The sequence below is a fragment of the Apodemus sylvaticus genome, chromosome 4, assembly GCF_947179515.1.
Source record: "Apodemus sylvaticus chromosome 4, mApoSyl1.1, whole genome shotgun sequence".
Classification (NCBI taxonomy): Eukaryota; Metazoa; Chordata; class Mammalia; order Rodentia; family Muridae; genus Apodemus; species Apodemus sylvaticus.
Window position 1 is genome coordinate 63,838,651 of NC_067475.1, and position 288,358 is coordinate 64,127,008.

The following is a 288,358-nucleotide window of genomic DNA, read 5'->3' on the forward strand; positions in this document are numbered from 1 at the left end:
CGACTGTTCTTCCAATAGGTCATGAGTTCAAATCCTAGCACCCACATGGTGGCTCGCAACCATTCGAAAAGAGAAAAGACATCTGATGCTTTCTTCTGGTGTCTGAAGACAGTTACAGTGTACTCACATATAATAAATAAATAAATCTAAAAAAAAAATGGGGTAGAGAGCTAAACACATTCTCAAAAGAGGAAACTATTAAATAATTCTAAAGCCTTAGCCATCAGGAAAATGTAAATCAAAACTACTTTGAGATTCCACCTGTCAGAATGTCTAAGATCAATAAAATAAGTGATAGCTCCTGCTGGCAAGGACATGGAGAGGGCAACACTCATCCACACATCCCATCATACTGGGAGGAGTGCATTCTTGTACAGCCACTGTAGAAGTCAGTGCGATGGTTCCTCAAGAAGATGGGACTTATCTACCTTAACGTACAACTATACTACTCTGGCATATACCCAAAGGATGTTTCATCCTACCATAGACAACCATGTTTATTGCTGCTCTAGTTATAATGGCCAGAAGATAGAAAAAAATCTAGATGTCCCTCAACAGAAAAATGGATAAAGAAAATGGTACATTACACAGTGGAGTATTACTCAGCTGTTAAAAAAGAAACCATGAAATTTGCAGGTAAGAGGATGGAACTAGAAACAATCATCCTGTGTGAGGTAATCCAGAGAGACAAATATGGTATATGTTTGCTTATATATAGATATTAGCTGTTAAGTCAATGATAACCAAGCTACAATCTGTAGAACCATAGAAGTTAGGTATAAAGTAAGGGACAAACAGTTACAGATAGATGCTCAGCCCCTGTCAGACAAGTTTCCTCCTGCAGCAGATGGAAACAAATACAGAGACACATGGCCAGACATGCAGAGAGTGAGAGACCTGGGAACATGCAGCCCTAAATGGGATATCTCTGTCTATGCCCCTCCCTCAAGGCTCGGGGAACCTGGTGGAAGAGTGGAAAAGGTGTAAGAGCCAGAGCGGGAGGGAGGACACCAACAAGGCCCTGTTGTCAACATAATCAGCACATAGGAATTCACAGAGAATAGGGCAGCATCCCAGGACCTTCCCAGCTCTGCACTAGGTCCTCTGCCTATATATTATAGCTTCCAGTCTAGTGTTTATGGATTCCTGGGTGTACCAACAAGTGGGTCTCTAATTTTTGAGCCTTCTCTTTGACTCTTTCCTTCTGTCTTGTCCAACTCTAATATGTTAGTTCTATTTTATTATCTTCTAGAATTGTGGGTTTTTTTTTTTTTCTAATGACAGACATAAAGGAAGGAGATCAATATTGGGTAAGAAGTGGGGAAGAACTAGGAGGAGTAGGGGGGACCATAATCAAGATATTTTATGTGAAAAAATATTTTCAATAAAAGGGGGTAAAGTGGCCCCTATTTGGGGCTGGATGCCCTGGTTTCAATATGTAGTATTCCTCAGAGGATCATGATTTGGTTGGTTGGCCCAAGATTTTGGTGCTTTTTCAGGGTATGTGAAAACTCCCTAGGATGGGGCTTTGTTGGAGGAAGTCAGTCGCTCGCCACTGTTCTTGGGCCCTGACCACTTCCTGTCTGCCTCCTGGGCCACTGCTCTAGCGTGCTGCTGTGTTCATCGTTATCACCTGTGTGATGTGTGCGCTGACACCTCTGAAGTTGGGCAAGATAAACCTGTCTGTCTTCTACAAAAATGAAACAAAATGAAACAAAGTGGGCATATGATTTTTTTTAAAAAGTATTTTACATATTAGGTTCATTATTTAAATATAATTTAAAATTTCCTAGTTCTAATTCTTCTTTGGTAAGTATTGATAAATTGTAAATAAAGCCCTTGGAACCAACAGTACAGTTTATACAACGGGGTCCTGAGTCCAAAATGTATGAAAACAACTGATTTGAATGTAAATTCTAAAAGCATTTTCCTTTTTGGCTGTGAGAAATAGGGGAACCCCTAGGTCTGAGGCGTGAGTGGTTGACTACATGGCATTCACTACTTACAGATCTAGTGACGACTGGCCTTTTGAGACACGACGACTCCAAGTGCAGAGGAGGAGATTGTGGAAGTCCTGTAGACCATGGGATTTTCTTTTCCCTGGGGAAGATCTTTTGGTCGATTGTCATAGTTACTGCTTGTTAAAACTAGTAAAGCATTAATTAAGGTCTGTGGACTTCATGGTTAAAATGATCTTTTATACAGACACAAATAACATTTTAAAATCAGAGTCTCTAGTAGCATTAACTCACAGTAGGTACCCTTCTGGTAAGCAAATCCTGCCCACACATTCTTGGGGACAGGACCTGGAGCCTTGTGTTTTAGCACAATGTCTTTTTTTCCACAGTGTGATTCTTTCTCTCCCTATTGTCCTGGCCTGTCTATGAGAGGCCATCACCACCAGGCCCTTGACCATATCAACTTATCAACATGCTGATTTCATGCAGTTTGGGTAGGAATAGGTCTAGATTTTGGGACACTGGCTGTGAGCTATATTTTTAAAAAATGAAAAGTCAAACTATTTCCTGTCTGCATCTAACTGATAAGTAAACCTAGTGCCTTGTCTGTTAGAGGCACTACCTTTGAAAGGACTGGCAAATGGATTCACTTCCATTTCTACTGAAATGAAGCTCATCTGATGCATCTCCCGCTTTCTCCTCATCTCAAAATTTCAATCCTCAGCCATCTCCATCTTCCTTCTCAGTAACGCTAGCCCTTGGCCTCCACTCTTGCCCTCTCTCTATTGCATACTGCCACGTTACTTACTTTTAGTCATAGTTTAAATGCATTCCTTCTCCATTCTCAAGCCTAGAAACAGTCTATGCTAAACAAAATGTCTATCCTCCATTGTAGCATTAAGGTAACATACTCTGTTCCTTTGGCCCCTCTTCCTCTTCTCTAAACAGATCCCAGTTTCTCTTTCCCTTACCCTCAAATATCAGTTATGTGTAAAGGACTCTGGAAAACTTTCTATTGCCAGCTCCTACTTTTTCGATGAGATCTTGTTTCTAAGTTCTGCCATTCAGTTGCTGGCTCTAAAATGGATTTTTAAGTCTTGTGCTTGCATCCATCTTAATAAGTCCCACTTTGGCTCTTACCTCCTTACCCGACATCATCCCTTCGTGGCCCCCATGTCTGTTGTCCCCCATGTATAGTTCTTGGCCTAGGGAATAACTAATGAAGACCATTTTGTCTTCCATGGTTTCTTAGTTCATTTCATCATTTCTGTTCTATGTGTGGTTACAGAGACTGAGCTTTAAAGGATATTTGCTTCCACCGGTAAGAACAGAATATCATGCTCTGTCATGATTTCAATATTGTGGGAGATGTGTGCTGAGCCCTTGGCGCCATCTTCTCCAACAGCCATGGCAAATAGCTCTACTTTTAGTTCTGCTTGCAAACCAGCAGCCACCTGTAAGACAGCAAATACTGGCTTTAAAACTAATTTTGACAACATAGCTAAATTCTCTCAACTTCATTTTTCTTGTCCATAAACTTGGCACTAGTAAATATAAGCACGTGTGGAGAGTGAGTGCAGTCCCGAGTGAAGGTGTATTATTGCCGTGAGCTTGGCAGTGACAAGACCCCTGTGCCTGAGACCCACTGGAGTGTCAAAGCCTTTGGCCGACCCTTGGTCAGTGCCTGAATGTTGACGGTAAGTGTGGAAGCAGCTACACCAGCTACTGCAGCTTCCTTTTCCGGGGCATTTACAGCCTGAGACCACTCCCCTACAGAGAACTCCAAAGCAAGATTAGCTAAGCCTGTCTCTGCAACTCCACTACCAAATGGTCCACTAGATCCCACCTTCTCTGGATGTGTGTCTCTCCTTCATTTCCTTGTCACCCCAGTGGTCACATTTCCACAGCCCAGCTGCGTGCATCAAAACATATCTGTCAGAATTATCTAGAATAGTGTAGAATTCCAGGAAATAAATGGGACTGATGAGAAACTTCTGAAGGATGTTGGAATTTGTGTCTGAAATATTCCCAAAGGTCATATAGGAAAAGTTTAGTGTTAACTCGTGGCACTATCAGGAGCTGAGAGAAGCTTAAGGAAATCAGGTGGTGGTGGTGCATGCCTTTAATCCCAGCATTCCGAGAGGCAGCGCTGTCAGTTTAAGGTCAGCCTGGTCTACAGAGTGAGTTCCAGGGTAGCAAGGGCTACATGGAGAAGCAACAACAAAAACTTTATGGATCTGGGCTTAATGCCAAGCAAGGAGGTCATTGAAGAGGGGGTGGTTCCTCTATTTCTCTGCTTCCTGACAGCCATCAAGAAAGCAGTTTTGCTCTCCCATGTGTCTCTGCCCTGATATTCCACAGATCCCCAAAACAAAGGGCCAAGTGATTACAAAGTGAAACCCCTGAAGCTGTAAGCCAGAGCAAACCTTGTTTCCTTTTAGACTGACTGACACAAAGACAAAAACTAAGTGCTGTGTGTGTGTGTGTGTTGGGGGAGGGGACAGGGACTAAATGACAGGACATGACAGGACATTAGAAGTGAAGACAAAACTGTTGCAATACCCATAACTGTTTTTCTCCTAGTTTTCTGTCTCCATTGGTCTCTTCCCCCCCCCCCAGATCCCTAAACAGATGCCAAAGTTCTCTTTCCCATATTATCATACATCAGCAATATGTAGAGGACACTTGAATTCTGAACCGAGATCTCTGTTTAATTTCTGACCTCAAAACCTTAAGTCATATCGTTATATCCATCCTACAATCCAGTTGTGTGATTTCTTGAGGGTTGGTAGTGAGTTTCTGTCTGCTGGTTGATAAAGGTAGATTTCATCTAAGACAAATGTGAATGTAATATAAGAAACTTGATGAGTCTCCTATCGATTGGTCTCTGAGATTCTAATATAGGATATGGAGTGTGATGGGCCAGTAGAGGGAGACAGAATTGGTGTAGATACCAAACTGCCTAGGTCTGAATGCCAGGAAGAGGTTTGTACCAACAAAGAAGAAACCTGATATATACTGAAAAAGTGTGACAAGGTATTGGGCTGCTTGTTTTGTTCTTGGAAGGTACACTAGCCAGGAAGGGAAGAGATGTTTGTGTTTCTAAGCTGCCTGTCCAGGGGGCTGGTTAAAAAGCAGACTTGGGAACAGCTATCTAAAAAAAATAAATAAATAAATCACACACTACCACATGGAGAGCAATTAGATACAAATGGAAAATTTAAATACAGTTTTATAAATGATAGAGTTGAAAAATGTTCAGCAGAGTATGGGTATGCATGCTGGAGCAGATGCCGACAGTTCTGAAAGTCCCGGACTTGGTCCTCCAAGCCTAGCAATCAGAGAGCTGGCTAGTGATGAAAATCCACGGGAGAGCTGGAGCAGGGCCCACGGCTACCCAGGACTAGAGCACATTCTTTCAGTGCTGGCAGCTAACCAAGCTGAACAGTGGTTAGATTTACATAGAAAGAAGACTATAGATTATATTTTTTTTTTTGTCAGAGCCAAAACCTACTTTCACAAGGGAGAAAGAAATGCCCTTATAGTATGGTGAGCTTCAAAGACTACACACCAAGGTTTTTACTACTTATAAAGGTTGATCCAGCAGGCACTTAGCTGTTGGAACAATCTGTTTTGTAAGATTAAAATGAGATTTACTAACTTCTTGAAACAGTAGAAGAAGGGCTTGCTTTGATTTTTTTATCAAGAGTCTGATATCTTTTTAATATGTTTATTTGGGGATATGGGTGCACAGGCCTGCACTTAGACACACATATTTGCCATGATAACTATGTGTGGAGGTTAGAGGACAACTTTCAGGGCTTGGCTCTGTTTTTACCACATAGGTCAGGTCTTGAGGCTTGGTGGCAAGCACTTTAACCTGCTGAGCTATCTCACTGGCCCCAGCATTCTGAAATCTTGGTATCGTACAGTGGTGAGTTCATTCAGAAAAAGCGAATAAGCATAGATTGGTGGATGTAATGTCAATGTTGGCATATCTTTGGAATTTCAGCCTGTGGCCCACTGTTCTGCTATAGATTGTGAAAGGCAAACTAGGAGTGTGCTACAAACATCTGGCTTATACACCTTCATAGACCAGCTGAGGAAAACAAGGTTCGGAGCATTAATGCCCAACCTTGCCTGGTGCAAGATGGTCATCACAAGAAGCTGGTAGACTGTAGTGCACTTAGGCTGATCTGTGTATATGAGTAACAAGTGTGGCTGCTTTAGTGCCTTCTCTTGTGCTTGCTACAGGACTACATACCCTTGCTGCCTCTTCTCCTGAGCCTGCACACACCCACTTCTGTGCCTATGAATTCGTAAGCCCACTGGCGTTCCTACTTCATTCTGGCCATACCCATCTAAGTGCCTCCTGCGTGCCTGGCTCTGTTAGGCTCCTGTATTCCATCCCTCTTCCCTGGCTCTATTAGTAGCACATGACATGAGTCCGGCAGTTACTGAGACATGAAGAGCCTGGCGGAGCAGCCAGGTGAAGTGCTCACAAGACGGTTAGTTTTAATTTGAGATAAACTTGTGTTTATCTTATATAACATTTCTAAATATATATTGCTAAAGTAAGTAGGAATATAAATGAATATTCACTTAATATTCACTTTTTAAAAATGAAACATCCCATTGGTTTAGGCTTTATTTTTGATTTTCATTTCTTTTTTGTGTTTATATTTAACTGAAACACAGAGGTGTCTATATGTATAGGGCACAGTGTGATGTTTGGATGCATGTACACAATTAGTGATGCTCCTTCTGTGTAACTAGCATGACCATCACATTCCAACACTCATCCTTTGTGTTGAGAATACTGAAGAAAGAAAAACAATACTTTTTTTTCATGTAACTTGGTGTAGCCATTCCTTGGCATAGTTCCAGATTTCCTGATTTACAGGTTTTAAATTTGTGTTTTCAGAGTATGTTGAAGAAATAAAACAGCTGATGACTTTAATAAAATAATGTGATTTCCTATTATTATGCTAGATAATATTCTCTGGAAAGCACAAGAAAGCAAGCTATGTTTATATAAAGTAGAAAGAATAGGATGGTTATTTTCATGGAGAATATGTTGCTTTTCAGAAAAACTCATTTTTTTAAATCTATGTATGAGATCTTTTCCCCCTGCATGTATATCTGTGTACTACATCCTCCATGAAGTGTCTGAGGAGTCCAGAGAAGACCTCCTGGATCCCCTGGAACCAGACTTACCTGTGGTCATGATCTGCCAGGTGGGTGCTGCAAACAGATCCTGGGTCTTCAGCAAGACCAACAGGTACTCTTAATTAACTATCCAACTCTCCAGTCCCCAAGAATTCAAATGTTAAAAAGGTCATTTGCATATGACTGTACATTACTGAACTCCTGTGACAAGTGAGGACAACTTCCCCTGTGTCTGGCTGAAGTATTTATTTATTTATTTACTTACTTACTTACTTATTTTACTTGTAGTATTTTTTTTTTTTTAATGAGGAGTCACAGAGGGGACCAATCTAGGGAATCTCTTCCCGATGATAGGAGAAATATTAGACCCACTCGTGTCAGAATCATATAAAATGAAGGAGTTCAGGATGATGGTATAAAAGCCAACTTCAATGTAAGCATATTCACATGTGTTCATGAAAACACGCGTGAACATAGACACTTGATAACATATGAACTTACAGGCCCAGGTTTATATGTCACTTTCAATCCAGTGCTGGGTGGGGGCTGCTTCACTCTAAACCTACAAGGAAAAAAAAATGGAAGAAAATGTATGCTGTAATGAACACAAAGCAATGAAGGAGCTAGGGTGCTACAAACCTCAGAAGGTGGAGCCAGGGGTCCATACCAGGTATAAACATGCTTTCCAGGGAATCCATAGCATGTGCAAAGAATCAAAGGCTTAAGACTCCATTGAGAATAGACTTTGGGATCAACCTGTTTCATACCTGCCCTTTCAACAGTTTTCATCAGCATGAACCAGACTCCAGCCTGTATTCCTACCCTTTGTTACTGCTTGGTGAAGGGCCCAGGTAGGGCACTGCCAGTGGTTGGCGGTTTGTGCCTTGCAGCAGAGCTGTCAGTATTAATGTGAATGCTGACAGCCAGGTCATGCAGCTCTAGAACAATGGCACTTTGGGGAAACAGCGGAGCATGGAGCGGGCTTTCCCTTGACTCCCTGTGGGCTTGCATGCTTGCGGGGGGGGGGGGGGGGGGGGGGGACTGAAGGAGAGCAGAAAATGAGAGGGCTTGAGAAGTCTCACTTGAGTGTGCTCACAGGGGCTGCTTGTGCATCTCTTTTCCTGCTTGCACTTTGTGGGTTCTGCCTGGGGATGAAAGGCCTGGAGTTCTCTGCAAAGGAGAGCCTGCTGGCGCACTGGCTCCTACCCCTCTCCTACCATCTGCTTTGCTGTCTAACAGTCATAGCTAAACAAGTAGTGGAGTGAAATCTCTAAAGCCAGAGAGACAGAGTATACATAGATAGAGTCTACTAGTTTAGGGATGATTCTCTATTTCCTTTCACCCATTTCATTAGTAACACCTGGAAAGAAAAGAAATTGCCATAGTGTCTGTTGGGGAGCCAACATTCCTAAAGGTGGGGTTTGCCTCAACTAAAAGGTAACTGTAATTTTCCAAATTGGATGCTTCTGTCATTTTTCTTTATTTCATTTCCATCCCAGAGTCATAAACATTTTCAAAGGGTTTGTCATTATATAAGAAGAACTCTGCAACTGCAATATTTATTGCATTTCAATGAAAACCTTTCCGACATACATACTGTGCTTTAGCCTCAGTTCAGAACAGAACTGAGGTCTCTTTGTAATTCTAAGTGGCCTTGGCACAGATTTATAGTATATTCATCCAATAAAAATGAGTGAAAAATCTCAGTGTGGCTCTAGTGACTACAATAAAGTGAAGTCTTTTAGTGTGGTAGAGACAGCAATGACCTGCTTGGTATTCAGAAAGCCTGAGCTTCCTCCTGCTAGCCTGCAAGACCTTGACACAGATTATTCTGATTCATTATATATAAGGTGTCAGAAGGCTCAAAGATTTCATTGGTTTGGGTCTAGAAAAACACCAGGTATGTTTTCAGAACCATACGTAAACTGAACTGTGTGTTAAGATACTCATTAATAAGTTAGGTCTTCATAGCTAAAATTACCATAGTACTTCAGTTATTCTTTTTGTCTTAATCAGGCAGAAATAGTGTGATTAAAAATAGTGTGATTTCAAAATCAAAATCAAAAGGAAATTTAAAAGAAAGGAAGACACAAACATCAGGCCACGACTGAGGCAATCTCTAGAAATTACCATCTGTTCTACTAGTAGAAAACTTGTGGCCAAGAAGGAAAGAGGAACTATATTCAAACTGCTAAAAGGAAATATCTGCCCAGCAAGGCTGTCCTTCAGAAATAATTGATTTTATAAACCATCAAAAGCCAAGGAAATATATTACCACTGAACTTATCTTACAAGAATGCTTAATGAGGTTCTTCAAGAAGAAACAAAAGGATGGAAATTACCATCATGAATATGTATGTAACTATAAAACTTACTGGAAAAGGGAGATGCATAAATGAAGTGGAGCACTCCAGTACTGTAATATTATTAACTATTAACTACATATTCATCATGGTCATAACATGCATATCTGTAATATTAACTACATATTCATCATGGTCATAGCATGCATATCTGTAATATTAACTACATATTCATCATGGTCATAGCATGCATATCTGTAATATTATTAACTACATATTCATCATGGTCATAGCATGCATATCTTTGTCATGAAGTTTAAAGCCAAAGTGATCAAAAATATAGAGACATTAACTAGGAAATAAATCATATAAAGACACAAATTCTGACAATGTATACCTAGATTGTGTGGAGGGCAAAGCCCCACATTTGTGTACACAGTGGAAGCTGTTGTCAGCTAAGGTGCTTGGTGAAGTGGGTTGTGGTACCTTCCTTTAATTACAGGAGAAGAAGGAAGAGCTCTGTGAATTAAAGAAGAGCCTAATCCCCATTTCCAGTTGCAGGCCAGTAAAGGTACATAGTGGGCCATGGCTTTAAAGAAGCAAGCAAGGTTTAATCTAGTAGCATTAGAGCCTGTGCTGAGGTGACGAAAGTCGGGCCCTGCTGAGCTATGGCGGGACAAGAGCTTGTCAGCTTCTGTTGGAGCCTGGAGCAGCCCCCAGAGGATTATCTCTGCTTCTAGAGTGTTTACCGAGCCTTGAGGGTTTCTGCACAGAACACCTTTCCAAAACGTTGTTTCAAGGAAAATTCCAGACATTCAGATCTAAATCCAGGTCTAGATCTTAATCTAGGTTTAGGCCCAGAAGTTGTCTATGGTATTATATAAGGTTACAATCTTGGTCCCGCTTCCATAGATGCTCCAAGAACAGGTCTTACAGCCAAGATTATCAAAATTGTTCTGGACGGCAAGGCCATTCCCTCAGTGCTTTCTTAAATGCATCTTGCTGACAATCAGGGAAAAGTGTGACTGCAGCTATGATCTTGGAATGTTTAGGTTGAGTGTGTATGCCACAGAAGGAGATCTAAGGGAAGCCTTCTCTAAATATGGTGCCATGGCCTTTGTGTCTCCTATGCATGAACAGACCAGGCTTTTGAAGATTTGTCTCTGAAATGTAGATGATGCCAAGGAAGCTAAAGAGCATTCGAAAGGAATGGAGCTTAACAGATGTGGAATTAGAGTTTATTTCTCTTTAATAAAAAGGGCGCATAGCCCAATACCAGGAGTTCTGGAGAGGCTCCTTTTTGTCATGTGGTTTGCATTTAATAGTAGGCTTCTATCTTCACAGCACCCCAGATTTAGTAGGAAAACCTCTTAAATGAACTTTTGTACAACTGAAGCATCTCAGCTGTCAAATTTTGCACTGTAAAAAAAATACATGCAAAACATCCTTTTCTAAAACACTTAATTTTGGGCAAAGCTCTAAACTACACAAATGCAGAATGAAAACAGTGTGTCAAATCCCACACTGTTGGGATTCACACAGAGGGCAGGATCTGGGTTATGATGATGGGATATTACAGCAGATCATACTGAAAAGGTGGTAGAAGAGGAGGTGATGGAGCCCTGCACAGAGCATGGAACTGCATCGGCGCAGGACACCCAAGACCAAGGTCTCAGCACAAAGGAGACTTGTTTGCCACAAAGGCACAGTGGGCAGAGAATGTAAGTCAAAGACAGGAGATAGACGACAAGAAAGAAGGGTAAAGGAACAAGAGAGAGGGGAAAGGTATTTGTCCCCAGAGAGCGACAAAGGACTGCCTCTAGATAGAGAGGAGACAGATGTGGCACATAGGCAAATGGTGGTTTATAAAGGTAAAAAGGAAAACCCCCATGTTAGGATGAAGTATTTAATTTTAATTGGGCATGTTAACTAGGTGAGCCAAAGGGGGCTTTTGTTTGCTGGACTTTTGATACTTTGATAGCTGAACCTTGGTAGCCTCAGGGAGAAGAAGTGGTCAAACAAGGGAAGAGACCTTGGTGGCTAACTTTAGGAATAGAGTCTGATGGTTTTTAGCCAGGCAGAGGGACTGAGGGAGAAGGGCAAGGCCTGCCAGAGCCATGTTTGCCATGCTCAAGCTGGCCAGAGTCCCTCAGTCAGTTTCTCCATTCCACAGTAGAGGAGGTTGTGGGTCCCATACCTGACCATACTACTGGCCTTAACTCTTCCAAAGCATGGCCCATCACAGAGCTGGGGTATTGTTGGTGAATGATATTTTCTATCAGTCCCTAGTGCTGAGTGAAGTTACGTGACTTATACTTTTGAGGAGGATTTCATTTGATGGAGTTGACATGCTGTTTTCATTCTGCACTTGCGCAGTTCAGAGCTTTGTTCAAAATTAAGAGTTTTAGAAAAGTATGTATTTTTTTACAGTCCAAATGTTGACAACTGAGATGCTTCTATTGTAGAAAACAACTCATTTTAATGGTTTTGATGCTAAAGATTAAAGCCTACTCTGAAATACTATCATCTGACCAAAAGCAACAATAAGCAGTTTGATTATTTAAAAAATGATGTAACCTCATTGTAACCACAAGACAGCTACAGCAAGCATATGAATGATAGCAGGAAGGGAACACTTAAAACCATGGACAAGTATCAAACCACAGAGCTATACAACTAGAGAGTAAAGAAAAAAGCCAGATATCAAACAATAAGGTGGCGCCCAAGTCTGTCACTGCTAATGTCCGAGTAGTCAGAGGACACCACATGCTAGACTAGATGAAGTAAGATCCAGCTCCCTGCTGCCTGTGAGCAAACCCCTTGAGGTTCAAGGGTAAACCGAGCTGAAAGTGAAAAGACTTTTCTGTACAAATGCTAAACAAAAGATCACAGATGGAGTTGCCCAAATTTATGACTTTGAAGGTTCACTGCAAGCCAAAAACATGGGCGAAAAGAAAGGTGGACTCATAAGGAAGCAATCTAATTTTATGGTGAGTAATTATTTATAATACAACTTTTTGACTTGCCTGAATTTTGAGGTGGCAACTGTGATTTCTTTTCCCACTGTCTATATTTTATTCCCTTTAGCTAGCAAAAATTCATAATTGACAGATTACAAATATAAATATCATATAGTAGACATACAAGGAAATCTTTTTAGCATCCATATGAAAAGTCCTTTCATGTTCCTTCCCGTGTGCCCTTGAACCTCAAAGGGTTTGCTCACAGGCTGCAGGGAGCTGGATCTTCTGCTTTATCCTTCCAGCTAGTGCACCACTTGGTGTCTACTGACAAGAAAATTTAAGCATACAAGGAAAACACTGATAAAAATAAAGGGAAAACAAGTAGCAATAAAATACTCTCTGGAGAGATGGCTCAGTGGTTAAGAGCATTGACCACAGTGCTCTTCCAGAGGTTCTGAGTTCAATTTCCAGCAACCACATGGTGGCTCACAAGCATCTGTAATGGGATTTGATGCCCTCTTCTGGTGTGTCTGAAGACAGCTACAGGGTACTCATATACATAAAATAAATACAATACTAATCAGAGACTTCAATATCTACAATGAGTAGGTCAACTAGAAAGGAAAAAAGTTCTAGACATGCCTTCAGTCTTTGAACAAATGAACCTGGCAGACATGTACTGAAGCTTCTAAGAACAACTGACTGTAAATTCATCTCTAACACACGTGGAATGTTTAAGGTAAACCAAAGGATGATTCACAAACAAGTTTTTTAAAAGTAGATGAGTATAATAATATCTAGTATCATTTCAGACATCAGTAGCCTGAAATAATTACTCAGTTACACAAAGAATCTGGAACATTCTGTGGAAATTAAGATTAAAATTGACCATCTCAATTGACACACACAAAGTGTCTGACAAAGTCGGATATATTTTCCTAAATACAAACTCTAAATGGTTTGGGCATGGAGGGTAAGTTGCTTCACAAGATAAGGACTCCTACGAAAGGCTGAGAGATGAAGTCTTTCCTCTTGATGCCTGATGAAAGGTGAATGTACTCACTCTTACCACTTTTATTCATCATAGCATGAAAAACACTAACATTAGCCACCAGATGAGAGAAAGAAAAGGCATGCAAATTGGAAAACTCAAGGTAAAATTACCTCTTCATCTAAAAGCCAGATATGCAGGAGAAAATCTGCTAGAGTGAATAAATTGTATAAAGTTGTTTGGTACAGGGTCAACCTTCAAGTATCACTAGAATTTTTATATTACACAATGATAGCTAAAATATTGAGCAGATGAGTTCACATGTGATAGCACCAAAAAGCCACACAATTAACCAGGGAACTATCAATATATTCAGAGCCAAAAAACAATGAAAAGACACTGAAAAACAGTGAAAGACACTGAAGGAAAGAAATGAATGCAAAGATGCCCTGTGTCCATGGACTGGAAGAAAAACTCTTCAAACACCCACAAGAATAAAGGTGTGGTAGCATACACTTATAATTACAGCACTTGAGAAACTGAGACAGGAGGATTGCTGTACATTCAAGGCCAGCCAATGCTAGATACTGGGAACCTACCTCCATAAGATCAAACCAAAAGCAAAATACACACAATACTTTGCAATGTACTTGTGCATTGTGAGTCTTCTCCAAACCTCAATGGTTCCTCTTTGCAGACTGTGCTGTCTGGTTTTAGACCAGCTTGACACAAGCTAGAGTCACTGCAAAGGAGGGAGTCTCAATTAAAAAAATTCCTCAGGGCTCCCAATGGAGGGATAAAGACACCAACTCGCTCACAAAACCTTTGACCCAAAATATGTCCTGCCTACAAGAAGTGCAAAGACAAAGATGGAGCAGAGAGTAAGGGAATATGCAACCAATGACTTGGCCCAACTTGAAACCCATCCCATGGGTAAGAATCAATCCTGGATATTACTAATGATATTCTGTTAGGCTTGCAGACAGGAGCCTAGCATGACTGTACTCTGAGAGTCTCTACCTAGCAGCAGCTGACTGAAACATATGTAGATATCCACAGCCAAACATTGGGTGGAGGTCAAGAATTTTTATGGAAAAGTTGGGAGAAGGATTGAAGGCCCTGGAAGGGAATAGGAACTCCACAGGAAGACCAACAAAGTCAACTAACCGGAACCCCTGGGAGCTCTAAGAGACTGAGCCACCAATCAAAGAGCATACACTGGCTGGACTGAGGCCTCAGCACAACAGTCTCCCAATAATCCAATATGTTGGATCCCCCAACAATAGGAATAGGGACTGTCACTAAAGCTGTAGCCTGACTGTGGAATCTGTTCTCTGTCAACAGGGCTGCCTTGTCTGGCTTCATTGGGGAAGGATGTGCCTAATCCTTCAGAAACTTGATGCTTCAGGTTGGGGGGATACCAGGGGGAGTGGCTCTCAGAGGAGGAGAGGGAGCATGGGGGAGAGACTCCGGGAGAGGGGACATCTGGGGCAGTATTTGGAAAGCAAACAAACAAAGTAGTGCCACAAAACTGGGATTTTCTATATAGAAGAATAAAAATGGAGCTGCATTTAAAACCATAGCCTCAAAATCAAGCTAGAATGGACAAAAACTGAAACATGATATTTCAAACTATAAAATGCCTGGGTAAATACATAGGGGAGAAGTCTTATGGACATTGACCTTGGCAGTGGCTTTGGTTATCACACGAAAAGCCAAGGACCCAATCAAGACTGTAAGGTATCAAAGTAAAAACAAATTCTGTACTACAAATGTAATGACAAAGTGGAGTTGCATTGGAAGCAAGCAAAAAGCACAGAAAAAATAACCATAAAGCTTATTTATGAAGGGCCACTTAAAGTTACAAAGGACTCATTAGATTCAGTCCTGGAGAAAAACCCCAATAATCTGATGTAAAAATGAGCAAATTGAATTAGCATTTCTCCACAGAACACATAAACTGGCCATTAGCACATTAAAAGTAAACATTATTAATTATCAGACAAATACAAATTAAAACCATTAAGAGATGCCACTATATACCTGTAGGGCTGTGAAAGGCAGCCTGGTTTCTGGTTGAGCTAGGTTGGAAACCCTGGTGACCCTCAGGGACGGTAGGCGTTTTGCCACACTCCTGAACTCCAGGCTTCTGGCATGAGGCCACAGCTCTCCATAGGTTTGTGGCCATCAGTCACATAAGGGCAGTGCCCCAAGCACCTCCACAGGTAGAGGATGTGACCTGTGGTCACATAGCCTCAAGACAAATCTCCATTTTAATGAGGTACCTAAAGACCTGGGGGACTTAGTCAATAAACTGTCCTTCCCAGACAGCCCTCCCAGCAAAAGGTGTTTAACCCCAGGCCCGCCCTGAGAGAGTGGGGTACGGTTTACTCATCATCACTCTCTGCCATGACAATAAATGCCTTTTTTTTTATTCGATATATTTTTTTTTATTCGATATAATTTATTTACATTTCAAATGATTTCCCCTTTTCTAGCCCCCCCCCCCACTCCCCGAAAGTCCCGTAAGCCCCCTTCTCTTCCCCTGTCCTCCCTCCCACCCCTTCCCAGTTCCCCGTTCTGGTTTTGCCAAATACTGTTTCACTGAGTCTTTCCAGAACCAGGGACCACTCCTGCTTTCTTCTTGTATCTCATTTGATGTGTGGATTATGTTTTGGGTATTCCAGTTTTCTAGGTTAATAAATGCCTTAAAAACAGGGACTGCCTCTTTTCATAGGGATCTGCTGTGGGGAGCCATGGAGCAGGCCTTTGCCTAATCTCCCTCAGGAGGCCTCTTAGTGCTCCCAGCCTCCCCCAAGCCAAGCAGCCTGCCATGCAAGCCAAGGACTCTCCCTCCAGCCAGAGCTCTCCCGAATCTTTTCCCCTTTGGCCTGGGCTAGATCCAGCCCTCAGGTTTTCTCAAGCTCTTCCATGGCTCCCAATGGTGCGTGGGTGCTCAAAGATCCTGAGAACCAGCTGACTTGGGCCTCCCTGCAGGCCTGGGGACCCCTGAGCCAGCTCCAGCAGCTCCCCCAGCCCTGGAGCGGTGTCCAGCGGCTTTCCATAGCCAGACACCCGCCTGGGGCCAGTGTGGGTGTCTGGAAAAGCTATGTGGTAAGCACAGTCAAAGCCCCCTCATTCCACCTCCACCAGTGGCCCGAGTCCTGTGGCAGGGTGGATGTAGGATGCCCACACTTAACCCTATATGTACCCATTAAGATGACTATTTTAAGATAAAACCCAAAGATAAGTCATATTGGACATCTGAGCAGCTGCAGGGCCTGGTGGCCCCTCCTTTGGTAGTATAACCAAAAGAACTAAAAACTCAGACTTGTAAGTATGGATAGACACTGCTCCATACCTTCAGTGCCATTCATGATACGCAAGATAGGAAAGCAACTTAGATGCCCATCAACAGATGTGTGGATAAAAATAAGCATCGGTGAATCTAAACAATGGAATAATATTCAAACATGAACCAACCAAGAGATCATGTCTTTTGCTATAGCATGGATAAACCTAGAGGATAGCATGGCAAATAAGAGAATTCCACTTTCATGTGGACTCCAAAACACAAACACAGAAGTGGAGAACAAGAGTGGCTACCAGGGCTTGAATCAAGAACAGAGGAGGAAACAGGTCAGTCTATAAAGTGAGGGCTGGAGAGGGAGCTCAGTGGTTAAGAGCACTTATTGCTCAGTCTTCCAGAGGATGTGAGTTCTGGCTCCAGCATCTCCACTGAGTGTCTTACCACATCCTGTAAGTCCAATTCCAGGGACAATAGGGCCCCCTTGTAAGCAAGTCTAGAGACCTAATGTTTGTCAGGACTGGGAACAGGGAAACTGAACAATATACAGGATTCCTGCAGAATGAGTAGATTCTGGCTGCTCTTGACACAAAAATTACATGTATCACTGCAATCATCTTTTGAGATATCTATGTGTCCTGTGATATTATATTATGGTTCTTAAATATGCACAATACGTTTTGAGAGTACTTTTCCTATCAGGCACAAACAAATGCTTATTGAGGTTGTCACAGTTGATGATTATTACAATGTGATGGCTAATTTTGGTTGCCAACTTGATATACCTGGAAAGAGGGAACTTCAACTGAGGAACTGTATCCATCAGACTGGCCCGTAGGCAACTCTAAGTGGGGGGCATTTTCTTGATGAATGATTGATGTAGGAAGGCCCAACCCACAGTGGGTGGTGCCACCCCTGGGAAGGTGGTTTGAGTTCTATAAGAAAGTATGCTGGTTGCAGAAAAATGCAAATTGAATCATTCTTACCTCTTTATGCAAAGCTCAAGTCCAAGAGGATCAAGGACCTACACATAAAACCAGACACACTGAAGCTTATAGAGGAGAAAGTGGGGATGAATCTTGAACACGTGGGCACAGGGGAAAGGCTCCTGAATAGAACACCAATGGCCTATGCTCTAAGAACAAGAATCGACAAATGGAACCTCATAAAACTACAAAGCTTCTATAAGGCAAAGGGCATGGTCAATAGGACAAAATGGCAACCAACAAATGGGAAAAGATCTTTACCAACCCTACATCTGACAGAGGGCTCATATCCAATATATACAAAGAACTCAGGAAGTTAGACTCTACCCATTCTGGAATATATGGGGGTGGGGGAAGGGCAGAACTGGGAAAGGGAAAAGCATTTGGAATGTAAACAAAAAATATAGAAAATAAAAATAAAACAAAACAACAACAACAAAAAGAAGTTAGACTCCAGAGAGTCAAATAACCCTATTAAAACCTGGAGTACAGAGCTAAACAGGGAATTCTCAACTAAGAAATGGCTGAAACTCGAATGGCTCTAAAGCACCTAAAGAAATGTCTGGGTGTGGGGTCCCCAATGGAGGTATTGGAGGGTGGTCTGGAGGAGCTGAAGGGGTTTAGAGCCCCATGGGAAGAACAATGATGTCGGCCATCCAGATGCCCCAGGACTCCCAGGGACTGAACCATCAACCAAGGAGTACACATGGTTCCAGCCAAAAATGTGCATCAGTGGGAGGAGAGGTCCTTGGTCAGGTGAAGGCTCAGTAGATTCCCCAACAAAAAGAAATCGAGGCAGGGGGAGGTAGGAGTGGGTCAGGTGGAGGGGCATATACTTGGAGGCAGGGGGTGGGAGGAGGGGTTGGGGGTTTTCGGGGAGGAGGGAAACTAGGAAAGGTTTTACCATTTGAAATGTAAATGAAGATTATATTCAATTAAAAAAATGAAATTGCATGAGATAATAAAAAAGAAAGAAAAGGAAGCATGCTGGTACGCAATGATTCCCCCATGGTCTCTGCGTCATCTCCTACCTCCAGGTTCTTCCCTTGAGTTCCTGCCTTGTTTTCCCTTCCTGACAGAATACAACCACAACCTGGAATCAACCCTTACCTGCCCAAGTGCTTTTGATCATGGTCTTTATGGCAGCAAGAGAACAAATTAGGACACACCATTTCAAGCCTGAGTACTGATTATTGAAGTGCTTGTACAAATTGTCTTTGCTATGTTAGATCCAGAGTTGAGTAGCATTTACTGAAGCAAGAATAATGTCTTACAGAAGGAGTGAAAGCAGGTATCACCTTATTGGAGTCCAGTCTATACTGATTTGTTGAAGAATGAATGAAAGGATAAAGAAACAAATGATGTGATTAATCAGAATTCAAGATGTCATTATAGTTCAATAAGTGGTCATTAATATAGAAAAGACAAGCATTGAGGGAGCCTGGGCAGGCACCTGGTGCCTTTCTCACCTGCAGAAGTCCACGCCAACATTCTTCAGCTTCACAATGGTCGCATAGGTGTGTCCTTCTTTAAGCACTCCAAACTTCACTGATGGTGGGAGAAGGTGGAACCCGAAAGGGGATGCATTTGGGTTATAAATAGCAGCAGATGCAATGGAGGATGTATTCACTTTCCCCCCAATAGGATCTTCCACCTTTGTAGAGCAGAGACATTGACAAAAGGGAGATGGGAAGTGTTTGATTAAAGAAAATACTGCTGACATCAGAGAATAATAACCACTTAGCCGAGGGGAGACTTAAAAATGTACAGTCTTGTGCAATCCTTACAACATCCTTACATGTTTTAGGTTTTTCTTTAAAGAAAAGAAACTGCAAGTTCAAAGTTGAAATAAATCATTGAATGCCTAAGTAGCGAAGTCTTAACCCCAGGCTTGCCTGATTCTTAGGTCCAAGTTCTTAGGAGCAGTGGCTAGTCAGGGTTGCTTAGGTTCCTGCAGAATCTTCTAGAATATTCCTGCTCCTGGAGTTTCAGACTCTCTGTGTCTAGAGTAGGGAGGGCTTTGCATTTAAAATGCTCTCTGGTGTTGCCAATGCTGCTGATCAGGAAGCCACACAGTAAACTTTTACTCTCTGCCCATCACTGACATCACCCAGTAATAAGCTGCAGACTCTCCTGTCATGTATCAGACCTAGAGAGTCAGAATCTGCATCTCTAGCAAACCTGTATGCAATACACATCACATTCATGTTTTCAAGCATGATTACCAGTTACATATGCTTGGCAGAATGATGACTCGACTGTAACACGGCAATGCCATGGTGACAGCCAGCGTGTGCCATGGAAGTAAAGAAGGGGTACCCTTTTTTTTTTTTTACTTGTGAGCATAAGCAAGTATTTTTTATCAGAGCTGGTGGGAAAACTATCTAAAAGACTCTGAGGACGGACAGAAGAGAGGGAAACCCAGAGTGGCAAAAGAGAGTGAGTTGGGCAGGGTAGGATGAAAGAGTACATTTTAACTAATAGATTGCTATACTCCATTTTCAATATGAGGTGCTCTTAGGGCTTGTCAGAGTCATGGAGAACAAGAGGTACTGGGTCTCTTTCCCTCCTTGGGTGTTGGCTGGTGCCTACTGGTCTCAGAACTTTGAGAGCTGAAAGTTACAGGTCTGTGATATGACTGAGCCCATGATTAGAAAAGGAGGCGGTCTCAAGTCTCAAATTACTTATTAAAGTTTTGTACCCTAAGCTAACAAGGTGAGGGGTTTTGGAAGGGGGCATATTCTGTCATTTGGGGAAAGAGAACAGAAATTTCTTATGATAGGGTGGGTGGGAGCAGCATGACCATGACACAGCCAACCTTAAAAACCACTATCTTAACCAAATTATTGTGCCTGCTACTTTGGCCTTTTTTTCGATGCTGGCATCCCATTATGTAGAATTACATACTGAAAACTGCTTCGTTTCCAGCAAAGTCTTGAATTTATTATTCTATTTCCAACAACATAAGGTCATATTTTGTGCCAGCTCAAGTTCTTTGGACGTTACCCTAAGCTTCGTTTGATTGAAAGGTCTTGGGTTTTTGGTTTCAGGGATACAGTCCTCCTTTAAGGTAGGAGATACCGGAAGAGTTATTAATGCCACAGACAGACAGGCTGACAGCACCGAGGGAGACCTTGAAGAAGAGCTCAGGCTGCATTGAGAGAGCCTCAGCTTTAAAACAGGGCTCCCACGAGATTACAGCTGACCTTGCCCAACCTTATTGGTCAGCCACAACCTAGAGGGAAATGTTTATGAAGACAGCCTGTCTTCCAAGATGATCTGTCTTCCCGGAAGCAGACAATTCCAAAAGAGACCACAGATCCACACATAGCCCCCAGAGCCGCAAACATCCCCCAGGCCCAAGCCCCTGCAGCACCCCTCTAACAGGTCCCAGCTGGCTCTGCCCTTTGCAGACTGCCTTCATTCCCTGAGGAGAGAGGCATCTTCTCCTAACCATGTGTGTTAATGAACACAGCCCCATCTGTTGAAGTCAGACTCTGGATTCTTTCTGTCTTTTGTCTCTTTATGCTACTTTGGATATCTCACACATGTGACATGTGACGGGGAGTAGCGGCGGGTCCCTTCTTACAGGTTTCAGAGGAAGTGGTTAAAAAGGAAGATCATAAAGTTTCCTTTTCCTTTGGACCAAGGTTGGCAGTTGCTAGGAGTGACCTGACAGTGTTGAAAGATTAGCAGGTGACAATAGACAGCTTTGTGACTGTCCTTAAGTGAGGGTGCACAGGGCAGGGAGGCAATGTTCAAGGCAAATGAGTGACTTTAGGTTTGCAAACATAAAAGACTGTGGTTTGAGGAATTATTGCCATTTAACCAGAATAGAGGGACTTTACCAAAAGGTATAGCCCTGGCTGACAAGCAGAAAGGGGGCTGATAGTGCCTGTAAACGACAGAGAGCACTTGAATTATTCTTCCTTAAGTGACCACTCCCAGGGACCTGCCAGCCGGCTGGTGAAACTCAGAAGCTGGTGCAAGCCAGTGGAGGCTGAGCACTGCTGTTTTTGTGCCCCGGGAGGCTTGCCCAAGCATTTCTGTTACCTTGGCGTAGGGCTGAGACTTGGGCTTGGAGCCCATCATGTAATGAGGTAACCTCACTTTCTCTTTTCTTGCTTGTCCAGTAACATCCTGCAGCAAGGACTGGGTTGGAATTTTGATTGGCATAAACATGTCTGGTTCTGTTAAAGAAAAAGTTTAAGTTAGGGTACATCTGAGATATTGTTAGAACATAGAAGGGCATGGACCAGCCTAAAAACGTCTCCAGTCATTCCTTTCTTGGTGATTAATTTTTACTTTAGTGATATGTAATAATAAATATGAATATATTTATTATTTATGTGCATGTGGATGTGTTTATGTGCATGTGGTTGTTAGTGTGTGGTATGTGTGTGCACATGTGAATATGTGTGTGTGTAGGGGCAGGTGCCCCAGAGCCCAGAAGGCGGCACTGGATCTCCTAGAGGCTAAGCCATCTCTCCAGCCCCGTCTTTTTTTTTTTTTTTCCCCTTGGGAATCATTTCTTTTTTATTTATTTATTTTTTTTATTCGATATAATTTATTTACATTTCAAATGACCAGCCCCGTCTTTAAGCCTTACTTAAAGAAATAAAACCTTTCATTAGTCCTCATTTTCCATTTGTTCATTTTGCTAGGTAGTTCTACAGACATTGCTTCTGTCTGTTCCTCTGAGGTGGCAGGCAGGTTCAGGTCGCATTGTTAAACAAATAGAATTCTAACTTCCCCTTGAAGAGCTTCTCTTACACTTTGCTCTCCAGGATCCTTTCTTTTAAGTTAGCAAGTGTAGCTAGTAGAACACTGACCTTGAAAGATCTCTGACTACTAGGGGGGCCTCACCTTAAGAACTTTCAAGTCTATTCCAATTCCTATAGCTCTAAAACAGGGCATACTAATTATAAATGGATATAAAACCAGAGGTTTAAGACCTTAGGATGGTGAGTCATTTGAAGGTGGGTGCAGAGGTGAATATCCCACAAAGTCACAGCTGTTTATATTTGCTCCAAATATTCAGGGAAGTTGAACTAAAAAGACTTTTTAAATAATCCTATGGAAGCATCTTTTGTTGGGTAGGGGGTGCTGGAGAGATGGCTTGGCACTCAAGAGCATTTGCATCTCTTCCAGAGGATCTGCTTAGATCCCAGTGTCCATGTGGGATAGCTCACAATCACCTGTGATCCCAGCTCCGAGGGCTCTGACACTGCCCCCTGTTTTTCTTCTGCAGATTCCTGTACACAAGTATCAGACAGACAACCACACACAAGCACATGTATACAAATTGGAGGGCAGAATTCAAATCACAAAGCAGGGATGGCTGAGCATGGGTGATCTACAGGCAAGTACCACGCTGAGAACTAATTCTACACAGACTGTCTCATTTTGCCCTTGTATAAGCATCTAAGTGAGAGAGAGCCCTGAGGGCACTGAGCTGCCATGCGGCGCTGAGGAGGGGTTGGCAGGATTGGGGGTGGGTATCTGGTGGAGGGATTAGCCTGCTCTGAGGGGGTCAGAGGGGCTGAAGGGGACCCTTTTAGCCTTTGTGCTCAGTGTGCCAGCTACTCCCTCTTGAATTTGCACTTCTACAAGCATCTGCGAACATGACATTCTGGTCTGTGTCATTGGGACTGCACATGTCCCAAGCGGAGCCATAAGGCTTGTTCCTGGATAATTCTACGAAGGTTGATGGGGACACCACCAGTTTGCCTATTGGCCTGGAAGAGTTGGAAACTTGGGCCTCTAGGGTCAGGATTCCTGCTGCATGGGAGTGAGCTGCCCTTTGTGGGTGAGAATCAGACCAAAGGAAGAAAAGGCAAGCAAGCTAGCACACATGCATTCATGGGCCACCCGCCTCGGAGCAGAGGTGGGCATCTGTGGGGCTTGCCTTGAAGCCTCTTCTCTGGTTTACAGGAACAAATCCACTACCTCTTACCTTTTTCGTTAACTTTGAGTTTTCTCATTAAAAAAATTAACAAAGTGCAGTGAATACAGCTGTAGTATATTCTCTTGTTTCTGTCTCTTTGTCTCTCTGTGTCTGTCTGTCTATCTCTTTTTCTCTCTCTATCTCTTTACAGATGAGGGACATTGAAGTCCAGAAGTAAATTGCTTAAGAAGCTGTAATGGGCATCAGGGATGGAATGTGAACCCCGATGACTCAGATTCCACAGAGCACCAGACTTATCTGGGCACCATCATCTCAGGATAGCTTCTGGAAAAACAGATTCCTGGACATAGGCCAGACAGGTCTTGTGGATAAGGAATAAGCAGAATCTCTGGAAGTGGAGCTCTGCAGTTAGTGTTTTGATGTCTCTGGACCGCCATTCTTCTTGTAGGCAGCCTTTCTAACAGCTTTAGCCAATGGTGCTAATTAACTGCTCAGAACTTTATTACTCCTAATGGAAAAATCCTGATGGGGAGTTTGCTATGTGCTGTGTGCTGCACCAAAAAGTTCGTATATATTACTACGTATAATTTTCACAACTCGCCTGTTTATGTAGCCATGTGCACATCATGATTTCTGCCTGGCAGAAGAGGAGACAGAAGAACTAGAAATTCTTTGCCCCACAGCATGTTGTACAAGCTAATGTTCCGATCACCTTGATTCTTCTAACTCAAATGCCCATTCAGTTGACCTGTCCTAATGAACTCACTTCAGTAATGAATTTCCAAGTATTTATTTATTTATTTATTTATTTATTTATTTATTTATTTATTTATTTATGTATTTATTTATTTTTACCATTTTTCTTCGTATATGTGTAGGTTGTATGTATATGTCCACATTCCCGTGTGTGTGTGTGTGTGTGTGTGCATTGCATGGGTATGCAGAGGCTAGACGTTACTGTTGGTCATTTTTCTCAATTGTTTTCCACTTTAATTCTTGAGACAGGGTCTCTTGCTGAACTGGAGGCTCACCAAATTTGGCTAGACTTGCTGGCCAGAAGCTCCAGGATCCTCTTGCCTCTGCCCCCACAGCTGTGGAATTGTAGGGATGCCCTGGCATGCCTAGCTTTTCACATATGGGTTTCTGGATGACTGACCCCAGGTACCATGCTGCACAGCACCACAGGCTGTCACCATCACAACTCACACAAGTATCTTTTATGTCTTTGTTCTTTTTCTTTGGATACACACAGTCTTGCTATGTTGTCCAGGCTGGCCTAAAGTTACAATCCTCCTGCCTCAGCTTCTTAAGTAGGTGTAACCTCTCCTTTTTCAAATTTCTTGAGTGTTAGCGTTTTGCCTTCATGTATGTCTGTGTACCACATGAAGACCTGATTCCCAAGGTAGCTAGAAGAGGGTGTTGGAAACCATGAAACTAAAGTTACAGATGGCTGGAAGTCCCATGTGGGTGCTTGGAATAGAATCCAAGTATTATAGGGGAGCAGCCAGTGCCATCTTCCCCTACCCCCATGCCTGAGTAACCTTTTAATATATAAATTACACACATATAATTATATATAATATATTATAAATATATAATATAAATATATAAAGTGTATGATGCCAGGGAGAAGGGTCAGTCAGTGATACATTTCCTGAACATGAGGATCTGAGCTTAGATCCTCGGCATCCATGTAAAATGCTTGGTATGGCAGCATGTGCCTGAGATCTCAGTGTTGGAGACAAGATGGGAGGATCCTGCATTCTGAAGACATAAAACATTTACTTCTGAGCCTGTGAGATTAAGAAGGCAAACAATGGTCATACCTTCAGTAGGTGGTCTGGTGACATTTTCAACTTGGCTTTGGCTAGCAGACTCCTTGGTAGATTTTATTAGATTTTCAATTTGGTTTTGGCTAGCAGACTTCTTGGTATGTTTTTTAAACTTTTCAGTGAGGTTTTGGCTAGCAGATTCCTTGGTGTCTTTGGTTTCAATTTCAGCTTGACTTTGATTAGCATACTCCTTGGGAGATATTGTTAATTTTTCGTATCTGTTTTGTGAAGAAGAGGTCTGGGGAGATTTGGTTACATATTCAGCTTCTTTTTGGATAGTAGACTCTTGGATATTCTCAGCAACATTCCGATTTGGAAGGGGATGTATATTTGAGGCTTCTTTTTCTGCAACTACAGTCAGTGTAGAATCTAAAATCCCAAAACAAACCATGAAAGTCACATTATGGCCAATGACACAGAGACAACTGATGCTTATACAAACAACACTGAACAATGGTTCCCAATGAGTAGGGTGCCTCCCCACTCTCCTGAAAGAGACTCCATATGCACACCATTGAGAGATTCCACATAATATGATCCTGGCTTGCCACTAACAAACAAGGCAGTATCTGCAGAGTGCATACTCCCTAGGAGCTTGCTGGATCTTGTGGGCAGAAGGACCAGATGGAGCTGTCACCATGCTGGGTTACCAAGAGGCAAAACCATCTGTCTCTGCCTTTATCTACTAAAAAAAATGTATTCCAACATATTATTACTGTGAAAATGCATCTCCATTAAAATAGGTACCTTTAAGAAACAGATACAGTATGAAACAAAATTAAATATGATTGGGAAGGCAAATAAATATAAAGCTGTGTAAAAACTGACTTGAAAGCCTACTGTCCTTTCAAGGAGTGGGTGGGGTTTCTCCAGGCTGTGGTGAGCTTGACAACTCAGGGCCATAAACTCAGGATCACTGGTGTCTCCTCACCACAGTCACAAGTTGTTGTTCTAGCCCTGATCTTTGCTTTGCAAGCTCTGTTAAAAAAGTCCATGCTTTTTCTGACCACAAACATTTGGGGTGGATGTACTGTAGGTATAAAATTATGCAGTGGAAAGTTCTTCTCTTTGGGTCGCTCTTCACTATTCAGCTTACTGAGAAGGACTACACTCCATTTCAGCCTCTCAGTACACACCTACTGAGAATACATTCTCTTTTGTCTTCATGCTCCATCATTATATCTAAGAAATGAACAATTGCACCATGTCCTCTGATATACAGTTTCCTAATAAATCTTGTGCATTTCTACCTTTGGTCTGTTTTATGGTGTTTTGATGTTATATGGTCTCTTTTGAATGACAATAATTGTCCCATCTTTTTGGTTTAATGATGATGATTCTGAGTATGTATGTATGTGTGGTGCTGGGCACTAAACCTGAGGTCACATGCCTGTTAGCCAAGGGTTCTGAGATTGAACAACATTTGCATCATGACCCTGACTTGTTTGAAGAGACCAAGCCAGTTGTATTGTACACTGTCTACTGACTAGTACACATTTGTCAATTATGTTCTCTTGGTTGAATTCAGATTAAGAATTTTTTACATGAATTCTGTAGAGTTACTATGTATATTATACTCTGTGAGGAAGGCCCTCAAAGATAGAACATCTTACCTTTAATAAAAATGTAACTACTTGGCTAAGGTGTAAAATTCTGTATCTTTGTGGGACATGAGTATTCATCTCACTTACTGAAATTAACAAGCATGTGAGTTATGTTGAGACCATGTGAATTCTCTAGTCTCACAAAACCTCTCATTGATCCTGTGGCTAGTTTGATCTTCCAAATGCTTTAGGTACAAAAAATGGATCTGAAATTGAATTTACATCTTGCTCTCTTTATATAACTCCAACATATCTGTAGCATGCAGCCAACAGCATGTTTGCTTAGCAGCTGTCATTGAAACAACAGATGTGAGAACCAGCTACATCCTAAGGGGCTGTATTGGGTGTGGGTCAGTTCAGTTCAGGTGATAGGCATGGGAACCATATTCACATCTTACCTGAGTTAAGATCCAGAGCAGCTGTCTTGGTTTCGGCCTCACTTTTCTTTGTAAAAGGAGGCAGGCTTTTGGAAAGCTTCTCCAGATAATTATACTTAAGAGAAAAAACATAAAACTTATATCAGATACACACTTATTTTAAGTAACTGTCACAGATTTGTTAGCCAAGCTGATGTGTTGTGGATAGCCCTGAACTTGTATTTTGATGCTAATTCCACTCCTGGGAGGGGCTACAGATGAGGAGTTGCCTTGTGAACCTTCTCCCCCACCTTAACTTTTCAAATAAAGGCTTGAGCCAATGATTGGGCAAGAGGAAGAAAGAAGAGCTGAGAGTTTGGGGAAGGAGAAAAGAATCTAGGGGGGAGGGGGGAAGGGGAGGAGCTACAGAGGAATGACAGAGAGGATGGGGGAAAAGCTCGTGGCCTGGAGAAACTGCAAGTTATATAGGATAAACTAGATGGAAATAGAATAGTGTAGTAGAAGATCCATCCAATCTAGGCATATAGCTTGTATTGCTATTGATTGAGTTGATATTTCTTTTATTTGGTTATTGGGTTGGAAAAATACAGCAACAATGATGGGCAATGGAGACCAGGCCCTGAAGGTGAGGTTACAAATAAAATTCTGCAAGAGACATGAGTTGTGGTCATTGTTAACTTGTCATGCATTTTGGAATTTCCTCTGATTAGTAATAGTATCCTGAATTTTCAAGAACTTCAGGGCAGTGCTGACACATGAAAGTGTCCACTTGACTTTGCAGTTTCAGCGAGGGCCAATCAGGTATGTTGCTTAGGGTCATAGGAATGGATGGACTCATGAGGAAGAGGAGAATGTTCAGTGCCTGTGGACTTCTAAGAACTTGCAGTAAGTTAATGGTGTTTTGACAGTTGATGGCTGTGGAAACTCTATTGAAATAAAACCTCAAATTGGAGTTTGTGGTAGTTTGAATATGCTTGGCTCAGGGAGTGGCACTATGTGGCCTTGTTGGAGTGGGTGTGGCCATGTTGGAGTAGGTGTGCCACTGTGGCTATAGGCTTTAATACCCTCCTCCTAGCTGCCTGGAAGCCAGTCTTCTCCTGGCAGCCTTCAGATGAAGATGTAGAACTCTCAGCTCCTCCTGAACCATGCCTGCCTGAATGCTGTCATGTTCTCACCTTGATGATAACTGGACTGAACCTCTGAACCTTTAAGCACGCCCCAATTAAGTGTTGTCCTTATAAGAGTTGCCTTGGTCATGGTGTCTGTTCACAGCGGTAAAACCCTACCTATGACAACACTTGCTATCAGTAGGTTAATCAGCAACAGAGAGTACTTGGCTCAGAGAAGAGCTTAGAAGGTAAGAGGCAGAATGATTAACCGTCACATGCAAGGGAGAGAAGAGAGCAACAGTCACAAGTGGGCAGAGAGTTTATCATGTGCGCTTGTGCAAACACAGATTTGAAGTGTGAGAGTTGTTTGGTCACAGTTGCAATAGGCACAGAATATCAGGAAAGAGAACTTACATTTTAACATGCAATGCACCATTTTATGAAGATTAAATTATTGTCAATTACATCTAATTACCTGTGACTTAAATAACGGGCTCAATTCAGACTTAAAATAAGGTGTTACTTCTTTTGTCTTAATTTGCATTAGGTAATTTTGTGTTTTCTTGATATTGTTCCTGGTTTACAATTCCACAATGATATGCAAGAGAAGACACACAAAACACATTGGAAAAATTATTTTGCTTGTGCTTTCTAAGTCCCACTGGAAACCATTACAACCAATGATGAGAAAACTGAGAAGACAAAACTGGATGGATATTACTCCCCCTTGGGAAAAGGTCTCACTATTCAACCTTTGGCTGGCCTGGGAATTAGCATTATAAACTATTTTAGCCTTGAGCACACGGAGACCCACTTGCCTCTGCCTTTCAGTACTGGAATTAAAGGGGTGCTCCATCCAATTATTTTACTTGGGAATGGGGTGCTCACTTCCTACTTCTGTAATCACATTTCTTCTTTTGTAAATCAGATTCTTGTATGAGACAGGGACTAACAATGCCAGTTGATCTCAATTGTCTAAAGCCAAGGTACCCTTCCAGTGGATGGATGTTTTTGAGATTGTGAGGTTCTCTGGGGTTTAAGTGACAACCACAAGCTTCCATACTTTCAGTAGCAGCAGCAGCCACCACACAATACAAAGAGCTAAGCACCAGAGGCTGTTAGGAAATTAAGGGGCTACCCACACTGTTTGTGTTGGCTCTTCCGAATCAGAATGCCTTTACTGGAGAGGCAATAACCCAGGGAAGGCCAGGAGATCTAAACTGGGGTTCAGTGAGCTTATCTCCATTTTATAGTAAAAACCTCAAGACTAGATATCTACAAAACAGCATAATTAATACAGAGTCAAGCTGAATGACAAGCTAGGTTATACATCTTTAAGCTCGTGATCTTGACAACTGCATCTTCTGCAAATGTGCTTTGTATTTTATAGATAAGCACACTAAATCCCTGAAGGGAAACAACCAGTCAGTATAGTAGATTCCACAAGAAAGCGTACTTTAACTGTCTCTAGACATGCTGACTCTGAAATCAGTGACTGTGCTCAGACTGCATGCCTGGAAGGACTGTGAAGGCACAATGAATACGCCATCTTATTTAAACAGGTCTAGTTTGCCATTACAATACCTTCTCTCTCCTGCCTCCTCGGCAGCCTGGAAGTCTGGAGGTTGCTCACATGCAGTCAATGAACCTGGCAATCGAGAGGTCTACATTTCCTTTTTCCAGCCTCAGTGTTGATTCTTCTGTATGATCTCGCATTTGCCGTGTATCTTCCATGTCCTTGACATGGGTTTCTTATGCTCTGCCCACATTTCTTGTTCCAACCATTTTTATTTTTATAAAAATAAAAGCTCTGTGCTTTTATTTTATTTACACAGTAAATTATGAGCCCCACATTCTCTGGTTGTGATTAACCACCCACCTACAAGTTCAAATTTTGAATTGTGAATATTTCAATTAAAAAATTATGAGTAGTTCATGAATAACTACAACATTTAAAAGAGGTTAAAAGAGTATGTCCTCATATCCACAAAGATGGAGGGGTACTGAGAGCCCCTACCACTTGCAATCACCATCTCCGGTTGTCCCCTGGGCTCCCAGGCTCATTCCCCAGCGACAGCCCCTCATACATTGTTTCTAGGCCATATCACCTAGGAGGGTTTTTTTTCCTAGCCTTTCCCTGAATCTGACTTCCAGCCCTCTGTGTGAGAGGTATTTTCCCTATCTGAAGAGGGAAGGGGAATGTCTATTCAGGCCTCACTGATTTCTCTAAGGTTATTACTATTAGGTGACACTTTCATCACACATATTTATTCTTGGCTTTCTATTAATCAAAAAGAACATATAGATTTGCAGGCCCAGCCATTTCTTTAGATTTTCATTTTTTAAATGACATCCCCTGTCTTCATATAAAACTTAAATAAATCCATATTTTTTTTCTGACCAGTTTGTCTTTTGTTATGAGAATCTCAGCCAGGGACCTAAAATGTATAGGGATAAAAAAGTTTTCTCCCACTATAGACAACATACTCCTTCCAGTTCAACGTTGTTTTTTTGTTGTTGTTGTTTTGTTTTTTTGTTGTTTTTTTTCCCCGAGACAGGGTTTCTCTGTGTAGCCCTGGCTATCCTGGAACTCACTCTGTAGACCACACTGGCCTTGAACTCAGAAATCCACCTGCCTCTGTCTCTGTCTCTGCCTCTCAAGTGCTGGGATTACAGGCGTGCACCACCACTGCCCGGCTTCCAATTCAGCCTTGTAAATGAAAAGTAAGTTTTCTTGTCCCATTTTCCAGTAATTCTAAAATGTAGCCCTGACAGCGTAACAAAACTGATGTTTCTGAAAGGAGCAATTCATGTGAACAAGCAGCCACCCAACCTCAGATCTAGAAACACATTGGGCTTCCTTTATAGATAAAGCGCTGAACTGAAATCTTCGCTCAGGCTGGAGGGAAAAGAAATATTAAGATGTTCAGATGAGCACATTTCTGAAGGCGACAACATGAGTCCTGAGTGTTTGTGACTAAGTCCCAAAATGTTTATGAGTATATTAGGATACCTGAGCCCAGAGAGCCCAGAGAGTTCTGCCTCAGGAGAGAGGAAGGATCTGCCTAACGGCCCAACAGGCGGCCTTGCCTGCTGCCTTTGCTTGCTGAAGCAGCGGCTGGGTGCCTGTAGGACCAGGTAACCTATAGAACTCTTAAGATTCCTCAACTCTGGCCTTCCCACGACCTTAGGTTTACACCAGGGCAGAATTACCTCTGTTGCTCAAGCTTTTCTTTCCAGCTCTTTCCTTGTGACGTACTCCTACGTGAAAAGAAGAAAAACATGATGAAGAGTCACTGCTCTCAAACACCACACCGTATGCTGGGAGAAGGGTTGCAAGGATTCCTACAGATACCGTGCAGCAGCATCACCGAACACTGGGGGGAAGGGCCATGGTAAGCCCCACACCCCTCCATTCCTTAGTGTGGGCCAGCACTAACTAGAACAGACGTCCTGGGTAGCTTACCCCCACTTCTTTTCAAAGAAATCTTTAGTGAAGTCGTCTGGTGAACATTTTGGAGCTGAAGCCATAGATTGCTTGAATAAATCTGTTAGATGGGCTGCAACTTTGAACGAACACATTTGTGTTAGTACTGACTTCTTTTATTTTTATTTTTAATTTAATTTTATTTTTAGTACAGACTTCTTTATAACACTTCTTCCTTACATAACCACTCATCTGCAGTCTCTTCAGGAGCCCACATTTAATTTACCAGTTGATTTGGAGGATTTTTGCACCCAAGCTCTAGCGTGCAGTAATCAGAAATCCTACTTTCTGTGGGATGTATATTAGTGAATGTCATCTTTATGACCCATATTATGACCCATGGGGCATCACAATGTGTTTGCCTTGTGGCACTAGGGAAGCTGTGTGTCAGGGAATGATTTCCCTCATATTAAAACAGAGTAGCCAGCATACTCAAGTTGTTTCTCTAAACACATACCAAGTTCTAAAGATCTGAATATAATATATTTTAAAACTTAGGGCAATGTTGCTTAGAGTTTGTTTAGAGCTCCTGATATTAGTGAGCTGTCACTTTGTCAGAGAAAGTAGGACACCTGCTCAAGACAAGAAAACTTAGAAAACACTGATTTAGACAAGGGTAAATAAGTTTTCTTCTTGGGGGACTTCTCTGTACCCTTTAATTTATGTGTGTTGTATATAAAAGAAGTAAGAGTGTAAAATATTACTAACATTTGTTTTATTGTAAACAATAAATTTATTAAAATTTAATTTTATAAATTTAAATGTTTATTGTTTGTAAGAACAATCTTAAAAGGCATTTTAGGAAATACAGTGGGAGACACTGACTTCATAATCACCATTGGTAAGCATCAGGGCTAGTTTTCAGGATGTTCTTTCCCACCTACACCAATTTGAGAAATTGAGAAAACAAATTTGAGTTTGTTTCACCATTAATATTGGGTGACCTGTAGCTTTGCCTCCATCACATGTGCCTGTTTTCTTGGGCCAAAAGCTACAAGCTCAAATGACTCAGGGTAAGTTTGTAAGATCCAATATAGGGTAAATAAAATTTGCATTTTAGTTAAATGCATTTTGTAAAGGATAAGTATATGGCATGCTATTTTTGGGATATTCTATTAATACAGATTGTTTGTTATTTACCCAAAATTTAGTTTTAACAAGGCCTGTTGTATTTATGTTCTTTGGCAGCTCTATTGCAGAGGCCCCTTCATAAAAGCCTGGTAACAGAGTATATGGACAGAGGAGTGAGTACCAGAGACTGTGATGGCCTCTTCCATAATGGCCATCTGAAGGGGTAGCTGTCTATCACCTTTGGTCACATGTCACTTTATCATCCTATGAAATCGTAATATGGGAAAAATCTAGATAAACAACAATAGCAACAGTAACAACAAAAGAAGAGTATAAGTCAATACTGTGAAAGATGCACCAAACATGTCTGAGGGTTCAGTGAAACCCACAACAGGCAACTTAGGGCCTCTGCCACATAGCTGATCACAGAATCCCAGCGAAACTCCTTGGGCTGTTGCTCTGGTAGAATCACGCTTGTTGGGGGCAGGAGGAGCCCCTTTGAGAGTAGCTGTTTGTGTTGGAACATATAGTGTAGGGAGTACAAGGTGTGGACAGTGTCTGTGCATTTGTTTGGAAGCCATGTGCCTGCACACAGGGGCATTGGTCCCTGGCTCCTCGCTATCGCCTCACGCGTTTCTATGGAGTTGAAATCAGCAAGAAGGTAAAATATCAGTGTTTTTATTCAACAAAGTAAAGTTCAAGATGAATTAACTGGGGGAATCACTGCTTTCAGGACAGAATAAAAATATAAATCATTGCAAAACAGCATGGCCAGTATGGGGGGGGGGGGCGGGCAGAGGTGATTCTGAGAGGATTTAATGAGGTATACAGAATGAGAAACAGGCATAGTTAAGAAGGCCTCTGAAACCTTACATAGAATGCAGAAAAATATTAAATTCCAGTTACCTTCAGTCACATGACTTTTTGTAGTTTCCTCCATTTTAGGGAAAGACTGAAATGAAGGTTAGAGTTATTTGAGCTTAATTGTATTATGTGTGGAAAAAGTTTGTTTAGAAATATTCTCTGTGTGCTCAATTTGACTCATTATAGAGAAGACATAAAGTGAATTTGTGTTTTAAATACCAATACATAATTTATTTGAATATTGTTCCTTTATGCAATGAATTTCTAAGAATAGAAATCATTTGACATAGAAATTACTTTTTTCTTTTTCTTTCACATTCATTAAGTTATTCAGCATTTCAGTGAATATTAATTTCTCAAAGTAAAATTACTAATACATATTCAAAGTAAAAATATCTACACTTAACCTAGCTTTTATCTGTCTTTCTATCTATCTATCTATCTATCTATCTATCTATCTATCTATCTATCTATCTTATTATCTATCTAACTATCTTTTATTTGAGGATCTTCAGAATTATCTGTGAACAAAGGAAGAGCCAAAGGAAGATATATGTGGAAAATTCAATAAATCTGTAATATGATTACTACAGAAATAAGCCATAATATGGATGAAGCAAATGCTTCAAAGCCTTGGCAGGAATCTCATGTGGCTTTTCCCATATGCATTCTGCATGAAGAACCTGACATTGAGACAGGAGAAGAACACTACTGTAGGACACGCTCTCACCATAACCAGCTTGAGGAGATCTGCAGCATTGCCCCTCTCCTCCTCCGTTCTGGAATCCTTGACTGTCATCTCCTGTTGCTCATCTTCTTTCTTCAGGATGTGGTTTATATAGTCCTAGATCAGGAGAATCAATCAAACATATAAGAATCAAGAACCAGGCAGAGAGATACACTGGCATAATCAGTGTCAACTGGGAACATTACAGAAGGACTAAAGAGATAAGTTTACACCTCTTGACAAAGTTAACTGGTCAAGCACTGGGAAAATTTTTCTCAGATTAGTAATGATAATAAACAAAGTGCTGATCTACTCACAACTAAGGCTTTAAAAGCACAGGAAGGAACTGCACAGGGACCTTGGAGGGCTTTAGCATCCTTTTACTAAGATAAGTAAACTGGGTAGATGATTCCTGGGTCTCTCAGGATCGTCTATATGGTCCTGTGTATGTCACTTAGTCCATGCCTTTGCTTCTAGATGAAATGTATTCCTTCCTCATATTTGATCAATTGTCAGGAGACATCTAGAAAGGCTAAAGGCATGCAGATGAGTTTTCTGGAGATGACCTACTATTTTGCATGGCTGCAAAGGGTAAACTCTGAATTGAAGTGCCTTCTGAAATCTCATATCAGGATTAATTCTTATTGCTGATTTGCCTTTCCTGTAATTATTACATATTCGAATGATTCCTGGTCATTAGCTCACCCTATTTTCTGCATATCATTAAAGAGGTACTCTCTTGTAGTAATGCTATATAGAAAAATTGCTAATTATGATTCTATAGAATTCATAAATTTATACAAGTAATTTTGAGCCCACTATAGTGTGAAAGTGCATTGAGGGCTCTTCATGTATCACAGGCTAATTGCACTAGGATAAGTAAGAAAGGAGAATTGGGGCTCCTGTGACCAAGCAGCCAGCTCAGTTAGGTAGGCAGGGAAAAGCAGAGTGAGAGATAGCTCAGGACACAGCCTGCCTGGGTTCCTTCTGCATGCAGGATCTGGGCAGCTCTATAGCTGTCTGGGCATGTATCCTGCAAGGGAGCATTTGACCTGCAGGGAGTTCTGCGCTTAGAGGGAGTCCTGCTTTCAGAGACCTGTGCCACATCTGACAAGGGGAAGATCCAACTTACTGATACTCTCTAGAGAACTGGCAGAAGCAGGTTATTCGGTAAGAACCATTCTGCATCCCTAGAGGCCCAGAGCCACTCACTACCCAGCAACCTCCAGATCACCACTCCTTTTCCTTTCCTTCTACCCTTCCCTCCTCCTTTGCCACCACCCCGTTCTGACCTGCGCTCCTTCTGACACAGGAGGAGCCTACTTCCTGATACTCTCTAGAGAACGGGCAGGAGCAGGTCATTCAAGAACTGGCACCGGTAGGTACATTCAAACTGGTAGAAGTGGGGCATTCAAGAACCAGCATCAGTAGAACATTTGAAATCCAGCAGCAGCAGAACATTTGAGAAATACCAGCCTGCAGGGCATTCAACCCTTGTCAAGTCTGCCACAGGGAGACCCCATCACCTGATACTTCCTGGAGAACCAGCTGTTTGAAGGGCATTAGAAAGGGAATTCCAGAAGTACAGAAACAGAGGCCTGCAGGACAGAAAAGATAGAGACAGCAAGACCAGCTAACATCGAAAATAACGAGATGGCCAAAGGCAAATGCAAGATCATTACCAACAGAAACCAAGGCAACATGGCACCATCAGAACCCAGTTCTCACACAACAGCAAATCCTGTATACTCCATCACATCATCAGAAAAGCAGGAGCTAGATTTAAAATCGCATCTCATATTGTTGATGGAGGACTTCAAGAAGGTCATAAATAATTCCCTAAAAGAAATACAGGAGAACATGGGTCAACAGGAAAAATCCCTTAAAGAAGTACAAGAGAATATGGATCGAAAGGTAGAAGCCCTTAAAGAGGAAACACAAAAATCCCATAGGGAATTATAGAAGAATAGGTCAGCATGCAGAATCCCTTAAAGAGGAATCACAAAAATCCCTAAAAAAAAATATGGGAGAACATGGGTCAACAGGTAGAATCCCTTAAAGAGGCAATACAAAAATCCCATAGGGAATTATGGAAGAATGGGTCAATATGCAGAAGCCCTTAAAGAAGAATCACAAAAATCCTTGAAAGAAACACAGGAGAACATGGGTCAACAGGTAGAAGCCCTTAAAGAGGAAACACAGAAATTCCTTAAAGAATTTCAGGAAAAAAAAACAAACAAGTGAAGGAGCTGAACAAAACTATCCAGGATCTAAAACTGGAAGTAGAATCAATAAAGAAATCGAAAAGTGAGACATCTCTGAAGATAGAAAATCTTGGAAAGAGGTCAGGAGTCATAGATGCAAGCATCAACAACAGATTACAAAGATAGAAGAAAGAATCTCAGATGCTGAAGATTCCATAGAAAACATTGACTCAACAGTCAAAGAAAATGCAAAATGCAAAAAGCTTGTAACACAAAACATCCAGGAAATCAAGACACAATGAGAAGACCAAACCTAAGGATTATAGGAATCATTAAGTAGCTTCTACATTTTAACTTTCTATTTTAGTTTATTCTAAATATTGGTAAAAACTAGACAGTTTCAGGATCGCCAGGAAATGAATGGAATGATTTACTCTGTTCCTGATTCTTTTGGGGGATAGACATGTCACCCAGATTCTGTTACCTTGAGGGAAATCTGCAGCTTTAGCTTCACCTCATTCTTTATGACTTCGTGCTGGATGAACTGACGCATCTGTAGCACTTTGGGTCCTTCAAGTATAGGGGCTGGGATGTTTGTTAGCTGCTTAGACCCAATACAGAGGCCTTTCCAAATCTGAGTGCCAAATGGTGGTCCTGGGGTCTTTTTCTGTCAACAAAATAAAGTGAAAGATTCACCAAAGAAGACAGAACAATGCAGCAATGATATTTTTAAATGAGTACTTATGTGGATACTAGATCAGAGGGTGATTATAGGGTTGCTAAGCCAGTGGAGACTTGACTTTGGGGGTATCCAAACAGACAAGTCTTGCCCACCCACCTGTAAATCCAAATGGCAAAAGTAATGGTAAAATAAGAAAGAGATTTATCACTTAGCATGACTACTCTAGAACGCATGGAGACTAGCATCACATACTCCATTTTCAAGGAGCTGAGAAGGGCTTGGGATAAGGTAAGGGAGGAACAATGGATGTGTATACACTCTCAGGCAGTCTTATTCCAAGTATGGTTTGGTTGATCAATATCTCAGGGTCTAGACAGAAGATTGCTGATATCAGAGTTGGGCTTCAGGGGGAGGGGGTTGGGCACACAGCATGTAGTTTCCATTCATGGTAAGATGTTCATGCTCTGAGTTATTTCTGGAATCCAAGATGACTGTAGGAGGCAATGGCTAAGAACAAAGGAGAAGTCAGAAAGTTGGGCGTTCATTCTTTTGGGTTTAGGGCAGTACTAGATGACTTCTAGAGGGGCTGTTGCTGGGGTCAAACAAGCACCCGGTGTTGTGGCACACACTGTTAATGCTGTTACCATAAAGACAGAAGCAGATGGATCTCTGTGGTTTTCAAGGCCAGCTTGGCCTAAATAGTCAGAACTTATCTCTGAAAGAACCTGAAACTAAGCAAGCGAACAACAAAAACTTCACTCCAACCAAAAAATTCAGGGAAGAAAAAGTTGATTTGGCTGATACATTCAGGTCACAGATTATTATTGAGTGAAATCAAGCAGGAATGCAAGGCAGGAATATGATGAACAGCGCCTACAGGTTCACCCTCTGCCTCACTCATGCCATCACCTTTTCAGATAGTCTAGGACCATCTGCTTAGGGTGGTGCCACCCACAGGGGTTTGAGACCACCTGTATCTATTAATAACCCAGACATTCCTCAGACATTCCAACAGGCTAACTGGACCTAGGTTGCTCCACAACCCGTCTTCTCAGATGACTCTAAACTATGTCCATTTGATAATCAAAGCTAACTAGGATGAGCCAAAACCTAGTGACTGGCAATCTGCTTCTTATTTTGTCTCTGCAAATCTCAAATATATCTTATTTATTCTTTGGTGCTTCCAACCTTGCAAGGGAAGACTGATGTTTTTAGATGAAAGATCTTCAAATGATTGCCATGTCTGTATGAAGTGCTGAGCAGTAACATTATCCACATTTAAAGAAGCAAGGAAACAGATACAAAATGGAGGCAGTGATGTCAAACTATAACAGCTTTCTAGTTACTCAGCAAACATCTGAAGGACCAGGGGTAGAGTCAGTCCTTTCAGCAGAAGCTGAAGCCATCACAGTTATACCTACGTGGGACAAAACAGTGCTGGAAAATTCCTCATCCTCCTGGACCAGAGCAAAATTTCATCTCTATAGGAATCACTACCCATATCAGATATCAGATGGAGTCCTGCTGGGCATCTTTTCAGGAGGGCTATGTGATTTTGCACTTGGCTAATTCAGCAGCAGTCTGATTCATGTTACATGAATAATACTTTGTTTAGCATGCTCAGATCACCTAAGACATTTGAGTTAGCAGTTTAACTTCCTGGTTCTGTGTGAATTTATATAGGAAGATTCTGATAGTAAAATCATTCCATGGGTTTTGGCAAATTTTGAGCTCACTGTAGCTAAAACTCACCTCCCAAACCCTGTAGGGCTTTCTTGGGAAGGGACGTCTGCCTGTTATCCTAGTAATTGACCTTCAGGACTAGTGTACTTTGCTGCCTTGGTGCTTTGTTTTAAAAATAGTGGCCAGTGACAACCTCCCAGTGGCTTTCAGTTTGTATTATCTGAGTTTTAGATGAAGGGTGTGATTATCTTATCACCTTGTAGTATCGTTAGCTTCATGACATTTTCAACATTCAGAGAAGACTATTTTAGTGCAGTGTAACCTGTTTAAGATTCAGGACAAGAAATCATGGCCACTTCAGATAATCAATTTGCTTAGAGTCACCAAATTAAAAGGAAGAAGTTTTGTTATCTTAACTGCTCACTGTCTCTGCTCTTGCTATAGCAGAATTTACTGTAGGCGACTGAAAGCAGAAAGTCAAAGACAATACCCTCTTCCCTTAATAGCAATATCAACTACAGCCACATTTTCAGTGTCTTCACGGATTTCATAATTGAACACCATATGATGTGCTGGACATGCTGCATGTGGTGGTTGTGGAACACAATGACAATCTTACAAGATGCAGGATTTAGTGATGTTTCAGCAAAAATATTATTTCATTCTTTTAAAGCTTTGGGATGGAATTTTGCTAGTCTGGCATGATAATATCGATAGTATTTACTTGCTTATATTGCAGTAGCAAAATTCTTTGTTCTCTCTCTCTCTCTCTCTCTCTCTCTCTCTCTCTCTCTCTCTCTCTAATTTGTGTCCTTTTTAAATACAAGAAGAAAAAAACCAGGGAGAGTGAAAGACACAACATTTTGTTTCAAACTTAACTGGGGAAAAATGACCAGGAAAGTGCTTTAGTACCAGGAAGAACGTGATAAGTGGTAACAGGTTTTTCAGGAGGGTTGTTTTAATAATATAGGAACATGTTCAGGCTTGCCATGCAGAATAAAAAAAACAAAACTGAAATTAGCTCGCCAGGCATGATCCCCTAAAAGCATATTGCTACATCTACAAATGTTTAAATCTCCAAATATAATACATCATGAGCTTATTCATTATCTTACAGTAGGCTGAAAATATATAAAATTATAGAAGACCCGAGCCTGAAATAATATCTAAATAAAGTGACTTTACAGTGAGAAATGGATACCTCAACTGAAGGAAACCTTTCCCATGACCTTGACTGGAGATTTGGAGGAACGATGGTGTCTAATTCCTTCTTCATGATCCATTGTGATGCTTCATGGAAAGGGCGAAGAACTGTGATGCTCAGGGCACCTGGATTAGGGAGTTACCAGAGGTTATTTCTCTATCAAATAAATTCAACACATATTACCCAAGTTCAAGAATTCCTTTGAACCACCTTTTACCCAAAACAATGACTATACTTTAAGGTGTTACTCTCTAAGATGGGACCATGAGCGAGTTAACATCTGAAAGCTGGACTTTAATCATCCAAAGGCATTGGTGCCTTTCTGTCCCTCAACAGTCATATTTGGATCCTGTCGGGTCTGCCAACAAACTGCCTTGAGTCCGTCTACTTCTGCCTCTTCCTCAGATGCAGCATTTAATCATGTGCCTCAGAGGTATACCATCCTGGACTGAAGCAACAGTTGACATTTAGACACAGTTTGAGATGAACATCAATTCCTGGTGCTATGTAAGTGAGGTAACATGATCAGTTGGTATTTGGAGCAGTAGAATGAGCAACGGGGAGCAGCCCGAGGACGAGTCCCCAGAGGACCCAGGGCGCTGCAGGCAGCATGCCTTCTCTACCTGGGTGTTCCTGTACTGGTTCCTGGAGAACCACAGTCGTTGACTCTCCATAGGCAAAGGATAAGTATTCTTCTATGTCACTGTCTCGGAGAAGTTCTACTCCTGATCCATCAGCATACACAACAAAGAATCTGAAGAAGTAAAAATTTGATCATTTGAGACACTGAGTAAATAAACTTTTTGAACTTGGGACAGAGAATAAAAGTCCTAACACTGTTGATAGCATTTTACCTGGGAACGTGTTCACCATAGATCTGCATGCGATTCTTTTCAAGGTAAAGTGATGACAAGCTTTCGTAGCCCTCCGTCTGTACACTGAGCTCATCTTCCTGTTTCTTTTTAGGTATCACTGTTGATACAGAGCCATCAGCCATGACCTAAGGGACAGGCATATGAGCGACTGAAGAGAAAAAATGCCAGTGTCCTTCATCACCACTGATCCAGTGTGAGCAAGCTTTTGGATTATGAAAAAAATCAAGTATATGTAATTACAAGGTATCAATATTATGTATGAATTCCATTAATGAAAGTAGAGATGCACTAGTCATGCAGCTGTCCTCAGAAACTGTTAAAACAACTGTAGCACATTCAGAAGAAAGTAGCCGGGACTGAGAGGGCACTCACAAACTTATCCTATAGGGATTAGTTCAAGGAATGGAGAAACTAAACACAAAGGGACAGACACTCATGCAATTGCTGTCTTAAGATACTGAAGGAAACTTTGCATGGAAAAGGCTGAGATTCAAGTGCAGAACTGAGCACTTGATTTAGGATACACACAATAGGCAGTCTTCTAGTTACTAGTACTGTCTATATCTGGCCTGCATCTCTTCAGAAAGGGGCATGGCACAGGGTGCCTGCTATAGGTGATGTGGTCCTAGAGGGGTATCAGAAACATGCTTGGCAAGGAACACCCCAGACATTTCAATCTGGTGGAGATTTGGCTATATGTTTCCATTGCTAGTCATTATTAACTGATATTCACCAGTTCATGCTCATGCTGTGACGAGTCTCAGTTATTTAGGGAAGGAAAACATGAGATGGACTAGGACTGGTCTGCAGACCAAAATATCATTAGGGAGTTTGTAGTTTGAGGCCAAATCTAAAAACTAACCACATTCCTACTAGTCATTGGAGGAAATTCCACTGTTGGGTGAGGATTGGGGAAAAAAGATAAATGCTTAGACCAGGGGGTGGCCATGCTTTTTGGTCAAGGGCCAGAAGTAATTCAGGAGCTGCAGGCCACACACTCTCTTTTGCAGACTCACAGTCCATCATTCACTGCTGGGCAAATGCAGACAGAGACAGGCAACAAGCAAAGCATATCCCTGTGTTACAGCAATAGTGTCCATAGCACCATTGAAGTCTGAACTGTGTGTACCTTTTTATGTCATGAAATAGTCTTTAGATTTTTAAATTGTTTTAAGCGTGAGATAAACATTGTAGATCCTAATCTATATAGGTATGGGCCGTGGTTGACCAATTCCTGGACCACTGTGGCACTGAAAGATAAATCGAAGCAAGAGTGTTATCAGAGTAGTGCCTGAGCCCTCTCCAGACCCTTTCTTCCCAACATCAGCCCTGCTAGGTGCCTCTCACTACAGACTGCCTAGTGCCAGGACACTGGAGAATGCTTGCATTTCTTCTCGATTGAATTCCTACATTATTGTTTGTGGTTGCATTGTTATTATTATGATTATGATTATTATTTTACTTACATTTCTCTAATTGTCTAGTAGCTTTAAGTTTCCTCCTGCCCAAGTTTTTAAGATTGTTCTTCTCTATGAAAATATACTTAAGAATTAAAGAAAAAGATATTGACATTCATGATTGGTTGCTTGGCTAAGATTGAGTAAATGACCCAATGCAACAAATAAAAAAGTCTGTACGGAACCAGTCTAGCACAATATATTTCAAAACAAAGCTGTACACTTTGAGTGAAAATGGTTCCCATGGGTTCACTGAGTATGACATTATTAGGAAGTATTAGGAATGATTTACTTTGGCGTTTCTGAGGCCTCACTGGAGGAACTGTGTCATGTGGGGTAGGCTGAGGTTTCAGAAGCTCAACCTAAGCCCACTGGCTCATTTTCTCTTTCTGTTGCCTTTCAATCTGTATGTAGAATTGTTAGCTACCTCGCCAGCACCATGTCTGCCTACATGCTATCATGCTTCCTTCCGTGACAAAAATGGACTAAACCTCTAGACTGTAAGCCAGCTCCAATGAAATGTTTTCCCTTATCAGAGTTGTGGAGGTCATGGTGTCTCTTCATAGCAATAAAACCCCAACTTAGACAGAAGTCCAGGCTCTCTCCATAGGGACCCTGCATCATACCTGGAAGTTGTTCCCCTCAGGATCCTGGACCTCACAGATCACCTCTGAGGTATGCTTCATGATATATCTGCTGGTTCTCAGCTGCTCACGCTTCTGGAAGGGATGGTACAAATTACTGCTCGATTCATGGCAGTATGTTGCTGAGCAGTCTTTATCAATATAAAGGCAGCCTGTGTTTGGAGGTAGCACCTGTGAGGAAAGAGAGAAAAAGACATTACATTTTCTTATGCAATTTGAGGGATTTGAAAGATATTTTCAGGGCAGAAACGTTATCCAAGAAAGAACATGATGTGTCGGAAGGACTGCTTGCCATCGGAAACACAGAAGAGCCAGTTTCTCGGCTGTGGCCTCATGCTATTTCTTTCCATTTTCATGTTTTCTGGGTTTGTTCATTTCCTTTTATTTAACACTTACTCCATTTTAACTGAGGTAAGCACATGTGACTCCATGCAAAATGTTTGGTACCCATTATGTTTTGGGTCAAAGAAACATATTTAAAAGGGATAGATATTCTTACAAGTGTTGGTTAGCCTTTTCCCTGCTGATAGCTGATCTAGACAAGTGATAGTGTTTATGTAATAACTTCTAGCTCTTTTCTTTGAGTTCCAATTCATGTATTGTAAATTCACCCCTTAGAGGTGTAGTATTTGGTCATCTTTTAACATATCCAAGAACCTGTGCAGCTATTGTACATGATTTTAAAATATTTATATCATTCCCTCCAGAAAGAAACTCCAGCCTCATTAGCTATCACTGTATCACCCCTGATTCTAATCTGTTGATCACTAACCCATTATCTCTGTAGATTTTCCATACATATACAGTCACTGTATATCCCTGTCCCCAGTCCTTGGTGGCCACTAATCCATTATTCCTGTGAATTTTCCTATTCTAGATTTTCCACACACATAGAAGTATCGCTGAGTAGCTTTTTTCACTTGGTGTATGAGTTCCAAGATGCAGCAGTTTGTAGCTTGCAACAGAGCCTATAATCTGGCACAGTGACACCACCAGCTGACACACCAGCATGCATGGGGGAAGTCTCAGAAGGCCCCACCTCTAAATGAAAATCTTCAGGCAATTAAGTGCTGGAAAGTCAGTCTACTTCAGGGATAATCCCCTTAGGTTATCCAATCCCAAGTGATTAGCTGTAAATATATATATACACAGCAACAATAAAAGTACTCGGTCGGTTATGCATACACACACACACACACACACACACACACACACACACACACACATCTATCTATCCATCTGTCTGTCCTGTCTGTCCTATCTTTCCTGTCTGTCTGTCTATAATAATAATGATTAAAGAGGAGAGGTTATAAATTTGAGAGGGGAATCACAGGAAGATTTAGAAGGGAAAAAGGAGAGAAATGAGAAATAATGTAAATACAGAACATATGTATAAAATTCTGAAAAAAATTCAATTTAAAACATTTGCCCCCCCCCCTCAGCTCTACCGGATCTTACAGGTCCTGTGTACACTTGGTATTTCTTTGTTTAAGCGAGAAAGGTGAAGGCCCTCATTGCGTATGGCAGATTTGCCCAAAGTACCTTTTCAGTTCCTTGGAGTCTGACAGCTTCTGGGTGGACAGGAACTTATGTAAGGTCAGGCTACCAAGCCTTCTGATTGTCCTTTAGCCAATACCACCTTTGATGTCATCTTAAGGGACACAGTTACTTGACACCTGACCTCTGGAAAGAGTCTGTTTTCACTAAGTCTCCTCATCAGGAATTCCTTGACCATCTTATGAAAACGCACATTGGAGTATACATTCCAAAGATCCAGACTCCAGCTGTGACTACCATATCGGGTTTTTTACACCTATATGAAGTGAATTAGGTCTGTTTTTTTAAATTTTTCAATTTTAAAATTTTCAAGCTATGCCACACTGGGCGTAGCTTGAGCATCTGAGACCTCACACTCTACCCCCAGTGTCACATCTATTCCAACAAGACCACACCTCCTAATAGTGCCACTCCCTATGTGCTGATGGGGGCCCCTTTTATTTAAATCACCACAGGTAGCATTGCTAAGGAACACTCACACTTGTGTTTTCTTTCCTCTCATTTTCAGCCCTTATTTTAACTCACACCAATATACACTGGATGAAAAGTGAGGGAGAGTGACGAGCAGGGAGACGGAAAGGATAAATTAGCTCAGCCACTGCCACAGTGGTGAAGATGAATCTATCACATTCTGGCTCTTGGCTCTCGGTCTCTTGTAACATGGTGTGTGATATTTTAGCTCATGCCTCTTCTCTAACAGGGAAAAACTTTCAAAGACTAAAGAGACTGTAGGCTGACACCAGCATGTTGTATTTAATGGGAAGATCGGGGATATTGCAAAGGAGTGTGTTGCCAAGTTCTTCCTTTACTTTTAAAGAAATGAAGCTTTGATTCATCTGGGAAAACTGCCCTTCCAGGACCACACAGACTGCTGTGCCCTCAGTTCCACTGGAGCGTTAGTGGTGGACCGCGGTCAAGAATGACATTAGAGAGGAAGATAAGTGTAAATCAGGTTACTGGAGTGATTCTGCCACCACAGTGCCCAGTGTAGGGAGCTCCTTAGCCTAACCTTGACTCAAAGCTACCAATTTTTCACAACAAGCAAGACAATGTATTGCTAGAATAGACAAAAAAGATGACTAGGCAGCAGCATGAGAAGTGTGTCAGGTGAGCGAGCGAGGACAGCTACAGAGGGTGTCACTGCAGAAATTCCCAGGGTCCCAGCACAGTGTGACTTGTTACCCTTGTTACCATTGGGGCATTTACACGTGTCAGTCCCCATTTACCAACCTGACCCACCTGGTAGGATCCCTGTGGTTTTGCAATAATAGATGTTCCATCCCCAAAGGTGGCACAGCAGCTACTGTCCTCGCAGTTGGTGATAATAGTGGCATAGTGTGAGCTTTCTATCCGCATACACTTCACCTGTCTCGTGACAGTCTCTGGACCTTCAGCTACAAGTAAAACACAGAGTAAGGAGACTGGGCAGGATGCATACAGTGGGCAATCAGCCTCAGCCCATCTCCCGGCCAGCTGCATTCCTCGTGGAGAAAGACTTGTCTGTGAAGAATTGCACAGGGTTTGAGTGTGGCCTGAAATCCTTGTCAATATCCTTCAGAATAGTTCTAGAATCTACATTCTGATATGTCTTAGCATGATGTATTAGTAAGTATGCTGCTAGTATTCTTTTCATTTTGAGAAGTGGAAAATGTTTTTCAAGATAAAATTGAAATTCATTAAATATATTCATCAATGACAGTTGATACTTGTTCCTATTTGGTCATGTTGTTTCAAAATATGTTTATAAACAAAGTCTCCAGGCAGAGTAAAACAGGCATTTTGTCTATGCCACCTTTATTTTTTTCATGCAATTAATTTATAACTCTATATAAATATATATTAAGAATAAACAACACATGGAGTTTATGTACTTTATATTTACATAAATTATATACTAATCTATTAAATTATATAATTACTATATCTATTATTTATACCTGTATTTTCAACATTGTTTTGAGGTCTCTAACAATTTTTATTATTGAGTGATTCAATATGTAGTACAAACTGGTTTTGACCTCTTGGTCCTCCTGGAAGCTGGGATAACAGGCCTCTGTTACCAAACTTGAAGTCTCTAGAAATATTTTGTGTACGTGTGTGTGTGGGCACATGTGCATATGCATGTCCTTATAGCATCTGTGTTTATATGTTATATGTTTATATACAATATATTTGTATTAAGCATATGTGATTATTTTATATTAAGTGTGTGATTGTATTTAGTGCATAGTATGTATGTTTGTATTCAGTGTATATATGTATGTATGTAGTCTCCTACCATAATGAAATAGTGTCCCCTTTACTATTATAGTACACTTTATTTTTCCATTTTATCACTGATGAACATTTATATTTTACCCAATATTTCAGTGATATGCCAGGTTGAAAATTGCAGCTGTATGCCTATTTCATCACGCAAAGATGCAAGGCTATCTATATAATAAAAGCCCAAAGTTAACATTTTATATGATATACGTTATAGGGAGGGCTCTTTGTATCACAGGGGTATTCCCTGGCTGGCTCACTTATTTTTATGAATACTTTTGGTGAATACTTATGGTGAGTTTTCTACCTGACTCACATTGTAACACTCTGTTATTACCCTCTTGAAAATTATAACTCACTTGTTTCTTCATCATTTGGGGGAGTAATATGATCTTCATACACTTGGTAAAAGGTTGTGATTCTGGTACCATCGGCATGGTCCACGATCCGGGTCCCATCCTTCTTCTCAACAATGATCACCTTGTCTTCTCGAGTAGTCATGACCTGACCGTCAAAAGCAGAGCATAAACACTGGGCTGGATGCGTAGGCCCCGGCGAGTTTATTTCTGTGCTTAGTGAATGTGAAGCTTCCATTTTCTACTCGATCTAACTACTGTCAATGACTCCTGAGGTAGACGAGGACATTTAGACTTTCTAAATTTTATGAGTGAAGGAATTTAAATTTAGGCCTATTGAAGTTAAGAAAAGATGCCAAAGTCACTCAAGTATTAAGTGACAGAGAACATTTCAATATATCAAAAAATTATAGCATTGGGTCTGGGTCAATAGAAGCCAGTCTGAGATATAGTTCATAGGATTTGTTTCCTTGGAAACTTTTGAGAGGATGTATCCCATGTAGGTTGCCCTTGTATTATGAAGCCCCTGGATAGGGTAACCTTCAAGGTAGCCATCAGCACAGTAATGGACACTGTGGAGAGAGAGGCTGCCGCTCCTTTGGGCTGAGGTGATTCACGTCTACATATAACCAGATGTCTGCTGTGCATGCTGTGTATGGACTTGAGGGTTTAAGGATGCTATGGGTGTGGGTGGCCATTAGGCCTCCTAGATGAGGTTGCCATGCCAATTGTACAGTACTTTTTGTTTTAGAGTCCTCTAAAGTTAAGTCCTTGTAATCGTGAGTGAAAGACTATTGTGTTAGTTTGCATACATGTTCAAGTGGAGTATCTTCCTATAGGCAATAGAGAGTCCGGAGTGGAGTATTAGGAACTTTCTTTTCTCTGTGAACACGTATTTGACAAGAAGTAACTCAAGGGAAGAGGGTTTATTTTGGTTCATGGTTTGACAGCAAATAATTTATCATAGCAGGACTGAAATGAGAGAGAGAGAGAGAGAGAGAGAGAGAGAGAGAGAGAGAGAGAGAGAGACAGAGACAGAGAGGAGTGTCAACACTTATCAGGTTTGCTTGCTCCCCTTTCCTCTGCATACAACAGTCTGGGCATCGGACTCACATTTCGGGTGAGTTTCTGTTACCCTCAAGACATGCTTAGATACAACTCTGGTGATTTTGTCTAGTCGGCAATGAAGATTAACCACCACAGAAGGGAAATGGCCGAATGGCCTCAGGTGGAAAGACAGCAGGTGAGCAGCCCATTGCCTGTCAGCTTTATTCCAGGTCAGCCTGAAAGACTTTAAAGTGCTAAGCACTGGTACGATGATGGGAGCCGGAGCGCTATGGTAAAGTGGGATGGAGATCTTTGCTCTGAGTTACAAGTCCCTAAAGGACAGTGCTTCAGGGCTCCAGGGTTCTGTGGTGAGTGCTCTGCTTGGCTTAGTTCTCTACCTAAGGCAAGGGTGCTGAGCTTGAGCCCGGTATGTTAGTGAAGAGTTGTGCCTCGCAAAGCACTGGGAGAGACAAAGACCCCAGGGCAGGGCGCCTGGGTAGATATGGGGAGTCTGGGAGCCACAGACTAAGTTGCAGAGCCTTCAGACTTTATCCTAACTGGAATCAAGCACTACTACTGGAAGTTTTTGGATACATGTACCAGAGCAAGAATCATGAAACAAACAACTAATCCCAGAAGTTCCTTCAGTCTGAGAGAACAATCAGACCCTTGTTTGACCAGCTATTATAAACCTGTGTCTCCCCCAAATATAATGAAATCTCAGCCCCCAAGGTGATAGCATTAGGAATTGGGGCTATTGGGATTTGGTCATGAGTTTAGAGTCCTCTTGGATTAGGGGACTTATAAAAGGTACCCTGGAGAACAATCTCTTTCCATTGTATGAGACTACAATGAAACTAGGTATGTGGGGTCTGGCATGTCCCTTCTGTTCACAGTGTGACCTTAGACAAAGTACTCAAATTCCCTAGCTTAGTTTTCTTCGTGAGATAGAAACTGCAGTTTGTTGTAAACATTGTGTGAGTTGTTACACGGAGATATCAGTGATAAGGGCCTGGGGCATTACTGGCTCCACTCATATTCTTAGTTATCTGGTGCTTAAAGTAAACTTGATGCTGTCTGTAGTTGTTGGTTCAACAACTACATAGTGGTAATAGGATCAGTGATGGGAATTAACATTTATAACTAATAAATATTAATTTGCATATTAAGGTAAACATTTTGCCTCAGGGCTGAATTACAGTTACTTGATGTATCCCAAATAAAAAACCTCAAACAAACTAAACACCTCAAAAACCAAAACCAAAACCAAAACCAAGCCTAACAAAGGCTGTCTTTTCTGAAATGATCAGTTGCATTGAGTCCTACAATATAAAAACAAATAGCAAAGTCAAATGTGGTGAAGTCATTCTACAAATAGCTGATGAAGGAGAGGAAGTATAGGTCATGGAATCTGCCTACAGAGGAGGCCGACATTTGTTATCAGCAGTGTGTGTCTGTAAACCAGAGACAAGGCACCCAGAGAATACTTCATTTTGTTTAGGCTTAGGGGATGCCACAGAGTTCCACATACAATGTTGAGGGGATAACTAAAGAGTCGAAGGAGCCAGGCCCTCAGTCCCTAACACTGGATTTGAAATTCTGGCCCCAAGCACTTCCTCCTCCAAGTGTGAGTATTTGAGAGTGCTCAACTTGCTGAGCTGTTTCATCATTGTGTAATAAATAATCTGTAGTTCTGTGAGGATTAAAGTACACAAAACTCCCCAAAGGAAGCCTGGCATGTGGAAGATGTGAGGCTCATGGCATGTAGTGACTTCATATCATACCCAGAACCACTGCTTTTAAAATAACATTTGTTTACCACTCATCCCCTGTACGGGTGCTCACTGATGTTGAGTTTTTAAGTTATGTAATGTGAGTGTTATTCTTTGAAAGCATAGATCATGAACCAATTTTTACCACTCAGTAGAGAGGGCCATAAAGAATCAGGACAAGGTCATATAGCCTCATTCCCAGATGAAACAGTTATACAAATATATTTAACACAAGGAGATAGGTGACATTAGTCACATCTATGCTTAAATAGTATAAACAATTCATGAGCTAGTCAACATTTCAGTGCACTATTGAGGCTAATGCAGGAGTTCAAGCCAGCCTGGGTTATGCAGCAAGACTGACTGTCTCAACAGTAATACCACCACCATCACCACCACCACCATCACCACCACTATCACCAGCAGCAGCAGCAGCAGCAGCAGCAGCAGCAGCAGCAGCAGCAGCAGCAACAACAACAACAACAAATTAATCTCTTAAATAAATGAAAGAAAAGGAACAAAAATTCATAACCCTTATTTTAAAAATTAGTACTTTGTTCTAACATTATTTCATGTACACACATGCAAAATACACACACACACACACACACACAGACACACACACACACACACACACACACACACACTTCAGAAAAATGTGCCACTAAACCACACAGTGATTTTAGCTGGGCTTACTCATCTATTCATCCATCCATCTATCCATCCATCCATCTATCCATCCATCCATCCATCCATCCATCCATCCATCCATCTACTTACCCACCCACCCACCAACCTACTTACCTACCTACCTTCCCACCAAGCCACCCACCTACTGCCTAACAAATATTTGGAAGTTAAGATTTTGTACACATTTTCCTACATGTTTCAAGACGCCAATGGTTTAGGTATTTTTGTGATGTGCACCGCTTGGTCGTACCGTTCCATTGATGGGATCTGTAGCCTGGAAGGATAAAAATTGTTTCAAGTCCCCAATTTTCTCTAGTCCTTTTGTGCCAATCCTCCTTCCATCAGGTGTTGTGGTAAACCAGGTGCCAATGTGGGACTCCACAGGAGTTGTTGGAGGCACCTCTGGGAGAGCATCATGGATTTCATTCTTATTTGCCACTGTTTGATTTTTGTGACCTTTTCCTGTGGATATTCAAGGACAATTAGAAGTGTAATGTAACTAGAATACATTCATAGATTGCTTGTCAAGTCCTGGCACAGTCTAAACTTCCTTAGACACTTAGACAAGCCAAAGCAATAGTCACCAATTATATTACTTCTTAACAAGGAATGTCGGGTTACTAATAGGTCAGTTAAGGACTTAACCTTAGCTGAATTGCCTCCAGGTGTACACACCTATGTGCTAGTGCTGCTATGTGCTGTGCTACACTGGGGAATGGAAGCATTGTATTTACTTCTGAACAGTTTTACTTTTCCTCATTTGTCTGTGACTCCCAGACTGTGTGGTCTATATTCCACTTTTGGGTGTGTCACTCTTCTCTGGCATATGATCTATCCACAACAGCCTTTGAAACGTTTAAACACCTCTATTTTGTCCATTCTGAATCTGAGGGCCCTAACTAGCCAAGCAAATCCTTGGCGTCTCATCAGCAGAAGTGACTTTGTACAGGTGAACGCCACATCAACATCCACCAGATGCATGTTCCTATTTCCATCCTTCTCAACATCTGGGGGCCACATGTGTAGAGCACCAGGCCTCGCTGATGAGGTAAACTCAGAAACTAATTATGATCAGAAAGTGAAAGATTGTTAATTCCAGAAAAAGTCTCTAGATTCAGAGCATTCAATGCTCACATGTCAGACTACAAATCTCAGTCCTATACACAAGGACTCAAAACTTCACAGAACTCAAGAAAAGACACATGGTGAGTTCAGCCCTCCAGTTGCCCCAGGATTTGTTTGTGACTTGTTAGCACTTCCAGAAGAGGATCAGAGACAATCATGGTGCCAGATGCACAACATGAATAGATCCCCCTCAAGAGGCAGCCAATATTTGGCACACTATCTTTTTCTTCTCTTTTTCTCTTTCCTCTCTTCCCCTGTCTTATTCTCTCTTGTTTTCTCATCAACAGAAGTGGAAAAGTCATGCCAATATGAGGATTCTAGAAAGATAATGGAATCAGGGCAGGGGATATGTGGGTGGGACACAGCATGGTGTGCACAGACACCAATGAGTACTTTTGTAGTTAGGGGATACATTTTTATTGAGAGGAGAGACTGGAGAGAGAGGCATGGGTCCAGTAAAGTGTATCTTTATGGCCTGTTGTAGATCTTAGGTTCTCCTACAGGAAACATTTAAGAGGGACAGTGAAGTGTTCAAAGATGAGTTTGGTGCTTTTGGCAGGAATATGGGAAATTAGTCATAAAGAAAGTATGAGCAATAGTTAGAAATTATTAGTGTAGCAGAGATTACAGACAGCAGGAGAATCAGATAAGCACGACGTCAGTGCCTGTGGACACGGGAGAACATAGGTGTGAAAAAATGAGAGGTGGAAGAGCACAAAGAGAGGATTGTGTGCGTGTTCTGAACTCGTAAGCGACTACTATCTTCCTTTATTATGGGCTCAAATAGATAGAGTGAAGAAGATGAGGCAGTGATCAGGCATAAGGAATAGGGACAGATTGTGTTCCATTTCCAGCAACATCACCAGTTAGTCGCCAAGAATTTCACAAAAATTAAGAAAAAAATGTCAGTAAAGTTTTGTTTGTTGGAAGTGTCTCTGAAGTAATAACTGAATGACATAGGCAGCACTAGCCATGGCCTAAGCAGAGTAAGGGACACAAGGAAGTAGAGCTTGTCCTGATCATAGCTGTGAGGTAGCCCTGTGAGGTGGCCTGTGAGGTAGCCCTGTGAGGTGGCTTGTGAGGTGGCCTGTGAGGTAGCCCTGTGAGGTGGCTTGTGAGGTGGCCTGTGAGGTGGCCTGTGAGGTAGCCCTGTGAGGTGGCCAGTGAGGTGGCCTGTGAAGTGGCCTGTGAGGTAGCCCTGTGAGGTGGCCTGTGAGGTAGCCCTATGAGGTAGCCCTGTGAGGTGGCCTGTGAGGTGGCCAGTAAAATGGCCTGTGAGGTGGCCTTGTGAGGTGGCCTGCGAGGTAGCCCTGTGAGGTGGCCTGTGAGGTAGCCCTGTGAGGTGGCCTGTGAGATAGGCCTGTGAGGTGGCTTTGTGAGGTGGCTTGTGAGGTAGCCCTGTGAGGTAGCCTTCTCAAACTGAGGTGGCATGGGACTAAGGAAGGAACAAAATCCAGAACTTGTGCAAGATGGTTCAAGGAGTTAAATATGAAACATCCCCAGAAGCTTGAGACTGTCAGGAGCTGTTCTCAGAAAGTGTGATCTAGTCACAAAATAAATGCATGCTTTCTACTGCTATATACACCAGCACTTGGGGACAAGTGTTCAGTGTTCAATCTGGGGCTGAGCAGAGAAAGCGAAAATGTTTGTGGTATATGCTCACAAGCAGCACTCCTGAGTCTCCATGTGAAAATGGCCATTACTTAGGTGACATTCCGAAACCCCCTCAGAATAATAATTTAATATTAGGATTAATATCATATCCATGATATTTTCCTTCCTGAAACAGAACTGTTTTCAAAGGAATAAATCTATATTTGTATTGGTCCAAAGCGTTTAGAGTTAAAGCAACAAGAAATAAAAATGATCATGCAATAATCAAAAAGCACCAAGACACAAGCGCTCCAAAAGGGGCAGTCGAAGGCACCGACCGATTTAGGTCCAGACTCGGAAGTTTAAGTGTGAGCAGAGAGGATGCAAGTTACCTCCAACCTCCGAGGAGCAAAAGGGGCTACAGTAATAGCCTGCATTATTTGGGGGAGTTAGTTGAACAATCCTTATCAAGAACTCCAATGGAGGTTTCTCATGCTTGGCCCTGGGGTTTTTGTTAGATGATTTGTTGCTCTTGTGGGGCAATACGTCATCCCAAATGGCATGATTTCATAAAAATATATATGAGTTGAGGTAACTGTAAAGTAATATGATTCCTTGATGCCTTATCAAGCATCCTTGATATTTTTGCCCATTCTCCCTCCTCTTTCCTCTGTATTGACCTCCTTGTCTGCTCATCAATGAGTCTTCCTCCCTGATTTTCTCATTTTCCTCTTTACATTGATTGTATCCTGCTATTTCCTCCCTTGTTCTCCTCCTGTCCTCTGGTCCTTTCTTTACTCTCCTGGTTTCTGGTACTCTAGGATGCATACTCACAGCTGAAGACTTAGAGCTAGGGACTATAGAAAAGAGAGAACACGCGGTGCTTGTTTTTCTGTATCTGGGTTTATCTCACTCAATATTTTCCAACTCCATCCGTTTCCCTATACATTTTATGCAGGTAAGCTCCTACCTATTTCTTAAGGCACTGTACACTTCAGATACAGGACTTGGAAGATTTGGGATGAATATAACCCGGAAACTTCCTTCCTGTGCTGTAGCTTTATTACCAGAAAGTATTACATAAGCTGCCAAGGGAGTGAAGCAATCAATAGTTCTGTCTACGTGTAATGCCCATGAACTACAACAGTGATGCCTAAAGGCACAATATTGTCACTCACCATCTTGGTGGTGACCAACATTGGATTTAGGTCTCACTCAATAGGAGGGAAATCATGCTTGGTACTGGAAGCCTAGCCAGTTACCAGGGACTAGTGAAGTCATGGATCTTAGAAAAGACCCTACTATCACCACTTTACTAGACCCTAATTACATTCTAAAGCTTATTGTTCTACCCACAGATAAGTGTGCCTCTCACCCGATACCAAAGAAGCTTCTCTTTATAGCAAAGAGACTGTTACAGAAAACCCTAACAGTTCATAACACAGTGAGTAGTAGGTTGTGGGGCATCTAGCCCAAATGTATACATCTACAGCACAACTCATGCACTTATGGCACAGGAAACATTATAGAGGAGGAGTGAGCAAGATTATAAGAGACAGAAAGCAGAAAAGTCTGCTAAGTCTGGATTTTGTCTTCTAGAAAAGACAAATATCACACTCATGATACCTCATCCTTATGGCTGTCTGAACAGGAGCTGAATGATACTAGAAATAGAATAACTGGGAATTGTTGGTCCCTACCCTTAGACAAAGAACTACAGACAACTACTGACTGCTATGTGAGGGAAAACAGTCTCCTCTAAGATTAAGGACTCTCTTTGGCCCTTCAATAACAACTGGTCAGTCCTAAAATCATCTACATATCATATACATGTTAGCCATATTAAATGGACTCAAGGTTTCATGTATATATTTATGCACACACACACACACATATAATCAGCAATAATCAAAGAACTAGACACCATCGATTTGAGAGGGATGTGGGGCAACAAGGGGTTGAAAGGAGGAATCAGAAGTGGGAGTGATGTAATTATATTTTAATTTTAAAAATGTAATTAAAAACAGAGAAGACATATTCAATATAAGGGAAATATATGTGGAAAATGTAACAACTGAAATTTAAACAAGTTAATATGAGGTTTTAATAGAATATATAATGTACTTTAGAGGAGAGCTCAAAGATAGACTTGAACCAACAATGATTTAGACCGAAACTGAGTGCTGCAATTCTCAACACTCAGAAGTAATGGAAAGGGGGTCAAAGGTCTCTAATATGTTTTATGAGAATTACAAAAATAGAAGAAGAAGAAATGTATGGAAATAATATCTGAAGAGATAATTATTAAGACATTTTCAGCATCAGTGAGGTATGCTTATCTACAGATTAAAATGCCTAATGCACTACCACTTGTATAAGTAAAGAAAACCCACACATTGTCTAATTGTATTGAAACTATTATAAACAATGGGGGATGATCTGAGGACAAATGATATTTAAGGGAGTAGAAAGTAGACTAACAGCCAGCTTTAAAACATCAGATCCCTGTCAACGGACATCAATCTAGAATTTCACACTCAGCGAAGTTACCATGTGAGAATAAGTACTATATAAGGAGATATTCAGGAAATGTCAGCTCTTTGATGAATGAATTAAAATTTCTAGAAACAAAACCTTTCCAACTTAGCTTTGACGACATCCTCCTATAGGCTGTACATACAAGACACATTTAGACATGTGCTACAGACAGAGGAATATAAGAGTGGAAAAGTGGGCGGTGGCGGCGGCGGCGGCAGCGGCAGCAGTGGCTGCTCCAGCTGAAGGGCCATCAGCAGTGGAACCAAGGCGTCACAGGGACCAGTTAGGCCCTGCGCCCACGACCACTGACCTTCGCTGACCAGCCGGGCAGCAAGCAGCTGCAGTTGTGCGGCGCCTTTCCTGCATGGAGGCCACTTCAGAACTCGGCCTCCCACCAGTCAGGAGAGGTGCATCCATCTTGGTTCCGTACTCCAGGGATCGGACAGACGGAGGTACACAAACATAATACGAGGCCAACACCGCGGTGGTCTGAGCCCGACGGGCGTTGGCCTGCACCCAGGCCCTGGGCGGGTCGGGGGGCCATCGGGGTGCCAACCCAGCCAGGAGGTTTTTTGCCCAGGCCTGCGAGCGCGCCGCCTCCATTTTGCCTGCAGGACGACAGAGAGCTCAGGCGGGCAGACCTGTAACAGGCATAGCCTAAGGCTAACAAAGCGGGGGTCCAGGCCCCAAAAGGCACAGGACTGACCCCAAGAACTGGGCGGCTTGGTGGGCCATCTGTGAGTCAACCCGCCCAGGTGATTGTTAGCAAAGCAGACTCTCCCGGCGCTTTCAGGGAGCGCGGGCGCACACGCCCGCCATCCTAGTCACCTGGCAGACCCAATTAACAGTCATAGCCCTAGGGGAACTTTGCTCGGACCTTGGCCTCCCAGGCTTTTGCCTGGACTCAGGGACTGGGCGGCCAGGCTAACCTTGTGTGCGACAGCCCGGTTGGCGGATCGGCTGCCCAGCGGAGTGAGCAGAACACAGGGGAGGTCACAGTAGCATACACCGTCGACACTCCCTGGGGGTGCACACAGGCTCCATCTGGTCCACAGACACAATCTGGGGCAAGGCCTCAGGCAGAAGCCCTTAGCTCTACTCTCTCCGCTTCTGGATCCAGATCAGTCTGGGCGGCAGCATTACATCTCCAAGTCCTGCAAGTGGCTAGCTGGGCTTCCGGGCGGCCAGCTGGGAGAAGTCAGTGTGCTCCAGTGAATCCAGCTGGGCCCAGCGGGAGCCTTCGGGTGCCTGCTTTGGGATCTGAACAGCCTGGGCAGCAGCACACTGTCTACAAGCAGTGCAGGAGGTAAGCTGTGCACCAGAGGCCAACTGGGAAGGGGCAGCTTGCACTGGTGAGTCCAGCACTGACAAGATAAACTAACACCAGTGAGAACTAGATGGCAAAAGGCAAACACAGGAACGTCACTAACAGAAATCAAGGCAATATGGCAACATCTGAACCCAATTCTCCTCTACCAACATGTCCTGGATACCCCATCACACCAGTAAAACAAGATTTGGATTTAAAATCACTGGTCATGATGCTGGTACAGGAACACATGAAGGACATACATAAAGAAATTCAGGAGAAAATGGATCAAAAGTTAGAAGCCCTTGCAAGGGAAACACAAAAATCATTGAAAGAAATCCAGGAGAATACAAAAGCCAACAAGGAGGAAATGCAAAAAACACTTAAAGAAATACAGGAGAACTTTGGTCAACAGGCTGAGGTCATGAAAGACGAAACACAAAAATCTCTTAAAGAAATACAGGAGAACTTTGGTCAACAGGCTGAGGTCATGAAAGACGAAACACAAAAATCTCTTAAAGAATTACAGGAAAACACAAACATGCAAGTGAAGGAGCTAAGCAAAATCATCCAGGATCTAAAATCAGAAGTAGAAACAACTAAGAAAACTCAAAGGGAGACAACTTTGGAGATAGAAAGCCTTGGGAAGAAATCAGGGGACAGAGATGCAAATGTCAACAACAGAATACAAGAGATAGAAGAAAGAATCTCAGATGCTGAAGATTCCATAGAAACCATGGACTCAACAGTTAAAGAAAATGCAAAATGCAAAAAGCTTGTAACCCAAAATATCCAGGAAATCCAGGACATAATGAGAAGACCAAACCTAAGGATTATAGGCATAGATGAGAGTGAAGATTTACAACTTAAAGGGCCAGCAAACATCTTCAATAAAATTATGGAAGAAAACTTCCCTAACCTAAAGAGAGAGATGCCCATGAATATACAAGAAGCCTACAGAACTCCAAACAGACTGGACCAGAACAGAAATACTTCCCGTCACATAATAATCAAAACACCAAATGTTCTAAACAAAGAAAGAATACTAAAGGCAGTAAGAGAAAAAGGCCAAGTAACATATAAAGGAAGACCTATCAGAATCACAGCAGACTTTTCACCTGAGACTATGAAGGCTAGAAGGTCCTGGGCAGATCTCATGCAGACTCTAAGAGAACACAAATGCCAACCAAAACTACCATATCCAGCAAAACTCTCAATCACCATAGATGGAGAAACTAAGATATTTCATGACAAAACCAAGTTTACCCAATATCTATCCACAAACCCGGCCCTAAAAAGGATAATAGGAGGACAACACCAATACAAGGAGGGAAACTTCACCCTGGAAAAAGCAAGATAGTAACCCTTCATCAAACCCAAAAGAAGTTAAGCATTCAAATTTAAAAAATAACGTCAAAAATGATAGGAAGTAACAATCACTATTCCTTAATATCTCTTAACATCAATGGACTTAATGCCCCAATAAAAAGACACAGACTAACTGAATGGATACGTAAACAGGACCCTACATTTTGCTGCTTACAGGAAACACACCTCAGGGTCAAAGTCAAACACTACCTTAGAGTAAAAGGCTGGAAGACAATTTTACAAGCAAATGGTCTCAGGAAACAAGCTGGAGTAGCCATTTTAATATCAGATAAAATTGACTTTCAACCCAAAGTCATCAAAAGAGACCCTGAGGGACACTTCTTGCTGGTCAAAGGAAAAATACAAAAAGAAGAACTGTCAATCCTGAACATCTATGCCCCAAATGCAAGGGTACCCTCTTTCGTAAAAGAAACTTTATTAAAACTAAAAGCACACATTGCACCTAACACAATAATTGTGGGTGACTTCAACACTGCACTTTCCTCAATGGACCGATCAGGAAAACAGAAACTAAACAGGGACACAATGAAACTAATTGAAGCTTTGGACCAATTAGATTTAACAGATATATATAGAACATTCTATCCTAAAACAAAAGAATATACCTTTTTCTCAGCACCTCATGGTACCTTCTCCAAAATCGACCATATAATTGGTCACAAGACAGACCTCAACAAATATAAGAAGATCGAACTAATCCCATGCCTCCTATCTGATCACTATGGAGTAAAAGTGGTCTTCAATAGCAACAGAAACAACAGAAAGCCCACATACACGTGGAAACTGAACAATACTCTACTCAATGATACCTTGGTCAAGGAAGAAATAAAGAAAGAAATTAAAGACTTTTTAGAACACAATGAAAATGAAAACACAACATACCCAAATCTATGGGACACAATGAAAGCAGTGCTAAGAGGAAAACTCATAGCCCTGAGTGCCTCCAAAAAGAAAATGGAGAGAGCATACATTACCAGCTTAATGACACACCTGAAAGCCCTAGAACAAAAAGAAGCTATTTCGCCCAGGAGGAGTAGAAGGCAGGAAATCATCAAACTCAGGGCCGAAATCAATCAAGTAGAAACAAAGAGAACCATACAAAAAATCAACAATACCAGGAGCTGGTTCTTTGAGAAAATCAACAAGATAGATAAACCCTTAGCCAGAATGACCAAAGGGCACAGAGAAAGTATCCAAATTAACAAACTTAGAAATGAAAAGGGAGATATAACAACGGAAACTGAGGAAATCCAAAAAATCATCAGATCCTACTACAAGAGCCTATACTCAACACAACTGGAGAATCTGGAGGAAATGGACAATTTCCTTGACAGATACCAAATACCAAAATTAAATCAGGACCAACTAGACCATCTAAACAGTCCCATAATGCCTAAAGAAATAGAAGGAGTCATAGAAAGTCTTCCAACCAAAAAAAGCACAGGACCAGATGGCTTCAGTGCAGAATTCTACCAGACCTTCAAAGAAGAGTTAACACCAATACTCTTCAAATTATTCCACAAAATAGAAACAGAAGGAACACTACCCAATTCCTTCTACGAAGCCACAATTACGCTGATACCAAAGCCACACAAAGATCCAACAAAGAAAGAGAACTTCAGACCAATTTCCCTTATGAACATCGATGCAAAAATACTCAATAAAATTCTTGCCAACCGAATCCAAGAACACATCAAAACGATCATCCACCATGATCAAGTAGGCTTTATCCCGGGAATGCAGGGTTGGTTCAATATACGGAAATCCATCAATACAATCCACTACATAAACAAACTCAAAGAACAAAACCACATGGTCATTTCATTGGATGCTGAAAAAGCATTTGACAAAATTCAGCATCCCTTCATGCTTAAAGTCTTGGAGAGAACAGGAATTCAAGGCCCATACCTAAACATAGTAAAAGCAATATACAGCAAACCGGTAGCCAGCATCAAACTAAATGGAGAGAAACTTGAAGCAATCCCACTGAAATCAGGGACCAGAAAAGGCTGCCCCCTTTCTCCTTATCTTTTCCGTATTGTACTTGAGGTACTAGCTCGGGCAATTCGACAACATAAGGAGGTCAAAGGGATACAAATTGGAAAGGAAGAAGTCAAACTATCATTATTTGCAGACGACATGATCGTCTACCTAAGTGACCCAAAGAACTCCACTAGAGAGCTCCTACAGCTGATAAACAACTTCAGCAAAGTGGCAGGTTATAAAATCAACTCAAGCAAATCAGTGGCCTTCCTATACTCAAAGGATAAGCAGGTTGAGAAAGAAATTAGGGAAATGACCCCCTTCACAATAGCCACAAACAGTATAAAGTATCTTGGGGTGACTCTTACCAAACATGTGAAAGATCTGTATGACAAGAACTTCAAGACTCTGAAGAAGGAAATGGAAGAAGACCTCAAAAAATGGGAAAACCTCCCGTGCTCATGGATCGGTAGAATCAATATAGTTAAAATGGCCATTTTGCCTAAAGCACTATACAGATTCAATGCAATACCCATCAAAATCCCAACTCAATTCTTCACAGAGTTAGAAAGAGCAATTATCAAATTCATCTGGAACAACAAAAAACCCAGGATAGCTAAAACTATTCTCAGCAACAAAAGAAAATCTGGGGGAATCTGTATCCCTGACCTCAAGCAATACTACAGAGCAATAGTGTTAAAAACTGCATGGTATTGGTACAGTGACAAGCAGGAGGATCAATGGAACAGGATTGAAGATCCAGAAATGAACCCACACACCTATGGCCACTTGATCCTCGACAAAGAGGCTGAAAACATCCAATGGAAAAAAGATAGCCTTTTCAACAAATGGTGCTGGTTCAACTGGAGATCAGCATGCAGAAGAATGCGAATTGATCCATCCTTGTCTCCTTGTACTAAGCTCAAATCCAAATGGATCAAGGACCTCCACATAAAGCCAGACACTCTGAAGCTAATAGAAAAGAAACTGGGGAAGACCCTTGAGGACATCGGTACAGGGAGAAAGTTTCTGAACAGAACACCAATAGCGTATGCTCTAAGAGCAAGAATTGACAAATGGGACCTCATAAAATTACAAAGTTTCTGTAAGGCAAAGGACACCATCAAGAGGACAAATCGGCAACCAACAAATTGGGAAAAGATCTTCACCAATCCTACATCAGATAGAGGGCTAATATCCAATATATATAAAGAACTCAAAAAGTTAGACTCCAGAAAACCAAACAACCCTATTAAAAAATGGGGTACAGAGTTAAACAAAGAATTCTCACCTGAAGAACTTCGGATGGCGGAGAAGCATCTTAAAAAATGCTCAACTTCATTAGTCATTAGGGAAATGCAAATCAAAACAACCCTGAGATTTCATCTTACACCAGTCAGAATGGCTAAGATTAAAAATTCAGGAGACAGCAGGTGTTGGAGAGGGTGTGGAGAAAGAGGAACACTCCTCCACTGCTGGTGGGGTTGCAAATTGGTACAACCACTCTGGAAATCAGTCTGGCGGTTCCTCCGAAAACTGGGCACCTTACTTCCAGAAGATCCTGCTATACCACTCCTGGGCATATACCCAGAAGACTCCCCACCATGTAATAAGGATACATGTCCTACTATGTTCATAGCAGCCCTATTTGTAATTGCCAGATGCTGGAAAGAACCCAGGTATCCCTCAACAGAAGAGTGGATGCAAAAAATGTGGTATATCTACACAATGGAGTACTATTCAGCCATTAGAAACAATGAATTCATGAAATTCTTAGGCAAATGGATGGAGCTAGGGAATATCATACTAAGTGAGGTAACTCAGACTCAAAAGGTGAATCATGGTATGCACTCACTAATAAGTGGATATTAACCTAGAAAACTGGAATACCCAAAACATAATCCACACATCAAATGAGGTACAAGAAGAAAGGAGGAGTGGCCCCTGGTTCTGGAAAGACTCAGTGAAACAGTATTCAGCAAAACCAGAACGGGGAAGTGGGAAGGGGTGGGTGGGAGGACAGGGGAAGAGAAGGGGGTTTGCGGGACTTTCGGGGAGTGGGGGGGGCTAGAAAAGGGGAAATCATTTGAAATGTAAATAAATTATATCGAATAAAAAAAAAAAGAGTGGAAAAGTCACACCCATGAGGTTACTTAGAACCACAGTTAGGAGAGACACAGCAATCTAAGCAAAGAGAGATTAGGGGAAAGAAGTCTCACAATTAAAATAAAAAACACCTCTGTACAGTGATGACAAGGTAAAGTCACCACAAAGATAGAATAATTCTAAAGCTGTATTTGCAATTATACTTTCAAACTATCTGAAGGAATCTTTGACAGAACCAGCAAGAGGTAAATTGACCTTACACAAAAGGCAGAAGTACAAGGAGCACAGTGCTGAGCAGGCACTACTCACCTGTCAGTCAGGGTAAATGTGGCTGGAGGAACTGAAGGGGGATTAGAAGCATGCAAGGATGGACGGTAAGGACTGGGGGTTCTAGCTGTAAGGAAGGCTTATAGCCTGCTTTGTGTTGTCTGTGAAGTAACGACACCTCGTATTTCTAAGCAGCTAAAAGGAATTTAAAAGTAGTTTATGATGCATGCAAACAATATCAAATTCCAATTTTAATGTTCATAAATAGTTTTTATTGGGACACAGCATCTTTGAGGCTTATTGAATTATGTATTATCAAAAAGTACTCTCATGCTCCAGCAGAATTGCTGAGTTACAGGGACAGAGAACACATGGCCTGCCAAGTCTATAAGATTTACCAACTTGCCCTTTGCAGAAAAGGTTGCTGAACTCAGGTACATCTGGGAAACACAACTAACAAGTTTCATACAATAAATATAAAGAGAGCACTGTACCGAACAACTATGTGATGTATGCTGTTTTCAAGCATAGGTTTGAATTATTGATCATGCATAAGATTATAAATTGTATTTCAGCAATTTAGAATTAGTAATTAAAATAAACTAGGAACCCTATAGAGATTTGAAAATGAATGTAGGAGATTAAAACAATTAGAAAATTTTCAGAAAATTGTCAGAGTGAAAGAGATAGTATTAAAACTAAAATATAATCATTCCTGTGGAAGTCACTATGAACTAACTCAATAAACACCCAACTAATTCAATCTCATTATTAGTCAAATAGTAACAAGGTTCACTAATGAAACTGAATGACACTTAGCAAATACTATTTTGCATTGTCATGGGTGTGCAAAATCATCTTTTTGCATATTGTGCTAGTAGGAGGGGAATAAACAGAAATCCTCAGAGCAGCAATCTTTGCTTTCAATGATTGCAAATGCTACTCACTGCTACCCAACACCTGCTACACCCCACAAGTCAGACCAAAAAAAAGGCACAAAATATTGGCTCTTTGTTTTGGCAGCACTGAAGCCCAGGAGCCCATGAGATGCAAAGGGTGGAAGGTTAGGGTTGGGGTCAGGAGTCTCCTGCGAACACACACTCTTGGATGTCCTTTTTCCCCCTTTCTGCTTTAGAAGTTGCTAAATGGAAGCCCCTGGGTGCGTCTGAGGGCCCTATCTCAACTTGAAGGAAAGGAAGGCCAACAGCATCCCAGGGATGCTGACTTGGAACCTTTTATTACTTAGTTAACAAACTCCTAAAACACCACCCCAGATAGTAAAGCTAATGTGTAAGTGGGTACAAGGACATAGGAAACTGTTATGCAGGGGAAAATGTGTGTTATTTTTTTCCACAAAGAGGAAGAAGGAAGTTCATGAAGTAGTAAGCAATCCTGTGTTGGCAAAGAAAATTAGCACACACATATGCATGTGTATTTGTACATGAATAGGTATGTATATAATAAAACGGTGAGCAGCAGCATACTGTGGAACACCTGTGAAGCATTTGAAACCTGTGAGTCCTGCAGGTTAAGATATTTAGATGGGTACCTTTCTTGGTAATGATGATCTCAGAAGGTGCTGTTTCTGATTTGGGCTGCGAGGCATTGTCCATCAAATCTCCATTATGGGGGCTTGTAGATATTTCAGGAGATGTGTAAACAGGACCAGAATCAGGACTGCTGCTCACAGCACCATCTGCAAAGAGAATCTGAAGGGAAACAAGGGCTCTGAATTCTCAGAAGTGAAGAGGAGGCTGGTTCTCAAAGAATGCTGTACCCAGCATACTGCGGCTGAAAATAATCTGCAGAATGGCTAAAGGCAGACCTTCGTCTGGGTGCCAGAAAGTGCCATTTAGAGGGTTGATTGTACCTACATACAGCATTGACTATGATTTCATACATTCTACCCACATCTGTCTTGTTTCTATTTCACACTCTTTGTTGGATTAATATATTTTTCTATTCTTCATCCTTATTCTATATAATTGGAAAATCATACAGATTAGAATTCTCCAACCACTGCATTTGCAAATGTATTATATTTTTAATGCCTGATTTCCATTACAACCTACCAAGGACACATGCCATCTCTAGGTATCATAGATACCCTATGGGTACCCTATGTACAGCCCCCCAGGGAGTGTGATAAGTCAGTCAGCTGCCCCTGTGACTCTGACCTGATTCTTCCTGGCCTCTTCAGGAGCTCTGCAGGATACCTGTGCAGTCCGAGTTAGTGAGACAATACTTAAAGGTAACTTAGCATCATCCCAGACTGGCACTTGGCTGGAATGAATCTGAAGTATGTTTCACATGTCATTGTCCAAACTACATTCTCCTCCTGTTCTCACTGGTTTCTTCCACAAATGCTAGTGCATATGGCGCCTTTCCACACCTCTTAGCTCTAAGTCACCCCTCCTACCACTTGGCTTTTCACAATTACTTTAAAATTTTAAGAACTTTTGATTTTTTTCCACAGCAGTTTTGTACTTATTTTAAATTTCATTTTATCTGTCTGTCTGTCTGTCTGTCTGTCTGTCTGTCTGTGTTTTTGTATATATTGTGGCAGATATATGAAGATCAGACATCAACTTTCCTATGTGTATCTGTATATGTATGTATGCCTGTACGTATGCAGGTATGTATGTGTGCACATCATGACAGATGCATGAAGATCAGATGTCAGCTTTCCAGGGTCTCTTTCTTCCTTCCATCATGTGAATTTGGGAGATCAAACTTAGTAATCAGGCTTGATAATCAGGCAAGTGCCCTGACCCGCTGAGCTCTCTCACTGTTGCTACAGCAGTTAAATTTTTCTTAAAATTAGATTGTTAACTTGACTCTCTGTCTATATCATTTTTACCCATTTAAAATTTATGTTCAAGTATTTACTGTTAGGTGATTTTAACAATACTGAATATGTTGTTTATTTTCTTAGATACATAGCCTTGTGACCCTCCCCCCCCATGACTCTTGGCAGTACACTGTCTGCTTACAAAAGCCTTCCCCTCTGATCATTTTTAAAGGTGGGCTAAGGCATGTGGTTTCTTAGCTTATGGCTTCTGATTTTTAAGTCTCTACAAAATGAGTTTACTTGCAGAATTACCCTGATTTTCAGCTCCTAGAGGTATACCTTTCAAAGTCTTCCTTAATTTTGGAGTTTTTTTTCCTCTTGTACGTATTTTATACTTTGTCCTTATTTCTCTATCAGTGTGAACCTATGCACCTTGCATTTTCTAGAAATTCTTTAAACACTTCTTATACTAGTGACATATTTTCTTGTCTTCTAGCACTGTTGGGAATTTAGTATTTAAGAGCTTTCCCTCCTCCTGTTTTAAGATGAGTTGAAGGAAAAAAGAGGAAAACATATCCGGTCTGAAACCTTAGATCACAGTGAAACAGCACCATCTCTATTACATGCACTCTGGCTTTCACAGCCAGCTTAGCTACAATGCATTGCTGCTAACCGCACTCCTTTTTCACTTGTTAATTTAATGCACCCTTGTGGATTATGGAAGTCTCCTCCCTGCAGTAGCCTTGCTCCTTACTCAAGGTCCAGCTGTCTTGTACCTTATTGTAAGGGAGGTTATTTAAATACTATAGTCTTTAACCTGTGTGGATCCATCCAGCATATACTTGATAACGGTGCCCTGGCTGGTGACAACTCTTGATGCCTCCTGCTCCATGGGTGGCATCACTGCTTTATAGAATTCATAGTGCTTCAGCCTCTGGGGGTAGCTCTGGCGGATCATGAGGTTCCAGGTGGATTCTTCATCTACGATGGGATGATCTTAAAAAACAAAAGAGAATAAAGCTATTGGTGGGGTGAATAACTATTGGGCTGGGATTTTATCTTCTTTTTGTTTTGTTTGCTTTGTTTTGTTTTCATTCTTTTGTCTGTGTTTAAGAACTTGGAAAGTTTCCTTTCAATCCATGACTCATGGCCCAGAAAACTGCATCTTTGATGACCTCTTGCACTCAAATGTAGTAAGGACATTTTAATAACAACAAATAGTAATTCTTCTTAGAGCATTTGCATACTCTAGAGTCCAGAGCACGTTAAGCCCAAATGATTTGGGAGCAGAATTTCGGTGTCTTAGTGACTCCATTGTCTCTCTTGGCGCGCCATTCTGAGTAAGTTCTTGCTCCATGGTGGACCATGCTCTGGTATCCCCTGCTTGCTTTGAGCTTCAGGGAGCCTCTCATTCAAACCTTCTCTAACTTACCCATCATCCTTCAAAATTAACACAAACCCTCTATCTCTAACCACAGCCAGACCACTCTTAGTGTTCTGCTTCTCCCTGGTAATCAAGAACAAAAGCACTTGATAAACACCTTCCAAATTGCAAAGTACTGTGGGATGGCTTTGCAATGATACAATACCATTTGTCAATTTTTATTTCTTGAGCTACAGCCAAGGCAACGGTGAACAGAGTTAAGAGCCAATTGCAGGATTGGGGGAAAAATCTTTGTGGTTGTTTATCTAACAGAGGCTCAATATCCAGATATATAGAAATATCTAAAGGAGCAAATAGTACAACCAAATGGGCAAGTGAGCTGAACAGATAACTTTCCAAATGAAAATACAACATGAAAAAAAGAAAAAAAAAAACAACTCTGCAACATCCTTGGCCACCAGGAAAGTGCAAGTAAAATCTACACCCAGCTTCCATCTTACCTCAACCAGATGGCTATCATGAAGAAAATGAAAAATAACACCACTAGATACGGAGGGAAAAGAACTGTTATTCACTGCTGAATAGACCCCAGTTTAATCTCAGATATAGCGCTCTCTCTCTCTCTCTCTCTCTCTCTCTCTCTCTCTCTCTTTTTCACACACACACACACACACACACACACACACACACACACACACACACACACACACACCAGGTTAACTAATAAGGTCTTTCTTGTACCTATTTATTCATCAGAATAAGTAAGAAACCATGTTTAGAAGAAACACAAGTAACAGATTATGTGGCATTATAGGATCAAGAGGGTTTCTTTATTTGCTTAATGTGCATCTTGGACTCCTCATTCTCACTGCCCCTTGTTTAGATCAATGAGCAAAGTGCGGTACCTGTGATCTTCTGCAGAGGCAGGCATACAGGGCCACATAAAAGCCATTAAGAAAGCTGCATTTACCATCACTAGATCAAGAATGACTTCTCAACTCTGCCTTTTACCAGTCAGGTGACCTTGAGCACATTGCTGCACTTCCAGAGGTGTCAGCGTCTGTATTTTATAAGATGGAACTATCAGCACCTATTCTCATAAGATTTGTGTTTTGACATGGATGTTAACGCCTTTGACAGTGGCTCATCACAGCAAGCACTTAAGAATGGTCATTATTGTTCTGCTCATTACTTGAAAATTACCCATTGCTCATCATCAACAAGTACAACTGGTAAGAAAAGACACTTTCAATGGTGGGATTTTCTCTGTTAGTTTTGACCCATGATTCCTTGTCCACTCCAGTAAATACTCACCTGTAGATTCTTGCCCAATGAAGGTCAGCAGGAGCCCATTGGGGCAAGATACGTTTAGGTTTTGGAAGGTGGGTACATAAGGTGATTCCTGTATGACGATCTCTGGCTCTACTTCTTCCTGTACGTGATTCTGTACATAAATAGATGCTTGTCATTCTCTAAATCAGACACATTTATTCTGATCAAGCAAGGATTTGCCAAACAATACAACTTGTGAGTAAGTAAGTAGACTGCAATAGATTCTAAAAGGATTCAAGACTCTTCACTGCTATTGAGCTTAGACTTGCTGTCTGGTTCATAAACATAAGACAAGACATGGTATAGTATCAATCATTTTCCCTGAGAGAAGAAGGCACCAAAGTTAACAGAGGTCACTGTGAATGAATGCATTTGTTCACAAATGGACTGGATTGGAACTTGAATGGTGCCTCTATCTGGATGTATGGGATGTGGGCAGGCAGCACTATAGTACAGGTGATGGCTTCCCCACCCCAGACTCAGATGGTGGAACTTGATACCCAACATGATGGAACTAAGTAGGCCTTTGGGGAACTGAGGATTCTGAGGGCTTGGCTTTCATGATTATGATTCAGGCCTTATAAAAAGGTGTCAAATGAAAAGTGTTTATTCTTTCTGTGACATAATGGAGCATAGAAGATGCCATCTACATAAACTTGCTTGAATGAGACATAGCACCTTCTCTTGGACTTTCCAGCCTCAATTTGACCAATTGGCTTTTGTTGTTTGTGACTCATGTAGTCTAAGATATTTTGTGATAGTAGTTAAAAGAGATTAAGGCAGTGTTGGGAAAACCAGCAACCATATTGACGTGTGTGTGTGTGTTTGTGTGTGTGTGTGTGTTGCCTGTGTGACAATAATTAAGAAGAGGAAACCAGGAATTTGAGAGAGAGAGAGAGAGAGAGAGAGAGAGAGAGAGAGAGAGAGAGAGAGAAAGAGAGAGAGCGGGCTGTTGGGAAGAGATTTTGTAGAATGTAGAGAAAGGAAAGGGAATGGGAGAAACAGTGTAATTGTATTTTAATTGTAAAAAGTAACATGGGGTGAAAAGATTGGAAACCTGTAGCCATGTTCACCCACCTTCTTCTCTTCTTCTTTTGGAAGTTCCTCTTCTTTAATGGAATCTTTGTGTTTTTCTTTGCCTTTCGGCTTAGCTTTCCCTTTGCCTTGAGGAACAGTCACTACAGCGGGGACCACTGTGGCTGTCATAGCTGAAGGAATATTCATCATTGCTTCCAAATCAGAATTTGTAATCTCTAGAAGTAGGAAAGGGGGGATAATGATAAAATTAAATATTCATATTTCATATGCTCGTTAATTGATACATCTCAAAGTTTGTTCAAGTGGGCATTAACTTTTACTACGTGAAACATGTTTTACCAGTCAGATAGATTCAAGAGATAATGTAATTGTTTTGAAAATCAGATTGTAGTTAAAATTTTTTTAAATGTTTGCTATTTTAGTGTGGTTGATACAAAAATTCTCTCAAGTCCTTGTCTCACATGTCCTTGCCTTTCAGTCTGTTGTGCACTCTACTCTCTCTCTCTCTCTCTCTCTCTCTCTCTCTCTGGAACTAACAAAACATCCTGAAAGTCCTAGGTTCACAATAGCAAGACCAGCACTGAAAGAGTAGAACATGAGGACACCTTAGACATGAGCCAATACAGACAAGGAAATCTGGCGAAGACAAACACTATTGTTGTCTAAGGTGAGATTAGTAGCTTTCTTGTGGGCAATCTATTGTCTTTCTTGTTTTAAAAGTTTGGAAATTCTAAAGGGCTGATGAGAGATGAGAGATGAGAGGAGATACTGTGTGTGTGTGTGTGTGTGTGTGTGTGCATATACGCGTGTGCACATACCCCTTTTATCTTGTCATCTGTTCTCCTACAGGGTCCAGCATGCCTCTTCTTTGACCTCTCCTTACCTTTCTGGTCATCGCCCCCAGCCCCCTTACTGAACATTCATACATTTCAGTCTTGCAGATACTTCCAGGTCTCAGGTTGCACTATGTTCTCAAATTTGGCTGCTGTAATAATTACTCAAGGAATTTAAATGAATGCCCAAGTCTCCCTCCGACTTACTAAATCTGGCTTACAAGGCAGAAGTTCAGATAGGTACATGTATGTGACACTATATGTAACTATTATATATAGTCTTGGCTGTACTTATATTAGGTGTATCCATCTTATTCACAACTAGGGCTTCAAATATCATCTATGAGTTGACTCTACAATGGCCACAGTATGCCTGTTTTTTTTCCTTCTCAGTTCCAGATCCATATTTCTGCTTTTACACACTTCTCAGTGTGGTTCTAGAGATATTTCAAACTTGTAAGAAACAATGTTATGAGGATTCATGGCAATCTACAGCAAAAGAACTGCATAGTCAGGAGGTAAGATGATCACCATAATCTATACTAGCATGTAGTATTAAAGCTATATGGCATAGGGATTATATATTGATTTTGAAATGTTTAAAATATGTACACTGTGGTTGGATCACTTTAAAGTTGGTGGGGATCCACAGACTTCTTAATTGGTTCTTGGTAAAACAACATAATATTTTGTGGTTTGAAAGGAAATAGCTTCCAGTTGGAGAATTTGTTTCTTGAAAGTGGAGCCCAGAATTCCTCTAATATGTCTAATGAATGACTTCTTTTAAACCAACGTTCTGAAGTTTACCAAGTAGTTCTACTATCACAAGACTCATAAAAATAATGTTCTGTAGAGACCTATGAGAACTCCTTGGAAGATCACGATTTTCTTGCCCCAAAGTATTGCACACACATACACACATACAGACACACATATACACACAGAAACAGATATGTACACGTATACACACAGATACAGACAGACACACAGCCACATGAACACACATACAGACACACATATACACACAGAAACAGATATGTACACGTATACACACAGATACAGACAGACACACAGCCACATGAACACACATACACACACACATATATACACACACATATAGACATAGACACAGACACACACACAGCCACATGCACACACACATACACACACACATATACACACACACACACATATAGACACAGACACAGACACACACTTGTACCTACATACATACACCCCATACACCACATATCTATATGCTGCAGAAAACAACCTATATGTGAAGCATTAAATCAGAAGAGGTTCATTTGTTGATAAACGTACAAGCTGGGCAATGGCAAGGACGCCCGTCATGGGACATTTATTCTGCTGTGTGTTTCTCACCTGGCGCCATTCCATTTGATCCATAGTAACTTATCGAGAGGCAGATTCCATTTTCTAAGGTGGCGGAAAAGGATCCAAACTTGCTGACAGCTTCCTTCTCTATCTGTGTTCTTTCTAAAAGACAAAATCATATCAAGGATATGTCTATTTTTCTCCAGAAGTGTAAGCAGAATTCAGTGGGAATGCAGGCAATGGGGGTCTAAGCTATTCTAATACCATCAATTTAAAAATAATTGACTTGGCTCTTACCAAGGACACAGGGAAGTGAGGCAGAGTTCCAGGGATGGAACGTGAGACTCTTGTTTAAAGGGCTTTAGGTTAAAATGAAGAGAGGATATAAACCAGTTAATGGCTTGGCCATATGCTGGTTATTGATCTGAAGACCATTCACATGACTTTTCAAATGAAAATCACCAAGTCATTCCAAGGTTCTTCACATTTAAAAACACTTTATTAAATCCCCACATTTATAATGCCTTATATTTTCAAACACAATTGAAAATGTTTTGGATCAAGCATAAGTTTTAAAAGGAAATGTATTAAAATGCACATTTGTGGGGCACATGTGGAGGGTCTCAAGTGGTCTATCCTGCTCTCTCATTTCCATTTTATTATCTGCTCCATCATCATATAATAAAAATGGGACAGTGTCAGCTTAAAATACTCTAACCTATGAACAGATTATTTCCTGACTGGGAATTTTTGAATGCTCAATGGGACATCAACAACAACAACAAAAAAAGGATAATGCTTCATGAGAAAGAAAACAATTCACAGTCTGGGAATAAATGTTTGCTTAAGACACTCTGACAAAGGGCTGTTACATAAAATATATGAGGACTCTTAATGGCCAGAAATAAGGAAACAAGCCAAAGAAGAAACAGCCCAAAGCCCCTCTACAGAACCTAACCGAAGAAGATACACAGATCAAAAATAAGCCTATGAAAAGCGTTTTGATGTTGTGTGTCACCAGGGAAATGCAGATGAAAACAATGAGGGAAACGAGGCACCTCTCACAATGGGGAAAACCTAAAGTACCGACGACCCGGAAGGCTGTGACCATTGGGACTACAAAGCTCTCATTCCTTGCTGAAAGGCAGTTTGCTGCATTCTGACAACACGACTCCACAGTACCACATGACCCAGTAACCATGCTCCTCGCTATCTACTCACAGTTCTTAAAAATGTATGCCCACACAAAAACCTAGGCACTTTTGTCCTTATTGGGCCAAACTTGGAGATAAGCAAGATGCCCTTCAGTTGGAGAGTGGATAAACCGACCTATCCAGATAACCACATACTATTTAGTAAGAAGAAGAAATGAAATGGGCTGGGGACATTGGAAAATAGCTCAGTCCTAGAGCATTTTCTAGCACACTCAAGGCCCTAGGTTCAGTCCCTAGTGAGATCTACACACACAGGTAAGTACACACACACATATGCACATGCACACACATGTAGGCACACACATGGACACACATGCCCACATACACAGGCACACACACATGTAGGCACACAGGCACATACACAGGCACATACAAGCACACACAAGCATACAGGTACTCACACACAGGTGCACACACAAAGGCACACACACATGTAGGCAACACATATAGGTATCTACACAGGCACACAAACAGGCACACACACACACACACATGCATGCACAGAAAGAATGAAAAGAGGAAAGAACGATTGTGCCCTGAAAAGGCATTATGGAAATTTGACTTTTTAGTATCAAGCAAAAAAAGCCAACTAGAACATATGTTCAGCAAAAATTTAAATTATGGAAAATACAAATACCCGGGTTTTTAACCACTTAAAGATGTTTTACAAAGCACTGTCTATGATTTAAAAACATGTTTTCCCAACTTAATCTTGTTCACTACCCAGTACATGGGATGGAAGGGAGGACAGTAATGGTTTTCTCAGTTAAGAAGATGTTTAGAGATGGGAAGGCAAAATATTGTGAACTGTATATTGCAGGGGTGACTGGGGAAGGAGACACATGATGGTGTGCTAAAACCTTTAAAGTCTTACCCCCACGCAGTAGTGGCACCTCCTTCTCAGACCACAGGAGCAAGCCTCAGACCTCAGACTCCAACCTGGAAGCTGTGAGACTGCAACAGCAGGTAGCTGCCCCTCCCCCTCTCCCCAAACCCCCCACCCAAGAAAAGCGCAGCAAGAAAAGTTCCATAACCAAACTAGACTCAGAGAGATGGAGCCAGCCGGCAGGGTGCGTGCTGCCTCAGGTCTCATCGGGGAGACAGAGGCAATAAAGCTAAATGAATCTCAACAGAACCCCTCATTAGGCGGCCAAGAGGAGCAGAGCCCCGCAGGCTACAAGCATCACTTGCTTCTCTGTCAGGTCATGTGCGGAAGCTGCTCACATCAGAAGGCAACATAGCTTCTCAAAAATGGCCAGACAGTAAATACTTGAGGACGTGTGGGTCATGTAAAGTCCTTCTCACATACTCTATGCTTTTCTATAGAACAATGCTTTACAAATGTCAAATCTATTCTTAGTTCATGGACTATCCAGAACCAGATCATGGTTCAAGTCTGAGCCAGTGTTTGCAGGGTGGAGAAACCTACGGTTGATGTAACAAAAGATAATCTGAATAGGATTATTAGTAGCAAAGCTAAACACCAATCATTATTTAACTATGTGGAAGGGACATTATTAACTTATATATATATAGATTTATTTATTAACTTTTGTAGAATCATCTACATAAAACATTGAAATGATAAATTGTGGTATGCATGTATATTAATGATATATTATTAAATAATTTTAGAATCTTGTTTTCCAAAGAATATTTAGTGAATGTGAAAATGCTTATAGTGATACAGTCAGAAAGAAATAAACTTGGAACAGTGAGTAACGTGGAGGTTATAACTATTAGCTTCCTTAAATGTTTCAAATAATGCATTTCTCTAAGTATTTAGAATTATACACACACAGACACACCCATATAAAGGGTGTGCATTGTGTAGGCATGTGTGTATGTGGATGTGGACACCTGTGCAGGACCTCGGGCGTGCATTTGTGGAGGCCAGAGGTGGCTCTCAGGTGCTGTCCTCTACTGCCCTCTGCTCTGTCATTTGAAACTGTGTCTCTGACTAAACTTGGGGCCCACTTATTAGGTTAGACTGCCTATCAGTGAGCAGCGGGATCCTGTCATGTCCACTGCCCAGTGCTGGATTACAGCTGTGTACCAAGGCCCTTGACCTTTTGTGGGTGCCAGAGTCCTGAACATGAGTCCTCATTATTACACAGCAAGCACTTTACCAACTATGCCTTCTCCTCAGCCCCAATTAAAATGTTTTTATTAGCTGAACAAAGAAAATTAATTAAAAGTAACATTTTTCTGCGTCACCTTCAACTTGTCACGTGTTGTGTTCTTGACTGTGGAAGGTATCCGTGTGACTAAGCGTACAGGCAAGACGTAGTTGCTGATCCTATCCTTAACTGGATTTGAAAACATTTTAGAAATGAACTTATTCTCTTGTAGGGCTATGAGTCTGGATAAGAAGCAGTTACTCTCTCCAGAGGGTGTTGAAGAGCTCGTGGGCGGTCATTTGTGTCTCCTGTCTCTACTCAGGTAATAAACTCATGATGAAATCTGTCAAATTTTTTAAACATTGCCTTTGAAGTCCAGAGATTGGTATTGTGAAGTAAACTAAGTGAGGGGCACTTGAGGAAACCCCATTGCTTGTAAATCTCAGTAGGGATCAGTTCAAGAGGGCGTGAGTTCGAGTCTGCACAGACCATTAAGCTCGGACTGGACACGATGCACAGTGTTGCTGCGTCAGTTTGCCTGGCCTGGCCCCTTGCTATGGCTAAGAAAACTTGAACAAGAGCTTCTGCCGGGAGGCAGCAAGATCCAGTTAAGAGCCACCGCTGATGCGCCATGCCTGCGGCGTCTCTGTTCAGTGTGTGTGGGAAGACGAACACAAGCAGACAGCAACTGCTGCAGTCTACACCTGAAAAATCCACGCGCGTTGAGTGCGTGGGATGCGTCTGTGGTTCTGTCCTGGGCTGAGCTGGCCCAGCACCACAAAGGCAAAGACACTCACTCATTTCCACTTTCTTTTTAACTTTTTCCTCTTCCCCCTCCTTGTGCTCCTGCTCCTCTTCCTCCTCTTCTTCCTCCTCCTCCTCTTCGTCTGAGCGCTCCTCTTCCTTTTCCTTTTTCACAATTTCCTTCGGGTCTTTCAGGTGAATTATAAAGTTGTGTTTATCTTTTTTTACTTTCACTTTGATGAAAGTTGGGCCTGAGGAAGAACCAAAGGATAGAAAGTGGGCGCATTGAAGATGCCACACCCACACCCACACACCTTGACAAAATGCTTGACAAAAGGATAGAATTAGACAGCAGCTGTCTCAGCACCTCTATACACGGATGCCCAAAGGAGGCATGGACAGGGAGGGTTTTGCAGGCCTTCTTGTCACATCCCAAACCAAATCACAGAGACAAAATACATCGTCTGAAATGGTGAATACTTACATTTAACTATGATAAATCAAATGAGCTAATTAACATGCAAACTTTTAACATTATTTGTATACAATAATATATAATGCATATAATTATGTGGGTGTGGGTGTGTGTATCTCAGAACAGCCTCAAATTCATGATTCTTTTGCCTTAGCCTCATATATGCTGATGTTTCACAAGGGTATTATCATACTTGACATCTATGGCACTATAATGACAGTCATAATTATGTATATATATATATATATATATATATATATAGTGTGTGTGTGTGTGTGTGTATATGTGTGTGTGTATCTTTACAATTACTATTATCACTATGGAGGTTGTAAGCAATTTTATGCTAATTCATTCTCTCTTAACAGTGTTCTGATTCCCCTACCTCCCTTTTATCTCCCTTTTAAATCCAGTCTTTCATTTTCAACTATGGTGGTAGTGTCTCTCAAAATGGATAGGATTAAGATGAAAATGCTGTATTTTCTATGAACCATCTGAACTTTATATAAACTGTTCACATATGCAAGTCTGGGTAAGAGCTAGCATACCAGCAGCAGAGGTCCCTGAGTCCTGTACTGGGGAGCACAAGCCAGAACCACACTATTAACTCAAAGCATATGTTTGCTTTCTGACGTGACAATGTGTTGTAATCAGTATTACTTAATTAACTATTTGCTTATTGCAGTTGCTAATATACCATTGACTGATAAGATAGAAGTATTTAAATATTTTCAACATCTATGATGCTACTATCAACAATGTCTGAGTAAATTCTGAGTTGGTTGATCCCTTGCAGACTCAATTATAAAGCACGTGACCCTGAGAATGCAATGTGGTGTAAAGGTGTGTGCAGTGAGCTGCCTCCCACCATGCTCAGGGGCACAGTGCCTGAAGATCGAAAATGCACTAACATGCCCCCACCCATGACAGTGACAGATCTTGTTAACATACCTCGTTCAAACCTGGTCTTTTCTACTTCAATCTGTCCACCGTCAGAAGGATACAGATAGTAATTTGTCCCTGAGATTTGGATAGGTATGTCTCCCATATTGTATCCTCGGAACTAGAAGAAAACACATTATCACTGGGTGTGGAACTGCAATCGACAATAATCGGCTTACTAGAGTTAGCCAAGTACAGCTTCTAAAAGCTTATTTTTTTTTGTTGAAACAATTATGTCTGCTACCTTGTAGTCTCAGAAACCCGAATCCCATGTTATTATTAATTTTCATGATTATTAGAGACAGGGTTTTATTCAGTAGCTGAGACTGACCTTAAACTCATGATCATCCCGCTTCAGTGTCAGGGAGGCTGGGATTACAGTTGTATGCTAGTCTGCCCACTTATGAGCATTTATAATCTAGTCTAGATAAAATCATGCTTTGTCATCAACATAACATGAGGAAAGACCAAATTTGCTGACTTCCTTTGTAAAGTGAAGTGAAATATTGACATGTGTTGTGTTACTAGGTTGTATATAAAGGACATGTTTATACATCAGATATTGTTGTTCTAGCTGCAGGGGATTCAGGTGCATTTTGAAACCCTAGAGTAAGGAGGGTGGAGTCGTAACTGCCAAGAATAGACAGAACATTTCTTTCCATTTTTTCCTCCCTGTTTTTCTAATACATACACATTTGAGGGAGAAATAGCAAAGAGAGCGCTCAACCAGAGCATATAAACCAGAGCCCCGGCTCCCCACACAGAGGCCTCTAAGTGCATTCAGCAAGTCAAGCCCATTGATTGAGTCGACCTGTGCAGTTGCTTATTTGCATGTTTTAAAACTAAAAGGATAAGTCTTTGGGTCATACTTCCATCTTTGTAGCTCTTGATAATCTAATTTTATGATAGGAAAGAGGTCTGAGACTGTTCTCATTTGGGTGTTTAGCTGTGAGGAAGAGTTTACCGGGTAAACGACTTCCGGTTCTGGAAGCGGGGCGGCCTCCTCTATCGCCTCCAGCGTCTTTACTGGCTCTTCCTTAGGCTTCTCCTTGGAAGAAGACTTTTTCTTCAAAGCCTTAGTATCTTCCTTGTCGGCCTTATCCTTGCCTTTCTTTTTCCCTGCTTCCTTCCCCTTCTTCTCTGCTTTCTTTTCCTCCTTCAGACGTTCCTCCTCAGCCAACCTCTCTTGTTCTTCCTTCCATGCCTGGGGACACAGCAAACAGCTTAGCGGGGATTCTGAGAAAGATCAAATGTGAATTACATTGGGTTAATTTGGGAGGAAATTTAGTATGGTGTTTCTAGGTGTTGTCTCTGGTGTTTTGAAACACTGGGCTGAGAACCTTGTGGTTCTCTTTCATTGTCCCCTTTTCTCTTCTCAGGTCTATGTCACCCCTATGGGGCTCCTTAGAGAACTTGATGCGTTTCAGCTTCTTCTCCCTGTCATTTACACGGCTCAGACTTTTGCTGTCTTTAGCCTGGCCCACAGTAGCAGCCTCTCCAGGGCCTGGCCTGGCTCCTTTCCTACTATTCTCAATTTACATCCCGAATGTGCTTGGTCTGCAAAAAGGTAGAGTACACAGAGAAGCGTTCCCATACAGGGGACTTCAGAAAGGGGGACAAAATACGCTTTTGTTTGTTTGTTTGTTTGTTTGTTTTGTTTTCTGTTTTTTTTTAAGTCAGGTGTTTCCAAGCATGTTGGTACATACTTGCAGTTTATCACTTGGGAGGCTGAGGGAGGGGAACTAAGACTGTGTGGATATATAGTCTCAAATAGAAGAAGCTCTGAGTTGATGTTAACTCACAAACAAAAGTCACATAATATGGGTAACTAAGCCACTTTGAATAAAAAAATCTAAACCAAGACTTTGAAAGTATATCTGTAGGATTGCAGATAAGGGACTTATGAAGTAAGATTCATAAAACAAGTTTCTGGTTGCTTGAATACAGAGAATGAACAAGTGTAAGTAAGGGGTATAAAGATGACAGGTTGAGTGACGGGTCCTCTCAGAATTACAGTATGACTTTTGAAAAGGCAGTACTTGGACAGATACTGGCTGAGTCATTTCTAGAGGTGATTATAGGCATTGATCCCAACATTCAGAAAGGTTAATAAATCTAAGAATAAAGTTAACAGTGGTGTGGCAAACCTAGCTTATATTGATTTAAAGAGATGACTGATAATTTGCTGGGAGGGAATTTTATGCGATACTTGCTAAAAAAGCCACAATCAAAAAAGACATATAAATGTAACTAAGTACAATGTTTAAAACAAAGCCAACAGGTGATCAGAATGTACCCATTTATACTTACTGTATTAGATTTCATTACTATCTGTGCTGTATATGAGAGACAAACGGTACACACAGCTATGCTGTTCCCAGCTCAGGTTTTTACAATGCTACACTGGAAGCTTGAAATCAGCCTTTGTTGGAATATTTACACAACAAAAATTAGCCAATGCTATATCTAGGAGATTGGTTGACCACTGATTTATTGTGCTAAAAAAATTAATGGGCAGAATGTTATAAATAATGATTCAGTTCAAGTGCCTGTGACTACTACACTGCACTGTGAGTAAAAAGGGGAAACTATCCTTTCAGCATTCAAATTCTCCTTCTTGACTTAGCCAAATTGTTATTGTTATTGACAAATAAATGGGATACACCCCTTTTATAATTTTGCTTTTGTCTCACTAACATAAATGAAAATATTGATCAGTACTAGTTGTGAAATGGTACTTATCTGTCAATTGTAACGAAAGGACACAATAACGTAATCAAAAATCAGTGAAAGCATGTGGAAGTATTAATTTGCTAAGTGAACTTTGCCATGAAGTTTACTATAAGATATGCTAACATTTACAGATTATATACCAAGTTTACCATCCATGACATTTACTCAAAAGTTATGTGTACCTATGTGTACACCCCCATTTTTCTCGAGAGCAACTGCTAAATGCTTACCAGATGATCACAGAATGGTTTCAAAGCAGCTAAAGAGAAAAGGTAAACTGTCTACAAATAATGTAAAATGTGACAATTTATTAACATCTATGATGTCAGCAGAGAAGGAGATTGATGTCTTAAGAGTCCTATGAGGAAATGAGAAACCCAACCAAAAAATTATATAAATAGAAAAACTATGCTTAATGAATAGGGGCAAAATAAAGCCATTTTCAGATAAGTAACAACTGACTTTAATAGAGACTGTAATATTATGATATAATAAGAACCAGATATTTGGTCTTCATTCTTGGGTCCTGGCACAGAGCTCTCAAATCCCCTGGAATTCTGTGAGTGATAGGACTGTCTTTTGTTCTAATGAGGCAACTCTTGCCAAACCCTTAGATGGTTTCAGAATGGGGTAGAAGCTGCTCACCAGAAAGATCAAACCCAGGTTAGAAGCTGGGAACTTTCAGAGTGTTCCCCTTCCCCTCTCCACAACCTTCAAGGATGAGAGAGGAGCTGCAGATGGATTTAATAATTGATTGTACTTGGATAATAAAAAATCCATAAAAGCTCCTAAACCACACAGTTTGGAGAAGTTCCGCATCAGTGAATGAACCCACATTCTAGGAGGGTGACTCACAAGGCTAGAAGGTGGCCCAAATCGGAGCAAACCTACATTACCCATGAACATGCAAACCGAACACCTCTGTCCATTTGTGCACAGGTGCTTGTGTGAATTGTAACCTATCAAACTTTGACATTTCTTATTCTAGGAACTGCAAGGATAGTGCAGGAAAGAATCTTGAACAATCACAGAAGCACTCACTACTTTTGTAATTAGAAGTTCGAATAAAAACATATGAAAAAAGTATCAAACATTTTCAATAACAGTAAAGAGTATAAGCTACCATGAGTCAATCATTCACAGCCCTGGGGTGTGGTTATGCATAAGTAATGAGATATAAATTCCCAAAGACTTGTCACTTGGCAGAGCTGTGAAGGCATAGGGCTTTTCACCGAGACATCAATCAACTCTGAGGCTTTAGCTAAAGAGATCACGTCCCATGACTAGCACACACTCTCAGTCAGAAGGAAATTTTGGCCTTGTGATTGATCTGTGACATTTGTCTTGGATTACCTTGAGAGAGCCTTCTAATACGAAGGGGATCTTGTCTTTTTCTTTTTCTTTTTCTTTCTCTTTCTCTTTCTCTTGGTCTGATAGTTCTGTTTTGCTGGATACTTTATTACCTGTAAGCGAAGAAAATCAAACTTTTTAGCAATCACAAGAAGACCAAGCCTCTGAGCTAGAGGCAAACTCAAAGGCTCTCAGGTTCATCTCCTTGTTAAAATCTCTAAATCTACTCCCTTGCCATCTTCACAGCCATACCTGAGTGGGGCTGAGTCTTTGGTGATGGCATCTCACAACACATTCACCCTGTGTTGACACGTTGTTTGAAACCCTCTCCCTGAAATTTTCAGCTAATTAATCTTTAGTACCTCAGAACCACAGGAACTCACCTAACACCCCATCCCATAATGAGACCCCTCTCTTGCCATTGCTGTCTTTCTGTCTTTCAAACCTTCTGACATCTTTTCTGACAGGAATCGACTTGGTTCAATACCTGCCAGGTACATTCTGCACTGAAATAACCAGCTTATATCCTAGGTATTGAGGTTTTGGTTTGCTCAGTAGCATTGTATCCAAAAGGTGGTCAGCATTTCCCCTGCCAGTAGGTAAGGATGGCATCAGCCTTTCTTTCATTTCTATGTTGTCCCTCTCATTACTCTAAACATTTAGTGAAGTCTTGTTGGGCTCCCATAGGAGGAAGCTCAACTACTGATAAAAATAACTGTTTCTCTGTATACCCAAGGATTCTTTATTAGAGTGCTTTATGTTTTGCTTTAGAGTCAGGCCATATACAAACTACTCTAGTAACAGAAAGAGGCTACAGATTTTTTTTTTAGAACTTTCATATCTTGATCTCACTATGAGATGCCACTTTCAACTTTAGTATCATAAATAATAGTGCTAGCAGAAAGATGCTTTTCTATGGACTGTGAAATGTCTATACTTTCTAGATGAAAGTATATATTTCACTTCTTTATTGTCTTCCTTAAAACTTATCTTGCTCTTTGTTACCTTCTTTTTTCTTTCCTAATGTACCCAAAGTTCTAGAAATTAGCCAAGACCTAGAGGTGAACAAAATCAAAGATGTGTATTTATCCAAGATCTGGTCAAGTCCATGCCATAGGCCTCTGGCAAGCTCTTCCCACTTCCCCCCAGATTCCTACTTCCAGGAGGTATTTGAATACTTATTTGCTGCTTGAAGAAGAGTCTTGATTTAATCTTGCTGTTGTAATCTACAATTATCCTCTTGAGACCCACCAACTCTGACTTTACCTCCCACACTGTCAATAAATTTATTTGATGGAACCCACAGATTCTATCAGCAAGGATTTTGGCATTTCCCCAACTCATTGTATTTAATCTGCACAGCATATTAAAAATCTTTCAGAGCTCATAGAAGATGGGACAGTGACAAACATTCCTGTGTCTTACTCAGGTACAATGTTATCACATTTGGAATGCAGCAGTTCCATTATTATAAAAAGTGAAGACTCACAGGCATTTGAGGGCAACCTTTTAGTCGTAGACCATTTGGGTTTGAAACTAAAATAGGAAAATTCCTATTACTCTGTGAATAAATGCAATGACTACTTACTTTTAGATTTTTTGGGGCCAGCAATTTTGCTGGCAGAAGTTTTGGCAGTAGTGGCTTTCAGTTCCATCTCAATCTTCGTCCTGTTGAGCTCCTCAGCCATTTTGGCTTCCTGGTACTTCGCTTCTTCCTGTGTGACCCAGTCTTCAATAGATTTTGCAACAAGTTCTAAGTAATTCCTAAATGAGACAAAGATAAAAGGATGGGAGGTGAGAGTCCTTACTAAAGCCAGTAAGAACACTGGGTGCCAGTGGTGTGAACAAACTCTTTAAAATATGCAAGGATTCTGAGCTGTCCAAGGGGCAAAGGGGCCAGATACTAATCTTGGCTGAGTGTCGGAAAAATGCCCACTTCTCTTCACAGTTAAAGAAGTAAAGCTTAACAGTGAGGCCTTTCCATCCAAGTGAAGAACTAAAGAAATTTTGGAAAGGTTTGCTTTTTAGTGTATGTGCATGTGTGGGCCTGTATGTGCAGGGTGAGAACAGAGCACCCGTGTCTCTGGAACCAGAGTTACAGCTGGGCGGGTGCCTCCTGACATGAGTTCTCGGAACCTTCATCTGGAAGGGCAGTGGGAGCTGTAACTGCTTGGCCCTGTTTGGATTAACCTCAAGAGAGTTAGTGGCAGTTGAGTTGAAGATTATTGGGATGTGACATAGTACAATCAGCATCTTCTCAGTCTAAGTTTACAGCACATTGGAACCAGCTACTTCAGGTACTTCATTAGAGAAAACCCTCTTGTCCTCCTCTAAGGCTTATTGACTTTAGGAGCATCTACCTTATAAATCCAATTCCTTAAGCTGCTCACACATTTGTGCTCCTCCCAGGAGCTGCTGCTTCCTAAGAATGATCCATTGCTGCTTGCAAATCTGTTTTGACCATTTATACTGCTCAGTGTGTGTGCTTTTAAGTGAAACGTTAATACGCCTACATAGGTATATAAAGAGTTCTCTTCTGAATGGAAATAAATGGACACATTTAGACTTGAGAAATGCTAGTTTTTAAAAATGAAATAAGGTTTAATATTTGAAGAAATAAATAAATAAATAATAAAGCTAGATGAATGGTATATTTAGGATGCATCGTAATTTGATTTATTGTTTCTTCTTTTTCCTCCTCCTCCTTCTCTCTCTACCTCTCTCTGTGTATAGAAGGGTGTGTGTTTATGCTATAGCACACGTGTAGAAGACAGAGACGAATGGTAGAAATCTGTGGTCTTTTCTCACATGAGTCCTGGGGAATCAAATCATCAGACTTGATGATGTTTACCTTTACCTGCTTTGTATACCTTTATTTCTTTCTGAAGTTGTACAATAAAAATAGTAAATTATGAATTATAGTATTCAACTCCTTCCTTTAGAAGGTACCAGGCATCTCCAACTCTGTGAGTCACCAAGCAAATGCCTCATGTTCTACCAAGGTTGCCACATCAAAGCTGGTTTGTAGCTGAGGGCACTGCCAGTTAAGTAAGTAAACATCATGAAAGGATTGTTATTTTCTAATATTCTTCTTCCAGTTAGTTAGTAAATTAAAATTACTTAGAAAGATTGTATTTGTAATAACTTTAGAATCAACTCTTTCCCTTTTATCACTGCCCCTTTCTAACTCACTCTCTTTTCTTCTTAGGAGGACTACAACAGCCTCTAACTAGTCTCACAGTATGTGTGTGTGTGTGTGTGTGTGTGTGTGTGTGTGTGTAGGGGGTTGTACCCTCAGACATCTAAAACTTATTCTCAAATCAGCAAATAGGCTTGGCCTTTAAATTTATAAGTTAGATAATTTCTTTCTTATCCTTAGTTCCTTTCAACGAATATGTCGCACGAAGAATGTAATTCCTGAGAGCTGAGAAGATTTCTCAGTTGGTAAAGTGCATGCTGTGCAAGCAGGAGGGCCTGTACTCATGCAGAAAAGCCAGGGGTGCTGGCAAAGCCACTTAGAATCCCAGGTCAGAGAGAGGTACTTAAAATCCCATAGGGGCAGGGAAACCTGATCACTGTCTTTCCCACAGTTTATGCAAATCAGTGAGACACTGGCCAGTGAAAGGCCCAGCATCAAATAAGAGAAACAACAAACGGATGGCACCTGATTGGCGCCTAAGGAATGACACCCCAGATTGACTCCTGGCTTCCACATGCACAGCCATACAGATGTGTCCCCATCTGCATACACCATCTGCACATGTGCATGCAGATGAACACGCCCACTCATAATTAAACAAACAAACCACAGTTCTCCCGAGTGTCCCCAAAAAAGGGCATCTAGGCTCAGATAACGCCAAGTTTGTGTTCAAGTGAGGATAAGCACTACGTGCTTCAGCCACTTTATCACGCGCAGATATTTGGTGAATTGATTTATTCCAAATGTATTCCAGTTACAGTTTTAAAAGTAAAGATTCCCGAAGTGGGTATCGATGACAATTGGCATTGGGTAGTCATGACAATTCAGCATATTGTTTAAGCTATAAATGCAAAGAGCTGTGATTCTTCTGATTAAAAATTGTCACTTTACAGGTGGAAGTAACATTTCTAGATAATTTCAAAATGGGATTCTGCAGTGGGTTGAGTAAGAGTGGCCCCCATAGGCTCATACATTGTCACCAGGGAGTGGAAATATTTGAGCATCAGAAGGATTAGGAGATGTGGCTTTGAGGAAGGAGGTATGTCACCTGGAGTGGGCACTGAGGTTTTTAAAGCCCATGCCAGGCTCAGTCTCTTTGCCTGTTGGTTGTGGATCAAGAAGCTCTCAGTTATTGCTCCAGTGCTATGCACGTCTGTTTCATACCATGATCACCGTGGACTAGCCCTCTAAAGCAGTAAGCAAGCCTCCAATTAAATGTTTCCTTTTATAAATTCCTTGTTCATGGTATTTCATCACATCAGAAGAAAATTCACTAAGACAAGTTAGCAGCAGGGACTGGGTGGGGCATTGCTGTGACAGGTTTGACCCTGCTGCTTGCTGGAGGAACACGGAATGCCTAGAACTTTAAACTAGGAAATCAGTTGAATATTTTAAGTGGGCTTATTGGGCCACCATACGAATGGCATGGAAACCAGTGGTGTTGAGGCTGACGTGGACTGTGGTGGTTCAACCCGAGAGGGTTTAGAGGGGGAGAATATCAGCAGCTGACCTAGAGATCATTCTTGTGATATTTTGGAAAAGGATGTGATTGCTTTTGCCCTTGTCCTGAAAAACTGCCTGAGGTTAAATCGAAGAGTTTCGGCAGAGGTTTCAAGACAGCCTTGTATTGATGGTGTTGTGTGGTAATTAGTGATCACCCTTGTGCTGATAGACAATAAAACAGAGCAAATAAGGCAGAGAGAACTATGGAATGTAGGCTTTAATAAAAAGAGCACCAGGAAATGCAGTCTAGTGCTCAAGAAAAACCTGATGCTACTTGGAATAAAGGGAGTGGTAACTTCAGGGCCAGACCCTATCCAGTTAATACTGCGACCTGAGAGAGGGCAATGTTTGAGGGATTTCCTAGGCCTAAACAACAACAGAAAGCTTGTGTGGATATAATTCAAGGAGGGGCCAGGTTTTAGCCCAAGCAAGCAGAAGAACTTAGCAGCTTTGTCCATGTGGTTCTGAAATTAGAATCAAGAAAGATAAGGAAAAGGAGTTGGACAATCTTCTACCATGTTTGAGGAAAGCCACCGAGGCCAGGTGTGTGGCAGGGGAGTTCCTGCATGGAGGCTCAGCGAGGCCATTGTGTGAGGCTGTGAAGGCGAGGCCTGGGTTGCTTTGGAGTCTCTAAGATGTTGGAAGTGCCACAACCATAGATACCTGACAAGGAGAGCTGCAGACCAGAAGAGAGAAGTGTGTTTCAGTCAGCAAAGCAGGGACCAAAAAACATCTTTAGGTCAGATAGAAATACCTTTGCATCAGCTATAGAGATACAGGATTGGAGTTTGCCCTGCTGTCTTTGGTCCAGGATTTCCTGACTCGGCTCCCTCGACTCTCTTTTGGAATGGTAATGTATGCACTGTGCTACTGCGTGATGAGTGTGCATGCTTTTTGCTTTTACAGGGGTTATAGGCAAGAGACTGTCTCGATCTCAGAAGAGACTTTGAACTTATAAATAATAGTGTTGAGACTGTGCAAGTGTATGGTGACTTTTGTAATCAAGGCCTCCATGAAATGCTTCCTTTTATAAGCATTTTATAAGGTCGTGGTGTTTCATCATAGCAACAGAATACTCCTGCTTGTTAGGTATGAAGGCACTGCATTTGCATTTTTAGTATTTTAATGAAATAGCATTGGTGTTTAGTAACTCCATATGTCATATAAAGTAATTAAACATGGATTAAATGAGCTTGCACAGTTTCTAAAAGAATATAAATAGAATTATATCACAAAAGGCACATACTGAGGGGGAACTAAGAAAACTCTATCTAGCAAAAGAAAGGGATTGATATTAAAACAGAGACATATTTGGAGACTTAAGCAGTAAGAATGAAACCACATCATTGGAAATAAAAGCACATAGATTGCTTTTCAATATCCCTAAAATTGTTATTTATTCATATTAGAATTCCTTAAGAGTCAGACTTTTGAATGAAAATTCAGGCTATTATTTGAAGGAAAAATGACATAGAAAATGTGAGAGTGGTGGATGGGCAGGAAAACTTAGAAGCCTTTGTTTCTGGTGGGGTTTATCCTGCTGCTCTGTGCCTGAGGTGCTGTCCAAAGACAGAAGTTCTCCTACAGGGGAAAGTGTCCCCTCTTTAACATAAGCTAATTTCCTGTTAGTGTAGTGAAGGACAATATGGGCCTTTTATTGCATTGTTAAAAGTTACATTCAACTAAGAAAGGTGAATTTAAGCACACAGAATCTGAGTTTGCACTCAAAAATGAGTTTGGAGACATACACTTTGCTTGGAGAGAGAGGAGAGAGAGAGAGAGAGAGAGAGAGAGAGAGAGAGAGAGAGAGAGAGAGAGAGAGAGAGAGAGAATACACAAATTCATTACTTTAAAGACAGACATTATTATATCCCTTTAAGAAATGAATATTTGTCATGAACAGACTCAGCTTAAATCTGTTATATATTAGTCATAAGGAAAATGTAAATTACCCATATCTAACAAAGAATTAGAAAACCTGAATAAAGGATTTGCCTTAGAGGTACTGAAAACATAGGCAATTACAGTATTCATCCTATACAAATTTCAGGCTTGGTTTATTTATTTTATACAAAATGATATCGTATTTTCATATTTAAATGTTTAATTGTGTGTGTATGTTCCTGAGTGTAAGTATATGCACCACAGCATACAGGAGCCCACAGAGGTCAGAAGAGGATGTTGAATCCTCTGGAACTAGAATGATTGATGGTTGTGAGCCACACTATGGGTCCTGAGAACTGACCCTGAGTTCTCTGCAAGGGCAACAAGTGCTTTTAACCACTGGATTCTCTCTTCAGACCTAATATCATCATTTTTGGTAGGATGAAAATAAATTTGTAAATCACTTTGGGTAGCACGGACATTTTAACAATTAGTTCTCCCAGCCCAGCACCATAGAATATCTTTTCACTCATCTGGGTTTTATTTTTCAGTAAATAGATATTTCACCCCTTATTTATATTTATTTTATTCTTATTGGTGCTATGAAAAAGGGTTTGATTTCTTATATTCTTTTCTAGATGCTCTTTGATTTAAAATGTTACTACAATGTGCAGTTTCATATTTTTTAAGCAGTGAGCCTGCTGAGTTTTGTCAGTAGCTCTTCTAGTGTTGAAAAAGACTCTCATTCCTCAAGAGGACTCTGCACTGTGTCTCTTTGCTTTGCTAGTGTACTGCTTAGATTATCCATAGCTGTGAAGTTAGCAAGACTTAGCTGTTTTCCACTTAAGTATTCTTACTTGGCTTTGATTTACAGGTTATAGAATTCTCATAAGCTACCTGGGGATGGGGGATGTTCCCTGTTCATCTCCATGTTTTATCTTTTGAATCAGGGTGGTGTGCAGCAGTGTGGCGCTTCAGCAGACTCAGTCCCTGAATGAGTTGCACATCCCCAGAGTCACCCTGCCTGCCTCTGAGCAATGCAGGATGTCTAAGATAAAGAATGACTCATTTCCTGGATTGGGCTTCCTCAAAAGACCTCCATGGTCCATTCTTCTCGAGGAACCCATGGTGGTATCAGTGGTTTGCACTGCTGTCCTGGGATGTGATGAAGTGGAGGGCTATGTGGGTGGCCGTGGTCTGCACTCAGTGGTCTGCACTCGATGGTCTGCACTCTGTGGCCTGCACTGCTGCAGAAGCCTATGTTTGGGCCCATGGTTCTACTACAGCCAGGGCCAGTGATGACCTCCAGAGTGGCCTGTGCAACCACCAGAGACCAAGCAGAAGTCCTTGGCATGTGGTGCTGATGGAGACCATGTGGTGGGTGTTTGCGTCCAAACTACTATTGCCAGCAACCAGGATCCAGGCTCCTGCTGACTGAAAAGGGCAGGGAAGCTACTTTTGCACTGGTATGGATGACCTCAGATACAGTTGAGTGAGGACATGGAAGGCTTCTGGGACAACCCCTACTCTGCCCAAAATAGCAGCCTAAAGAAGAAGCACCAAAGAGGACTCTTAACTACTGTGATAAGGTTGATGACTGTAGCAAGTAGATGGTTTCTGGCCAGGGGTGTGGGTGGAGAAGGACTCAGTTTACTTTAGGGGGCCAGCCACCAGGAATTTGACTATGTTTCAGTGGATATATGGACAATGCAAATTGGACTTGTCTTTTTTTCTTTTCTTCTTTTTTTCTTTCTTCTTTTTTTTCTGGGGAGGGGGAAGTGAGTGTGATTGGGTTGCATGATGAGAAATTCCCAAATAATCAATAAAAATATTACATTATAAAAAAAAAGAAATACAGACAAACAGTTCAAATACACCTACTACACACCTTAAATCATCTTATAACCTTCACATGAACGTGTTAATGGCCATCGGCTCCCCAGTTTATTCCTCAGGTCCACTTCACTTGTCTTTTTGTATTCCTGAGGGTTATACTATTGCCATACACACAGTAAATGTTGAGTATGCATTAGACAGCATTGAAATAAAAAGAGGCATATGCTATTATTAGTAAGAAGAGAGGTACATTCTAAGGGAACACATGAATGAAAAGCAAAACCAAAACAAAAATAACTACTGAGAATTAAAAAGACTCAGTGGCTCTTAGACCTCCTGAGAACTTGACCACTTATTTTGATAGTCTTCAATTACTGTACCCTAGAACTTTTTTCAGACCCATTATAGAATTAACAAATATCAGTGAGTTTAGTAGTAACCTCTTCAGCGTCACAGACTCAATCTTATTATGGTTTGAAATGAACAGAAATTACTTTAACAGCATCTCTATTAGATTCTATGTGGGCAAGAGTGACATTCACTCCATATGCTTTAGTATGCCTATATACATAGGCACAGTGTACAACCATAGCACACAGTACATACTGATTTACGGAGCTAAGTTGAATCTGTGGCACGATACAGATGCTTTCAGTGAGTTGAGCCACAAAGACCAGATTGGGGAACCAGAACCTAAATGGCTAACTCAGGCACTGCTTAAGTAACAGAATCATCTAAGTCACCTGAATCCAACATTGGAGTGAAGAGCAATATTCCAGTATTCACAATGCAGACGCTGTAGATTCATTGGATTATGAAAAACCAGAAGCAGAGAGTTGTCCTGCGTGTGGTAGTAAGAGTCAACACAGCGGTACTGCTGATGAGCCTCCTGAAGGACCTGGAGGTAGAACAATTGTATTGCTTTGTTGTTTTGCCTCCAGGAGAAGAGGCGATTGCTCCAGCAGCATCCCTAACCCTGCTTTCCCCCACTTCATCACCGCATTGTTGGGCAACTGGGTTCCCAGCGGATTCTTTTCTAACTACTAGAAAACGAGAACATAAAATAAATAAAAGTAGGTAGGCCTCAGGGGTGGAGGTACTTGCTAAGCCCTCTCCACAAGTATTAGTCAATAATAGTCAGTTCTTTATCTAACAGTTTTCTTTGTCTCAATGTAGGTTAACTTAGTTTTAGCATTACTAAATATTGCAGATAAAATGGGCATCATATACTAGGATGAGCTTGACCTGCTCCAAGTTCCTAAACTGGACACCTAAGCCCCTAGTGGCTAACACTGGAGGACCTTGGGGGAGGTTAAGAGTGTGAGGATCTCACACTAGGATTGTGTCCTTATCATCTGGGACCCTGGAGAGCTTGCTCTCTCGTTTCCCTCCCCCTGCTATGGAAAACACAGCAAAGCAGCATCATGTGCAAGGCAGGAAACAAGTCCCATCAGAACCCAGCCATACTCGCACCTGAATTTTGTTCTCACACTTCTTAAGCTCTGACACCCTTCTACTGTTTAAGCTGCCCAGCCTGACGTATTTTGTTATGGAAGCCTGAGTAGACTAAGACCATAGCTAACATTTTTTTCTTTTCCTAAATGTCAGGTCTCATTTGCCAGCTGATAAAGGAGCTGCCAAGAAGAGGGTTTGTAGGCTCTGGTGCTGGAGTTCAAGCCAGCTGTCTTCCAGCTCCGACCTCTCTCTCACTCTCACACACTGCATCCTCTGTGTAAACTGCACGGTTCTAATGAAGTGAGGTCCGTGGTCTTTCTGAAAGATGCCACAGTCGCTATTCGCCCTCTACCTCTGCCCTGTTATGAAATATACCACCCGCAGCCTGCACTGCTGCGGGAGCCTCCAGCAGAGGGCACCAAGGCATTGCTGCTCGCACTGTTCCCTTCTCAGTGTCAGTCAACAAGAAGGAAGGTGTCTACAGGAGAAGGAAGCAGACAACAAGGGGGTTTTGTGTTCTCGGTGCCGATTTACCATATGCAGCTCTGTGTGCCTGCCCTGGGGAAAATCTCACGGAATGGCAAGCATCGCCCGGAAAGGGTCGTTTCAGTTTTGCCTTCATTTCTATACTAGTGATAGATTGGAAATAATAAATTTATTATTATTAGGGTCTCTGCCATCTTTGACTGTTAGGGAATGTAGTGGTGACATTTCCACAGCAGTGATTGCCTCTTAGCATTTGAAGTGTTTGCATTATCCTTCCTTTTTATCAACTGGTGTTTGCCCTTCGCATGTCATTGTTGCTCTCCTGTGGTTCAGGAAGAGTGACCGGTGATGGTGCTGTAACTCAGTGCGATGTGTTTGCCTGATGTAAGCAAGGGCATGGGCTTGATCGCCAGAACCGAAAACTGACAACTATCACCACAGCAAGAAATGATCAGCAGGAAGAGAATTAAGTGTCAGGCACGGTTCTAGGAACACGCAAATGAATGCAAGGGACAAAACTTTCTTCAGTAACTGGAGTAAGGTTTGCTCATCCCGAGTTCCAATCAAGTGAGTGAAATATTTCAATTATAGAGAATGGGCCAGAGTGAAAACCAAGGCAGTCTGATAGTTAGGACATTCCCACGCAAGGTGAGGATAGGGTAAATTAAAACGGACATGGTTAGACCTCATGGGTACCCTTGTCAGTCTAGTTTACAAGGTGACTGTCTGTGCCCTACTGTAGCAGAAAAGCAGGTGGCAACCTATAGAAGGTGAGCCAAGGGCATAAAGATCAGAGGACTCTAGCTCCTACTGAGGGAGAGGCACACTGGGGAGAAAATGGAAATTGTGTAAAAGTCTAAATCTCAAACATGAGTCACAAATGTAGGCCACACATGTAATTCTAAATTTTATAGTTGCTACATTTTAAAAAGTGAGATAGGTAAAATCTATTATTTGTTGCATTCAATATATGAAATGCTATCATTTCAACGTATAGTGAATATAAAAATTATGAACAAGATATATCATTATTTCATGCCAAGTCTTTGGAATCTAGTGTGCTTTGCTCCTGTGGCTACATGTGGAGTGCCCTGTGACTCTGTCTTCTTTCTTACTGAATTTCTTTTATGCGGAGGACCATTTTTCTTTACCATTGATGAGGTTCAGAAGTTGCTATTTTTTTTCCATAACATGGCCCTGTAGATTCTTTTGGCTTTAAACATATGGGGATGTAAAATCTGATCAAAATGAGATTCAAATTAGAAAGATAAATCATTTCAAATAGGTTTTGCAAAATCGAAAAGAGCATGTTTTCATTTCTGGATTCTTACTAATTTTTTTTTATAGCAGTTAAAAACATGTTTGGACAGAGCACATTTCCTTTCTTAGTTGTTTTCTTCCTGTTTCTCACTTAGCAGCAGACTTTGGGTCAAGGTGCCTTGGTATCTATGACTTAACAATTCTATGCCATGGGCTTATTCCTAGGAATGCACTTAATATATGTACCAGCTATGATATATGCCTAGCGCAGAGCACTTAGTACAGTTAGTCAGCTATCACAGCTACCACTGACCAGCTCATCAAAACAGAAAGCACTATGAAGCACAAAGAAGTCTAAGTAGAAGAGGATTGGGGGTGTGTGGGAGGGGGCATGGTATTGCTTCCTAGTACAGACATGTAGCAGTCTCTATGGAAGCAGAAGTATTTCCAACCATTTGGAAGATTTCCTGGGAATGCATGGCTCAGTGTGGGAACCAAACTCATTTTGTAGCTGAAGTCAACATGAGTACTGAGTTGGGCTGGAGCTGAGAGAGTGACCCAGAAGTGAACTATTCACGGTTCCAGCTCACCTCTCCAAAACTATCCCCATGCCTCTCCTGGAGAATCACAGCCCATAAATACCTGAAGCAGGACTTTCGGCTGAAAATGTTCAGTAAAGCTCCAGTCCATTAAGCTGCGCTGTTGTGTTTTTTTAATGTCCTCTATGTCGGCTTCCACCATCATCTTCTTGGGTTTCTTTGAAAGGAATTTAGAAAGAAATTTTAAAATTTAGAAATTTAGAAAGAAAGGAAGAAAAAAAGAAAGGAAGGAAGAAAAGAAAGAAGTCACAGAAACACACTTTCAGCTCTGATCTGTGTGAGTCCTAATGGAGCCCTGTTAGACTCTGTGGACTCATCCCCATGCGCCCCGTTTAATTGTGGGAATCTGCATATGTATAGAGCCATATGGCAACATTTTAGGAGGGCTGCAGCCAAGAAGAAGTACGCCTTTGACTCTTTTTTTTTTTTCAAATGTGCAACATAACCTAAATATTTTTATTGTTAGGTTATACTCTTCGGAGTCCTGTTAGCAATTATAGGCAGGTTTTCTGAGCTCACTTCAAGACAGTGTTAGCTCTACATGGGCTGTATGGTCAGCAGGTGTTTGTGAGGTTGCCAAGCCGCACTGTCTAGAGAGGGGCAGGGAGATGGGAAGTTTTACTTCAGTTAGAGAAGCTAGTAAATTTAACCCTTTTCACTCCAGATGGAGTTGGGATGGGATGTCTAAATAACACCCCTCTCCCTGGCATCAACATTTTCCTTTTACAAATCTCTCTTTCTCTCTCTTCTCTTTCTTCTCTCTCTCTCTCTCTCTCTCTCTCTCTCTCTCTCTTCTCTCTCTTTCTCTCTCTTCTCTTTCTTCTCTCTCTCTCTCTCTCTCTCTCCTCTCTCTCTCTCTCTCTCTCTCTCTCTCTCTCTCTCTCTCTCTCTCTCTCTCTCTCTCTCTCTCTCTCTCCCAATTTGGTCAGGGGTTTTCTCAGATCATCTTACTTCTCGTCATCTACACTTTAAGGAAAATAATTCCTTACTTTTTCAAGAGAATCATCCTTTGGGGCTGCTTCATCTTTGATCTCAGTGTCCATGGTCTGCTCTGTAAATCAAAGACAGCAACAAGCAGTTGTGTTTGGGCTTTGTTCTTGCCTCTGGCCGGCGCTGTGTCTTTTTGGTTGCCCATATGATCTATGTTTCTGTGCTGAAAAGGTAATTCCTGCAAGGCAGGTTTCCTGCCTCCAAAAAGGTGTTTCTGTCGATAATTCTAAGTCAATGCTTACCTAGAATGTATCCTAGAGTCTTTGAAAAGACCCTGGCGTCTAATCTGGTGTGCACTAAATCACGCCAGCCATTCTTCCTTCGGACTGTATACTCCTCACTTCTTGCAGGGCAGTCTTTACCTTCAGGAACTACAAATGTTTCCTGGCTAAGCTACATCACTGACTCACTGCTCTCACTCACTTCCCTCTGGTGACCCTCACAAAACCTTTGCAGATTTCCAGGAGTCTTGCCTGGTAGACGACAGAAGGGTGAGGTCATGTACACAGGAGGAACAAGCAGTGAATTCACCTGTTGGAGTGACAGCAGCCTACCTTTCTGTTGAGATCTTCCGACCACTCATCATTAACATACTATTTAAGGAGCCTGTGCAGTTGGCAGGTGGAGTTTAGAAGGAATGGCATCGGTTAAATGGGTAAACGAGTGGGTACTTGGATTCCCATGTACCCTGCCATGGGCCAACATGAGTGAGGCCTATCAGCTCTCCCATGAACAAGAGTGATAGCATCCTTGGCTAGGAAGCAGCAGCCATCTGAATGGATGACAAAGGAACAGGTCTATGCTAGTGATTTTCACCTCATGAAGTGCACCAGGATAAATGACACCACAGAGAAATGCTGAGGAAATACCTACTGTAATGTCCCCCACATCTAGTGAAACAAATGGAGTGTGCTTCAGAGGGAAAGCCTTGTGGGAGCATACTTTGGGGTTGCTAGGTGGTTGAGCCAGCCTGGCTTCTTATCTGCTTGAGAATAATTGCAAATTCCATTTTACAAAATTGTGTGTAAAACACTGCTCCTCCCAGTCCCGCAGCCCTTGTGTTTCCCACTTCAGATCGACTGGACAGCTTGTGTGTGTGTGGGGGGGGCAGTTCTTCCCCCCTGTCTGCCATGTTTTCCTCTAAGCTCTTCACCTATTTCATGCTCTGGCCACTTTCCCGAGAACCTCTTGCTATGCTACACTGTAAATCATGGCGTTGCTGGAGTGGGATTCTATTTGTTCACAGTCTGCCCCTCTGCCTCAAATCACTATTGCTGGAGAAGACTGTGCCCTTAGTGCCTGCTGTGTGTCCAGCGCCTGGTGTGTATTCAGTGCTTTCCCCGCTTCTGATGGAATGGGGTGAATCTATGTGGCATGTGACATTAGAAGGGATGGCAGAGTCATGTAGAAAATAGAAATGTGGAAGCAAATCTATGTGAAAGGCTATTCTGACTGTGAGAATTAGACCTGCATTTTCATTTTGCTGCAGAGATCCACCCATACACGGGATTCTAGAGTGGTAAGGTATCAGCATCTACCAAGGACAAGCTAATGCTTTTCTCTCCCAGGAGCACATGTATGTACATCTTTGGTCCTAGTTTCCTCTTGTCCCTTGGTTGCTGCAGGTGACAGAATGAATGTTCTATCTAGATTTATTGGAAAATGTTAAAGCCAATTTAGTTCAGCATGTGTATAAACATATTCTCTGAAGACAGAGCTTAGGCCAACGATGTCCCCTGAGTCTTTGGAGCAATTGATATGAAATCCGTAGAATAAAAATTCTTCCATCCTATGGCCTGCCAGATTTCCAGGAGATTTGATACTCCCTTTTGGGTCTAAATATCCAGGAATAAAACCAACTTTTTAGAAAGTACGTTCAAAACTTCTTCACCAGTGATTTTGTCAAAGGAAAGAACATTTTAATACTAAGCTGAACTCTTGATTTCACAGTAGAATAGAAGCCATTTATTTCTCTCTTGTCTGATTCCTGATTTCAACCACATAATCCTTTGACAGTGTGATTCAGTAGTCTTTGACACATCTGGAAATGGACGCTTTCCTTTCCCTTTGAAAAACAGCTTTCCTAATCTGTTTTACTTTAGAGATAACAAGATCCCTCTGCAAAGCGCTTACTTTATTAAAAAAACACCCAACAAGCATAAAGGGCACATCTAAACCTACAGCCTCACGGTTATCAACTCTCAGGTTTTTCATAAATATCCAGTGGGCCCTGTCAAGTTCAAAAACAGTCTCAGATGGAAACTCAGGGTTTGGTTAGGAGAAACACAAATATTCAACCCTTCATGTCCAGAAACAGGCATATCAATGCATGTGATGCCAAAGTGGTTGTGTGGGGGAAACACAGACATGATTTCTGCTTCATCTAAATGGAATTAGAATGGTCGCTTTTGAAGTATGATCTAGAGTTAGGAGGAAATGGAAGCTCAGGCAACATCATCATCCTCTTAGGGGAACAGTCCCAGAAGACAAGGTTGGCCACCTCCTCTGCGCAGGTTCAAGTGCCCCTGAGTCCATGAGGTCCAGGACGCCTGTAGGGCTAGGGATCTGCCCTCAAAATTGCTGGGTTCTCAGGACTGACTTTGTACATCATAGTTCAGCCTGAGGATTGGTAGTGGTAGAGTCGTTCACTCTCCATGGGCTCCAGAGCACCATGTGAGTGGTTTGACCACCAGGTGGCAAAAGTTGCCTGAGGAAAGAAAGCTCTACTGGAGAGCTGCCTGCAGAAAAACAAAACAGAGCTAAACAAACACCTCTGTCTTCCTGCTTCTCCAGTTGACTCTGATTGCATTTTAACACAAAGTGACTTCTATCATGTATTTGTTCACATCCAGGTCGTATGATGTCCTAACAAACAGGGTTAACTTATTCTGGTTCTCTCTATCTCTCCCAACAGCTCTACACACGTGTGTGTGTGTGTGTGTGTGTGTGTGTGTGTGCGCGCGCGCGCGCGTGTGTGTGTGTTGTGGCTACCAGGTAATCATACTTAGGACATAGAAGTAATCTACTGTTGGGAAGGAAGAAACAGGCAATGAAAACAGGATAAGGAATAAGTATCAGCAAGCAAAAGAAATTTGGGACATGGCCAAACTATTAGGCAGCATCACATCATGAGGAGTTTCTGGGACCTAGGGAGCCTTGTTCTGAGGTGAGGTAGAGGGCACTGCTGTCCTGTTTCCTATCTGTTTCTGGTGGAACAAGCAATTTAAACCTATTTGCTTTGGCTTTCTCCTCTGTTGAACTGAGGTGATAGCATCTTGCTTATCTACTTTCTTCACTAATACGTTAATTAACAAATCATATATTTTACAGTGTATGCATTTTCCTCCTGATCTTAAAATGTAATTTTGTTGGGAGATGTTATTAATGTTTGGGTCTTCTTGATAGACTTTTTCATATTTTACCCCAGAATTTTATATCTATGCTCATTACTGAGCTTTTTCCTTTTCTGACCATCTTGGTAAAATTTATTATAATGTTTATGATAATCTTACAAAATTACTAAGAAAACATATTGTATCTTCTATTTTTTCTGGAATAATTTTTGTTATAATAGTCTGTGTTTGAGGGTTTGGCATAGTTCAGTTTGTAGTTCAGTTGTGACATCTCTTGGACACAGAACAGAATGTGGAAGAAAGGAACAAATACGCAGAGGTTTCAGGATAAGGAGTGTGGTACCAGAGGTGTTTGAAGGTAGTAGGGGCTCTGAGACCCATGAAGTACTACTGATGGTGAATATTGTAATTACATTCATTGTATTAATTAATTAAATTAAGTTTAATTCATTTCAGGGTTGTTTTGATTTGCATTTCCCTAATGACTAATGATGTTGAGCATTTTTTTAAGATGTTTCTCAGCCATCCGAAATTCTTCAGGTGAAAATTCTTTGTATAGCTTTGTACCCCATTTTTTAATAGGGTTATTTGGTTTTCTGAGGTCTAACTTCTTGAGTTCTTTGTATATATTGGATATTATCCCTCTATCTGAATGTAGGGTTGGTGAAGATTTTTTCACAATTTGTTGGTTGCCGATTTGTGCTTTTGATGGTGTCCTTTGCCTTACAGAAACTTTGTAATTTTATGAGGTCCCATTTGTCAATTCTTGATCTTAGAGCATAAGCTATTGGTGTTCTGTTCAGGAACTTTCCCCCTGTACCAATGTCCTCAAGGGTCTTCCCCAGTTTCTTTTCTATTAGCTTTAGTGTGTCTGGTTTTATGTGGAGATCCTTGATCCATTTGGAGTTGAGCTTCGTACAAGGAGATAAGGATGGATCAATTCTGTCAGAATGGCGAAGATTAAAAACTCAGGAGACTGGAGGTGTTGGCGAGGATGTGAAGAAAGAGGAACATTTCTCCACTGCTGGTGGGAATGCAAACTGGTACAACCACTCTGGAAATCAGTCTGGCGGTTCCTCAGAAAACTTCCAGAGGACCCTGCTATACCACTTCTGGGCATATACCCAGAGGATTCCCCAGCATGTAATAAGGATACATACTCCACTATGTTCATAGCAGCCCTATTTATAATAGCCAGAAGCTGGAAAGAACCCAGGTGTACCTCAATGGAGGAATGGATACAAAAATGTGGTATATATACACAATGGAGTACTATTTAGCCATTAGAAACAATGAATTCATGAAATTCTTAGACAAATGGTTGGAGCTGGAGAACATCCTACTAAGTGAGGTAACCCAGTCTCAAAAGATCAATCATGGTATGCACTCACTGATAAGTGGATATTAGCCTAGAAACTTGGAATATCCAAGACATAATCCACATATCAAATGATGTCCAAGAAGAACTGAGGAGTAGCCCCTGGTTCTGGAAAGGCTCAGTGCAGCAGTATAGGGTAATACCAAAACAGGAAAGTGGAAAGGGGTGGATGGGGGAACAGGGGGAGGGAAGAGGGATTATGGGACTTTCAGGGAGTGGGGAGCCAGAAAAGGGGAAATCATTTGAAATATAAATAAAAAATATATCAAATAAAAAAATCCTAATGCAAAGATTATACTAAAAACATTTAATTCATTTAAAATTTAAATTAATTAACTCATTAATTATTTTTTTCCCTTCTGGTTCTTTCCCTAACCCTGATAGCTAGCTACCCTGGGCATGGATATGATCTCTATGTAGCATGCCACACTTCTCTGAATACAAGACACAGTGATCTAGGACAGCAGAAGTGGAGAGAAGGTACTGTAGGCCAGATTCACTTCAGTCTGCCATATTTAATAGAATTATTTGCTTAGAGCTATGTGTTCTCAGCTGGGCCAATGAACCATTTTAAAAGAGATTGGGGGGGGGGGCTGGAGAGATGGCTCAGCCATTAAGAGCACTGACTATTCTTCCAAAGGTCCTGAGTTCAAATCCCAGCAACCACATGGTGGCTCACAACCATATGTAATGAGATCTGACACCCTTTTCTGGTGTGTCTGAAGACAGCTACAGTGTAATTATTTATAATAATAAATAATTTTTTTAAAAGGGAGACTTTGCTCCACCTTTTCTGCCAAGCCTGTGTGTTCAGCACTTGCCCTGGGGTCAGTATCTATAATAGACAGAGGTGAGAGTTTGAGCTGCAGACGCCCAGAAGAGATCACATCAAGTAGACCCCCAAGCATGGAGCAATGCTCCTCCCGCATGGGCTTGGGCTCAGACTCCTCTCCATCAGCAGATGAAAGACGGAAGGACCCATCCACAGCAGGTTAGGGCCTGTGTGACCCTCAAAGTGCAAACTGGCAAAGCGGCACCAGCCACTTTGATTGTTTCTCAAAGGTCAAGGGTCAAACCCTGCTCTCAACAACGCCCAGAAGGATGCTGCTGGCATGACCTGGTTTTCTTTTCTTTTTCTCTCCTTTTTTCCTCCTCCTGTCCTTCTCCTAGTCCACATTTGCTTCCGGTGGTTTGCAGAGCCTTATGGGTGAGCTCTACAGGACAAATGGACAGGTAGGAGTAGGTTGAGTCCCTCCCTTTGATTGTATTAACCTCAAAAAGTCATGGCCCCATTTTCCTTCCAGGCACTGGGGTGGCTGTAGCTCGCCATAGTTTCTAGGAATATCCATCCAACAGCAATGTATTGCCATTTGAAAGAAAAATGTTTAAAGTAGGGCATAGGGTGGTAGGGAGGAGTTAGGTGCCCATCTTTGGGAGTAGGAAAGAGTTGCCCATTTCCTACAAACAGCAATTTTGAGAACTCCTACATATATACTGTTAACTTTTGCTTTCAATGTTCATAGCTTGCAGCTTCAAAGGAGTTGACAATCCTATGGATTCAAGTGTGGCCTCCTCATCTATACCTAGAGAAAGCATCAGCTTTCTAAGTCTTCTCTTTCATGTGTGTCCTCAACTTCTCCCTAGTTCCTTTGTCCCTTGCCTTCCCTCCCTCTGCCCCTCTTCCCCAACCTCAGGATAATCCATCATCAGTATGCCACTGGGTGTTTGCAGAGCACTGCACAGCCATTGTTGGACATTTTCTCTCTTATTTGCAAAGTGCTTTGCAGCTATTATTACAAGACTGTGTCCTCTCAGAGTGGGGAGATGCTGACCCACTCTCCAGGGTGAAATCCCACTGCTCCCCAGTGCGAGGACCAGGACCTGTAGTGGAGAGACGTGGGAGTGGGAGGCAGGCTGTCACAGGCTGGAGCCCTGGCTGGGCCCCCAACTTGCCCTCTGGGAAGGTACACCCTGCACTCTTCGGGTGAGAGAGTAAGAAGTGCTGACTTGGGGATCATAGCTGGGCACCCATTCTCTCCCCAGAGATGGGCTGCATCCTTCCCATTCCTCAGCCCAGGGGCAAGGGGAGTTCATTTCTGTGTCATATATAAGAGCATAAAGTGCCCCCCCCCCCCAGGTGGAGTTGGAAGCTGCTTGGGAATCATTTCTTCTTTTTCAAAATTAGAATTTTAAAATGGAGTAATTATGATGTCATAGAGCAGTGCCTTCCTGAAAACAGAAGCCCCCACAATTAGTCCAGGCAGAACTGTTTTCCGGCAGCCTTGTTACCACAACGCTGTAGGACACCTTGCATGTTCCACTTTTTTTATATTATTATTATTTTTTTATTTTAATTTTTTTACGCTGTGTTTGTTTGTTTGTTTATTTATTTATTTTTTATTTTTTGGTTTTTTGAGACAGTGTTTATCTGTATAGCCCTGGCTGTCCTGGAACTCTGTAGACCTGGCTGGCCTTGAACTCTGAGATCCGCCTGCCTCAGCCTCCCAAGTGCTGGGATTAAAGGCGTGTGCGCCCCCTGCCCCTCTTTTATTTTTATTTTTATTTTTTTATTTTTCTATGGGAAGAGTGAACTGAGATGATCCCTTGAAAAACAGAATTGGAAAGGGAGGACTCAGTATGTTTTCTTAACCAGTTACTTAAATATTGACTCTTTTTCATCAGCCGAAGAAGTACTTACATTTCAATGATACCTTTTGAACTTGTTTATTCCTGTCTAAGAATAGCAGAGTCTACGCACACTTTCACTTACCCAAGGACTCTGGTTGGGGACACATAGACCCGCTGGTCTCTTTCTCTGAGAACTGTCTATTACTAGAATACCAGGGTTTCATGGAGTTGGAAGTAGAACACGTCATACTGTTAGCAGTAGGCTGATCAGAATTTAGGGTATTTTCATCTCCTTGTTCATCTTGCTCAGCTTTGGCAAAATTCGGGTTCACAAATAGTATTCTGTCTTTGTTTTCAGTATCTAGTCAGGATGAAGAGCATCCATTAGACACAGTACCAGGATGGCTGCCCCACCCCATCCCCTTTATGCAACGTACCAACTAGGACTGGCTTGGCCTTCTGCATGCTCATCCTGTGCATGTACCGCTGCCTTATCAGCTTAGCAAACCTGGCAGGGTTGTCCCACGGAATGCTGAAGTTTTCAACATCTGTCTCACTGCTCACCTCGGTGGGCTTGAGCCTTCCTGCCTCATCCACCTCTGAGAGCTTCAGGCTCTCAAAAGTAAATACCTTGAAGGCTCGTTCTACTTCATTCCAGCTCAGAACTTCTGTAAAAGAGGAGGACCCCTGCCTCAAGGAACAGCTCTTGTTAGTGCATGATACACTGCTGGCACAGGGGTAACTGAGGGGCACCAGGGGTTCGTGCCATCAAGGGTGCTGGCCTGACTTTAAGAACAGGCTCCAGAAGTCCTCAACAAATATCGAAGGTGTGGCTACTAAGAAAATCACAGTTAAGATATAAGAGATTTGAGGGACACTCCCCCAAACAGCCTCATAGCATTAATCAGTGTTTGGTACCCATATTCACATGCCAGAACGTCCCAGAGTACCATATTGGTTTAAATACCATATATTTAAGACTTTATGGAGATAGATTGCCTTTGGGGATTTGCTATTTGTGTCTACTACAAGTTATGATACTTAGAAGGTTTTCCTATTCATTCAGGTTCAGAAAAAGCCAAATGTAAGAACTGCTACTTTCCATGTTTGCGCTTCGACATTTATCAGTTGTCTCTATTCAACTGTGTTCAGCATGTAGTCACTAAGCTATCAATGACATTCTGGCTTTGCCACAGGTGCCTAAGATTCAAAGAGGAATATGGCAGGACATGGTGGCACATGCCTGTGATCCCAGTACTTGGGAGGCAGAGGCAGGCAGATTTCTGAGTTTGAGGCCAGCCTGGTCTACAGAGTGAGTTCCAGGACAGCCAGGACTACACAGAGAAACCCTGTCTTGGGAAAAAAAAACCAAAGAGGAGTATGATTTAGTTCTTAAACTTTCAAAGTTCAAGATTGAGGTTTGAGAGGTAGAGACTAACGAAAACAATCCAATGAGATTACAGCAAAATAACAGTCAAATAGATTGTTCTGGATTAATGACTCCTAGATCATCTTCGTTCCTTGTGCCCCACCTCCCCAAGATGAATTGAAAAACACAGAAAAACAACATAGGGACCCAGAAGAGAAACAAGAAAGAGGCAAAGGAATTACTGAATAAACATTTTTTTTTTTTAATCTGGGTATGGTTGTGCACACCTAAAATTCTAGTATTTACCAGCTTGAGGCAAGAGTATCATCATGCATGCCAGGCCAGCCTCAACTTAATCCCAAAACCTGAAAACAGTCAAACAAAAGTAATAATAATAAATACATTCCTGAGTACCCACTGGGTGTTACCAACTGCATGAAAGGCAGTGAGTAAAGCGATGGCGCTCCTAGCTGTCGTCCAACATCATTACCGTGGCCAAGGAGAGGCAAGTGCACAAGACAGCCAGCAGCTGATGATGACAAAGGAAGCCGATCGGGACATAGACGTGAGAGTGGAAAGGCTGTGCTCGTGTTGTGCACAGGAGGCTGGGAGAAAGGGTGTTCTGGTCCTTCCATTGAAAAAAGATTCACAAATGAGAAGGTTAAAGTACAGAAATGTGGGCAGAAAGTCATTGAGATACAGCAGGGCAATGTGACAGCCCAGCCTCGCAGTGGGTGTGGGGTGTAAGTAAAAACAAAGCTGGGTCACTGCAGGGTTCAGTCTGCAGCACAGAATCCTAAGAGTACACTGAGATGAGATTCTAGATGTGTGTGTGTGTGTGTGTTTTAATGTGTTGCCTATTTTAGTGCGCTAAGATTTCTTCTGATGAGTTTAATATCTACATTCATTAGAAATATTGATTTATAATTTCCTTTTCTTTAAAACAGTCTTTGAGACTTTCATGCATGCATCCAAGTAGATTTTGATCATGCTCACCCTCCCATTGCTCTTTGTAACTTCCTGTCATCTCCCAGCATCCTCCGCAATCATATACTATCGCCTCCCTCCTACTCTCCTTCCTCTCATGAGAAAAGGTTACTTGCATCTACCCTTTCTTTCTTCAGTGGCATGCTGACAAGGGTCTGTGTACTCGTCCCTCCATCCGCAGGACTACGGTCAGTTATGGCACTGAGAAGGCAAATGGACATCATATGATGTTGCTTTTGCTTCAGCTCAGTAACATAAGGAAAGGATGCTTGTGAGAGCACCCAACGGCTAGAACTCACTTGTGGGTCTACACTATTACTACAACCTACAGTAAATAGTTTAGCTTGCCGGGATTTCAGAATTTTTATGAGATGGAAATACATTTGGACTAGGTAAGTCTCAATGTTCACTAGAGACAGGAGATTTTTATGGTTCTATACTATATCTTCATATTTCAAATGCTGTAGCTGACAGTGTAGCTCACTGGTAGGGAAACTGTCTTGCATATACTCAGTCATAGATTCAATTGTCAGTATTAAAAAAAAGAAAGAAATTAAATTTCTGGATATAAATGCTGTTTTCTGAATTCTATCTGAGGATAACATTGGACATGGATTTCCAATTGCTCTCCTGCCTCCCAGACAACACCATTCTTCCTTCTTTCCTACCCTCCTGTGCAGGGGTGACCCAACAAAGTGCTCACAATGCACCAAATGGAAACTCTGGTCAAATTCTGATGACCCTGACCTTCTATTTCTTTTCTCTAACCTGGAAAAAAGGAGGAACTGTGGAGTGACTCAAGGTATCCAGAAGAAAACAATTGGTCACATGTCATTTCTCAGCACAGAAGGGGGCATGGCTAAGATGTGTGGTTGTTCTAAAAATCTTGCTTTGTAAAGACACATGAGGAACATTCTTGATTCTCAGTTAGGAAATCTCTTAAAAGGATTTGGAAGGCAAAGACATGCAGAGAGAATCGAACACTTCACTTCTATAAATAACACTGACAAGAGAGGTTTGTATTTAAAATCACCTCCCATGATCCCATCTTTTCTCTTACCCCAGTCACATTGCAACTAGTGGGAAAGCCCCAGGGTGACCATGTGATTGGATTAACAGAGAGATGGACTCCAGGACTCAACATCTTCTCTCAAATGTCGAGTAGAAACTCTGCTTCCCACTTAAGCGGTGGAAATCTGCTTCAGACATTTTTTCTTTGTGCTCCTCAGGATGGAGCAAGTTTCCCGGAGACTTCCCAATCTGCTACACAGAATCATTCAGTGATTGCATTCTACACCGGAATGTAGTGCATTATATCAGTACAGCTAGATCGACACATATAAATGTTGTGTCCGGTCTATTGAGTCAGGCTAGATACAAGGAGGATAGACAGTTCAAGTTTCCTTTGAGCACAGTTCTAGAAGTCAAAAGTGACCCGTGTTGCTTGAAACAGGAGTATCAGACTCCAGACTGATAATTTCCTGGTTGGGGCAAAGTCACCCATTCAGGCTTTCTTTCCTCCTTCCGCAGATAATGTCCCTGTGCTGTATGGTTGTGTGGATTTCTACAGTGATAAAGGGTCCATTCCTTGGTGAAGCCTATCTATTTATATCTGTTTTATCTAACTACCTACATGTCTGTCTGTCTGTCTGTCTGTCTATTTTCTGGGAAATGGACTATGGTAACTTGAGACAAGAGGTTCTTGTTCATTTTTACATTTTTACAAATACATGAACCATTGCTCCTGGTAAGTAGGATTGATTGCATCATCTCTAATGACACCAGGGGAACTGTGTGGCTCAGGGGATTGAGAAAACACAGTGGAAAGAAAATCTACCACGTCAAAGTACATACTGTTACACGGCAGAGCTCCCACATGACTAGTGACATCGCCGAGGCCTCTGGAAGGCCTTTCAATGATCAAAATGCTTTTTGGGAATGAGAGTACAATTTAAGGACTTTTAATTAAATTGGGTATAAGCCAAAGCAAGGTACTCACCGTTCGTACAGAAATGCATCAGCTCATGAATAGTGGCAAGCCGTTTAGTGCTGTTCCAGGGAGGCGGTAGAGGGAACTGAAGGAATTCCCACAGGGGCAGCTTGGACTGCATCTCCTGCTCAATTTGAACTGGGTCAAAATTCTTTTGGTCCTTACCAAAAAAGAAAAAGAACGAAGAAAGAAGAAAAGAAAAGAAAAAGAGAGAAAGCAACATGACAGAAGACACTAACAAGAGCTGTCACATGCCTTATGCATATGGAGAAGGCCAAACGTGATGTCTTCACTCTCATCTGGAAACAGGGGAAATCAGGAGCAATTGAGGTTGATAAAGTCATATTTGCAATAAGGTCAAAAAAACTAGTTCTCATTTTTTTTTCAGAAGTTCCTGGAGCACAGACACAAGTGAGTCTCCATTCCTGGTGACAAGCAGCCTAAGTTTGGAATGGATTTATTTGTGTTTTCTGAGATCTTTTGTTGGCCTCCACTAGTATTTTATAGCAGCAGGTATTTAAAGAAAGTGTCCATCATTTTTTCAAGATTCCTTTATATTTATGTGTATGTGTGTCTGTCTGTGTGTGGATGCCCTTGGAGGCTAGGAAGGACTCCCAGGAGCTGGAGTTACACTCAGTTCTAAGCTCCCTAACATGGGTTTAGGTAACAGATTTACCTTGGGTCTTCTGGACCCGACCAAGTACTCTTAACCACTCAGTTAACTTTTCAGTACCTAACTATAAAGCCTTAATGCACATGTAATGGTGGTGACAATCAAGCCCGTGGTTAACTGGACCCCTGTGATTAGACCAAGTGCTCTTGGCTGACAGACTTTGCTCCTGTCCACTCCTGTTTCTGAGCCTCCATCTGTCATCTGCCCTATACATTGCATTTCATTAGCATTGGTTGGTAAGATCATCCAATGAGATTCCCCCAACTAATGAATCACAAACACACCTCCTTACGTCAGCTACCTGAGGGAGGTGGCCTGGTTATTACCTTCAGTGCGTACTTCTTGTGGGCATGCGCATCGTGGTAGTTCAGGAGGAGGGGGCCTTTGGGCTGGGCTTTGCTTTCACTCTCTCCTTCAGTTAAGAATATCTCATGGAGATTCTGTTTAAATTAAAATAAAATCAATGTGATGAGATAGTGCACACTTTGTTTCAAAGTACAAACGCTCTTTGGCTTGCTCATGCTCAGACCTTCTTTTCCTTTTCGGAGAGGCAGAGCGAAGGCAGGATCGACACAATGTGAGCTGCGATTCTGTAGTCTAACCCGTCTGCTCTGGGGGCAGGCTCCACCAAACTCGGCGGGATGAGATCTTCTTCAGTTGCTACCACCTATTGAGGAAGGCAGTGGGGAGGAAGTGGGTTAGTACTCAGCTCTGCTGATGTGCATGGGTTCTTAGCAAGATGTGCATTGCTCTTAGCAAGAAGGAGGCGGCACCATAGAAACATCGGTGCTAACGTTAGCAAAATGTCACCGATGCCAAAATTAAGGAGAAAATGTTTGCGATCCATAATTGCAATAGATGTGATTTTAACAACTGCCTTAAGATAGATAACACAAGCAAGGAATTGTAAAAATTTTGTATTGTAAAAGTTACAATACTGACTTTTGAAGTGTTCTTTCTTTCTTTCTTTCTTTCTTTCTTTCTTTCTTTCTTTCTTTCTTTCTTTCTTTCTTTCTTTCTTTCTTTCTTTCTTTCTTTTGTTCTTTCTTTTCTTTCTTTCTTCCACATTAGGCCCTGAAGATGGTGCTCATAAATTTTGGATTCAATGTATATTTAAGCTGAGTTCTTAAGTATCTTGCAGGTACTGAGGGGCCACTACCTGGCACATATAGCATTTTCCACTTGGTAGAGGATAAAACAGAGGTGAGTGACTTATGTGGCCAATCCAACTCCACACAGTTTGAACTGTGGGACTTTAGGCCAAACTCTCATTTCTCTGTTCAAATGTAGAAACATGTCAAATGGTGAGATCACTGTTAGATAATTGTTACCTTAATGAGGGTAAAGCAAGGTCTAGAAAGATTGACTTGTTCAAGTTTGCTTGGGGGGCGGGACAAGTAAAAGAAGCTGGAATATAACTAAAGACCTAACGTGAACATCCAATAAGCACTCTTCTGGCAGTCTGTGTTTCTGCCTCACTGCACAGAACTGGAGCACTGCAGGAATGTCACTCTGGGGCAGAACACAATCTAAGATGGGGTCCCAGTCTGTGTTCTCCCAGGCAAGAAACAGTGCGATCTGGGAAGGGTGCTGTGTCTCTCAGTCTCCCAGTACCCAGATGCCGCTGGGACCCGTGAGGAGTTGGGACAGGGTAGAATCTTCTGGCTAGAAGAGAGGCATTTCATAGGAGATCTAGGTACAGCTCTTTATAATGAAGGCCTCCCCACCCCCTGAGGTGATCCTTGATAAAGAAGACAGTCCTTGTTTGTCCAAACTGTTTTATTCATGGCGGATGTGAATGTATCAGTCTCAATCAGGGTGAACCAGGAATTAAATACCTTTCATAGGAAGGGATGCCTAGCAAGGGCCCTCATTGGCTGAACACTTGGAGCCTATCTAGATACCTCATTAGCATGGGGAACTCTAGGTTTTCATGCTCTGTGACTTGTTGTCATGGTCCTCTTAGTGGGATATTGTGGTCACGTGCTCCAGGACAAGTAGTTTCTGACCAGGAGCTGATTCTAACACCTACTGTTTTTAATTATGAGATTTCCTGGGGTTTTGAACCTGCTTTAACCTTACCAGCTCTTCTGTGTTGTGCATAGTTCACCTGCTCCACAGGCCCCTTTGCCTTTAAATATTTGCATTGTTGTTGTAATTTTGTACTTTTCTGGAAGGTTGATCTTTGGACTGAGTATCTGGAATTTCCAGGGTCTGCTGCCTACATCCTGGTGTATTTAGTGGCATCCTCAGCCTTTGTGTGATGCAAGTGGCCCCCTTCCTATTAAACCAATTTCTTCCACTCACTGCAAAGAACCCACAGGGAAGCAAGATGACTCCCTGTTGAGAATCACCACTCTGGGAGGAAAGAGTCCGTTTTCTTTACCTTTGGTGACACTCAGTCTTTCAAAACACTCACTACTGTTACTGCTTCATACCTTTCAATTATTTCATGGATTCATTGACATCATAAAGAACAGTTAAAACTGCTCTACCTCTGAACATCAGAGCTCTAACTTCTAGTCCTGTAGGTGGCATCCCATTACTTCAATACTTTGGTTTCCTTTCCCCATAACTGTCCAGATTTTATTCATCTCCACATATCTCCACGGAGTCTCTGTCAGATGAGGGGGCAAGGTGGGGCGTGTCATCCATCCTTCTGGTTAACTGGGACTTAGCACATTATTATGGAATGGTCACTGTTTTTGCCTTGATTTGAATGAAACAGGGGAGTCTATGGTAAATAAAGTCACAAGACTACAAGACTCAGAGGTTTTAGAGATTTGAGCTTGTTTTGAATGCATTGACATGATAAAACCATTTGTCTCACTAAAACCTTCTGAGGTAAAGGAAGCTATTAGTGTAACTGTCTAGAAAATCAAGGGAGTCAGTACACATGAAAACAAAACCAACCAACCAACCAACCAACCAACCAACCAAACACTCCCAGATCCCACAGCAGGCAGCTCTCAAGTACCTGTAACTTCACTCCCAAGAGATATAACTGCATCTTCTGGCCTCCACTGGTTCCTTCACAGAAGTGATATACATCCATGCATGAAGGCATTCACACAGACATATATTTATAAATAAATATTTAAAGATAAGGCCATTAATAAGCTGATCCCCTATCTAAGTGCTTTACTTCTTTTATTAAAGTAACCCTACTGTCTTAGTTTCCTTTTTGTTGCTGTAATTAAAACACTGACCAAAGCTACTTGGGGAGTGACAGGGTTCTTCTGGTGTTCAGGTTACAGTCAGTCATGGAGAGAAGCCAAGGCAGGAGCATATGGCAGAAACTCGTGACAGAAACCTGGAGGCAGGAACTCATGTGGATACCTGAAGCTTATGGCCTTGTGGCTTCCATGCCTCACTTAGCTTGCTTTCTTCTTCAAGCCAGGACTATCTGTACAGCGATGGCACTTCCTGTAGTGGGCTGAGCCCTCCCACATCAATCATTAATCAAGAAAATACTCTACATACATGCCCAAGGCCAATTGGATGGAGGCAACTTTTTAATTCTGGGTTTCTCTTCTCAGGTGACTCTAGTTTGTGTCAAGCTGACAAAAATTAATCAGCACCTCCATATAAGGACAGTTTAAAGAATATATTTTACCCAAGCTTTGGGGAATGTTAAATGAATGTTTGTAGAGCAAAATATGTATGTGTATGAGAGTGAGTGTGTGTGTGTGTGTGTGTGTGTGTGTGTGTGTGTGAGAGAGAGAGAGAGAGAGAGAGAGAGAGAGAGAGAGAGAGAGAAAGAGAGAAGACTGAAGTCAGTGCTTAAAGCAAGTCCTAGTTCTGAAATATTCTGACTTAATAAATGGGCTGCATCCCAGGTATTCTGAGTATAATTACAAAATCATCCTAAAGTTTAGAAGTGGAGAGAGGTAAGTTAGCCAAGGCTGCTGCCAGGGGAGAAGCCTCAAGCTCTACCCACCTGTTCTACCATGCAGTGCAGTATCAGGGACACAGAAATAAATTCCTCTGGAACTGGATTCAGCAGGTCATTGTAATACCGCATGTCTACTTCAGTTGTGATGATAAAAGCCACTGTCAAATGCAGAAAGTGATAGTGTCCAGTTAAGATGTGTTCTCAAGTTCTTCCTGAAATTCTATGTCTAAGTTAGAACTGTGAGGTATGAAACAAAGTAGACACTGTAGGGGGAGGGGCTGCTGACCACAGTATGGAAGGGAGGGAGGGCAGTACTTAAGCCTTGATTTCACACATGCCTGATGGTGGAGCATGTGACTCCTCATACTGTGCTTTCTTCTTTCCAGGGGCTGGAGCAGTTGATGGTGGAGGCTGAAAGAAAAATAGTTCAAAAGAAGTACTTTCATCAAATATTACAGATCCACCAGCACGATCCTAATAAGTGAGGGTTAGGGTGTGTAAAAAAGCAAACAGGACATAGAACACCCCCTGGTCTTGGTTTGAGTCATGATAGCATCTACATCTTGGGGTGTCTTGTCCTCTCTTCTTCAGAATATTATTATACACTCCTTTCCCAACAGATTTTCTGCTGGGCAATTCATGCTCAGAATTCTCTATTTCTCTAACCAGGGTTCCCCTTTCTCAGTCCTTCTGTTCTCCAACTCAGGTGCTGTCTGAGGCATTCATGGTCTCTGTTGTGACAAAGCACCATGATCAAAAGCAATTCGGGGAGGAAGGGTTAATTTCTTCTTACACTTGCAGGCCACACTACATCACGGAGAGAAGTCAGAATAGGAACTGCAGCAGAAGTCATGGAGAAACACTGCTTACTGGCTTGCCCAGTTTGCTTTTTATATTCCTCAGGCCTACCTACCCAGGAAAGGCATTGCCCGAAGTGGGTTGGGCCCTTCAGCATCAATCATTAATCAAGAAAATGCATGGAGACTTGCCCATAGGCCAATTAAAGAAGACATTGTCTCAATTGAAATTCTCCCTTTTGAGATGGCCCTGGCTAGTGCTGGATTGGCCCAAAGAAACCTAATCCTCCTCCCCCCCCCCCCCCCGGAGACACAGGGTTTCTTTGTATAACCCTGGCTATCCTGGAGCTCACTCTGTAGCCCAGGCTGGCCTCGAACTCAGAAATCTGCCTGCCTCTGCCTCCCAAGTGCTGGAATTAAAGGCGTGCGGCCACCACTGCGCGGCAAGAAAACAAATCTAACTATGGCATTTGACCGCCATTATTTTATTAAGATTGACACACGAATACAACACTATGAAATAACCTTCCCGTTTTGTGTACTTTAAGATCTCACATCAGCATCAATATCACAACCCCAAACATTCAAACTTTTAAAAGTTCGACAATATTTAAATACTTCAAGAACTCGAAAGTTTAGTTTCTTCAGAAGCCCAATGTCTCTCCACTGTGGGTTTCTGTAAAATCAAAACCAGTTAAATACATTGTCACCAAATGGAAAAAGTCAAGGCACAGTCAGAACTGATTCAAAGCAAAACCAGATCTTATCAATGTAAAAAGAGCAGTGCTTGATGTCTGGGGTCACTCTTGATCTTCTGGGCCCCAAAGGGCCAGTAATCAGCATTCCTCCACTTTTGCTTCAGTTTCTGCCTTGAATTTCTTCCTTGCCTTGCTCCAATGATAGGAGTGAGACATGAGAATTCTAAGATGAAGTGAACCTTTCTTCCATACGCTGCTTTTGGTCACAATGTTTTGTAACAGCATTAGAAACCCTAACTAGGGCGGGTACCATTTTGATTATATCTGCTGCTCTCATTCCTCTCACATCATGTTGAAACTGACACATCACACTCCCCTTCAGGAAATGGTGCAGGACACACATCCTGTTATGTGGACAGCATCTTGCCGAGCACTAACATTGCAAACGCTAGGAATATTTTGTCAATATGCCTCTTGTTTTACATGCTGGCCATTGTACCCCACGCTGACAGGCGATTCTTTTTGCACTTTCCCAGGTGACAAGTGTCTTAGTTAGGGTTTCTATTGCTGTGATGAAATACCATGACCAATAGCCAGTTGTGGAGGAAAGGGTTTATTTGGCTTATGGTTCCATGTTTTAACTCATCACTGAAGGACCAGGACAGGAATTCAAACAGGGAAGGAACCTGGAGGCGGGAGCTGATATGGAGGCCATGGAGGGGTGCTGCTTACTAGCTTGCTCATTATGACTTGCTCAGCCTACTTTCTTATAGAACCCAGGACCACCAACCAGCCCAGGGTTCGTGTCACACACAGTGGGCTGGGCCCCCCTCAGCAGTCACTAATTAAGAAAATGCCTTAGAGCTGGATTTTATGGAGGCATGTTCTCAGTTGAAGTTCCCTCCTTTCAGATAACTCTATAAGGAGCTTCATAAAGGCCTCAGCACACGGCTCTTACTGCTCTCACTAAGAGATGTTTCCTTGTTTCTGTCCTTACACCTTGACACAACAGGCAGCAGTATACCAACACAGGTCTTTACCGTAATGTTTTCTTCATATGCTTTATAAATATAAAAATCAAGTCACTCACTCCATCCCCAAGATTACGACAGGTACTAGAGCCCATGCCTACTTACCTCTGGAATTGTGATCGCTTCTAACATGGTCTTCTCGCTAACCACCTGTGGGACATTGATGAGCTGCATGCTTTGCAAATAGTGATGATGTTGCCTCTTCCAGTCCAGGCTGTCGTACATCAAACAGGCAATGTTTTCAAAGATCTCGGTGCCCAGTGCAAGCTAGGAGCGAGAGAACCAGTGAGAATTAATTGCTGTCATGCTATCAGAATAGATAGAATATGTGTAACTTTCCAGAAAAGTCTATTTCTCTTTTTTCAGGAAATCAAATCCCCAGATCCCCAAACACCAAGTTCTGGTGCTGGTGAGGGAGTTTCCATACATAAATTCTTCATGCCCTTCATGTTCACCACAGAGTTTCTGATGCTGGCCAATACCGCAATGTTTAATGTTTTAGTGCAGTGAAAGGCAACCTTTTCCATTAGCATCTACAGTATGCTTCGTGTGTGCAGTGTTTTAAATCCTAAAACCTTTCAGATGATTTTGATACCTTTAGCTGAAGACAAGCAGGAGAGCAGTTGATGATTCCTTCAAGAACCGAGATGAGCACAGTGGATTCCCTCGCTTGGATTTGTGTATTGTCTGAGCTACGAAGGAGCATATCTGTGATCAAGATTTCTCTTTTTTCCTCCCCTATTTCCTTTTACTGAGCTGGTTTTCTTGTGGTACTATCAGCAGGAAAGCTTGAAGAAATCCAAATTACTGCTTCTACTGTATCTGCAGTTTTTATGAGCTGCCAAGTCAGTTATAGATCTGCTATGGTTATTACTTAAGCTTTCATTTCCTGGAGCAGGAAAATTCTAGGATGGCTGTGTCTGTCTGTTCGGGAGCAGAGAAGCACTAAGTAGGCCCATCCTACATCTGAGTTGAGGAGCTAAGAAGGAATGGAAAGCCTCTGTGGGGCCAGTGACTCATAGGCTGGCAGACATCCAGGGAAATGCTTAGCTCTGTCCATCATAGCACACCTGACCATGGACTTCACACATTTACATCATTGTCAGTTAAACTTCAACAGGTATCCTGTGCCTATCCATATGTTGGCATGGAAAGACAGTTTCCATTTTTATTCCTAAAGGCAATGCAGTAAAGCTCCTGCCCAATGATCTATTAGCACAACCTATGTAATTCATTTTCAAATTCATCAGCAAATGATATGCCAAAGGCTGGCAAATTATTTCAGCAGTCAGAGTATATCTTGAGATGTTCAGGTGTCTTACATGAGTTCTTCACTTATTTTGATTTGTAGTTACTTGATGTAAAGCTTTCATTACCTTATCTCACCAGAAGTACAGGCTGCTTGTTTGAGCCAGAGAATGCAAATGCCTTCCTCTGCGCAGGGAGGAAGAAAGACTCACGCACTGGTAGCTTCTAAAGCAGATATGAAGTCATTAACAACTCACAGGTAAGAATGCACCACCATGGAACTGGCCTGCTTTTACATGAAGCAGCCTTATTACTTTTAAGCTCAATAAGTGATCCTGAGTTTATAAAATAAACTTTGACATTCAATATTAAACCTAAACGGTCCTTTTTTTTCCTGGAAATCAATTTTATTGCTAAGTCATCTTGGGGGTAGACCTTTACTCAAAGGACTTGGGGATCTTTCACTCAAAGAGAGAGGTCTAAGCTGTGCTTACTGCAGTTGGGTATCAACCAAAGCCCGGGCATGGAGAAGATGCTCAACAATTACCTACAAAAGGACTGGCAGAAAGTTAGAAGGACTAGCGGGGCAACACAGCCTATGGTTCTCTGGAAGAGACGAATGTTTTCAAGGTCCAGTTAGACACACTGAACATCAATCTAGTTCTGAATTTAGGAATGTTCTACTGTAACTAGCATTTCAAGTAACACTTTTTCAACATAAAATAGTTTTTTTGAAGTTAAATTATCATGTAAAGTTTCTACTCGATATTTGGTAAAATATTCAATATGGCCACTTCCCTTTCTTTAAAGTGGAATAAACTTGGCATCAAGCTAGCATGGTTTCATGATGACTGGAAGTGATGCGGGGCTCTCCTTATTTGGTATGCAGCATACAGAGCTCCTGAATAGCACCTCTGTGCCAGAGCCACTGCCCAGCAGCCATGTGAAGAAAGTGGGGCAAAGAAAAGATCTGCCATGTTCTCACCCTGGGCTACCCAGAAACCACCCAGACCTTCATCTCAAGTTGATCCTGGTTTAATGACATCTCTACAAAACCCTTCCCTGTCTCTCTGCTGCTAATAGACACACAACAATCAAGTTGGCATACTTTTGTTTTTAACATGGTGAATCCTGTAGACCCAAGCAATAATGTCAATTCTTTGCTTTACAAAAAAAAGTTACTCAAAATTCTCCCAAACTCTTAGCAAAACAGAAAAATCACTGTATAAGCCTCACTACATTTTTATTAACAAAATAAATAAGTAAAATGGAATGATCTATGTTTCCTAATGAACAGGGAGCTGTGGACACAGGTTTAGGAAGCAGGATGCTGTGTCTTTGGGAGCTGTGATCATAACGTGGTGTTCACCTTTACAGCCTGATGAAGCAACGGTGTGTATTTGGGACATAGGACCATCCACCTTCTACCAGCACGGTCCTGAAGGTTAAAGAAGTTCTATGGGAAAGCACAGTCATTCGTGAAGGAAAAAAGGTGCTTGTTTTGAGGATGTGTTAGCATCTTCCTGGGAATTATGCTCCAGGAATTTTAGGATGGGATTCCCTCAGCCATCGTGAACAAATATATGACAAAATATTTGCTTCATCAGGCTGTAAAGGTAAGCACCACACTATGATCACAGCTTCAGAAGACTCAGCATCACCCAGAGCTTCCTGTTGATTAGGAAACCTAGGAAAATACAAGTAAATTCTATCTCTCTTTCTCCCTCTCCCTCTCCCTCTCCCTCTCCCTCTCCCTCTCCCTTTCCCTCTCCCTCTCCCTCTCCCTCCCCCCCCCCTCTCTCTCTCTCATGTGTGTGTGTGTGTGTGTGTGTGTTCATATGCACACATGTGCTTAAGCATGTGGAGAGGCCACAGGTTGATACTGGGTGTCAGGTGCTTTTCAGCTTGGTTTTGTTTTTTTTTTTATTTTGTTTTGTTTTATGGTAATCAATAATATGTTTATTAATTGCTTTCTAATATAAAGTCCTTACAGCACTTAATTGGTTAAGGAGAATATACATTAGGTCTGGTAAGCCTTAGATTAAGTTAAAATTTAAAATTGAGGTTTTACCATATATAATAAAGCTGAGGAAAATAAAAACAAAAGGCATTTAATTACAGTCACATAAAATCTTGTTCTGGCCATTTTTTTGTGTGTGAATACTTACTTGTACAGATGTATACTGCAGGTGCATAGTGTGCAAAAACCATGGTACATTTAAAAATAGTTTTAATAGGTCAGCTGCTGCTTGAGTTGAAGAATCTCCTTTAGTACCTGTCTCTTTGGAAAGTATTGTCCCTAAATCATTGCTCTGTAGGTACAAGCATAAACAAGTACACAGAGATGCCGTCAAGAAGAAGAAAATGATGTTTGCTATAGATGCTTCAAGAATTTTCCAGGTTCTCCTTCCAAGGAAGTAGTTACGGTAAATGACTACTTACAAAATGCTGATTTATTTATGACAAAGCAGCAATGCTGTCTCTAGCTCATACCCCTCTTCTGCCATAACTGCTCTCTAATCCCACAAATAAAATACAGTTGTTTCTTTCTCTTTGCCTCCTCTGTTTCTTGGCATTCTTATATCTATCCATATAATAAATATTTATTTGTAGAGCAGTGGTTCTCAACCTTCCTAATGTTGTAATCATTTAGCACAGTTCTTCATGTTGTGGTGACCCCAGACATAAAATTATTCCATTGCTACTTTATAACTGTAAGTTTGCTACTATTATGAATTATAATGGAAATATCTGATATGTAGGTTATCTGATATGTGGCATCCGTGAAAAGGTTGTTTGACACCCCTCCAAAGGAGTCAGGACCTACAGGTTGAAAATGTGCTGTTATCAATGCTAAAGATACAGCAAGAACTTCTGATCCCAAATCTTTGATACCTCAGACTTGGGATGGGGTCTCCCACTGGAGTTCACTGAATGGCTTCTTGGGCTGCCCAGTGACCTTCAGGGTTCTGCCTACCACTGACCCTCCAGTGCCAGGATTGCAGGTGTGTACTGACACTTCCAGTTTTTATGTAGGTGCTAGGGATCCAAATTTGGGTCCTCATGCTTGTGCAAGAATGACTTTAGAGACTGAGGAATCTCACCAGACCCAAATTCTTGGAAGGGTGTGTAGCCATATCTTGATTTAAATGAGAGGAAAAAATGTTCCTCTAAGTTGTAAATGTATAGATATGTACACAAGGAGGAAAAAATACCACCTACTTGAAAAATAGTAGAAAAGTTGGCTTTGATAAGGGGATTTAGAATTCCAAGGAAAAAGATTTACACAAATATCACTATAATAAGAAGGGACATTCCTTGTCCTTCATCATTGGAAAGAATAGTATCTCTGGAATACGAAACTGTGCTGACTCAATCTCAAAAGCACCAGTAACAGGCAGATCCCTTTCTGCATCAGGTGTAGAAAGGAGGAAGGATAAAGGCAAGTCGGAAATATGAGGAAATTTCAGGGCTCGTCCTTTGGCCCTGGACAACCACTGCTTTTCCTAGGGGAAGACGGCTTGACCCAGTTCCCGCATTCCTCAGTTGCCTGCAGCTTGCTGAAGGACTGATGCTGAGGGCTTTTTCCTTGCCTGGTTCTGTATGTTCACTGGTGGTGTCCTTGTTCATCTCACATTTGGGCAGTCATGTTAGTAAGACTTCACGGGTACAGCTTCTGATCTTACTGAGAGACACAATTTCATGGTAAACGCCCTGACCCTTTGACTCCTCCAGTCTTTTCTCCCCTCTTCCATGATGTTCCCTGATCCCCGGGTGCAGAAGGGCTTTGTACATGTCTCCATTGGCACTGGGCTCAACAACTTTGCATTTTGGTTGTGGTTTCCTGTCATGGTCTCAGTCTCCTCTTAATGCTTTCACTTCCTTTGGCATGTGCCATCATCTCATGCCAATAGATCAGGGTTTCACTGCAGGATTGCCTTTTGGCTCAGAATCAGTGCCTTCTGTCTTCTTAGCTTTTTCTCTGTCTGCTTTCTTCCCTCCCTTTCCTACCCCTCCCCTCCCTTCCTCTCCTCTTCTTTCCTTTCCTTTCCTTTCCTTTCCTTTCCTTTCCTTTCCTTTCCTCTCCTCTCCTCTCCTCTCCCCTCCCCTCCCCTCCCCTCCCCTCCCCTCCCCTCCCCTGACCTCCCCTCCCATGACCTCCCCTCCCATGACCTCCCCTCCGCTCCCCCATCTCCCTCTCCCTCTCCCTCTCCCTCCCCTCCCATGCCCTCCCCTCCCCTCCTCTCCCTCCCCTTCCCTTCCCTCCTCTCCTTTCCTTTCCATATTCTTTATTCCTTTTTTATCCCTCTTTCTCCTTTCATTTTTCTGTTCTCTTGTCCTCAGTTCTCTCCCCTCCCCATCCTCCCCTCCTCCTCCCCTCTCTCCCCTCCTCCCCCCTTCCTCTCTTTAGCTCTAAGTAGTCTCTTTATAAGTGTACCCTCTCCATCCAGCTTTGTTCAGATCCTTTCAGAAGAACCCTCAGAGGCTGGAGTCTCCCCACGAGCTCTGCTGAGAGTTCAGCTCTCTTGATGCTTGCAAGGAATTAACATGTAATACAATAAAACATAAAGTTTGCCACCATCATAGTCATAACATATTCACGTTTTAATTATTACTTAGATCATTACTAAAGCACGAACCAGAGCCAATTATAATTTAATAAAATAATCAGTATCTGCTACATCTTATCATCATTAGTCCACAGACTAAAAGGTACAGAATCAGGTTATGATACAACAGTGACCCTTGTCACAATCATTGTCCCAAAGATGAGAGAGCCCAACAAAAGCCATTGTTACCAGGGGCTACTGAACAGCTGTGGAATGAGTGGCTGTGAATGAACCACCCACTCATGCTGACCAATGAACTCACCATCAGCTCATTGTCTGTCCAGTCAGAAGGAAAATACTTTGCCTTGGCCGTGTACTCGAGTCGCGCAACATCAAAGAGATTTGTTTCAGGTTTCTCATTATTCAGGATTGGTTCCAAGTACTTCCAGAAAACCTCAAGTTCCTTAATGGCATTTTCTCTCTTCAATTTTTCAGCTTCTATATCTAATAATAGCAAAATGTTTTAATATAAAATCAAGGTATTGAATTTCTCCCCCACTTTGCTTGATGTAGTGAGTCACATGTATGATGAGATGTCTGTAAAGTATTAGCAAAGTGTAAATACAGAAATGGAATTTTGAGAACTTTTTGAAGTGGGAAGACACAACCATAAAATCAAAATGGGTTGCCATATGAGATCATCAGAGTCCATCTCATAGTATAGGCCCAGAGAGATTGTGATAAGGTCACATATTTTTGGGAGCTGAGGATGCTCAAGTACCATTGCCCTGATTTTGCAGAGAACCAGATTTCCCACAGATCATGCCTTCACCATGTTTATACTTGCTGCATAAACATTAAAATCTGAAGTAGATCCACTTCTCACAGGTCTACAGTCAGAGTAGATCAGAGTAATTTATGCTCTAGTTAGCTTTTGGTCATATTACAGCAGGTACACTTTTATGGATAGTTGCCCCCCTGACTGTCAACTGATAGGGTTCCATAAAGTTAGACTGAAAATTTACCTAAAATATTTATGTTTTCATAAGTGAGTAGTTACACTAACCAAGTCAGTGAAAGTTAAATACTTTTATAATAAAAACTTTAAGAAGAAAGAAATGGAAGAGGATATCAGAAGATTAAAAAATATCTTGCATGTTTAGGGATTGGTAGGATTAATGTAGCTAAAATGGCCATCCTATCAAAACAATCTGCATATTCATCTCAATACCCATCAAAATTCTAACACAGTTATTTACAGACATTGAAAAAGCAATTCTCAACTTCATATGGAAACACAAAAATTTCAGGGTAACTAAAATTATCCTGAATAACAACAACAACAACAACAACAACAACAACAGAAGCATTACTATTCAGTTTTGTTACAGAGTTTTAAAAACCAAAAGAGAAAGTTTTGACATAAAAATAGACATGCAGATTAATGGAATCTAATCAAAGCCATAGACATAAATTCCCACACCTATGGAAATTTGATTTTTGACAGAGGAGCCAGAAATACACAGTGGAGCAAGAGACAGCATCTTTAATAAGTGATGCTAGTCAAACTGAACAGCTACATGTAGAAGACTGTAAATTGACTCATACTCATAATCCTACAAAAACAAAATCAACAAAACCAGAAAACAAAACCCCAGCTCCAAATGCAATCAATCTGAGGCCAGACACACCAAATCTTACAGAAGAGAAAGTGGACATACTCTTGAACTCATCAGCACAGGAAAGCCTTTATGAAAAAGACATCAGCAGCACAAGTACTACAAACAGTTAATACATGGCTTCCTGAAACTGAAAACCTTCTGTGTGGAAAGGGTGCTATCATTCAAAAAATGACAACCTACAGAATGAAATGAGATCTTTACTAATTATATATTTGATAAAGTGTTAATATCTAAAATACACAAAAATGGAAAAAACAAAAATAAAAGCAAGCAAGCAAATAAGAAACTTTGAACATTAAGAAGACAAATAACACAATTTCAAAATGGTCTACAGAACTAAGCAGAAAGTTCTTAAGAGAATAAATACAAATGGGTGAGAAACACTGAAAAAATGCTCAGCATTCTTATGCTCTAGGGGAATGCTTTGAGATTCCATCTTGTACCAGTCAGAATGGCCAAGATCAATTTTAAAAAAAAATAGCACATGCTGATATGGATGCAGGAAAAAAGTAACACTTTTTTTTATTGCTGTGTATTTTGTGGGTGTTTTGTTTTCTTTTAAAAGAGTAAAAAAAATAATTTGGAGATGGAGAGGTAGGGAAGACTAGGGGAGGGGAACCCACAAAATATATTTATATGAAAGTAGTTTTTCAATTAAAAATATACTTCCTTGGAATGTTGGGGAAACTGTAGTTAGATGTATTTAGAACTCTTAGCATTGAGCTTAAATCCCAAATTATGCACCCAGTAAACGGTAATTATTAATATTATTATCAAATGTAGTGATTTCTAACTTTAGAGAAAAATAGAAGGAAATTGATATTTGAATGTAAGTTAAAAGGTTTGGTGAAAATATTGATGATAACATAAAAATTAACACATATAGTAAGAATAACTTGGCTCCTGGAATCACAGATTGGCATTGATTCTCAGTGCTATTACCTGAAAGGCACAGTAGTACAATTCCTGGAAATAAAGACCCCAATTGGAGCTGGGGCTTCATGTCATTAATTTTCCAATTTAAGCCTGGAAGATACAATGATTTCTGACTTTTATCACAATGAGTTAATAATATGTGTAGAATTACTAACATGTAAAACCCAACTGGACAGGTAACTCAGCAGTTGAGAGCACTCGGCGTTGTTCCAGAAGACTCGAGTTCAGTTCCTGGCACCCATGTCAGGTGATTTACAGACACTTGTAACTCCAGCTCCAAATGGTCCAACACCATTTTCTGTTCACCATGAACACACACACACACACACACACACACACACACACACACACACATACACACACAGAGAGAGAGAGAGAGAGAGAGAGAGAGAGAGAGAGAGAGAGAGAGAGAGAGAGAGAGAGAGAGAGAGAGAGAGAGAGAGAGAGAGAGAGAGAGAGAGAGATCCAACTGTGTGATCTTGTTTGGGCTGTGTGGTGACTATGTCATTTGAAAGAAAAGAGTCTTAACAAATATTCATCTAGCCCAGGCTTTGGCTAAACACTGCAGGTCAAAAGTTCCTGAAAAATAAAGTTGTGTAACCACACTTGCTCTCAGCTGAAAGACTTAGAAGCAATAGCTGAGTAATCAAGTCTTCTGACCTGTAGTTTATGTTTTCTGTGACTGCACAGGGATACAAGCAGAGTATGATTTTAATTTGCCAAATTTATGGCTCTTGGATGATATAAGCAGAATAAATAGCAAATCAGTCTTGAAAGGATTGAATAAAGTGCATGTTTTATAACCATGTTTCAGACAGCAGATTCATTTGTTCTTGAGGGGCAGGGACAATATTGATGGACTCTGTGAGCTCTAGGGCCAACCACGTACCTTCTGGCTGAAGGGTAGCTTCCTGCTGCTGCCTCACTGCTGCCAGGTGTGTCTGCAGAGGTTCATAATTCTCTGAAGATATTTTAATCACACTGGTGATAGGAATGCCAAGCTCAGTCATAATGGCCAATAGCTGAGGATTGTTGAAGCCCACAACAATAATGTAATGTTGGGCTCCGTCGTCTGGCTCATCATCTGTTGGAAATACCATAAAGAAGGTCAGCTATCATTGTTAGGTAGAACAGGTTGTCCCCAGGCAAATCAATGGTGATAATCAATTATGCATGGGTTCATAATCTCTCTGGCTTGCCAAGACCCAGGCAGTTGGCTGGAACACAGGCCTGTTGACTGTTTTTCATTATTGTTCTTCCAGTAAAAAGACTGTGACCATTTTACAAAATATTAAATCATGTTTGCAAATGAGACATAGACATATTAGGAGGGCCAACACACATGGGGGTCTGTGGCCATGGAAAATGGTGCCTCGGCATTTGTCAGAGTTTAACCTGTAACTAGTTTCCTTTGATTCTAATCTCATTTGAGCAACATCTGGCTTGACTCCTGAGTTACAAGTAGCTGCAGCTTTCTGGTACTTTATAAGTAGAGGTGTTTACAGGATAAGGAAATACTGTGGGTGTGCTCTGTAGCATAGCACTGAACAGATTCATGTCAGGGTGGCGAGAACACTGTGTACCAGTAGTGAGCCAGCTATACTGCATTCTGTGCACTAACAGTGAGCCAGCTATACTGCATTCCATTTTAAAACATACATAGTATATGCATTCAAAGGTAGTTCTCTCCTCTCTTTTACCTGGTAATACTCCTTATGAATATTAAAACACGAGGCTCTCTTAGACTACTGTGTTCTGGGTGTGAGAGTAATTGTCCTGCTTTAGAGCTGACCATAGAAGACACATAAGAGCTTTGCATTGCATAGTGCAGCTTAGTAAGGCCATACAGCAGATGCTCACACTTTAATTCCATGTAGTTATTTCTCCCCAATCATGAAAATGATCAGCATTAGTAATGACGATGGGGAGCATAGAATCATAGTTTCTGGGTATATTGTCTTTATAGTAGAAGTACATGAGGGGGATCAACTGATAAAAGATGCAAAGAAAAAAAGCCAGTCACTCTTACTTAATTTAAACACAGTGACAATCAAAACTGATTAAAGGAATCAAGAATTAAGTCTACTGTCTACCAATAACAAACAAATAGAACAAAGATAGTAACAAGTAGTTCTGTCTGAACTCAGAGAAAACCAGCAATGAATCACTAGTAACTCCCAAAGATGGCTCATTTTTGGGCCAGCTATTTAAGACAGAACAAAGTTCTATTTGGTCTGTTGAAGACAGAATGATTGTGGGAAAAGTTTGAGAAAAGAAACTGTGCTCTTGCATGGCCTGGACCGAGGCCCCTCTTTCCCGCCCGGCTGCCTTGTCTGGCTGCAGTGGGAGAGGATGAGCCTAACCCTGCAGAGACTTGATGTGCCAGGATAGGGGGGTACCTAGGGGAGCCCTACTCTATCAGAGGAGAAGGGGAGGAGGTGGGGAGGATCTTTGTGGGGTGGCCATGGAAGGGGAACTGCATTGGGAATTTAAATAACTAACTAACTAACTAACTAACTAAATAAAATGCTGGATAGATTAAAAAGAAGCTGTGCTCTGCATATACCTCTCAAATAATTAAATTTGATTTCTCACATGTACCAACTTTTATTCCACTAACTTGTGTGTGTGCATGTGTGTGTGTGTTTGCCCCTGTGTATGTACATGCATGTGTACACATGTACATACACAGTCATGCCTATGTGTACCATAATACGCCTGAGGGGGTCAGGGGACAACTTGTGGCAGTTGGTTCTCTCCTTCCATCATGAGAAGTCTGGGGATGGCGGGCAAGCCTTAGAGTGAGCAGCTGTACTCAGGAGCCATCTTGCTGGATCACTTCCACTTTGCCTAGAATTACACCTGCCTTTCCATTTCAGTCTCATCAAGACAGTAATAAAAAAAATTGCTAACGCCATACATGGATTGCAAACAAAAAATATTTTTCAATCTGAGTGTCACAGAGCGTAAGTTATTTTTGGCTTTATAATAAAAAGACTAGGAATGATAGAGTGTAATTAGAGAGGTGACTCTTAAAGCCGTCTTCTAGTCTATACAGCAAGAGGGGGAAAACACCATGTGGAGCTACACACTTACCAATATAGGATTTGGTTTCGTCGTCTTCTCCTCTCCGTTTTAGCTGTGTGGTCTTCCTCACTGTTACAGTGGCCTCAGGCTGGTCCTTGCTCTTTCCCTTCCCAGCCTTGGCATTGGTGGCCTTCTTCTCCTTTGGAGATTTCCCTTTTCCTTTGTCTTTTTCTGATTTTGTTCTTTCTTCTACCAGCTGAAATGAGAAAGCACATTCTTACCCTCCAAGTCATCTTATGACCAAGCAAAGATTTCCCCTAAGTGAGGCAACTTAATTCTCTAATTCACTTCATCAAACCAATCCTTTATTTTACTGCATTTCCATTATTATTCATTGTTGGAGTCGGGCCAGTGGAGATTCCAGATTGAACTGAAGTTGTGGTGGGCACATCTGTGAGGGTTTGTGGCTGTGCTGGCTAGTCTTATGTCAGCTTGACACAAACTAGAGTTATCTGAAGGGAAGGAACCTCAATTGATGAAAGGTCTCTATAGGATCTGGCTGTAAGGCATCTTATTAATTAGCAAATTGAAGGTGGAGAGCCAAGCCCATGGTGTGTGGTGCCATCTCTGGGTTGATGGTCCTGGCTTCTACAAGAAAGCAGGCTGAGCAGGCGAGGCAGGGGAAACGAGCTTTGCATCACCCTGCCTCCAGAGTCCTGCCCTATTTGAGTTCCTGTCCTGATGTCCTCTAATGATGAACAGTGCTGTGGAAGTATGTGAGCTGAATCAACCCTTTCCTCTTCAACTTCACTTTTGGTCATGGTTGGTGTTTTGTTGCAGTAATAGAAACCCTAATAAGACAGGAGCAAGGTGAAATCTCAGGGTTGTTTTGATTTGCATTTCCCTAATGACTAATGAAGTTGAGCATTTTAAAAGATGCTTCTCAGCCATTTGAAGTTCTTCCAGTGAAAACCTTGAGATTTCACCTTACACCAGTCAGAATGGCTAAGATTAAAAATTGAGGAGACAGCAGGTGTTGGCGAGGATGTGGAGAAAGAGGAACACTCCTCCATTGTTGGTGGGGTTGCAAATTGGTACAACCACTCTGGAAATCAGTCTGGCGGTTCCTCAGAAAACTGGGCACATCACTTCCGAGGATCCTGCTATACCACTCCTGGTCATATACCCAGAGGATTCCCCAGCATGTAATAAGGGCACATGCTCCACTATGTTCATAGCAGTCCTATTTATAATAGTCAGAAGCTGGAAAGAGTCCAGGTATCCCTCAACAGAAGAATGGATGCAAAAAATGTGGTATATCTACACAATGGAGTACTATTCAGCCATTAGAAACAATGAATTCATGAAATTCTTAGGCAAATGGATGGAGCTGGAGAACATCATACTAAGAGGTGACCCAGTCTCAAAAGATCAGTCATGGTATGCGCTCACTTATAAGTGGATATTAGCCTGGAAAACTGGAATACCCAAAACATAATCCACACATCAAATGAGGTATGAGAAGAATGGAGGAATGGCCTCTGGTTCTGAAAAGACTCAGTGTAGCAGTATAGGGCAAAACCAGAACAGGGAAGTGGGAAGGGGTAGATGGGAGAACAGGGGGAGGGAAGGGGGCTTATGTGACTTTCAGGGAGTGGGGGGGGGCAAAAAGGGGAAATCATTTTGAAATGTAAATAAAAAGTACATCGAATAAAAAAAAAGAATGATGTAAAAAAAAAAAGGTAAATCAAGGAGAAAAAAAAAAAAAAAAAAAAAAAAAAAAGACAGGAGCAGTGAGGGGCAGGCATGAGGGTGGGTGGGAGGGTACCAGGAGGTTGTTAAATGAATAGCCTTCTGGAAGAGATTCATCTGAAGGAGTCTCTCAAACTTTTCAGTTGTGTGTTTGTACTGAAGTGGGGTAGGGCAGAGTCAGAGGAAGAATCAGAATACCTTGTGTTGGGAGCTTGGGTTGGTCTTTTAGCCCAAATTTGGAGTGCACATGTCTTTGTGTGAAAAGTAAAACAAAACAAACCAGGAGGACAATGAATAGGCTTTCTGATATCTACTTGACTATGTTTTCCATGTTGGCCATTTTTAAAGGTTAAGAGGTCTTTTGAGATCTTAACACTAAAACCATTCTCATTATTACAATTCTGTAAAAGCTTATAGCCCTGACTAGTGGCTGATATCTGATACCCAGAAAGAGGGAATGCATAGAGGGTGACAGTCTTCACAAGTTGCTCGAGGGCATGCTTATTTCCCATGTCTTTGGAAGATCCAGTATTTACCCTACCGTTTCACAATGTCCCCCAAACTTTGCCTACTATTTCCTAGTGTAACTGTGTCTGTGTTTAGAGATTGGAAGTATTTATTTGCACTGAAATGATAGTGGAGTACTGGTCCTATGATGATGATTCTACAGAAGATAGATACAATATGTAGATCTTATTTTTTCATATGTAATAATACTTGAAGACAAAAATAATTAAAATACTGTATAATTATTTTTGGCTTTGACATCCACTTCTTTTTTTTTTATTCGATATAATTTATTTACATTTCAAATGATTTCCCCTTTTCTAGCCCCCCCACTCCCCGAAAGTCCCGTAAGCCCCCTTCTCTTCCCCTGTCCTCCCATCCACCCCTTCCCACTTCCCCGTTCTGGTTTTGCTGAATACTGTTTCACTGAGTCTTTCCAGAACCAGGGGCCACTCCTCCTTTCTTCTTGTACCTCATTTGATGTGTGGATTATGTTTTGGGTATTCCAGTTTTCTGGGTTAATATCCACTTATTAGTGAGTGCATACCATGATTCACCTTTTGAGTCTGGGTTACCTCACTGAGTATGATATTCTCTAGCTCCATCCATTTGCCTAAGAATTTCATGAATTCATTGTTTCTAATGGCTGAATAGTACTCCATTGTGTAGATATACCACATTTTTTGCATCCACTCTTCTGTTGAGGGATACCTGGGTTCTTTCCAGCATCTGGCAATTATAAATAGGGCTGACATCCACTTCTTAAGGTCATGAAAACCAATGTGAAAACCTCTAAGATATTATAGACAGGGTAAGTTGAAGATAGGAAGCGTTGGTACTCAGCTAACAGGCTGCAGAGTAGAGGGGAGAGAAGTTAGTACTCTACATGATGTTTTTGCTGCTAAGGGCTCTGAAGGACTCAGGCAAACTTTGACTTTCATGGATGGCCCCAGTGGTGCCAAAGGATTCCCTACCTAGCGTGAGGGCTCCAAGGCTGGCAATACTGCCACTCCCACCCTCACTCCTCCGCAGCCATAGGAAACAAACACCCAGGAAGGCTCCTGCTCCTGCTGATAGCACTGGGCAGAAACTGTGAAAGTACGCCAGTGCTTGCAGAAAATGAAGAGAAAAATCAGTGTGGTTGAGGCATATGTAAGTGGTGAGACAACATGCTGGAAGAGGTGGAAGCAGTAACAGTAATAAAGGTATCTGTAGCAGCCACCTCTGTCATAGCCACCACCTCTGCCACGGCGGCCACCTCTGCCACGGCGGCCACCTCTGCCACGACGGCCACCTCGGCCACAGCGATCATCTCCACCACAGTAGTCACCTCCACCACAGCGGCCACCTCCACCATAGCGGCCACCTCCACCACAGCAGCCACCTCCACCACAGCGGCCACCTCCACCACAGCAGTCACCTCTACCACAGCAGCCACCTCCACCACAGCAGCCACCTCCACCACAGCGGCCACCTCCACCACAGCGGCCACCTCCGCCACAGCAGCCGCCTCCACTACAGCAGCCACCTCCGCCACAGCGGCCACCTCCACCACATCAGCAGTTATCTCCACCACAGCAGCAGCAGTGGCCACACACAGCAGTCACCTCCACCACAGCAGCCACCTCCACCACAGCGGCCACCTCCGCCACAGCGGCCACCTCCACCACAGCAGCCGCCTCCACTACAGCAGCAGCAGTGGCCACACACAGCAGGCCACCTCCACCACAGTAGCCACTTCCGCCACAGCAGCCACCTCCACCATGGCAGCCATCTCTGCTGCAACAGCAGCAGCAGCAGCGGCCACCTCTACCACGACAGCCACCCACCTCCACCACAGCGGCCACCTCCGCCACGGTGGTGGCAGCAAGAGCAGCAGCAGCAGCAGCAGTCACAGCATACACCGTTGGGATAGAAGTGAAAATTCAAGAAGCCAGTCCCATGCCAGGTAGACAAGGGCAGTTAAAAGGAAAAGAGCACACTGCCAAAGTCAAGCTCACCAGACTTCTACGTCTTCCTTATTCTATCCCTGATGGTGATGATGATGATGATGATGATGATGACGATGATGATGATGATGAACTAAGCTTAATGAGAAAATGTCAGCAATCACAGAAGCCGTGAAAATCTGTGAGTGAGCATCTGTATAGTCACTTGCCTGCTCAGTGGACATTTCTATGAGTAGAGGGGCAGAGCAACAGAGCCTGGGAGCGTCATGAACTGTTTTGGATGTGACACAGGCCTGGCACAAGGATGTGAATGGGCCCAGCACTTCTCCCTGCACTAGATGTGAGTTGGTGCCTCAAACAGGGCCAGGCATTACCTCTTAGAGTTCAGAGAGAAAGATAAGTAAACAGACAAACAAAAACAGAATTACAAATTGTAATGAATGCAGAGACAGAAACATAACTGTGTGTGTGTGTGTGTGTGTGTGTGTGTGTGTGTATGTGTGTGTGTGTGTTGAAGTCAGCAGGGGATATCAGCAGGCAAAAATTGGGAATTTCCAATAAGGTTAGGTAATGCCAGGGTCATCTCAGACAGTCAAAGAGCAAGTGTACTGAGGAAGTGTGGCAGGACTCAGAACCAGCATGGGGGGTCCTCTGAATGCCTTGAGTTGTCTTTGTTTGCTCAGATACAGACATGAAGAGGGTAGGGTGAGGTCACTGAATCCAAGATCATGATGGGAAGAGAGAAAAGAGAGGAACTTAGACTTTCTATAGCACGGGACGACAGGTCTGTACCACGGAATAGAAGGCGGGGAGCAGAGATGTCTATGCATGGAGACTGGAAGCCACCATGGACCAGCACTTACAATGGAGGTGAGAAACTTCAGGGGTGGATGCGGGTCCTATTAGGTCATTTTTAAGAGGGAAGGTTAGGGAGCATCGAGGTTAGAGACTAGGAGACCTTAAGACTTTAGTGGTATTAGGCCAGGATAGAACCACAGGAGCAAATGTGGGATGGAAGAAATGACTCTTAGATAATCAAGAAGCCATTGGGTGCAGGAAATGACCATCAGATAATCAAGAATCCAGTATGAAGACCCCTGTTCACAATGAGAAAAATAAGAAAAGAATCACATTGACAAAGGGAAAATAAACCCAGAGAAGCCAAGCATGTTAGAGCCTGTTCAAGTGTCCAGGGCAGTGACAGACCGATGGGAGGGTCTGGAAGACCGGGCAGGTACCTGTGGTCAGGCTGCTGCATCAGGCACCAGGGCTGCAAAGCATTACACACACCTCTCTGTTTTATATTTGAAGTTCTCTCTATAACTTTGTTTTTCTACATGGAGAAAACTTTAAGCCAATAAGTCTGCCCTGAAATACTGAAAGTAATATTCTCAACCATAAATTAGCAAAGGGCTATTTTAATCATGGCTGTCATTATTAATATTTAGGATATTTCTTTTTTTAAAGATTTATTTATTATTATATGTAAGTACACTGTAGCTATCTTCAGGCACACCAGAAGAGGGCGTTTGATCTCATTACAGATGGTTCTGAGCCACCATGTGGTTGCTGGGATTTGAACTCAGGACCTTCAGAAGAGCAGTCGGTGCTCTTACCCACTGAGCCATCTCTCCAGCCCAGGATATTTCTATTTACTAAGATCATGTTTTATAGCAGACACTGCACCTTGTAGTCCTTGCAGGTACAATGGGGAGAACATTAGCTTCACTTTATAAGCTTGGAGGGAGTGAGCAGCAATTTATTAACCAAGTTATTGAACGGGAATGCCGGGTCAGAAGGCTGTGTCTCTGCAAAGAGTCCTTGGAGCATAGCCAAGGACTCCAGCTAGCCTGTGGGATCTCCCAGGGCTCATCAGGGCCTCTGAAAACTCAGCTTTGGGTGATGGCCCATGTACCAATGTGAAACTCCTGTGCATGTCTTCAGTAGGCATTAGCCTTACCACAGTAAAGTCGCAACTTTTCCTTCATCTGTCTTCCAGAAGCCTTTATGACTGAAATTTAAAATAAGGTCTTGGGGTAATTTATTTGAAATGAGATGAGAAAGTGATTTTAGGTTAAGTAATTTTAAAAAGTAACTTTTATTGACATATGTACTCATTCAAATAGTTCCACAGTCTACATATGTTTGCAGAGCACAGTGGAAAATTCCTAAGTGATTTTCCTCCATAGAGTTTATCAGTTCAGGAGCTCCTGAGCATTGTTTCCTATGATTTTTCTTGGGGTCTTAGAGAGAAATGGGTTGATCATAACCCCAAGTTCAAAATCAGTGACAAATTCTGGCACAAAAAATGTGATTTCAGACACCATGCTTCTAATCTGATCTCACAAAGCAAGATGGGTAATTTCTATTAAGAGACACAGTTTGTCTGAGGACGTTGAGCTGTGGAAGAGGATATGCTGGTTTGACTTGTGGTTCTAAGCGTATCTTACTGTTCTGAGGCTCCAGTAGGAGCCAGCTTCTGCTTCTCTCCCAATGTCCTCTCTCCTTCTACCCCTGTCTGCACTTCCTCTGCTCAGTCTTCCTGGAGGCTCTAGCTGTGCTCCCGACTTCCCACTGTCTTTTTCTCCACTCAACAAGGCCACACTAGGAAGCTGGGGAAAAAATCTTTGGACTCATTTCTTTTAGTATAAGTGAATGATCACCATCGGCCTTCTTCACATTCACAAATGTGTTTTTGTTCCAGCTTTGTCAGCCTTTTTATACTACTGTACTAGACAAATAGTTATCATCACTGATAAATTGAAAGATGAGGAAGTTACACAAGTTTCCATAATCTTAGCACCTAGAAAGATGAGGGAAGATTGCTTCTTTGTTTCCACTTCTTTGCATCATTTTTACATGGCTGTCTCTGGCCTTCTCTCTCCATTTAACAATAATGATTGGTAGAACTTCAAGAAAGATAGCTATGAAAGAACCTCTGGGTGTAGCAAGGCTTCTCCAGTGCCAGGAAACTGTATAGCAGTGAGCAGGAACAGACACAAGCCCTTGGTCAGAATGGGATCCAGGTCTGGCAGAGATGGTTGTTGGTAGATTTCTGACCAGGTCCCTTGCTCCCTTCTACCTTCTCATAGCTGACCTCAGAGTGGGTTTATCCACTCCTCTCCCACCTTTAGACTGTCTCTCACTCCTCCCACCATCCACACTGAGGCTGAACCAGGGCCATATCCTCAAGCTTTTTTGTTCTGAACAACGAATGGCATCTAGGATCCTAGAATTGTTCCTTGGTTTGAAATGGATCCTTCTGTTTCTACTAAGCTCTAATCACAGAAGTTCAAACCTTACCTTTCATTTTCCCCTCATTTTATGTAGCCCTCTCTAACCTACAGGTATCTGTACAATTTAGGGGTAAATGTTGCGGATTGGTTCAAATACTTTGATTTAATCTGGAAGCTGTGTGTACAAATGCTGAATGCCTTGTCTCCAATTGGTTTTTGATCAATCAATAAATATGCCAGAAGCTTATGTCTAGGCAAAGGAGACAGATTTAGATTTGTGTGGGCTAGGAACTGGGAAAAAGGAGATGTTGAATCACCATGACTCGGGAGAAGGATGGGATGTAGGAACCGCAGGAGAGAAAGCCAATCAGGCATGTGAGAATTTAGGTGAGTAGCCACTGGCCACTTCCCTGATTGGGCCTGGGGTAGTGTCTTAGTTAGGGTTTTACTGCTGTGTACAGACACCATGACCAATGCAAGTTCTATAAAAGACAATATTTAATTGGGGCTGGCTCACAGGCTCAGTGGTTCAGTCCATTGTCATCAAGGCAGAAGCATGGCAGCATCCAGGCAGATACGGTGCAGGAGGAGCTGAGAGTTCTACATCTTCATCTGAAGGCTGCTAATAGAAGACTGACTTCCAGGCAACTAGGGTAAGGGTCTTAAGCCCACACCCACAGTGACACACCCATTCCAACAAGGCCACACCTCCTAAAAGGGTCACTCCCTGGGCCAATCATATATGAACTATCACATTCTACTCCCTGGCCCTCATAGGCTTGTGCAAACATGAGTCTATGGGGGCCATACCTAAACATAGCATAATGCAAAATACATTTAGTCCAACTTCAAAAGTCCCAGTAGTCTATAGTAGTCTCAAAAGTGTTAAAAGTCCAAAGTTCAAGGTCTCTCTTGAGAGTCATCCAATCACTTAACTGTAATCCCCCAAGCAAAACAGGAAACCAGCTGGCCAAAGTCCAAACTCTGCATCTCAATGTCTGATGGCAAAGCAGTCTTCAGATCTTCAACTCCTTTTTCTTCTCTGTTGACTGCAACAGGGTTCTTTCTCCTGGGCTGGATATACTCCCTGTTAGCAGCTTTCCTTGGCGGCAGGCACCCTGTGGCTCTGGCATCTTTAACATCTTGGGGTACCCAAGACAACTTCAGCTTCATAGCTTCTTGTTCCAGTGTCTGAGATCCACACATGATCTCTGTGCATCTCCAAAGAGCTGATGTCACTTCTCCAGCTCTGCCCTCTGTAGGACTCTAAGTTCAGGTTGATCCATTCCACTGCTACTGCTGTTCTTGGTGGTCATCCCATGATACTGGTATCTCCAATATGCTAGGGTCTTCCACTGCAGCTATGCTTCACCAAAGCCTCTCATAGACTCTCTTCATAGTACCAAACCTCAACTCCTTTGCGTGACCCCTTCAGTCCTGGGCTGTTAACTACAACTGAGACTGCACTTTCACCAATGGCCTTCCATGGCCTCTCATAGTGCCACACCTTAGCTGTTCTTCACGATGCCTTCATTTTAAAACCAGTATCACCTGGATGATTCTTACACATTACCAAGTACAACTGCAGCATGAGGTACATGGAAACACAGGTAGCATGGAAAGTTTTAGGAGTAGTCAGCCTTTGAGGTAGACGAGGCATTTTAATATTAACTGGTGCATGTGTGTGTGTGTGTGTGTGTGTGTGTGTGTATGTATGTGTGTATGTATGTATGTATGTATGTATATATGTATGTATTCTATTCATGAACCAGACAACTCCTGAGCAGGTACTCAGAGGCAATCTTCTGGAAGCCAAAGCAGTTTAGCTAAACTCTCTGCTACAGGCGCAAGCTGAACAAGGCAGCCTGGACAAACATTCAGAATGAATGAACCCTAAATCCCAAACTAAACTTTGCTCATATACTCTTTCTTGCTTTGAAACAGTATGAGTTCATGTTTCTACCCCATGGTCTTCTGCTCATAGCTTAAAATATTTAAGGGAGACTCTTTTTAATTCAAGATTAAATGCAGGCAGGGAGTATCCCAAAGTTGTTCTCCAGCCATATTTGGGGAGCATACATTCCCTAGCACATGAGTCAGAGGGTCGAGGGAATATACTCTTTCTAAAATAGAGTATGAATAGAAGCATCTGTGGATTTCTACTGTGGGAGAGCTGTGGGTAGGCAAAGGGACTTCTGAACCATTTAAGCTGCTTAGCAGATGTGGAGTTCTCATGCAAAGCAATACCTGAAGATAGTTACAGCAACATACTTAGTTTACTGTTATGATCTTTACTTACATCATCTTCCTAAAGACGGGAAAAATCTGTTCTGTACCAAAGCAACCCAGTTATTTGGTACTTCAAAGTGTTTCAGATAATATTTTATTTCTAAATGACATCTCGATGTTAACATTCAAACATAATTGGCATTCCTTCTCCCTTTCTCAGTAGTAAGTGGGGAGGATTTGGTGTAAAAGTCAAGTCCATGGTAGTGAATACCTGTATTTTGCATATTTTATAGCCAATGCTCTATACACCATGTATCCCTGTTGTGAATGTGGCCTACTGTAAGATTAAAGAGATGGAGGAGACAGCAGGCTCGTGGAAGTTGGAATTAACTTCTCCATTAGGTGTTTTACAAGAAACTGTTTTTCCTCTGAGCCCTGTCTATGTTAGAGTTTTTTGATCATCTTCACTTCTCCTAATTAGCAACTCACTTGCCTGGTTCCAGGGAGGGTGAGAGCCTCAGAGACTATGTATAAGGTAAGACAATATTAATCATATTTATCCTCTTGAAAAAGGATTGAGCTGTACAAAGGGAGTAAGTAATGAGAGAGGTGTTTGTGTGGGTGTATATGAAAATGCTCCAAACTCAGAATATACATGTGTAAAATAGATATGTTTTACTTTTAAAAAAGATTTGTTTACTTATTTATTTCATGTATATGAGCATGCTGTAGCTGTACCGATGCGTGTGAGCCATCATGTGGTTGCTGGGAATTTGAATTCAGGACCTCTGCTTTCTCTGGTTGGCCCCGCTCGCTTTGGCCTAAATATACTGTAGCTGTCTTTAGACACACCAGAAGAGGACGTCACATCTCTTTTATGGATGGTTGTGAGCCACTGTGTGGTTGCTGGGATTTGAACTCAGGACCTTCGGGAAAGCCGTCAGTGCTCTTAACCACTGAACCATCTCTCCAGCCTGATGTAATTTACTTTTGTGAAATCCCTTTATTGTTAATCAGCTATCATATGGTCAAATATCCAGGGTGGCACAGGGCACACACAGTGATCTCCAATGTAAGTTGATCAGGGTGATATTTTTTTACATGGAGAACTATGTCTAATGGTAACAGTTCAATTTGAAAACACAAGATTATGGGAATATTTGGGGACCCAATTAATCCAGTTATAAAACATAACTAAATACATTATTCAAAATACTGAGCACTGTGTATTGCATAATATAGTATTTATTACTCCAAATATAGAAAGTACATACATGTTCATCAATAGAATAATAAAGAAGAAAATTAGGGTAAGCAGTAGAAATTCACAGAACAAGTAATAACAATAAATATGGATGTTATAATAGCCAAATTATGATACATTTTAGCTAAAAACTGTTAAAATATTTTACCATTATAATTATATAAAGAAATGAATATATATTCCATATAACATATAGCATTATTGTTATGTATATACCATATATATTATAATATATATATACATTATAATATATATGGTATATATCAAGAGGTAGAAAAGGAAACATTCTGAACATTACTGTTATTGATAGTAACAGGATGATGGTAGTATATCATTATCTGTTATGCTTTATATATTTTTTCTATATTTTCTAATTTTTCCTCTTCACTCTTCCTCCTGTTCCTTACTGCCCTAGGTCATTTCCAGTACCTGAAGTGATCTGAAAATGCATGAAGTTGAATTAAAAACTTGCTTGTCCAGAGAGCTTTTAGAGCAGTGATTCTCAGCCTTCCTGTGGTTACTACCGTTTAACACAGTTGCTCACCTTGTGGTGTCCCCCAACCATAAAATTATTTTCATTGGTACTTCATAACTGTAAATTTGCTACTGATACAAACTGTAATGTAAATATCTGTGTTTTCTGATGGTCTTAGATGACTCCTGTTAAAGGGTCATTTGACCCCAAAGGGGTTGAGACCTACAGGTTGAAAACTGCTGTGTTAGAGTGAAGAAAAATTATGTTTAGAGTGGCTGGAGAGATGGCTCGGTGGCAAAGAGCATTTGTTGCTCTTCCAGAGGACCTGAGTTTGGTTCTGTCACTCATATTGGGCAGATTCCATGTGCTTGTATATAATTCCCGTTCCAGGAAATCATCAGTTCCCTCTTTTGGCCTCTATAGCCACCAGCAGCACATATACACATAAATTTACATGACTAAAAACATTCAGGCTTAGGAGAGTATTTGTTTCATCTGATCAAATGATATAATCTTTAGAAGCCCACACAATATTCCTAGGCATGGGAGGTAATTTGTGCAGTTCCTAGTTCAGTGAATCAAAATGTGGGAGTTTCTGCATGTGTGGCGGCAGGGAGGGGGGCAGGTCTGATATGTGCTTCCTGTAGGATCATACATGGTTCAGAGAGCCTCAGTCTCATGCAAGCTATCCTTGTTAACCATCCAAAGGGGCAGGGAGAAGGCATTAGGGTGTGTGAAACAAGCTCAGAAAGTCTCCGTTCCTCAAGAGACTGGGTGATTCCTTGGGAAGAAAGGACTAGAAATTAAGTCATGGTGGTTCTTGGCATCAGTGATTGGTTAGCCCATGCTATTCATCTCTGCTGAGTTTTCTTCCTTTTCTTCACAACTGTCCCCACGTTGAACCTCACAAAGTTGTATGGAAGATGATCAGTCAGGGCAGATGTCTGTGGACAGATTATCCAGCAAGACTCTGAGTCCTGGGGAATGGGGCCAAAGATGTCTGTGGATAGATTATCCAGAAAGACTCTGGGAAAACACGACCGGACAGCATTTTACTGCGTGGGAGCCAGAGGTCATTTCAGAATTACGGAGACAGACAGGTGAGGTGTTCACAGTGGTTAACAACACACATTCAATCTGATGGTTGGGACTGGCCTCCTGACTATTGAAAGCACAGCTGTTGGCCTCCAGGAATGGGTAAGTTCCCACCACCCATAGTCTCACCATCTGCAAATGGGAATGGTTCACTGTACTAATCCTATTAAATCATTTAACTATGAAATGATATAACATGTCTGAAGACAGAGAGTTAAACAGCCAATAATAGTAGCTATTATTAATTGCTATTTAAAAATGCTAGTGTATTTTTCCCTTTTAATAAAAATTTTCTAGTAGTGCATGAAAAGTTTTCATTAATAACTATCAAAATAGCCAGCAAAGCAGAGTCCTGTTTTGCAGAGAGGCCAGCTGGGGCATCATTTATTTCTGCGGAATCGCTGGGGTTTGGAGTTCCTTAGATCTTCCATTTGTGTCAGTTGGATCTTCATTTTGATAATCCTGCCTCAAAGAATTCCAGCCAGTTAGTGAAGCAAGTTATTCCTTTTCTAGAACCACCCAGGAACCCTCCACACGGGATCCCTGCCCTTCCTCTGTTTGACTTCTTAAAATAGTTTCTGAAGAATTTGACCACAACTGAATCAAAACTAACCAGCCTGTAATTTCCTGGTCTGTCCCCATGGCCTCTCCTTTAAAATAAAACACACACGCAAAATGGCATTTCTCTGGCCGATTTCCAGCTTCTTGGGGTTTTGACTGGAAGAAGCTCGAGGATGTCTGTGGAAGGCGTTCTGCTCAGTCTCTCCTCACTTCTCCGTGGGAGAAGGCTGTGGCTTGTGTGGGGCTGCATTATTCCATGTTAGCTAAATTAAGCTGTTTTAATTTTTTAATGAAAAAGTTGCTGGATACTGTTCTTTACCGTTCCTCCATTCTAGTGCATGTGAAAATAAGGCAGCACACACTCAGTACATAAACTACAGACAAAACGAGCTACTCATTCATATAAAAGCATTTGCTATGAAAGTTTAAGAAAATGTGAGCAGATTGAATTCATCCATGAAAGGCGCAATTAAAACATATTTGGATCTTTTCGGGGAAGCCTTTGCAAATATTGGGATTTCAGTTCTGAATCATGGGAAGACTCTATTTACACTGGTTAGTAATATTAAAGGTCAATGAATTTTTATTTTTGTAATGTAGCCATAGCCATTATTTTGAGCATTTTCTTTTAGTTTCTCAATCTCACGGAGATGTAATTCACAAGCAAGTGAGTGCTTCTAATTAATACATAACACAAAAGTTAGTCAGAAGCAAGAGTGACCCAAAAGTCACACAATAGCTAAATCAAAATGTTTTAGAATAAAAACCTAGAGGCGCATTTTAAAACAGAATGATTATGATGGGAATCCCTGCGCCCAGGACACTGTACCCATGGATATTTGTTATAGTAAATGTTTGCTGGGCTGATGAATTAACCACAGATGTTAATACGGGACTAAAACTGTTAATGGTGGAAGGGAGATGCATTTCCGAAAAGACTTTCCCACTCAAATTTTATAACATAGCAAACATCCTAATTTGTTGTTATAATACAGGATAATCACATTTAGAACTTCCGAAATGTTAAAGATGTTTTTATTTCTCAACAAACATTCCCATTCAAATTTTATAACATAGTAAACAGCCTCATTTGCTATTACTACAAAGGATCATCATATTCAGAAGTTCTGAGGTGTTAGAAATGTTTATACAATAGAGAACATTTCTAATCTGTTTCTATCTATATCTATATTTATATATCTGGAAGTCATTATTGAAGTGTTTCCAAACAGATGAGTGTTTTCAAACAGGTCAAACATATTTACAATTAGAAACTGCTATTTGTATCCTACGAGTCCACATGCTAAAAAAGTTTTATATTTATTCCTTCCCAGCACCTCATAGTTTTTATGATATTAATTATCTAGCAAGTTTCCATTCAAAGCAGAAATGAAAAGCAACAGCCAGTGTTCAGCTGCACCACGTTCTTCAGCTTAGCCATGGCTAAAATATCTTTACTCTGTCTGGCACTTTAAACTATAATTTGCCATTTGTTTTTAAAGAAAAAGAAGATGTGAAAATAGGACCAAATATATGGTGACACATTATATCTGTTCCATGGGGGCAAAAAGACAAGAAATGCCTAACCCTGTTATTTCTCTGTGCCCCCATCTCTACCTTAACATTTTCTATAATTACTGCTATAAATATTTTTCTGAAGCTTCATTCTTTGGAAAGATCATTTTCAAAAATTAAACATAGAAGACATGATACATTCTTGGGTTTGGAAAGATGCAAGCAATATACTAGAATTAGCTCATGAAAGTGAGTATCTCTGTAGATTTAATGCAAGGTGGAAAAAGCTGAAGATTTGCTCCCTGTGCAGGTCTGGCTGAGGAGGAAGACCTTCTTCCCCTGTTGGTAATACACTTCCATTAGCTATTGCTACACATGCTTGCTTTGCTCTCTGCCGACTTTTGGCTGGCGAGCATTAACCTCAGTTGCTCCAACTAACCTCTCAGGTGGCATTGCTGCCATGTGCATGGATTACCTCTCCCTCCCCCCTGCAAACCACTCCTTTCACCTCTCATGTACAAGGATGACTTTCTGGGGGAGTAATCCTTTCCAATCAGTTTTGATCCATTTATTTAGCACCTGCTCAGATGATTTCAACGCAGACACAAGGGGCTGGTGCTCTGGAAAGCACTGCTAACAAGGATATTAAATTAGATTGTGTAATTGTTGGTTCTTAATTGCTCAGAGTTCTCTTACTGCGTCACATGCTTTTATCTTCAATAAATTAACTTCAATCCATGGCTCGTTAGACACCCAAAATCTCAACCAGCAAATCAAGGTTCTTTCCATAGCTTCAGAATCTCCTAAACTATATTAATAAACTATATTAATTAACAAATGGCTCTGGATGGAGCATCACTCTGCTGAAAGCGTTTTTAAAGTATTTTTTTTTTCAGAAGCAAATGTGAATTTTAAAAAGCACACTGATTTCCATAGGCAGAGTAAATGAAAAGTATCCCTATGTGGGAAAAAAAAAGATTAGACAGAGGATCTGGATTGTTACTGAAGCTGTCCCTTTGCTCTGAAAAGGCAGGGTGCTTGTCATGTTAATAAACACTCAGAGTGAACATCACAGAAAATTTAAATAGATCCTAATTTGGCAATTTTTCCCCCTTGTTTTGATACTTACTTGTGACTCTGTCTCTTTCCTGGGCCCTATTCTTGCTACAACATTAAAGATTCTACCATAGAACCACCCTGACTACATTGCCCTGGATATTGCAATTTCCATAATATAATTTTCATAAATAAGGGGACTTAATATATTTATCACAACTCTTCAAATATACCTATGAGCAGCTCCATCCCTAAGGAGCAGAGGAAGCTTTCCAGGTTTACCCCAACACATGCTATAGTGGCTTAGGAGGTGTGTGTGTGGGTCTTTAACTGTCCCACCCACAAACCTCTGCGCTCTGGGGGCCCTATGGTCCATGCGGTACCTTCTTTTCATTATCCCGTCTCTGCTGGTCCTTGGATTTAATGTGGAGAAGCTGAAATTTCAAGAGTTTCCCCATCAATGGTAAGGTTAGTTTCTCTCCAGTATCCATGATTGTCTTTGCTGCCAGCAATACCTAGAAAGAAAAACGGTTATTAGGAAAGGTGACACTAAACAACCAACTAAAGAGCACACATGGAGGGACCCATGGCTCCAGCTGCATATGTAGCAGAGATGGCCTTGTCCGGGATCAATGGGAGGAGAGGCCCTTAGTCCTGTGAAGGAAGCCTCAGTGTTCCAGTGTAGGGAAGGCCAGAACAAGGAACCCAACAAGGTGGGTTGATGAGCAAGGGGAGGGGGGAGAAGATGGTGGGTTTTGGAGGGGACAAGAGGGAAGGGGATAACATTTGAAATGTAAATAAAGAAAATATCTAATAAAAAAAGATTTATTAAAAAAGGAAAGGCAACACTTTATAATCTTTTATACAGTCTGTCAGTGATAAGAGGATAACATGGTGCTTTATGCTTTGTGATATTTGTCTTAATGTAAAGACAGGTTGTTACCAGGCAAATGCATAAATGGGAAATGTGCCCAGGACCATCAGGGCTGGTCATTTCATTATCATCTCTGTCTTCAGCAAGGTGGTGAACACTTTGTACAGTGGTGTCAGACTCTTAGGACTGTGCTTAGTAGACACCGGCAAGGTCCCATTTGGGATGACTGGCAGGTCGCTTTCATGCAATAGAAAGACTGGTGTTGTTTGGAGTAGCTGGCAGTCCAAACTGTCAGTCTTTGACTTGTTAGGATGTTATAACTGGATCTAGTTTTATAAAAGTGAAGTATAATAGTGAAAATGATTATGTGGCCAGTCCTTTATTGCTTGGTGACCAAATTCAGGTGAAAGATAAAACTGCTTGACACAGGGGCTCCCTGCGAATGTTGCTCTGCCCCCACCCTGCCCCCATCCCTTGCTGCTTAATGTTGATCCTGTTGGTATGTGGACTAATTGGGGTGAAATGAGGTTATTGAGTTTTCTTTTGGTGACGACAGGCACTAGGAACATACAGCTGTATTGTCCAGATGTGTGGCACTGACAGCCTATTTTATGGCTGTGTTTTTTACAGCTTGTTTCCCCTAAATTTCACACAACTCTCTAACATCTGGGCTCTTTTCCTTGGAGCCCTATAACCACTTTATTTACTGCAAAAAAAAATCATGTAAAATATACCATAAACATTGTTACGTGTTTCTCTGTATTCCTGTTATCTCCCTAATAAAGTCCACTTCTGCCTGAAGGATGGTCATAGACGCAATCTAGTTAAAGATTTTTCAACCTTTGTGTTTTTTTTTTAAGGAGCATCATATTTATTTATAACCTCAGGATGAATTAGGTGTTGCCACAATGTTCTGACATATGGCTTCTCTCCCCCCAACCCTTGGAGCAATCACCCCTCCGGTACATATGGTGTCAATTTCAGGCCCTCGATCCCAGACAATGACCGTGTGCACTGCTTCTCTGGAGCTGTGTCTTGTCTGAAGCTCACATTAGTTCTTGGGTCAGGGTTTCCATGACCAGTCCAGTCTCTTTGACTTTCCACTCTGCCAAGGGAAATAGTTTAAAGAAAGGGAGGTGCATATTTTGCTTTGAGCTGGAGAAGGCCCTGTGGATCTTCAAGTGCCAAAAATGTAATTGGACCTTGTAGAGACTATAGAGGGTCCTGCTCTGCATTGCACAGTGAAAAACCCAGGAAGAGGGTGTCTTTAAAGCTTTCCTTTCCAAATGCCAAAGGAACAAACCAGAAACCCAAAAGCTGTGTGAGTGTTTGTATGCATTTATGCATGTGTGAGCGCATCTCTCTCTCTCTCTCTCTCTCTCTCCCTCTCTCTCTCTCTCTTTGTGTGTGTGTGTGTGAGAGAGAGAGAGAATGAGAGAGAGAGGAGAGAGAGAGGAGAGGGGGGAGGGGAGGAGAGGAGTACTCCCCAGAAGCACAGCGCTTGCCTCTCGTGGCTTACCTTTCTGTCCAGCTGGCACACAATATGAAAAAGGCACGATGTCTGTGATTTTAAGGATCAAGAAAATGGACAGGACACCTGCAGATACTCTCCATTTATCCATGACCAGACTTATCTGGGAGATTGCTAAGGAGATTGCTGCCTGGAACTTACTATAAACTGAAGCTGGACCCAACCCCAGGGGTGGGTGTCACTATTTGGTTTGAAATATCTTTTTTTGATAGTGGCACTGACAATCAGGCTGCTTTGTGACATCTGGTCCAAAATATTCAAATTTGGGGTTTTAAAGCTCACAGCAACCTGGTGTGGAGCATTCCTATGAAGGACAAAGATCATGTCGGTGTTAAAAGGAGTTGGTGCTGGAGTGGCTACCTAGAGTGGCAGCATAGTCTTTTCCCTGGTGATCTGTGAAGACAGGATTCTTGCTTGTGCCCAGAAAGGTTTGGAAAAATCTGCCTAGTGTCACAGTATTGGATGGGATGTAACTGTGCATGCTTTGTAGCCTCTTGACTCCAGGAGTCCATGGGTATTATCTCACTGGGTTAAAATGTACTAGAAACACAAGCAAAAGTTCCCAGAGAGAAACATTTTACAAGCTGTAAAAGTTAGTTTGCATATCTGAAAACCTCATAATGCTGGGGTTCAATAAAAACCTGTCCTGGCAATTAAAGTAGCAGTGATGCCCTACTCTTGATGTGGAGAGATGGGTGTGGGAGACTCCATGAGCTGTGGATGTGAAGCAGGAAGAGTAGAAGATGATGTAGCCCTGTGGACTGCCTCCTCCAGGCTGGCACTGGTGGTCCATGTGGAAACCACTCAGTTCTACACAGCATTGGCATCAGCAAATGGAAAAGCCTAGACACGCCCGCCTTCCAGGCCTTCTCTGAAGCGATGTGACTCCTGTGACTCCAGACATGGCTGTTTGGAATGACCTTAGGATAATTACTGAAATTAAAGAAAACAAGTTTGTGCCAACTTAAAACTTGAGACTGAGCCTTTGCTTGTGGCATGTGGGCCAACCCCAGGAGAAGCAGCAAAGAAAGGTCTGTACAACCACCTGCAGTTCTTGCTTTCCACACCGTTACTCACACACTAAAGTCAGAAGCCAGGTTTGGTTTCAGATGAAGAATCCTCAGAGGACCTTTGTGTGAACGATTCCTTCTAAGGAATTAAACATTGAAAAGGGGGTTGGGATTAAGAGATGGCTTTCTTTTTTACAGAACAATTTGGAAAGGCTTCATTTTCCTGCCCGAAGAATCAAGATTCCAGCTTCCAGGACTCTAAAGATTATTTGCCCTGGAGTTAAGGTTAATATGCGACATATATCTAGGAATGTATATCCTTTGGGTGTGTGAATTTTTGGCTGGGCATCTCACCTCCTTTCATGAGAGTGTATGTGTCAGCAAGATAACAAGGGCGAAAAGTATTGAAAGCCTTGATGGAACACAGCAGAAAGAAGATGGTAGCAACCAGACAAAGATCTAAGCTTCACAAACTGGTCAGAAAAATCGTCATATATAGGTGTGAACCCAGGCACTCATCAAGTCGAAGTGTCAAATAAATGTGCCTGGCTTGAGCCCAATGTGAGCCAGAGGGGAGAGTGGGATTCATTAAGTTGGCGGAACTGTGGTGGGGTTAGGTCTTGTAGTCTTCAGGAAACTTCACAGGTCAGGGATGAAGAATCTGCCCACATAAGGAAGCTTTGAGTGGAATGACTGAATGTGAACTATTCTGGGAAAGGCCATTGTAGAAGAATGCCAAGCATTATGGTGGGGACGGGACATGTTTATTGCATGATGAGTGCTTTGGATGTGTGCATGGATGCCCTTTCTCCTAGGATGTTTTGTGATTCTGAGCACACTAAAGACCAACATCTGCCTCTGCATCACTGTGCATGGCAACTCCATTATATTTGCCATCTAATGTTTGAGACGACAAACATAAAACAAAGAAATCAAAACTTTAACTTGTCTGGGAATCAACCAGGCTCACTCGCAAATACTAGTGCTCCCCCCAAACCACTCTTCTTTGTGCCACCTTCTCATATATTCAGCACAGGCATCTGCCTTCCTAATGCTTAGAGTTGGTTCATACATTCCCTTCCATGGGAACTGGAAGGATGGATGGATCAATGGATGGATGGATGGATCAATGGATGCATGGATGGATGGATGGATGGATGGATGCATGGATGCATGGATGGATGGATGCATGGATAGATGGATGGATGCATGCATGCATGGATGGATGCATGGATAGATGGATGGATGGATGCATGCATGCATGGATGGATGGATGCATGGATGGATGAATGGATGGATGGATGGATGGATGGATGGATGGATGCATGCATGCATGGATGGATGGATGCATGGATGGATGAATGGATGGATGGATGGATGGATGCATGCATGCATGCATGCATGGGAGAAAACTATGAGGTTTCTGCCTGATTTTCCCAGTGTGCCTAACATATGGGGCAGCTTGTTCACTGCAGAACATGCACATTTGCTCTCAAGTAAGTTCTGAGGATGTATATAGATTTTAGAATTTTAATTCAAGTTGTGGAGGAGAGGACAAGAAGTAGCTATGGTGGATGTTAGAAAGCCAGGGGAAGCCATTTTCTTTCAGAAGTTGTAAATAGTTATAGATTCCCCTGCAGGGAAAGATCATTTGGTTTGAGAGTTTCCCTGGAGCCTATGGGATTTTGCTGTAACTGTGGCAATTTACAAAACATGACTTTATATTTAGCCTCATTTCTTTGGGCAGATGACTTAGGATTGGTTGGATTAATCTGCCATAAAAGAACAGAATCTCTGACTAGAGATAGATGAGGGCCAGGCTAGCACAGAAGCTCTTTTGAGTGAGCAGGCTTTTGTGCAGGGAGCATCATCAAATGTATATCTAATTTTTACTATTACCTTTTGGGTAAATAATTTTCTCAGTGTATGATTGATTCAAATAAGGAAGTATATTATCCATTTCCATGGCAAAAACATAACAATAGTAGCGGAGTCTGTGCAGTTAAAAGAGAATATTTCCCCATCCCCTGCACCAGACCCCTTTCTAGACATAACCACTGTGAGACAATCCATACCACACACAGCCTTCCATAATTCCCTATACATGCACAAGCTCACCTCTCTCTCTCTCTCTCTCTCTCTCTCTCTCTCTCTCTCTCTCTCTCTCTCTCTCTCAATACTACAGAGCAATAGTGTTAAAAACTGCATGGTATTGGTACAGTGACAGGCAGGAGGATCAATGGAACAGGATTGAAGATCCAGAAATGAACCCACACACCTATGGCCACTTGATCCTCGACAAAGGGGCTGAAAACATCCAATGGAAAAAAGATAGCCTTTTCAACAAATGGTGCTGGTTCAGCTGGAGGTCAGCATGCAGAAGAATGCGAATTGATCCATCCTTGTCTCCTTGTACTCTCTCTCTCTTGATCCTTTCTCTCTGTCTCTCTGTCTCTCTGTCTCTCTGTCTCTCTCTCTCTCTCTCTATATATATATATATGTGTGTGTGTATCTTATATATATATAATATATATATTATATATATAGTAGTCTTCTCTTGCATGTGTATGTGTGTTTGGTCATTTAACTAGGTAGACATGCAGAATATGTTTTTCACAATAAGTGTGTATGTATTGTTATAATAGTATTTTTGCTCCTATTAAAATTTCATGGGTCATGATGGGTGAACTGTCTTCATGACAGTACTGAGATTTAAACGATGAACACCAATAAAGACTAAGCATGACAAGTGATATTTTCATCCTAACTACCAGCTGCAGTGAGCTCCCAGTGGTATCTAACTATGTCATAGGATGGAGGCTCCTGAAAGGATTTCAGGAGAGAAGAGAACAGGGGAACAGCCGGATGGATGAGGTGTGTTACTAGCTGGCTGGAGCGACTGCTCAGTTCATTCAACTCTGTGTCTTACCCCACTTGGAAAGATCATGGACCATTTTGAGAAAGGCAGAAAAAAAGAAAAATTTGGAAATTATGTGTGTGTGTGTGTGTGTGTGTGTGTAGTTACAGAGCAGTGGGCAGAGGACCTTAGAACTAGAAGTAGAAATCCTGCTTTTCTTTACAATGTCTACAAGATCACACAGAAGTAGTCTATGGCAAGTACTCTATAGCTTCCAAGCTTCCTTCTGGTTCCTTCTGATCTCTTCCTTCATTTCCACTGCATTTATTGAGTGTTGACTGCATTTCAGTCTTCGCATTGCTGGTTCCTTCATGTGTCTAGCCTACCCAGGTCACATTCTTTAAGTAATGAATAATTTCCAATGAAGCATAATTGGAAAAGCAGCTGGAAGGACAAAGGCAGCGGTGGGAAAAAAGAGGAAAGGAAAAAGAACAGGAATGACTGAAACACATTTTCTCACTCCAAGAAGAGGAAAAGAAAATAATCAAGCAATATTAAATTGTCTATCCATAAATTCAAAGGTGACAGACAAGGTGGGTTCTGTATAGATCATAATGTCTACCCAACTCAAATGGGACGTTATGAAAGTGCTCGGGCCGTAGCCTGGTGAGAAGTTCATAATGATGATAAATACCCAGAGCAGGTGACTCCCAGATTATTTTCAGCTGTCCATAATTAAACTGGTATCCATCTCTCCACAGTGTCAGGGCTGTGAAGTAATTCCAGTCATTGGACTCTTTACATCTGTGCTGAAATGAAATAATATTTGGCAGTAACAAGGACTCACTGAAGCTAAATAAACAATCCCTTTCAAGACTATATAAAAGCTAGTAACTTAATAACATTTGACAGGGATTAAGACCTCTTTGGGGCTGGAAGGAAGTTTCAGAAAGCAGCAATAACAAATATGTGAAAGGTAGAACTGATCCTTGCTTTAACAGACATGTATAATTTGAAATGTAATGAATCTCCCCAGAGAGATGTGTATTTTGAACATCTAACAGATACAGTCCATGTCAAAAAGCACATGCCTTCTGGAGAAACATTCGTGGGGGCTACTCTAATATAAAGAAGCAAAGAGAAAAACCTTCTGTCTATTAAGGAACATTTTGTAATGTATAAAATGTATAACGATAGGGTCCAATACAACAGTGCACAGAACGGAGGACAGGCAAGCAAGCACTTTAGGTAATGTAGCACCTAAAGTGTTAGCACCATGGCAACTTGTGGGCATGATGCATATTTATTTAATATTTATCATTTATTTGTTATTTATATATGTGTGTGCCTGTGTGAGTTTATGTGCATCCCATGCATTCAGGTGCCCAAGGAGTCCAGAAGAGGGTGATGGATTCCTGGAACTTGAGTCACAAGCAGTGGTGAGTTGCTTTTTGTGGGTGCTGGAGACTGGACCTGCATCCTCTGCAAGAGCAATGTGTTAGGCACGATTTCTTTTATTGTGACAAAATGCCATGAACAAAACCAACTTGGGGAGGAAAGAACCTGTTTATGCTTCAATTCAAAGACCACAGTCCATCACCATGGGAAGTCAAGGCAGAACCTGGAACAGAGGTCTTGGCTTGCTCTTTATGGACTGAGCTGCCTGCTTTCTTATATAACTCAGGACCACCTGCCTAGGCGTGGCACTACTCACAGTAGGCTGGTCTCACACCCATCAATCATTAATCAAGAAAATGCACAGATTTGTTTACAAGTGATCTGATGCATGCATTTCTCAACTGAAATTCTTCCAAGATCACTTTAGCTTGTGTTAATTTAACAAAACCAACCAGGACAAGCAGTGATTGATTTTACCTGCTGATCCATGTCTCTCTCTCTCTCTCTCCCTCTCCCTCTCCCTCTCCCTCTCCCTCTCCCTCTCCCTCTCCCTCTCCCTCTCCCTCTCCCTCTCCCTCTCCCTCTCCCTCTCCCTCTCCCTCTCCCTCTCCCTCTCTCTCTCTCTCTCTCTCTCTCTCTCTCTCTCACACACACACACACACACACACACACACACCATTCTTGGGTTGAATTAAAACAGAATGTTTTTTAAAGAGCAGAATCTCATTAGATAGCTAGGCTCAAACCAGCATGCCTGTGTCTAACCAAGATTTCCTTCCAAGACCTGCTCATGGCTCCAGGTAGGTTCCCACTGCTTTCCTTTCCTAGGACTTTTCCCTGTTGCACTTCCTTTCCGTGTTCAGGCCTCGGGCTCTCACACTCATCACACCTCCCTTTGGGCCACTCCTTTTCTTGATCACCCCACAGGTCCATCGTCACCTGGACGCTAACATCCGCCATCGTAACTTCACCATCACTGCCCACTCTACTAAGTTCAACTCCTTCCATGTCCCAATTTTGCTCTGTTTTTCTCCACAGCCTTTGTCTTTTCTGTTACCACTTGTCCACAATCCAGTAGCAGACCCCAGGAAAGCATTGACCTTTCCCTTTTATTTTTTCGCTGATAAAAATTCAAAGCTATAAGTGGAGATGGCTATTCAATAATTGTTGGATGTATCAAATGAGATGTGTCTCCCCACTTGGCTTTCCCTGTCAGCCTGAGGTTAACAGGGGTTCTCTGGAAGGGATACTCTTGTGCTGTATACATAAACACAGAGCTCTGTCCAGTGGCTGAACTATCCTTGTGTGCAGTCCTGGCCATGTTCCCTTTTACCTATCCAGCTGCCAACGTGGGCATGCTCTTGGTAATGCATTAACATGGTCCAAAAGCACAATCTGTCACCAGTGGGGCTTTTTCAGATCACCCATGCATTCAGAAGCATTCCCAACTCCTTGGATTTGCAGACAAGCTCTGCAAGCTTTTGCAAGAGAGAAGCTCTGCGCACAGCAGGAGCTCAGGTAGTACCCATCACTGGGATCTCCACTGGAATCAGCATCTTCAACAGGCCTTCTGGATGATATTGAAGAATGCCACATCAGAGCTGCTGGCAGCGGGAGGTAAGATGATAGAAATGGAGAAACTCACACCAAAGAGCATTCCACCCTTCCCACACTCCCAAGATCCTGAGATTGCTGTCCCTGTCCTATTGGTGTAGGTCTCACTTGTATTTCTCTTGTGTCCACTCCTGCAGTTGAAATTTTAGTAGTTCTTTGGGTCTGCTCCTCTTGAAGCATGCTGTGAGGCTTCATTGGGCTGGATATCCTTTTTGGATCTCTCATAGCACCTGAAATCTGCTTTGAAATTACTTAAAGCCAACATTCCAGATCCTGAATTCCAACAGTTGGTGGGGCCTCCCATTATCTCAGAGAGTCTGAGAATGAAATCACACTCTGATAAATTCCATACTTAAAAGGCAAGGCCAATGGAAATGTGTCCACATATCCAGCTAAGATAGTTTGCTTATCAAATTGAGGATTAGAAATTTAGTGTTGAAGAGGGCGAGGTTATATTGGAATTGTTAGAAAGAATGTGAATTGGCTCAAATTGCCTCTGATGCTTTTTGACAATATGTGTCAAGAGATTGGAAAGATTTGTAGACTTTGACCTGGAATTTCCAGTTTATGAAAACTCTCATAAGGAAACAATTATAAGTATTGGTAAACAGTATACATTTAACAGAGATGAGAGGAGTTAAATATATTCCTGAATAGAAGCATACTTTTCATCACACTTCCCAAATATGGATTTAGACAACACTAACATCATAATGTGTGGAAAAAATAGAAAACATATAATTTCCATTTTAAAAAGAGATATAGTGCTCTAAGTAGTATAATATTTCACAGATATATTTAAGTATCTCTCAGTACATAACCTATGGTTTTACTATATTTTCCTAATTATCTATAATTTCTATAACTAAAATAGATTGCTATTATATTAAAACAGTTTACCACATACACACACAACCAAAATACTGTATAACGTTTAATCACTGTTGATGGTGCTAGCCTCCCAACCTCCCACAGACTTCCTGCACCTCAATCCAGTGTTGCTGCCCAGACAAGCCTTCCCATGCTCCTAGGTCCTCTGTGTTTCTCAGGCCTAAATAGTGTGCAGCACATTATTTAGAAGAGAGCAGTAGAGCTCCTTTATAACCCAACCCGGGTCCACCTGATGGGCTTCCATGGGCTGTGCCTTCCTGCTTGCCCTCCTTCAGTGCCAGGAAAGTCCACTGTTTGGACGATCTTGTTCTGGCTGCTTGATTGCTAAGATTCCTTTCTAGCATTACTTCATAAGTTGTCCACTCCATTTTCAACACATTTTATTAAGCCCTTTCTGTCAGAACTTAAGAAAGACACAGGCATCATTCTGTGTACTCTCTGTGTCTCTAACAACTTCTTGGTTATCAAGTGGTAAAAAGATCGCTCATTTCTATTTATTTTTCATTAGCTTACAAGGAACTTAAAGGCCGGTGCTAGCTTTGTGATCGACACATGTAAGCAACCAATCGCATAAGCAAATAATGACATGCATGCTGGGTTAAAGAAGTATCATAAACATCTCCCAGACATACTCAACAACCTTGTGCCCTATAAAAAATGGGCATCTTATGCCAAATGCCTACTGACATGCAGCTGCTCCTGCTGCCTTTCCCTCATTAGCCTTGCAGGAAGACTAGGAAGTAAGTTGTGTTGCCTCACTAGTTCTGTTATGAGTGTGCCGGGGGTGCGCTCATGCTCTGTTTCTGTGTCTCTCTCTGTCTCTGTGTCTCTCTCTGTCTCTGTGTTTCTCTCTGTCTCTGTGTCTCTCTCTGTCTCTGTGTCTGTCTCTGTGTCTCTCTGTCTCTGTGTCTCTATCTCTCTGTTTCCTGTGTCTCTCTTTGTCTCTGTGTCTCTCTGTCTCTGTGTCTCTCTCTGTCTCTGTGCCTCTCTGTCTCTGTGTCTCTCTCTGTCTCTGTGTCTCTCTGTCTCTGTGTCTCTCTCTGTCTCTGTGTCTCTATCTCTGTCTTTGTCTCTGTCCCTTTGCCTCTGTCTCTCTCTGTTTCTGCCTCTCTCTGTCACTGTCTCTCTGTCTCTCTCTGTCTCTGTATCTGTCTCCCTGTCTCTCTCTGTCTCTCTGTCTCTGTCTCTCTCTGTTTCTGTCTCTCTCTGTCACCGTCTCTCTGTCTCTGTCTCGCTCTCTCTCTCTTGTTCTCTCTTTCTCTCTCCCTCCCTGAGTTCTGAGGGTCCGAGCTGGAGCTGCTACAAGCTGCTTTTCTGCCATCCTCATGTGTCCTCTGCCCCCATAGCCCCTTTCTGAAGCTCCTCTGTTCTTTTAATGCTTGTCCCATTTTCTGATCAAGTTGTTGACGGCTTGGCGGTGGCAATGTTAAATGGACTGAAGTTCTTGGCTTCAGTGGTGACAGTTTAAACCCTCACAACTTAAGCCACATGCAAGTCCTGGCATGTCTTTGAACTGGAAGCACTGTGCTTGTGAATGTATCTTTGTCTGATGAGGTGAAAACTGTGACTTCTCATTTCTTCAGGTTGTGGATATGACATTACTGTATGCAGACCCTGATGTTTAGGGCACAGTGGCCTTTTGCAACAACTTCCATTTTGTCAGTACATATTCACTGGTGCCATATTTACCCAGGTAATTATTGTGCGAGTGCTGGGAGACAAATGATACTTATGGTTAAGAGTTATCTATCAAATTCTGTGCAGCTTCTGATTATAACTGTCTTGGTATTAAATAATATTTTTTTCCGGAAAAAAAAGAGAAAAAATGGATTGGGTGTGGTAGCACATGCTTTTAATTCCAACACCCAGGAGGCTGAGATTTCTATTATTTCAAGACTATCCAGGTCTACACAGTGAGTTCCAGAGCAGCCAGAACTATACAGTGAGACCTTTCCCCTGAATCAAGTTTCAAGTGATTCTAGAGATATCTAAAGTTAATGTCTGCCAATTTACAGTTTTCTTTCCCCTGCTTATTTTGGCTTTCTGTTATGTTTTATAAGTTTATGCAAAGTGGTCAGTGTTCTATGTGAAAGATTCCCCCCCCCCCACACACACACCTTTTTGAAGAATCACATGAATGATAGATAGTAAAACCTGACCCATGTTTCTGAGGCTAGCTGTGTTTGGCATTTTTCCATTAATGGTTAAAAAGAAAACAAGAAAGAAAAAAAATACCTGTAACTTTTTCCTTTATGTTATGGCTAAAAATAAAATTTCCATTTGCATTCATGCAATTTTACAACCATTCCCAATACCTAGTTCCAGAACTTAGGTATTTATTTTTATTTTACATGTAATGAATGCTTGCCTGCATGCATGTCTGTACACCACATGCGTGCAGTGCCAGCGGAACCCAGGAAAGGGCATCATATCCCAGGAACTGAATTACAGATGCTTTTCAGGTTCTGTGGGTGCACTGGGAATTGAACTTTCCAGAAGAGCAGCTCCTGTTTTTCACCGATGAGCAGTCTCTCCAGACGTCTCCACACTGACTTTAAGATGAAGGGAAACACTTTTCTGGATCTACTGGAAAAAACTCCTAGAGCGTACTCCTTTCAGGGATGTCCAACTTTTTGACAGTGATCAGACACTGTTGTGTATACAAATGTGTTGGGCTGTATTCACAGCAGTCCTGTGATTTGTACAGCCCATAGGTAGCAGGTGGACATGCCTGGATGAGCAAATTTAAACAGATTAAAGTTAACTATCAACTTCTTGTCTGCAGGCGCTGTATGCTGGAGAACTTGAGGGATCAGGGTGCGCACTGGGTTTGGATGAAGATCTAGCATGAAGTGCTGACACTGCCAGTGGTAGGGCAGGCGCCTGGCTCCTTCCCGGTCTGCTCATCTGCTTGAAGACAGTGGCACCAAAGTTGCTTTGCCAGCAGCTGCTAGGATCAAAATGTAATTCTATGTGGGAAAGTAATTTGCGGTCTAGGGGAAAAAAAATCTTTCAAATGTGAGTTATCATTATTGTATTCTGTTTTAAAATTTTATTTATTTTTCTTTTTTAATGTATAGTGGTGTTTTGACTACATGTATGGTTTGTGCGAAGATGTCAGGTCCCCTGGAACATGAGTAGTCATAGACAGTTGTGAGCTGCAGTGTGGGTTTTGGGAATTGAACCTGGATCCTCTGGAAGAGCAGCCAGTGTGCTTAACCACTGAGCCATCTCTCTAGTCCGTATTATTGTATTCTTGATGCTCCCACCCAAGATCATTGACTATTTGGTTCAGAAAATACGGTTTTAAAAAAAGCTGAGTGAATGAACACGGGAGACACTGAGTTGAGCTTTAACACACTCCCACCAGGGTGATATGCTGACACTGCTCCTGTTGGCTTGCAGGGTTACCTTAACCCCTCTGTCTTGCTAACTCTTCTCACACCACTGGGGCGCAGGCATATCCCCTGGGGAGAGCTAGCTTTCCCCTGATTCATAAATACATGCTGAAAGCAGAGCGGATGTAATGGGCTAACATTCCACAACTGCAGGTTCATTTCATTTAAAGTAAGGTTTTATGGACAGTTTCCCTGAACTCCACAGGCGGGTGTGGGGGCTATTTTTGGACAGGCAGACTATACAGCACCTCTTAAATCACATCACACAGTGATGGCCTCTCCACCTCCATGCAGGGCGGGCCTGCATTCATAAAATGGGGTTCTGGCAAGACTGAGTTTCTTTTCTGAGCCTGATGAGTAATACTCATCACAGCCTTTGGAGAAGGAAAGCACCGTACAAACGCCTAATACATTTTCCTCTGTTTTCTGCAAGGAAAGGGGAAAGTGTGTGTGTGTGTGTGTGTGTGTGTGTGTGTGTGTGTGTGTGTGTGTGTGCATGCTCCTGTGTTTGTTTCTCCAATGGCTGAAGAATACTGAAATAAGCCACTATAGGAAGCCCCTGACAGTGTTCTGTGATGGTTTTGTGTGGGAAATTGAAACAAGTTGGCAAGAAGAATTCTTTCTGCATAATTCAAAGCAGACATTTTACTGGAGGAAAAGCAAATCAGAAATTTGCTGTCAGCCTCTGAAATTTTATTAGTTACAAAAGGTAATATATTAGTCCCTTGCATCCAATCCAGATAGGGCCTCCCTTTCTCCCTGCTCCCTGCCATTCTAAAATGAACCTGAGAGCATGCATGCAATACAAGATCAGCTTCTCACAAAGGATGTAGGACTTGGTGTGACCTGGGACTGTGTCATACCTTATTGTCCCCTGACCTGCTTCTCTTTGGCTCTAGAGAGGAGTGAAAGGATAAAAGCGGGACCTTGGAATGGCTGAAATAACTAGATGTTGCCAATAAAAGTGTAATCTGAGGAATTGTTTCTTGACAGCCGTGTATAATCCCAGGCCAGTACTGATTATTTTGGGTTACTCCTGACAATAAGAGTGTGTGGTGTGCTTATATGGGTTGGGAAGCATAGGGCCATGTGGGCTCTGCAGGCTTCCTGGTAGCCTAGCTCACTGTGAGAGTCTGATAACTTCTAAACAGCCTCCAAATAAAAGTGAGGTTAAAAATGTGAATTTTAGCAAAAGGGATTATGAAACAATTTCAGTTTTTATGCATAAGATTTTTATAGAATTGATTTCCTTTGATGCAAGATACTAAAGTCATAATTATATTTTATATTTATATATTTGATATAACATAGAGACAATGTTATATATAATGCTACAAATATGGCTTGAGTGATTTTTTTTCTTCAGGTGATGACAATGTTGGAAAGGATATGGAGAAAGAGGAACACTCCTCCATTGCTGGTAGGATTGCAAACTGGTATAACCACTCTGGAAATCAATCTGGAGGTTCCTCAGAAAACAGATCTACTTGAAGACCCAGCAATACCACTCTTGGGAATATACTCAAAAGATGGCCCATCAGGCCACAGGGCCACATGTCCCACTATCCCACTATGTTCGTAGTGGTCTTGTTTGTGACAGCCAGAAGCTCTAAACAACACAGATGTCCCACAACAGAAGAATGGATACAGAAAATGTGGTTCATTCACACAATGGAATACTACTCAGCTATTAAGAATGAGGCCATCCTGAGTTTTGCAGGCAAATGGATGAAACTAGAAAATACCATCCAGAGTGAGGTAACTAAGACCCAAAAGGACATGCAGGGCATGTATTCACTAATAAGTGGATATTAGGCAGGAAAAAAGTACAGAATACCCAAGATACAGTCCACAGAACTCAAAAAAGGTCAACAAGCTGAAATGCCAGGTAAGGACCCCTCAGTCCTACTTGGGAGGGAGAAGAAAGCAACCACAAGGAGGGGGAACCTAATATGGTATTGAGTGGTCTTTTAAAAGTTTATTTTCTGCACATGATTGTTTCGCCTGCATGCATTCCTGCGTGCTAAGTATGTGTCTAGTGCTAATGGAGGCCAGAAGAGAGAACTTGTTCCTCTGGAACGGGAGTTATAGATGGTCGTGTGCTAGGATGTAGGTGCTGGGAATTGAATATTGGTCCCCTGGAATAACAGACAGTGCTCTGAACCACTGAGGCATTTCTCCAGCCCCATGGAGAGTATTTTTTGTTGTCAGTGTGTGTGTGTGTGTGTGTGTGTGTGTGTGTGTATGTGAAATGGATGAATGAATTCAAGAATATCTTTGTGTAAGATGCATTTATTGCCTCTAATATTTGCAGTTCATTTAAAAATACTTATTTCTATAGTACATACATGCACGTATGGGTGTGAACCTGCATGCATTCCCACACATGTGTACTGTGACACACGTGTGGCAGCCAGAAGGCAACTCTCAGGAGTTGTTTCTGTCTTTATATCATATGGGTCCTAGGTCCTGAACTCAAGTTGTCAGGTTTGTGACAAGCACATTTTACTTGCAGAGCCATCTTGCCAGCTTAACAGCACTTTTCCTATAAATATAAGTGACTTTTTATCCAATGGCTAATTTTTCTAACTAGTATCGGTGTTTGGTTTGGCACTTCTTCCTTCCCTTGTAACTGAGGATGGAGTGAAGAGTGAGGATTGGGTGACTAGAGGTCACACTCCAGATAGACAGAAGCATGAAAATTGCTACCACACTTCAGTTGCAGCTTTGCATTCTCTCTCTCCTAGGAAACAGGTCCTTTGGTATCCGTGCTGCATCTTTGACAGTTTTGGTGTGGGTCCTACCCCTGCTTCTCTCCTTGGTCCATTATCCACTGTCTGGGGACCATTACCCTTTTGGCTGGAACGTAGGAACAATAATGAGGTCAGCCACTAGGCTCAATGAAGAACAGACTCAATTAGAACCAGGGTTTAAACACAAAACGTTTATAGCACAAGCTATTAAAATGTTTCAAAATGACAGAAAACAAACGCACTGTTTACACAGCTATTAAGTATGAGCGCAGGAGGGAGGAGACCATGTCTACCTCAGTTCTGTTTCTGTCCTGAACATGATAGGAACTCCGTATGTGTGCTGCTTGAGGAAGAGGCTGGGTGAATGGGTACCTGCTAGAGTCTCCAGTCTGTGCTCAGGTGAGACTTGGGGAGGAGCATGCAAAAGGAAATGATACTGAAGAGGTCACAGGCTCTAGGCCAGTGCCCCTTTAGACTTTGTTCACCTATATATTATAGCAAAAAATATTTTATTAGGTATACATTCACTCACTTGCAAAAGCTGGTTACCAACCCCAGTTACAAAATGATCAACTATACAGCCAATAAAGCAAACTGGAAAGAGAGGGAGGGACTTCTTAGTCATGCTCATGGGCGTGGCCCATGGTGGGTTTGTGGTCACTAACAGTAGGTGACATCAGTTTAAATTAGAATGTTAATTATTACTAACAACTGACAAGTGAGGCTGAGGGGGGAGGGGAGATGACAAAGACACTGGAAAAACAACTGACTTTCTTTTTGACCTCTCTTGCCCCCTATCTCCAAGACATATCAGACTTAACCTATTCTAAACCGTGTTTCCAGCCCTTCCCTGGGTTTAGCCTCCCGTTGAAGGCTCAGAAGCATGAAGCATGCTTTTCAGCATCTTGAGGCAGAACTGCAGGGTCATGCCTGACTATTTTCCTCATTGCTTATAGCCAATTGGCAGCCATCTTCCAAGTTGGCTTAATGACAAACTGATTGTACCTCCTGAACCTGTGTTCTCCATCTTCGCTGGCCTCTACAGGCTTACCCAGTTCTTTGAGTCTGTCCTTCCTTCTCCCAAGGTCTCTTTACTCAGCAACCAGAAAATGTTCTTGGAACATCTGCTTTCCAAAGTCTTAACACCTTTTCCTTTCCTATTGGGTAAAGACGTGAATTTGTCCCTAAGATGTCCCTTTCTGCAATTCCAGCCTGTTCCTCCCCCATGTCACGGGCACACTGTCTTCTTCATTTCTCTAGCAGTTTTCTATCCCCACCACATTGTTTAACATAATGTTCCCTGTGCCTGAGCATTTCTTCTGGTGTTTTCTACCAGTTCATTTTCTCTTTTTGCTTGTACCTATTGTGGTCCGGCTGTGGCTGGTTCCCCAAAGCTTCACGTGCTAGAAGTTCTGTCCTATTGTGGAAATACTGAGCATCACAGGGACTCTAAGATAGGTATTGGTACTCACAGGTAATGCTGTCTATTGGGTTGGAATAATGCTGCTTCCTCCCTGGAGTCATTTCTTGCTTTCCAGGGAAGTCTCCCAAAAACAGGTTGTTACAGACAATTTATCCCGTCCTCTGAAGGAATGGCTCTCCTGCTTCCTAAGATCACTTGTACATATATGCTCATTCGGCACATGGCTGGTTTCCTTTCTGCTTCGTGGCCATGATATGATGCAGTGTGTGAGAGCTTTCACCAGGACAATGTCAGTATGATGCTGATTAGACCTTCTGGTTGCCAGAATAAGAAGCCAGATAAATGTCTGTTATCATAAAGTTCACTAATTCAGATATTTCTTCACAGCAATACTAACTAGTCTAGGACTATTGCCAAACTTTTCTTCATCTACAGCATTTTCTCCTTTAATTAGCCCCAATTTAAAATACTTAATTACTTCAATACATAATTGTGCACACGACAGATTTATTTGCTTGTTTGTTTTTTGATTAATGCCTACTGTTCCTGCTCAAAAACAAACTCTTGAGGGCAGGGCATTATACCTGTTTTATTCACCCCCCCCCACAAAAAAATCCAACCATAGATTTGGTTCTTAATAGACCATCACATATATGTGGAATGCATGGAAAATTAAACATTTTCTGCATTTTAATGACAAACTGATTGGATGCTTTAACCAAAGCTGTGTACCTCCTGCAGGACCAACCTATTACCTTTGTTTAAGTCAAGAATAAATCATGTCTTAAGAAAAAATGTCAGCCTAGCCTATAAAACTGAGAAAATTGCAGGTTGGTAGACTTATTTTATTTAACATTTTTATGTATATGTGAGTGTGTGATATATCACACATGTACGTGCACATATGTAGAAAGCAGAAGAGAATGTCAGGTGTCCTGTTGTCTCACTCCCCATCTTATTCTCTTAGACAGGGTCTCTAACTGAAGTTGGAGTTAGGCTGGCTGCAGTCTGGTCCCAAAAAACCTGTGGTCTCTTCCCCTCCTGGAGCTCTGTAGTTAGAGGTGCACATGTGTCCATGCCTGGGTTTTTACATTGAGGTTGGGGATTTGAACTCTGGTCCTCATGCTTGTGCAACAAATATTCTTGCCCATAGAACCATCATCCTGGAATTTAATTTTATTTCTGATTCATGTTGAAATAACAAATGTTAAATGAAGCAAAATATCTTAACTTCCAAAACTTCCAAAAAAGACTTGTGGTTGCTGTTCTAGTATTTTTATGTTCCCTATACTACAAGATAGCAGATTTGGTTTGATTGAAAATAGAAACAATCACTTTCATGGACATTTGCTCTGTGCCAGGTGCCAAATGTTTTCTATTTACTGTCTTATTTAGTCACAGCTACAGATGGATAAGGTCAATGTTCTTAGTTACAGGCTTTATAGAGGGAAAGCCCAGGTGCAGGGTAAAATTACAGGTCTGGTAAGCCATGCAGGCAAGGCTGACCCCAGGCAGCTTGATTGACTAGTGCATCTACCCAGTGTGTCTTATGTCTCACCAAGTCAAAAATGGAGGCTGTAGCTCTCTCCAATGGGTCAGCATTTCAGACAGAGCCCTGGCCTTTCAATTTTCAACCGATTTGGATGTGTACTGCAGTTATCATATTTACAGTAACCATGTAAATCTTCATTATAGAAATGCAAGATCCCTGTTTCCCCAAACACTTCGGGCAAAGGGAACTCATCAAACTAGCCCCAATGTGCTTGCCACGTGGTTTTACTGTGTTCCCACTTTCTTTGTGTTTGCCTTGAGTCAAAGGAGGAATGAAAAAAAAAAAACAGAGAACTACCAAAAGATTTAAACTTTAATTCTAATTGACTAGCATTACCTGTATTCATGACACTGTTAACTCACAAATACTTCCAGATTTTTAACTGTTTTCTGTCACATGTGATATAAGTAAAAGGAGGAGTGCCCTTGGAGTCAACAGATTACTCGACCTATGTGGCCATTAATTGACCTATATTCTTCCCTGTAAGTATCTTGTGGTAGGTAGATGATAGGATTAGGGTCTAAGCCAATTTGTACAAAGCCTGGGGTGGAGGAAATGCTAGAAGTTACCACTATTGACAAGTGAGGATTATGCAGTCTTATTAACTACAGACATAAAACAGCTTTTCTGATGCCTTCTGTAGCACCCATCTGATGGACTCTAGGGCTGAGGAGTAAAGTGAAAATGTATGGTTTATTTGGAAATTTAGTTATACCATATAATGCTTTGCTGGGGTAGACAGTTGAAAGAAGGCTTTGCTCAAACAGACATGTGAAAGAATGTTGACACAGACACATAAAAGAATGTTTTGCTGAAGCAGATACAGGAGAGATGTTTTGCTGAAGCAGACACATGAGAGGACATGGGACATTCACAAAGAATATGAATATGACCCCACAGACAGTGGGCATTGGTTCTGGCATTGGTTCACCTTGCTCTGCCTTGTTAGTCTTTGCCTTGCATCTTTGTGGCTGATCTTTGTTTGTTGTGACTTCTTACAGGGTAACTCACCAGAAAACATCTCATAATACTGGTGGCTTCTTGCTGCTTCTGTGGATTCCAGCCAATTGATGGAGCCTCATGGTTTCTTCTGGATGGAGTTGTTGCTGCTGATTGGTGAGTGGTGATTGCCTCATAAACTGGACTGCTGAATAGAACGAAATACTTCTAAACATGTCTACAACCCCGTTACCTATTAACCTTTCTTTTCCATTACCTCTGGAGAGTGATGGGATAAAAGATGTTGAAGCATTTACAAATCCTTGTTAAAGTAGGTTTTACAAAATCTAAGCCATCAATGGTGTATAGACTGTCAGAGAGGTCACTTATGTCTAGCAGAATCTTGCTTTTTCTTGTAGCTGATCTTCCGTTAACATTCTATCTTAGAAATATTGACTGGATTCCTGTCTTGACTACTCGCCAAACAACATGGCCAGTCACCCTGTAGTTGAACATCAAGTTTCTGGGTGCTACCATGTCCACCTCGTTCCTCTGGACTGAAGACTGTTTGCCATGTATGTGTGGTCAGTAGCTGTGAGCTGGGGTTGGAGGAGAGCCGGACTGCAGTGGGGAGTTTGTAGATGCCTTTGTCTGAGTGGTGCTTTTCCTTGAAAATAGAGCCATTGGTCTCAATTCTGAAAGGCAAACATATTTGCACTGTAGAAGTGCATTCCTAATGCAATGGAGCCCTGACCTTCCACAGATCTCTGCCCAGACTGGTCCTGCCTTGCAGGACTTTCTCTCCTGAGCTGCTCCAGCATCCTTCAGCACACGGGTGCCCAAGGTCATTGGATTGCTCTTTTTATCAACTTGACAAAGTTCACTTGTTTGCAATTCTTCATAACCTTCTACTCGGTGATGATTTCCTAGCATCTTCTTTCTCCACATCTTTTATTCTTTGGTTGAATATCAGATCCAAAACCGAAATATTGATGCAGTAACTCCCAGGGTGTTTTTTTATGGTCCCAAGGTGGTACTTCTTTGTTACAGCTCAATATTCCTACTTTTTATTCCAAGTCTCATTATTTTACATTTATAAATATCAAGCTGTATTAATTGGTTCCAGCTTTCAAAATGTTTCTACCCAGAGGTTATTTTCTCTATTTTCACAGTGGCTTTTGAGGCCTGGGCCTGGAGACTGTATGCGGGCCATATTCTATAGGCATCCTGGAAGGGCTGCTGTGGGGCAGAAAGGATGTACAGATTCTGGGCTCCACTGTATCCTTTGAAGGTTGGACTGGCTGCAATAGCTTCAAAGCATTTCAACAAGTTCCTAGGACACGACCATCTAGGCTCGCCATAATCAAGCCGTGGCTCACTGAGCAGCCTCCCACTCCTCCTGCTGCAGTCTTTAATACTTTCCCTACAAGTGAAGTTAAACTAACTGGCCTGTAATTTCCTGGTGGGTCCCTAAGCTCCAGGAAATAACGGCATTAGCTTGGCTACTTTCCAGTTCTTCCACAATGTTTTTGTTTTGCTTTCAAACTCAGGACTGAAAAGGCCAGGGAACTCTTCCTGCCCCCACCCTGCCCCTTCCCTTGTTTCTTTCATGACGTACTGTTCCTTCTGGTCTCAGAACAGCTGCCATTTTAATAATATCAAACCTCTTAAAAATTTTCACGCATTATTTCTTCCTATCTCTGAAGCATTTGTCTATTTTTTATTTTTGACAAGATCTACCCTCAATATAAAGGCTTACAGCGTTACTGCATGGGCTGTCGATCTGAAGCACAGTTTAGGAAATGCCTTTCAAGCTAGGAATCTAGAACACAGCAGCCTACTGCACTATAACAATCTACATTCTTGGAAATGACTCTTAGTCCTTGCTGGGGAAAACCTGAGAAATATGTCCACACATACAGGAGCAGAGAATCAAAACCCTGGAGCATTTAATCCATCAGGACATTGTAACCAATGCACCAGCAGTGTCTTAAAAATGGACCAAGTAAGACCTGAAGACAGAACCTTAAGACCCCTTACCTGTTTTTTATATTTACTCTTATTTATGTGCATATGTTGGTCGTGCATGTGTGTGTGCATGAATGTGTGTGCAAGTGTGCGTGTGTGTGCGTGTGTGTGTATCCCACATGTGTGTCAGTGACTACAGAGGCCAGAAGAAGGTGTCAGACTGCCTGGAGCTAGCACTGTTGTGAGCTGCTTTGCAGGTGGGAGACATATGCTGGCAGCTCAGGTCATTCAGAGAAGGGCAGGCAGCTCTAGCACTGACCCGTCCCTCCACCTGTCCCTCATCTTCGTAGACAGCACTTGGTATATTATTTTTGAAACTAATGCCAGCATTTCTTCAAGTTATGTCTTAGAAAAGCCCATAAAAATACTTTTTTTTAAAAAAAGAGAACAACAAACTGAATTGTGCCAAGCATGGTGGTGCACACCTTTCTTTCCAGCATTCAGGAGGCAGAGGCAGGTGAATCTCTGAGTTCAAGCCTAGCCTGGTTAATAAAGTAAGTTTCAGGACAGCCAGGGTTACACAGAGAAACCCTTTCTTGAAAAACAGAAAAAAAAAAAAAAAAAAAAAAGCCGGGCAGTGGTGGCGCATGACTGTAATCCAGGCCTCTGGGAGGCAGAGGCAGGTGGATTTCTGAGTTCGAAGCCAGCCTGGTCTACAGAGTGAGTTCCAGGACAGCCAGGGCTATACAGAGAAACCCTGTCTTGAAAAAAAACCAAATCCAAAAAAAAAAAAAAAAAAAAAGAAAAAAGAAAAAAGAAAAAAGAAAAGAAAGAAAGAAAAGAAAAACAGAAGCAAGAACAAAAAGCCTGAAATTGTTAAAAAGTAAATGTTTTTTGTTTTTTTTTACTCATGAGAGAAATTAATATTCCTTTACAGGTACAAACTTGCACAGCATCATATAGACTTTCAGCTTATCCCTGGCTTTATTGTATAGAAATTGAAAATTGATTTAAGAAATAGTTTATAAATTCCTGTCCCCCATTTATAGACTTTTTTTTTGTTGTTTTTTGTTTTTACTTTTCGTTTTTTAAGGACCGAATATGTCTTTTCTAAGGAAACCTCAGATAGCCATTCTAACCTCAGCCCACATGTCCAGCTGGGCAGGAGAAGCAGCTGCTGTGACAACGTGAAAACTAGAGTGGTGTGTAACTTAGGTGTTTAGGGTGGGAGGTTTCCAAGAGGAAATTGGGAAGGGGGATAACATTTGAAATGTAAATAAACAAAATAACGAATAAAAATTAAAAAAAAAAGATGTTTAAGATGGGAAACTGAGGTGCTTCTGAATTTCTTTTTTTTAAATTTTTTTTATTTCATTCGATATATTTTTTATTTACATTTCAAATGATTTCCCTTTTTCTGGTCTCCCACTCCCTGAAAGTCACATAAGCCCCCTTCCCTCCCCCTGTTCTCCCACCCATCCCTTCCCACTTCCCTGTTCTGGTTTTGCCCTATACTGCTACACTGAGTCTTTCCAGAACCAGGGGCCACTCCTCTGTTCTTCTTGTACCTCATTTGATGTGTGGATTATGTTTTGGGTATTCCAGTTTTCCAGGCTAATATCCACTTATTAGTGAGTGCATACCATGATTGATCTTTTGAGACTGGGTTACCTCACTTAGTATGATGTTCTCCAGCTCCATCCATTTGCCTAAGAATTTCATGAATTCATTGTTTCTAATGGCTGAATAGTACTCCATTGTGTAGATATACCACATTTTTTGCATCCATTCTTCTGTTGAGGGATACCTGGGTTCTTTCTAGCTTCTGGCTATTATAAATAGGGCTGCTATGAACATAGTGGAGTATGTATCCTTATTACATGCTGGGGAATCCTCTGGGTATATGCCCAGGAGTGGTATAGCTGGATCTTTCAGAAGTTAGGTGCCCAGTTTTCTGAGAAATCACCAGACTGATTTCCAGAGTGGTTGTACCATCTAACAGCCCCATCAGCAGTGGAGGAGTGTTCCTCTTTCTCCACATCCTTGCCAACACCTGTTGTTGTCTCCTGAGTTTTTAACCTTAGCCATTCTGACTGGTGTACGGTGAGATCTCAGGGTTGTTTTGATTTGTATTTCCCTGATGACTAATGAAGTTGAGCATTTTTTAAGATGTTTCTCCACCATCCGAAGTTCTTCAGGTGAGAATTCTTTGTTTAACTCTGTATCCCATTTTTAATAGGGTTATTTGGTTTTTGGGGGTCTAACTTAAAGAAATTCAGGTGGCCAAGAAACACCTTAAGAAATGCTCATCATCATTAGTCATTAGGGAAATGCAAATCAAAACAACCCTAAGATTTCACCTCACACCAGTCAGAATGGCTAAGTTTAAAAACTCAGGAGACAACAACAGGTGTTGGTGAGGATGTGGAGAAAGAGGAACACTCCTCCACTGCTGGTGGGATTGCAAGAAGGTACAACCACTCTGGAAATCAGTCTGGAGGTTCCCCAGAAAACTGAATGTGACACTACCAGAGGACCCTGCTATACCTCCTGGGCATATACCCAGAGCATTCCCCTGCATGTAATAAGCACACATGCTCCACCTTGTTCATAGCAGCCTTATTTATAAAAGCCAGAATCTGGAAAGAACCCAGATGTCCCTCAATGGAGGAATGGATACAGAAAATGTGGTGTATTTACACAATGGAATACTACTCAGCAATTAAAAACAATGAATTCATAAAATTTGTAGGCAAGTGGTTGGAACTGGAAAATATCATCCTAAGTGAGGTAACCCAATCACAAAAGAATACACATGGAATGCAATCACTGATAAGTGGATATTAACTAGCCCAGAAGACATTTTAGTTGATTTGGAATGGCTGGCAATAGTTTCCTTTTAATTTATAGTCAGGACTTGTATATTTGCAAAGGGAAAAGGCATATTCTCCACTTGGGTCATAAAGCATAGATGTACATAAAAAGACCTGGATATGTGCACTCGGTAAATACATGCTCAGTTAGAATGTAAAGAGCATACTTCCTCAGTATTAAAATTCTCATTCTCCCTCTCTCTGTTCCCTCTCCCTCTGACCCTTCCCCTCTCCCTCTCCCTTACCCCTCCCTCTTTCTCTCTGCCTCTCCCCTCTCTCTCTGCTTCCCTCTCCACCCTCCCTACTTTCCTTCCCTATGTGGGTGTTTTGCCTACAAGTATGCACACACACACACACACACACACACACACACACACACACATACATACACACATACACAAACAAACACATATACCATGTGTGAGACATCCCTGGCTTCCATGGAGGCCAGATGAGGATGTCAGATCCCCTGGAAGTGCAGTTACACACAGTTGTGAGCAGCTGTAGGTGCTGACAATTGGACCTGGCTCCTCTAAAAGCCAGTTGGTGCCCTTAACTGCTGAGCCGCCTTCCCAGTCCTTACAAATGCTCTCTTGTAGATCTCCATCTCCACAGTTTTTGAGTGTCACATCTAGGATTTAGTCTTTCCTAGCCAGTGTTTATTGTACTGTGGAGCTACACAGTTAGTGCACATTCACTGGGGCCTCTCCCACACGCGCTGAGACTTCTCCCACACTCACTGGGACTTCTCCCACACTCACTGGGACCTCTCCCACACTCACGGAGACTTCTCCTACACTCACTGAGACTTCTCTCACACTCACTGAGACTTCTCTCACACTCACAGAGACCACTCTAATTCATGTGACTCTCTTTTATCTACTCTTTTCCTAAAATTCCCTTTTCTACATTTGAACATCAGGATCTACCCTCCCACGGTAGTCAGCACTGAGACAAATGAGTTTTGGGTTCATGGTAAAACAGGAAAACTTGAAGCTGTGTATTTACCTGTTGCACAATTTAAATTACTTCAACTTCTAACTTTAGGTCTTCTAGTTATTGGACTTCTTAACATAGGTTCCCTGTGTATGAAATGGGGAGTTTTTATATTTCCTTTTAGACTGAGATGTGAGTTAACTTTTCTTCTGTTGTTGTTTTGTTTTGTTCTTATACAGATCAGAATGCCCAAGCCCTTTATTCTGTCTCTGCAGGTGCCATTGTCTCCTCAGACCTCTGGCTCCTCTCTCACACCCTGCCCTAGCTAATGCTAATCCCTTTAGCTCTCCAGACACTCCTCTGTCCCTTCTGGACCCCACTGACTATTTTCTGTACATGTTATCTCTTCTTCTAATGAGTGTCTGGTGAATACCTACTACATGCCAGCCTAGTTTCTCAAGTTTACTGTTTGTTTTGTCTATAATCCCAATGCTTCTCAAGCTCCAAGTCTTCACAATATCCACATATCCTTAAATAGCAGCGGGTGTGGAGATGCTGCTCTGATCAGGACAGGATCATCTCCGTCCTCAGTAGTGGGTGGTAAGAACAATAAATAATGGCTAGCACTCCTGAGATTACATATGATGAAGACTATTCTCTTCACATCCCTATATGAATACCTGGAGAGGTTTCTGGGAGATCAGGACATGTTTTTCAAAGCAGGAAGGTGAATGAACAGAGGAATTGCAGCGATACCTCAGGGGAAGTTACATTAGCAGAACACTTAGCAGGCTTTCAAAGGACGATGGTTTATAAATAGAGATGCTCGTGTATACAGTACCATGTCTACAGTACCATGTCTACAGTATCATGGCTACAGTATCATGGCTACAGTACCATGGCTACAGTATCATGACTATAGTATCATGGCTACAGTGCCATGGCTACAGTGCCATGGCTATAGTACCATGGCTACAGTACCATGGCTACAGTATCATGGCTACAGTGCCATGGCTACAGTGCCATGGCTATAGTATCATGGATACAGTACCATGACTACAGTGCCATGGCTACAGTGCCATGGCTACAGTGCCATGGCTACAGTACCATGACTACAGTGCCATTGCTATAGTGCCATGGCTACAGTACCATGGCTATAGTATCATGGCTACAGTGCCATGGCTACAGTACCATGACTACAGTGCCATGGCTATAGTGCCATGGCTACAGTACCATGGCTATAGTATCATGGCTACAGTGCCATGGCTACAGTATCATGGCTACAGTGCCATGGCTATAGTATCATGGCTACAGTATCATGGCTACAGTATCATGGCTACAGTGTCATGGCTACAGTACCATGACTACAGTGCCATGGCTACAGTGCCATGGCTAGATGAAATGCTAACATTTCAGGGGAAATTACACAATTTCGAATGAGTCTGTGTGTATACAACGCCAAACCACCCAAATGACACCTTGAGCGAATCACTCAGGAATGTGGGCTTTCTAGTCCAGACCCTGCAAATCTCCACTGGAAACATGTATTATGGCTGTGCCTTGTTCTGCTGCTCATGGGTAAGCAGCACTGTGATGGGGTCTTGCTTTGACTGGTGGCTACTAACCAAACACAAGCTAACAAACTAGGAGTCAAACAGCTTCACTCCTGTTTAAAGAAAGAAAGACATGACTCTGGTTTAATGTCAAGGAGAATATCCTACAAGTAGAAATGAATATGCAGTTAGATTTAGTGTCTTTATGGTATTTTTACGCTCTTAATCCAAAATGGAGATCCAGAAGGAAATAAGGCTCATGAACTCCCCCAGGCCAAGTTTCTTTATTATACTATCCCTTCTCCCAGTGGCTAAGCTTCTTTGGAATACAAAATGCAAGACTTCTTAATTGCTTTCTAAGGCGCCTGTCTGCAGAGGTTTCCTATTTGCTAAGACCTTGCACGAAGAAATAGGCTGCCCGCTTGGCTCACATGTCCCGAGGTTCCCGAAGACTCTTGCTTCTGAGCCTCTTCTATGGCCACCTACGCGTCCTGCTCCCCACAGGCCTGGGTTGTGCCTTTTCAGTTGTGAGATGAGAAAGGCAAATGTAGCTCTCTCCAGATGTGACCTGTCCCAGGCCAGTGCTGACCAGGAGCCCGTGTTTGCTTTGTGCCCTCTGTCATTCCTGTTCCAGTGATTGATGGTAATGGATTTCTGGTGCCTCTAAGGCCCAATCTCTGTGGTGCTCCACCCTGCCTTTTTTTTCCCTTCTGGAACCATTCAGAAAACCAAGTGTGGGAGGCTTCTTGCCCAAATGCTCCAGTGGAAGAATGTGGGGGAGCCAGATGTGAGAGGGACCTCCCCTGAGTGAAGAATATGCCGCCAAGAGCCCCAGCACATGTTGGGAGGGATGGCTTCCTAAGCAAACCCTGGATTTGTAGCATTGTGTTATCCCACATCCAAGTCAAAATGCCTGTCCAGATTAAACGTCAAAACTGCCCTGTTATCATCTCTGTGTTTTACTGGGTATCTTTGAAGAAGAAAGAATCCTTTGGGGGCCTAATTGATCCCAGGCCTGATACTTGGACATGGATTTCCATGACCACTTCAGAAGAAAAAAAAAACCCACTATTTTAAATCCAGGTATCACAAAATGTTTCAACCGGTGAGCACACATTGAGAACATTGTAAGGAATGATGGGAGGTGTGTAATTTGACTATGCTAGCAGAGTTAGTTTGCCAAGACAGTGAGAACAGTGTGGCAAGAATCAATGCCAAGACATTTGCAGTACTGTCAAGTACCAACGACTACACTGAAACTTGCTCAGACGGTACTCAGGCTTTCTACAGAGGTCACTATGGGATCATTCAAGACCCAGAGCATGAAAACAATTTTTCAGTCACCAACAAAATGAATCAAGTTTGCCTTTGAAAAGTCCCAACACCCTCATGTTTTAAGTCTGTACGGCCATAAAATAGTGACTAATGAAGTGTAAGTGATATTGTGATTAATCACTGGATTTTTATATCTTTTGAAAGCCCTAAGTTAGATATTAACAAGGAAGGGTGAGAAGACATCCTTTGGCACTGAGCCTAAGCTGTAAGCCTTTTGCACAGATACACAGGCACACGAGCACATAGGCACACGAGCACATAGGCACACAGGCACACAGGCACACGGGCATACGGGCTGGGCTTTTGTATCAAGCATCTGCTGGCAATGGAGTGTGCCACTAATTTGAGGGAAATCACAAGTTTTACACTGGTTAAAGTGAGATGTAAACTGTGTATAGTTTGCTAACTCTTGGAAAATCACTCCAGCTGAAGGCTCGCTCTTTCTTGTTTCTCTCCAGGAGCTAACACTGAGAATGGCTCCCGTTGATACCATTGCATATTCAGTCATTATCCCAGAAAAGTACAACTTAGTGCTTTGGTATGTAAGTGCTCATGATTTATGTTTTTTAATTGGGAAAATGATAGTGTAAATAATCTAGATAACTCTATTCTTTAAGGTTTATTTGTGGAGAATATATGTGTCTGTGTACTATGAGAAACAAACATAATGAACAGTGGAAATTTACTTTGAAAACTGAATTACATTTTTTAAAGTATCGTGCTGGACTCCAGTTTTCATGGCTGAACTAATATTACAAAAGTCTCTTTGACAGACACAGTCACTCACCTCATAATGTAAGGGTAAGCTGCCAGTCGTGGGCTTTTTCCCTTTTTTAGCTGCTGCACCTCCAAGAAGTGTCTGTATTTCATCCATCTGCAATAAAGTTCAATTAACTTGTAATGGATGAAAGATTAAAGGGACACAAAGATCTGTGAAACTTTCTAATACATCAGTGAATTAAGTTAAGCCACCAAGGAACTTAGCAAGAAGATAGACGTGGTATTTATAACCTCTCATCAGGGTGCTGGTACCTGCACGTGTGTGTGTGCCACCTGACAGCTCTTCTCCAATACCCTAATCACCCTCTGGCTTGGGCCGGCTTGGATTCTCTATAGACATCATTTTTCAATTAGTCATGTGCCTTATTTAGTCTACTCCTTCATTATTATTATCTAACCCCGTACTGAATAATTCCTCAGAGACCTTTGCATGATGCCTGGGATATTTACAGAAATCTTTGTCAGTGGGATGAAGTTTGAATGGACTACATTGATGGAAAGGCTAGTCCTTCCAAATGAAGCATTTTACATTGATTCTCAGGGTTTGCATTCTTAAAGCAATCCATCATAAATAACAAAGTAGTCCAGGATATGGTCACTGTTGTACATTTTAACATTTCAACCCACACATTTAAGGAAGGATGACTCTGGCTGTACTGAGGCAGAAAGGGATGCGTACCTGCTGCAGAATGTCTTTCCATGACACGATACTGAAGAGTTTCCGCTGAGGGAGTTGGACGGCCAGATTGAGGGCTTGAATGAGGAGCTCATCCTCAATTCGGTTCCCAACCACGAAGGCGATGGAGGCCTTCCAATCATTCTGTCACAAGAGCAGACAGAGTTAGCTGCTAAGTGTTCGTCACTGGGTAGTTTTGTGTCAAAGGCTCTCACTGAAAACCAGGACATATTTCTGTTTTGTTTTGTTTTGTTTTTTAACCAAAGGACAGTTGACCTTGGAATACATGAGAGATTTATCAAAGCAGCCACAAGGCGGCAGTATTGCATGCAACTTGACTGCAACCAGTTTTCTTAAGAAACCAGGAAAAGGTTTACATCCCAGTAAAATGCTGCCCTCCTTCCCCACCCCAAAGTTTGCATTTGCAATCAATATATGATTCATATGCCACAAATGTATATTAAAAATCAGTCTCAAACAGTAACTAGCCATTCTTTCATTTCCTGGTTATTTCTTTAGACAGCGACAGTAAATAGTGTTAGCTTTTCATAAGAAATTCAAATAGTAATTGGTAAATGTTGGGTGGGACTGAGAGAGTTGCTAGTGAGAACCAGCAAACACCTTCTCCTCTTACTAACAAGAATGTGACTGCTAATTCACAGAAGGATTCGTCCCTCCTCTAGGAAGAAGGCTAAAATATTATTCTTGGACACGCAATTTTGTCTCAAACAATTTAAAGAAACAAGTTACTAAAGACAAGGATCTCATCTGGCAATTCCTTTATTTCTGTTTATCATAATTTCTATTGGAAAAGGTAAATCCCCGGGAAACGGAGGAGGACTGTGTGCATTTCTCCTAACCCCCACCATCTCCTGGTGTTTGCAAAGAGGTTGGTTTCTGTTTCTGAACAGAAGCAGCCTCAAGGGGGAGGTAGGACCAGCACCATGACAAAGACACTATGGAAAAAAGATGAAAATAAGCGAAGGCACCCCAGCCATATGACCCCTCTAGGCCTCAGTGTCTTCCTGTACAAAATAAAAGAGCTGGGCATGACTGGGCATTGACAGTTCTCAACCTGTGGAGCGCAACCCCTTTCCGGGTCAAGTGACCCTTTCCCATGGCTTACCCAAGACCATCAGAAAACACAGATATTTTCATTACAAGTCATAAGAGTAGCAGAATTACAGTTATGAAGTAGCGACGAAAGTAATTTTATGGTTGGGGGTCACCACAGCATGAGGAACTGTATTACAGGGTCCCAGCATCATTAGGAAGGTTAAGAACTACTTACTGTAGCTACCTCTAGAGGCCTGACCTCAATGGAGTAAATCCTACTCTTGGCAGCTGCCAAAAGACGAGAAATCTTTGTGCAGTTTTGTGGTTGTTGTTGTTGTTGTTGTGTAATGTGTAATGTTGTGTGGCTCTTTCACACTCTGCTCTGCTCATAGTCTGGTAGATGTCAGAGCAGAATCCAGGTGAGGCACAGGGTCCATTCTTTCCTGCCGTCAAATAGGAGCTGTCTGCAGTGTTACTGTGTGCAGTGTTTCTCCATGGGAACTTACTATATAGCAAGATCCACCCAGTGTCCCGTGTTATCGGGGGTACATAATCACATACGGATGTGCTAGCACATTTACTTACAATGTGCTAGGTTTGCATGCGTGTAGGTAAGCATGCCTTTGTTTAAACTCTGGTATTAAGTTTAAAACAATCTTTTTGGATGAAAAATTATATATATGAAGAGAGAGTAATATTTTTAAATTTTCTGGTTCTAAAATGTAAGTGATATTTAACAAATTGATTAGAAAAAAATTTTATTGTCACAAACTGACGGTCCTTGCATCTTCCTTACTCCTCTCATCAAAGCTGAATCTATAGAGAGCTGAAGGAGGAACGTCTCTTCTGTTCTAACAGAAAAGTATTCATAGCTCCTAGCTAAGCGGTGTGTTAAAGTTTCAGTAACGAAAACTGCTCTGCACTCCCCTCTTCTCGCTGCAGGGTCCTTTGCCAATATTTGAAATCTAATGTCCACAAAGGTTTATCTCTCAGCTCTGGTAAAGACGATTCCAGAAGAGGGTGCTGTAGCCCATCACCTACCTACCCATTAGGATCCAGTGTCAAAGGCAGATGCTGACCATTTCAGACAAGAAAGAGGGGAAGGCGAGGAAGGAACTAACGGCTGTGGATTTGCCATGTGCCGGGCACATGTTACCCCACAGAACCCCAAGGAACTCGGTGAAGCAGGCACACTGGCAGACTTTAGATGGAAAGCCTGGTCCAGGAGTTCAACACCTTGATCAAGATAATTTTGGCAGAAAGCCATCTCGGGATTATACTGAAAGCTGACAAATCTGATTGTTTCGGGAGAGTTCTGAGAGCAAGTCATTAGCGTCAGAGTGACATTACCGATAAGTTACCAATTGACCAAGATTTATGGTACTTGTAAAAGTATATGGTGCCTTCAGAAATGACTTACAGTCAACCCTTAAAACACTGTAAATTCACATTTTAAAAAATGGTGTTTTACAGAGGCTGAGAGGTGAAGGAATCCTCCACATTTCCATTTTCAGAAGCTCAGTGCATTGGACTTTAAAAACAAACGAGTTCTTTTTTGGTTTGTTTGTTTCTTTCTTTCAATACACAGTCCTATATATCGAAACTCCAGGTGTCCTGATGTCACATTGAGAGAGCTTATCTAAGCTAGAGCAGGGACGCTCTCCCCATTTGAGAGGGTCTGTGAAGTCTACCCATGCCCTGTTTCCACCCACACTGGACCTTAAAAAGCTTCCTCCACACTGTCTTTGTCCTGTGAGGTAGGATCCATGAAGGATGTTCTTAGAGCTATAGTTTCACGTCTAATCAGATGGAAACAGGAGAGGGAGGCAGGTTCAGGTGTAGAGGGTGCCTGCAGGGGCAGCGGGCTGCAGGGAGGGCTGCACCAGCTCCTGCCTGCAGCAGGGGGCAGTGGGCTGCTAGGAAAGGCACACTGCTGGGGGAGGAGTGGAGGCCTCCTAAATAAAGGAGGCTCAAATATCTACCTCTGGATCTTTCTGTTAGCATTTCAGGAAAACTCTACCAACAACTGCTTTAAAAATAGGACATTATTTTAGGAAAAAAAAGGCACACTAACATGATTTGGTAAAATATTATTTAAAAACAAAATACCACGAAACTTTCTCCACTTAAATCCCACTTCAACATACAGTTAAACAGAGTCCTTAGGTTTAACTTCACAAGGAAGTCAGAGAAATATGATACAGTAAGAATGAATGCTGACCTCGAGAGAGGGAGGCGGCAGTACCATGTCACAGCCAAGAGGACTCACTTGTGAGGACGGTAGTATTCTTACCCGTAGGTGGGTTCGAGACAGTTCAGGAAGCTTGAGTGTACTTAACAAGAGCTGAGAATTGAAAACTGTCTCCTTTAGGAATCACAGTGGCTGTATGTATTCAGTGCGGAGGGAGGGGGCATTTTTTTTTTCTGGCATACCCCAACACCTAGACAATGAAGGTGGCTCTCTGCTACCTAGAGATGTATATAACACAGACAATGCTGTGTGATTGATAAAGTTGGTCAAAGGTGGAACGAAACCATGTATGAACACAATCCATTACCTTCTATTTGCTTAACCAGTCTTACCTAATTTGAGGCCCAGCAGGAGGGCGTCTCAACCCAAACACTTACAAGTCGTCTCCTAAGGCAAGAACGCACTCAGTACCTGCAGGGAGTCTGGCCAGCTCACCAAGTCTCAGGTCTCACAGACATGGGGTAGATTTAGAGCTATTTTTCTTTCTTTTATTAAAAATTCTCCAAATATCACTAGGCATTCCATATTCTAATGTGATTATAACAACTCTTTCACTAGCAAGTGAGACACAGCCTCTGGACAATGGGGCTGTGATTTCTTCTCCGCCTTAGCAGGAGTAGTCAGCTGATACAAGGAAGGCTGCCTTAGTGGTGGCCTTCTATAGCACTTTCTGGGAGGAGGCCTCCATGGGCCTCTACCCAGAACTGACCTGAGAACCTTCATTAGAAAAGGACATATAAGAATCGTAAGTAAAATCCATGCAGCACAGAGGAAGCTGGGCTTTGCTGAGAGGGATCTAATACAAAGGATCAATGCTCAGCTGCAAGGAAACCTCTCTGTCTTGGAGATTTACCCCCTACCACCGAATGGACAGGGTTCCCGAACGTCGTTCTCATGCTAGTTTTTTTTCTTTCAAAAGAAGACTTGGCTCTCCATCAGCAGAGGAGTGTTAGTATGGGCTTTTGGCCAGGAGAAGAAATATTTTCGTTACCTCAAACTGGCTGCTATGGTTGTATCTGTTAAGAAGGAATTTTTTAACTGTAAACTAAGTTGAAAGTTGAGGTTCAATAATAGACATATCGTATAATAAGCAAGTACAATATTAATGACCATGACATGAGTTTACCTGACTCTCCTCATTAAGCAGGTATTTATCACAGATCCTCTTCTAATTACATAGCCTTCATAATTTCTCAGGAAACTTAGTTTGATATATTAGTGTATACTGCAATGTGGGATCTTTATTTAGGAATCAGACCATTTGACTGTCATATTTTCACAATAGAAAATAGACAGAAATTATGCCTTATATACTAGGCCCCTGCAGTGCGCGCCATGAGCAGGAAATAGTCAGACATTATGAAAAGGCATGGGGATGCATTTGAACACTCTGAGGACTTTGACTCTTGGCATCATAAAGTGTGAGAAAGTAGCACACCAGCTATCTGTGGGCTACATGTTCTGCAGTCCTTCAGTCACCGAGAGCGGAACAGATGTGATCTGACCTGGCGTGAGTCCTCCCAGGGGTCAGTTACAAGGATTTGGGGTCTGGTGACATGTGCTCCCTGAGAGTGACTCAGGTCAGCACCTGAGGCAGGAGGAAGCAGGCTGCTCCGGATGCACCGACTACAAAGCCAGTCCTTCTCTCTTCCCTCCTGGCTCTTTCCCCTCACTCATCAAAAGGATGCCCTGGCTCCTCTTCCCTCAACTGCTACTGACAGGCCACAGGTGCTGCTGCGAGTTGCAATTGGATAAGCTTTAGTCATTGTGGAAGAATGTGAAGGTGTGGCAGGGGGAGAGAGGCCATGGCCCATGGAAACAGCTCACCACACTAGCTGCCCAGGTCCAGGATTGAGTAGATAGCCACATGGCCTAAGCCTGTCCAGGAAGCAGTACCACCTCCCACTCATGTGAGTCTATGATCTCTGTCCAGGGCTTCATGGGAGCCAATGGCCACCGCTCTCTTCAGCAATGTCCAGCTTCAGGGAGTTTGTGCTGCCACAGGGCTAGTGTTGTAATTGGCGAATGCTTTATACCAGAGTCTTCTACCTGGAAGCAGGCTGTTAGTCATTTCCCAGCAGCGCCCTGAGATGAGCTGAATGTGTAAGACTGACTTAGAGGACATTTGTACTGAAGAGACCATGGCTAGCTCTGAGCAAGCACTGCGAGTGCAAAGGAGTTTTATTGCCATGACTCGCCTACAGCTCCCTCCCAAAGCATCCTGCAACATGGCGGGATGCATTTCTTTCTTTTTTTTTTTTATGTTTTAATTAGTATTATTTTTTTATTCGATATATTTTTTATTTACATTTCAAATGATTTCCCCTTTTCTGGCCCCCCACTCCCCGAAAGTCACATAAACCCCCTTCCCTCCCCCTGTTTTCCCACCCACCCCTTCCCACTTCCCTGTTCTGGTTTTGCCCTATACTGCTGCACTGAGTCTTTTCAGAACCAAGGGCCCCTCCTCCGTTCTTCTTGTACCTCATTTGATTTGTGGATTATGTTTTGGGTATTCCAGTTTTCTAGGTTAATATCCACTTATTAGTGAGTGCATACCATGGTTCACCTTTTGAGTCTGGGTTATCTCACTTAGTATGATGTTCTCTAGCTCCATCCATTTGCCTAAGAATTTCATGAATTCATTGTTTCTAATGGCTGAATTGTACTCCATTGTGTAGATATACCACATTTTTTTGCATCCATTCTTCTGTTGAGGGATACCTGGGTTCTTTCCAGCTTCTTGCTAATATAAATAGGGCTGCTATGAACATAGTGGAGCTTGTATCCTTGTTACATGCCAGGGAATCCTCTGGGTATATGCCCAGGAGTGGTATAGCAGGATCTTCAGGAAGTGAGGTGCCCAGTTTTCTGAGGAACCACCAGACTGATTTCCAGAGTGGTTGTACCACTTTGCAACCCCACCAGCAGTGGAGGAGTATTCCTCTTTCTCCACATCCTCACCAACACGTGCTGTCTCCTGAATTTTTAATCTTAGTTAGCCATTCTGACTGGTGTAGGGTGAAATCTCAGGGTTGTTTTGATTTGCATTTCCCTAATGACTAATGAAGTTGAGCATTTTTTGTTTCTCCACCATCCGAAGTTCTTCAGGTGAAAATTCTTTATTTAACTCGATAGCCCATTTTTAATAGGGTTATTTGGTTTTCTGGGGTCTAACTTCTTGAGTTCTTTCTATATATTGGATATTAGCTCTCTATCTGATGTAGGGTTGGTGAAGATCTTTTCCCAATTTGTTGGTTGCCGATTTGTCCTTTTGATGGTGTCCTATTTGCTGATGTCTTACATATTCTTAAGTAGAGGGCAAGCTATATAAAGAGGAACCCCCGTAAGAGAAGCTGGGGTAACCCACACTGTGGCTCCCTTTCCTTCCTGTCCACATCCTCTCTCTCTCTCTCTCTCTCTCTCTCTCTCTGTCTGTCTGTCTGTCTCTGTCTCTCACTGTCTCTCTCTGCCTCTCTCTGTCTCTGTCTCTGTCTGTCTGTCTGTCTGTCTCTCTCTCTCTCTCTCTCTCTCTCTCTCTCTCTCTCTCACACACACACACACACACATTATCTAGAATACTAAAGATATGGTCATTTGGAGAGTTGTGGGAGAGAACATTAGACTGTGGCAGGAGGTGCCTTTCTGTCAATTTGAATATTGTATAAACTCTCAGAAATACTAGACAACATCAACCAAAACCACAACACAACATAACACAACACAATGCACTGCAGATAACTGAGGCAGCTTCAAGCTGTAGATGTGTGCACTTGGTTTCATCAGGAGGCAGCAAGCTCTCAGACAACCTGAAGAGGTGTCCCCCGGAGAACGTCTCACTAGAAGTGAGATCTGCTTCCACGCTTTAAAAGTGCAAATGGGTCCGTTGTTTGCAGGAGGGGAGCAGCACATGGTAAGCTGGCTAATTTTTGTGGCTCTAGATATAAAACACAGATGTCTATTCAGGGCTAGCTCTTAAGAACAAAAGGAAAGAGAGTGAAGTTTCTGGCCCAGGGCTGAATTCCGGCTCCACCGCGCCTTTAAGGTGTAATGAAGTTTACCACCTATTAGACTCGGGGTCTTAAGGGTTGATTTGCTAATTACATAAGTAAATAAACCCCATGCCTCTATTGCTGGGACCACTTTATTTTTCTTTAGGGTATCCACATATTAAAAATGATTCCCAGAATTCCTGGATTCATTCGGAGGGTGCCTTGCTAGCAGTGGTCTTTTCTGCAACAGAAAAGGTTCTAGGACATACCATCTAGACTGCTTCAGACTCATCCCACACCTACTACCATCTAACAGCTTTCCATAAATGTTTCTTGAACTCGGTGGCCAAAACCACACACTAAAGAGAACTTTTACACATGCTTGGTACGGCAAGGCTGACTGAGTGTGTGCTGTTCTATCAGCTGTTCTTGGCACTGTGGAGAGAACTAGGCTTCTGAGACACTGACACGAGTTAGAGAGAGAGAGTGGACCCCTTTGATGTCTCGACAAAGTTGTGAATGTCTGATTCTCAGCGATGAGAACTCGGCAGCCTACAAATAGCCGTACTGTGCGTGCGCTCGGTGGCTGGCTGGTTTCTCTCGTCTTCATAAATGTTCAACATGATCTCTAAAATTAGTGAAGTGCTGCTGGAAGGGAGGGGCGCATTGCTCAAGTGGTATCCATTTCTGCCTTGCAGTCTTTTACCCAAATGGCCTTGTGCTGGTCTTTAAGGCTTCGTTTCCTCATTATGAAAAAAAAAAGATATAATAATGCAGCCTTCAAAGGAAGGTGCTGGGCTCTGATGGACAAATAATATAGCTACATTTTGTACATTGTCGAGTACTGCACAGAAGGATCCGATCAGTAGCTACATGGGAAATAGCTGGCTTCCCAAAGAAAGTTCTGCAAACCTGGCCTAGAGGAGATGCTTGCTTCTGTGATTCTAACTTCGGGCACATCCTTAGGATCTTCTTTAGTTGATTTAGCTTCTGGCTTAGGCTGGTTGGTTGTTGTTGTGTTTGTTGTTTTGTTAGTTTTGTTTTTGTTTTGTTTCATTTTTCAGAGTCCTTGGCGCATCCTAGCAATCTAGCACATGAGCCTGATTCAGTTTTGCCCCATGCATCAGAGAGTTTTAAGGCAGCTATTAAAACACCACATGGAAAAGCTTTGCAGGGAATTCTACTCTGCAGAGAAACCACAGAAACCACGACACACCTTAGCTCTCTCCCCACCCCCAGCAGTTGGCTACAATTACAGCTCCATTATGCTGGAGTTCCCCAACTAGCTTTATGGCTTGGAGCAAAATCTGAGGTCCAAAGTGAGCTTCAGAACATAAAAAGTAAGGCAGGCTCAGAAAAAGAAACAAGTTTCTTTGACTTTTCAAACAACAAATATTACATATCAGAGACATTCTTCTACCAGAGGAGACCGGGGAGGGCCAAACAGAGTCCTACTAATTGCTCCACAAATGTAAAATTGGAATCAGGGACTCACCCCAGAGAAAGGGCTCTTTTCATCAGCACACATTGAAAGTGATGCTCTTTCATCAACTCCTTCCTCGGGCACCGGGCCTCCTTCTCCTTTCCTCAGATCCCCTCAAGGTTGAGTCACTACCTTCCATGTTAAACTTCTGACAGATTCCCAAGATGCAACTGTACCCCCTGTAGCTCTTTCCTCCGCAAGTCTAGCCTCCCACCCCATCTGAAATGTTGCCTATCCACTAAGCTTTGTATTGTATACTTGCCTTTATACAAGGCTTACCCAGAGGAAGCAAAACAAATACTGTTCTCCTTGCTGAGCTGTGTTGGTTGGCCTTGTAGCTGCTACTTAGTTAGTGGTCATAGAAAATCCATGTTCTTGCAGTTAGTGCAAGGGTCTCCCCACTCCTGAGCACGTGCTTTTGCTACAAGAACATGGATCATGGCTAATTCCTCCGTCTGTCTGAATGAGGACACAATACCCCATGTTACTTCTGACAAACCCAAGGGTCCAACACTACTCTGGTCACAAAGTCTATCCTATTATATCCAATTCAATGAAATCTCCATTGGATGACAATATTTTGAAGACAAAACTGCAGTCCCCATTGTTTTGTGAGCAGCACAGAAATGTTTTTGCCTACTTATGCATTCTGTTTGTAGATCTAAAAATATAGGTCTCCAGATTACACTGTGAGACAGAAGGGCTAAGGGCAGTTCCAGAACGTCTGGAATGTTGAATTTTTATCATAGAAATGGGAACAGATGGGGTGTCTCTAACTTCCCTATGGGTATATAAGAAAATTTATGGGCCCTTGGTCCTGAGAAGGCTCGATGCCCAGTATAGGGGAATGCCAGGACAGGGAAGTAGGAGTGGGTGGGTTGGTAAGCAGGGAGGGGGAGGGAGGATGGGATATGGTGTCTTCAGAGGGGAAACCAGGAAAGAGGATAGCATTTGAAATGTAAATAAAGGAAATATCTAATAAAATTTTAAAAAAGAAAATGTATGGGGACCTATCTTGGGCAACAACAAGAGGCTACTGAGGTCACTGAGTTGGTTTCTTGCCTCAATTCAACAAAAATTGAGTTAACCGTTTAGTTCAACAAGCCCTTACTAAATGCCACTGGAGAATAAATAAACAGAACTAAAGCAAGAAATGGCTACATCTCAGCAGAGGGGTGGTTTAGCTTAATCCCTTGTTTGGCCAGCTTATCAGGGAGATAGGATGCTGTGTTCTTCTTTGGAGCTGTTCTAGGTGGCCATCCTGACTTCTCCAGCTGCGTGGGATCCAGGGTTTGAAGAGGTAATCAACAGGCAGATTTTTTTTTAAAAGTGGGGAAACTGGGGCAAGACTTTAAATTGACAGTCAAAGTCAAAATCAAGGTCAATCAATCTTGGTGGGAGGGCAGCCCCTCCTACCAACCTCAGTGTTGGTTGGCAGGATGTGTGGGTGCCTAATGAAATCCTTAAGCCCTCTCTTCCAAGAATGCTTGAGGGTTTTTCTGGGTTCAGTTCTACTTTCCTTTTTAAGGACTCTTCTAGGAGACAGATTAAAAGAAGCAGAGACTAGCAGGAGGCAAGACAGGGGTGAAGGTGGAGGAGTGGGACACACACACACACACACACACACACACACACACACACACACAGGCAGAGCACTCAGGTCGTCTGGGGCCTTAGCAGGAGCAGTTCCAACCACTGGAACTGCTTCTGGCTCATTCCCCCATCCTCACACCCGCATAACTCACACATCTCCTTTACAACACGAGCCTCATTTATAGCCCATGTAACAAAGCAGACCCAGTCAATGATCATGATAAATCTCAAGCCTGAGATCTGCTTATGGTTGTTAATTTTCTCCAATTACACAGGTACATGGGTTCCATTTATTGACTATATCAGGGTAGTAACTCATAATAATTATTCCTTTCCTATTGGTTTCCTAACAGAGCTCTTACAATAGCTCTTTCAAGGGTGTAATAGAAAGAACACTGGACAGAATACTGGAAACCTGTGACTGTTAGTCCTGATTCCAGCTATAGGATTTTGGAAAAAATATTTGAATATTCACAACCTGAACTATGAGAAATAATAATGCTTTCATCAGAGTCATTTGTTCATTCATTCGTTCATTCATTCACTTATGTGGCCTGATGAAAGATGTCAAAATAATCACACAAAATAAAGCTATACACAAACTGATGGAGTGAATACATACATGCATACATACGCACGTATGTATACACACACACACACACACACACACACAACTATTCAGATAGAACTCGAAACAATGCCAAATAAAATCCAACAGAACTGGTTTGTATCATGTGAGAGTACCCGTGCCCCACTTTACCTTTTCACCCTCTATGTCTAGGACAGCACCTTGAGCTTAGGGGTCTCAGAGTAACTATTGCTCATGAGTGGAATCATATCCTGAGCGATGCAGGCTTTTATTTGGAGTCTACACAAGTAGACACAGGCTGCGAAGATAAGCACTGGCCTCTGCTGTCTTTAGTTACAGTTGCCTGCAAGAACATGGGTAGGTGGTTATGTACTGGAGCATGGGTAACAGTGGTTATACTGCTGAGGAAGGCAGTACCCTTTCTTCCAGCACCATTAACTGTCATGAGTCTCTCATGGAGAAGGAGGGGCTCAAAAACCTTTCCCTCTTCTGTGAAAAAATATTGCCAGGCTCAGTCTTGTGCAAGTAGCTGTAGCTGCAGTGAGCTCACGAGTGAGGCAGTCCCGTTGTGTTCAGATGCACTGGTTACAGAGTTCCACCCAACCTCCGGCTCTTGGCATCTCTCTGCCTCCCTGAGCCTTGGCTGCCAAGAGGGGTAGTAGGTATGTCCTGTTGACTGCCAAGCACAGCACAGTCACTTTTTCTCTGCATTTGGAACAGTTGCTACACTGTACTTCTCACTTAGTATGAAGACTTCTACTCTCATATTTTCTCCTCTTCTCCAAATCAACCTGCCAACAGTGGACTCCTTTTCTTATTGCCTACAAACAGCACAATACAAATGTCCCCCATCACAAAGAGTAAAAACCATGCAGTTGATTCTACTCACTTAGTTTCTCAAATATCTATGTCTTCTAGTCACCACAGCTCCTTATCCTTTCCCCCCAGTTTTACTGGGTATGTAGCCAATGGCTTCTCTCCCCATTGAAAGTGCACCTTCCCTTTTACATTTTTATTTGTATGCATTTTAATTAAAATAAAATTATACCACTCTTGCCCTTTCTTTTCTTCCCTCCAGGCCCTCCTGAATGTTTCCTCAGATCTCTGCCTTGCACGGCCAAGTCTCTTTCTTCAGCATGCTCCCCTTTTATGTGAAATACACGCTACAATTGTGATTCTTCGCCCGAGCACTCTAGTCCACTGTGGCTACCCCTGCCTCTGAAGCAGTTGCCAGTTCCTTTCCAGCAATGTATCACTTACATTGTGCTCAGCACCTTAGTGAGTGTGTGTCTGAAAGCTTAGATTGCATGAGGATCATGCTTGCCAAAGCACGGATCATCTGAATTGTATGCCCTGTCTTAACTCAGTGAGTCTGGGATTCAGACTGAGAACTTGCATTTGTTCAATATGTCCCTGAATGAACATGGTGCTTCTAGACCAGGGATCAGACTGTTAGAACCACTTGTACCTTTTTCTTTTTTCATATGCAACGTCTGGGTGCCAGGAATTCTCCACTGCTCTTCTCCCCATTGGCCTCCCCTTTCCACATATCCAAGTAGTTAATAGAACATTAATTTAAAAGGAGAGAAATAATGCTTCCAATTGTACTTAATTACTTGATGAAGTCGTGTCAAACTTCTACATTCTACAGTGCAGGCCAAGAAGTCTTTCCTATTGGATTAATTTAAAACAGTATGTCAAGTACAGTTGCCCACTATGTCAAACAAAATTGACTTCTAGCTGCTTGTTCATTCTGATGAAATCTTTCACTGACCATGAAAACTCAGATGACTTTAAAGACCTTTTTCTAGTGGCTGAATTGTAAAACAGAGAGGAAACTTTTATCATCCCTGCTTTTGTTGGAAGAATTATGAGAATAATTATAAGATTATAAGTATGACCCGAATTGGAAATGCCACCAATAAAGTCAAGAAAAGTAGTGTTGTCAAAGTACCTGGGGGCAGACTCTGAGTGACAATATCCTTGAATAGGTGAAGGGGACTCTACAGGGTGGAACATGAACGTATGTGCTCAGCTGACTGAAGCTGACATTAACTAGTTAACAGTCAGGCTCCCCCTCACACTTTGCTTTCACACCATCATAAATTCAAAAACAGGGTTAAAATATCTAGTCTCTGATATGATGACCATTGTCAACTTCTTTTCCACTAATCCTTTCTTAGGGTAATGCCAAATTCATAAGCTGTGCATGACAAGTAAGATAGTAAGTAGTTTTGATATTTTGTTTTTATAGTGACAATTAACAGGTATAAAGAAATGTGTTCATGTTCGTGTTCAGTATGATTGTCTACCTGACAGGATTTAGAATCACCTAGAAGACAAACTCTGGGCTTGTCTGTGAGACTGTTTCCAGAGAGGTGTAACTGAGGTGGGAAGATTCCCTCTGAATGTTGGTAGCACCATTCCATAGGCTGGGGTCTGAGACTGAATGAAAAGGGGACCTCTAGCTGGGTGCTGGCCTTCTCTGCTTCCTGACTTGGATGTGGTGAGACTCGTGGCCTCACATCTCTGTCAGACAGGACAGTCAGAGGTGTGCCCATTTCCATGCCTCCCATACCTTACTGGATCAAACCCTCAAATGCTTGAGGCAAAATAAACTCTGTCATTAAACTGCCTTCATTGGGTAATTTGTCACGGCTGTGTGAAATGTGACAGGTGAACCAGCATCTGAAATAGGTGACAGGAATGGAGGAATAGGTCAATTCAACATTACAAAACTGAATGAGTATAGTCATGAGTTTTGGAAGTGCTTTTCTGTTCAATATATACTGAGTGAGAAATGTCTATATTGCCTGGGCCACCCCAGGTCATACATTATAATTATATTTTACAGAAAATGAATAAGAAAAACACTCAAAGGGGATGGCGAGTGTTGAAGACGATGAAAACCAGGAAACAAAATTTATCTAGACATTTAGAAAGTATTTTATAAGTTTCCCTACCAAAATATTGAGTTACCATGGAAGTCGAAGAAAGATTTGTCATGGTGAATATCTGGCTTGGAGACAAAGGTGAGGTTAAATGGGGCATTCTCTGCGTGGAGACATGTTAACAGTAGGGAATTCTGGGAATGGGTCTTGGATGACGGAACTTATTAACTGCCACAAAGGATATGAAAATGGACTACATAGTGAGATCTAAAGTTATGTGAAATTATTTTATTTGCCACTGTGTCTCACTGACTTCATTTTACAGATGGAAAGTCCAGTGTGGAGACTTAACCAAGGAGACACCCAGCAGACATGATCCAACTAATAGATGCAGGCTCCTCCTTCTCTGCCTTGTTTTTGCTATCAGCTGTGATGAGAAGATGGTGATAAGGGAATGGGTGAGGAAGTCAAGGTGGTATCCTGAATCTTTGAGAAATCAGATATGGCCATGAGATTCATGAGACTGGTAAGTGAATTCACCGAGGAAGAAAATACATCCCAAATTGTAGCTTCCAGTGTGGCGGTTCTACTATCTATTTCAGCAAATATCCTTCTATGTGATGACTTCCTGCTGCCATAAAAGGCCTGTACTACAGCCCTCAGCAAAATATTTATTTACCATGTGCAAAGAGAGGTGAGTATGATGAAGAAGACAGACATTCCCCACATATAAAGCCAAAGAGTCTGTACTTGAAAATCTGGGTTCAGTTTTAGACACAAACAAAGGGGTAGAGCATTTGGCAAGAGCCATAGGGTGAAGAAAAGGGGAAAAGTTGGGGAGCTACTAAAACAATGTCAGCATAGAGATGGGGAAAACATTCTGATAAGAGTGATGGAGGGTTGGGAAGATGGCTCAGCACTTAAGGGTATTTACTGCCATGCCTGATGATCTAAGTTCAATCCTAAGGACCCACATGGTACAAGGAGAGGGCCTGTGTTGTCCTCTGACCTCTGTGCATGCCCCACAATCCCATATACTAAGTAAATAAATAATAGTAGAATTAAATTTACCAGATGACTCACAACCTCATAAATTACCAATAAGAATAGATTGGTGCAATTCCTTCAGACATCTGCAAGGTAGTAGTTACTAAAGTTAAACATAGGCTTATGTAGTATTATGTAAAACAATGTAGTATTTCTAGACTTGAACCTCTGTTCCAGAGGAACGAGTGCATATGGTCAAAGAGATGCTTGTACATGTATATGTACAACCCCATCCCTCAGAGATTAGCCAAGGGCCATATGAAGAGAATGTATGGGAAAAGCTAGAGGGCATTTATATAATGAATGAAAAAGAACACTAGTTACTGATGCAGAAACATGCACAAATCTCATAGACCTTGTTTTGAACAAAAGCCCACACCTAAGGAATGCTGGGGCTGCCTCTCAGTGAGCTCGAGATGGAAAACAGCATAATAAGAACAAATAGGCTTTACCCAAGGAAAGAATCCAAAGAAGACTTTCAAAGACCTGCTAAGACATGAAAGGATGCTGTGAAATAAGATGGGAGGGAAAGGACACAGGAAGAAAACCAGTGAGCCCAATGTGGTTTCAGCTTTGCAGCTTCCTGACCTAGAGAGGCAAAGCTGATGTGACTACTAAATGAAGGTCAGACAGAAGGTGCTAGCTCTGCCCCTAGGACAATCCCATAGCCTCTGTGAGCCTCAAATCCTGCCGCAGGTTTTGGTGAGACAGTGATTCCTCTAGTGGTTGGGAGGGTGAGGGTTAGAAATATTTTCAGACTTAGGAAGTGACTTTACTGGGGAAATTTTACTCACTGAAAAATGAGACTCTTTTCCTTAAACTATGTGATCTAGAGGGTGGTGGCCAGGCGCCAGCTTGAGAGAGAATCTATTGTTAAAAACTGAGCTACCTTGGGGGCCTGAGATCAGGGAAGATTCATAGGTCAATGAGACAGTTTGGCTTGCCTCAGCTCCTGAATGGGAGAATGCCCAAGAGGCAGCTGTGGAGAGAGCAAAGGATGAACATTGATGAGCTGAAGGGAGCTGGTGGCAGAAGGCTGACTTAGGCTGGGATCATGGTTAGGAACAAACTACATCAACTTGTAATTCCCCTGTAGGGTGTGTGTGTGTTTGTGTGTGTGTGTGTGTGTGTGTGTGTGTGTGTGCACATGTGTGTGAGAGAGTGTGTGAGTGCATGTGTATATGAGTGTGCATGTATGTGTGCATGTATGTGTGCATGCCTATGTGCATGTGTCTGTGTGGTGTGCATGTGTGTGCTTGGAGTATGCATGTGTGTGTCTGTGTGTGTCTATGTGTGTGCATGCATGTATATGTGAAAGCCAGAGATAAACCTTGGGTGCAGTTCTCAGGAGTTATTAACCTCGCTTTTGGAAGAAAGTTGGGCCTTGGGGATTGCCAACTTGGTTGGCTAACTGTCTAGTCAGGGATCTCAAGGGATCCTCTGGGATCCTCTTTATGTGGGTGCTCAGCACTGAACTCAGGTCTTTCTACTTCTGTGGGAAGCATTTGGGACTGATGATCTTACCAGTGTTTACCCAGTTGATAGACTGGTAGGCAGATTGAATTCTGGACCCACGTAGTGTCATTCACGACTATAAATCCAGCAATCCAGAATTACCAGGGGGTATACATGATACTTGTAGTTGAATCTCTTTAGCATGAAATCAGGTCTTCCCCTGGCACACACCTCAGGGCTATGACTGCTGTCCACACTCCAATGTAGTTGGGGGAGACCTCTCTGGCTAAGACAGCTATCCCAGAGGTCTCGACTATTGAGAGAATCTGCTCAGCCCCAGACTGCAAAGCTAAATGTGGCCAGCAGAGGCTCCAGGAACACAAAGAAGAAAAGTTATGGTCAAGATAGCATTCAGGCGCTTGTCTCATACAGAATCAACAACAGTAGAAACCATAGGAAAGAGGAGTCCACAGTATAACTCACCCTGCCTGCCCCCATCCGCATGCCTGGTAATACTAGTTTTTAAGAACACAGAAAGATGTTTATCTACTTTTTTATTTTAAATATATATATTTAGCTTCCTTTTGCTTGCTGTCAGAAAATACCCATCAAAAGATATCTTAGGGGAAACAGTTTATTTCATTTAATTCCAGGTCTCAGTTTATCACTGTGAAGGAGGAGTCAATGTAGGATCTTCAAATAACTAGCCATATCACATCTATAGTCAGAGCAGAGAGCAACCAGTACTTATGTGCTTGCTTGCTGGCTTGCTTGCTTGTAGTCAATTATATTTCTCCATTCACATGATTCATGATCTTTTGCTTAGGGAATGGTGCCACCCACAGTGGAATTGGGCTTCCTACATCAATTAACTTAATTACAACAGTCCCAACAGGGTTGTCCTCAGGCCAACTCAACATTGACAACCTCACTGAGGCTCTCTTCCTAGGAGATTTTAGGTGTCTAGTTGACAATTAAAGCTATTTATTGCAGATATTTACCAGACTTTACTTTATTGTATGTAAAAAAACCCCAAATGTTATATTCCTTACACATTTACCTAATTTTGTTTATATTTTTTATTTTTGAGCAATATTTTTAATCTTAGTCTCTTTTATCTATTTTACTTTGTTTCTTTCTTCCTACAAATTGTATTTGATTAAACTTACTGGCTTTAAAATATTTTGTTATGCTTTAATTTGTTTATTAATTAAGTTATTTATTTACATCTGACCTCAGCCTCCCCTTCCTCTTCTCCCCTAAGAACCTCCTTCTCATTTCTCCTCCACCATCCATCCCTCCTCCCTTTCTCCTCAGAAAAGAGAAGGCCTCCAGTGATGGTTTGATATGCTTTTCTCAGGGAGTGGCACTATTAGGAGGTGCAGCCTTGCTGGAACAGGTGTGTCACTGTGAGCATGGGTTCTAATACCCTCATCCTAGTTGCCTAGAAGTCAGTCTTCTCCTGTTTGCCTTCAGAACAAGATGTAGAACTCCCACTCCTCCTACACCAAGGCTGTCTGGATGCTGCCATGCTCCTGCCTTGATGATAATGGACTGAACCTCTGAACTTGTAAGCCAGCCACAATTAAATGTTGTCATTGTAAGAGTTGCCTTGGTCATGGTGTCTGTTTATAGCAATAAAACCCCAACTAAGATACCTCCCATGGATATCAATCAGCCTTGGCATATCAAGTTTCAGTAAGATTAGGTGCATCTTCTATTGAGGCTAGACAAGACAGCCCAGTAAAGGAAAGTGGTACAAAAGCAGGCAGTGTACTCAGACAGATACTGCTCCTGCATAAGGAGTTCTATATGAAGACCCCACTGTACAACTGTTACATATGTGCAGAGGGTTTAGGTCTGTGCCATGCATGCTCTCTGGTTGGCAGTTCAGTCTCTCTGAGCCCCTATGGGCCAAGGTTGGGTTTTTCTTGTGGTATCATTGACCACTCTGGCTCCTTCAATCTTTCCTCCCCTTCTTCCACAGGATTTCTCAAGCTCCATTTGTTTGGATTTGGGTGTCTGCATTTGTTTACATAAGGTGCTGGGTAAAGACTCTCTGACAGTTATGCTAGGCTCTGTCTGCAAGTATAGAAGAATATCATAGTCAGGGGTGGGCTCGCTTTCATGGCCTGCGTCTCAAGCTGAGACTCATAACTGGGCTAGGCTGGGCTGGGTTGGGTCATTGTTTGGCTCTTCCTTAAAATTCTGTTCCATCTTTTACCCTTGGACATCTTGTAGGCAGGAACAATTGTAAATCTAAGGTTTTTATGGTTGTGTTGGCGTTCCAATCTCTATATTGGAAGTGCTGCCTGATTACAGGAGATGGCTAGTTCAGGTTCCTTATATCTCACTGTGAGGAGTCTTAGCAAGGATCATCCTCATATATTTCCATTGTCCTAGGTTTCTAGTTCATCCCAGAGATGCCCTCTCTTCAAATCCAGTTGTCTCTCCCAGAACTCTTTCCCTCTGTCCTCCACCTTCCTCATCCCACCTGTTCCAATCCCACTCCTCCCTCACCCAGTCCCCTCCCTCCATACATGCCCAATGTTTAATCTATTTCACCGTCTCCATGAAACGTCTCCAGATTTTCTTGTTACTTAGCTTTTTTGGGTCTGTACATTGTAGCATGGTTATTTATGACTAATATTCACTATCCACTTATAAGTGAGTACATACCATAGTTGTCTTTCTGGGTCTCGGTCACCTCACTCAAAATGATCTTAACTACTTCCACCCATTTGCCTGAAATTATTATGATGTCATTATTTTTAATGGTTGAGTAATACTCTGTTGTGTAAGTCTGCCACATTATCTTTATCCATTCTTCAGTTGAAGGGCATCTAGGTTGTCTGGCTATGAACATAGTTGATAGTTGGGTATATGCTCAGTAGTGGTATGGTCTTGAGACACTGCCAAATTGATTTCCAAAATAGTTGTACAAGTTTGCACTTCTACAAGCAAAGGAGAAGTATTTCCCTTGCTTCACATCCTTGCCAGCATGTGCCATCACTTGAGTTTTTGATATTAGCCATTCTGATTCATCTAAGATGGAATCTCAGTTGTTTTGATTTATATTTTCCTGATGACTAAGGATGCTGACCATTTCTTTAAATGCTCTTGGCCATTAGAGATTCCTTTATTGAGAAGTCTGTGTTTAGATCTGTGTTAGACCATTATTTGAAAAAATTGGGTATTTGATTTGTTGATGTCTAGTTGCTGGAGTTCTTTATATATTTTGGATATTAGCCCTCTGTCAGAAATGGAGTTTGTGAAAATGTCTTTGCATTTTGAAGGCTGCTGTTTTGTCCTTTTGACAGTGTCCTTTGCCTTACAGAAGCATCTCAGTTTCATGAGGTCCCATTTAGTAGTTGTTGATTTTGTGTATAGCTGTTGGTGTTCTGTTTAGGAAGTTGCCCCCCATGCCAATGTACTTAAGACTATTCCCTACTCTCCATTAGATTTAGTGTATACAGTTTTATGTTGAAGTTTTTGATTCACTTGGACTTGACTTTTGTTCAAGGGAGATATAGATCTATTTGCATTCTTCTACATGCATCCAGTGAGACAAGCAACATTTGTTGAAGATGTTTTCTTTTTTCCATTGTATTGTTTTGGCTTCTTTGTCAAAAATTGAGTGTCCATAAATGTGTGGATTTATTTCTGGGTCTTTGATGGGATTCCCTTGATCAACCTGTCTGTTTTTATGTTAGTATATGCTCTGTGTCACTATTGTTCTCTAGTACAGCTTTTGATCAAGGAAAGTGATACCTCTACAAGTTCTTCATTGTCCTATTATTGCTTTAGATATCATAGATTTTTTCAATGTTTTTAACTTTTTAAATTTTAATGTTTGTAATTTTCATTCTTCTATTCCTCTAATTTTGTTTTTGAACTTTCTTGGTAGTGAGAAGCATGTTTTTTTTTTTTTTTTAATTTTGATGATTTCTTCTTCTTTTTCCTTCCTCACCATTGAATTCTTATTTACTCTCTGTTTTCCTTTGTTTTAATCCATTTCTATTTTTCTCCTCCTTCTACATTGTACTGGATAGTTTTGTGTGATCATGATACAAACCAGAGTCATCAGAGAGAAGGGACATCAATCTAGAAAATGGTTCCATAAGATCAGGCTTTAGACAAAACTACAGTATATTTTCTTAGTGATCAGTGGGTGAGAGCCCAGAACAGTGGGTGGTCCTTGGGCTGGTGGTCCAGAGTTCTACAAGAAAGCAGCCTGAGCAAGCCATGGGAGAGCAAGTCCACAAGAAGCACCATCCAAGGCCTCTGCAACAGCTCCTGCCTCCAGATTCCTTCTTTGTGAGAGGTCCTCCCCTCTCTGCTTTTGATGATGAACTGTTATAGAACCGTGAGCCAAATAAATCCTATCCTCCACAAGTTGTTTTTGGTCATGGTGTTTCCTAAAAGCAATAGTAAATCTGCCTAAGACATATCTCTCTCTTCTTTTTCTCATTTATTAGTTATTTCTACAATCAGGCTGGAGAGAGGCTTCAGAGATTAAGAGCATTGACTGTTCTCCAGAGGTCCTGAGTTCAATTCCCAGCAACCACATGGTGGCTCTCAACCATCTGTAATGAGATCTGGTACTCTCTTCTGATGGGCAGGCAGAACACTGTGTATATAATAAATCTTTAAAAACAACAAAAAGATTTATATTTAAAAAAATTATTTCTGCAGTCACCCTAAATAATTTCTATGAATGGTCCCAATAGTTTTCTCTTGCAGCTTTGGGGCCACTGGTGAGGTGACTGTAGGCTACAACTGATTTTAAGTTTGCTTCTGTATTTCGTATGGCTTTGGGTTGCTGTTGCTACAGTCTGTTTCCTTCTCACAGAATGACACTGGTAATTGAACTTTCATGAATAAGCTTGTCATTAATAAAACCTCCACTCAAATCCCGAAGAGGTATCCAAACCAGTAGATGTGTGAAGTGCAACACAGAGGTACAATCAACATAGCTAGACATGACAAGACTCCTCTTAAAGATCACAACTCTGCAGCTACTGAACTCACAGATGCTGAACCAAGTCTTAGGATGGATGAAGATGTCAAAGGGTTGCTGGTAAAAGTGATTAGTAACATGGAAAAGGACTCAATGAACAGGTGGATGAACTCAATGCAGGGCCCAGAGAGAAGAGTAAACATAGGAGAAAAAGCAGAAAACAAAAACAGAAACAAATAAACAAAAAACCCAACATTGAGAAAACTTTCAGCAAGGAGAATAAGATTTAAAAAGCAGAAACATTGGAAATATAAAATTCAATGAAAAAAAAAAGAAAAAAAAAGAAAAAAAATAAAATTCAATGAATTAAATGAAACAAAAACCTCACTGGAAGGCATTGTTGATAGTTTCAGAAAAAAAATACCTAGGAATAATTCCAACCAAATCAGTAAGAGGCCTCTACAGTGAGAACTTTATGATACTTAATACACTAAAGAAGAAACTGGCAGGTGGAAAGACCTCCGTGCTCATGGATAGACAGAAGAGACAAGTAAGAATGGCTTCATTGCCAAAAGCAATTTGCACCTCTGGTGCCATCCCCATCATAGACCCAATGACATCGCTCACAGAACAAGAAAACAATCCCCAAATTCATCTGAAAGCATAAAAGATCTCAATTAGCCAAAGCCAATCGGCAGACAGAATGATACTGGTGGCATCACAGTTCAATCTCAAATTATATTCCCAAGCCAAACAAATCACTGTAGCAGCACAAAAGCAGACAGGAAGACCAGTGGGTAATAAGAGAGGACCCAGAACAAACACACACAGCTACAGCCATGTACCTTTTCAATAAATCTGTCTAAAACATATGCTGCAAGAGAGCTTCTTTAACAAATCACGCTAAGAAAAGTAGTACCGCGGTAGCATAGCTGGAGGAAGAAAGGGAAACAGAAGGGGAGGTCCAGGGAAGGGCTTGAGCGAGATCAAAGTCCAGTGATACAGATGGTGACCAGGTGGCAATGAACACATTATGCCACCTTAAAGAATACAACAATATGAGAAAATACATAAAAACTAAGAAGTAAAAAGTGCATCTTGAAACAAGATAAAAAAAAGATATAAATTCTAAGAGAAATGCTATCTGATTATACAATAATTGTATGGAAGTGAGTTTTCCGTTAGTCCACTGCAGTGGACTAATCTGACTCAATGTGTTCAGTCCCAAATGCTAGTCCCACCGTGGTTCATAACACAAGGAATGCAAGTGACCAAAAATGTATAGTTATAGTTTATGCATTATAACTTTTATACCATATCATACATAAACATATATGTGCATATTATATGATTAATTGATATGTGATATATGATATGCAGCATGATAAATGACATAAGATTGAATGATATAGGATGTATGATGGTGATACATGATACACGGTTTTTGAAACACGATATATGATACATGATATGAGATACATGATACATGATATATAATATATGATATATATATATACATGATATATGATACCATGTACCATGATACATAATACATATTTTATATGATATATGTCTATACAGTATGCTGTATCATGTATATAAATACATATTTATTTATATGTATTATACATTTATTATATAATATTTTATTGTACAAATAGTATATATAGTAAATATAAATATATTTGTATATAAATATGATAACATTTATGTTTTAATACAAATTGTGACATTAATTTATAAAAATTAAGTCAGTTACATGTGACATTGTAAGAATTGTATCATTTACTTAATAATAAAAATAATAAAGTAATTGCATGTGTCCAAATCTCTGAGGGTAGGAGGGCTAAGAAAATCTTGTAATGCTAAAGGTTTAGCAAAAACTGAAAGAGTTTTGAGTATGCTAAGAACACCAATAAGGGCTCTGTGTACACAGCAACACACACACACACACACACACACACACACACACACACTCACACACTGATGCATTGATTATAGGTTGGTAGGAAAGCTGTGGTTGCGCCCAGTGCTCTCGGGCTCATTGTACTTAGCCAAAGCATCACTGAAGGGGTGAAAGTCAAGCTAACCAAAAACGACACCACATTCCTAAAAATCAACACACAACTCTGAAATTATCACAACAATTTGATGAATAATAAACTAAAAATCCTATCATCTGACAAGCAATTTACCAAGATACAGCTTAGAGAATAAAAGTGATTTATGTTTTCATACATGTCTTAATCGACATAGGATGACTCTGTTCAAATATTCTGTATATTCACTTCTGTATGAAGACAGGTTAGGAGCAAGGTGAGGATTCTAGAATAGTGCTGATTAGAAATTGTGAGGTGAGACTTTTAATTAGGGTTAGAAGCAAAGAACAGACAAGGGTTGCCAGCCATTTTCATGATGGGGCCACAAGGATGATTTTTAATGATACTGTGTACACAGTCATAGCCAAGTCAGAGCGTGAAGAGGAGTGAAGGCTTGTTCAGTCATGAGTATGCTGAGCTTGAAGTCTATGTATAACGTGACATTAGAAGCAATGGCTATGCATGAATATACAGGTTATGTGTGCCTTCTGCTGTCATGCATTTTACTGAGTTGCTATTGCAGACAGCAACAATACTGTCCCCAAGTCCTCCTTCTCATGCAATGTTGCCAGCACTTCCCTCAGCAGACACATTTGAGCTCCTCCACAAGACAGGGGGAAACTGGCAGCCCCTAGAGAAGGAGTCAGCAGCTGTCCTCTTAGAGCCTGCTCTCGTGTGGCAGGGAAACTGTATGGGAGAAGATTTAATCCACAGTCTATGTCCTGTCCTTCAAACGGGGCATCTGGGGAGCAGAACCTGAAGGAGGCATGGACAAGCATGGCTTATATAACTTCCAAGCACAGAAAACAAAGTCCAAGGCACCCTGTGTTGTCTGCTGGCTTCAGGGTCACCCAAGAGTTCAGTGTGGGTACAGTGGGCCAGGTGACGGGGAGAGACAAAGTCAGGAGAGACCAGAAACACCCAACAGGCATTTGTTAGGATCATGCGGCTGCTTTATGGGGAGTGGAGGAACAAAGCTGTGACAGTCATGGCTACTTTGTAACATGGGCAAAAAATGGCTGTCACTCAGGGCAGGCACAGCAGGAGTCTGTGCTGAGAGCTTAGATGATTTCAAAGGTGGAGTCAACAAGAGACTGAAGAGTTGATCATGGACTAGAGAAGAGGACTTGGGAAGGCAGTTAGGGGTTTCCCTCTCTTGTTACAGTCTTGGTGAATAACAGCCTCAGACAAGGTCAGGTCAGGATTGCTGGGGACAGCACAGAGCCTTAAACATCAAGCAAGATACCATTTCTCGTGTGTTGAATGGCCTGAGCCACTTCAGTAATGGTTTTAATGTCAGTGGGGGGAGGTATGATCATTGCCCTGCAGACAGCAATCCACCATTAGTATATTTAGTCCAGTAGGTCATCTGGGTGGGAGCAAGGACTGCTACTGTGCCATTCCTACTAGAGGCTGCAGCCAGGGAGATCAAGCCTGAAGCATTAGGAGTCTGGGATGTCTGGGAATCTGTATCGTCAGAGGACAGACATCCCAGAGGTGCCACTGAAATTGCAGTGCAACAATTCCAAACAGGTAACTCTTAAAAGCCTTTACTGAAAGGAGGAGAGTCACTGAGTGCCAGCAGGGTGTGGCAGAAGCTGCCCTCTGCGTCCTGCTGGAGAGGATGTGGATGAGGAGCAGTTGGCCGGAGGGGAGGCAAGGAAAATAGACTGTGATAGCCTGGAGCTTTTGGGGAAGCCATTCTCTTCCAGTGGAGGAAGAGGAGGAGATGGACGGGCAGAGAAAAGCCACAAGAAGCAGGACTAGTGTCACTGGGACAGGCAGGACACTCTGGGAACTGGGAGGCAGTGGAACAGTTTCCGTGGCCAGAGAGAACCCTGATCAGCAGGCACCATCGCTTCTACCGGCTTTTTTCTAAGTCGCTGCCAAGCGCCCTGGCAGCGCTGACCCTTTGCTTGCATTGACTGCTCTTTTTCACTTGCAATAAAAATGATCACACATAACAGCTCGGTGGGATAATTTGACAGACTAATTCCCCTTAGCTCCAAACTCATTCAAATAATACACTTTTGTCCAGAAGGAGGAATTATAATGTGAGGTTATGAAAAGTCCATTTCCCTTTTAACGTTCTTCCTAGCAACTCTCTTGTTTTCATTGGCTTTTATTAAAAAACAACCTTTGTGTGAACTGGCAATTTGTTTTGTAAATACCAGTGAAGGCATATTTCAGAAAATATAGTAGTAAAAACCAACCCAATTTCAGAAATACGCCTGCTGCCAGACATCAGTCTTCAGCTCATATTATGAGTATTTCCAGTAAGTCTTAAGTACACATTAACATGAAAAATAGCTTACTGTTTAGGATCAAAAAAAGGAGAAAAAAAGAAAAAACTTTCACTACCTCTCAGAAATTGCTTAAGGGTTCTAACCAATAAAACACATTTTCCTCTTTGATAGACTACACTTATAATGGCTTCAAGCACTTCGATTCAATTGCAAATTTACCTCTCAAAATTTACTCAGACTGTTTTTTATTATCATCCTGGTATTGCATATTCTATGATGAGGTTTACTTAAGAGATGTGGGGCATTAATATTTCAGCAACACCTATCTTCAGCTCAGTGCCACTTTCCAAACCTTTACAAGAACTACAGGCTTTGTTCAAGACTCCTGGAGCATTTTTTACTATTTCCCAAATGTTCACAACTCAGTTGTTGTCTCTGGGCTACATTTAATAAGAGAAAAATATTATTTCTCCACTGAGGTGTAATAAGGACAGGCTGTGAACCAAATGTTCTAGAGAACTTTCCCAGCATGCCTCCTGGCTGGCAGGCAAAATATATCTGCAGTGTGGAATGGCGAGTTGAGACATTCTTTTTGGGCCAGTAACACAGTGCAGTGGGCTTGCTGCATTGCATGTGTCTTATTTTGAGAAAGGATCTGTGTGTGTGTGTGTGTGTGTGTGTGTGTGTGTGCATACACTGTGTGTTGTATGTGTTGGTACACACAGTGTGTGTATATATATATACATATGTTGGTGTGTATTTATGTGTGTGCATATACAGGTCAGAAGACAACACTGCTGTTTTCCTCTGCCACTTTTTACCTGATTCTTTCAGAAAGGGTCTCATGCTGAAGCTGGAGTTCACTGATTTGCCTAGGCTGATGGCCAGCAAGTTCCAGGAATCTGTCTGTCTCTACTTCTCCAGCACTGAGATTATGGACTTGAGCTGTTATGCCCAGGTTTTTAGGTGGGTGTTGGAAGTCTGATCTTAGGTTCTTATGGTTGTGGGACAAACCATCCCCTGACTAAATTGCATCTCCTGCCCAAGACAGGCTCTTTCTATGTAGCCTGGCTGGCTTAGTTCTCTTTATGTAGCTCTAGAGGGCTTCAGACTTGCAGCTGTGTCCCCGCCTTTAATAGGAGAATATCATTCCTCCACAGAGGTGTCATAAGGAGAAACCATGAGCTGAATGTTCTAGAAGATGACCCCTTGCATTCCTGCTACTTCCCAGGTCACTGCTGCTCTGTGGAACATCATCTGTGGTCTGCGCTACACCCCTCTGTCTGCTACTTAGACTGGTGTCCACTGTACAGGCTCCACTGCACTCCAAGGTCAATAAGCAAATCAGTGGAATTTATCATTTATGTGCACCTAAAGTTATGGTGGGGTGTACATTAGGGTGTAAGATGTGGTTCCTAATAGCTCATGTCCTATAAAGCATAAAGCATAAAATGATACCACATTGTAAAATGTGTTCTATAACGAAGAATGGTGTTTAATGTAGAGCCTACAGTCAAAGTTTATAAAAAAAGGTTTACTGTGCCTTAAAAAGAAGGCGTGAGGGAGATGGAGAGATGGAGATGGAGAGATGGAGATGGAGAGATGGCTCAGGGGTTAAGAGAGCACACTGCTCTTCTGGGGGACCCAGCTTCAGTCAGAGTACCCACACAGGGCAGCCAAAACCTCTTAGAACTCCAGCTCTGGGACAGCAGCTCCCTTTCTAGCCTCCACAGGCACCTGCGCTCACATGCATATAGCCACACATCGATACAGATACAGATACACACAATTTTAAATTAATACAAATAATTATTTTTAAGACGACAGCTTATTGTGAGGCATGTTCTATAAAGGCCACAAATAATAGATAAGGCCCATCGTGGGACTTGGAAATTCATTTTGACTGAGGAGACTGATCTGCATGAAAGCAGGAGAAGTGGGCGGGGCAGTGCATTTACTGAAGACTAAATGCTACCTGTTATAGATATGGGTATAAAATACTCATTATTTTATATTCATAACAAGCCTTCAAAATATTGTTATGTTCATACGAAAAAGAGCAAGATTCAGAGATAATAGAAAGTTTTTCTAGGCCTTTAATCCACTGCTTGAGGAATAGGATTCAACACATGTGTGTCTGGTCCTAGAGTTGGGCTTACTTCAGAATCTTGTCACCTTTTTGTACGGAAACTAGCTTATCCACAGCAATTCCATTTCGAGGACAGTTGTAACAGATTTAGAGAGGGCTGAAGAAAGCAGGTGCATTAGGTTTTGCTGAAAGTCATTATTAATAGTCACCAGTACTTTTAAGGTAGGAATCCATGGTTTGAGCAGTATTTAGGAACAATGAGGTTAAAAACGGGTGGACCTTTTTTTTTTTTTGGATATTTTATTTATTTACATTTTAAATGCTTTCCCCTTTCCCAATTCCTACCCCTGTAGAAACTCCCATCCCAACCCCCCTCCTCCTGTTTCTATGAGGGTGTACCACACCCCCTCCCACCTCCCTGCCCTGGGGTTTGACCCTTCACAGGACCAAGGGCCTCTTCTCCCATTGATGCCTGACAAAGCCATCCTCTGCTACATATACAGCTGGAGCCATGGGTCCCTCTATGTGTACTCCTTGGTTGGTGATTTAGACCCTGGGAGCTCTGGTTGGTTGATATTGTTGTTCTTCCTATGGGGTGGCGAACCTAAAATGGGTGGATCTTAATGAATGGAACTAGGTGGTCCTATGTTGAGTAGGGATTGGGGCCCTTTTAACAATTCAGGGATATGAAGGCACAGGGCTGGGCTATGATGAAGGCACAGGGTTGGGCTATGATGAAGGCACAGGGTTGGGCTATGATGAAGGCACAGGGTTGGGCTATGATGAAGGCACGAGGATGGAGGAGAAGCCCTGGAAGGAAGAGAATGGCAGCAGGATAAGGAGCACTCGGAGACTGAACATAGGGGTCTGAGTATTTAACAAGACTAGTGACGTCAGACAATGTTTGGTTGTTGTTAGAATGACAGTGTCGGGGACAGAAAGGAGGAGGTGAGTGACAGAGGCCCTAGTCTTTTGGAGCCCAGTTTGAGCTGTGCAACCAGAGAGTGTTTGTTATATACTTGCCAGTAGGCAAAGGACTATCTTCTTATACTCTTTTGGAAAGAATAAAGTTTTCCTAATAAAAAATATGTATCTCATGGACAAAAATCACAAGGTACATACTCAAGCATTTCCACTTACAATCCCCAGGAAAAGCCAAGAGCTTCATCTAAATAGAAAGTGCTGGGAGTCACGGTACAAAGGTTTCCAGGGAGGAAGGCTGACAAATGTTTCAGACAAATCAAATGTGCTTTTTAGATTTGTCTCTTTGCTTTAAGAAACACTTTGATCTCAAGTTTTAATACTAAGGACATGAACTCCAGCAGCCATTCTGTAAACAAGGATTCTACTCTGACAACACCCACCTCATAGCAATGATTTGGAGGTCGACTTAAGAGACCAAATGTACAAGTTTGCTTTTCAACTGTAAGGTCTATGTACAACTTCCCTCTCATCACAGCATTGAGTTACTTCAATTCAGGAGGACTATGGACCCAAGGACATTTCATGCACGCTGTTTTTATGCAGTGGGTGAGGAAGGGGGCAATCTCTAGAACAATATTGAGCAAAGAATCTTACTTATGTGAAATTAAAAAGGGTGAGCACATACAGAATGAAAATATAGAAAGTAGAAGTGATGATATTTTCCAGTTCCATCTATTTGTCTAAGAATTTCATGAATTCATTTTTTATTGAATATAACCTTCATTTATATTTCAAATGCTAAAACCTTTCCCAGTTTTCCTGCTTCTCCAAAAATACCCAATCCCTCCTCCCATCCCCTGCTTCCAAGTATATGCCCCTCCGTGCGACCCACTCCCATCTCCACCCCCCTCTATTTCTCTTTTTTGGGACATCTATTGAGCCTTCACCTGTTCAAGGACCACTCCTCCCACTGATGCTCAGCAAGGCCTTCCTCTGCTACATTTTTGGCTGGAGCCATGTGTACCCCTTGGTTGATGCTTTAGTCCCTGGGAGTCCTGGGGTGTCTGGGTGGCTGACATCATTGTTCTTCTCATGGGACTGCAAACCTTCTGCTCCTCCGGACCCTTCCAACTCCTCCATTGGGTACCCAACTCTCAGACCAATTTTTAGCTGCTAACATCTGCCTCTGTATGTGTAAGGCTCTGGCAGGGCCCCTCCGGAGACAACTATGACTTACTCCTTTTGGTATGCACTTCTTGCCATCCATAATAGTGTTTGGGTTTGGTGACTGTTTATAGGATGAATCCCCAGGTAGGGCAGTCTTTGGGTGGCCTTTCCTTCAGTTTCTGCTCCACACTGTCTCCCTTATTGCTCCTGTGAGTATTTTGTTCCCTTTCTCAGAGGAACCAAGGCACCCCCAGTTCAGTCCTCCTTCTTCTTGAGCTTCCAATGGTCTGTGAATTGTAACTTGTTTATTTTGAGCTTTTGGGCTAACATACACTTATCAGTGAGTGCATACCATGAGTGTTCTTTTGAGACTGGGGTACCTTACTCAGGATGACACTTTCTAGTTCCATCCATTTCCCTAAGAATTCGATGAATTCATTATTTTTTATTCGATGAATTCATTATTGGAATAGAACTCCATTGTGTAGATATGCCACAATTTCTGTATACATTCCTCTGTTGAAGGACATCTGGGTTCTTTCCAGCTTCTGACTATTGACTCTAGTACCAAATTCCAATAGAAACATACATCCTGAAGCCATGACACTGTTCAGAGTATAGCCCACAGGCTCTAATAAGGATGATTGTGCCATTTGATAAACTCTGGAAATGTTTCATAAATTGCTATGGATAAAGCTGCCATTCATTTCTCTTCTCCCAGCGTCACCTGCTGTAGGCTGGGCATGGACGAATGGGAAAAAATTGGAGCTTTGTTAAAAATTCCTTGAATCAAAGTGAATAAAAGTGAAATTATCAAGATAGCAGTATAGGAAGCCCCGGTATCTCTTTTCCACACACAAATGCCAAATTAAAATAACCCTCAGGAATGGCTAGCCACCAAAATCAAAGACCTTCAGCAACAAATAGAGCCGTGGTGAGCAAAAGGGTTCTCGATGCTTTTGTTCTCCTTTGCTGCATTGGTGGTGTGGCCAGCAGTGGCACAGTCAGGATGGCCTGTCCGGGTTCCTTCCTGTGGGCCAGCAGAGCAGAGAACTTAACTCTATTTGTATCTCTGTGGGTTGTATGGGAGCTGATTGAATCTGCTATGATCTAGAGCTTATCCAGAGAGAACAGTGAAATTCGTATCCAGGCTGGTAAAACCTAAGGAGGCTGATGTGATTTGAACACATGAAAGCTTCAGGGTGTTAAGAGCCCTAGATCACTGGGAAAAGGGATTATGGGTAGAAGAAAGAAGGCAACAGGACATTGATTACCCCCATGGAATATTTGGGGGAAACAGAAAACTTCCATACATAAACCCAGCTAGCGAGGAGGCCAGAATAAGCCAGAGAAGACCCCGATATTTAATCATGCATTGTCACCAGAGGTTGGGGTAGGCAACTCTTTCATGCCGGGTCTTCAAACACTAGAATGGTTGTATGTTTCCAAGTGTCCAGTTTTTGTGTAAATATAAGACGTACAGAGAAACAGGAAAAAGTGGTTTATTAAAATAACAACTCTCCATGAAGAGATGTCTGCATTGGATTTATTAGATGTTTCCAAACAACTGTCTGAATATGCGGCGAGAACCAACAGTGGTCTGGAAAGGAACCACAGAAGCCTCAATGCTGAAAAGCACAGTGACTGCACTAGAAACCCTGCTAGAGCCATTTCCCTACAGCCCTGGGCAGGCAGGGTGAGCCATCTGCAAGCCTGAATACTAACTTAGAAAACAGGGAGTCTGAGAAGCGCAGAGCCACACCACCCGATGCAGCACAGGAGACGGAAGGCACGGCAAAGCACTTAGCTTACTGCTGCTTGGTTTATCACTTTCCATCACTGACTGATCTCTCTCTCTAGACTTTCGCACTGGTTATTTTAATTTTAAATGCTTACCTCTCCCAACCCCATTATTGTTGTTTAATGTTTCTGTGTGGAACAGAGACATTGGGGCTTTCTAGTCTGCTGTCTTGAAATATGACCTTGGGGGTAGGAAAGCTCATTTAAAATATAATATCAGCCAGGGGGCTCCTATCTAGAAGAGTTAAACATCTTTTGTAATGTGATAATAAATCACCAAACAGCTCAGTTTACAAATTGACAGAAGATGTATGGATGACAGAGAAGGACTTTAGAAGATGCATTGTTAATCATTAGAAAAATGAAACCAAGAACACAAGGAACACATGACCTCACAGGAGTTAGGATGATTATCATAAACGACATCAAAGAAAGATCCACCCACTTCAAACAATAGCAACAGACTCCAGAACAGTACAAACATTGGTGATGATGTGGAGAACTTGAATCCTTTGTACATAACTGGTGGGATTGTAAACTTTAGCCATTGTGGGGGCTTTTCAAACATTCAAACTACAATAACAACAAAATAAAGGCAAAAACAACAATGACAAAACAATAACAAAACACGAATGTATCTGCCAGATGATCCAGCTAACCCACTTCTTCATAGATCTCAGAACTCCAAGCAGGCACCCTAGTGCATTTTTTTTTGCACACTTATATAACCAACAGCAGCATCCACACTAATCCAGGAGGGATACCACCCAGGGTTCACCAGTGGATAGGTGGTCCAATGAAGTGTGGTGTGGATCCTAAAGTAAAGGAATTCTAACCCACAGTACAAAACCATCAAAGATGCTATGCTAAGCAAAACAAGCCTGTTATACATGCTGTATGATTATTCCTATATAAAACACATTTAGAAGTCAATTTCAGACAAGAGGAATGACAGCTTCCAGAGGTTGATATTATGGATTGAATCCCCTCTACATGCCAAAAGCTCATAATGAAATGTAATATAATGCAAACACATGAAAAATATAAAATCAAAGAGGCAATTAGGACATATTGATATTGATACCACCTTCATTCAATGCCCTCCCCAGGAGTAGCTTAATTGCTATGGGGTAGCCTTCGGTAAAAGCAGCTCAGCCCTATTCATTGCTTTCATGTATTTTCAGATGTGCCACCCTCCACCATATTATGGCACAGCCAGGGCTCTTGCCAAAGCTGCCACCATGTTTTTAGCACTTGCTGGTTGGTTTTAATATATATAGGAAAGAAAACTTTGTTATTTGTAAATGATGAGCCAGTTAAAATGTTACAGTAATAGAAAACAGACATGTTGTTAACATCTTTTTCCCATCACGGTAGCCAATGGCCTCTGCCTTGACAGCTGTGTGGAAATATTTTAATTTATAGAATAGTTTCTATCAGGTAGATATACATTCCAAGAGTCCAATAGCTGCCTGACACTGTGGATAGTGTCGGACTCACAACTTACTGTCTTTCCCGGCTCAGCTAAGCACTTACCATGGAGATGAAAGTTTTTCAGTCCTGACAGTAATTATGTCTTTCTTTTCCCTTTCCCACAAGTTGACAGAGAATAGCCACTCTCATAGCAGTCAGTCTCAGAACCTACGTCTTTTCTTTCCTTATTAAATCAATAATATTTTCTTTTTCACTCAAAGGAAGCACCGTGAGGTCAGGGCCGAATGCAGTGATGGTGAAATTTGAACCCTTGTGCACTGTGCAAGCTATGCAACAACAGTCTATTTGATACACTGGATGGCTCTGAAGAGAGACCAGTGTGCAAACTGCATATGCACTTCGGACACACTGGACATAAGGATGGCTCGTGTCATAGGTGGGGTGGAGGGGGATACAAGGTGAGATTTGATGGTGCCATTGAGAAAGCTGTGCAGTTTAATAGTTACAAGTGTCTGTTTAATATAATGCTTTCCGAGTGCAGGTGGCTGAGGGGAGCTGAAATCTTAGGAAGTGCAGCCTTGGGTAAAGAGGGAATGTCTGCAGCAAAGCATCTTTGGGCTGCCACAGCCACGGTAGATCATGCATGTGTCAAAGTCATACACAGGCCTCTACTGTTACCTGTTCCTTGTAGAAAATTACTGCCAATGCATCTAAACCTTTTTTTCTTTTCAGATTTAAGGTGTCATGTTTTATACATGTTAATAAATGTCTGGTAGATGAACAGCAAAGATAGTAGATGATGGTTGGGTTTGCAGAATTAGTTTAGGAGCAATGTACACCTGAAAGTAGCCTTGGCTGCTCTCTCTCTCTCTCTCTCTCTCTCTCAAGCACTCCAGTTGATGTTGGTCTTCTCACTCAAACTAATTTCCCCTTTACCCTACCTCTCTAACACGACCCAGTTTTCCAGTGGTCTTCCCACCCTCTGATCTCTCCTGGTCACAGAGTACTTGATAATTCCTTGTCTTCTATAAGACTCTACAAATAGCACCTTCTATTACTTGTCACCGTTTTATGCTTTAGGAACAACTAAAATGTAATGGGAAGTTGGCAAGAATTCCAGCTCAAAAGGTCAGTGCTCCCTCCTGCCAATCAATCAATCAATTAATCTTTGAATTGATTGGTATAGATATAATATAGAAATGAAGTTAATTCACTAGAATCAAACTGGGAGCTTGATGGTTCTGCTAAATTCCAGTGCAGGCTGCTCTCAAAGTAAGATCAGAACTACTATTGATTTGGGTTCTTCAATGAGGTAATTTGAAAACTATCTTTTGTAATACCAGAGAATTGCTACATTTCCTTCCCTGGCCCACCTCATTACATGCATTAGCCTGTTAACTACTAAAACACATATACCTGTAAGAGAATAACAAACTTCATGAATTAAAACAATACCATGTTCTCAGACATAACACATTTCAAGCTCCTTACCAAACCCAATCAACAAAGACTTTACACAGACATAGTCTTCTTTAGCTAGATTCAGAGTTGGTTATTCTCATGGTTAGAGCATGCATTTAGGCATTAACTGATGGAATTTTCTCTTTTATAGACACAAGACCAAGCTAACAAAATATGGAAGTACGACGTAGAAGATATTTATTTTCTTCCAACAATAAGAAAGCATACATTCCAACAAACTATAAGCAGCCCATTCCCTTCATAGCTAAAGTGACATATTACTTTGACTTGCAATTATATCTACTAGTGTAGAAGATTTTTTGAACCTATATTATTTGAACAGGCTCAAGAAAGCTGAGTATTATTTCATGTTTTTAAACCATAAGAAAGAATAGTGCCTGGGGGTTTTCCAGTCCAACTAGGAAAATTACAGTTTTGTGCTCACAGCACTAGACTAGCAAACACAGCGTCAGTGTCCTCACCAACCCTGTGGCTCGGCAGCATATAATTCCAGCAGAAAGCCTCACTCCAAGCCCAATGTGACCAACATCATCATCTCCAAAAATTGAAAAAAAAAAAGGAAATTTATTTTGGCTAGATCTCACTTGCAAAAGAGAGGGTACTTTTTCAGGGTGACTTGACAAACATCTCTGAGAATTTGAGAATGTAACTGGGGATTTTAGAGTTGACAGCCTTCATTCCTCGAGTTATTGAAACCCTGCAGAAGAGGTCCAGTAATGATGCACAAAGCCACAGCAGCAACAGGAGGGTCAGGCTATTTTCATGCGACTCACCGGGACTAATTTTCATATCAGATAGAATTACTTTCCATAGAGAAAGAAACAATTACATTGGAAAATAAGGATAAATAGGCAACATTTCCCTGGAGGGCAGTACAAGGTTCATTTTATTTTCCTTAACTACAAATTCTCTAGTGAACCATGGACTTCTATATAAAATAAAAAACAAAACCAAGTCCATTCTCCACTTTTACAAGAGGGTCCCAATGTCAGGCTGGAATGTCTGTAAATGTCCTTTCTCTACCCAAATCTCTACTTGGACTTAGAGACATTAGAGTCTAGACATGGATTTCTACTTGCTGGTGTCAGAAGCCCCTGGGTTTCTCACTGAATGTGGGTGGAGGGGAGTGGGTCCTGGACCACTATGCCGCTGGGCCTTCTGATTTGAGTCACAGATTGCTGTGTACATTTGTGGCAATATGCAGTGAGTGGATATTTCCTCTGATCTACACCTTTTAAATAGTTGAATGGAAGATAGCACTAAAGCAATCCATAAGGTCTTCTGGTTGCCCAAAGAAGTTACAAGGCAGGCATGTAGCTCTTGAGGGACTGGCCACATATTCCAACACAGCTCTTATTTCTCTGTACAGGTCTAGTGTGGCAACTGGCCTGACCACAGGCTGCTAAAGAGACTAGCAGCACTAATGCTGAACCCCACCCCAGGCCTCTACAATAATTTACTACTTATTATTTTTATGGGTATTTTGCCTGCATGTATACCTGTGTACCGTGTGCCTGCCAGGTGCCTCAGGATGATAGGAAGAGGACGTCAGATTCCTTGGAACTAGAATTATGGATGGTTGCAACCCACCATGTGGGTGCTGGGAACTAAACCTGGGTCCTTTGGGGGAGTAGACAGTGATCTTAACCTCTGAGCCATCGCTCCAGTTCCTGTTCCTGTTTGATTGACTGCTATACCACCAAGTCACCTGTAGCCCTGCCCACAGTAATATTTTAATAAATGCTGGGTATAAACAGGCAGGACCCAGGAAGACAATCTGTAAAAATAGAAAGGGACTTAGGAAAAAATGTTCTTAGGCAATTTCCATTTTGTTTTCCATATATGTACTTTATATGTATGAGTATTTTGTATATATGTACTTTATGCGTGTGAGTGTTTTGCCTGCACAAATGTATGCGTACTATATACATGGCCATTGCTCACAGAGGTCAGAAAAGAGTGTAGCATCCTCTGGAACTGGAGTAAGGGACAGCTGGGAGCTACCATGTGGATTCTGGGAATGAAACTTTGCTCCTCGGCAACAGCAGCAAGTGCTCTTCACCACTGAGCCTTCTTTCCGTGCCCAGATGAAAACGTTTGATGCAGAGGTGTGGAGTATGTTCTAATTTATTTAACTGTCAACTCGACACAGCCTGTAGTCCTCTGAGAGGGTCTCAAAGGAGGGATTGTGCACGTCAGAGGGGCCTGTGGCCAAGCTTGCATGAGACAGTCTTGATTACTGATAGATGGAGGAGTGCGCAGCCCACTGTTTGAGGCATTATCTATCCTAGGCAGGTGGCATGGTGGTATATTAAAAAAGCTAGCAAATGATGTCCAAGACGAACAAATGATGTCCAAGGAGTGGCCCCTGGTTCTGGAAAGGCTCAGTGTAGCAGTATAGGGGAATACCAGAACAGGGAAGTGGGAAGGGGTGGATGGGGGAACAGGGGGAGGGAAGAGGGCTTATGGGACTTTCGGGGAGTGGGGAGCCAGAAAAGGGGAAATCATTTGAAATGTAAATAAAGAATATATAGAGAAAAACAAACAAACAAAAAAGCTAGCTGAGCATGAGCCAGAGTCAGGGAGTAGAATTCCTGCTAGCGGTTTCTGCTTCTAGTTCCTGCCCTGACTTGCCTCAGTGATGGACCAGAACATTAAAACAAAATCGATTATTTATCAAAGCAACAGAAAACAAAGCAGGGCGAGCCATCACATAAGAACACTTTCTTCTAGGGTTCTTTCTATTTTTACAGATTGTAGTTCTGGGTCCTGGCTGCTTACATCTAGTATTTATTAAAATATTGCTGTGGGCAGAGCCATGAATGATCATCGGTCAAACAGGAAGGAAACAGTTCACAAGGATAACAGTCCCAGTACAAAGGAGCACTGGAAGCCTGCACTGAAAGGGGGCCTGAGGAGTTATAATGGCAACCCTGCCCTCTGCACACAGACCTGTCACCCCATTTTGAAATGGCAGGGCTGAGATTCCCTTCCTGTCTTGATTTTGCTTGTGTGCTGCAGATTGAACCCAGGGTCTGTCTCAGCCCCACCACTGAGATGTGGCCCCATCCCTCTAGCTCATTCCTTTGTCGAGTGCTCCCGGCGCCTTCCTGGACTGAAGCGACCTGCGAGGCGGGCTCACCTGGTTAAAGTGTGCAGCTATGAGTGAGGGTTCCCATATCTTATAGTTTGCGCTCCCGGTAGGTTTCTCCTTCTTGGGTGCCATGCGAAGGATGGGAGGTTCATTGGCCTCAAAACTGGGCTGAGGCCAGGCCTGAGCGTCCCTAAGGCCTTGGTAACCGAGACCACGCCCAGTTCCTGAACGGATCTCGCTCCCTTCCCCCAAACCGGTTCCCGACCCTCAAGTCAACCGCTTCCCCGTTTCCATAGTAGCAGAGCGGCTAAGTGCCAAACTCCAGAAATCCCAGGGTAAATCTGATGATTTTTCAACGGGAGGAGCTGGCTTACTAATTTCTTTTATCATTTCCACTTTCTGTTTCTCTTGGGAGCAAAATCTAGTCTGAATAAACAATGCATGGAAACTCAAAATTATTCATTCAGGCCTCCCAGCCCTAAGTTTCCTTTAGTGTTGTCAACCTAGCTTTGAGAATGACAGCCCAGTCAGCCCAGGGGGTTTTCAGCCTCTAACCTCCTGGGCTCTTCCTCACCTCACCCTTATCTCTATTTCTCTATTTGCTCTGCCTAAACAGCCCCAGTTCCTTTAAAACAGTGGCTCTAAACCTTCCTAACGCTGTGACTCAATACAGTCCCTCATGTTGTGGTGACCCCCAACCATAAATTATTTTCGTTACTACTTCATAACTGTAATTTTGCTACTGTTACACACCGTAATATACATATTTTTAGAGATAGAGCTTTACTAAGGGGGTTGTGACCCACGGGTTTAGAAGCCATGCTTTAAAAGGTATCCGAGCAGAGCCCCCGCCCCTTTTCCACCCCAAACTCATCTAAGATATCAGTTAGACTGAGGACAAAATGATCATAATAGCGACTGTGGATTTGTGCTGTGAACTGAACCCGGGTCCTCTGAAAGAGCAGTGAGTACACTGTAGCACTGAGCTATCTAACCTGGCTTTATTTTTATGTGTGTACTTGTTCATGTATGTGAAGAGAGACATACACAGGGTACATGTGCATGTGGAGACCAGGGATCCACCTCGGCGTGTTTCTTCAGGCACCGTCTACCTTGCTTGTTGAGCCTGGTCTTTTAGGAGCCCAGGGCTTGCTGAATAGGTTAATCTAGCAGCGAGCCTGAGGATGTGATGTTCCCATTTCCATGTCCCCAGGGCTAGGGCTACATATCTTCTCACCTGTCTGTTTGATGAGGACTCTGGGGACTCGATTGAACTCAAGTGCTCATGCTTGCCTGGCAATCGCTTTACCAACGATGCTAGTTCCTCAGTCCTACTTATTGAACTTTTCTTAAGTTTGTCCTTGGGACAAATGAGGACATCTACAAGCAGATCTCAACCAAGGTACTTTTCTGTCTCCTCCGTCTGTATAAAGGGCAGCACTGAGCCGTGCTTGCCTATCTTCAAGCCACTCCTGGTGTCTAGAGTGGATTTATGACCTCAGTCAGCCAAGGGTGACAAACCTTGCTTGTGACCTGCAGATGTACTCTGTTCAGAATAACCTACATGACCGCTGCTTTCCACACTGAAGAAATCTTCTGACCCTGTTTTGAGAGAGAAATCATGAGTGCTGGGTCCATGGAGTGAATACTTGGTATGAGTTCAGACTTTCAGTGGTCTCCAGATGGTGGCACTATTGAGAGGGGGTAAGAAGTTAGGTGGTGGAGCCTAGTGAGGTCTTTAGGTGTGGGTTATTGGGACCTGATCCTCTTCCTGTCTCTCATTGTTTCTTGGCCACCAGGCTAGAAGCAGACGGTTCTATCTTCTGTCTGTCTGTCTCCCTTGTCACAGGCTGAAAACAACTGGCCCAAGTGACCAGAAAGTTTCTGACACCATGTGGCAAAATAAATCCCTCCTTCCTAGAGGTTGCTTATCTCAAGTGTTTAGTCACAGAAAGCAGAAGCTGTCCTAGTCAGGGGTAACAGCTGATCCCTGTGGTTCTACTTCACCTTTGCTGGTGGCGTTTCTTTTTAACTTTTGTTCATAATTTGTTGAAGAAAGTAATCCCCTCCCTTTTGATACAGATACTGAAGAAAAAGAACTTCTCAAAATAATCTTTCACAATTAAAAAATATGTATTTATGATATGAATATTTTATTTATAATATAGTATTATATTAAAATATAGTAAAATGTATTTAGAATATAGTATTTATTATATGTATACTTTATTTTGGGGGAGGGGGCTTAAATCAATCTCTGTGACATTTACACCCTCCATTAACTGGAAGCCTTTTCTTTTGTTATAGGAATAAAATGACAGAGGAATGATCACTTCAGAGGAATTTGCTAGAGGAGAGTTTTCATGAGGATCTCCATGGTAACTAATCAGTCTGTTGTTCATTCATTCCCATGGTCCTTTCTCCAGAGCTTCCTTCTTCACCAACTGTTTCTTAATGTTATAGGATTAAAAACTGTTTTTGTATAATTGCTTAAAAGTACGGGCAGATCTCTTACACACTGACAACATCACTCTAAATTTTGATCATATTTCTTCCAGTTGAAGCTGCTTAGAGAATTGTGCTTTTATGAGTGAAGTCATAAAAACATTTATTGGCATTTAAGTTCATGTTGCATTTAAAAATTAACTACTGTTTATGTGTCATGTTTTATTGCTAATTGCATTTCTTTTTGAGTGGGAGTTCACACCACAAGGTAAAGCACCTCCCTTACCAGCCATCCAGCTAGGTCATTAGCAGAAGATTAACAACAGAGGTTCCACATAAGAGAGAGAAGCAAGAAGAGAAAAATGGAAACAGAGACTTTACAACTAAATGTGTTATTTTTAAACTGTAAAGAAACAATCAGTAGCTTTTTCTAACAATTGATAACTTTACAAACCAGTTTGAACAAAAAATAATTTTTTTGTGTGTGAGCGGTTTGCCAGAACAGCACTGAACACACTGCATTTATTCCTAGTGCCCAAAGAGGTGAGAGGAGGTCGTTGGATGCCTCGGAACTGCAGTTGTGGGTGATAGTGATCCACATGTACATGCTGAGATTTGACCTCCTGTCTTTTTGCAAGGTCAGCCACATGCTCCCGACTGCTGAGCCACCTCTCTAGCCACACCTCTAATTTTGGTAGCAATTAAATATTTGCAATATTTATCAGCATAAAACTGTTTTTCAGAAAGAATCTCTTTTTCTTTCTTCCCATTGGAAGAGATGGATTTTCCAGCCTTCTTTATTCTTACCTATGAAAGGGTGACTGAGTTCTTGCCAACAGGAGGCAGTAGTAGAATCACCTATTTTAAAGTGTGGGTTTGACCCTTAAAACCATTTCCCATATGTGGTTCAGACTCTTCCCCCACCGGTCTAGATCAAGTGGCACTGATGTCCTTGACTGTCTGAGTGATTGCTAAGGTACAGAGGTCTCTCCCAACCTTTTCCACACCTAACAAATCTGCTTAGACTAGTAAGTGGATGAGCAATGATTTCTCTTTAAACTTGGAAAACAACTTGGTCTACAGCCACTGGGCTTTTGGTAACCATCTCATTAACTCTACTTCCATTTCTGTTGCTGTGGGAAAACAACCTGACACAAGGCAATTTAGGGGAATAATAGGGTGAATCTCAGCTTATATCCCCATGTCACAGTCCGTTATTGAAGAGAAGTCAGAGCCAGAATGTAAGGCATCATGTCCAGTCAAGAGCAGATAGAGAACCAGACATGCTGGTCTTTGTTGGCTTGTTGTTTCAAGCTTGGCTCAACTTCTCTGCTCTCCTAAAGTTCAAGGCCCAGCCCATGAAACGAGGCTGCCTATATTCGGAGTTGATTTTCCCACTTTAACTAGCATTCACGACAATCTACCATAGATAATGCATATAGACCAAAGGTGATCTAGATAACTGAAATCTTCATTGAGATCCTCTTCCTATGTGATTTTAAGGTTCTGATAAACTGACATCTAAAACTAACCATGACACCATCTTAATGATTCTGGATAATTTCATTGAGAGTCTAACAGTAGTTGCTTTTCTGAAGCAGCCTGAGGAAGCAATTTTTCTTTCAAGTAGACAGTGGGCAATGCCAGCTACCATGATAGACAAAAAGTCCAGTCTTACTCCTCTAGGCTTGGTTCTGTCCCCACTGTACCTTTTACCAGCTTGGAGAGGAAATCCTTTGGCTTCTTTATCCATTGATACATTTCTTACTTTAAATAACTGGTGGGCAACAAAGTTATTGACTTTATGTCACATACATCCAGGTTTTTTAAAATAATACAAAGGGATATTCATTGTTTATCGACCTATCTGTCTGTCTATCTATCTATCTATCTATCTAAGCACTATCTATCTACCTATCTATCTAAATTAAAATTTTGCTAACATCTTAGAGGAAGTGGGCATTTTAAAAGATCCAAGTATGTATTTCAGGGTGAAATAATACACTTATAGTGTAATATTTTATTGTAAAGTTCTATCAGAATAAACTGCAATATGGAGGGTTTTCTAAAATTGACTTGAGGAATCCCAAGGGTTTTTATTGCAGCATGCCTTTTGGTCAGTCTTAGCTCCTTTCATTATTTTAGAGCGAGTGACATTCTAGATAATTTATGGTGCAGAATGGGAAGCCATTCTATAGTAACCAAATTTATAGGTGATTTCATCATGGAATTGATCTGTTTAATTTAAGAAAATAGGTGTGAATGATGATGGCCATAGTTTTAAGAACCAAAGACTATACAGCCAATAGGAGGCTTTGCCAAGCGCTGGAAAAGAAGCATTCCATCTGTCGTACATTTATGAATTGGTATAATAAATTGTTTCCCCCACTAAATATAAGTTGAAAAATTTCAAGCATATACTTTACTACATAAGGTTTCCCACATGGTAGTGGCTAAATCAAAACTATACTATTTGGAGAATTTTCTCTCATTGGCAGGGGTGCTCTTGGCTTGTTTGATTTAGTATTTTCAGTAAGATTTTGCATTTAATATGTTTAATTCAAGGACAGCCTTCTTTCCGGCTGGGCTGTTTCTTCAGGTTACTGGGCTTGCAGAGAAAGGGATTTTTTTTTTTTTTGGTCTTTGATCCGTGAGTGTTCAGTTATCTTTTACTCACTCGCATGGACTCAATATACTCTTTACACTCAGGTCAAACCAGCTATTGATACGGCCAGTGTTTCCACTGTGAAGAGGTAACTTTAGGAGCTAGGCAGTAAGTCACATCTGAGCCAAGATTCCAGGTATTGGACATCTATTCAGCTCACCTTTGGATAAGACCTTAAGATATCTACTGATTTCTTTAATTGGCATTCTGTACTCAAGGACAATTTTCATTACAGGTGCCCTGCTTATACCACGCCACTTGTGCTTCTAATCTCCTAATAGAAAACCAAATATAGTGTCTTCAAACTTTATTGTCTATAATGCTGAGGGCTACACTTCTTCCATAGCTATAGTCCAAAACATATGGAGGATATTATACCTGAACCCAGGGGTCAGCATTAACTTCCTATTCGGTCTTCAGTGCAGTCAAATGTGTTGACTTTAATCTTTAAAGCTCCTAGTTGTTCAGCTGCCAGTTCCTTTAGATACTGCGTCTCTCCCTATGCATCGTTGTGGAGATTAAAATCAGCTGCAGTACATGGCATTCTGTTCACAGTCCCAGGCGGGCTGTGGGCAGTCTGGGAGCAGGATCACTTTCTAAAGGACTTCGCTAAGAACCCTCAGTTTGTGTTAAGGATAAAGGCACTATTTTGGAATTTGTAGGTTGGACTTGGAATATTTTGTTACATATGTGGTCTGTGGTACCATAATTAAGCACTGATAATTTTCATGTTATCTGTTGTGAAAGAGTTCAGGACACCATATCTATTTCTCGATGAATCAGAAAATAACAATCACGCAAATTAAAAATAGAGTTAATGTGCATCTGCTTTGCATTGGCTAGTGTGGGATCTTTCTCCCTAGTGTTCTCTCACTCTCTGTTTCCTTTGAAACTCATTTTCAGTATCTTCAGTGAAGGAATTTGTCCTTAACCCTTTGGGGATACTCTCAGACTTCATGATCCATGATAAGTCACTACTCCAAGTGCTTAGAATACTGTGTTCAATTTCTTAATGCTTTATCAATGTCTGTTACTTATAAATTTTACAATGTGGAATACTTTTATGTTTTCTGTTATACAAGGTTCAAGAGCTCTGGTTAATAGGAAAGTCTTTCAGTGAAACTGCTGCAGCCTAATGGACTGTGCCAACTCACACAATGCCAGGCTGCAGGGAAGTGCTGTAGGAAGGAGAAGCGAGGTTTCTTTGCTGATTTATAGTAAGAAGGATCGATTTAGATATGTGAGTGAGGTCTTAGAGTTAGCTGTCATGATTGTGTCTGGGCCTATGTGGTCTCTCATGCTTTAATGTTTATTTTGTGAAATTGTAGACTCCCAGATTTGGTGCATAAATGTTTACCATAGTTGTGTACTCTTAATGAATCCTTTTTGCCAGTTCAATAATATAAAAAAGAATGTTAGTCATATCCTTGAAAGATTTCATAAGTAGAAGATCATTTATTGTAGTTAGTGATATGACCTGCTTGAAATGTAAGTTTATAGTGAATTGCTATAGTTTGTATATGGTTGGTTCTCCAGGACTTTGTGTTCTGGAAACTTGGTACCAATGTAGTGGCTTTGAAGTAATAGTGCTTATTAGAGCCAGGCCTGCCAGAAGGCAATTGGGTATACTCTTAGAAGCTCATAGGTATAGGCTTTGCTAATAGTAATGGATTGCCTCTGGTCCCATGGATGGGGCTAGGTATCAGAGCTCTGGGTTGTTTCCTACAGGAGCTGGTTGTCATGTGAAGGGGCCTGGTTCTCTCTCTCTCTCTCTCTCTCTCTCTCTCTCTCTCTCTCTCCCCCTTATTTGTATACATACCAGTGCTTCTCTGCCTTGTTGTGATGCAGCCAGGGACATTCCAAGGACATTGCATCCTTAGTAGGACAGGAGATATGTTGTTTGTACTTTCAAGAACTGTGAGAAGAATAAATCTTTCTTCAGTCATTGTTTAACATCATCTGGTATGTTGTTATATCATTACTAAAAGGACAATGGTGTCAATTTTCATAATTATACTTGTCCTAGATAAATGTGCTTTAAAAGTGCAACTGTAAAACCATGGTACAGCATGTAACTACTTCTTACATTAACCCCAGATTTAAGATTTATATGAGGGTATCCTTAAAATCTCTATCCATCAACTTTAGCCTTCTGAGTGTTGAGATGGAGCATGTGCTATCACTCCAACCAGTATGTGTATTTTCATGTAAATCAGTCTCTATGATTTAGGTTTTACTTAAATTGATACTCATTCCTGCTTGTCTACACTAAAAAGAAAATGAAACAGCAACAACATACCACCCTGTTGCCTTGTCTCCATATGGGAGTCTTCACCTTGTCTTGTTTTGTCTTTGAGACTTGCTCTTTTCTAGAGAAGAAACAAAGGGGGAGTGGCTCTGAAGGAGAAGGGGGTGTGGGCATGGGGCTAGGAGGAATGGGGGAGGGGAAACAGTGGCTGAGATGTATGAGAGAAGAATTTATTTCAATAAAAAGAATACTACCCAAATCATAGTCCCCCAGAGAGCCAAATGATCCCAAAAAGACTCCATAAAGCTGAAAAAACCAGAATGCAAAATAAAGATCTTCCAAATCAAGACTGAGTAACTCTTTCCAGCAAGGAGTAAACGCCATTCAAAGACATTACAGCCTGAGAGAGGTACTGAGCACTCAGGTGTCCTTCCAGCCAAAGCTCACTCGTATGCAACACACGACACAGTCACTGCCTGGGGACACAGCTGTGATGTAGCAAGCATTGTGGCATAAAACTGCACCTAGATTCGTTCCTTCTGCTGGTGTGCAGGGTCCTACGCTGGCCCTGAGGAACAATGTGCTAAGAAACATTGTTGAGAATCCAGTGAACAGGCAGGGCTGGGAAGGGCTGATAGAAGAGTACTGGACTTGGGTTGCATCTCTTGAGCCTCTTGAAGGGGGAAAAACAGAACACTGTAGAAAGCAAGAGGAAAGAGGTGCCGGGCTTTGGATGGTGTGAGATAAAAAGAATAACTGTGCCAAGTCAATGCTAAAATGCCTGGGAAACATTTTTGGTTTGCCTTTATTTTGATAAGCAAAACTAACTTCACCTTGATGCAAAGATCTCTTTCGTGTTTGCTTTTTCCTTCTACATCAATATCCAAGCAAAGCAAGCTATTGTGTACCTCAAAACTAAGGGAAATAAATGCATTCTAAGCTATCTCAGTAGATGGTATTTCAGTGTGCTCAGTAGAGCAGATTGTCCTCAAGAACTGTCTTCCAGTTCTTTCCTATTCTTGGATCTGGACATAACAAATGAGAAGTATTCTAAGCAAGGCATGTGCTTCCTGACTGGTAGCCATTTCTGCCACAAAGAAGGCCCCCTTCACACCTGCCACCAGGGAGCACAGTTCCTTCAGCCTCTCTTTCCTGTCAACACTGTACCAGAGTGAGATATCATTGGCAGCTCAGCAGTTGGTGTCACCAACACTGGGGCCCTTCCCTCTGGAATGCCTACCAGAGCAGTGACAGCTGGGAAGAAGAAGACAGGTGTGTGAGGCACCCTGCTTGGTTAACCTGCATAGGAGATTCATGGCGGGTAGAGAAGAGGGCTAGGAAAAGCAGAATCTTAAATGGGCTTTCTTTAGACATTTGAAAGGTTTCTTTAGAGACGTTGGTTTTTTGTATTTGTTTTTTTCGAGACAGGGTTTCTCTATATAGCCCTGGCTGTCCTGGAGCTCACTCTGTAGACCAGGTTGGCCTCGAACTCAGAAATCCGCCTGCCTCTGCCTCCCAGAGTGTTGGATCTGACCTAGGGGAGAAGGAAAAAAAGAGCATTTTTTTAGTGTTTAGTTATAAGGTGAGGATAGATAGAAAGCCCTTGGTAAGCTAATTAAAACAAAAAATGGGAAAAAAGGCAATTTGATGAGGATACAGTAAATACAAGGCTTTGGTTGGTAGGTATCCTGTGAACTTTCTCTCAAACAATATGGCACCAGTCCTTGAGATTCCTCGTCTGGATGTCACATCTAGAACCAGTTGTTCTCTGACCCACTTATGTTTTATGGCTGAGATGCCAGTACTAAGTAATATTTACCCAGGACTCTGTGCATACACATAATTACAGCATAACCTCCCAACCTTAAATGGAAATCATCATTATTAATTATAGGTTAACCAAAGCAAAGGGGTTATCCAAAGTCAGATCTGAACACATGCCCCTGGCATCTAAATTGTGAAACACCCTCCCTACACGATGTATAAGACCACATCAAGCAAGAAAGGCATCTATACCTTAAGAAAGTCCACATGGAGGATGAGGTGGGACAAGTCTTACTTGTCTGCTCTACAGCTCTACAGCCACCAGCTACAGTGAGCCCAGAATTCTGCCATCTGCCTAATACTGATGAGGTCCTTCAGAGAAAGGAGAAAGAATTTGAGACATGGAGGATTCTTTCTTTAACACACACACGCACACACACACACACACACACACACACACACACACAGAGAGAGAGAGAGAGAGAGAGAGAGAGAGAGAGAGAGAGAGAGAGAGAGAGAGATGTTCATGTTGACTAGTGTTTAGTGACTACGAAAGCCTTTCTGAAGGGGACAAAGCTTGCTCTAAGGAATGCCAAGAGGAGGATGGGATCAACTCAATGGAGAATCATCAGTGTGATCACGAAAGTAAGGAGAATAATAAGGCTTGAAGTTGTGGAGGAGATGAGACTGGGAAGAACCTCATTTTCTGAGATCAGCTTAATTGGAATATAATGTTTGGTTAGAAGAGGAAGGGATGAGAAGAAACTGGGAGGAGAGAATAGAAGAAAGCAAATAAAACTTCACCCTGTACTTCCTGTGTGTTAGCCTCTAAGAGTAGACAGGCAAAGCACAGAATCATCCCTACAGAAGTTGGGGAGGTAGACTCCAAATAGCAGCAATAAAATTATTAGAGTCTTAGGTAGATGGTGAAAAAGTCAAAGGCCCATTTGTAGGTAGATAGAGCCACTGGCAGGATGGAGCAGAAATGAAACAGAGCTCCTATCCCTTCATTGCAAAGAGGTTATTGGAACAGTGACTATGCTAGTAGTATGAAAATGCATAGTATTGTGAAAGGAATCTGTAATGGCTCTGCGTTTTGGTTCTGATTACAATTCTGACATTTGATTAGAGCGGAGCCCTGGGTGAGTCTCTGTCTCAGTTTCCTCCTATGTTAAACGAAGACATTTACAGCATCATCTTTGTGCAAATGGTTTTGATGGTCATTGAACAGCACTGGCTCTGGAGGCACTGCAAGGCTCTTACATCCACCAGTGGGAGAATTCATGTTTATAATTTGCATGGACATTGGTTATTTAGCTTTACTTTATCTCTTTATACTTATTAGCTTACTATAGCCAATACACAATTTGTCTATAACATGAAAACATGATGAACGGAATTTAAAGGTTAGTTTGTTATTCAAATAGTAACAGACGATTGGTGCTCTTGGGAGATTTCATAGACTGTAAGTGTGTCCTGTTCCTAAGTTCATCTGAGACACAGAAAGTTACATTAGGTTATTGTCCTGAACTCATAATCCCAGCAACCCTATATATATTTGTAGAGAGGGCATCTTTGTCTTTCAGATATAAATTTCTACATTTTTTGTTAAGCTAACTCTATTCATTATAAGAAGTCCAATAGATGAATATAGATAGAAGTATAGTGGAAATCCCAGGAAACTCCAACATGGGAGCTGCACTGTGGCTCTGTAAAGCTGCGAAATGGGGTTGGAGTGCTATTTTGAGAGGTGTAGTAGAAAAGGAGAATCCTAGTGTCCCCTAAAGAATCAGGAAGATGAAAGTCACAACTCCATTAGAGCAGGGACAGCCTCGGTTAGGTATAGGATGACAGAAGTCTTGTCTGCTCTACAAACAGGCAGACATTTAAAATCTTTGACATCTTCTCTTAATGCTTTTAATTTTCCTTCCTTTTCTTATTCATTCAACAAGCCCTTTGATCTGTGTTTTGTTTTCAATATTGTAAACTCTAGGGATACAAAGTTATATAAAATCTACCTTTAATAATGGTCAGGTCTGGTAATGGTGGAAGCTAACTTAACTGACAATCACATTATGACGTGGTCAGTTCTTGAGTCCAGCAAGAGGACCAACACTTATTGACTTTTTGTAACAGATTATTAGGTGATGAGAGACACAGTGGGCGCCTTTAAAGAAAAAGAGTCTCAGGCCTAGAAGTGTATTCAGTAGAGGTAGCTGGAGATGTGAAGGGGGCTAGAGGTAGCTGGAGATGTGAAGGGCTAGCAAAGAAGGCTGAGACGTGAGTTTGAGGAAATCTGAGAAGCTTCTTGTGGCAGGAGAGCTGGGCATACACAGAGGAGCAGAAAGAAAGGGCCAAAGCCAGGAAACATGGCGCTGGTGTGCTAAGAAGAGCATGTCAAATTTTTGACAAAATGTCCAACATGGCCTGTGGAGAAAGGGAGGTCATTTTAGTTCACATCTTCTAGGTTTCCATCCATGGCTAAGTTGCCTTGTTTTCGGGCCTGTGAAAAGCAGGGAGTACAGTGGTGGGCACAGCTATTCATCTCCTTGTTAGAAGGCAAAGAAAGATTATGAAAGAGACCAAGGGATGCATAGTCTCCTTTGTGACCACACCTCCAGTGATGAGAAAGCTCTCCTTGGTCCTTGCTCTTAAAGTTCCATATAAAGCTAAAGAGTGAAATGACCTTTGACATTAGGGGTAGGGGGTAGCCCAAATATAAGCAAAAGCAGGGAAGAGTCACTTATGTTCCAGAAAGTTATGAAACTGTGCAGATCTTACCCTTTATAGTAGGCCTGGAGTTTATAGTTCCAGGATATATGATTCCCTAAACAAAGAACCACTTCCTTATAAGCCAGAAAGCATGTTGACTGTGGAAGGAAGGGTGCCATGGAATTGTAGGTCTGTGACGCTCTGCATGTCACCTCTTGACTTTTGGGTTGTTCACTCATGTGGTTGAATGTGTCACCCTCATGACATGTCCCCTCAGGGGAGTCTTGGTATTTCCTTTTATTTATTCACTTATTTATATTTATCATTGACTCCCACTTTAAGACAGCACCTTCTTTTTGTTGCCCAGGTTGGTTTCAAACTGACAATCTTCCTGCCTCAGCGTCCCTAGTGCTGGGATCACAGGTAGGTACTTCCATGGGATGGTTAGTGCTTGTCATAGAGAATCTCTTTTCTTCTTCCCTCCACCTTTCATCCTTTCCTTCTCTCTGCCTTGCTTTCTTCTTTGAGCTTCAGGCCTCCATATGGCAGCACTCTACTTCATGAATCAGGGAAGGGCTGTCACGCCTGAAGAAGATGTGAGCAGTGAATGGCAAATCATTACCTCAGGTCAAAGATCTGGAGGTTGCTGGGGACCCGAAGACAGGCACTGGCAGGGATCCTGGCAAGTGTGTGCGTCACAGTTCTGGGCACGACCTCAGCACAATGCCTGCTGAGTTATTGTCTGTGCAGGTGTAGCTCAAATTCAAGGCCTAAATCAGGGAAAACTACTACCACATGCTCCCCCACAAAGTCTAAAACAGCAAAGGGTGCCCCTGAAGAAGGATTGAGAACTGGAAGTGAGGATCCAGGGGAGGAAGAGGGCAAAGAAAAAGGGGTGTCAATGTAAAGAAGTCATTAGAGGAAAGCCATGTTGTAATCGTCTCCATGATAAAGCTGAGGGCAGGTTCCTGCACTGCTCAGTGGCCCGTGGACATATTCCTAACCACAGGTCATTGCCTAAGCAGGCTGCCATCATTCACCCGACTTGAATGAAGTCCTGCCTCCCATTCTTCCTGTTGCAAATTCATACTGAACCCCCTTGTGCCCTGACAGATGGGGAGACTGAGGGACTGGGTTGACTTAGTGTTTGAATCTACAGCTGGACAGACAGAAGGGCTGAAAGCCTGGCTGACTCTTGGTAAAGAAGCGACAGTTGAGAAAACCCAGAGCCATGGTAGCTTTACCTCTTGGAATGTCTTAATCTACATTGTTTTCTGCAATTCTTGGAGATTGGTATATTCATCTGGTGGTTTTTAAGTGTTTAGAAAAACAAACTAGAAATATCTTTAGATGTGTAGGGATGATGCCCCTTAGGAAAAGAAAAGAAAACAAAACAACAAAACCCACAAGAGTATGCTCTAAAACTCAAAGCATGAATGAAATGTGCCTGCTGTAGTTGGAGGTCCTGGGATCTGCTCTCCAGCTGCTCTGCGGTTTCAAGAAAACTGTACTTGAGGAAAGACAAGAGTTGCTTGTCCATCATTACTTCCAGGCCACAGGAAGACTGAGCTTGTCCTCTGTGAAAACCCATCTTCACAATTCACAAAATGCTTCAGTGTAGTCTTGGAGGAAGAAGAAACTATTTTAGGCAAAGGAAACACACTTTTCAAAGGTTCCAGGGTGGGGGTTTCTTTCTGTATGAATTGCAATGCAGTGTACATCTACTCTACAGCGAGAGGTAAGTCAGCGTGGCAAGCAGGACCCCTGCTCAGCTCTTCCAGTAGCTTATACATTCTGTCAGTGTCCTTGAACTTTTTCCTTAATGGCTCATCATTAGGGAAGTATACCGAAACATGCTTTTCCTTTTGTATGTGTGCACACGTGTGTGCATGTGTTCATATAGAAGCCTGAGGACAACTTTGGATTTTGTTCCATAGGAGCTATCTACTTTGGTTTTTGAGACAGAGTCTCTCCCTAGTCAAGAGCTTGACCAACAGGCTATGCTGTCTCACCAGTGAAATTTGGGGGTCCTCATGTGTTTGTGTCCCAGTGCTGAATTATAAGCATGTGCTATCATGACTAGCATTTTTGCATGAAGTCTGGTGATGTCCTTATGCTTGCAAAATAAACACTTTACTATAGATATGCTGTCTAGAATATTCCCTTTGACAGCAGTAGAGACATGGGAACAAGAGGTTAAGATTCAAGAAAGAAAAGATTCAAGGTATGGAGACTAGTTGCACACTGACAGATCAACAGTGGCTGTAAATGGCTACAGGTTAGTAGTGCTGAGACATTGACTGAACAAATGGTGTGGAAAGAGAAATTAAGGGTCGGGCCTGGAGAAAATCACTAGATCTGATTACTAGAGCATGTGGTATAACATGAACACGGCTGGAAGGGAAGATAATACATTCAGGCTTTGCTCAGTGAGGATGAGCCACACCCCGAGGAAAGATAGATACCTAAAGAAATGCCTGCTGTCTGTGGGAATCATCAGAGAGATTGGCCTGTAGGAAAAGGTATATCAGTCATCTAGCAGTGATAAAGAAAGCATAGATGGTTGTTAAAATCCCCCAGAAAAGTAGGCAGTGAAAGGTCTAGGGGCATTTGAGAGGCCCTTGCCAGTTTTCAGCAAAGCCACACTGTAGCCTTTGTTTGATGGTGTTGATGGTGGGGTAGAGAGAAGGCAGTGTAAAGCAGAGGGAGGCTTCTTTCCTATAAGCACTTGTGTTCCTGGGCCTTTAAAAAAAAAGATTTATTATTATATCTAGGTACTCTATAGGGTGTCAGATTTCATCATGGATGGTTGTGAGCCACCAGGTGGTTGCTGAGATTTGAATTCAGGACCTTTGGAAGAGCAGTCAAATTCTTAGCTGCTGAGCCATCTCTCCAGCCCACGTTCCTGTGCCTTTAGCATAATGGGTAGAAGACGATTTTGCACATTGGTGAAATAATTCACCCTTTTAAACCAAAGTAGAGTAAAACAAGTTTTCTTAGTATACCACCAAGAATGCAGAGGGTGTGGAAGTAACACGACAGCCCATACATGGTGGTGGGCTGAGGAGTTCTTCAGTTTGGAGGCAAACAGTTCTTGTTCAGTTAGGATGAGCCACCGTCATACAGGTGAGTGCAGCTCTGTGGTACTGGGTTGTGATCAATTTAATTGGCCCACTTTTTTTTTTTTTTTTTACCATGTAGATGGAAGGGCCTGCTTTCCCTATTCTGGGAACACTTGCTGCTCTGGGTTTGTATTTAGGTGCTATTCTCTTTCTGGTCCCTCTATTGTGACCTACCCTTCACATGGTGAATTTCCCAAAGTCACAAAAGAATTTAAGTCCTTAAAGCCTTCAGTTAGTGATCCTGTCTGTGACATATCTGCCCTTGGCTTCAGAAAGTGTATGGCTACTCATCCCCATGGACAGTGGGAAGTTGGGTAGACTCAAGTTTCTCTTTCTAAGTTACAAGGGGGGAAATAATCCATGACTTTTTGGATGCCCCTGTCTAAATGTTCACACTTGACAGAAAACTGCCTTCTCCAGGAAGTAAGTAATAAATCTCTCTCACCAATGGAAGTCCCTCACGTCCTGAAACAACAGCATCAGTTGGGAGGAAGAGAAGGAAGCATTCCTTCTCTCTGTGGATCCCTTTCTCTCCAAACACACGCCCCCATCAGACTACAGAGCATGCCATCAGGCAGGCATCTAAAATAATTCTCCAGAGTTGGCATCGGTCAAATGGCTGTGGAAAACTGCCCATGGTGAGAGACTGTTGAGTCAGGGTCACTCCTGGAGATGCTCAGCTTCTGAGGAAGGTTGAAGGAGCAACCCAGGGAAGATGTAAGAGATATAGCCGGTGCCTGGTATGAAGAGGGAGGAGCTGGGGGGGCAGTGTTGAGGATTCACTGAGGTACTTTATTCAGTATAGTTCCAACACACATTAACAGCTGCAATTGTTTGTTATGGAAATAATCTTGCAAGTGATTCAAATATAAATGATTACTGATAGATATAATTGGGATGATTATATTAGAAAATTTGTAGCAGCTGAAAAACATTTCAAAAGGCTTGTATAAATTAGAGAAGGAAAATAAGAGCTCATTGTGTATAGATAGTTAGGAAAATTCTAGAACCACACCACTTTTGGATTGAGTGAGGCAGTTACATTTAATTTTGGTGAATACACTAGGTTACTTGACATTTGTGTAATATAGTTTATTGTATTAATACAGATTCACCCAGAGTAGGAGTATCTTAAACTTAAAGGAAAGAATATAAATAAATAAGAGCATCTGGTTGAGGAATTGAGGCAGATTTACAGGTTGAGGTACATCAAACAAAAGGTCCTTATTGTCTCAGTGACAGTGCTGTGTGATATAAACATCTTATAGAGATGTAATTATTCAGACATGTCAGCTCATACCAGAAGGTATCCTTGAAGCTTTTATCATTTACAGTTACAATAGTATTTATTGCTAATGCTTAGACTGACAACAGCTATCCATAAAACGCACACTTACACATAGAAATGTCAAGTGTTTGGACTATTTATTGAGAATGGTTTGCTGAAATGTGGCAACAAGAATTTCTCTTAAGCTTCTCACACAGAATTGCACATACGGGATAGCTTATTCTTCCTCAAACACAGATTCCCTGGAGTAATTCAATGACACGGCTCCTTGCCATCATGTGCACACTGCTGTCTGTCTGGGACCTGCAGCATTGGGATGATCATGTGACGTAACCGTGGTTAAAGCAGGGCACTGGCATGGTCTTAGTTCAGAATAATTCTGTCCAATATCATGTGGGAGATTGTTTTTTAAGCCCGAGGTCTGCGAATTGGACAGAATCACAACTTATTACTTAAAAATCTCAGTGTCACCATTGTTTTTTGACATATTGCAAAGCAGAAGAGGACAGTGTACCTGCTGTGCATGCCATATTTTAACCATCTTTCTGGGGACTTTTATAGATTCTCCCTCTCTTAAATAGTTATAGTTATATTATACAACAAATATATAATTATGGTGATTATTCCTTCTCTTTCTCCTTATGATTTTAATGGCAAAAAATTAGTCAAAATTCTGAATTCCGAGCACACTGAGAAATATCTACAAACACAGTAAATCTCCTTTGTCAAGAGGAGAGAGAATCACCAGCCCCCAGTGTGAATCCTGCATGCTTAGTGTTGTGGCTAAGCAGAAGTCTAAGTCCACTCCTTTAGATGTCACACTGTCTGAGAAGGCAAGCAGAGGCCTCTGGACATGGGAGCACACAGTCACAGCCAAGGCAGTTTGCTGAGTCTAAAGTCACAGGGAAGTATCTCCAGGAACTGCACCATGACCCCAGACAGCACCAAAACACATTAAAATGTTTTCTAAAGACTCTTAGACACATAGCAAAGGGGAAATGCTTAAATAGTTGGAAAACAGCCCAGAGTCTCCCTTTCTTCTATCTTTCTAGCAAAGTCTAGAGTGACTGTCCCTCTCAATAGTTCATTATCACTCCCCGAGTGCTACCCTCTTTCCTTATTTTGTGAATGTGTTCTCTTGTTCTCAGGGTATAGTAAAGCTTCCTTTTCTCATGTAGCACACACTTTCCCTTTTCTGTGCTTTTCAGTTTTTGCTGTATTGGTGTGCATTCTGCCTTCTTGTTGCTGGAATGAAACAAAAACAACTTAAGAAAGAAACACCTTATTTTAGATCACTGTCAATTATTGCAGGCAGTTGAGGCAACAGGAGTTTGAAGCATCTATAAGAAGCAGAGAACAGGTGCCCGGGAAGCTGGCTCAGCTTTTAAGAGCACTTCCTGATCTTCTAGGGGAACCAAATTTAGTTCCTAGCACCAACCTGCCTTACAACCAGCTATCATTCTACTTCCAAGAGATTCACCGTCCCCTTAGAACTTCTGAACACCAAGCAGATACACGGGGTTTGTTCATACACTTGGGCAAAACACTGATACATACAAAGTCAAAATAAGATTTAAAGAAGGAGATAACAATGAATGAATGTGTGCATCTTAGTGCTCAGCTCGCGTTCTTCATTTTATATTGTCTAGGATCCCCTGCCCATGGGATGGTCCCAGGCACAATTAAAATAGGAGTCCCATACCAACTACTATAGTCAAGATAATCCACGGCAGGCATGCCCAGAGGCTCATCTTTCTGGTAATTCTCAATTCTGTCAGTTTGCGCATTGACAGAATGAGAACTTGTCACTGTGCTCAGCACAGCAAGGGCTCAGCAGTTCAGCTATGTAACAGGATTCTCCTTAAAAAGCAAGGGAAGGAAATACTGTAAATGCATAACACCCTCTGTGCTTGTCCATAAATGTAAATGTGATTCCCTTAAACATTTGAAAAAATTACAGGATCACAGTATTTCATATGATATCCACAGAACGGGGGCCTGACCAGGAACTGAGAAAGACAAGTGTTTCACTTTCAGCCACAGCAACAAAGAAAGATGGGGAAGAAGACACAAGGGACCGGATGGAGCATGGGTTGGGGAGGATAAGAGGGAGTTGTAGGTGAAGAGTATTTTAAGACTTTATCCAGTTTCCAAGTATCTGCTATGAGGAAGAAGGAAAATCTGCAAAATGTGTCCAGGTACGGTAGTAGAAAATAAATGTCTGTGGCATAAATAAGATTGTATTTGTGAAATAATACAAATGGGGAAATATATATCTGTTAATATAACATTAATATAATGTTTCTCTATGAGTGAGACTTCCAAACTATTAACACTCTTTAGTAAGAAATTCAGTTTTACTCATGATCAGTATGTATGCCTGCAGCGAATATTCATGCACAGGAAACACAATTTTTGTAAAATGATACTAATTTATATGATAGTATGATAGTAATGTTTACTATTTTTAACATGTAGAAAATAACGCCAACCACAGGCCTAGCAAATACGTTTGTAGCTTCTAATGCACATGGCTGTCTGTACAAGAAACTGTGTGGGTGTACACGGCAACCAAAAGAAAACCAAACACACACCAGTGACCTCTTGTTACTCTAGACACGTGAATTCGCCTGGTTAGGACAACAATTTGCCTGTGGATAAAATGAAGGGAAGGAGCCAGAGTGTGCAAAATCTTTGAGAGGAGCCAGAGAAGTGACAACAAAAGCAACAAGTCTCAGTGCGCATGCGCAGGTCACAGAGCTAATCTGAGCCCACTCAGACCCGACCTGTGGTCAGCTGGTTTGCCGCCTTTGCTGTAGGGGCTGAAACACATTTCAGGCCGTTTTAAGCAAATAGCATTATTGTGAATGGACCCATGTAAGCTTCACTCTCACTCTACGTCATGCCGTTTTCTCATCTATTTTCAATGTCTTCCCCGTGCAAGCACATATATATACACACAGACAATTTTCTTATCAATTGAAAAAAATTGACTTTTTAATGAAATAAAAACGACTACATTAAGTTGGAGAAGTACATCAGTTTATCCAGTGAAAAGGCCCCCAAGGACAATTTTCCGGTTTATTATTATTTTTTTTGTATAACTGTGTGTTTGCTTGTTTGTATATATTTATGTATGCATGTTTATATCTCCCTTTTTGATATCAACCTGTCCTTTCCTTCTTTTAATATTTCATTAGCCCCACACACGACCTTCCTTCCTTTGCTTTCTTTTTCCACATACACACCCAGTCACTGGTATTTACTCTGTGCAAAAATATATTTTAACTTGAAATAATTTCCACACCTACTTTGTTTAAAGAAGAGCTACGAAACATTAAATTTAATTTATGAATCCCTCTATTTGTGTTTCAGTCTTCTGCACGTGGACGCACACACACACACACACACACACACACACACTGTGTTACTGCTGTGCCTCTATATGGCAACGACATTAGTGTTTCTGGCAAAAGGCAATGCATAATCAATTATCACCTGTCACAAAAGGCTTTTAAGATCCAGCCAGATATTTCAGAAATAGAGCTTAGCTCCAGCAAGGAGGAAAATGTCTTCCCCTGAAAGCAATGCAGCCCTCAGTCTTCAATCTTCTATCCAAAGAAGTTTCGACAGCTTTCAGCTTTGTCAATACAAAACAGCATCTTGCAACTTACATCTGAGAAAATGTGTTTTAGCATTTCAAAACTGGTTTATTGATATGATTGTTGCTAAGGAATGGCAGTAAAGCCTTAATCATTTTTTTCCTCTGTAGGGCAATAAGAATCTTCCCAGAACCAGTTACTAGCCAATGCCTGAGCTTGTTTTTGCTGTAATGTTTTGTTTGATTTCAAACTCACCCACTGAGAAGAACTAGAATTTGGCCTCTTTGATCCCACTACAGATATACTTTCTTTCCTCCTTCTTTTTCCTGAAGTCCTTCTGAAAGATAAAACTCAACCATTGCCTGTCCTTCCAGCCAGAGAAAAACACCAATACCTAACCCAGATGTAGTTGTACATTTTCAAATCTCATCATTTTATACACACTAGGGATTCAGTAAATGCTATTAAAACATAAACACTTTTCTTGAATGATGTGAGTATTAGCAGATGATTTCAAGCCAACCGTCCCCACCACATCTGTTTCAAAAGGTCCAGTAACTTTCCTGATCGTGGTCTTGCTGGGTGGATGCTCTGAAAACAGCTGGATTTCTGCAGATTCCAGCCCTCATTCGTGAAGGCTGGACTAGATAAGCTGGTGATGATTTTTCAACTTTAGCATCTTCAGTGCTTCTGGTCAAATCTGTGGCCTGCCTTTAAAAGAAAAAGCTTTGCTAAGCCTCCAGAGGGCAGCCCCATACCAGATGTTTTGAAGGATACAATCAGACAGTTGGGAAGAAAGACATGGGCCCAGCCCCTTGCTCAGGTCAATGTACCTAGCTGACCAAGTATACCCACTGCCCCGGAGGGATCTGAGTGGGGGTGAGTGTGGGGCAGAAGTAAGTTGTCCACATTGATGTCTAAGTAGTCAAGGATTATAGCTGGATGTCTCACTTAAGACAGTCTTCATTTCTGTAGTACCCCGAGACATGCAGGCATTAATCCCATAAACCGGCCACAGATTATAGATTATATAACTATAATCTGAGTCTTGGGAGTTTACACTTGATCTTAGCCAAAAGGCCAAGAAGTGATGGGTCTTGAGGTTTAAAGTAATAAAATTATATGATTGTATATTTGTATATGAGTTTCTTAATAAAAATGTTCTCTAAAGCAGTGAACAATTTGACTCAAACATGTGCCTGAGATTAAATACCTTTTGCAGGGAGGAGTGTCTGGGAAGGAAAGCTTATTGGCTAAGCCTCCAGGCCTTTAGGTACCTCATTAAAATGAAGACCTGCCTTGAGCCTACAAAACCCACATCCTCTACCTGTGGAGGGATTAGAAGCATTGCCCTTGCATAACTGATGGCCACAAATCTATGGAAGGTTGCAGCTAGTGACAGGGGCCTTGTGCCTGGGAACAGGTGAAGTGCCTACTGTCCCTTCAAGGTCTCTGGGGTTTCGAGCCTTAGCTCACTCTTCACACTTGAGCTCTGCCCTACTGCCACCTGTAGACTTCACCAACTGTGTGTCAACAAGCATTTCAGCTTGACTTATATATAAAACATAACTTGATATGTGAGCTGCATGTGAGCTTAGTCTTTCTACATTTCATCACCAATGTTCTAGTTTCTGAAGGCAAAATCCCGAAGTCTCACCTCTCTTTTATTTTCAACCACATCTTCTGCCCAACCCAGAACAATACCCTGCTGCTTCTTTCAGTGTGCCTGGACTAGAGCAACCTGTGCACCTCCACAGTGGAAGCCATTGTCACCTCTCTCTTGGACTTCTGGTAGCCTTCTGGCACCTTGCCTTGTCCCCATTCTTGCTCCATAGTATTCAACTCTGTAATCAGAGTGACATTTAAAACAAAACTTAATTTAGGCCTAGAATTCAACAGTTAAGAGTGCACACTGCTCTTGTAGAGGATTAAAGTCTTCCTGCACTCAAGTTAGATAGCTCACAAGTGCCTGGGACTCCAGGTCCAGGGATTCCAGTGCCCTCTTCTGGACTCAGTGGGCACTGCAGTCACACATGCACATTCCTGCTTGCCCAAGCCTCCATACACACAAACTAATAATAATTTAAAAAAAAAAAAAAACCAACACACAAACTTTGTTAGTTCCTATGTTTTTCTGTTCTCAAACCCCTAGTGAGCATCCCTTCTTACTTAAACCAGTCAAACTTCGTCATAATTTAAATTGCAGAGTTTTCTGCTCTTAGAACCCTTTCTGACTGCCCCCCTCCCCTACTTATTCCATACACCTCTTCTTTGCTACATAAGCCACACAATGCTCACCTACAAGGGCCTTCACGGGCATCAGTTCTCTTTCCACCAGTACGTTCCTCTGATTGTTGTCACAGTTTTTTTCTCCCCTTTGCTTCAGATCTTTTCATATCATCTATTTCCTTAATGGAAAGATCTTTGAATTCTGTATGAAAAGGTTCTTCTTCCGTCTCCCATTATTCTGTCATTATAGACAATATTCTTTCATATATTTTTATATCTGTGAGTTGAATGAATAACAAGATAAACTTCAGATGGTTATGGAAAATAACATTTATGTTAGATAATTCCATGTATGGGGCTGGAGAGATGGCTCAGGGGTTAAGAGCACTGAATGCTCTTCTGAAGGTCCTGAGTTCAATTCCCAGCAACCACATGGTGGCTCACAACCATCTATAATGAGATCTGACGCCCTCTTCTGGTGTGTCTGAAGATAGCTACAGTGTATTCACATATAATAATAAATAAATATTAAAAAAGATAATTCTATGTAAAAAATTTCTTTGTATGTATACTTGTATGCACAAGAGAGTATGTTTGTATATCCTCTGTGTGTTCTCTCTCTCTCTCTCTTGTGTGCTTGTGTGTATGTGTGTGTGTGTGTATCCATGTATGTGTATGTGTTTGTGGGTATGCACCCATATCTGTACATATAGAGATCAGAGAATAGTGTTGGGCATCTTCTTTGCTCTCTGTAATATTTTTTGAGACCAGGTCCCTCACTGAGCGTGGAGCTAGCCAATTGGCTAGATGGCCAGAAATCCCAGAGACCTTCCTAGGTTTGTGTCCTAGCACTGGTACAAAGATTCCATGTCACTGCTGCCAGCCTGACTTTATGTGGCTGAAAGCAGTCCTAGCTCAGGCTCTCACGCTTGCAGAGCAAGCACGTTGCCCATTGAGTTACTCCCCTAGCTTCCGTTTAATTTTGTTTCTGCAATTTTATTTTCTTTAAGAAAATAACTACGGAGAAATGTTTGTGTGGATGTAAGGGGCCCAACATAGTGTCCTACTTGGTCAAAGAGATTATTTCAAAACATCAATAAGAAATAGTCCTTTCTGTGCGGGATGAACCCTCACATACTGAATGCTGAAATGAATGACAAGAAACCTAAATCTAAAGCTTGCATTACAGAAAGTCAGGGAATCCCGAGGCTGTTCAGGGAAAGACCAAGTGCTGCTTTCTCTTTTATTTGGTCAATAGTAAAAAGGGAAAGTAGCGAGGAACATCTGCCAGGCTTTGTCTTGGCCCCTTGGGTTCTCTACCCTACATACAGGTTTATGATGAAACTATGATGCAAGAGATCAATTTGTAACAAAGTAACACAGTAACTGTTGGGAGGAGGTCTCAGTTTCGGGTAAACATGAGTCTTAACCATTAGACTTTGTCATCAATTTACAGTGTGACTTTCTATTGACAGAACAAATAGAAAACCCTCCCAGTGATTGTTTCTCTTGCAAAATAAAAATATGGGGGTGCATCTGCTTTTTCACTAAAATCTTACTTATTATCATCAAAAGGCTACTTTATTCTCAGGAAGATGTTTATGGCCATTTTTTTTGTCCTCTGTGTTCTATATGACATCTTCTTGTGGGCCTTGAGTAATTTGAAACATACTGTTTCAGAAACATTTATACTCAGCTCAGGCTATCTAAGAAGTGCAGCCTGGTATCCAGTAAGGCAATTTATATATCATACTAAAGAGATGTCACATTTTGGCCAAGGATGCAATCTACAAAATCAGGAGATACAAAATTCAAAACATCTGCATTTGGTAAATGTTCTCTTCTGTTATCCCTTCTCTCTTTTCTTTCTCTACAAATGTAGCAATAACTTAAGAGTCATGCAACTGTATTATGTACATTATTAATTATTTGTATTAGTATTACTATTAATAATTTAGAAGACTTCCAGGATATATATGTATATGTGTGTGCCTGAATATATATATAATAAATATAATTATATATGTGACACATATAATTATTTTTATATATAATTATATATAAAATATAATTAATTTTATATAAATATATGTAAATATAATATTTATATATAATTATATTTATTCTTTGACAATCTCAAATATGCATATATAATATTTTGGTTATTTTCATCCCTACTACCTATCCTCTCTTATCCAATTTACCTCCATGGAACACTTTGTTTTCTCAACAAGAGAAAAATATATATTTTATGAGAGCTAAGATATAAGTGTGATATTTGGTTTTAAACAGCTTTAAGCAGGAAAAAAATGAAGCAATTTCCATGGGTGGTTCCTTTGCCAGGTGTCCTGAAAAATCCATCTGTTACCTGCCCAGACTCCTATCTTTTGCAGGAGAGGAAGCTGCCAGCTCTACAAACAGCTCAGACAAGTGCAGTTGAAACAGACTGAAGTTAATTATGCCTGAACCTCAGTTCTCCTCCCCTTTGAAGACAGGAGTCAATTTGGTTTCCTGCATCCAGGTGGTCCTCAGCTGTCCTAAATTAAGTCGCAGTGAGAACGAAGCTGGCATAGCAACTCTACCCTGCCTGACTTGCCTGGGTCCAAGTCCCCACACAGTGTTTCTGTGGAGCAGCCCCAGTGGGAACCACCAGGAAGCAGGCACAGAGGAGGTGTGCGCCTTCTCCCTGCTGGAAATAGGCCAAGGCTATGAACGTTAATCACCCAATCCTTGTAAAAGGTAGCAAGGAGCCTTTAATCATAATGGTTGAAGTCTTTGGCTTTTCACTTCATGTATGAGGCTCTGTGAAAGGCAGGAGTCAGTTTTAAACAAATATTTTACCCAATACTAAATACAGGTCAGAGGCCTGGAGTATTGGTCTCAGGCTTGAGGATAAAAATTAAGCATTCAATAATGGCTTCCCATTGTCTTAAGGCCAATAAACCTCTAGCATTTTCTCTGAAATATCTTTATCCATGCTTCTGTGTTCTCTCTGAGCTCATGTAAGGTGCTGCTTGGACCTGGGGATCCAGGCTGCTGTCTCAGGAAGACGTGGCTCCCTTTGAAATACACTTACAGGAATGCATGCTTCGGTAAAAGACCTTCTCTATATCTTACCCTATCAAATGCAAGGAAATTACACCTAAGCTCTCCATGCTCCAACTATTGTGAGGTTCAATTAAAGGTAAGTTAATGTGATGCTTTGTTAGTGTCTAGGGGCTTTGTGACTGTGAGGTATTGTTTAGAGACCTCCCTTTTCTTCAACTAGGCACTGCATTAAAGCTAGGAAAGCTCTGAAGTTACCACAGCACTTGGAGAAACCAGTCATTTCTTTGTTCTGAGCAGGGTATTTAGAAAGAGCAGTAAACATAAATACTCTTGCATTGTTACTAAGAATCAAAGTAAAGGCACATATGCATTATAATAAAAATATGTTTTCACAATGAAAGGACCATCCCCATCTCCAAAAGCATAGTCAAAGCTATAAACTATTCATCATGAACCAGAGCTTTTATAACCCCCTTTCTGGCTCTCAAAGAAGTTGAACATATTGGATAGCAAATACTTAGGGAACAGGCTTGGGGTGTGCTTGGGGCTAAGGCTACAGAGAGAAGGCAGGGACAAGTGTTTGGAAGCCGAAGTGAAAGAAAGTGTGGAGAACAGGTTTGAGGATTAAGGGACTGCCACCCATGCTCCTTCAGCCTGTTTATTTTAGGACAGCACTGGGCTATTCTCGATTCCAGGAGGGGATTCTATTTCATTTCATTTTCTAATCACAGACACTGCTTAACACCACTTAAGCCAGGAACTCTCCAGATTCTATCCCATGGTCCTGACTTTGGGCAAAGTCCATATATGCCGTGGTTCTGCTGGCCATTAGGTTATTTTCACTGTTTCAAAGGCAGAGGTCTTTGTGCATGTGGGCTAGGTTATTCATTATTCTGGGATTAGCTGTCATCACAGGAGGGGAAAGAAGGTTTTTAAAAAATGACTTGTTTGTGGACTATGCATGAGAAGTTTCATGTAGATGGAAGCAGAAGCGAAGCAAAATTCAAATGTCTATACTATGTCTGTATCTTTACACTTCTATAGTCTACAGGAAGAGCTAGAGAGGAACTTAGTTGAAAACATTGTACCAGGGAGCTCTCTTTCCCTCCAAAACCTCAAATTTGATGGCTTATTTAATTAATCAGACACTTATTGAGCAAGAACCACATTCCAGGCATTACCCTGCGTGCTGAGCTTATAATGAAAAGCAGAGACAAGACACGGGGCATTGGGAAAATAATGATTTGCCCCAGCCATCAGGGCATCAGGTGGCTCAAAAAAGCCAGCCCCTAGCAAGCCCAGCGAAAAGCTGAAAGTAAGAAAGCAGGGTTTTGTCCTGAGCTTCCTTGCAGCAACAGCTGTGGCCCCTTGCAAAGCAATTAACCCTGTGGCTAGGATTCCAGTCCCAGCTCAGCTCATCACAGGCTTGGAACATTCTGGATAGGAGAATTAATCGATGGCATTCCTTTGCTTTGCCTTGGTATCTCAGATGGTGGCATTCCCAGGGCTGATTAGCCCCAAGTTCCTTCCCTGTGAAGCCAAAGCCACCGTGTAATTTCCATTAGACCTGAAAATGATCCTGATTTAAAGCTTAGATGGAGCCCATAAGCCTTCATCTAATCAGACTTAAGAGTGAACTGGCCCAGGCCCCATGTTCTTCGCTTTTTTGGTAGTCAAATGAGCCTTAAAAATTACCCATCACTCTGTGCACCATTACAGAAGCATGGCGGTTGCCGAGTTTAGACCTGTGCACTGTAATAATGTCAGAATGCTGAAATCTAATTTCTGCGTGACTTTTGGGTTAGTTACTTAGCATTCTTCCTGTCTCCATCCTCGTTCTTTAAGTGTCTTTGATATGCTCTGGTTTTAAGCCTACATGAGTAGGATAGGGTTGTAAACTGTGCAAGTAAGGAGGGTGTCTAAAGTAAAGGACACCCAGTCCTGCTCTAGAGAGAATCACACTTTGAGGAAATGGATTTGTAAGGCAACTGCTTAGAAGCCACTAGGAGGCAGATACTCAGGAGCCCAAGAATGCTGAAGGAGTGCACAGACTAGAGCCTCACTCCTTCCTGAATCCAACAGTGCCTCTATCAGGTATTTAACAATGAGGTGGATCTTTAAGAAAATATACTGACTTTATTAGTGTGTGTGTGTGTGTGTGTGTGTATACCTCTCTCTCTGTGTGTGTGTGTGTGCTTACCTCGCTCTCTCTCTCTCTGTGTGTGTGTATACCTCTCTCTCTCTCTTTCTCTCTCTCTCTCTCTGTGTGTGTGTGCATACCTCTCTCTCTCTCTCTCTCTCTCTCTCTCTCTGTGTGTGTGTGTGTGTGTGTGTGTGTGAGAGGTTGTATGCACACTGTTTCCAGAGCTCAGTTTTGGTCAGAGGATAACTTTCAGAAATCAGTTTTCTCCCTCCACAGTGAGATGTGGGCATCTAACTCAGCTCATCAGGTCTGCAAAGTATATTATTTACTTCTCGACTGCTATGATGAATACCAACTTATAGAAGAAAAGGGTTATTTGAACTTATGGTGCCAGAGGGATAGGAGTCTATCTTGATGAGGAAAGGGCAGCTTGTTAGCAGCTGGGAGAGCAAACTGAGAGCTCACACCTTGAACCTCAAGGACAAAGCTGAGAAACCAAACCCAACCAGAAATGTCCTAAGTCTTTAACTTCACAAAGCCCAGTGGCATACTTCCTACAAATGACCACACCTCGAAACCTTCTAAACAGTGCCATCAACTGGGGATGAAATGTCTAAAGCCCAAGAATATGGAGGGCATCAATCATTTGGATAACATGGAGGATATCACCACACACAGCAGGAACTTTTACCTACTGAGCCACCTTGTTAGCCGCAATGAGTTGAATTTTGAGGGATGAATTGGAATCCTCGGTGGGAAGGAAAATGGTGCTGTTCTTTATTCTATCCTTGTAAAGGGACAATGTTCTTGGATTCTGCTTAACTCTCAGAAATGCTTTGAAAACAAATACAGAAAATACAAACAATGGCATCCCAGTCTGTCCACAAACACCAAAGTACCCAAGTCAGCAGAAAAGAGGGCCGCACTAGCTTAGAACTAGATCTTCCTTCGAGTCCGGGGAATGCTTGTTAATCTCTGTCTGTTGACCAATGACACACACAGTGTCTGCTTTTCCTGTTTTATGTGGATGGTGAGGCTGACACAAGCTTGTAGCAAGACACCCCTCAGTGCTGCTGTGGACGAGAACTGTGCATCCCTGAGAGCGTGAACTTGACTCTTAGAGGGACAGGGCTTGGGACTTCTGCCACTCATAAGCAAGATGAACATTTTCTTACACCCTTCTCAGACAAGCGACGTCTCACTCAGCTGGTCAGTTAACTCTCTGCAGGCATCCCAGGAAGGTCTTCTGCTTTGCGGCATGAGCGTAGAGTGATTGGCTCCGCATGTATACTACTGTCCTGAGGACAGACAGAGTACAGTATAGTGACACAAAGTACAAGACATTTTGGAAGCCACTCAGAGTCTCAAGGAATGCCACCTAGGCCCTGACTTCGCGCTCACAGTTCTGGTGAGATCCCCATGAAAAGTCCTGCAAACAAAATCAGGAACTACCAGTCCTCAAGCCCCATGAAGCCCCGTGTGTCTGTTGCCTCATTTACAACATGGTAAGGATGGGAAGAGGTGGGAGCAGCAGTTCTGCAGAACACTGTAAGGTCCCGTAGAAATGGCCCTTAAACTCCACAAGTTACAGAAGACCCCCAAATCAGGAGAAGACCATTTACTACGTGGGAATGGAGCTTTTAAAGTCTCATTTGGTAGAACAGACTTCTAAAGCAGCATTATATGTAAGAAGGAGACTAAATTTTAATATGCTGTGTCTATGATACAGGTCCGTTAGTCACCTTATTAATAACCTTATTGTTACAGTTGAAAACGGTCGTGGGAAGAGTAACTTTTTGGTTTTTGTTGTCACAGAATTAAGCCACAAAGAGCATATAGTCAAGGACAGTTATCAAAGATAAGGTAGGAAGTAGCTGGGAGAGATTTGGCTAGCAAAGCAGGATGGCCAGCTTTTAGGTCTTTAATGAACGGCCAGTTGCCACTGATTTTAGGGCAATCGTACTCATGGCTCAGATACTGAGCATAGCAATTCCATATATATATTACATGCATGTATATCACATGCATATATATATATATGTATATATATATATATATATATATATATATATATTAGAGACAACACAAAAATAGCAGGCGTACATTCACACATTAAAGGTGGTATCACAGATGCTGCCTGGCAGTACAAGGGAGGGTGCCTTTGCATATGACTGTAGTGAACTGTTTCTCTTTGGGACTATTGTGTGTGTGTGTGTGTGTGTGTGTGTGTTGCATATGGGATTATTACTTATACAAAAGTATAAGTAATTTCTTTGATGTTGGAACTTCTGAGGCTGAGCAGCCTCCTTTGCTCTTGGTTGCTGCCCTAATGCCTATGGGTCCCCAGGGCACAGGAAATGGAACCGGGCTCAGCTCAGCCTAATTCTTCACTTCCTCACCCCCTCCGTGTCTTCTCTTCACCTCTTTATTATTCATTTAAGAGGTATTCTCAAATCCCTACACATTGCTAGAGATGAGCAGGTGGCTTCTGTTTCTTTGGGGCTCCCACTGTTAGTATGGGGATGCTAGAAAAAAATATGGATGATACCATTTCAGATTGAGGTGTGAAGGAGAAACTCAGTGAGAGGATGTGAGAGTGACGGATGAGAGACAGAGGTCTACAGAGGCTCTCAGAGGCTCAGACTCCAGAGGCCTGGGGTGAGGGCCAGGAAAATGTATGGTTAACTGTAAGGTCAGGGACCCCAGTGTGTCTGGTCCTGGATGATCACTTTGGCATTACCATCCTAGGGAACATTCTGGGTGTATGACATTGACAAACTGTCACAGTCTCCTCTGTGAGCAGCAGGACTTGTTGCATGGATTTTGCTTCATGTTTGGGGGTTGGGGAGACTGTTTCTGCATTCCCACCTGAAGCTCCATTTTCCTCTTCAGTTCCAGCAGCTGCCTCTGTGCAGGACGAGGCCTCACCACCTGTTGGCTCGAGCTTCAAACTCAGAGGATTAATGTGCTCTCCTCTGAGATGACAGAAAAGAGAGAGCGGGAAGTGAAATTGTTAGCATGGTTCTTCTTATCTCTTCTTCCAGACCTTTCTGATCCCCCCTTCCTGGGTCCTCCTCCCATTCTCAAGTTTGCTGTGAGCAGCTGCTGGCCCCCCGGCCCGATGGTTTCCGTGCCAGCTGTCTGACGTCACACATCAATCTCCCATCTTTCTTGCAAATCTCTACTGATCAAATTTCATATTTCCAGGGCTCTGGCTATAAAGCTTCTTTCTCTGGTATAATTAGTAATTAGAGGGGGAATGTTAGCCAGCAGACACTCAATCGCCATCTGTCATGAGAGGAAATTCCCATCCAAGTGGAGGCTGACCGCTCTCTCCAGGTGATGGCTGCTGACGACCTGTTCTTTAAAACTGAGTGCTTCTAGTGGGCAGTAGAGTCACACTCCCATGTGTCCAGTGCCTTCTACACTTCTATAACTTATTTTTAACTTACAAATTCCATTTCTTTCTTTCTCCTGTCTCCACTTCCACACTGTTGCAATATGAAGGCTGTGGGGGAAGATATAAAATCAGGGGCTGTAGACACTCTTTAGGAAATGCTGATACGTTCCTATAATTGTCTCCTGAAAGGACTAGCTTCATCTTCCAGGGCCAAGACTTTGAAGAAATGTCAAGGAAGTATCCCCTGTAAGACCTACTTGGTACTAGGTGGTGACACTTTGCTGGGGTTTCTGTCACTTACAAAGGATGACATGAACTCTTTTCTAACCGTAGGCTTTTCTAAGTCTGGATTTTACTTCCTATCTAAGTAAATATGGATTAACAATTCATTGCGGATACCCTAAACAAACACTTAGTCAAAACCCCAAAGAACAATGGGTTCCTAGACTGAGGGGATAGTTTGCCATCTTGGTGTTGGCTAAATCATTTCGGATGGTCTGGGTTACTTCTGGGACCTAAACTTGATGAGGACTTAGGATGCATTCTGTGGCTGAGCAGTCAGTCATCAGCAAACCACAAGTCTTTCTGAGTTTATTGCTAAAAGAATGCCTGAGCGTTAGGAGAGGAGGGGGGTCTCTGAAACAGCATTAGTGGCCTTAAAATGTGTAATGTTTAGCTGCCATGGGCTTGGACTTACTCTAGAGAACCAGAAGTCAATGTATATGACAATCACAGCAGTGAGATTGTGGCTTGACATTCTGGGCACCAGTGTTGGCTGTGTGGATGGGAAGTGCCTTCACATCTCTCTACCTCAGTTTTGTCATGTAGCATGGGGATAATAACTGCTGAAGGGCTGTGAGAGTTAATCACTGGGGGTTGACACACAGTAAGCATTGCTTGTTCATATTACTGCAAGATGTGGGATGTCACCTGGTCAGAAAACTCAACATATTCCAAAATGCTTACCATAAATCAGGATTCCCTCACGATGGCAGATTGATTGATGAGGAAATGTTCTGAGATCCAACTGGGTGAGACTGGAGGTACACCGGACAGCGAAAGAAAGCCAGCTGCTTCTATGTCACTAACTGCTTCCCATTTATCTCACCACAAATTTCTTGTTTAGTAGAGAAACATATTGTGCAATACAGTGTTATATAAAACATATTGGAGGCGAAGCTGAGTGGTGTGATTGGCCAGTCCGTTAGTGGTGCTGGTGAGCGGGTGAGCGGGTGGGCGGGTGACTACATTTTGATGGGTTGATTAAACTTGATTTATGGAGAGAATTCCTGTTCTGATAAAGTGCTAAGTGTCCAAGGACAGGGAGCACTGTTGTATTTCCACACAGAAATTGACAGTGTGAACAACTCCACACAGAACACCTCCCTAAATCTCTCCATTTTGGACACAGTCAAGGGTTTTGAAGGCAAGTAATTGTGGGAAAACAGACCATTTTATTCCCTTCACGCTCATGGAAGAGACATTTGTTCATGCCAAGCCTTCTTATGCGCAATAGAGGCAGGGGAATGACTCTATTCATCCTTTCCCTCAGATACAGATGTGTGAAAGGAGCAACAGACCTGCAGTGCAGCATGACCACAGCACTGAGGGGCAGCTGAAAAGAGTCGAGCAGAACAGATAGGGACAGAGATGCTCTGGCTAAAGGGGGCACTCTGCAAGTGTCTTCCCTACTTTCTATGAGCAGAACACACACACACACACACACACACACACACACACACACACACACAGGTTTACAGACAGGAGATGATCCTTACTGAGTGGAAGGACAGATAGAGGGACCTGGGGTCAGAGGTCAGAAGAAATTTATGTTCAGATATAAGACTATCTCCAGAGGGTTCTGTACTCTGTGCTGGATAGTCAGGGTGCTATGAGGTTTCATATGTGCTTCTAGAGTTAAAGAAATAAACCTTTGAACATGCTAAACATGCTTGGCTCTACTTATAATTCAAGCACTCTGAAGGTAGAGGGAGAGGAATCATAAAATCAAGACCATTGTGCACTTACTTAGCAAAGCATCTGTTTCAAAAATTAATACTATTTTTCCCATAAACTGCACCCTTTTCAAAAGTGTACAAATGTTGAATGGGAAAGAGAAGGCATTAAAGACCCTTCTTTTATTCTCTATTTTCACAATGTAGACATACACACACACACACACACACACACACACACACACGCACACACACACACACACACACACACACACACACACGCACACACACATGCACACATGCACACCCACACACACAATTTCTATACTAGGATCCACATCACTCTGTATAGCTGTCACAGCACCAAAAAGTTTGTTCTGTGAGTTTAACCACTTACAAATTATTTATTAGTAGTACTGGTGGTGTGTGTGTGTGTGTGTTGTGTGTGTGTGTGTGTTGTGCAATTGTGGATGTGCATGTATCAGAGGCAGAAGTTGATGCCACATGTCTTTCTTATTCACTTTCCCCTTCACTTTTCTGAGACATGGTCTTTCACTGAACATTGGATTGTGTGTTCGGTTAGATGGCGGGTCAGCAACCTCCGGGAATCTACCTGTCTTCATGCCCCTTCCTTGCTGCAGGTATACCACAGTGCTTGGCTTTTACATGGAGTCTGGGGTTCAAAGCTTGTTCAAGCTTGAGCATTGAGCACTAACTCGGTCATCTCCGCAGCCTGAGTTTGATCCTATTTTCAGGTCTGTGCCCCTGCCTTCTTGCTTTCTCACTTGATACTTTCAATGGGGAATTTGAACTCAGAATCCTAAGTATGGCATTCTGAGAGGGTGCTGGGATCAAGCATCTTCCACCCACTGGCAGGAAGATGTGAATCCAGGCAACTGCAGTTCACAGAACACTGCAAGCCTATGCGTTTCTGGTTACTTACTCCCAAATGCATTGCTTTGCAGTTTCCAAGCTGAATCCCAGTTCATTCTTTTCCACCCAGTCTTCTATAATCTCTCAACATTATTCAAGTGTCCGATGCCTGCCCACGCTGGACTTTGCTTGGTCTAGCCTGGCATCTCCCGCATGGTCCATCACTATCTTTTAAAAGAACCCATGTCTCGTGCTTTCCTGTTTCATGAAATGCATGTGAATCACATACTGACTTTATCTCACACTTAGAGTTTCCTTTATCTTTAAGCTAGAAAAACACCATTGAAAATGCACTTCAAAATTCTAATAGCCTCACTTAATTTCACAACTTTTAAAGATACTATCTTTTCATTAAAACAATGTTGGATGCAATCATTGGAATGTATAGAAGCCAATATCCCCATTTTAAGAATGAAAGCATAAGCTAGTTATACTGACATGTACTGGTAATTCTAGTAGTCAGAAGGCTGGATGTAGTACTGGTTTTTGGTATAAACCTGGTTTATTTAGCAAGGTCCAGTTAGCTTTAACATCAGTAAAGAAGGGGTTGTAAAGAAAGAGGTTCAGATACACAAACCAAGCATGCAGTTGGCAGTATGGAAGAAGCAGGCACGCTCTCAGGCACCTGCTCTCTAGAGTGGAGGGTCACATCATAACCTGTGCTAAGCTTGGGATGGTGTAGGAAAGGGGGGCAAGCGAACAGCAACAATATTAGAAATTGCTTTGCTCTGACTCAGTGATCGCACCAATGAAACTCTCAGATACCTAGAATCTCTTTACCGCATAGATACATTCATGGGGCGTGTGGGGCAATGCCATTAGAGCAGTGGTTCTCAACCTGTGGGACTTTCCCCTTTGAGGGTCAAACGACCCTCTCACAAAGGTCACCTAAGAGAATTGGTTCTAATGCTGTCTTAATTCGGCTCCCAAAGCCATGCTTCTAGAACTGAGGGTCCCTGTCCCCAGCTGGCTTCAATTGATAATAAAGAATTGCTGTACAGCCAATGATTGGGCAAAAGATGGAGGTGAGATGTTCAGATTAGGTGGGCAAGGAGATAGAGATAGAGAGAGATAGAGATAGAGAGAGATAGATAGATAGATAGATAGATAGATAGATAGATAGATAGAATTGCTATGATTCAGAGGGAAAGGGATCAGATTTAAGAGCTGCAGAAGAAAACCATCCAACAAGGTGGGAAGGGAAAGGGGCCCTATGTAGGTGTGGGGGGCTGCCCAGGAGGAAACAGGGCAGCAAAGATAAAGCATAGATTTTGAAAGTGTTAAGTCAGGAATAGCAGAGGGAAATGTGTGCTAGCCACAGGGAGGTTTAGAAATGTCCAGCCATTGAGCTAGTCAAGGCATATCAAAATTAGCTGGTGTGTGTGTTTGTGAGTGTGTGTGTGTGTGTGTATTTCATTTGTGAAATCAAAGCTCTTGGGTGGGTGCAATGTGTGTGTGTGTGTGCAATCCCCCAGAGCCAAAGCAGTTTAACTAATTTGACACTACAGCTTGCTCTGACTCAGTGTTAGCACCAAGAAACTCTCCAATACCCGAATCCGTTTACCCTATAGATACATTCACAAGGCATGTGAGGGTAATGCCATTAAATCAGTGGTTCTCAACCTCTGGGTCTTTCCCCTTTGAGGATCAAAGGACCCTTCACAGGGTTATCTAAGACCATTGGAAAACACAGATATTTACATTACAATTCATAGCAGTAGCAAACTTACAGGTATGGAGTAGCAACGAAAAATACTTTTTATAGTTGGGAGTCAAATGAAGAACTTTATTAAAAGGTCACAGCATTAGGAAGGTTGAGATGAGAACCACTGCTCTAGAAGCAAGAGTGTGGATCTCATTGACTTAACTCCTTCCCTCCTTCCTTCCTTCCTTCCTTCCTTCCTTCCTTCCTTCCTTCCTTCCTTCCTTCCTTCCTTCCTTCCTTCTTTCCTTTCTCCCTCCGATCTTTCCTTCCTTCCTTCGTTCCTTCGTTCCTTCCTTCCTTCTTTTCTTTCTTTCCTTCTTTTATGGTCTGGTCTGAGAGTATTTATCTTTAAGCCAACCTCTTGTTTGTTTGTTTGTTGTTGTTGTTGTGTGTGTATGTGTGTGTGTTGTCCCACTCCCCAGCCTTCAAAAGGATTATAAGTGCTTTTTTTCCACCCACATTTCCATATGGGTTACTTCTCTAGTAATATTTGTGTATCCACATTTCCAAATATCATCTGAAATGATTTGCAGTTTATCTTCCCTTACAGCTGTTTAATTTACTGATGAATTTTCTGGTTTTTGCTAGTGATCCCAGAGTTTCATTTGTTGTTTTCTGTTGCCTGGCTGTTACACATGGACTCCTTTGGAGGTGTAATTTCCCTACAGTGTTTCCCACATCAGGGCAAGCACAAATGAAAACTTCTTCCTTCTTAGAGTAGTAGGCTAGCCTTAAATACCACTTTGGCTTTTCTCTGACAGTTTTTCCCTCCAAGTTTTGACTGGGTTTGGGTCTACATCACACCAAAACATCTAAATGAATAAAAGAAAGATTCAGCCAAGCCACTCAGCTGTTTATCCACCAAATCCAGATGTCTGGCAAAAGGTGGACACTATCTCTGGATGAGTGAACCTCACTATAGTCAACATTTTCCTCACACTGCTTTACTTTAAAACATGATTTTAATGGCTTGACTGTGTGCAGACTCTTAAGAATGAAATGGTGGATTCTGGTAGATTCAACCTTGTGAAAAAGGACCTCAAGCTGACTCCATTAGCCAACCCTCATACAAGGATGCTTTCCTGAGTGGATGCCTCATCATTACCATAAAGAATTGTGAGTCAGGAAGCGGGCAATTGCCCTAGCATGAATAAATGCAGATGAAAAAATTTGAAGGAGGAAAGTAGGAACTTGGAACATTTTTGACTGTAGAATTGCATTTCAAATATTTCAAAATATCCTGTACACCATCCAAGTATTTTGTTCTTCATAATTTGCCTAACATGTCCTTTAATAGAATTAAATGAAAAACACATATTTTGCATTTAGATCCTAATTTTCATTCTGGGAGATTTGAAACAACAACTACACAGTACTTCTCAGATTTACTCCAGTAAAGAGAGTTTCATTATCTTTACTTATCAGATGGCTAAAGTAACACTTAAAAGTGTTATAGAATGTTGAAAACATATTTAGAGTAGGCCTGAGTTCAAGATCACAGGTTTGAAGAGCATTAAAGATCTTAGAAGGAAAACTTCTATGCACAGGCTAAAGCCTGTACCACATCTGGCCATCTACTGGATGGCCACAGGCAGTTCTCAATGATTGAGAGACAGAGGGTGCTGAGGGGTGTGTGTGTGTGTGTGTGTGTGTGTGTGTGTTTTGCCTCTGTTTCTTCTCTTTGACTTTATTTGGCTGACCCTTAATATCTCTTCTGTTGTCTTTTGCATTTGTAAAAATTACTGGTATTTGAAATAGCCTGTCATGTTTATTATGTTGTTATTTCCAGTCTGGGATGTTACATGAGATTTCTTTTTCTCTAGTCACCACTGTCCCTCTTATCATGACCTCTTTCTTCAATTTATTCCAGTGTTTCTTAAAACTCTAAATACGAAGAGGCTCCATCTTCTTGTGGCTTCTGCAGTTGAGCTGTGGTTCTGGCAGCCCCTATCAGGGCAAATATCTGTGGGCTACAGGAGATAGTTCCTACCATGGTCTCTTTTTCATTTCCAGGCTCATCCTTGGGTGCTTGATTATCTGATGAGACAGTAACCTGAGTAATGTCTCCTTCCAGCACCATCAATCCTTCCCCCAGCAGCTGCCGCTACCACCCACCTGCTCTCACAGGGTTCCAGGACAAGGTGAGGACTCCAGAAGCTCTTATAACAACACTAAATAGGTAAGGGGCTTTGACAGGTATGCCAGACCACCTCATAATGGAAAATTTAGCTTGGCAGGCAGTTAATCAGCTGCCGTGGCTCCAGAGCTCTGGGTGGAGTTGGAGAACAAATTTATATGCTCCCTGTTCGTGTCTGGGGGCTGCCTCATCTCATCTGAGGTACACGGGGCTCACACACATCTGTAGCCTCTTTATAGGTGCTGGCAGCCATTCCTGAGGCCTCAGTGGAGACTTGCCTGGTAAGAGCAACTGAATGTGCTTCCCCAGCTCTTAGCCCTCCTCCAAGTACAGCATAAATTGCCTGTCCAGAATTTAAATTTCCTTGAATTGTGGTTTCTACCACTAGCACCTTGGGTTTATATAAAAGGGTAAAGTTTCTGCCTTGGACTGTGACTATAAAAGCCCTTAACCTTATTTTCCAGCTGAGCCAATTTTAAATTAAATGGCTTCATGTTGGAACATCAGCATCTGGAGGAGGCTCTAACAAATCCTGTGATAAATCAGCAGCTGCTGTGGGTTAAAGGTCACTTTAATTCTACATTCTCTGCCTGAAAAATAGTCAGGCAATAAATAAAATTACCACAAAGACTCTGTGAACACTACAAAGGCTTGGTGGAGATACCAAGATAGGCCTGTGTGAACAGAGAAGGCAAGTTTCTTGGAGTTGCCGGTGTCTTGATTGAAGGGATGAGACTAGTACTTGGAGGTAATTGTGCGGCCTGTGTTCTGGCCTCTCCCATCTCATAACAGAACCTGCTACATCACTCTTGCCTTTGCAAACTCCATCTAGTGAATATAATAGTCTTTTGTGTCCATAGCGAAGAATTTCAAGGTAGCCCATCTAGATCTGAAACCTGGGATGGTTCTGAATCTTTTTATACAAGCACCATGATACCCCACATCATTCTAAACATCAAGACTGCTTCTAAGTAACTAATGGCAGTAAATACAGTGTGTCTATGCTGGACAAAGGTATGATTGATGTCCCACTTTTTTTTTTTCTTTTCTTTTTTTTATTTGATATAATTTATTTACATTTCAAATGATTTCCCCTTTTCTAGCCCCCCCCACTCCCCGAAAGTCCCGTAAGCCCCCTTCTCTTCCTCTGTCCTCCCTCCCACCCCTTCCCAGTTCCCCGTTCTGGTTTTGCCAAATACTGTTTCACTGAGTCTTTCCAGAACCAGGGACCACTCCTGCTTTCTTCTTGTATCTCATTTGATGTGTGGATTATGTTTTGGGTATTCCAGTTTTCTAGGTTAATAACCACTTATTAGTGAGTGCATACCATGATTCACCTTTTGAGTCTGGGTTACCTCACTTAGTATGATGTTCTCTAGCTCCATCCATTTGCCTAAGAATTTCATGAATTCATTGTTTCTAATGGCTGAATAGTACTCCATTGTGTAGATATACCACATTTTTTGTATCCACTCTTCTGTTGAGGGATACCTGGGTTCTTTCCAGCATCTGGCAATTATAAATAGGGCTGCTATGAACATAGTAGAGCATGTATCCTTATTACATGGTGGGGAATCCTCTGGGTATATGCCCAGGAGTGGTATAGCAGGATCTTCTGGAAGTGAGGTGCCCAGTTTTCGGAGGAACCGCCAGACTGCTTTCCAGAGTGGTTGTACCAATTTGCAACCCCACCAGCAGTGGAGGAGTGTTCCTCTTTCTCCGCACCCTCTCCAACACCTGCTGTCTCCTGAATTTTTAATCATAGCCATTCTGACTGGTGTAAGATGAAATCTTAGGGTTGTTTTGATTTGCATTTCCCTAATGACTAATGAAGTGGAGCATTTTTTAAGATGCTTCTCCGCCATCCGAAGTTCTTCAGGTGAGAATTCTTTGTTTAACTCTGTACCCCATTTTTTAATAGGGTTGTTCGGTTTTCTGGAGTCTAACTTCTTGAGTTCTTTATATATATTGGATATTAGCCCTCTATCTGATGTAGGATTGGTGAAGATCTTTTCCCAATTTGTTGGTTGCCGATCTGTCCTCTTGATGGTGTCCTTTGCCTTACAGAAACTCTGTAACCTTATGAGGTCCCATTTGTCAATTCTTGCTCTTAGAGCATACGCTATTGGTGTTCTGTTCAGAAACTTTCTCCCTGTACCGATGTCCTCAAGGGTCTTCCCCAGTTTCTTTTCTATTAGCTTCAGAGTGTCTGGCTTTATGTGGAGGTCCTTGATCCATTTGGATTTGAGCTTAGTACAAGGAGACAAGGATGGATCAATTCGCATTCTTCTGCATGCTGACCTCCAGTTGAACCAGCACCATTTGTTGAAAAGGCTATCTTTTTTCCATTGGATGTTTTCAGCCTCTTTGTCGAGGATCAAGTGGCCATAGGTGTGTGGGTTCATTTCTGGATCTTCAATCCTGTTCCATTGATCCTCCTGCCTGTCACTGTACCAATACCATGCAGTTTTTAACACTATTGCTCTGTAGTATTGCTTGAGGTCAGGGATACTGATTCCCCCAGATTTTCTTTTGTTGCTGAGAATACTTTTAGCTATCCTGGGTTTTTTGTTGTTCCAGATGAATTTGATAATTGCTCTTTCTAACTCTGTGAAGAATTGAGTTGGGATTTTGATGGGTATTGCATTGAATCTGTATAGTGCTTTAGGCAAAATGGCCATTTTAACTATATTGATTCTACCGATCCATGAGCATGGGAGGTTTTCCCATTTTTTGAGGTCTTCTTCCATTTCCTTCTTCAGAGTCTTGAAGTTCTTGCCATACAGATCTTTCGCATGTTTGGTAAGAGTCACCCCAAGATACTTTATACTGTTTGTGGCTATTGTGAAGGGGGTCATTTCCCTAATTTCTTTCTCAGCCTGCTTATCTTTTGAGTATAGGAAGGCCACTGATTTGCTTGAGTTGATTTTGTAACCTGCCACTTTGCTGAAGTTGTTTATCAGCTGTAGGAGCTCTCTAGTGGAGTTCTTTGGGTCACTTAGGTAGACGATCATGTCGTCTGCAAATAATGATAGTTTGACTTCCTCCTTTCCAATTTGTATCCCTTTGACCTCCTTATGTTGTCGAATTGCCCGAGCTAGTACCTCAAGTACAATATTGAAAAGATAAGGAGAAAGGGGGCAGCCTTGTCTGGTCCCTGATTTCAGTGGGATTGCTTCAAGTTTCTCTCCGTTTAGTTTGATGCTGGCTACCGGTTTGCTGTATATTGCTTTTACTATGTTTAGGTATGGGCCTTGAATTCCTGTTCTCTCCAAGACTTTAAGCATGAAAGGATGCTGAATTTTGTCAAATGCTTTTTCAGCATCCAATGAAATGACCATGTGGTTTTGTTCTTTGAGTTTGTTTATGTAGTGGATTGTATTGATGGATTTCCGTATATTGAACCAACCCTGCATTCCCGGGATAAAGCCTACTTGATCATGGTGGATGATCGTTTTGATGTGTTCTTGGATTCGGTTGGCAAGAATTTTGTTGAGTATTTTTGCATCGATGTTCATAAGGGAAATTGGTCTGAAGTTCTCTTTCTTTGTTGGATCTTTGTGTGGCTTTGGTATCAGCGTAATTGTGGCTTCGTAGAAGGAATTGGGTAGTGTTCCTTCTGTTTCTATTTTGTGGAATAGTTTGAAGAGTATTGGTGTTAACTCTTCTTTGAAGGTCTGGTAGAATTCTGCACTGAAACCATCTGGTCCTGTGCTTTTTTTGGTTGGAAGACTTTCTATGACTCCTTCTATTTCTTTAGGCTTTATGGGACTGTTTAGATGGTCTAGTTGGTCCTGATTTAATTTTGGTATTTGGTATCTGTCAAGGAAATTGTCCATTTCCTCCAGATTCTCCAGTTGTGTTGAGTACAGGCTCTTGTAGTAGGATCTGATGATTTTTTGGATTTCCTCAGTTTCCGTTGTTATGTCTCCCTTTTCATTTCTAAGTTTGTTAATTTGGATACTTTCTCTGTGCCCTTTGGTCAGTCTGGCTAAGGGTTTATCTATCTTGTTGATTTTCTCAAAGAACCAGCTCCTAGTTTTGTTGATTTTTTGTATGGTTCTCTTTGTTTCTACTTGATTGATTTCGGCCCTGAGTTTGATGATTTCCTGCCTTCTACTCCTCCTGGGTGAAATAGCTTCTTTTTGTTCTAGGGCTTTCAGGTGTGTCATTAAGTTGGTAATGTATGCTCTCTCCATTTTCTTTTTGGAGGCACTCAGGGCTATGAGTTTTCCTCTTAGCACTGCTTTCATTGTGTCCCATAGATTTGGGTATGTTGTGTTTTCATTTTCATTGTGTTCTAAAAAGTCTTTAATTTCTTTCTTTATTTCTTCCTTGACCAAGGTGTCATTGAGTAGAGTATTGTTCAATTTCCACGTGTATGTGGGTTTTCTGTTGTTTCTGTTGCTATTGAAGACCACTTTTATTCCATAGTGATCAGATAGGAGGCATGGGATTAGTTCTATCTTTTTATATTTGTTGAGGTCTGTCTTGTGACCAATTATATGGTCGATTTTGGAGAAGGTACCATGAGGTGCTGAAAAAAAGGTATATTCTTTTGTTTTAGGATAGAATGTTCTATATATATCAGTTAAGTCTAATTGGTCCAAAGCTTCAATTAGTTTCATTGTGTCCTTGTTTAGTTTCTGTTTTCCTGATCGGTCCATTGAGGAAAGTGCAGCGTTGAAGTCACCCACAATTATTGTGTTAGGTGTAATGTGTGCTTTGAGTTTTAATAAAGTTTCTTTTATGAAAGAGGGTGCCCTTGCATTTGGAGCATAGATGTTCAGGATTGAGAGTTCTTCTTGTTGTATTTTTCCTTTGACCAGCAAGAAGTGTCCCTCAGAGTCTCTTTTGATGACTTTGGGTTGAAAGTCAATTTTATCTGATATTAAAATGGCTACTCCAGCTTGTTTCCTGAGACCATTTGCTTGTAAAATTGTCTTCCAGCCTTTTACTCTAAGGTAGTGTTTGTCTTTGACCCTGAGGTGTGTTTCCTGTAAGCAGCAAAATGTAGGGTCCTGTTTACGTATCCAGTCAGTTAGTCTGTGTCTTTTTATTGGGGCATTGAGTCCATTGATGTTAAGAGATATTAAGGAATAGTGATTGTTACTTCCTATCATTTTTGACGTTATTTTTTAAATTTGATTGCTTAACTTCTTTTGGGTTTGATGAAAGGTTACTATCTTGCTTTTTTCAGGGTGGAGTTTCCCTCCTTGTATTGGTGTTGTCCTCCTATTATCCTTTTTAGGGCTGGGTTTGTGGATAGATATTGGGTGAACTTGGTTTTGTCGTGAAATATCTTAGTTTCTCCATCTATGGTGATTGAGAGTTTTGCTGGATATAGTAGTTTTGGTTGGCATTTGTGTTCTCTTAGAGTCTGCATGAGATCTGCCCAGGACCTTCTAGCCTTCATAGTCTCAGGTGAAAAGTCTGCTGTGATTCTGATAGGTCTTCCTTTATATGTTACTTGGCCTTTTTCTCTTACTGCCTTTAGTATTCTTTCTTTGTTTAGAACATTTGGTGTTTTGATTATTATGTGACGGGAAGTATTTCTGTTCTGGTCCAGTCTGTTTGGAGTTCTGTAGGCTTCTTGTATATTCATGGGCATCTCTCTCTTTAGGTTAGGGAAGTTTTCTTCCATAATTTTATTGAAGATATTTGCTGGCCCTTTAAGTTGTAAATCTTCACTCTCATCTATGCCTATAATCCTTAGGTTTGGTCTTCTCATTGTGTCCTGGATTTCCTGGATATTTTGGGTTACAAGCTTTTTGCACTTTGCATTTTCTTTAACTGTTGAGTCCATGGTTTCTATGGAATCTTCAGCATCTGAGATTCTTTCTTCTATCTCTTGTATTCTGTTGTTGATATTTGCATCTCTGTCCCCTGATTTCTTCCCAAGGCTTTCTATCTCCAAAGTTGTCTCCCTTTGAGTTTTCTTAGTTGTTTCTACTTCTGATTTTAGATCCTGGATGGTTTTGCTTAGCTCCTTCCCTTGCATGTTTGTGTTTTCCTGTAATTCTTTAAGAGATTTTTGTGTTTCCTCTTTCATGAGCTCAGCCTGTTGACCAAAGTTCTCCTGTATTTCTTTAAGAGATTTTTGTGTTTCGTCTTTCATGACCTCAGCCTGTTGAGCAAAGTTCTCCTGTATTTCTTTAAGTGTTTTTTGCATTTCCTCCTTGTTGGCTTTTGTATTCTCCTGGATTTCTTTCAATGATTTTTGTGTTTCCCTTGCAAGGGCTTCTAACTTTTGATCCATTTTCTCCTCAATGTCCTTCATGTGTTCCTGTACCAGCATCATGACCAGTGATTTTAAATCCAAATCTTGTTTTACTGGTGTGATGGGGTATCCAGGACTTGCTGGTAGAGGAGAATTTGGTTCAGATGTTGCCATATTGCCTTGATTTCTGTTAGTGACGTTTCTGCGTTTGCCTTTTGCCATCTAGCTCTCACTGGTGTTACTTGGTCTTGTCAGTGCTGGACTCACCAGTGCAAGCTGCCCCTTCCCCGTTGGCCTCTGGTGCACAGCTTACACTCTGCACTGCCTATAGACAGGGTGCTGTTGACCAGGCTGTTCAGATCCCGAAGCAGGCACCTGAAGGCTCCCGCTGGGGCCCGCAGGATTTATTGGAGCACACCGACTTCTCCCAGCTGGCCGCCCGGAAGCCCCCACTAGCCTCTTGAGGGACCTGGAGATGTGGCGGCCACCCAGGCTGATCTGAAGCGGAGAGAGTTGAGCTGGGGGCTTCTGCCTGAGGCCTTGCCCCAGATTGTGTCTGTGGACCAGGTGGAACCCGTGTGCACCCCCAGGGAGCTCCGAAGGTGAATGTTGCTGTGACCTCCCCTGTGCTCCGCTCACTCCGCTGGGCAGCCGATTTCCCCAACCGGGCTGGCGCACACTAGGTTAGCCTTGTCGCCTGGGCCCTGAGTCCAGGCAAACGCCTGGGAGGCCAAGGTCCGAGCAAAGTTCCCCTAGGGCTATGTCTGTTATTTGGGTCCGCCAGGTGACCCGGATGGCGGGCGTGCGCGTCCGCGCTCCGCGAAAGCACCGGGAGAGTCTGTTGTGCTAATAACCTCCTGGGCTGGTTGACACACAGGTGGCCCACCAAGCCGCCCAGTTCTTGGGGTCAGTCCTGTGCCTTTTGGGGCCTAGACCCCCGTTTTGTTAGCCTCAGGCTACGCTTGTTAGCAGTCTCTGCCCTCCCGAGCACTCTGGCTCCTGTAGGCAAAATGGCGGCGCGTGCACCGGCCGGGGCAAAAAAAAAAACTCCTGGCTGGGTTGGCGCCCCGATGGCCACTCGAACAGCCCAGGGCCTGGGTGCAGGCCAACGCCCGTCTGGCTCAGACCCCTGCGGTGTTGGGCCTAGGATTATATTTGTGTACCTCAGTCTGACCGATCTCTGGAGCCCGGGATCAAGATGGCGGTGAGTCTCTCCTGACTGGCGGGCAGCCGAGTTCTGAAGTGGCTTCCGTGCAGCGAAAGGCTCCGCAGAACCGCAGTTGCTTGCTGCCCGGCTGGTCAGCGAAGGTCAGTGGTCGTGGGCGCAGGGCCTAACTGGACCCTGTGTCGCCTTGGTTCCACCGCTGATGGCCCTTCAGCTGGAGCAGCCACTGCTACCGCCGCCGCCGCCGCCGCCCGAATTCCGATGTCCCACTTTTGATTGAGTGAAACAAAGTGATACTTAGTCATAGTACTCAGAAAAACATGAAGCTTAAAATGTGATTACTTATTTCCAGAATTTTCCATCTAATCTTTTTGGACCTTGCTGGACCATGGGTAAGCAAAACAGGAGAAAGCAGAGTGAGGGATAAAGACAATTAGCACCGTAGTGACGGGGACTGGGGGTGAGGTGGCTGGGAAGGTATGGACTGCACATTGGAGGTCATAAGCTCATCTGCCAGTTCTTAAGTGTTCTCCTTTTTGGTACTTGGCACTTTGTTCTCTTGCTTTGGTTTCCTCCAAGGGCCAGCATGAGCCTCCCTTTCTTTCTCTCTAGCTTTAGCATTCTGCAGAGGCTCCAGTCCTACCCCAGGCTATCTCCCTGCTTCCCTCCATCTGTTTTCTTCTGTAGAACTGTTGTTCTCTCTGAGTCTCTAACTGGCAGCACCAACTGAAGACTACACTCAGCAAGCTAAGGATAGATGTCAGATGTCACTTATCTGAGATAGGAGAGGTAGGATTGAGGATGAGGACTGTCGCATGGTTTCCTTCTCACACAGGTAAGTTATTCAGTTCTGAATGTAATGTAGTACATACACAGAAAGACAACAGCTGTTAGTGCTAATGTGGAACAATGTCTAATTGTTGAAATGGCTGCATCTCCTCCGCTTACAATGTTAAAATACCGACACCTCAGGTGGACTTCATAAAAGACAAGCTACTTCCAAACTGATGGAGGCATAAGGGGATGCCCTCAGGACTGAGGTTAATGTTCTTTTGTATGGAATCCAGAGAGCACCTTATGTCCTTCTGCCATTTGCAGTTTCAGTGAGATGCAAGTCATCCATGAGACACTAGCCATTGCCAGACAGCACACTGTCCATTGCAGAGGTCTGAGCCCCCACACCTTTGAAGAATAAAATTCTTTCATTTATAAGTTACTCAGACTCAGAGTATTTTATTATAGATTTCTAAACAGACCAAGACAAATGTTATTTTAGCGAGGGGAAAACATTTCTGGTACTCATGTATCAGTTCCAAAAATTTCTCTCTGCACTTGAAATTCTCATCAATTGGTACTTCTCTCACTTTCAGATATAAATTCTTCAGTGACTCCTAAACTTTGGCAAATAAATTAATAGGCTTTGGTAGCCTCACAAAGGTTCCTGTGTGACTCTAATTTTAGCAGTACAGGAGGAAAGAAATGGGGAGGGAAATCAACTTCCCCTCCAGGGATACATGGTAATCTTGAGGCATAGCCTGTGCACAAGAGAGTATGAAACATCAGTATAACTGTTTTTGAAAAGGTATATAGGTGGCCTTTGAGCATCTCTACCTGATGCTCAAAGACGTCTAAGTTCTCTCCAGTGCTCACAGGCTCCTTCTTCTGACCTGCTCCATTTCCCCAGTGTTCTGTGCTGTCCCTTCTGGCTCCATCACACCAGGGCCATTGAACCTCTTGTACCTGTCTCCAAAATGATCCCCAATCATTTCCAAGTTACATCACCATCCCTGTCCTTACTGCCTTGCCATTAAAGCTCAAAAATGGTAACCAGAGGTGCTCTCCTCAAAAGCTCCAAGTGGATCTTCAGCCTCTCAGAGTGAAGCTGTAATAATTACCCCCACTGCCTCTCAGACTAGCTCCAGGCATATTTCTAGCCTCATTTCTGACCATTCTCCATTACCTGTTCTGCCATGGCCACAAAAAGTCAGTGTGTTTTCCATTTCCTCTTTTTTTTTTCTTGAACATGAGGATTAGGATCTACTAACAAGAATGAGGTTCTTAAATGGGTCATCGCATGGGTGTCTGGAAGAGCTAAGGCAATTCTGGGTCAAGGCAAGCGCCAACTAAGACACAGGGAAAAACCCTAGTGGCCGTGACAATCTCCACTGCTCTAACAGACTTTGAACTCCATAAATCTGAAACATGCACCTGCGCTTCTGCGTCCCCGCATCCCCTTCTCTCCAGTCTAGATGGAAGGTAACAGCTCACTGATGTAGGTAGTCAGTAGCTACAGCTCACTGATGTAGGTAGTCAGTAGCTACAGCTCACTGATGTAGGTAGTCAGTAGCTACAGCTCACTATGGGGGTAGTCATTTCATTGTTGCATGGAAACACTGCTCTGGGTTGCCCATCATTGGTTAATGTGGATTCTGTTTACACAGGAGCCTATAATCTACATCCTGACCCCTGGACACACCCTCTGACTCCAGGCCTTGGGACCCATTTGGCCCCAGAAGTAAGAGTAAGTATGCCACTGTATTGACATATGCCCACTCCAACTGAAGAAGAGATGGAAGTAGGTTCCTCATCTCCTGCAGCTCTCTGCATTCTGGGAACTTTCTCTATAATGACATGAAGTGACAGCTCCAGAAATTCTCTTGGAGCAGAAGCTGCAGGAAGCAAGAAGACAACATGGATCATGAAAGCAATTTCTCCTTGAGGGAAAGTCTGCCCATGATCAGACTCTTCATTCAGCCCAGGGGTCAGTAGCTGTGTTTCTTTCTTTTTGGGGGTAGGAAGGCTGTGTTTCTTATAACCTTCTGTTATATTTCAATATTACGAAGGACTGGGATGTCTATAGCATGTAGGAGACTTCTCCAAAGAATATGTAGAGCAAAGTTTTCAAAGTTTCTTAGGGCTCAGGGAGGGAGATGTTCCTCTTGAGCAAATGTTCTTTTCTTCTAGGTACCCTGGTTCCTGTAATTGATTATCTGCCCCACCCACTTTTTTATTCTGGTTTCTGGACAAATCTGCAGCAAATATAAAGGATTTATGCTGTTCATGTTTTATATCAAACATTTTTACAAATTTATCATCTCAATGTTGTATATATATATTTCTATTTGCCATTAAATTTCTCATTCAAAAAATCACATTTGTACTATATTTCTATTGAGGATATTTCTAAAACTCTCCCACAATAGGTCACAACAGAAACAAGTCATAATTCTTTGCTATAAAATACTTATGCTATGGATCATTACGTACAGATAACCCTAGGGCTCAGATACTCAGCACTCTCTTACAGAGGAAACAAAAAGAAGGGACCAGTAAGTACATTGCTTCAGGCTACAACTAACAAGTGATGCACACTCCAAAGCCCACCCAGAAGCCTGAGAAATATGTGTACACTTCCCAGGGCTACAACTACTTACAGTCAAATTAGCCTCAACCAGTTAGAGAAGCCCCTCCCTTGCCTGGGTGTTTTCAGTCTGCAGATATGGCTAGATCTCAGCCTGTTCCAACTGTCACAGCTGTCCCCAGCTGCAGACTGTAGCCCTGCATACAAGCAGCTGCAGAGAAAGATGCACTGCAGCTTAGATATCTCTTTCAGTAATAATAATTTAAAGCATCAGCTTTAATCAGCCTTTAACACCACTTTGGTAAAGGGAGGTCTCCTGACAACTTGAGGTCATCCATTTATTCATTGGATCCCCACGGTGAGTTAGGTGTTGTTTGACAGGGAAAGTTAGGGAGTGTGGACAGCAAGATGACTTCAGGATAAGCAGAATAAATAGCCACAAAGAAGGTGAGACTATAAGGGTGAAAAAAGTGTAGAGCACTGTGGGAGTTAAGAAGAGCTTGCTTCTGTCAAAAACTTTCAGAGTTCGAGCTGCATTCTAAAAAGGCCAAAATTTGGTCATTACAAACAGTGTGGTAATGATAAATATATGGAAATGTATAGAGAATGGGAATTAAGGCAGTCTGCCTCCTTTCAATGATGTATTATTAATTTATGAAAGCAGGTGGGTATAGGTCAGGGAATTTTCTGTTTTTTATTTCCAGAATCTGCCATGCTTGGTCTCTTTTATGACCCTGCTGTAAGCCTAGTATCTTAGTTAATTTCTTAATTAGCTTAATACCTAATTAAGCTTAGTGCTGTGATATGATACTCCAACAGAAGCAACTTAAGGGAGGAAGTGTTTAGTTCACCTTCAGTTCCAGAAGGAAATAGTTCATTGCAGCAGTGGGAAGGAGCAAGATACTGGAGTGTCATACTGCATCTCCACCCAAAAAAAACCAAGGAGCGAATACCATGTGGGTGGAGCTGTAAAGCATCCAGGCACACCCCAGTGATTCACTTCTTCCTAAGAGACTCCCCTTATAAAAGGTCCACAGCTCTTCCAAAGAGCACTGCCAACTGGGGACCATGTGTCCGAACATGCGGGTTATGGGACATGGTTTACCTGGACACTAAAGACATGGTAAAGTCTGATAGGACTTCGTTTTTCTGACTCTTCTCCAAGTAATTTAACTAACACCTCTTTCCCAGGGGAGCTTCAGGGTGCACATTTGTAAATTATACTGATCTTTACTGTTTTGATCCTTGGTAGCTACTTGGTACACCAATCAGTGTAGGCATAATCACTGCTCTGATGGCCTGTGATGGCATGGACTCGTCTATGATTGAGAGATGCTCACACTATTAGCAATGACAGTCATCTTGCATCAGTGGGAATGGGGAAAATCATTGGCTTGGTGTATTAGAACTGTGTGCCTGAAAAATACTCTTACCAAAGGAAATAAGCCGAAAGAGTGTGATGGCTTCTGCTGTAGTGGGCTTACCATTTGCTGTGTGGCATAAGTCCATTAATTATTTAGTTAGCTGCTTGGCAACACTTTTCTATTAAAAAAATAAACTGGGCAACATTTAGTTAAGAATTGGAAGTGTAGACATAATGAAGTGTTAAGAACAAAGTATTTATCTCAAGAAGCGTTATGATTAACGTGAAATGTAGAAAATATTTGCAGACATTGACTATCTATTATGGGATGAAATCTATGGAAAGTCAGAGAGCACAGACCCAATGAAGAAGCATCAGGTTGGACCTCAAAATTCTTAAGAAGCATGTCCTCCCGTGGGTGAATATATTTGATTAAAAATGATATCTAGAACTTAAAACATTATTAACTTTTTTAATTTTATGTGTCTCTGTGTGTGCCTAAGCGTATGTATATCTCACACGTGCAGATCCCTGCAGTGGCCAGAAGAGGGCATCAGCATCCCTGGAGTTGCTGCTGCTTGTGAGTCCATCTAGCTTGAGTGGTAGATGGGAACTAAACTCCAGTCCTGTGGAAGAGCAACAAGTGTTCTTAACTGTGGAGAGCTCTTTCCAGCCCATATCTAGCACTTTTATAGTTATTTTTTGAAATATAAAATTTTACTGGGTCAGACCAGTTTTTCTAAATTAGTACCATCCACACTTGGTCCTGAATTAAGTGATGGCTGTTTAAGTTAGATGTGATTGAGGTGCCTTGGAATGGGGTGAAGTGGGTTTTACTCATCCTTTGATTGTAGATTTTGTCTGAAAATACTAGTGCCTCTGTGGGAGTCATTTGTTTAAACCACTTGCCAGCCTTAGAAGAGCTGCTTGAGATATTAATAAATGTATCTATTTTAATCTGCACATGCCAGCCCAATTAAACTGCAGCCAGCTGACAGTGTACTGGGGATTTGCAATCACCCTCAGCCAAGGTCTGTGACATTCTCATTCTTACCTTAGAGCATTTGCATATTTTTGAAAAAAATTATTTTTTTTATTTTTATTTTTTTATTTGATATATTTTTTATTTACATTTCAAATGATTTCCCCTTTTCTGGCTCTCCACTCCCTGAAAGTCCCATAAGCCCTCTTCCCTCCTCCTGTTCCCCCATCCACCCCTTCCTACTTCCCTGTTCTGGTATTGCCCTATACTGCTGCACTGAGCCTTTCCAGAACCAGGGGATACTCCTCTGTTCTTCTTGGACATCATTTGATGTGTGGATTATGTCTTGGGTATTCCAAGTTTCTAGGTTAATATCCGCTTATCAGTGAGTGCATACCATGATTGATCTTTTGAGACTAGGTTACCTCACTTAGTATGATGCTCTCCAGTTCCATCCATTTGTCTAAGAATTTCATGAATTCATTGTTTCTGATAGCTGAATAGTACTCCATTGTGTAAATATACAACATTTTTTGTATCCATTCTTCTGTTGAGGGACATCTGGGTTCTTTCCAGCTTCTGGCTATTATAAATAGGGCTGCTATGAACATAGTGAAGCATGTATCCTTATTACATGCTGGGGAATCCTCTGGGTATATGCCCAGGAGTGATATAGCAGGATCTTTTGGAAGTGACATGCCCAGTTTTCTGAGGAACCGCCAGACTGATTTCCAGAGTGGTTGTACCAATTTGCAACCCCACCAGCAGTGGAGGAATGTTCCTCTTTCTTCACGTCCTGAGCATTTGCATATTAAAGGTGATCACCAGACATTGAGGTTGAGCAGGAGGGTTATATCAAGTATGGCCTTAGCAAGTAGGAGAGATTTTAAAAAATTAATATAAAAAAATTTCCATGAATAAAAGATATAATTATAAATTTAATACTTTTCAGTAACGTCTCACTTTATAAATCTCTATTGCAAACAACTGCTATCTTTCCTAATTTTGAGATCTAATCCTACAGAAAAATGTCAGAGTATATCCTTCTTTGTCAAGTGTCTCCCTGAAATTCATTCTACCCCTGCCACATATAAAGTGGATATAGTAACAGACATCTGCCTCATGGTATTATAATGATCACTTTCATGGATTAATATATGTAAAGTGATTAGAGCAGTGGTTCTCAACCTTCCTAATGCTGTGACCCTTCAATACATGTTGTGGTGACCCCAACGATGAAAGTATTTCATTGCTCTTTCATAACTGCAATTTTATTATTGTTATAAATCATATTGTAAATATCTGACATTCCCCATGCTCTTAAGGGAATCCTAGTGAAATGGTCATTTGACCCCAAAGAGTTCATGACCCACAGATTGAGAACCAGTGGATTAGAAATTTCCCTCAAACCCTACTATCAGTAAAGCTTGCATTGATTCTGTATTATTATCATCATCATTATTATTTTGTATCTGTTTAGTATGCTGACTCTTGCAGATAACTGGATGACAGCCCCTTATGGATCAAAGAAAAGCCTACCCTGAAGTCACAGCAGTGTTCTCCAGCTGTTTGCAAAGACCAGTCTTCTCTTCACTTTTCACTTTTCATGATCTGTGCAGGCTGGGGCTGAGCAGTGTTGGTGGAAAATCAGAAGTAGGTATTAATCTCACCTCCGTCATCATCTAAACTGAATTCACTCATCTAGCAAAATGTGATAACAGCACCCACTTTTCAAGATGATCAGGAGGGATAATTCTATCAGACCATGGATGGATAGCAACCAAAACACAGTGCCTAGACATCTTGGTATACAGACATTTTAAACAACTGAACCTGTGGCATCCACTTATCTTTCACCCTAGACAAAACTAGTGTGATTATTTCTAGTATGGTCAAACTTGCTGGAGAGAACAGCTGAAAGAGACGTAAGTCTGGAGAAGTAGATCTTGACTCATGGTGGAGCCTCTTCCAGACAGATTGCTTAAGTCACAACAGCACCATGGGTTAAAGGAAGAAAAATATTGATGTTTTATTGAGTTTCTCCTATAGGTCAGATTGAGTGTCATGGCTGTGATCTAAACAATGAGCCGGTACAGAAGGAATGCACAGCTGAGACGGATGAGATAAACTTCCACAGCCTTGACTCCTCCAAGACCCAGTAAATTGCTTCCTTTATTTAATTACAAATTAATTGAAAACACACCCATGCCGAGCAAACAGTACTAGTTCTCGATTTGTTGATAATACCTTAATCCTCCCGTAATATCCTATAGACACCATTGGATGGTTATGTCATCCATTTTACACTTGCAGTTATGGATAAACATGGCCAGGAACAGGATAAATGCACAGAGAGGTTTGCTGTAGGGAAGGCAACTCAAAGCTGGCTGCACATAAGAACAAGGGAAGCAGAAAATCATAAATATGTTATATATGAGCACCAGGGAGAGGAAAAGAAAAGATAGGAAGAAAAAGGAAGAAGCCAAGAAAAGGCTTTCAATCATAAAGATGTTTCCCTTCAGGCTTATCCAGAAAGCTGAAGCTGAGTTTGCATGTTTTGGGTTTAAATGTTACGTCTGCATCACTTGAAGCTGGTACTCACACAGTGTGTAGTAATCACTAGAGTCAAAGTCACAACAACCTGAAGAGTAGTGCACACAGTGGTTTCATAAAAACAAGGTAAAACTCAAGTCAAATTCAGAGCTTGGTAAGGCATAGCAACTAATTTCTCTGTTGAAGCAGATCACTGAAGAGGTAAAGCCAAGATAAAAGTACTGATGGTGGAATTCAGCATGGAGATGCTTTGCTGGAGCTCATCTTGGAAAAACCAGAGAAAGCATCAGGTAAGTTTTCATTCATCTTACTGATAATTAGGAACAGATAGTGTCAGGAATGAATGAATGCAGAGAATGCTTTTGATCAACTGACAAAAAGGCTTCTGTCCATCAGTCTGTGCTTCACCACAGGTGTGAATCCTATTCCCTGGGCATTGTTTAAGGGTATGCCTTAGCTCCCATTAGCTCAAATGTTAAGACAGCCCTCGGAGCTGGGTCATCAGAGATCTGGTGCTGCTGTCAGCAGTTCCTAGTCTCCTCTCCACTGTGCAGGTGGCCTTGTCAGCCTCACGCTGGCAGTTTCCATCAGTGCTAAGGGATGGGTGTTGGGAGCAGTTGACTCTACTTCACACCCAGATGCAGAGAAAAAGCCCTCATAAAGCTTTCTTTGAAGACAGAAGAAAAATAGTTTTCAAAGCTCTAGCAAAAATACCCCCTCATATCTCCTTTACTAAAATTAGATAATATGTTGATTTCTGTGGTCAGTGGTAACCAAGATGGGAGTTCTCCAAAAGCTACCAGGGCCACTCTTAGAGCCAAAGACAAGGTTTGCTGACCCTAGATTTTATGGGCATCAAGGAGAAGAGGAAAGTCAGCATTTAGCAATGATCTATTTGCAAAACCAAAAGAACATGGGTCCAAAGGTTGAGATGGTGAGCAGGTAGAGCTGCACTAAGTCCGTATCTTGACAGCCTGCTGAGTGACCATGTAGTAGAACCACTTTAAGCTTATTCCCAACTGACTGATAAATAAATGAGACTCAGACCATGGTTATTTTATTTGGCTTTGACAATTACTAGGGGTAGCCCCTATTCCACTCTTCTAGCTGCTGTCCTGGCTACCTCCTCATCAATGCACCCCAGACACTTGCTGTTTCCCCTGGTCATGTGCTCATGGTTCCTCTTCTCTTATGGTGGTTTCCTCTCTCTTCTTGTTCTTTCTTCTTTTCCACCTGGTCTTTGCTCTCTCCTCCAACCAGGTGGCTCCAAACCCACCTACCCCTGATCCCTCCAGTAACTGACTATAGTCAATTTTGATTAACCAATCATTTTAAATCAAGGAACAAGGTTTACACAACAAAAGCTTATAAACATGGCAAGTCACAGGTTTAGACCTTCTGATATAGAACTTAGCATTACAATGTATAGCAAAGAACAAACCTCATGACTAAGGGTTATATAATCAGCAATAAAGACAAGTGTGGCTGGCAAAGAAATGACTTTCAGATATAAGTAGCTTGATAAACAACTATTTTGCTTTTTGTTTAAACCGCATTGGTTCACTGGCACAAAGAGATGAAGAAGGTGTGGAGTTTGTTGCAAAGATTCAATTGCCTTTCAATTTCTAAGCAATTATGCTAAAGTAAAGGAAGTCTGAAGCCTCAGAGTAGTTGATTCCAAATCCAAAGCAGTAAGCTGATGGATGATGGAAGACTGTCACTAATTCCTCCAGCAACAATTTGCCCAAAGTCCAGCTGATTGAATAGAAGGCTCTGAAACATGCTTTCAAAATGCCACACCATATGTACTGCTGATATCATAGAAGATGCAGATTTATAGGAAAATGTGGACAAAAATAGATAGATGGACAAAAAAGATTGATGGCTGGATGGCTAAAGTCATTTGCCATGTATGCTTGGAGACCCAAGTTCAGACTCTACAATTGGTGTGAAGGTGAAGGGAGACACCTACTTCACAGAACTCTCCTTTGATTTTCATGTGTGTACTATGGCATTCACACCAACACAAACATTATGCACATACACGTTAATGATAATAATAATAATCACAATCATGATTGTCTTAGACCAATGCTTCTCAATCTTCCTAATGCTGCAACCCTTTAGTAAAAATTAATAATATATGCATATTTAAATATAATAATTTAAATAATTAATATTTTGATTTTTAATTATCTCAGTGGTTAAAATCACTGACTGGTCTTGCAGAGAACCAAAGTTTAATTCCCAGCACCTTCATGGTGCTTCACAATTGTTTTTAAAACCAGTTCTAGGGCATCTGTTGCTCTCTTCTGGAAGTGCATATAAACTACTACAATCAAATACACACACACACACACACACACACACACACACTAAAATAGGGTATGATAAAAACTCTGTCTGAATTATTCTAAAATAGGTTTTAATAAGTATAAGTGACCTAACTGGTAAGAAAACTGTAGGGCTTGAATGACTGAGATCGTGGGGCAGGAGAGAGGGCAGAGGGGTTGTTTTTGAACATATTCCTCAATATATTTTTCATCACCTTTAAGTTTATTGAGACAATTACTATAAATTAAGCAGCTTACATTCAAACCATTCAACTTTCACACTACAATGAAGGTCTTGTATTATTTCAGGGATGCAGAGACATCTCAGTGAATAAAGGGTGATTGCTGCCAAATTTGACCGCCTGAGTTCAATCCCCAGGTCTACCTTCAGTGGTGAAAGGAGAGAACTAACTTCCACATGTGGTTCTATGACTTTCATATATGTGCCTTGGGGTGTCATAAACACACACACACACACACACACACACACACACGCACACGCACACACACACACACACACACACACACACACTCACTCACAAATGCACACCAAACACACTAAATAAACAACAAGAAATTAAAGAAAGCATCAATTCCCAAATCTTCCCGATGTTCTAGTTATACACAGATGAAGCTAAGTGAATTTGTTTCACAGATAATTAACATTCTATTATTTAGTTATATTTGATCTGCTTACTTTTTACATTTCCTTCTGGATAACCAATACTGCTGTCTTTAGGTCACCGATTCTTCAATGGAGTGTAATTGAATGTTTATATCATCCTATGTAATTTTCTCTCACATTGTATACTTTATGTCTCAAATTTAAGTTATCTGAACATGTTTTGCCTATCTCTACCAAACAATAGAAAATAAGCATTGACTTCAAGGGTTTTTTTTTCTATTAATGTTAACATCTGTATGAATTCTGGGTTGATTTTTTTCCTGCTTCTTTAACTGTGTGATAATTTTTAATATATGTAAGACCTTATCCATTTTACCTTATTAGATATCCAACATATTTATATTCCCATAAATTATTCATGAACTTTTCCCTTAGTCACAGTCATCAATAACAGTTTGAGCCTTTCACCTCTTGGCTTTCTGTTGTGCAAGGACAATACCAGCGTTGAGGCAGTGTTCTATGGCTACTCGACATGGTGCTTACGAAATATATCATTTTTCTGCTCTGTCTAGGAGGACTGCCGATCATTTCTTCTAAACTTCTTGTGCTCTTTTGGAGTAGAGTTTTACACACACACACACACACACACACACACACACACACTACTAAGCTGAGGATTTGAGGGGTCCTCTACAAGTCTTAGAGCTCTCTCCATGCCGATGCCCCCTCTCTTTGCCCTGTACATTCTAGCTTCTTTGATATCCTTGAACTCACTCATTCCTCTGCCTTCTATTGGATTCTGCCTAGAATTCTGACCTTACATTATGGCCTGGAAGCTCTCCCAGACAATAAGCTCTTTTGTTTTCAATTTTGTTAATGTTGCCACTCATTCTGTGTTACCTGATGTTTGACATTTCTTCATGTCTCCCCAGGAACAGTGACACCTAGCAGTGAATCAATTCCTTAGTTCATTGTTCCTTGCTCCACCTTTAAAGCCAGTAGCATCTTCTAACCTCTGCTTACCCCAGTGTAATCACATTGTTTTCTATGTTTGTGTGGCTTGTCTATATACTTTATATAAGAATTCTTGTCATTATACTGTGTCTTCCTATGTCAAGTTTCTATCCCCATCATAACTACAAAGTCCTTTTGACTATATTTATTCACAGGCACCATGGATTAGGATATGGGCATATTTGTGGAAGATATTATGAAGCCATCTCACCATATTATATCCTTAATCACACTTAGGTAAAATGTAGTACATTCTTTAAAGTCACAAATATATCCAGGCATGGTGACACACACTTTTAATCTCAACACTTATGAAGCAGAGACAGGAGGAGCTCTATGAGTTTGAAGCCAGCCTGGTCTACATGATGAGTTCCAGGACATCTAGGGCTGTGTAGAGAGACCCTGTCTCAAAAATCACCAAGGATATAGAGTTTACTTTATTTCAAATTGATGCTTCTTGCCCCTTTGCCTCTAGAAACTCCCTCTTTAAATGAGAAGTGTAAACCAATAGCTTAAGGGACGTGGCTGCTTTCCTCTTGTGCATCTTGCTCTCCTCTTTTGCCAACCAGTATGTCTGAATCTCGTGTTCCAGCACAGAGAGGAAGGCAAGATACAGAGAGTGTGAGATCAGGATTGATCGAGATGTGGAAGTAAAAGAGAGAGGAGACTGGTATCTGCAGAGGTGGAACTGTCCTTTAAGCTGAACTATGGAGAGTGGAAATTGTGTGCTGTGGTGCAGGAGCCTTGGGGCTGTATAGGGCTGAAGGAGGAACTTTGGGGATGAAAGATTCCATCTGTACGTCTTATGGCAGGCGAGTGATCAAGTCCCATAGGTCAACAGGGAATTCCCTTTGAAAGTTGTATAAAGTGTCTACGATGCTTAGTTTCCAGGATCACCTCAACGGGAACATTAGGGACCCAGATTAGACACTATTTCTAGATGTGTCTGAATGTATTTCTGGACAAGAATAACATTTGGATTGTTGGACTGGGTAAAGTAGGTATTTCCCTTCTATATGGCTGGGCTTTATTTAATCTATTTAAAACCTGAATAAAACAAGAATTGAAAGCAGAGAAATTTTGTTCTTTGCCTAACCGCCAGAGCTAGGGCATCTGTACTGCTCTGCCCTTGACAGGAACTTAGACTCCCTGAATCTCAGAGGCATATTACTGGCATCCTGGTGTCTCCAGTACAATATGTGGCTTCTCAGTCTCCTAAATTGTGGGAAGCGATTCTTTATGCTAAATCACATGAATGTGTGCACATGCATCCCAAGGGTTCTGTGTCTCTGGAGAATTCTGACGAATACAAAGTTTCACTGTCAGCTTCCATTTCATCATCCTATCACACTCAGGATTGTATAAGGGAATCACACAGGCTTTGGTGTCCTTTCAGTGGAACCGAGCGCAGAAACATAATTACAGATATATAATTAAGTAGTCAAATGTTTTGAGCTTTTCCAGATGGAAACCCCTAAGAAGATGTAAAGTTCTATTTTTAGAGGAATTTCCATCCTTCCTTTTCATTTTGGGGAGCTGACAGATCTCTCATTTGGAGTGCTGACATATTCTGATGGGCCTTTCTCTGGGACCGATTTCGTTGACAGGCAAACACAATTTGACATTGTTCAGAGCTTTAAAATGTGCCCCCCCCCATTTTCCAGGAACTGTGTGTACAACATGGCCCCCTTGGATCCTCTGTGCTTTTTAATAGTGTAGGGAAATGGGTAAACTGAGTTTGGAAGGATATCATTGGTGCCACTCATGGAAATGGAACCTGTCACTGTACTTACAGTGTGCTGAGATTTAATTGACTGCAGACGCATAAATGACATCATTGTACAGCAACAGCATGATGGGAACTTGAAGGGCAGTGAGTGCTTGGCTGGTTCATCTGAGTTTCTAAGTGAGAGGCTGACTTGTGAGGTCTGGCCATTTCACTCACTCGATGTAGGAATTAGAGAGATCAGCCAAACTTTGCTCCACGTTTTAGGAAAATAAATCTCTCGGTTTTCTCATCATTCAAGAATAACTGCATCCTATCATAAACTGCCAACACACATCTCAAAGCTCTGCATTCTTCCACACCACAGAGGAAGCATCAAAGGAAAGGCTAGCCAGCCCACCAGGCTTTTCTTCATGGATGAGGATTATGTCTCTGGAAAAGGAACAGAAGTTTTTCTACACAATTGTAACAGGTGCCCACCAAAACTTTTTTAAAATGCTTATTGATTATTTACTTATTTATTTATTTATTTTAAGAATTATTTATTTCACTTATATGCATACACTGTAGCTGTCTTCAGACACACCAGTAAAGGGCATCAGATCCCACTACAGATGGTTGTGAGTCACCATGTGGTTGCTGGGAATTGAACTCAGGACCTTAGGAAGATCAGTCAGTGCTCTTAACCGCTGAGCCATCTCTCCAGCCCTATTTATTTATTTATTGACTCATTGATTGGTTGACTGTGAGCAAGCCATGAGCATATAAGAGTACAGCTGGTGGAAGTCAGTTCTCTCCTTACACTACACTCAGGTCAGAAGGTTGGGAGGCAAGAGCCCTTGCCCGCAGAGCCATCTCTCCTGGCATTGTCTCTATTCATTTACTTACTTGTCATGATGTAAACAGAATTTTAGCTTCAAAGTCATAATTAACATGTGTCTCTACTTTAGAAAACACACTGATGTGGTATCTCCCTCTTGGAGATGTCCATACCTATAAGGAAGGGAAATGGCAGTGAGCCTGAAAGAGTCGGCAAGAGGAAAAATAGACCAAAGCTTAGGGGTTCAGGGAGGGATGCGGTAAGACTCTAGGAAGACCAGTTCATAGAACTAGCAGCCATTCCTTTGCCAGCCTTTGTAGATACGGACACAGTGTGTTTAGGTTTAGAGGATGAACATGGAACAGCCTGTTAACTAGCCATGAGTGGGCCATGATTCTCACCCCATTCCCCTATGCCCTTCTTGTCTAAAACCACAAGTGTGCTCGTCATCGTAGATGACCTGTAGAGAGCAGGACCTGCTACAGCTTCCCCCAACGGAACCTTAGAACTAGACACCACTATGTGCTGTTAGTTTCCTTGGCTTCGTGGATAAACTAATAAAAAAACTAGACAAAAAATTCTCAGCTCTGTGGAAGTTGCCACTGCGATTATAAAAGAAATTAACTTTTATACAGCATTCTAGGAGGTATGAAGGAGAAACATGAAGTAAAAAAAAAAAAAAAACAAAAAACGATGGGATGGTGTTATAGTTTGGTCAACTGGACATAAATCTAGACATATTAGGAACTAAGGAATCTCAGCTGAGGCCTTCCCTTCTGTCAGATTTCCTGAGGACATGTCTATGGGGCATTTTCTTGAGTGTCTACTAGCGTAAGGAGGGCTCATCCCACTTGCAGTGGGCATTACCATCCCTAGGTAGGTGATCATGATTGATATAAGAAATCCAGTTGAGCGAACCTTGGGGGGCAAGCCAGCAAGCAGTGTTCCTCCAAGGTTTCTACTTAAGTTCCTCCTGGAGCTCCTTCCTGGCTTCCCTTAACTGTGAACGTTAAGGAGATGTAAACTCTTCCCTATGTGTTTCTGCTGGATGGAGGTCCTGCCTGGCTTCCCCTAATAATGGACTGTGAGCTCTAAGGTGAAATAAACTCTTTCCCACTTGTGCTGCTTTTGCTCACAGTGTTTATTTCAGAAACAGAAAGCAAGCTAGAAGAGATGGCTCCCTTTGCAAATGTGTTTAGTATAGACTAGATTTGAATGGTAGCGCATGTGAGCCGGTGTCCTGACTTAGCAAGGTTTAAGTAGACAAGTGGTGCCTAGACAAACACACAGGCAAAACCTCATGTGCATGGAACAAGATGAATAAAGAGATCACTCTAAGGATTGTTGAAGGCTGCCTTTAGAAGGTTCTTTTGCACAGGATTTAGCACAAAGTAGGCATGTAAATGTTACCTAAGGTAAAAACCTGGATTTAAAGGGCCCAAAATGCTAACAGTTCATCTTTGGTGTTAGGCATATTCTTAGGATACAGAAATATCCAATATTACTAACTACATTAAACTAATTTGGACAAACTGGTAAATGTCCTTGAGGACTCTTTCTACCCCTTTTGCTTCTACCCTTCCATCCAGAGAACCACCCATGGCCAAGAACAGACTTGAACCTCCTCTCTTATGGTCTCAAATGCTTTCCCAGTTCATATAGGTTCTAGAGACAAAACTTCAGACTGAAGTTAGTGGGTTGAGCAGGCTTGTTTTTACTTGATTTACATAGCTCTCTTTAATGTCACTCATCCCAGGGAAAAACCATGACCTATACCATTAGACCTGCAGGTATTACCTCTTTTCACATCACTCAGAAGGTGCCCAACAACGTTAGAAGATTACCACCACTGAAACTCACTCTGGGAGGTGAGCTGTCAATCACATTTCCCTTGACCTCTCGCCCTTGAGCCTGGCGCCTTGAGCCAGGACACTTCTACTGTGCTGTTGTCAAGTTTTCCACTGTGTCCTCAGGTCAGCCTCAAATGGCTAGTATTGCTGTCCTCACACTATTTTTAGTCATAGATCAGTTATCCCTGACACGCAGTGGTGGGGATTAACAAAATGCACCCATATGCATCTCTGAGGGCTGACATGTGTGTCCCTAGCCCAAAGTAGTCTTGGGCAGTTCTGGGTAGGATTAGCAGGCTTAAATTTTTATTATCTCTTTCTACTTCTCTTGGCAGAAAGAAAGAGGGACCTAGGCCAGAACTACCAAGGTTTGTTTGAGGAATTTAGCACAAGACTTTCTTTAACTATGCACCAGACCCTGATTTTTGCCCACACTTGATTCCTTGCAACCCTCGGGGGTACAATTTTCCTTCTGTTGATGGAAAGGTTTCTATTGCACATCATGCTCTGCTTTTATGAGAACATAGAGTAATAGGTCATGCTGTGGGGATGTCCCCATCAGGAGCTCATGTGATGAAGGCTCCACATGCCAGAGGAAGGGAATTTCAGACTGCCCCAAGCCAGCTGGGAAGGCTGTACATGGCAGGGTAAGCAGCAACATAATCACATCATGTTCTGTAACCTCAGCTCTGATGCTCTCTATCCTCTTTTGACCTGAATTGAATGCAAGCTTGATCTTCAAATGCCTGTTGTTCTCAGTCTCAAGTACAGTGCTTGAAATGGCCTTTCTCTGTGGTAGCCCGTTACACGCAGTAACCCAGACTCTGCTTGGCATTTCTTTCTTTTAATCTTGTGGGTCTCCTCATGTGACAAAATGACTCTTGACTCTTACAAGAAGGTAAACATCAGGGCAAGCAATTCTTAGAGCTTTGGTCAAATGTGTTGTCAAACAAACAACAAAACCAAAACCCCTCCCTGGTTTGTTGTATCACATGACATGACTTCCATAGTCTTGCTGTGCTTTGTAGGAACTTTGTGCTTAGCTTAGAACCCCTGTGCCTCTGAGCCTGATATTGGCCTCTGAGTCACTGCCAGTGCTAGTTCAGAGTCCTTCCTCAGAAAGCTGCTGTCTTTTGCTGGGCTGAGTGGGGTCACAGGAATCTCACAAATGGACCTACTGCCCAGGCAAAACACGGTTTGTTCGATGCTTCCCAATAGAAGACAACTACAGTCAGCAGTTCAGGTGTACATGTTGATTTCTTTCTTAGCAACTGCCAAACACCCCTCTGCTCACTCTTTCATGATTGTGAAGCTCCAACATAGAAACAATAACTACATTTACAAACCAAACTAACAAATTCCTTTCTTTCCTTACTCAGGCAACACTTACTTAACGGGTACTCAGGGAGCATGCTTCTCTGCCTCCTGTCTATATGCTTTTTCTAAATGTAACAACTTTTTCCATCTTGGAGTTTATGTAAGATGAAACCGTGCCCCTTGTCCAATGCTGGCGGTGATGAAGGGATTGGTTTGCCATGCCTCAGTAGTTCCTTCCTCGAACACAAGATGGAAGGAAAGGGACTTTTCACTATGTTCTAAAAGTGTTACAAACTGACTGGCTGAATAAACCAGGGCACTTCTTGGGCATCCTCTGGGGTCTGTTTACCCTTGGCTTATGCTGCGCAGACCCCCATAGCTCCTGCCGTTCTAATCTCTCCCCTTGGCTGTGGCCATTCGATACCTGGTGATTTTCTTTTTGCCTGTTACCCATAAGCTAGTCTCTCAATGACGCTGCTGCTCAGCTTCTGGCCTCCTATACCAGAATCCACTTCTCCCTTGGCGTTTCCTCCTCCTCTTTTCCTGCTCTTTATTTTCCTTTCCGGAAATGGCTTTCCCATTTGTGAGTCTGTGTTGACTCACCCCTGGTCTCTCACACGTGCAGACTCACCAGCAACCTTGGTCCTTGTGCGTTCTGGTGAATCTTCCGAATCTGATTTTCTACTGTGGCCAAAATAACCCTATATAAAGATGTCATAGTGGCATTGATTATGACTTTCATTCTTTGTCTTTAACCATAGCTCAAAAAAAAGGCAAGAAGACTAAAAATAATTCAAGGAATAGCATGAAAAAAGAAATGATGTTCTAGTGAGACCAGAACACTGGGTAAAAACACCATGTGACTGAATGTTCACTGTGTAAGGTCCCATCTAGTTAGTGTTGGGGTGAGAACCAGAGTCACTGGTGACAGGGAAGTTCTAGAAATCCCCACCAGGTAAAAGACTGGGCTTGCTGTATAAGCCCCCGAGGTATGTATGCTGTTACACAGTGCAGTCCCAGTTTTCATCCTCACTCTTGAGTTTTGTCACCAGGCATTCAGAAATAGTCTTTGGGGTATGGTCTGTGAAAGCCACGAGGGAGTGCGATCCAAAGCATTGGCCATAGATAGGGTCCTCAGAGACTGATCAGTGTGATCTCTTCCTCTGCTTTTCCCAGGTGAAGCTAAGCTTGCCTCTTGCTGACTAAAATAAAGGGAGAGCTTGGAGAAAGGGTGGCGGCGGCTTCTGTTTTCAGTAGTAGAGAAATGTCAAGTTAGTTTTTATCCTTTATGTGGCAATCTTACTGCCATGAAAAACAAAACTATAAAAAAATTAAACCACACAGGTGTTTACTATGGCCAATGGGGGGAAAAAGCAAGATTGAAAGTTGTACATATACTCTGCCTTCAATCCTGTAAACATCTACGTTAACAATGTATTCTGTGTGGGGAGGGATAGATTGAAATCAACTGTGCCTGGTAGATTCTTCCTGGAGGCCATAAGACTTTCAGGGAGATCTCAAGACAGGATCTCTTTTGAGGTCCCTAGAGGCTCAACTTAAGCAGACAGATGATGTGTGAGTTTGGCCTCCCAACAACCCTTAGAATCCAGGCTTTGAAGGTATGGTATTAAAAGCTACCAGTTAACAGAGATAGACAAGCTGGAGTCCATCAAAGTTCCTGGTACAGGCTGGGACTCCTGGAAATTTCATGTACAAAAGAGCAGCCAAAGCTGGGTCACTTCCTGAGTGTCAGAGTGTAGAGAAGCCTTGACCACCACTCGCAGCCAGATATGCTCTGGACTGAGGAAGCCCTTGGGATCTGGGCAGTCAGCAAGTTGCATAAATCAGTGCTAAGTCCTGTATCAGGCTGTCTCCATGGTGTCTGCACGGTGCCATCCCAGGAATCCACAGCTTTAGGTTACCTCAAGTCCCAGCCTGGGGTTTCCCTGTAGGCTGCGTTGGGTTTGGATAGCCAAGTTTCTCAGTATCCTCACCTTTCTTTTGTTCCTTGGACTAGAATCCATCATCTTTACTGAGTACCTACTATGTGCAATGTGATTTACAGATACCATTTTTAATCTTCTCAGCAATTCTATACATATATCTTATATTTTTTCACAATTTCACTATTATCATAATTTTATGCATAGTAAGGTTGAAACCGTGGATCAAATGAGTTGTGTCTTTCAGTTTCTAGTTTTTCACGTGTTGTACATGTACAGTGAGAAGAGAAGTAAGGAGAAAGGAACCCATTTCATCACTTTGGACTCCGGGTCTTTCTCCTATTTGTTTTTGAAGTGTTTCTCCTCAACAACCTGCAATAGCTAGTATCTCAAAGAGTTAAGAGGCCTCTGTAGGAAGGCCTCAGAGAATTGGAAAATTAAAAAATAATTAGTTTTCAAGGCTTAAGTTTTGACAGCGCGGTCAGAACCATTTTCTATGCTTGGGATGACCGAACTCGCCTGTGTAAGCTAGGAGCAAGATGAAGTTAATGCTGAAGATTCAGGTAGTAGAGACTTTCAAATCCGTCACATTCGTCTCAGTGGAGCTCATGATCACCCTGTGAGTCTTGTGCTTCTTTGACATGTAGTGACATGCAGGGCATCTTCATTTGGAGTTAGCATACTAAGGCCAGATTTGAAAGACTGGCTGACTTCATCCTCATAAATCCTGATCTCTCTGTTGTCAGTCCAGGGATGACATATCCCACCCTCTTTCTCTCTCTCCTACTTTCTCCCCAACAAATATATCTCTCAGGTCAGGCACTGCTCTGGGGAGCTGCAGTAAGTGACTAATGGAATATTCATGCTCCAGCTCTCACTGAGGTTTGTGGACTGGGAACTCAGAGTGAAGACAAAGTATGAGCAGTATTTTAATGGATAAGAGAAGAAGGTGCTCAAGAGACACACTAGGAAGAAGTGCTCAACAGAGACTTCCTCCACCAGGATGGTCTACACAGGGACCCAATGAATGAATGAATGGCCAGGGAGGGAGGCAGGCCCTCCCATCCCTAGTTGTCAGGTCCCTGCCTGCCTAGTACAGGTGGGTAGCCAAAGACCACTGGGGGTGTGTCCATGTTTTAAATGAAGGACTATCATCATTCAAAGCCTATCTGAATTCTAATGAACTATAAGAATTTCACAGAAATGCTGAGCTAAAGAGGGACTCCATGGAGGAGTTAATATACCATGGTTTGGAGCTGTGGCCTTGGGGAATAGACATCTGTGCTATAGTATTTGTGGTCTGACAATCCAGATGCTCATTGTAACCACTTTGCTTACCAGCCATTCCATACACCGTTTCCACTAGAAGGCAGGGCCAGATTTCCTACTTCTGTTTGTTGATAGGACCCAACACAGCAGGTAGCACACCACACTAGGCCTCTTTGATTCCTATTTGTTTTGGTGGCGCAGAACCAACTGGAGAAGGTCTGCTCTAAATTTAGTCCTGCCATGCAAGCTGTAGGAATTTTGTACCTCACAGCAGTTCATCTTGAAAAGACAGGTCTTGTGTTTGGCCGGGGCCTGAGGACTCCCTGTCATTGTGACAATAGGAAGCAAGGGAAAGGCAAGTCATAAATTAGGCCAGGGGACGGAGGCAGAGGAAAACAGATACACACTGGTGACAAGATTAATATGCAGTTGATGGAGAGCGCTTTCACACCAGAGCGCCAACAAATAAACACAATTCGGAAAGCTCAGTCGGGAAAGCCCGATTCCTGAGCCAGTGAAAGGGGGCAAATGAATGAGCAAGAGAAAGAAAAGGAGCATGACAGCCACGTGCGTGGGGGACAGGGGTGGCGCGTTGTCAGCCAGGAAGTCCCCAGCCCCCCCACCCCCAGCAGGGTCAGAGCTGAAGGATGTCACGCAGTGGGCTTTGCTGAGCTGTGTGTTTTCTCAACAAAATCAAGGACAGGAGGAGCAGGGGCCTGCACTGCAGGGGAGGTGGACTCTGAGGTGCCTGGCGAAAGCTGAGCTGAGAGCAGAGCTTGCCCCAGGCACAGGCATGGCTGTCTGGGCCACCAGCTGAGGAAGGTATCATTTTTTACCAGGAGTCAGCAGAGTTGCCTGGCTCTTCAGTTGGACCCTTCAGATGGCCTCTCTCCTGCCCTGCCCCCATCCTGCAAGGAATGACGACTCAGCAGGCAAGCTTCACAGACACTTTTTGCTTATTCTTTTGAAGCACATAGAATTACTACCCTTGTAGGCACAATGCAGCCAAATATTGAAAATTTTGTATACTTCCTGGCCAGGTAACTGGGAGAATAGACACAGTCTTTAAAGCTATCGATTTATTCTGTGCTTAAGGCTTGCAACTGCTACGCTAAACTCTTCGGCCAATGATTTTCCATGACCCTGAGCATAAATCCAGACTTTGAACTTGACCTAGAAGAATTCTCATGATCTGATCTTTACTTAAGCTGGCTAAGCCTCTCTCTATGGCAACAATGACCAACTTCTGTTTATAGGTAGCAGCAGATTAATTCCAGCATCAGGTGGCTTTATTGACTTGACCTCTAGTGAGAGGCCCCCTGGCTACTTCACATCATGGATGTGATGGCATCGTGGTGGGAACATACGTGAAAGGGGGGGGGGCGGTCGTGCTGAGAGGCAAACATTCAGAGAGACTGAGGTATCAGTCTCTCTCATGCAACAACTTTCTCATGAGAACTAACTAGAATCCTATGAGAATTCCATTAATCCCTTCAGCAGACAGAAGCAACTTGTACCTTCAATGACCTCCAATGAGGCTCTACTTATTAGGGGCTTTATCATTTCCAACAATATTATACTGGAGACCAGTATTCTAATATTTGAAACATACATGTATTAAACAACTTAATTATTGCTTAAGAGGGGCAAAACACACCTAAACCTGATCATTATTTAGAACTCTAACCTTTAATATATGCTCTTTCACCTTCTTGCAATGACCACACCTACCTCCTTTCTTCTGCATCCTCCAGGCCTCTGTCATTATAACACTCATGTTGGTTCAAAAGCTGCCTAAGAGGATGTTGGTCTCAAACGCTATTGCTTGGCAACTAGTTAAACACTGAGTGCATGAATGGGCAGGCAAATGAATGAGTGAACAGATATTAGCCAGATAAGTTGATGAACGCATTGAAGAATAATTCTCCATCTTAGGTAGAGATGTTCAATTTGTAACAATCTCTTGACCTTTGACTCAATTTCTACTTTATGGCTTGGGGATGCCGAGAATGCAAAGTAAGAACACAAGCTAGCTCAGAGAAATTTGGGAGAACCAGTTTGGCTCTTACTTTTCCACTAATAAATTTATCATATTTGCCTTCTTTTGCCTTGGCATCAGTACCAATAACATAAGCAAGCATAGCCTTTTAAAGGCAGTTATCAAAAATATCACAGTTCCAAGTGCTCATTACAGATATCAGATCTCTCACTGCAGGTGTCTGGTGAAGCTCAAAGCAGCATCTACGCTTCTCCAGGCTTAGTTATGTAATAATTTCTTTGTAAGAGGAACTCATAGGGAAAAAGTTAGGAGAACAGAGGTTTTTGAGCAGTCAATCATTTCTAAGGATCCGACATATTCCTCTTCCTACTAATGCAGGTTGACATAGGTCTTATTCTGTAGACAGGAGGTTTGTAAAGTGTGTGTGTGTGTGTGTGTGTGTGTGTGTGTGTTCTTTGAACATTCCTTGGAACTGGGCAAATGAGATGTTAATGAGCTCTTTGATGGAGCCACACTCATATACTGGCATTATCTGCCAGGGTTAGTGGACTAGGCAGTTTGGGACTATCATAATTTATTAGAAGTCTAAGATTCTTTATGACACTATAATCATAAACCTACCCATGTTGACCTGGCAGATGGTGCAGAGTATTAATGCACCCATAAACATTTAAATATAATAATTATGCAGTATTTGAATTCTACTGCAGTAGGTCAGGACTATATATTTACATATCAACCCACTTTTTCAAGAGCTTTTTGTGGATTTATAATATTCCAGTGTAGTTCATTTAACAAATGCCTTGAGTTTTAGCTGGACTCTCCCAAACCCTGATAATTTTCTGAATATCATTTCTTTTTTTTTTCTTTTTTTTTTTTTAGTAAACGATAGAGTCAAAGACTGTCCTACTTTTAAGGTTTTGATAACTTGAGAGACTGCCTTTTGGAAGGATTATCTCCTGCTAGCAGTCAGCTGTGACTCTGACAGTTCTCGCTGGATCACACCTTTCTGGTGACAGAAGTCTACCCCATGAGCCGTTCTGGGAGACTGGAATTACCTATGTTAAACCTTCCCAGGGCACCCTTCCTGTCATGGTGGAAAAGAATTAAAGACAGGTGAAAACATAGTTATTAAATGCAAGGACTTAGCAGTTAGAATTTGGTTCAGATTTGGCTCCACAACTCATAACCCCTGAGTAACCTACTTCAGTCTGTTAACTGGTCTCTCATTTGTCAAGCTCATGAATCTACTCAAAGAGATTTTGTTGTTGATAGTTTGTGATAATGTTTTGTGTGTGTGTGTGTGTGTCTGTGTGTGTGTGTGTCTGTGTGTGTGTGTCTGTATGTAAGGGGTGTTTAGAAAGAACATAAAATAACATAGACTACATTTTTACCAATACTAACTATCTATATTGTCAATATTATACTATGCTAATAATTTATTCGTAACTCTTATGTAGGAAGAAGCATGATGTGCAGTGAGAAGGAGGGATGCAGGGGCAGAGGACTTATGCTGTTTTAGAAGGGCTTTGAAGTATGCAAATATGTCTGTCTTGTCCTTGCAGCTCACCTTCTTTCTTATTTAGAATGTGAGGTGGGTAGGAAGGCTGTCCACCTGCTGCAGCTGCTTGGCTTTCATTGGTCCTGTGAGCATTCTGCTCTCTGCCTCTTCTTGCTCTGAAGGCAGCTTCACTGACCTTGAGGGTCTAGGACATAGTGTTGATCCCAGGAAAGACAGTAATAGTTTTGTTGACAGATACTTTTCAACAGCTGTCCAGTATCTGGGAAGTTGAGAGACAGGGGTGGGAGGAGAGTGAGTCAGGGTTAACTCTTTCTTGGCCCAGGCAGTATTCAGCTTGTAACAAACCCTTGTTTGCCTCTGATTCTCCTGTGTTTTGAAGCCATTTTTAAAAACATAAACCTCTTTGTCAATGTGCTTTTCAAAAGCAAAGTACCATTACAGCTTCAGTAGAATAAATGTGTGAAGTATAAGAGCATTGAAAGCATGGTTCTAAGAAATTAAGTGGTTACATTGTGGTGACATAAATCTCAAGTGCTCTGGAATTCTTTTATCTCTCACTGTCATTCGGATCTACAGAAGACAGGATTTGAATCTTGAAATTTAGGGGGAGGGGGAAGAACACAATTTTTAAACATTTTATTCCTGTTTTGATATTAGATACTACTCACATCTAATTTTATAGTTATTTTCTATTTACTAGTCATAATATATATATGGTAGCCCAGCCAAGGACTCCTTCATAAAAATATTAAAGTATTTTAAATGCATGGCATTTTAAGTGCTAATCCCAAGGGACCTTTTATAATTCTGGTGCTGAGAGACAAGAACAACCGCTTGCAAACGGACTCTGGTTCCAAACTTTGGCTTTTGACTTTGTTATATTTTAAGAACAAATATATTAAGAATCTCTGAAACAGTATAGAGACTATGACATATAATAAAATGATTTAATAGAATAATAGTCAGTAGGCTTCCTAGCAAAAGCTCACTGCAGGGCTATGACCATATTTGCTTTGTTTGTCATGTGTTCACTAAGAACCTACTGGAATGTAAGACCTAAGCATTCTACTGGAGCATTTGGCATCATTTGTGTCCCTGCCCCTGATAAACTGCCACCCAGAGAAACAGTCTAGCTCATTTAGAATTAGCTGCATCAAAATGTGCAGTGGTGTGATCTTAAAATCAAGAGGTAGGGGGTTACTCAGGAGCAGTGAAGGACAATATTAGTATATAGTGCAAACTTTGTTGTTTGTCTTGAGTTTGGTTGCGTGCTCGGCCCATTATTAGCTAAAATTTAATCTCTGTGAGCTCTATTTCTCCTTCTCTGAGAAGCACTTAGATAAGCTTTGTGTGTGTGAAGCAAATGATGTGTGTAACACTTTTATAGCATGCCCAGCACATTGGATCCTCAGGACAGGGCAGTGTGGCACAGAGGTAGTTGGGCTATGGAAGTCCTTTCAAGTGGCAAGATCTTGAGTCTTGCCAAGAGAACCCTAGGACTCTCCAGAAGCTGAAACTTAGTCTTGGGGATGTGGTCAATGGAGACTGCAAAGATGGTCTTCCAAGCAAAATTCATCTCTTAACATTTTAGCTCATTTGGTTATTATAAGACAACATGTATACCAGGGGAGAACTGGTGAATAATTCAGATAAAATGAGGGAGATTATTTGGTTGGCACTGGGGAGCCCATTTGTGCCTTTTCAAGGATTCTCTGGGTGCACAGGGCCTGGACTGTGGGTAAATATAAAGCTGAAATTTCAGTCATCAGGAGGAATGACTCTGGATGAGTGTCTTTATATCCAGCACCTAGGCTTGAAACATTTTTTAAAATAAAACTTAGTAACTTTTGCATAATGTGTTCTTCAATAGGGTCAATATTCTCATTGCCTTCCAAAATTAATTGGATTTCCCCTTTCCCTTTCATATAGCCCACAGGTGATTGGCCATGTGTACTTGTCTTATAATTTCACTGTCCTAAGAACAGTATCAAGAGGCAGGCCATAGACCACTGGGTTCAAGTGCAGCTGTCCCTCTCAGTGTGGTTTGTGAGAAACCCGGAAGAGAGAGAACTCCCATTTTGTAGCTCTGAGATGAATTCAGGAAACTGTCTGAATTTGAAAGTTCCCCCAGATGATTGTAGGTCAGCCCTGCTTGACAGCTATTGTGTGAGATTTTAAAGTTGTTGAGCAAGCCTGAACTTCTTAACCTATGACGCCTGAAGCATTGTTATGCTCCAAGTAGCTGTCCATGGATATTTAGTGTGAAGAGCTAAAAAGCAGAGGGAAATACCAAACTTCAGGAAAAAGCCAGAGCTAAAGCTCTGGTGATTTTTGAAAGGATTTCTTCCTGTCTAGCTAGAGGTGGGGCTGCGAGCCCAGTTTAGCGCCTTCCTTGATTGATTGCCCTGTAACTTGAGGCCTGGCTTTGACCTGGGGGTCAGGACATTGGGTTTACCAAGGTTAGAAATTATTAAAATACTCTTGTGGAGTGCACAGCCATTTCCAGAGTTTCAGGTTTGTAGTGAGAGAGTTAGGGCCTCAGTTCCAAAGTTGGCATACACTTATCGTGATTAGCAACTAAAGAAAGGCAAGGAAGAAGAAAATGTTTCTAACTTGGTAAAACCCTTTTTATTTATTTATTTATTTATTTATTTATTTATTTATTTATTTATTTTTACTATTTTATTTTTCTTGAAACAAGTTCTCATGTACCCCTGTCTAGCCTTCATACACTATGTAGCTGAGGGGCGACTTTTAACTCCTTATCCTCTGCTTACACTTCCTGGGTATGGGGCTTATTGGGGTAATCCTCCATGCTAAGATCACAATGATCCATCCACTTTTGTATGTTACAGCAAGATACATAATCCTATGCAAATGGTGTGCACATGATGGTGGTTTGTATATTTCCAAAACAATAGCTGTCGGACTTGTGTGCATCCTTAGGTAGAAGCTTGAGAAACAATGAAAGAAAAACATAGCATATACATACAGAGTAAATGAAAAATTTCATAGACATTAGCACTATAACTGCACACAAGGAACATGTTTTAAAGAATGAAAGACCCTCATGGGAAAGTTCCTGTGTGTATTTGGTTGGAATAGGAGGGATTCTTCCTTGTGAGATAAATTTTACTTGTGAGTTTGAGTTTGGAATACTTTATATTTTATGACTTTAAATTAAATTTGAACACATATATACTCACAAACACATTTCCTGCATGTGGGGATTATGGAGGTGTTCCACCAGGAAAAAATCTCAATGACCCATCCACTTTTGTATGTTACATCAAGATCCAGAATTTTACATAAGTAGCGTACAAATGATGATATTTTACATATACTTCTGAAATGATAGCTGTAGTAGATTGGCCCATGACCACCCAAGAAGCTTACAAGAAAACCAAGACAGAGTATAACTCTACTCCCCAACTCTCTCCATCACAACAAAACAAAACTACTTAGAAGACATTTTTGAGTCAGCCTTCATAATTTCCAAACTCCATCATTTTTAGAAAAAAGAAATTTTGGGGGGGTAGGGGAGGTAGGCAATGTACATTTTCTCCTTTTCCTTTGAGTAGTCTTCACCTGCCTCCTTTCAAAATGAATGCTGTCTATCTGGACTATAGAGATTAAGTTTGGATCTGGGTAGCTTTTCCAGAGACATCTGGAGGGAACAGTGGATGGAACAGGTGTGTGATGTTAAGTGAGGTCATGCTTGCTGCCACTAGGTGCCTCCCATGTGACAGGATTCTATTTTTAAAGGAGACAATTGGTGAATGACTCAGGAAGACCTTCCAAGTGGCAGCTCAGAGGAACAGAACTGTCTGTATTAACTGGGGAGAAAGTGATGATGTGCTCCAGGCTGCCTATCTTTCTGCCTCTATTTCTGGCAATTGGGCAGTGCATCAGAAAGCCCAGCTAAAAGCTTTCTTGTGGCATCGAGAAAGAGAAGCTGCCAATTCATCGTCTCTTCTCCTCCCTGCCCAGAAAAGAAGTGTATTGGGGAATGATATACACTAAATATCCCACCTTAAAAAAATTCCTCTGTGATGTTCACATAAAGAGATGATAGAAAGATGAGGGTTTCCAAGTGTGTTACATAGCAGATTGTTTCTGGGAGGAGGTGAGCAGCTCGGAAGGAGTATCTGAGAATAGGAGGCGTGTTGGTTTTCACAGGGCAGCTGCTTTGGAAGCAGGCAGCACTGCCAGCAAGCTCAACAGCACGGTGTCTCAGCAAGGGTCTGGGGCAGGGGCATAGAAAAGGTCGCCTGTGTCTTGCTTTCAAAGAAGTAAAGGAGAAAATCTGCAAAGCAGGAAGCAAGTTCATAACTCTAGCTGTAAGAGGTGCCTGTTTCCAAGCACCAAGACCTCAGGGCTGGGAGCATGGGGGAGGGGAGGCTCTTAATCTAGGCCTAGAGTCACCGTTATGTATTAAGTGCCTGAAGACTTTTGTCTAAATTTTAATAAGCTACCTATATGTTTGGCTGAGTTGATTGAATCCACCTGAATAATTTCCTGCCGATTTCAGTAGCATTAATCATGTGTATTGTTTCTCGACACTCACTAATATGGAATAGGGTGCAGACTAAACCTGGGGGTTTGGGTTTTTTTTTTTTTTCATTTTATTTCTTTTCATTTTTCTTTCCCACTCCCATCACAGAATACTCACAGGTATTCGTATGGGTAATGGACCTTTGAGAGGAGAATATGCATTTATATTTTAGATGGCCAGAATCTATACCTCACCCTGCTGAAAGGATTAATTGAATAATCTAATTAGATGGGAGCGATCCAAGCTTCCTCACATGGCCCCCATCAAGACACACCAAGGTCACAGTGTTCACACTTTCCAGATGGAGAAGCTGATTGAGCTCAGAGGGACTGAAACACTTCCCACCAAGGCACAAAGTAATGAAGGAGGCTCCAAAATTCAAATCCAGGTCTGCACTGCTCTTACACCATTCTGTGCAAGAATAACTTTTCCTGATGATGATAGACATTGTACAATTTTTGGGGGACATTGTTTGGGAGGGGTATGTGTTCATTTGCACCTACATACATAAACATTCGTTATTTTTCATTTAATGAATAGAAATGTTCATTCCTGATTTTACTTATAGAAATTTATTCTATGAAGAATTCTCAGTGTGTAGCAAATTCTGGATGATTCACTCTGATGTGAAGGTGTGGTACTAACCCAGAATTCAATAGTCTTTAAACGTCACTAGGTTACCCTTGCCTTTATTTGCAAGGTTAAGATAACGATATTTGATCCTTCTTGTGACGTCTGTATTCAGGGATGCTGGGAAAGTGCTTTGGACTCACATGAAAAATAAACAAACCTGTTGTGAAAACCATAATTTTATCAAGGGACCAATTTTTGCCAATTTCTCAAACTGGTAAACTTCTTAAGAGTCATGAAAAAAATGCATATAAAAAAAGAGGGATTAGCATCTGAATGTGCCCATGGAAATGCTCCACATGGGGAAAAGGTCTTAGTGGTTTTATTGTAGTGAAAAAAGCCAAGGGAGGATTATTTCTCTATAAAATCTTTCACCTACCCAGGACCACCTAGTGTACAGTCATGTCCCATAAAACTGAGATGTCTCAAACCTCTTTCCAAAACCAAAGTAACATTGCTCACTCTCTTCTAATTAGAAGGCACCATAGATTCTTCACTGATGGTGGAGGGTAGGTGGGCTGCATGCTGCCCTCTTTGAAATGTGCAGGCTCAGCTGCTGCTTGTCCAACCAGCTCCTCCACAATCTTTTTCCTGTTTGCTGGCTCATAAAGTTATCCTTTCAATATCTAAGCAGTGCACTGAACTACTCAAGGAGCTGTCTCTCCACACGTTGACACCTGATATCCAACTGGTGAAACGGAAGGACTTGTAGTCACTGTGTGTTTCTTGTCATAATGTGCCTCAGGGATTATCAGCAGCCATAGAATCCAAGGTTACTTTTAAAAGAATACTCATTGCTTGGTTCTAAAGGTAGCTGTGAAAACTTTTAGTTTCCACTGCACACTTTGAAAACTACCAGGAGCAACACATGTGTATATACCACGTTAGTTTATCCTCAGACTTTCAAAAGCACACCACTGGATCACACATCAAGGCTGTCTTTAACAACACCCAGAAAAGTATCTGTTTGCAACATTATTATTAATAGCTAAATTGTATGCATGTTGTATTTCATGTGACGAAAGCTAACTTCATGTATGTATTCTAAATGCCAAACTGACTTCTGGTTTGAGATGGATTTTCCAGTTTTGCTGAGGAAAGTTTCCTACTGACCCCTCCCATGCCCTCTGCACTGAGTGTATGTATGTGTGTGTGTGTGTTTCTCTGTGTATATATGTACATGAATATGAATAGGTAGATTTATCCAATTGCTAACATTTTGCCATATCTGATTTCTCTACATTTGTATAAAGGTGTATCTATATGCATATACACACATTTGTGAAATGTTTAAATCAACTTTTAGGTAACTAACATAATAAAAAGTCATGGTTAATATACTTGGCACCATCTGGGACCTGGTTAAAGTCAAGTTGTGGGCATCTTGATGCTTTATCTCCAGTACTTTAACTTCTAACTTCTGAACAAATGAGACACTTCTAATAGCCATAATATCATTGTTACATGCATAAAATGAAACACCCTTAAATTTCTCCAATTATTTCAAGAGTGACTTTGAACACTAATTTTGAAAAACCCAAAGTCAGATAGGAGATGCCACATCACATTTACTTAGCAGGTATCTTTAACTTTTTTTCCCTCAGTGGAATTTCCTCATAGCTTGCGTCCTTCATGGTATTGGCATTTCTTCCCTTTTGTATATATGTGCATACACACATGCACATAAGTGTGCACACATATACACAGATACAAACACTTACATAATTTTTTTTACAAGAGAATTCTGCAATAGATCATAGACGAAGAAGACATAAAGAAGGTATACTGGCATCTTTGAAGAACAAAACCAGAATCCAGATAAGTTGCTTTGTTGAATGTTCTATAGTATCCTTATGACTTGATTCAGGTTAAGTCTGTTTGGCAATAATGTCCCTGAGGTGATGTGGGAACCCACTAGTGAATACAGCACAGTCCTTGCTGTTTTCATCCATCTAGCTTCCATCCATTAGACACTCTTGAGTTAAGCTTAAGGGGTTTGCTACCCCATAGGAAGAACAACAATAGCAACCAACCAGAACCCCCAGAGCTCCCAGGGACTAAACCACCAACCAAAGAGTACCCTTGGCTCCAGCTGCATATGTAGCAGAGTATGGCTTTATCTGGCATCAATGGGAGGGGAGGCTTTTGGTCCTGTGAAGGCTTGATCCCCCAGTGTAGCAGAATGCCAGGTGGGAGTGGATGGGTGGGTGTGGGAGCACCCTCATAGAAGCAGGGGGAGGAGGGATGGGTGTGGGAGCACCCTCATAGAAGCAGGAGGAGGAGAGATGGGATAGGGGTTTTGCGTAAGGGAAACTGGAAAGTGGATAACATTAGAAACATAAATAAATAAAATATCTAATAAAGACATTAATCACATATTTTATATCATACAGAGAGACAGGAGACAGAGGGACAGAGACAGAGAGACACAGGGAGAACAGTTACAATATTCTGTTTTGAAAGTTGTGTCTTTTTTTTTTTTTAGGCTGGCCACAGATTCCATGGGAGTAATTCAGGAGGAGGTCCTAGCTCAGGGAAGTAGTACAATGAGAATCAAGGAATTCTCATGTCTGTAGGCCTCAGTAGTGAAAAATCAAAACTATGGAGGGAACTCAGTGGTCAAAGGGACCCAGGGGCACGGGTGCTGCAAGGCAGCTAAGGTGGCTGTGACTTAAAACTCAGCCATTCTCGGAAGCTGTGTGCATGCAGTCTTTGAATTCTTTGCTAGGGCTTGTCTGTGTTGTTCCACAGAAGTAAATAAAAAATAAATTAAAAAAGAGAAGAGGACTCGAAAAGCTTTTGGACAGAAAATAGCACTGAGAGAAACAATATTTTGATGAGTTAGTGCTAGATGAATTAGAAACATGTGGACTGAATTTCCCTGGAAATACAAATGGATTGAATAATTAATGGAAAAAGCACTTGGCAAATGTACTTGAGGTTTTTATTGAACCCAAACCAAAACATTTGAAAATATTTTGAAATATGTGAAAAGTACAATATACATGTGCGTTTGCCCAACCCTGGGCAGGATACAGGAAATATTATTTTTATTTAACATTTATGTGATAGCTGCAGTGTGCCTCAATCCTGAAGTATTTCTTACAAGATCCCTGTGGTCTAGATTATAATTATCATTTTCATTTGGGGAAAGACATTTAGCCATGCTCACAGTGGCTCAGAGTGAAGCCTCTACTGGTCTGCATTGTTTGGAGATTTGACTGGTAGGCTATTGGCTGGAGGAGCAAGCTCTGATCCAATTCTTATACTTAAATCTTGAGTGGCAAACCAAGTGTATGTCTTCTTGGTAGAGTTTTATCATTTTAGACTTTCCACTTGCCCTCTGAATACATTTCAACATAGAAACTGTTTCGCCAGTTGTTACTATTCTGCCCCCCTTCTTTGGTGACTCTTTGCCAGATAGATCTGTGCTGGGAAGAATGAAGACTTCCCAAAGTTGTATATGTTTAACCCCTATAGCCTGTGGGTCTGTTGTAGCACATGGTACAGGGAGACCAAGACAACATTTGGAATTAACCTAATTAGTTGATCTTGAATTGAGAGGATTTTTCTGATTAGGGAAATACAAGGATCCACAGAAATAGAAGAAGGAGGCAAGAGAAGAGGAGAATGAAATCTCATGATGAAAGCAGACTCAGTCATGTGATGTGAGGAGGACTCATCAGGTGTTATCTTCTTTGAAGATGGGGAACATTCAGCTTAGAAATGTTGGAAAGCTAGGTGCCTAAAAGTACAGGTTTGTTGGCACCTTGAGTTCAGATCTGTGAGCTTGGGTTTCAAAGATACAAGACTGTATTTTTGGGAATATCTATCTATCTATCTATCTATCTATCTATCTATCTATCTATCTATCTATCTATCTACCTATCTATCTATCTGATATCTATCATCTATCTGTCTGTCTATCATATCCATCTGTTTGTTTACTCTTTATCATCTACCTACCTACCTACCTACCTACCTACCTACCTACCTATCTATATCTATCTATCTCAATGTCTCTCTCTCTCTTTCTCTTACACCTACACTGGTATAGACAGATATTCTTATTCACTTAGCCATTCTTTGTATTGTTCCTGTCCCTTGGAACTAATTTCATCATTTTCTGTTTTTAATTTATTCTTCTGTTATTCTATTTTTACTTGTGTGTATGTGTGCCTGTCTGTGTGTGTGTGTGTTATGTGTGCACATCTAGGTGAATGTGAGCATTCATGTGTGTGTTTCTGTTTCCCAGGTGTTGTAAAAGTGTTGGGATGACAGTCTTGTACCATTTTCATGCAGTGTTTGGGATGCAAATCCAATGCCCTTGGCATGTTAGGCAAGCCCTCTACCAATCGAGCCACATCCCCAGCTCTGTTTAATCACATTTTCCATTCCTTTTGCCCTATACTAAATTTAAGAGCTGTGCAACTTATATTATTTTGGTGATAATTTTACATTAAAATAAACTAATTTTTATTGACAGGCACATACATATAGAAAAAATCACAACATTATGCAATTATGTGAATTATCATAAAACTAGTCCAAGCATATAACAGTAACCACAACCCCGGTCAAAAAATTATATTATTATGTGCCCTCCAGCTTTGCCTTATATCTTTGCCTGCCATTAACTTTTCCCTCCTCCCCAAAGGGAACCATTCTCATGACTTTTAATAAACCAATAAATTGGTTTTGCTAGCTTTAGCACATTTTAAAAATGGGTTCACCAAGTATATGCTCCTTCTAAGATTCATCTACCTTACCGTGAATTGCTGTACTCCTGACTGGATATTGTGATATATTCATTCAGATACATGCCCACGAGAGTCCACAGAAGCACAAGTCATCCTATCAAGTTGGATGCAAAGTCATAGTTCACCAACAATACAGTACAGATGTACACATTGGCACAGCCA

The 288,358-nt window shown here is 41.8% G+C and overlaps 1 protein-coding gene across 1 annotated transcript; it reads right to left on the reverse strand.

Annotated features, from left to right (window-relative positions):
- Positions 1–2,010: 2,010 nt before the first annotated feature.
- Spag17 (sperm associated antigen 17) lies at positions 2,011–208,925 on the reverse strand. The gene is made up of 48 exons (XM_052178557.1): positions 208,842–208,925; positions 171,148–171,288; positions 170,476–170,562; positions 141,167–141,298; positions 125,214–125,400; positions 123,007–123,201; positions 119,822–120,003; positions 113,807–113,968; positions 111,514–111,586; positions 111,221–111,333; positions 107,810–107,947; positions 107,607–107,720; positions 106,617–106,767; positions 102,699–102,929; positions 102,404–102,622; positions 94,902–94,963; positions 93,956–94,069; positions 90,856–91,010; positions 83,279–83,454; positions 81,694–81,803; positions 78,572–78,811; positions 77,617–77,728; positions 76,247–76,444; positions 72,164–72,277; positions 69,987–70,162; positions 68,892–69,021; positions 67,011–67,189; positions 64,952–65,111; positions 51,343–51,554; positions 47,587–47,731; positions 46,202–46,356; positions 43,388–43,576; positions 41,284–41,429; positions 41,053–41,183; positions 40,427–40,554; positions 37,345–37,527; positions 34,660–34,773; positions 33,972–34,017; positions 31,974–32,073; positions 31,721–31,768; positions 28,983–29,082; positions 27,420–27,513; positions 25,412–25,786; positions 21,731–21,867; positions 19,147–19,331; positions 7,629–7,689; positions 3,268–3,412; positions 2,011–2,150 (listed from the first exon to the last, which is right to left on the reverse strand). The coding sequence occupies exons 1-48, from the start codon at positions 208,923–208,925 to the stop codon at positions 2,011–2,013; spliced, it is 6,969 nt and encodes a 2,322-aa protein (XP_052034517.1).
- Positions 208,926–288,358: the final 79,433 nt, after the last annotated feature.

Coding starts and splice junctions, on each gene's coding strand:
- Spag17 (XM_052178557.1), bottom strand. CDS start 208,925: ATGGCACCCAAGAAGGAGAAACCTACCGGGAGCGCAAACTATAAGATA. Junction 120,004..123,006: donor AGCTACCCTTCAGCCAGAAG/GTACGTGGTTGG, acceptor TGCTATTATTAG/ATATAGAAGCTGAAAAATTG. Junction 27,514..28,982: donor GCCCGTTATTTAAGTCACAG/GTAATTAGATGT, acceptor TTTTCTCTTAAG/TATAATTATCTGGAGAAGCT.